The sequence below is a fragment of the Magnolia sinica genome, chromosome 3, assembly GCF_029962835.1.
Source record: "Magnolia sinica isolate HGM2019 chromosome 3, MsV1, whole genome shotgun sequence".
Lineage (NCBI taxonomy): Eukaryota > Viridiplantae > Streptophyta > Magnoliopsida > Magnoliales > Magnoliaceae > Magnolia > Magnolia sinica.
In genome coordinates this window covers 91,001,593-91,280,928 of record NC_080575.1, presented here as the reverse complement: position 1 = coordinate 91,280,928, position 279,336 = coordinate 91,001,593, and the positions used below count along the sequence as shown (strand labels likewise).

General features: G+C 39.4%; 3 protein-coding genes across 3 annotated transcripts; 1 reads left to right on the top strand and 2 right to left on the bottom strand.

Moving 5' to 3' along the window:
- The first annotated feature begins 31,640 nt into the window (after positions 1-31,640).
- Positions 31,641-47,611, top strand: LOC131240222 (acyl-coenzyme A thioesterase 2, chloroplastic). The gene is made up of 5 exons (XM_058238347.1): positions 31,641-32,540; positions 40,826-41,006; positions 41,941-42,428; positions 44,257-44,385; positions 47,273-47,611. The coding sequence occupies exons 1-5, from the start codon at positions 31,665-31,667 to the stop codon at positions 47,414-47,416; spliced, it is 1,818 nt and encodes a 605-aa protein (XP_058094330.1). The 5' UTR covers positions 31,641-31,664; the 3' UTR covers positions 47,417-47,611.
- A 2,112-nt stretch (positions 47,612-49,723) lies between these two features.
- LOC131240221 (formin-like protein 1) lies at positions 49,724-60,998 on the bottom strand. Its single transcript, XM_058238346.1, has 4 exons — positions 59,335-60,998; positions 59,030-59,229; positions 56,077-56,321; positions 49,724-50,997 (listed from the first exon to the last, which is right to left on the bottom strand). Exons 1-4 carry the CDS (start codon positions 60,900-60,902, stop codon positions 50,173-50,175), a joined length of 2,838 nt encoding a protein of 945 aa, XP_058094329.1. The 5' UTR covers positions 60,903-60,998; the 3' UTR covers positions 49,724-50,172.
- Positions 60,999-149,176: 88,178 nt separating this feature from the next.
- On the bottom strand, positions 149,177-245,775 carry LOC131240220 (beta-glucosidase 42). Its single transcript, XM_058238345.1, has 13 exons — positions 245,577-245,775; positions 221,970-222,036; positions 221,326-221,384; positions 205,318-205,393; positions 191,044-191,118; positions 190,883-190,970; positions 173,641-173,866; positions 171,451-171,566; positions 170,536-170,750; positions 170,335-170,369; positions 164,344-164,446; positions 163,058-163,166; positions 149,177-149,768 (listed from the first exon to the last, which is right to left on the bottom strand). Exons 1-13 carry the CDS (start codon positions 245,679-245,681, stop codon positions 149,573-149,575), a joined length of 1,470 nt encoding a protein of 489 aa, XP_058094328.1. The 5' UTR covers positions 245,682-245,775; the 3' UTR covers positions 149,177-149,572.
- Between the last annotated feature and the right edge of the window lie 33,561 nt (positions 245,776-279,336).

Below are 279,336 nucleotides of genomic sequence, written 5' to 3'. Positions count from 1 at the left end.
TGGGACAATGCTTTCCTAGACATGGATTTTATTTTCCTGGTTTTTAGGTTCCCCAGCCCAGGTAAACCCAGATATTTGCAGCCCAAACTTTAGCCAGGGAACACATTTTCTGGTAACAGCGTGGGAAAGGGCCCATGCTCTTCTCCTCTCTTCTAACACCAGTATGATGCTCCATCAACTCTCAACTATTGATTCAAAGGTTGGTGATGACTCGGAAGCTTCTCCACCCTTTTCCCTCAACGGTGTCGAGGATATGGTGCAGTGGTGGGACAAACCGTAAACCCCTCTTGCAGGCGCTTCTCCTCAACTATAGTACATAAACCCAACGACCCCTCTCCATTCTTCTGAAATGTTGGTTGTTTTTTTTTTTGTATATCTATATCCTTTGTTGTGTTGAATTTCTGATCCATTTTCATGTTCATTGTCATGCCCTTTCGTTTTTACTAAATTCAATTTCATTAGGGGTCATTTGGATGCTGTAAAGTCATTTTAAGTTGTAAATTACAAGTAATTTGATTACAGGTATAAAGTGTTTACATACGGTTCTGTATGGCTTTAAGCTGTAATCTGATTACTGAGAAATAGTTGTTATGTGTTTGGATAACTTGAAATCTGTTTACAGCCTGTATTTAGGTATTCACTTACAATAGAGCTTGGAGTGGTAAATCCTTTAAAAATAATTAAAGGACAGTTTTTATGTAAGATAGATGATTGGGATAAGCCCAACTCAATAAAACATATGGCTGATTTTTATGGTAAACAAATTATTTGGTGGGTCACAGAAGTAGGCCTACCAATTCAAACACAGTACTAGAGTTTGACAACATTTCAACTTATGAGAAGCTTCAATCCTAGCAACAGTAACAGAGCGAGGGAGAGGTTTGTCTTCTTTTTGCTCTTTCTTCATCTTATTCTTTCGTTTTGGGTCCTTGTAACTGTTGGAAGATGATCCACAACTCTTCCAACTTTGAAAGTTTTCAAAAATTATGGCTGTTGCCTGAACCGAAATCCCTTTACCTGTAATCCAAAACACGACTTTTTCTCATGTTTCAAATTACACAAAAGCTGTAATCAGATTACAGCCCGCAACCTGATTACATGCAGATGTGCTCATCCAAATGCCCCTGTAATCTGATTACCTGTAAACAGATTCCCACTTGTGGAATTTACAGGCATCCAAACGACAACTCTGATCTTATCTAGTCGACCTTGGACTAAGTGTATGGCTAGCTCCACTGGATGGAGCATTCTTGGAAGACACCCTAATTTTAAAACGAGTCTAGATGTCGGGTTTTTTCTGTCTTCTTACCTGTCTATTATCAGGCCATTCTCCAATTGAGGAGTTTTTTTTAAAGGTTTGTTCCGTCTGAGGTGTCCAACTGCTTAATGGCTTGGATCACTGGAACATGTGGCCCACTTGTCCAAACAGATGGTGCAGATGTTGGAACATGAGGGTCCATCCTCTAGACCCCATGTGTGGCACACGTTTTCAAGTAGTCCCACTGTTATGATAAATATGGTTTAAAAAATAATAATAATAATTAAAATTCAGAACTAACTAGAGACATTCACTGCATCCATATTGGGTAGCCATTTAGGGGCCCTTAGGCGGGTGATGGGGCTGCTTGCTCTCAATGCTATTCTTCTAGCACAAGCTCTTTGTTTTGAATGCCTAAGCGTTTCGATTGAAGGTAAATTTTACCTGGTGCTATCTATTTGATTTTGATTTTGATTTTTAGCGAAAAGGTTGTATTCCTTTGTTGAAGAAGGAAAGGCAAATAGTTACTGCAGCATCTTTGCTTTCAAATCAAGTGCAATTCTCTTGTTGGACTGAATGCTTCACCCTATCTGCTTTCAAATCAAGTGCAATTTTCTTGTTGGACTGAATGCTTCAGCTTCTCTGCTTTCCAATCAACTGCAGTTGTCCCGTTGAGTAACGAGAACTAACACCTTGTTTACCTTCAATTCAACAAGGCCTTAGCTGTTGGGGCATCATTCAATGAGGTGCCTTGATGTCACAGTTAATGCATCAGCGATCGTGGGTCATTCATCAAGTAGGGCACATGGTGAACGTGTACACTCATCACGGGAGCCACACATGCAAGTTGAATTTAGATTTCTGACCCTTTTGTTTTGCCCATTTTCTCATGCAAGCCTGACTTTTCTGATCAGCTGACAAAGATTATTTGTCCATAAGATGCTGACGGTGTGCTGTACCTGATGAGTGGCCTGTATCTTTGATACAAGGTGCCTGATGTGGATTGCATGGTTATCCTGCCACCGCAGGCGTACGTGGTGACCCGATGTTGTGGGATTTGATTGGGCATGTGCTGCCTTAAAAGATGGGGCCGTCACAACACGTTTGAAAGTCGTTAGGTCAAGTAAGTGGGGCTCATCTCTTGAGAGTGGCCACTCATTGAATCATGACCCTCGACTGTTTTTTGGAAAACAGTAGACCTTTATCCACGAATGGCATTCCTGAGATGGACTCTTTCTAAGTGATGGCAATGGCCGCTAGGGCTAAGGACCCCACAACTTGCTGAAGGACAGTTTCAAGACATAAGGGTTCCAAATCAACTAGCAGTCTAGCATGTGTTCTTTAAAGGTACTCTTAGATCCAAGGTCATGTTTCAGTGATCAAAACCATCTATAAAAGGACTCTTAGTGGATGGAAAGGATACCCCACCCACATTGGACTATATTTAAATCTTTGAAAAGTTTACATTCTTGGGCTAAGGCCTTTTTAGCCCAATTGGAGCCCGGACCAAGTCCTAACAGACTAGGACCACCCAAGCTCAGGCCACTGCCGCCCCTATTTCTAGATATCAATGGTTTCGGGTCTTTGATGCTAATACTAGGAAAGGATGGAGCCCTTAATGTTGACGTAGAATCAGTGAATTATAATATGGTAAGTCATTATGTGTTATCAACAGAATCCAAGTAATGTTGTTTTAGGAAAATAATGGCTTAAATTGATTAAACAGCAACATAAATATAACTAGGAAAAGTTAGGGCCAAAGTGTTACAACTTACAGAGTTTTGGAAATGAAAGGGCCATGTATGCCATAATAAATAAGAGGTAGCTTGGATGCCTATAAATGGTTTAAGTACTAAATGATTTACAGGCATAAGTCATTTATAGCATGTTCCGTTTTATTGATATATGGGTAAATGTTTGTCTGTGTTTGGATAGTCTGTAAATTATTTAAGTCTTATAAACGGTGAATGAAGAACTAATATTTGAAAATATAGCTGTTAGGCTATAAATTAAGATCCCGTAAATGAAATCTTACTCATCTCATTTACAGGGAAAAAAAGAAGTCATCCAAAACGCAGAGAGTAAATGATTTCCTTATAAATAATTTAAAATTTCCCCATTTATAGGCATCCAAAAGACCGAGGTGACCGAGGATTCAATGAGTCTTTGCCTACCAGGGCCCACGTGCTGAATGGTTTGATGATCAGGACCGTCCATGTTGTTGAATCCATGCTAGAAAGGCTACTTGGGAAAACCTGAGCGGAGTGGATGAGTGTGATCATTACTAATTAATAAATGTATTTAGAACAATACAAAGAGAATTTTCAATGCATCTAATTCAACTCTAAAAATCAAAGGCTAGGATCATCGTCAGAGTATGATTATAGGACCATAGCTTACTTAAAGTAATCTATACAATGTGGACAGTTCAAATCATAGGACCAGCTGAGCATGTGGGCCCTTGTGGGTGAAACACACACCAGGTGGTGAGTTGAGATAGAGGCAATACAACCTTGCTTGCAAAAGATGGTTGGCTGATGGAGGCCAGATTCTTCTTGTACATGGGTCCTGCGTGGGCCACACCATGGCGTCTGTATGGCATCCAACCTATCTACAAGTTTAGCTCCCCTCTAAAAATCAGCCTCCTCCAACCAAAATGTGGGCCCCACCGTGTGAATTTAAGGGCTTTTGGACGTTTGTATATTGTTTGCTATGGTGTGGCCAACATAATTATTGGGTATGTGGGGCCCACTATGATGAATTGCATGTACCCAAATGGGTTATTAGTTGTGTGTCCCATTTGTATGGCCAGAGGACAAAACTCGGCCCGATTCATGACCCAGGTCTGCTGCAAGACAGGAAAAAGTGGGCAGTGAACGGCCACAATTAGTTAATGTGAGAGGCCCACCATTATATGCATGCCGTCTAACCGGATCAGGTGCGGTCCAGCTTAACCCAAGACAGTGTGGCCCTTGCCATGGGGACCACCTTGACGTATGTATTCTATTTCCACACCGTCCATCCTTTTTGCCATATCATTTTAAGGCATTAGCCCAAAAAATGAATTAGATCCGATTGTTAAGTGGACCATACCATAGGAAATAGTGGTGATTGATCATTAATGGGCCACGAAAGTTTTGGGTCAAGTTGGTATTTGTTTTATCCCTTTATCTAGGTTTATGTGACCTTATCAACAGGTTGGATGGAAAATAAACATTAAGGAAACCTCAAGGTGGGCCCTAGGAATTTTTTAATGGTAGGGCATTCGTCACCACTTTTTCCTATAGTATGGTCCACCTAAGAATTGGATTTTCTTCATTTTTGACATCATTCCCTGCAATGATATGGAAAAACAAATGGACAGTGTGGATATAGAATACGAAATCGGATTGCGTACCGAGTTACTCAGTATGCTCTTATTGTACTAAGTAAAACTCTATTGCGCCACCGTGAATGCATGTGGTTCATCCACGCCATGCATTCGTTTTTCAAGATCATTTTAAGGGTTGAACCCAAAATTTATGCATATCCAAAGCTCAAGTGGACCATACCACAGGCAAAAGTATAAGTATTGATTTCCACCATTGAAAACTTTCTAAGGCCCCCAATGATGTTTATTTGTCATCCAACCTGTTCATAAGATCAGAAAGACGTGGATGAAGGGAAAAAACAAATATCAGCTTGATCTAAAACTTCTTTGGCCCCCAGTAATTTTTCAACGATAGATGTTCAATTCACACTGTTTCCGGTAGTGTGCTCCACTTGAGGATTGGATACACTCCAATTTGGGCATAAGGCCCTAAAATTATCCTTTGAAAGAGATCGACAGAGTGGATATAATGCATGAATGACAGTTGGGCCCATGGAGTTTACTCAGTACGCTTAGCATACTGAGTTACTCAATACGCAATCCGCTTCCTTAGAATACACACATCAAGGTGGGCCCATTGGCTGCACGATCTTGGGTGAGGCTGGGCAGCACCAAATCCGCTCATCTACCCTTTTTCTTTTGAGACTTGAGACACCCACATGGAGAAGGGATTTACCTAAAATAAGCTCAATCCAAAACTCCGATGGGCCCAAAACATGATTTTACATATGATTATGCATTAATTCCGATAGTATGGCCCACCTTAATTTTGGATTCAACTAATTTTTATTGTCTCCCATCAAGAATTCTTGATGGCTCTCATTGGATGCACAATTCATATAAGATACACTCCTTGTGGTAGGCTCACATTACTAGAATCTACGTGGGATGGACCCTCTGAGATTCCGCACGCACACGTATATTTGAATTTTTTTTATCTTGAGCTTTGCAAGTAAAAATTGTAGATTGTAGTTGTGAAATGATGGATCACCCTCTGTAATAAATATGGAGATATAGGAAACTAGTCACATACATTAAAAGTACCTTGATAACATGTAGATTCTTTGGATGAGGATAGATGGGGACGAAAATTAATCTTAATCATATATCAAAATGGGAGGTCATTCTTGTTGACTGTTGATAGGGATGGACTTGATCTTCTACACCTTCCACACTTTTAGGCATTGTAATGGAATTATATAATTTTATATATATATATATATATATATATATATATATATATAGGGAACTAAGACCTTGTATTTACAAGGTATGAGGATAGGGGAAGTTCAACTCAATTACAACGTCTTTAAAGGTCTCCATACTATAAGAGCCTATGCATACCTGAAACACCATACATACTTAGGAATAAGGAAAGTATATCGTCCCTTATGTATCTGAATCGATCACAGTTACTATGGAACTTAGCGGTATGCTCAAACCAAATAATCCAATGGTTAAAATAGGTTTGGTCACTCTAAGCCATTGATCATGTAAGGCCCACTTAATAAAAGACTTGTATTCTCTCACTTGAGTTATTAATTATTGTCAAAATAAAATTTTAAATATTTTATAAAATGTATTTACATGAAAATGTAGCCGGAGGCGGCCTTCTTACTATTGAGGCAGTTAAAAAATTTTTACCTATATATCTAACAAATTTCAGTTGTCGGATATCTGACATTTGAGTGCAAAGTATTTTGTGCGTTGTAAGTAACACAACACTTTTTATGTGGCTATCTAATGATGCATCCTTAGATTGCAAAAATATGTACCCAACATTCTAATTGTAAAAGCGATATCCGAACGTGTATAGACCTGAGTATACATGATGCCCTTTACTGCTTATGTATAAAAAATATCTTTCATTCTATTCTTTTCTATGCTATTTGTGGGATAATGAAATTGGCATAACTTATTATCCTTTATAATAGGTACCTTTCCAAGAGTACAATTCTGCATGACGAACATTTCAAAAATTTGATCAATATATGCTTTCTATGACAAGTCAAGTAGTCCACGTGATCTATCACAGTGTATCTCAATATCAATGATGAAGTAAATAACACCAAAATCTTTCATTTCAAAATTTTGAGATAAAAGTTTCTTAATTTACACAACATTTTAATATCGCTACTGGCTAGTAAGATACCGTCAAAGTACAAAACTAATATTATAAATATGCTCATATTGATTTTTATATAAATACACTCATCTACGATGTTTTCTGTAAAATTAAATGAGAAAATCATTTTATAAAATTTTAGGTACCATTAACATGATGCCTTTTTTAACCTATAAATGGACTTCTTAAATTTGTAGATCAAAAGTCCATACCACTAGTTGCAAAACTATTTGATTGCTTTATATATGTTTTCATTTAGATTTCAATTGAGAAACACAATTCTAACATCTGTTTGATATAACTTTGAATTCATATGAGCTATGTGAGTCATTATAATCGTAAATATATTTTATTTGACACTGGAAAAAAGTCTCTTTAAAATAAAAGCCTTTGTGCTAATGACACTGGAAAAAAAGTCTCTTTAAAAGTCTCTTTATTTGCATACACATTTATAACAAATCGACTCAATCCATTTGGGCGATTTAACAAGGTCCCGGACTTTGTTGTCTTTCATATATTTTAATTCATTTTGATAGCATTAAACCATTATGGAGAATTGATATATGTTTGGCTTGTGAAAAAGATGAGGGATCATTTCTATCCTTTTATCAAACTTGTGCTCCTGTAAATACACGACATAGTCATTGGAGATTATAGATCTCCTTTCTCTGTGATCTTGTTAATGATTCATTATTCTAAAATGGGTTTTATATTTTCTCTTAAGTGTATTCTATTTAAGATTCAACGTGTTGATATGTATCGATTTCAAGCTTAACTGCAGGATGAGTGGTCACATTATTGAAGTAACTGTGGTGAGAATCACAGGTTGCTATTTCTCAAATACAATATTCCTTAAATTTATACTCACGCCGTTTTTAGCATCCTTAATAAACCTAGCAGTCCATGTCTCTGCAACCCTAATGAAGTGGAAAGATGTTGATATTCAAATATTACACATTTATCATCTCAATTACATTAGTCTTCATAGCATTTAAGTGTTAATTCGATTAAATTATATAATTTTTCATTGCGCAAGGTGATTCGAAAGTCTAACATGAATGTGCTTAAAATGATGAATTTAGAGCTCAAAATAAAATAATGAAGAATTAGATCTGTGGAAGTCATTAATGAATAATTTACATCCTAAATATCTAAGAAAACTAAGTGCAAATGATAAAGAAAAGGCTGGAGAAATCACAAAGATCTACAACAAAATAAAGAGGCTGTTCGGTCCCACCTGAAGTTGGTTCGATTCGACCGAAGGTGGACAAAACAGTCTAGTAAGAAATTGTGATTTTCATAATTAATTCGACACGATACTTCAGTTCGACTAAAGCCAAGTTCAGTCCCACCTAAGAAAGGTTATGTGCGACTTAAGGGACTTCAGATATATTTCAGATGAAATTCAGCTGCAACAGAGAAATAATTCGGTGCGACCAAAGGCTATCGTCAACTACAGCCGAAACATAACAAAATTGCAAAAATTGAAGTCGGTCTTAAGTCGATGTATATGTTTCCTATTTAAAGGGATGTTTTGAGCTTTCTAAAGCATGAATTAGGGCTTGAGAGAAAGACCTAGGGGTGGTAGAACTTCCACAAAGTCGTCTTTCTTCTTCTCTTCCTCGATTATAATTTATCTTTATAGTTTTTCTTCTAAGATGTTAGTCTTGTTAGGCTAATCTCTTAGCTAAGGCTAAGGGATGAAATTTGTAGTTCAATTTCACTATTTAGTTTGTGTGATTCAATAACATTACTTTGAATGATAATATTAAATTGATTTTATTTGGATTAACTTTAAAAATCAATGAATTATTTATTTCTAAATTTATTGTGGGTTTCGGGTACAATTTTGGATACAATGAATACTTTGATTTAACAATTATTTAACTTTGATCTAAAGAAGAAAATCAATCTATATAATCGATTGATCTAGTGTCACCTCCGGGTGTATTGGATGCTTTTGGTTCCCTGCGGTTGAGATTCGAGTGCTTCATGAAAGAATCATTTGATTGAAATCATATTTTTCTTGGTATTTATGAATGGTTTAACTGAATTATCTTTAGATTGGATAGGATAAGACTTTGATTCCAATTGAGATATATATTGAATCAATAAATTGATATTATGATTGTTATGAGTGAATTCATGAATCCTTAGTTTTTTACTTTTATTATTTTAAATTAATTTTTATCTCGTTGAATTAAAAACTTAGACCAATCTATTAGATTTAGATTAATTATAAGTCGTGTTTTCCATTACCTGTAAATTCTACCTTTGTCTCATCAAGTTATTACTACTTCGTAACCCTACACTTGTGGTTTGTGAACAAGTTTTTGGCATCGTTGTTGGGGAGTGGAGCGAACACAATTAAGTTTAGGTTTTCTCAAGTTGATTTTTTGTTTTAGGCTAGATTTTTCTAAAATTTAGAAATTTTTTAAGAGTTTGTTTTGTTTTAGATCTTCTAACATTAATAACATTATTCACTTGTTTTTGTTTTTTAGGATTCTTAATTCTAGTTCTAGTTCTTCTCTATGAGTAACATTCTCCTCTCTCCTCTATTTTATTTTTATAATTGTAGTAAGATTTATGACTTAGGGTTAGAATTAGAGTTTTGTGTGGTGCATGCCCAAGTGGAAAATGGATCATACATTGAAACTTCTGAGTGAAGGAGGTTTAGTTGACGGGCTCTCAATCCATCGACGAGTTAGAAAACACTTAAATACTCCTAAAACATAATTTGAAGATATGACTGAAACTAAACAATATTTTGACGAGAATCCTTTGCGTAACACACAACCGGTTAGAACCGTGCGTGTGAGAACAGGGTACATAAAGTTCCAACGGTTCAAACTTTACGTGATTACTTACAACCGACGAGAACAAGTACACCTTCCAGCATGATCTTCCCAACTAACGTAAGAAACGTGGACTTTATAAATCAGAGATGATCCAATTACTCCATAAATTACATGACTTCATTTAGAAAGACCATACTTGCATTTACAAGAATTTGAAGAAAATTTTATGACCATACACTTAAACAATGTTCCTTCTGACATGATTAGACTAAAATTATTTCCATTCTCTCTAAAGGAAAATACAAAATCATGGCTTCACTCCTTAAGGTCGAGATCCATTAGCACATCGGCCAGAATGACCAAGGAGTTCCTTAAAAAGTTCTTTCCAGCTCATAAAATAAATACTCTCAAACGAGACATAATGAACTTCTCCCAAAAAATAGATGAAAGTTTTTTCAAGTGTTGGGAACGGTTTAAGGACTTAGCTTCGTAAATATTGTTTTATTGTGAAAAAGGATGTTGTGGTAGAAACCACATTTTCAATTGTTGGCCTTAACTTTGGGTGTCTAAGTTGGTGCATTTTGGTATGGTTTGGCTCCATTCATACGAAGGTGGTTGCCATGGTCGGGGCCTCCCCCGAGTTGAGAAGATCCTTGGTTTGGGCTGCACCTAGTACCAACCCTAGCATTGTTGCTAGAACATCTTTCACTAACACTAGCGATAAATGTAAGTCTAAGGCTCGACATTGAACCCTTGAGTCTCTGAGCTTCAGAATCTTGATATACCATTGGAGTCTTTCCTTTATCCTTCAAAGTCCTCTTCGAAGAAGTCGTCGTACTCCTGACTGACTCGATTATTCCGGTCAGTGGTGAAGTCGAGCTTGTGATGCTGTTAGTGATGGTGACTGGCGACTCTATTGATTAGGATGCCACCGGTTTGGTGTTGACTAGTGGGCTTTTTATTTGGGCGACCATTAGAGGATTTCAATCTATTTCTCCTTCGGGTGGTCAATCATCATGACGTCTGTTTGAACGATGTTGATGACAACCATTTCGAGGTTGGGCATGACGTCAACTCCCATAACTTGTCATTCATCTCAAGGAACTTGAGAAGTCCATTGTCAATGTTTTCTTACATTAGGTTTCTGAAGATAACACAATTTTTAGTAAAGTGCTTCCTAGTGCCATGCCACTTATAATAAGCCACGTTCTTTAAGTCCTTAGGTAAGGTGATTCAGTAGCCAATGGTTTTATTTGAATTAGAATTTTCTAAAATCACATAAATAAAATTATTTTTAATCTTACTAGTTCACATGGTGGGGCCTACCTTTGATTGATCCATTTAAGATATCTCATTTAAATGAATTTATAAATTAGAAAATAATCTTTCAAACGCTAAGGTGCTGTTAGAATTAGCCCTCTAGAATTTTTGCAGATTCAAGTTATTTTCAATAATAGTCTTGAAACCTGAATTTTCTAAAAGTTTAGGCGGCATTTTGTAATATTATGCCAGAACTCCTTGACTTTGCCAAAAATTCTATTTTAACCTTGAAAATTTAAATTTTTATGCACTTTGTGATTTTTTACACGAATTTTCAAGGATTTATTTGCTTTAATAATTTAATGTTCGAATTACTTTTGGTAAATGAATCAAGACCAACTATTGATTGTTACTTGATCAATTTCAAGGGGCAACTAATGATTATCTTAATCCGACCATCCATACCTTAATTAATTATAATTATTAATGCTCACATTGATTGGTCAACGTGGCCTAATAGATGGTTAGATCGATCATCAAATCTGGATGTCATCATCATCTGATATCCGGATTTTGATAGTCAATTCAGATTGAGTTAGATCTCAACCATATAACAGTTCCACATAATGAATTAACATATGATTCATTATCTACCATTTTTTCAGATCGATGTGGCCCATCCAATGGTCCGATCATTCTGAAATTTAAGATTTTAATTTATTATATTCTTAATAATCTAATAAATGGTAATGATTTAATCATACATTTTAGATTATGTCATATAATTCTCTATGTCAAGTTGTAGCTTGCACAGAGAATTACTCTTAAAGTATTTATTCAATTTTATTAGATTAAGGAAGAATATTAGTAAATATATGATCGGTACAGCCCATTGAGGCATTAAATTGATCTGTTTTTTAAAAATATTACATAATTAAGTCTCAGAGCACTCATGAACCATACAGATTATATCGATTGTTATCCATCATGGAAAAATCTCACATTTTGCACATTAGCCCCAAAGTCATGCTCATCAATGTACCTTTTCACATGGATAAATTAGACCTATACAATGGACGTTTGATTGGTCCAATCTGTCCAATGTATTTATCAATGCCATATTAAACTACTGCAAAAAAAGAAGAAGAAAACAAATGAAAAATCATTATATTAACTTAAATAAATGAATTCCCAAAAACTCCATTCTCACTTTCCCTTTCGGTTTTTTTTTTTTCCTATGAGTTTCTTTTTTTGATATTTGAGTTTTAGTAGGATTCTCGCTCTCACATGCTCCCTTTTTAAGAGAGAGGGTTCGTTGAGAGACTATGGGATACGATGAAAGTTTTGAATAAAGAGGGATAAAAGAAAGGATAATGAGATCAGTAGATCTCTTTCTCAAAATTAAATTTAAAATTTTCAAATTTCAAATTTTCTTTAACAAAATAATATTAAAAAAAAAATGGGCGTTACAGATAAGGCTAAATAAGTGTCTACTTTATTATTATTTAAAATGCGTGGTCCATTATAATCGACAAAATAATAATCAACCAAATAAGTAAACAAAAGCAAAACAAAAGATAGATACCTGATTCATCTATTGAAACATACGATTGAGGCAAGTGGTCAATGGGATTTGATCGAATTGATATGATTAACTGAATCAGAGCTTAATCGAACATGATCGTACAACTTAAGACTGATGATATTTACTCCTACTCCTAAGGTACTATAGTGAGCTACTATATAGTAGCTACTTATGCTAAGTTAAACTAAGAAAAGATAAATAAAAAAAGTAGATAGATGTGTTTAGCATGGAGCATCGAGCTCTTATTATTGTGTTCCTTTTATAGTTTGTCGAGGCAATGAAAGCCCTCAATGGGCTTCTTTGTTTCTTCTAGATCCTTCGTGCTCAAGTCATAGTTCTGTATATGGGAATCCCTTTGATTTTTCTAAAACTGGTGACTTGTATTGGGAAAATGGACTCCAGTCGGATTCAGACTTGTTGGCTTTTCAAGTCTTTTTCTTGTAGTTGATCCGTCGCAGAGATGTTCATGGCCCACTAAAGATTAGATTGGAACAACTAAAGTTTTTTTGATGAAGACAACCATACCAAGATCTATTAACCTCGAGGGTGTTTGGAGCATGGGATTAGATGAGTTTAAGTAGGATGGAATTATCAAAATGTAATGATTACGCTGTGTCAAGGATTGTCCTCTAATCCCATGGCTTGGAGGCCATCTCACTTCATGTTTGGGAAATGGATTGGCTACTCATCTTACTACTACCGGTCGGTGCTCTGTGGGCCCCACCATGATGTATGTGTTTCATCCACGCTGTCCACCCATTCTTCCATATCATTTTATGGTATGAGCCCAAAAATGAGTTTGATCCAAATCTCAAGTGGACCGCATAGTTGGCCCTAGGAGGTTTTTAATGGTGTAATTTAATCACTATTGTTTTCCCATGGTGTGATCCACCTGAGATTTATATCTACCTCATTTTTGGGATCAAGCCCTAAAATTATATTTCAAAATGGATGGACAACATAGATAAAACACATATATCATGGTGGGGTCCACATAGCATCAACCACTAGCCATACAAAACTCAAAATATGATTGTAGAAACCCTTGCCTCGGTGCTGATTCCAAGAAGGGGCTTCATAACCCATACCTTATATGAGTCCCAAACAAGACATTGCAACGATCCATGAGATCTTAAAACCCACTCACACCTAATCCCTTTTAAACCCATGTGCCAAGCGCCCCCTCAAGGGCTAGACCTGAACCGATCATAATTAGTCAACATCTCTACTAATGTCCTACTTTATCGACTCCAAGATGTTGGATGATCCAAATCAAACCCCCTCCAACATTTTCACCATTCACTGTACGATGGTATGAAGTACTGAAAAGTATAAATGGATAGGGTTCATCACATCCTAATCTCCCAAACTCTCAATCCTAATCAAAGTTCAACCTTAGAGGTGTTTGGGTGATCACTCTGTCCCTTCCCATCTTTGTATTATTGGACAGATTAGATTTGTCCAATACTTCATCATCAGATGAACTTGCCTTCTCATTCAACCCTCTCCATATATTTAAAGTGATAAATGACTTGGGATTAGCCAATGAGATTGTCTCTTCTTACTTAGGTTCAAACCCAAGTTTGGTTGGCTTGAACATACATTCAATATCACATTTAAAACCTTCTCAATCATTATTAGTTCTCTGAATGTAGGCAAGAAGATCTCCCACCCTAAAATGACTACGAAATATGATAACACAAATTATATTATTACCATATTCATGATTAAAACTGCTTCCTTAAACGGTAGTTTTAAACATGTGTAAGTATGTTATCTTGTAAATGAGTAAGTTGATCGTGGGCACGTGTCATACTAGGATTCATCACCTTGAATATGTTACATGGCATTAATAACGAAACGGTTGACGTTAAAGAAAAATATACCGGAGATCTCCTCAGATGCGATCACACCTTGCGTGTTTGGCGCATGCAGTGTCACCACGTGCCAGCTTCGTATTGAACCACGTCGGGTGCCCAAAACGTCTGTAAGCACGCGTGCAATTTGAATCTTTCTCGTGCTTTGAAATAATCTCAAAAATAAATGGGCGGCCCCAATAAAATACATACATCATGCTTCACAGCACGTTACGGTAGCTGCTTGCTTCTGACAGACACGTCAGCAGGCAATCCGCGTCCCCATCAATTCATATCTACCCCATCTATTCCGTCGAGCTTTGACAAGCTAACACGCGAGTACAGGCCATCTAATGCATCCACTACTTCATATGCAGTTTTGAAGTTTTTAACGGTCAGAGTTCAATCTACACGGTGTGGCCCAATTGAGATTTCAATCTACCTAGCTTTTGGTTTTATATGATAAAATTATCTAGAAAAATGTATGGACGGCATGGATGAGACACATATATCATACATCATGTTGGGTCCACAGAGCACCTGGAAGTAGCCAATTCCTTTGCTTGGTAGACAGGATCAATATCCTGACATTATCTGTAGATTCCTATCCCAATAAACTGGACGGTCTACCATCCACGTGAACCTCAAATGAACAGATGGACGGTTGTCCTTATTTTTCTAACCTACGAACTTCTTTCTGATCATATCATACCTAAGAAGTCCAATTTTACTTCGAACAGTAGATCTATCAAATGAATGGCTTGGATATTTCACTTGTATGCCACGATGGCTTACGTGGTGGCCTGTTCATTAGCTGACTTGTACATGCGTGTGCTACTAAAAAAAAAGTACCCTTTTAGCTTTGGTAAGTTTTTAGTAGAGACCGGACGGACATCTGCCATTTTTTACTTTATCTGAACAAAACTTACTAAATTAAAATAGACATCTGTTCGTACAAACGAACCTATAAAGCTAAAAATATTCTTACCGTTTCCAGTTGCTTTACCCGGAAGATCGAGGGTATTTTCATCCATAATCCTATTTTCATACCCTAAATATCTCCCCTAGTCACATGAAGAAAAAAAAATAAAAATAAAAAAAGCACAATACGGAAGAATCTACCGTGCTCATTTTTTCTATTAGGGTTTTAGGGATTTTGCTTTGTGCAGGCCCAATGTACTATTTACATTTTTTTTATATTGGACTCGGATGAAACCTTAAGCATTAGAGTAAAATTGTAGTGGCACAGATGAACTCAAAAAGATAAAAATATTCTTTTTTTTTTTCAGCTGCTTTATCTTAATATACGGAGTAATTTTATAAAAAAAACAACATTAATATCCTGAAAATTACCTTTGGTCAAATAAATTTTCGGCCGGCAATTTAAAAAGGGCATTGTACGGACTCATCTACCGTGCCAAACTTTTCGGGGTTTTACGAATTAGTGGAAAACGTTTGTTTAGGTGGTCCGCGCTTCCATGCCAACTGGTAGAATGTCATCCAGTGGATGGTCTGACAAAACGCACATGCCCTGAGAAACCGCATGTGATGAATAGATTGGATGGCATATAAAGACACGACGTTAAGCCCGAAACAAAACTAATGGTGGGCCTCTCATTCCAACTGCTTCCTATGATGTGTTCCACATGAGTGTTGGATCGTTATGATAGTTGGGTCTTATAGTTAACATGAGGCAAAGCACCTGATGAAGGGTGTGGATCTTATCAAAATTTCACATAGATGGCTCTTGATGAGTGAAGTTACCTAGCGAGTAACCTAGAACGGTTCCTTCTTAAACACTACGATAGATTCATATGGCCGTTCTGCAAAAAAATTGATATTTGGAGTCCACCGTGATGTATGCGTCTTATGGGCTCCACGTAGAACCGTTCCTTGTTAAACACTAACATAGAACGGTGCTGAAAAACACTTTGTGGGCTCCACCATGATGTATGTGTTTTATCCACTCCGTCCATCCATTTTGTGAGCTTATGTTAGCAATAAGAAGAAAAAAAACACCGACCTCCAAATCTCAGGTGGTCCACACTATAGGAAACAGTGGGGACTCGACGACCATTATTAAAAGCTTCTTGAGTGCCACGAGAGTTTTGTATCAAGATGATATTTGTGTTTTTTCTTCATGCAGGTCTTTATAACCTATTCAACAGTTTGGATGGCAAATAAAAATTGCAGTGGGAAGTTTTCAAGGTGGGTGTTCAATCACCACTTTTTTTTTCCATGGTATGGTCCACCTGAGATTTTGAATCTGCCTCATTTTTGGATAATGCCTTAAAATGATCCGGAAAAAAATGGAAAACGGCAAGGATTTAACAAATACATCATAGTGGGGCTCATAGAACTGAGATCTTGGTAATGGAAGGGGCACTACGCAATCCGAATCCCTACGTTTCTAGCAACAGACCCAAAGTCTAGGTATTCTTGCTTGTCTGGAAGCGGATTGGCTGGTGTACCACACAACACCAACATAGTTGGTGTGGGTACGTGTTCTGTGAAGGCGAGTACTAACTCTAGGATGTACATCTAGTTGAACCGAGCTGAGCCTCAGCTCGACTCGGCTCGGCCACTACCTGGCCTCAGCTCAAACTTGGCTCGGCTTGATCCTCGAGCCTGACTGGCCAGCTCAGCTCGGTTCGGTCAACAACTCAAGCCAGTTCAACCTGAGTTCAAGCCAAGATCGAGCTGAGTTCGCCTGTGCAACATTTTCACAAACACCTGGACTGCACCTTCAAAATCTCATTGTATTTAAGACAACAACAAGGGTTTTTATATGTATTTTATCAAACACCTTTTAAACAACATAAAAATCAAGAAAAAAGGGTATTAGTTTTATATACATACCTTCCTTGCCAACCGTCACACTTCGTTGGGTCATTTCATCAAACACTTGGTGAGTAACATCAATATCAAAGTAACTGAGTCACCAAACTGGTTCAATCCGAGTTCGATTCGGGCTGGGTTCAATCCGAGTCGAGTCGAGTTGGGGTCAGCTCGAAGCTTAAAAAAATTAGCTCAACTTGGCTCGAACTCATCTTCGAACCGAGTCGAATCGAGCTTTTTCGAGTCGAGTTGAGCGAGCTAACCGAGCTAGCTCGGTTCATGTACACCTCTAACTAACGCTCCTAGAGCTCCAAGTTGTACGAACTGTTCAAAGGAGATCAAAGTTACATGGGCCTAAAATGATGTATTTATTATATCCACAACGTTCATCCAATTTTCAAGATCATTTTAGAGAATTAACCAAAAAATTAATCATATGGAAAGCTCAATTGGACCACACCATAAATAGCAGTGGGAATAATAATCTTCACCGTTAAAACATTCGTAGGGCCCATCATAATGTTTATTTTCCATCCAACTTGTTCATAAGGTAAAAAATACCTGGATGAAGATGAAAATCAAATATCATATTGATCCAAAACTTGTGTGACCCCAAAAGTGTTTCAATAGTAGACGTTCAATCCCCACTGCCTTTCGCAGTGTAGTCCATTTGATCTTTAGATATGTATTATTTTTCGGTTCAAGCCTTATGACGAGATCGCCAAATGGATAGATGGTTTGGATATAACACATACTTAATGATGGGACCCATCGAACTTGCTACGTCAACACACCAGTTATATTTAGAGCTGGGCATCGGATCGAGTTGGATCGGATTGGGTCTAACTCGATCCGATCCGAAATCTCAACGGCCTAACCCGAACTTGATCCGATTCGGGACCGAGTCCGGGTCACCCGACTCGAACTGATTCGAACTGTACATGGCCTGATCCGATCCGAGTCCAACTCGGTCAGGAAAACAGAGTTGGATCGGATTGGGCAAGGTTTGGATATCCTTGCTGCTATTTTCGGTGTGGTCCATTTGAGCTTTAGATGTGATTTTTTTTTTCAAATGCTCTAAAATGATCACGAAAAATGGATAAACAGTATGGATATAATAAATACATCATTGTGGGGCCCATGTAATTTTGATCTCATTTGAGCCATTCATACAACTCATAGCTCGAGGCGTAGGCTTAACGCGCACAGCACGAAAGTGCAGACCTGAGGTGCACTTTATTGTATTGACGTTAGCAAGTTCTATAAGTCTAATCATGGGGTATGTGTGTTATTCAAACTATCCATTCATTTGGCAAGCTCATCTTAAGGCTTGAGGTAAAAAGTAAGAAAGATCTAACTATCAAATGGACCACATGAATTTTTTAACAGTGAAAATCATTATCTTTGTTGCTATCTGTGGTGTGGTCCAGATGATCTTTGGATATTATTCATTTTTTGGATAATGCTTTATAATGATCTCTAAAAATATATGAATAGTGTAGATATAATAAATACATCACTGTGGGGCCCATATAACTTTGATCTCCTTTAAACTGTTTGTACAACTCAGAGCTTGAGGTGTAGGCTTGACGTGCACAGCACGAAAGTGCATACTTGAGGTGCACTTTGTCGTATTGACGTTAGCAAGTTCTATGGGTCTGATCATGGGGTATGTGTTATATCCAAACTGTCCATTCATTTGGCAAGCTCGTCTTAAGGCTTGAGACAAAAAATAAGAAAGATCTAACTATCAAGTAGATCACACGAATTGTTTTATGGTGAAAATCATTATCTCTGCTGCTATTTGTGGTGTGGTCCAGATGATCTTTAGATATTATTCATTTTTTGGATAATGCTCTATAATGATCTCTAAAAATATATGAATGATGTAGATAAAATAAATACATCACTGTGAGGCCCATATAATTTTGCTGTCCCTTGAACCGTTCATACAGCTCGGAGCTCGAGGAGAGTCACTACCCGTCTTTCGCACAACACGTACCTATAGCTACAGCTACAAGCCTGCAACTATAGCTACACATACCTATAGCAACAGCTATAACAACTCGGTGCTCTGTGGGCCCCACCATGACGTATGTGTTTCATCCATTCCGTCCATCTATTTTTCCATATTATTTTATCTTAAGAAACTAAAAATTAGGTATATCCCAATATCAAGTGGACCACATTAAAGGAAACAGTGCTCAATGAGCGTCGACCATTAAAAACCTTTTGGGGGCCATAAAAGTTTTGAATCAAGCTGATCTTTGTTTATTCCCTTCATCTAGGCCTATATGACCTAATCAACAGATTGGATGTCAAATAAACAATATAGTGGGCCTTAGGAGGATTTTAATGATGGATATCCAATCATTATTGTTTTCCTGTGGGCGATCAACCTGAGATTTATATCCCTCTCATTTTTGGAATCAAGACTTAAAATGATCTTAAAAAATGGATGAACGGAATGGATGAAACACATATATCATGGTGTGTAACGCCCTGAAATTCGGGGGTCGAGTATAACTCAGCTCCCGAGTTTCAAAACATCACTTATGCAACATATTGAATGGTGGATGTATGTTGTCTGTATGAGTGCCTAAACATGGAATAGATTAAGTCAAACTGCAAACATAATTCAGGAATAAGTGAAAGACGCAAGCGAAAGACTTAAAGAAACATGTGTACATGTGCAAATCCCTGAAATACGTATACATGTCAGGTCATAATAACAAGTGTTGCTTTCAAAAATACACGTATCAAAATGACATTACTATAAAAGAAAACCCATAATCCCCGCACATCAGGACATGGCTCACATGAACCCGCCTGAGAACTGCATATAAGAAAACTCGTCCTCATCATCCTCGTAATCCTGCTCTGCCTCAGGGGTCGCGTCAACATCTGCAACTAAGACAGAGTCTGGTTCGTGTTGAAACACCGCCTCAGAACGTGAGAGTGAGTGATCAACTCAGTGGAACTATACAGTAAAAGTTAACATGTTATCAAATCAATCAAGCAGTAATGATAAGGCAATACAATCAAACACATCCTAACTACTCTTGTTAATACAAGGATGTATGTAGGAATGATGCATGCCCTCGCCTGCACTCCCTCAGCGTCTTCATCTTACGGTACGCATGACAACCTCCCGCAGTGCCAACAACTCCTACGCACATGCAATGCGGTGCATGAACATGATTACTAAGTTGTTATTAGTCCTTTTCATACAGCAGGATTGGGAAGCTAAGGTACCTTCCTCATATCAATTTTCAAACAGTGATCCATTCTAAGGTCGTCAGTCCTAGATAATCTCATACGATCATATGGTTTTAGGTCGCTGCAAAGGGCTTGTCACCAATCAATGTATGCCTATCATACCTTAGTTACTACCCTAAGGCTCGTCGCCTCAATGCAGTAGTAAGGTATGCTCGAGGTCAGTATAAAGGGTTCGTCACCAATTAATGTAGGCCGACAGCACGAATATAGTGTCCCATACCACCATAATCAGCTCACGAGTCTGGTGTACTCACTGGTCACTACGGGGAGGCTTGTCACCCTAGCGTAGGCCGACAGCTCGACCACGGTGTCCCATACCACCATACCCGGCTCATGAGTCTTAGTGGATCAAGGTACAATGGTTACGGAATTGCATCGGTAAGTTTGGTATCCTAGATTCAAACAATAGCGTCCATACATGGTGAACATAAATCGGACAATCGGGTTATTAGACGAACTCGACTAGTACGAGCGCACGTTGAGTTGAATGACATAGAGTGCGCAAACACTCCGTGTGGCCAAACCACTGCCGACAACCCTAATACGACTCGGTTTCGTCAAACACGTCCTGCGTGGTGAAAACAACTTCGGCCACGAACTCAAGGATTGTTACCGATTTTCTGGACTATTCCATAGTCCCAAACACATTCAATTTTAACAGATATTCATATCACAGTAATGGAACAACAATTCTAATCATACAATATGGAAACATGTGATGAATATCGACTTAACATGGATTTACACATAAGTAGTACTTGAGGTGAAACAACAAAGAATGTAAATGGCATGTAGGAAATCATACACATCCATAGGGTAGTTGAGAATCTCTTCTCAACACCCATAAATAGGATAATATACTACTCACTAGATCATTCAAACATTTCTACAAACACTTAGACTACATATCCCAACCTACATGACGTATGTTGGCGATAACGCACATTTGGACAATTCCTTTCGCCAAGGAGTTGACGCACATACAACTAGTACAAGTACACGACAATTAATCATGGCAAACACATGTTCATATTTTATACGTATACGATACTTCCTACATATACATAGAATACACAAATCACAATATATCTCATATATATCAGGAATGCAAAATAAACATTACAGTTGGCATGTGAAATTATATCCATAACAATAATAAACCATTACCCAACATTGAAAGCCTTGAAAACCATAACCTATACGAATATAGTCCGCACCTTAAACTAGAAAATGTGCACAGATCTGATTCAGACGATAAGTCTTCGTCAACGGCGACTAAAAAACCTAAGGCAAGAATAGAAATGAGCTACGACAACACTTAGACAAGTCTAAGCTCTAACACAGGCTAGGGTTTGATTAACTTACCCAAGAAGGAACTTAGAATCACCGGAATAACGATTCAAAAGTGATGGTTTAGGTACACAGAACAACAGGAAAGAATCTTAAGATGATTCACCAACTTCTCTCTCACTTTCTCTCTCTTTTCCTCTCTCTTTCTTAGCTAGGGTTAGGAAATTCGTATGGAAAAGAGAGTGAGGGTTTTAAGGTCTATATATAGGCCTAACATTGATGAAAATAGCCCCAGGGCCAAGGTATACTTAGGTTATAACCAAATCAGGCCTATTTCGATCCAACGGAACACTTTTGGTGGTCCTTTCTCCATGTGCGGTCGGACTTAAGCTCACCGACCATGGATTTAGGTCAGGCTGAGTTTTCGTACCGATCGAATTTACAGATCAGCCGTGGCGGACCACTCTCAATTCAACGGTCATCAAAATCCGATCAGGTCCACCGGCACTAGGACATGCCTGGGCCATCTTCCCTGATCCGAGGGTAGAATTGGGTCAAAATCCAATGGTTAGAGTACTTAAAATCGTCGCGCAAGCGACACGACTCAGATTTCATAAAATCATATTTAATTTCTTAGCTTTCTCACACTCTTTACTCCGGACACAAGCAAATCGACCCAAGACATCATCTGGGCTTGATTTTTGAGGTGATGGTCAAGCCCAACAAGGTGACCAAAATTGTCTAAGATCGATGCTATCGGACTTTCGACACGCGGTCCAGGTCTGATACAAAGTTTTCCAGTACTCCCGAGAGCAACTGGCTTTAGCGTTGAATCCTAGATTTCAGGGTAACATAGCGTTAACGATTCTACAGGTTTTGAGTCCTGCAGATCGAATTTAAAGTGATTGGTGCAAATTTCACAAGCAATCAAGTTAAACGCTAAGTAACCCACATATAACTTCTAAGGAAAAATAGAGGTAGTACTCGGGTCTTGGCACGAAATTTTTTGGGTTATTACATGGTGGGGCCCACAGAGCACTCACCACCAACCATGGGGCTGGTTGCAGGGGGAGTAGCCAATCCATTCCCTCTAAATATAGTTCTCTCTCTCTCATGAAAGCTCTCTCTCTCTCTCTATCTCTCTCTCTCTCACCAAAGCTCTGTCTCTCATGGAAGCTCTCTCTTGCTGAAAATGAAAGCTCCCTCTCTCATGAAAGCTCTCTCTCTTACCGAATATGATAGTATGACTGTATGATATCATCGTCCCCGTGAATGCATGTGGTTTATCCGCTCCAGATTGGGTCGGATCAAATTAGGTTTCGGATCGGATCGGTTTGGATTGACCACGATCCGAACCCGATTCGAAAAACATTCGGATCTGAATGGCCCGGCTCGATCTGCACCAATCCAAGCTGTCGGTTCAGTTCGAATTAGGTCAGATCGGGTCAGGTCGAGTCGAATCGGATCCACCAGATCGGGTCAGACATGCCCAGCTCTAGTTATATTGTTGGTGTGTGCTACACCGGCCAATCTATTTCTTCTAGTTTAAGGAAACAGATTGGTTGGTGTACCACACATCACCTATCTAGCTGGTGTATTGATGTCATCAAGTTCTGTGGATCTCATGGGGTATTTGTTATATATATCCAAACCATCCATCCATTTTTCGAGCTTGTAGCGAGGCTTGATCCTAAAAATAAGATAGATCTAAATATCAAGTGGACCACACTGAAAAAAGCAGTAGAGTATTGAACATATACCATTGAAATCTTTTTTGGAGTCACGGAAGTTTTGGATTAATATGATATTTGCTTTTCTTCTTCATCTACATCTTTGCGATCTTATGAACATATTGGATGGAAAATAAATGTTTTGGTGGGCCCTAAGAATGTTTTAAGGGTGAAAATCATTATTTTGGATGCTATTTGTGGTGTGGTACAATTGAACTTAGTATATGATTAATTTTTTAGCTTATGCTCTAAAATTGTATTGAAAAATGAATGGAAGGTGGTGTGGATATAATAAATATATCATTTTCAGCACCACCACACACACACACACACACTCACTGTTAGTTTGTTAGTACACTCACTGTTAGTCACTTCGCTTCACTGTTAGCCACCCTCTCCACGGAATCAGTACCAAGACATCAGTGTTGAAATGAGGTATCTTTCACTCAGTCTACCACTTGAGCTATGGATCTTCTTTGAAGGGAAGTGGATTGGCTGGTGTACGACATACCAGCTATATGGATGTTGTAGGTACGCGCTGAGCTAAGACGACCACTAACACTCCTCGAGCTCCGAGTTGTATGAACGGTTCAAAGGAGATCAAAGTTGCATGGCCCCACAGTGATGTATTTATTTTATCTACACCGTTCATCTATTTTTAGAGATCATTTTAGAGAATTATTCAAAAAATAAATCATATCGAAAGATCATCTGGACAACACCACAAATAGCAGTGGAGATAATGATTTTCACCTTTAAAAAATTCGTAGGGCCCACCATTACGTATACTTTCCATCCAATTTGTTCATAAGGTCACAAAGACCTGAATGAAGAGGAAATTTTTTTTCATATTGATCGAAAACTTCTGTGACCCCAAAAAGGGTTTCAATGGTAGACGTTCAATCCCCCACTGCTTTTTGCAGTGTGGTCTACTTAATAGTTAGATTTGTCTTTTTTTTTCGTCTCAATCCTTAAGATGAGCTCACCAAATGAATGGACGGATTGGATATAACACATACCTCGTGATCAGACCCACATAACTTGCTGACGTCAATATATGGAAAAGGATTGGCTACTCCCCTGGTCGGTGCTCTGTGGGCCCAACCATGACGTATGTGCTTCATCCATTCCATTCATTCATTTTTACAGATCATTTTAGGGCTTGATACAAAAAATAATAAGAATAAAAATCGCAGGTGGACCACACCATACGAAAACAATAGTGATTGGATATCCACCCTTAAAATCCTCCTAAGGCCCACTGCACTGTTTATGTGACATCCAATATGTCGATTAAGTCATACAGACCTAGATGAAGGGAAAAAACAAAGATCAACTTGATCCAAAACTTTTATGCCCCCCAAAAAGTTTTTAATGGTCGAAATTCATTCAACACTATGTCCTGTAATGTGGTCCACTTGAGATTGGGATATACCTCATTTTTTCTCTCATGCAATAAAATGATTTAGAAAAATAGATGGACGGCATTGATGAGGAGCACTGTCCACCAGTCATTGGCTGGTGGCAAGGGGAGTAGCCAATCCATTTCCCAATATATAGCTGGTGTGAGGTACACCAGCCAATCCGCTTCCTCTTTGAAGTGTTCGTATGACTTGGAGCTTGAGGAGCGCCAGCATGTGTACCTACGCCTGCTAGATAGCTGGTGTGTAATACACCAGCCAATCCGCTTCCGTAGTCTAACTTGATTTGAAAAAGAGAAATTTACAACTGTGTACCTCACCTTTTATCCATTGGATATTCTTGAAGCAAATCCTCCTAAGGCCCACTGCACTGTTTATGTGACATCCAATATGTCGATTAAGTCATACAGACCTAGATGAAGGGAAAAAACAAAGATCAGCTTGATCCAAAACTTTTATGCCCCCCAAAAAGTTTTTAATGGTCGAAATTCATTCAACACTATGTCCTGTAATGTGGTCCACTTGAGATTGGGATATACCTCATTTTTTCTCTCATGCAATAAAATGATCTAGAAAAATAGATGGACGGCATTGATGAGGAGCACTGTCCACCAGTCATTGGCTGGTGGCAAGGGGAGTAGCCAATCCATTTCCCAATATATAGCTGGTGTGAGGTACACCAGCCAATCCGCTTCCTCTTTGAAGTGTTCATATGACATGGAGCTTGAGGAGCGCCAGCATGTGTACCTACACCTGCTAGATAGCTGGTGTGCAATACACCAGCCAATCCGCTTCCGTAGTCTAACTTGATTTGAAAAAGAGAAATTTACGACTGTGTACCCCACCTTTTATCCATTGGATATTCTTGAAGCAAATCCTCCTAAGGCCCACTGCACTGTTTATGTGACATCCAATATATCGATTAAGTCATACAGACCTAGATGAAGGGAAAAAACAAAGATCAGCTTGATCCAAAACTTTTATGCCCCCAAAAAGTTTTTAATGGTCGAAATTCATTCAACACTGTTTCCTGTAATGTGGTCCACTTGAGATTGGGATATACCTCATTTTTTCTCTCATGCAATAAAATGATCTAGAAAAATAGATGGACGGCATTGATGAGGAGCACTGTCCACCAGTCATTGGCTGGTGGCAAGGGGAGTAGCCAATCCATTTCCCAATATATAGCTAGTGTGAGGTACACCAGCCAATCCGCTTCCTCTTTGAAGTGTTCGTATGACTTGGAGCTTGAGGAGCGCCAGCATGTGTACCTACACCTGCTAGATAGCTGGTGTGCAATACACCAGCCAATCCGCTTCCGTAGTCTAACTTGATTTGAAAAAGAGAAATTTACGACTGTGTACCCCACCTTTTATCCATTGGATATTCTTGAAGCAATACAAACTTAACTTTCAAACTTAGACCTCCTCGTACGAACACCGAATTCCAGGATGAAAATACCCCTGCCTTGCGGATTGGTTGGCATGCAGAGACGAGCGCTGACGGACGTCCCTACGCTGGGAACTCAAGTGGGGCCCACTGTGATGTTTGTGAGAAATCCTCCCCGTCTAAGTTCATTCATAGGGTCACAAAGACCCGGATGAAGAGGAAAAACAAATTTCATAATGATCCAAAACTACTGTAACCCTTAATAGGGTTTCAATGGTAGATGTTCAATTCCCCACTGCCTTTTACAGTGTGGTCCACTTGATAGCTAGATTTGTCTTATTTTTCATCTCAAGCCTTAATACGAGTTTGCCAAATAAATGAACGGTTTGGATATAACACATACCTCATAATGGGACCCACAAAAATTGATTGGGGATTACAACAGGGGAAAAAAGAAAAAAAAAGAAAAAAGAAACTAGCTAGTTGGGGTCGACCGGGTTGGGACCCAGTCGATCGGGTCAGAGCTAGGCTTATGGCTACGGATTATAGCCGTAGCCATAACTATAGTGCTATGCACTTTTTTCTCTTTTTTTATTTTTTTATTTTTTATTTTTTACAAAAATCAATTTAAAACAATACTTATATATATACATATATATATATATATATATATATATATATATATATATATATATATATATATATATATATATATATATATATATTTCTCTCTTTTTTTCATTTCTTTCTTTATTCATTTAACAAAAATATCTTCTAAACCAAAATTAGTTACTTGACGTACCAAATGTGATTTTGGGGTAGGAGAAGTTACTTTAGCCAACCAACCTAGTTATTATCCAAGATTCCATCAGGTCGATGGTCAAAAGTCCATTTCATTCACTTTACGGTCAATTTCAATCAGTTCGCGGTCAAACTGAAAATTCAGCAGGGCAAATATAAAATTGAGTGGGGTAAACATGAAATTGAGCGGGGCAAACTAGAAATTGAGCGGGGCAAACATGAAATTGAGCGGGGCAAATTAGAAATTGAGCGGGGTAAACATGAAATTGAGCGAGCCAAATTAGAAATTAAGCGAGGTAAACATGAAATTGAGCGGGGCAAACTAGAAATTCAGCTTGTTAAGTTGCACAATAAAGCTCATGTACACACCACACACACCACACATCAAGCTTGTCAAGTTTGAAGGTTATACATATAGTCCCGTGTAGGTTAGCTTTACATATAATCACTTACTAGTTTGCTTACCAGTACTATTGTGTACTTGGATTTCAAATTGAATGTAGGCATCTTTTCCCTCGCTCAATTCAATGTTTGCCCCGCTGAATTTCATGTTTGCCCCACTAAATTTCATGTTTGCGCCGTTGAATTTCATGTTTGCCCCACTGAATTTCATGTTTACCTCGCTCAATTTCTAGTTTGCCCCGCTGATAGATAGCATAAATCTCAAGGAGTTCCAGCTCAGATGGATAAGAGGGAAAATCGGGCTTGTTAGCCAGGAACCGGTGCTGTTTACTTCTAGCATAAGAGATGACATTGCCTACAGTAAGGATGACGCAACCATTGAAGAGATCAGAGCTGCAGCTGAGATTGCCAATGCTACAAAGTTCATAGACAAAATGCCTCAGGTTAATAGTATTTCAGCTCTTCTTGTTATTGAAACCATTTCTTAAAGTCCATGTTTGGATGTAGAATTGAATTGGATTTTGATAATCAAGTTGCGACAAAGTGAGATTCCCAAACTTGGGTTATTCGCACTTTAAATAAGAGGTGAAACCAGTCCCAACTTGTAGTTGGCTTCATTTGCAGTTGGACTGGTGAAAATAAAATTACGATAATATAGCGAAACAGCTAAAGTTTCTAACTAAAAAGAATATTGTGAATGTTCATCTCCATTTAACCGTAACTTACCCTGCATTTGGACACAAATGAACCGAATAATGAGAGTTAATTTAGGCCTCATTTGGTTGCACCAAATGTCATGAAATATCATGATATTTGGTGCAATGTAATGCACCCTTCATTAAGAGGAAATGGAAAATTTTAATGATATTTTCCATCATTCATCATTCATTCGTCATGCAATTCAATCCAATAGTACATCCAAACACCTCCAGAACTATTGGAGCTACACCAATGTACAACAAAAAAAAAAGTTTGGGGTACCTCGGTTCATTAAAGTAAGTTGCGAAATAGCCACAGCTTTGCATAGAAGCTAACGATAGAATCTGTACTTTGGTCATGGTTTCTTATATACAAGTTGTAGTTGATTTAAGGGGAGAGAATGACTACTTACCTCTTCCGCTATTGAAATTCTATATATTCAGGGTCTTGACACAATGGTTGGAGAGGAGTGCTGATATGCTTACTATGATTCATCAAGGCTCAATTGTTGAGAAAGGTAAGAACCTCGCTAAGATCAATTTGATATGGCTCAAAGCATGTCATTTTTAGCTGTCATGTTTCAAGGACTACAAAATGACAAAACATCCAACTCTTTTGTAGTTTGCCCAACTGAATTTCAAGTTTGCCCGGTTCAATTTCCAGTTTGCCTTGCTAAATTTCTAGTTTGCCCGCTCAATTTCCAGTTTGCCCCGCTCAATTTTCAGTTTGCCCCGCTGATTTTCTAGTTTCCCCCACTTAAATTTCAGTTTACCTCGCTGAATTTCATATTTGCCCCGCTCAATTTCATGTTTGCCCCGTTCAATTTTTAGTTTGCCCCGCTTAATTTCAAGTTTGCCCCGCTCAATTTCCAGTTTGCCCCACTCAATTTCATGTTTATCCTGCTCAATTTTCAGTTTGCTCCGCTGATTTTCTAGTTTCCCCCGCTCAATTTCCAGTTTACCCCGCTAAATTTTATATTTGCCCCGCTCAATTTCATGTTTGCCTAGTTGAATTTCTAGTTTTCGCGGCCCAATTTTTAGTTTGCCCCGCTGAATATCTAGTTTGCCCCGCTTAATATCCAGTTTGTCCTGCTCAATTTTTAGTTTGCCCTGCTTAATTTCTAGTTTGCCTCGCTTATTTTTATAGCTTGTCTCGCTCAATTTTCGGTATTTCCTCGTTCAATTTCTATCTCGATTTCATATGAAGGTAGTTCAAATTCATGAAATGCTACACTGTTTTCAATTATTTCTGATTTTGTACACTATGATTATCTTGTGAATTTTATGTTTGATATGTTTTTCAATTCATCTTTGCAGGGGACGAATATTCTGTTGTAATCCCAAACCCAAGCTCTAGGTATACACTGAAATGGTGGTTTGAGAAGGTGATGAATATTTTGTTATAATCCCAAACCTAAGCTCAATTTCTACGTTGCCTCGTGCAAGTTCTAAGTTGCCTCGCTGAATTTCAAGGTTCCCTCGCTCAATTCCTAGGTTGTCTCGCTCGATTCCTAGGTTCCCTCGCTCAATTCCTAGGTTCCCTCACTTAATTACTAGGAAGGTTTTGATGATAAAATAAATGAAGAAGCTCTAGTGCTAAAGTAGATGACACCACATTGTAGGGCTTGAACACAACTTGCCAAAAACCTCTTTTAGAGGCTATTCGACTCTAACTATGTTACTCAAATAGGGAGTTTTGAAACTCAATTGAGCCATATACAAACTAAATTATCTAAAAGTTATGTAACTTGCCTGTAACCTAGGGTTATATGAATTCCCTATAATCTAAAGGGATGCAGATTGCCCATAACAACTTAGGGTAGAAACTTCTTACTATTGAAAGCTATGTAGGTCTCACGTCAATTTATTTTGACTACTCTCGTTATAATATAAGACAAAAAATGAGACAAATTTAAAAAAATGAACTAACTACTCTCATTATCATATGAGACAAAAAATGAGATAAATATAAAAAATTAGTAGGCAAGACAATTGACCCGGTTGACCCCAACTAGCTTACCCAGGTCCCTGGACCATGGTACCTATAACTACGGATTAGCAGCACCTGTATCTACGGTTATAATACATAGCAATGGAATCCGTGGCGATGGGCCGACTTACGTAAAAAGGTGGTTCCGTCCTCACCCTCGCTGTCCGTACAAGCAGTCCAGGTTCGGAAGTTACGTTTGTATTGTCTCAAGAATATCCGATGGATAAAAGGAGGTGGTGAGCAGTCAGTAAATTTCTCTCTGAAAAACCACATAAAGATAGTCATTTGATACATCGCAAGAATATAATAACTTCTACTCATTCACAATAAATTGTATATGTTCCATCAAATATAAATAAAATCTAAACCGTCAAAATTTTGAGAATTACTGTAGATAGAATATATTCTATAAATCAAATTAATATGATAATCCTGACCATCAATTTATGGACATTTATTTCTCGACTTCAGATCTCAATTGTTGTCTTTTAATCATACATTCTGAGTATTTGTTCAATACAACAGTTCGTTAAGGAAATATTTCTTAGCCCACTATTTGGACGGATCAATCTGATTCTAGTGCAGAGAACATCTAAATTTTGTGACTGCATACGTACGAACCATTAGATCTCAGAGCAAACATCCAACATTCATGGAAGCCGGTGGTCAATGAGACGATCAGAAATCGTCAATCGCACCTGTTTTATGCAGTGCGTAGAGTACGCAAGCTTCTTGGGTCCTCCATATTGTTTACGTAAAATCCAATCCGTCCATCAGATGAAAAACCTTATTTTAACCGTAAATTAATTAAAATGATAACATTACCCTAGGAAACACTCCGATGAGAATAATATAAGATTGTGCTGACAACCTCTAAGTTCAAGCATTGTGGACTTCGTGACTATTGGTTAGACTTTTTTTAAAATACTACATTCATCCTGGTGAATCACACATGATGAACGGTTTTGATTAAATATATACACCATGATGGGCCACACACAAACCTACGATTGGTATCCATCTCCATTGTTCCCTGTCGTACGGCTCACCTCAGCCGTGGGATCTGGATGCTTTGGAGGCAGCGCCGGAACACACCTGATGTACGGAGTTGATTTCACATATACAACATGGTGGGCCCCACCATGTTATATATGTAACATCCACTTCGTCCATCAGGTTCTATTTTTTATGATGTGGGCCACTAGATATATATCTTCCATCAAATCCATTAATCATGGGTAATTCACCACGATGATGTGGATATACAAAAATTAGCCTAATCCAAACCTCAGGTAGGCCACACCACGTGAACGTGGAGATGCAACAACCGTACATCGTTCCCATTGGTAAGGCCCATCTTAGCTTTCCATCCATCTAACCTTTTGTATCTTTTATATGTACGGTTAAAATAAGGTTTCTCAACAAATGGACAGAGTGAATTGACATGTACAAGATGGTGGGGCCCACAGAGCTTGGGTGCTGCGGACGATTGCAGTCCATCAAACGAGCCCACGCCATGACTCCAAAACCCACGCCATGACTCCAAAACGCAGTTTCCCAAAAGTTGCAAAACCATGAAACCACCTGTAAAACCACTCACCTCTATCATCTCTACAGCCTTCTCCGCCCCAAAACCACCCATACCCCACCCCAAAACCACCAATATACCACCTGTAAAACCGGTTAAGAACTTCCTCAGTCCCACCCAAATACTACCAAAACTCCTCAATACTACCCAAATCAGTACTCCACCACTCCACAAACAAGCCCATCAACTCTACTTCTCCCAAGCCCTTCAAAAACCTCACCTTTTTTGCACTGATAAGACCACCCAAACGAGATCCTTGTGTTCTTCTGCATTCAAAAGCCCTTCAGAAATTCTAAATAGTACCCAAATCAGTACTCCTCCATCTCTACCCCCTCACAAACAAGCCCATCAAATCCACTACCTCTCCTCCTCCAAAACCCTTCCAAAACCCAGCTTTCCTTGCACCAAAACTACCCAAACCGTACCCTTCTGTTCTTCAATCAAAGACCCAACTGCGATACCACCTGAATCCATGGACCCCACCTCCTCCCCTTCAGGCACCATCCCTGTAGTCTCCACATTCAGTTCCCCATTTGAAAACTCTCCCCCTTCTTCCATTGATGCGAGCTCTTCGATCAGAAAACCTCTAAGTCTGTGGCCAGGCATGTATCATTCCCCTGTAACGAACGCTCTCTGGGAAGCACGTTCGAGCATCTTCGAGAAGCTCCTCGACCCGTCAAAAGACGGCCCACCACAGAGCGAATTGTTGACGAAGACCCCATCACAGAGCCGAATCAGCATTCTTTATAACTTCTCCAGTGATTATATTCTCAGGGAGCAGTATCGGGACCCGTGGAATGAGGTCAGGATCGGGAAATTGCTCGAAGACCTCGACGCCCTTGCTGGAACTATTTCCGTTAAGGTACCCATATGCATTTCCCATCTTTTTTCTCCAATTTCTGAAATTGGATTGCTGGTGTTTTGGTGTAATTTGTGGGAATGCAGTTGTGGGTTCCGCATTTTGGATGGTTTCAGTTGGTGGAATGTGATTGATTTTGGTTACTTTGGTTCGTTTTAATTGTTTTTAGCATAATAGCCAGATTCTGGTGGTGAATTTCTGCTTTTTGTGCTGTTTGGATTGGTGGGTCACGATTGTTTTCTGCGTTTTGGGGTAGCATTGCTTGCTGGCATTTGGGTGCCCACTTCTAGTATTTTGTTGTGGGGATCTTGCATTTGTTGCCACCCACAGTGGCCCACATGCAGTGTGGTTCGATGATTGGAACCATCCATGTTGTGGAATCTATGCCATACAGGCCACTCTAAGAAATGCTGAACTGATGATTGTGAGTGTTACTAACCGTTGACAAATTTAGAACAGTAAAAAGAATTTTTTATTTTTTCAATGGATCACATTCAACTCTAAAAATCAAAGGTTAGGATCATCGCTGCTGGTGTTTTAGTGTAATTTGTGGGAATGCGGTTGTGGGTTCCACATTTTGGATGGTTTAAGTTGGTGAGTTGTGATTGATTTTGGTTAGTTTGATTCGGTTTGATTTGTTTCAATTATTTTTAGCATAATAGCCAGATTCCGGTGGTGACTTTCTGCTGTTTGTGCGGTTTGGATTGGTGGGCCACGATTACTTTCTGGCTTTTGGGGTGGCATTGCTTGCTGGCATTCGGGTGCCCACTTCTAGCATTTTGTTGTTTTAGAGTTCATTTTGCCTCTGTTGTGACTCAGGATCTTGCATTTGTTGCCATCCACAGTGGCCCACATGCCGTGTGGTTCGATGATTGGAACCATACATGTTGTGGAATCTATGCCATACAGGCCACTGTTAGAAATGCTGAACTGATGATTGTGAGTGTTACTCTCTGTTGATGAATTTAGAACAGTGAAAAGAAAAAATTTCAATGGATCACATTCAACTCTAAAAAGCAAATGTTAGGATCATTGCTGAAGCATGATTATGGGATGATAACTTATTTATGTAGCAAAGAGAATATGAATGGTTCAAATCATTGGACCATCTAAGCATGTGGGCCCCAGTGGGTGGTGGCTCACACTGGATCCTGAGTGGTAGATGATCATTCAAATAGCAGTTTTGGGTAACTTGGTAGAAGCAAATAGCAGTTTTGACTAATTAGATTATTGAATATCAAATGATATCAGAATCGGATATGTATTTTTTTCATCAATATAACTAAATGCCTACTTGAACTAAATTTCAAATGAGGCGTGAGTGGGACTTGTGAGAGTGAGGTGGAGAAGGGATCCCCTTTCAGAACAGATGCCTTGGCTGAAGAGGTGGTTAGGAAAATCAAGGTTGAGATTGCAGGTGGGGCTCCTATGTGGAAGGGGTGGAAGTTTGTAATCTTTCCTCTTTTCTTGGGTTGTAATTTGGGTTGTTATTCTTTGCTCCCTAGCTTTTGCTTTGGTGGTTTCTTTAATAAACTTTCATTAAAAAAGAAAATGAAAAGAAGAAGAAGAAGAAGAGATGAAGGGTTCTCACTGCATGAATGTGCGAATGTGGCATACTTGTATGAGATCCAGACCATCTGTTAGGTGGTGATGGTTGCGAACCTGTGTTTCTAAACCTAAAATGAACCTCAACCAGATTTTGTTGGCGGTTCAGTCCAACTGGTGAGAACTGCTTGGTCTATTTTGGCTTGGAAATATGTTTCATTGCTGTGAGACTAGTGGTGAGCTCATTTGGTTTTCGATTAGAAGTCATGGGGTTGAGCTTCGATGGATGTAGTTGCATTTTTTTTTTTTTCCTTTTCAAAACAGTTGTCCCTCAGGTGATCCAGGTGGCCGGTCCCTGTCCAAGCGGGTCTGACAGCGCAACTAGTTTGTGTCTTAAAACAATGCCTCGACCAATGACAGATTTTATTTTATTTTTTTCTTTTCACAAAACAGTTATCCCCATAACTGACCAGGTTTTAAGGTGACCCTGCTTGCTTAGGTTGCTGGTCTCGGTCCAAGCCGATCTGACCGCTCAGTCTGGTCTGGGCCTTAACATATTGACTTGACCAAAATATTAGATGAATATATTGTTGGTCATATTTCCATTACCATTGATTTGTTCATATAAGTGGAGTGCACCTGACGAGTGGACCAGCCTGCTTTTTGGGTCAGGGCATATTCATCATGAGACCCACCCAATGGATGGCTCGGAATCGAACATGCATGTAAGGAAGGCCCCATTCCTTGTTCTCCATCTCACCCATGTTACTTCCTATGCAGAGCTCATCTCAATTGCATTAATGATTTTGGTCTGTAGCCAGTCATGACAGTGACTGCCATAACTAATTCACAAAATGGAATAGCAGAACAAGATTCATGGAGCTGATCCCATTTACTTGGGATATGGGGTAGATGATGATGATGCATTAATCAAGATCATTCTTTTTTAAACTGTGTTATTGGGTTGGGTATATCATTACATCTGCAAGAGAAGATTCATGTTCAATTCCTTCAATCAGTTGACAATACTGACAAGTTGGTCTAACTTTTTTTTAAAAGGGATGAATTTGCATTTGGATGTTTCCGGAGAGACTGGGTTGCTTTTATTGCAATATATATTGTGTTTCTGCATCTGCTGAATTATAATTTCTCCTCACAATGCCAACTTGAATGAATGAGGAAAATGTTTGTGGAATCTATCTCTTTGAGCATAAACATGTTGCTTTTGAAAGAAGTGACGTACAATGCTCAGTCTGAGATTTTCTAGAACTCCATTTTTTAGTTTGTACAAGTGGAGCACATGGTTCATAGAGCCAAACTGTTGATATGATTGACCCCACTCCGGATGCCTGATGTACCAAAAATATCCCAAATGGGAAATCCTAACCACTTCAATTGGTGGCCAACAAATAGAAAGTTGAAAGAAATAACAACAGTGGTCCACATTCGCTCGAAACAAGGTCAAGGATGGCATCTATGATCATTTAATCTTAGGGACTCTTGGCACATGGACCCTCCATGTTGGAGCTTGTCATATATAATGGTTTGGATCACCCACTACCCCAACTTCTATAAATTGAAACTAGAGCATGCGTTAGAAACTCTTGGCCTGAACATTGTATAATAGCTCCTTCTGAAACTCCATGAGACTCCATTCACTCTTTAGAGACAGGGAGGGAAGAAAAGAAAAGAATAAAAAAAGAGGAAGGGGAAGGTAAAGAAAAGAAAGAAAGAAAGAAAGAAAAAAAGACTCCTTTTACTCTCAGCTTAATATTCTATGTTTTGTTTTCTATTGTGGTTATGAGGGATACAAAAAGAGGAAAAATCCAACATTGCATCAGATGGTTGGTGGTGCTGTGGCATGGAATATCAAAATGAGAAGAAACCTGCAAGGCAAGCATCTTTCTTTGTGAATCTCTTTAGTTGTTTAAGGGATTTCTTCAGTGACGAGTTAGAAAATGATGGGAAAGTGTGGAAATGGTCTTGATGCAGGACCAATATATGAAGCCAAATAATGAGTGAGATCAATCAACAAAATTAAATTAATTAATATAATCACAAATCTTGCTAACATCAGCACAAATCTCAAGATTCTAAGAATAATTTTTACATAGTTCAAGGCTAAGTTGTCAAGCATCTTCCTACATGATTATTGAATACAGAAAACTAGGATCTAATGGATGCAGGGACATCCAAATAATATAGGGTTAGGTCTAATCCAAGGAGGAAAACCTAATACTACTTAGGGTTTGCTAAATCAAGGGTAAGTCTAGGGTTAGGGAAATTTGGGGAAGAATGAAATTATGGCTTAATTGTTCCAATCAGATGAGAAATTTTTGGGGATTTGGATTGTAATTAAAAGGAATTAGGGTTTGGACGATTGGGTGTTAGGGAATTGAATTGAATTAAGGGAATTAGGGTTTGGGGAATTTGGGGGATGTGGGAACTTGGGTTTAGGTCTAGGATTAAAAGGGTTTTGAAGGGGAATCAAAAGTAAAACAAAAGGGGAAGAGGGTGGCCGTACGGACTAGCCCACAGGGTCCACACATGTGAGGCTTAGGCGGCTAGGGTTTGGTCGGTAGTAGAAGGGGTTGATGGGGAAGGTCACGGGGAAAACAAAGAAGGGGTTTTAGAAGGCTATTGGAGGTTTGTAACAAGAAGAAGATGAAATCTCAATAAAATACCTCGAATGGAGAAGGAAAATCAATGGTTGATAGTTGGAAGCATCGCACTGATCTTCGTTCCAAATCGTATGGAACAAGTCTTTAAATCAAATGAAGAGGAAACAAAGAGCCTTTGTTGTTTTTTGAGAGAAATTCCACCATTAGAGAGAGGTCACAAAAGTCTCAGAAACTTTTCAAAATTACAAAATGGTCTCTATTTTATGTATTTTGACTAGAATAACCCTACTCTAAGAAAAACATATAAAACCCCTCATAAATAGTCCAAAAAAGACAACTCAAGCTGAAAATAACTCCTAGAACAATCCTAAATATACAAGATGTCCTCTGATTAAAGATGGCCCACGATCAACGGCCCGAATATGCACTCCATGCGATCCGATGGTCTGATCATTGCGTCCATCAAATCTGATGGTTCGAATTACTCCCTCAAGCAACCCATATGCATCTTCCTGGTGTGGGATCTTCCAGATGTTGGTACATGCAATATGGGGTCTTCAACACAGATACTCCCCTAGCCACAGAGAAACCGAGGTCCGCCTCCTCCTCTGATATGTGCGTTAAGGCATGTGTGATGTGATGTCCTCATTAACTAGGTCTCTAAGAGGAACTTCTTTGCTAAATCTTTATATTATTTTAGTTTATTTTATTTGTGAGGCGCAAGAGGTCGTGGTGGATAACTTTAAGGAAGATTGAGAGATGTTTCTAAGGCGGTTTTAGGTCTGAACATTAATCTGTTCAAAAGGGAAATTCTGGGGATTTGGATGCCTCTTGAGGAGGTGGAAAGATATACAATGATTTAGGTGCTGCGTTGGATTCTTCCTATTGTTGTATCTTGGCCTTCACTTTTGTGATCGTAAGCCAACTAAGCATCAATTGGACAAGGTCATTAAGAGGAGGGAGAGCTAGCAACTAGGTGGAAGAGTAAACATGTCTCCCTGGGTGGTAGGATAATGCTTATTAAAGTGGCTTTGTTGAACCTCCCCATCTACTTTATGTCGTTGTTTAGATGCTCAAATTTGGTTTTGGTCGGGTTGGAGAATTTGAGGGATTTCCTTTGGCAATGCGCAATGGAGAATCGCAAGTTTCATTTCTTGGAGTGGGGAGAAGTTTGTTGTCCTTTCGAGGAAGGTGGGGCCGATATTAGGAAGTTGGAGACTGTTAATCTTGCCTTGCTCAACTAGTGGTTATGGCAGTTTGGGATAGGAGAAGGAATCTTATGGAGATAGGTAGTGGCCAGTAAATACAATGCTTGATTTGGGGGCTGGTGTGTGAAGAGCTCATTGCTTTATAGGGTGTTTGTTATTTGGAAGACGGTAGTGAGCATGACGAGTAAGTTTGAGGGGATTTGTTTTTCGATAGGGGATGGTGAAAGAGTGCGTTTCTGGGAAGATGTGTGGCTAGGTGAGGCTCCACTTTGCATGGTGTTTCCAAGGTTAGCTAGACTATCCTCCGTGGCAGACATCCCTGTTGGCCGGTGCTTTTCCCTTTTAGGTGTGGATGGGGTTTGGCCGCCCCACCCCCCCTTGTAGAAGGAACCGGTTGAATGAGGAGTTAGATAATTTCTTAATTCTTTTGTCTTGGCTTCAAGGCGTTTGGCCTTCTGTTGGTTTGAAGGATGAGATGGTGTCAGTTATCTTTCCAAAAAGAAGAACAAGAAGAAGAAGAAGAAGGATGAGATGTTGTGGGGTAGGTACAAATTTGGAAAGTTCTCGGTCTAGTCCTTCTTCAACTTGTTCTCTCATCCATTGATGGAAACTAGGTGTCGTCACATTGGCTTCGTATGGTGCCTTGGTGCCCCGCCCAAGGAGGCAACTTTTGCCTGGCTGGTGGGAAGTAATATGGTGTTCACAATTGATAACCTTCGGAAGCGTTCGATTTGTTAATACTTGTAGGTTTTGCTTGCAAGCCACATAATTGGTTGACCATTTATTTATCCATTGCCCTTTCGCTAGATCGATGTGGGATTTAAAAAAAAAAAAAGCTTTTCAAGGTATCTTGGGTTTTGCTGGGGACCATTGAGATGATGTTTCTTGTGTGGCATGGGCTAGGCATGGGTAGCGGTGTTAAAAAGTGGAGGCTAGCATTGTTAGGCGGCCTTTGAACTCTCTAGGGTGAACGGAATAATCGTTGCTTTTGCTTTTTTAAAAAAGCTTTTCAAAGTATCTTGGGTTTTGCTGGGGACCATTGAGATGATGTTTCTCGTGTGGCATGGGTAGCGGTGTTAAAAAGTGGAGGCTAGCATTGTTAGGCGGCCTTTGAACTCTCTAGGGTGAACAGAATAATCGTTGCTTTTGCAATTCTTGTGGTTCAATTGTAGAGGTCCTTAGGAAGGCGAAGCTAACAATTTTAGATTGGGTTAGGTGATTGCTTGGGTGTTGGGTTTTGTTTCTCTTGTGTGGTTGTACGCCTTTATATAGCTGCTTTTCAATGTGTGTGCACATGCATGTGTGATTGTGAGTAATTGTCTTGATTATAGGGTCTTTCAATCTTGTCGAGAGTGAAGGATCTGCTAGTGTGGCAGTCCAGGAAATTTTTGAGGTTCTTGGCCCGTTCTCTTTACCTGAGATTATCTCAGGCTACTGATTGCTACTTCAATGCTTTTATCTGGTCTTATGGGGCTCGTTCGAAAATTGTTACTTTTGCTTGGCTCATTAGGAGAAAAAGGATTCCGACGATCGATAACCTCCGAAAAGAGGCATGGTGCTTCCTAACGTCTGCCTTCTGTGTCTTAGTGAGAAGTTCGTGGACTACCTCTTCATTCACTGTTCCTTCTCCAGGGTTGTGTGGTCTGGCATCTTTCAATCTTCAAGTAATTCTTCGGCTATTATTTCGACAGATGCTCTATTTCTTTCTTGGCATGGCAATTCGGGTGGTTGCTTTACTAGTAGATGGAGGTTTGCCTCTCTGGTCATGCTATGGTCAATTTTTGGCTGGAAAGAAAAGATCACGTCTTTTGGAACTAGAGTAGTTCTTCGGATAGGGTAATTGATTGGGTGTTTTGGTTGCTTTACTAGTAGATGGAGGCTTGCCCTTCTGGCCACGCTATGGTTGATTTGGTTGGAAAGAAATAATCGTGTCTTTCAGAACTAGAGTAGTTCTTCAGATAGAGTAATCACTTGGGTGTTTTGTTTGTTATCTTAGTGGTTGCCTCGAGCTTGTTCTGAGCCAAAGTTTTGGGCCTTGTATTCTTCTTTCCTATTCTTTCTTTATTGTGTACTTTTTCTTTTCTTTGGCCTCTGACCCTAATAAATCGCATCATCTTAGAAAAAAAAAGAAGCTCACCTTTCCTTGTTGCTGTGGTATGAAAGGCTCCTATCTCCCTAGAATCAAAGTTTTACTTGGGTTGCTGTACTAACAACATCATGATATTGGATAACTTAAAGAAGTGTCACATAGATTATCCCAACATATGCACTGTGTAGAAAACATGGTGCGTCATTCGATCATCTATTTATCCACTGCTCAATTGCAAGAGCAAGATGAGGTTTTTTTCATTGCATGATTTGGGGTTTTCTGGTCATTCCACGGTTTAATTGGTGACTTGTATCTGGATCAGAGTTGTGGGCTGTTTCCTAGGAAGAGAGGAGCTTCTTTAAAATATAGTATCTTTTGGGGCTTTGGGATTGTGAAAAAGAACAAAGGATTTCGAGGAAAAGGGTGCATCAGGTGATACCCTTAAAAGAGGTGTCTTGTATATGATTATTAGCTGGGCGCTGTCAAGGAGTTTCCTGGATGCCTGGAGGTAGAGCTCATAGGTTGAGTGGAGTGGGGATTTTGAAGGCCATGTTTTCAAAGGCTCTTGTTTTCTTTTTTACCTTTTCTGCACTGTTTGCGGCCTGTTGGCTGATGTTTTGGCATGCATTTTGTTGTAGTTGGTGTTGAATGACAAGAGTGTCACTCGTGGAGTGGTTTTCCTTGTTCTTGTTTCAAAATTGTCATATTTCAAAAAATGAAAAAACAAAACAAAACAAACTAAAAGAGACTCTTTTACTTATAAAAGCAGTTTCATTTTCTTTATTTCCCTTTTCCTTTTGATTTATTTGTGTCCATGTGTACCAGCATTGTTCAAATGACGATAGTACAACAAGGCCTTTGTTGTTAGTTACTGCTTCTGTTGACAAGATGGTTTTGAAGAAGCCAATCCGTGTAGACACTGACCTAAAAATAGCTGGTGCTGTTATTTGGGTTGGGCGTTCATCCATTGAGATCCGAATGGAAGTGACTCAGGCACCACCACAAGGTATTGGCAGATCGGTTAACCCAATTTTTATAGATGAACTATATGATCCTCAACCGAAGGATCTATGCAGAGTATCCTCAGGCCTTGAGTATTTACACACGGCCCTTGTTTCTATGATCTAGATTGTTGATTTGGACTCACTATGGTGAAACATGCTCCTGAATCTCCCAAATTAGAAAAAATTTCCATCCAATCTTTGGCCTTTTTTGTTGAAGGTGGACCATGTATTTTGGAAAGGTGAAGGTGGACCATTTATTTCTCAATCGAATGGTTGGGATCTTCAAACCTGGGAGAGTTTGGGGCATCCCATATAGGGCGGGGCATCCCAATGGCAGAGACCATCGAACCATGGTCCATTATTACAAGCTACACGTCCAAGGATACTTTGCAGCACTCTGAGGGTTGATGATCATATGTAAGGAAAATTATCCTAGGAACCGGTTCTCATGAGAACCCTTTAAGAACTTATCCCCCATGTTGTGTATATTCATTCAAAGACATACAAACCCTTCATCTGGCTTGGATGAAGGGCTATGCAAAAAATAGCCTGTTTTGCAACTCATCTGGGTCCTGTGAAAATCAAGGGTATGCATCTCCTCCCACTTTGTTTCCTTTGCTGTGGCCCACCTGAGTTGTGGATCAGGCCGACTATTGCGCCCTTGGGGCTTCATGAGGTGACGAAACTGATGGACAGGTTAGATGTTGTGCACACATATCAAGTGGGATGGGTTCTCATGGAAGTTATTTATGGACCGGTTCCTATATCTAATTTTGGTAATATTTGTAACTTTCCCATGTTTTGAGAAATTTGCTTGCGCATCTGTTATTTGTGCAAAAAAGAAATGTAATGTAAATAAATATTCCAAAACAATGTATATTACTTCTTCCTGATTAAGATGTCTGTGATTGTGACTATGGACCTTTTTCCTGTCAGAGAGCTCTGATCCTTCAGATCCCATAGCTTTGACTGCCAACTTCACATTCGTTGCACGTGATTCAAAAACCTTAAAGTCTGCTCCTGTAAACCGCCTCTCCCCAGAAAATGAGCGAGAAAAGTGGCTTCTGGAAGAAGGGGAAGCAAGAGATAGGCTGAGGAAGCGGAAAAGAGAAGAACAGAAGCGGGAGTTTGAGAAGGGGGGCCACGTCCTGCATGGGGAAGTAAGTAGGTTGAAGGCTTTGTTGGCTGAGGGACGTGTCTTCTGTGACATGCCCGCATTAGCTGACAGAGACAGCATTCTGATGAGAGACACTCGCCTTGAAAATTCTCTAATTTGCCAGCCACAGCAAAGGAACCTGCATGGACGGATCTTTGGGGGGTTTTTGATGCACCGTGCTTTCGAGCTTGCATTTTCGACAGCATATGCCTTTGTTGGCCATATGCCTTGCTTTCTAGAAGTTGATCATGTTGATTTCTTAAGACCTGTGAGTAGCTTACCAACTACATTGCTACTGGCCTTTCCGACCATACTACTATAGCACTATCTATTAACAAAAATAATAATTTTTTAAAAAAAAAAAAAAAAAAAAAAGAAAAACACAAGAAGAAGAAGAAGAAGAAAGAAAACAGCAGAACTAGTATCACTGTTATCACTTGCATGGTGATACATGCTACTACCATTATTATGAAAAGATCTGTGTTCCACACCTGCTTTTTTCTCCTGTTATTTCTCCTTCCCATCAGTTAATCCATTCTCAAGCAAATGGAAAGCATGTATAAGATTCAAACCTTTTAATCTGGTATGCCTTGTGGTGGTTGGGTCTTTGTGCAAAAATTACATCAGTTGGATAAATCCTGATTGCCCAATCAGTGGAATTTTTCTCGTTGAATGCTGATCATCAGCTTTTTTTGTTTCCCATCTGGTTGGTAGCCATCAGAAGGATTCTAGTTAGAAAGGGCTGTCCGAATGGTGCAATTTTTTGCTAAGGCACACAATATCTTTGATAACTGGATTTCATGTTAGCAATGTGTTATCGACTTGTCGGGCAAAACCATTCTCCTAAATCCTTCTGGTCGCAATTTCTTCACCAAATTCATGTTTTGATGTGAAATAACAGAAGTGGAGTTATTAAAACACAACTACGTAGAGAATCTATATAATTTTGGTAAAAGATTTTTTTTTTTTCTTTAGATTTTTGCTGATTTGTGTTGGTTTCAATAAAAATATTGCAAATGTCGCCCAAACATCGACAACATATTGGCAAAAGTGCAAATATCATACGATAAATTGGCATATTCTGGGATGGTTTTGTATCACTGACCTGTTGTGATAACGAAAATATCGACCAATAAATTCAGTACATTGAACACTGTTATTAGTACATATTGGCTACCACAAAAAAAAAAAAAAAAAAAAAAAACCTACTACAGCTACTATCATTTACTGCGAAACATGGTTTTAACTAGTATCACTAAATACTAACTACTGACACTATTTCTATAGCTAATATGTACTGCTGCTATAAATGCATACCTAGTGTACTGTCCTACAAAGAATGATACTACTAGAGCTTAATTCCAGTGCCGCAAGGCCCACAACACAAAATCAAGAGTCCTGCTAAGATGGCATTTGGTATTGAAGTTGGAAGTATTATACAATGCTTGGGCTGAGAGTCTGTACAACATTTTTGGATTTTCAGTTTGTAGAAGTGGGGCCTATGGTTCATTGGTCTAAACTGTTTATGTGATTAGACCCATTCTGGATGGCCTGTGCACCAAAAAATCTTCCAGATGGGAAAATCCTAATCCTGCAATTGGTGGCTAGAAAATAGACTGTTAAATAAGAAATACAGCAAGTGTCCAATCCAATTGGACTTAAAGAGGTCCAAATATTCAATGGCTAGGATCTTGCAATCTGGTGGACTTACAGTGATGGGCCTTCCACGGTGAGGTCCATCATATCAACAGTTGGATCATTGTATATCTCTTGTACAAACTGAAAGCCCCAGTGCAGTATTGCAAAGTTTTTGCCTGTTCATTGTCTGATACCAACAGATTTGGTTTTGCTGGATCTATACAACTTTGGTTGCAATTCTTTCATGGGGTGGAAAATGATCAGGTAATTACCAGACTGCCACTGGGGTGGTTTTTTTGGGTTGCTCTGCCAGCTTTATTGCACAATTGTTTCGAACTTGGAATGAAGATATGCACAGAGTCATCCGATATAAAGAAAAAATAAAAAAAGAAAGAAAGAAAAAGAGAGAATTTTTGCATTCACATTTTTGGGTATATTTATCAATTTTGTTGATGCAGGTTGATGTGGGGGATTTCCTTCGTTTCAAATCATGCGTTTTGTACACACAATTAGAGAACCCAATGCAGCCTCTCATCAATATTGAAGTCGTTGCTCATGTTACAAGGCCAGAACTCAGAATTAGTGAGGTGAGCTCCTGAAACCCAACTGACAGTAATTGGTGATCAGTTATCTTACTCTTAAATGTGCTAGACTGTGTTGTTTCTGCTGTTGCAACTCATTTACCAGTACATGTGGCACATATGTTCAGCCTATTGAAATTGTGGCCCTAGTGGACTGGAGGGAATTGAGGGTTTTGGGAGCATGGAATCGGAAGGATTTGGATTCGAGTGTAATCGAAATCCCTCTTTGTGGCACTTTTTGAAAACATGGGTGAAATGTGAGAATTGAAATTGCTTCTGCTGAAATCCTCTCCAGTGGATATAATTTCAAGGGATCCCCTTTTAAAAAATGCAGCACCTTTCTATATGATAACACTCTCTGATCTCTCATTGTCACCAACAACCACCTCTCTCTCTCTCTCTCTCTCTCTCTCTCTCTCTAAAACATGGGTGAGATGTGAGAATTGAAATTGGTTCTGCTGAAATCTTCTCCAGCGTATATAATTTCTACCATCGAGGGGTCCCCTTTTAAAAAATGCAACACCTGTCTATATGACGTCACCAATAACCAAACCACACCCCCAACTGCACCATTATTCCGGCAGTGTCTCCAACCAGTGGTGAACAAGTCCGTCCTCTCCAACTAGCTCCACATCACTGTTAAACATGCCATTGATTCTTCCCCCTCCTGTATTCGCGATACTCGCTGCAGCAGCAATCATGGTCCTGCCGCCAGCAGCAATGACCACGGCCGCCCACCACTGGTCATCAGCAATAGCGGCCATCACCATCGCTGCAGCTCCTAATAGCGATGCCACGTACGGGCCTTCGCAAACCCCCTTTTGGATGTTAAATAGATGACCATGGTCCATGATGAAAAGGAGAGGTGTGGGTGAGATTTCATGGAAACCCTGAGGAGGAAGAGAAAAAGAAAAGAGGAAATTGGGCTTGTTCGTGGCCCTGGATAATGCATGAAATGGCCCTGTTTTTTGTTTGGGCTTTATTGGGAAATTTCAGGCTCCCTGAACTAAGCAGAATTCGCAGTCCACTTTGAGAACCCTTAGGACAACAAAAATTTGTGGAATAAATACCATCTATGATCTCTTTAACCTAGTGGTTGGGGCCATTCACGATCATCAAAGCAATTAATGCTCTTTGTGATATGGTTAATTTGCAACTCTTATGCTATAATCTTGTGGGTTTTGGAGCGCCAATGAGAGCATGAGGGTTCTCACATGATGAATGGATTGGATTTGTTGCATACTTACACTGGGCCCCGCAAATTGATTAGTGTAACACCCCGACCCCTCCGGTAAGATATTGTCCGCTTTGGCTGGCATTCACTGTCCACCTTCACGGCTTTGTTCTCACAGGTGGAAGCGGTTAGCGAACCACCCGCAAAACGTGTCTTACCACTTGAGGGGTCGGGGTGTTACCAATGGTATCAGAGTGAGGGCGCTCTGTCTCGAGGGGGGGGGGGGGGGGTGGTGGGGTTAGTGCACGTCCCACATCGGAAAGGGAGAGCCTGAAGATCTGGGCTATATGTGGGGCTTCGACCTTAAGGGTAAGACGCGTTTTGCGGGTGGTTCGCTAACCGCTTCCGCCTGCGAGAACAAAGCCGTGAAGGTGGACAGTGAGTGCCAGCCAAAGCGGACAATATCTTACCGGAGGGGTCGGGGTGTTACAAATGGTATCAGAGTGAGGGCGCTCTGTCTCCTGGGGGAGTGGGTGTTAATGCCCGTCCCACATCGGAAAGGGAGAGCCCGAAGATCTGGGATATATGTGGGGCTTCGACCTTAAGGGTAAGATGCGTTTTGCGGGTGGTTCGCTAACCGCTTCTACCTGCGAGAACAAAGCCGAGAAGGTGGACAGTGAGTGCCAGCCAAAGCGGAAAATATCTTACCGGAGGGGTCGGAGTGTTACAATTAGCTTATGCTTAATGTACAAAGTTCCGTAGTAGACCCACTTTTGTGGCCCACCTGAGGCTCAAAACCACCTCATTTTAAGCCAAAGTATTACTTTCAATGGACATACTACAATGACTATATAACATGTCACACATGTATGCCATTGTAGGGTATTAAAAATGATTTACTTCATCAAATTCAGGTTGCTGTGAATATATTACAAAATTCCTCTTTATCCAAAATTCAGGTAATCAAACACAATCTTGGACTCCACAAGATTCCAATTACAGGTTCCCAAATACAATTGAAGATTCCAAATCACTTTGGTTCCAATGTTATTGTTATTTGGATTCCAATGCATTCCAAATACAAGCTACCAAAACGAGCCGTAAGTACTTAATCCAGTGCCAATCCCATAGACATTTGTCCAAATTCATTGGCTGATGTTTGATGATTAATATCATCTGGTCAGAGTGAGTTTCATCATATACTTCATTCGGAATGGGGCCTGCATTTCGATGGTCTGGATTTACCACATGTTTAGTGGACGATCTTCCAGCATTCAAGAAATTGTGGAGTAGGCCCTTCTAAATCAAAGATTATCCAGCACAGTTTAAAAACTCTCAAGAAAAAGAAAAGGACTTGAGTCAACTCGGGCCAATTCGACTTGACCTGATCGGATTTCATCATGAATATTATGAGAAGGAAACAGGGAAAGTTCTATGGCAGCTGCCTAACTGGGTTACTAGATTGCAACAGACTTTCAAGTTGAGTTGAAGTTTCGGGCTTTAAATCTATATCTAGTAGCAATAGTTGATGTCTATATCATTGCTGTCACCATCATTTCCACTACCTTGTTATCTTTCTCATAATCATTGGGTCTGCTGTTGAATAATAAGCTTTTCAAAGATTTTTACACAGTTTTTCTTCTTCTTCTTCTTCTTCTTCGTCTACATCCTTCTATTATTTATTTATTGGTGATGCGTGTGCATGTTGGCTATGAGCAGGTATCGAACACCTTCTATTTCACGTTCACTGTCCAGCCGGATGCCTTGAAGAATGGATTGAAAATTCGCAATGTAGTTCCTGCCACAGAAGAGGAAGCACGGCGGGTGCTTGAACGGATAGACGCCGAGGAATCATATTTATAAATTCTTGAGAAAGCTCTTCTAATGAAAAGGGGAAGCGCAGAGTCATGAATTTGGAGAGAGCAAAAACCTAGAATGCTCATTGCAAAATGTTTAGATTAATTTCTTTCTTTTTTCTTTTTCTTTGTTTAAAGAGTCTTCAGAAACAGAACATGAAATAATTGAAATTCTATTATAATAAAAATACAACCACATTGCTATCATACAAACTAACGTAGGGGCATTTTCACACCGGGCTTGAGTGGGGTGGCTTGTGGGATGCAAGGGCATACTCGGGGTTGGCGGCCGGTGTGAGGCGGATGGCTTGTGTGAGGTGGGCCCCACCCATGTGAAGTAGGTGGCTCATGTGAAGTGGAACCCATGTGAAGTGGGGCCCACGAGGGGGTTCGGCCGATGTCCTAACCCATGAGATGTGGAGCCTAGGCTATGAGGTGAAGGGATTGATTTGTCATGCTCTATTGGTTCGAGCTTTTAGAGCAAGTGGTTAATTGTCCTGCATCACAAACTCACATGGATTAAAAAAAAATAAAATCATGCAATAACACGTGGACTCTACCCTTGTATTAAGCTCATCAAGGCTTTGTGTGGATAGTACAGTTTCTGCTGCACATGGACATCAGATGGTGTGTTACACCAACTCACCATTGATTATGTCTAAATAGTTCTGTTTTAGTGATGGGAGTATGAATCTCTCTCTCTCTCTCTCTCTCATTCATTGAAAAACAAGCGGTGATGATGCTCACAAAATGGCTTGAACCAATTGGAGGAACTTCAAATGGCCCGAAAATACATATTTGAGATTGCATCTGAACTTGTGCGTAAACTACACGGACAGTATCTGATTAGTGAAGCAAATTGATTCTTGTTCAACATGGATTAGCCTACCAATTGGTTCCTTTGCTGGTCTAAACTGCCTTGGTGAATTTCTAAGTGTTGAGTTCACCATTGTTTGCTTTTCTTTATTTGGATCCTTACATTTGCCAAAATTGGTTGGTTAGTCCAGAGGGTGCATGGCTTGAATTCTTCAGAATTGTTGAAAGTTGGGCGCTGCTGAATCTAACGGTTCTTATATATTGGACTTGTTTCCCTTAATTTGTTGTAATTTCTTTTATTGTAAATGAAGTTTTGTTCATCCACATTTAGATGGAGACTAAAATTTTGATGCTCTGGCACTGTGATATATGCATTTACAAACTAAAAATTACACTTATTTGATGATATAACTATCAGGTTGGTGGACATTTATTGGATGGTTGAAATGAAAAATATCCAATGGTCCTATTTCAGCAGACAAGTTTCCATGAATTAGTGGTCAGATTTTGAGGTTGTGACTGAGTTACAGTGGATTCCATAATTTAGGTTGTTAAATTTGAGTTAATGTCTGCCAAAGTCCACAATTCCTGAGTGACTACCCATGAAACTTTAATAGAATTTCATAAAATTTTGGTAAAAAAGTGAGAAAATGTAAGCCTCATTAATGTGGGTAGTGTTTTTACTTAACGTGGGTGTGTTTTTTTGACTACCTTAAACACGTGCATTGAAAGGTTTCAGAGAAAATGAAGAAAAATCACTGCACATAATAGAACTCCAGATTGGTGAGGTTTGCATTTTATCATAAACCCTCAAAAAGAGAACAATAATATATAGATGTAGTCACCCAACATGATCCAAGGAGTAAAAAAGAAAAAATATATTACAAATAATAATACAAATATAATATAAACACCTGAGGCAATGAACCCCTCCGCCATGACCATCCGCCATATGGCTCAGCCACATATGACGTGGGCGATCATATATGTCTAACAGGTACACTAGTTTTGATTGTAAAGGTCTACGCACCATGATTTGCAGCACACTCAAATGCTGCATCTCTTACTATTTGGATAGAAAGAATAGACAATGTAGACATGGAAAACTGAGAAATGCAGAATAACATAATCTAACTATAATTCCACCTGGTTTGGACTGCTAAATTTTTTTCTTTTTTCTTTTTCAGAAATGTTAAAAAGATCAACAATCGAACAATGAAAGGTGTTTCTGGTTAAAAACAGAAAAATTAGAGAAGTTGATTTACCAGGCACCTTACAAATAGTAGTGAAATCTATGAACCTGAACTGAAGCAAACCACAAACCAGACAGCTATGGCTGTCAACATTACTGCTGAAAACCCCCAAAATTCTACCATCTCCAAACTTAAAATAATCAATTTGTTGCACCAAAATCTGAGAGTTAGGGTTTAGCCAGAAAACTGTTACAATTGATAAACTCTTTTCAGGTGTCTTCGGATCGAAATATATGGTCAAATCATTTACTACAGAAAAAAGAATCTGCTTCAGATTCATTCTACCATCATATAATACAAATCCCATTATGCCTAGGAGAGAAACAAAACCTGTCGATGAACCCGTTTCTATGACTGAACAGCATTTGTCGAGAATTCAATTTAGCACTAGATTTACAAATCTGGTGGTCCCACCTTATTTTTCTCTGAATTAAACTCCTCTTTCTGTATATATATATATATATAGAGAGACTGAAACAATTCCAAAATCTTTTACATGCATTTCTATGAATACAAAACGAGATTTAATTATCATCTGCTGGCCTGCCCAACTTCTTCCATCCGGCGGCTAAAGCTATTTCGGCTGGATTTGTCTAAATACAAGCAAGAGCTTCACCTGAAAAAAAAAACAAGCCTCGACGTGAGCATCAAGGTTACAACGAACTGTCATCGTTGTTGGAACTGGATGTGAGCATCAAGGTGACAATGAGCTGTCATCATCATCGGAACTGTCTGGCCTTTGGACATGAAATCTGGGGAAAACCGGCAGCAATGTTGGATTGATGGGCACTGGGAACTGCCGTGCTGAACTGACAATTGTCCTTTCATTGATTTTCCCTACTTCTTTGCAGACCTGATCGAGAATTGAAAGGAAATCTCTCACCACCATGAAAATCCTAAATGGGTGAGCTTCTTCCTTTGCTGAATTCCCATGGAAGTATTCGGTTATCTCCTTCACTAGAGAAAGAGCAACACTCTCTTGAGCTTGAGTCCTAATAATTTCCTCCTCAGCTTTCTTCAAGAACTCATTCATTGCCTGAGAAAATATTGCACCGTTTTCTTGCAAATTCGTTGCATCATTCAATCTCACAACCTCGCGGATCTTCCCGATTCCTCCAGCGAGTTTTGAGACATAACTGCAAAGCACATCTGAGTCCATGGCTGCAGCCTTCTTAACATTGCAGAGCTCTCCGCTGAGGCCTGAAACAACTTGCAGGCCGAGCTTCCTGAATTCAACATCATCCCGTAAAGCGGACTGCTGGTTTTTCCCGGGGGATCCAGTTTGGTTGGCACCAGAAAGACGGGAGCCTTCTAACCGTATGATCTCCTGGACGACGAAATGCAAGAGGGTGGTCTTCCCATCGGTGCCCTTGACATCAACGAGTTTAAGGAGCGTATCGAGCTTGAAGGCATGTGCATCACCACGGTTGGTTCCAACATTCATTCGGTTTCCAGTCTTGAGCACGGCTTCTAGAAGCTTCAGGAACATCCGGCTGCTCCTGAGTTCTTCGCAGGCTGCCTGAGAAAGGAAGAACAGTGAGAAATATGGCTTTTAAAACAACCTGAATCAGCAGAATCCAAGAGACGTTGGGGTATAGCTTCTTGCAAAAAATTGAAAATACATCCCCTACTTACATAACAACGTCACTCCATTTTCCCCAATTAGGGAATCGGACAGGTGCAGGGTATGCATGTGGAACACAACATTGCTATAGGGAAAAATCATCAAAATTTCTTTCCTTGCTTTATGATATTATTATTATTATTAATGAGAACTATTGAGAAGGTCTCAAGTCCAACCAGTTGGACCACAGGTTACGGTACACCCAGCAGATAACTTTCAACCTCTTAAGTGCATGTGACATGCAAACCCTTCCAATAGGTTGGTGTCACCATGAGTATCACGTAGTACAAAAATCATCCCTATCTATTTATTAGGTGGGTCACACCATAGAAAACAATGTCTAGTCATCGATAAATAGTAAAATACAAGTATGGCCCACTTTGTAAGTTAATATGGCTGATTTTTGCACAAGTTAATGCTCATGATGGGGCCAGCCTATTGGACAGGTTGGATGTTGCACCCATATGAAAGGTTGGAAGTCATCCACTAGGTGGACGGTAACTATAGTTAAATTAGTTGGGCTCGAGACATATTCTTAATATGGTTTTGAGCCTAGAAACAATTTTCAACATCATATGCTCTAAGTAATGTTTGTCAAATAATATCCAACGATATTCCTGTGTACATGTTGGTTGCCAATATCTCTGGCTTTGCCCGCTATCACGTGACGCTGACAACCTCATATCTTATTTTTCTGCAATGCTGCTAAACATGTCTGTAAGTTACATAGACACCTAACTTGCATGAAATGACAAATTGAAGAGCTAATGCCTTGCTCTATTTGGAAGAAGGGAATGGTTGTACAAGGTAAAAGATGGTTTCCTTGGTAATGGCCAGAAGTTCATTTCTAGTAGGGCAATGTCATATGGGCTTTGATTTTGGACTCTTGGAACATGCCTAATTTTCGTTGCTTGACTTTGAAGGTTACTGAACTTGTTTTCTTTTCTTCTTATTATTTTTTGGGTAATGGTAACATGCCTTTTTTAGAAAGATGGAGAGATTAAATAATAGAGATAAATTGAGGAACAAAATTCCAAATATTACAAGACACTTTATGAATACAAGTTCATGGAAATAGAAAACTGTAAATGAATGAAAACATATTGAAATAAATAGAAATGCATTAGAGCTATACAATTAGCTATGATACACAGATGCAACCTAATAAAGTGCCAAACATCAGGTCATGCCTTTCTCTAGCTAAAAGATTGGCTACGTCATTGGCCCCTCTACCCAGATGGATAGACAAAATGTTTATCCTAGATGCATTGTCCTAAATTTCATTAAAAACGAAGGATAGATCCAAAGGCTATTAGTGTTATGTCCCTACAAAGCCTATGAGTTAATCTCAACCACTGATTTGATGATCTTGGCCATAGATCATGATGATCATGGATGTTGTGTAGACATATTATTAATCCCATAACTAATGTGCGGTTATATCTTTAAAACATACATGTATATGGGTTAAAGGATAGGGATTCCACTAGTTGTCCTTGAAAACTCGAGATTGAGCGCAACGGCCACTGGTCAAGGAAGAATTCTGTTCTATGGATCTCAATACCCTATTGTTCTATGACAACTAGTATGCTACAGGACAAACATGTGGTTGTTATTCTTATGTGGTCATCCTGTGTGAGGGAACCAATGAAAAGGCGGTATGGAAGGTCTCCACTATTGGGTTTGATGATGAGTTAGGGTGCTTGTGCCCTACCCTACATAGGAGTGTTAGTGTTCATGGGAATGGGATCTCAATACTAGACTTGTTGGGTACTTGCATTTGAGGATCACTACAAGTCTTTGGATGGAGAGACTCATCATGTTTAGTCCAGACTAACTTTTCTATGTACTAACTTTAACTAATCCTTAGGGCTGAGAATGTATGTGGAGTTCAAGTTTTTGATGCAATGTGCTTTGCGCTGCCTCATTAAGTCAATTGTAGTGGCTTGTATGTGGGTGTTGTTGGGTTCATGTACTAGGACACAAATGATATCCACATGATCCAACAAGGGGATCCACTAGTCTCCTAGGGACACTCTTATAGCTAAGATTTGGTAGACCTGACCACCCATCAAGTGTCACTAGTATTGGTACCCCAAATGCTTTAAATGGTTGTACTAATGTTTTTGACCTTTGTTCTTTTGTTTCATTTCATAATACTTAATGGTAATTCCGATAATTGAGATCTTGTGGCCCGTCACTTGATTAGTTGACTTGCATGGGAATTGGATTGAGGATGAATGGCTATGTTCAATGGACGGATGGAGTCAATTTGTGTACATGATTAGGCATGACTCGAGACTTTAAATGTAGTGGGCCATACCAAAATTTATAAGATAATGAAGCACCATATCGGTGTCTCTCCTTAAAACCCTAACTCATTATAAATAAGATCCTATCCAAGAGGGAGAGTAAAGATAGAGAGATCCTTGGATGCGCTTAACTCCTTAGGCATCACCACTTAAAGAGAGAGAAAAATGAGATAGAGAAGAAGAGAGAATCTTCACTCACTCATTCCCTACATTCATATGTTCACATGTATGGGGTCTATTGCAGGGTATTCAAAATTGGTTACGTATCGGCCGTAACGACCTATACATAATGGTAATGGTTGATACCGTTATGCGATACGACCTCGAAACGGGGCACCTCCATTTTTTTGGGTTTGTAATGGCCGTTATGGGGCCGTAACGGCTGTTACGGGCCATAACCCTATAGAAAATAGGAAAAAAGAAAATAAAAAAAAAAAATACCTTTCTTTCTTTTTCTTCTTCTTCTTCTTCTTGGGCTGCTATGGTTGCGGCGCTGCTGTGGCTGCCCTTCTTCTTCTTTCTTCTCGTTCATCTCTCTCTCTCTCTCTCTCTCTCTCTCTCTCTCTCTCTCTCGTCTTTTCATTTTTGGTCTTGGAAAAACGAATGGACTGCGTGGCTGTTTCACAGCCACACACCTCAAATTTTTTTTAATGCTCTGCAGTGCACGCAACACAGTGCCTGCATCACTATGTTGTTACGTGGGGCCCACCTTGATTTATGTGTAGTATATCCATGCCATCCATCAATTTTTCAAGTTCATTTTAGGGCATGATCCTTGAAATGAAGGGATCCAAATCTCAATTGGACCACACAATTGGGATTGAATGCTCACTGTTAAAATCTTCCTAGGGCCCACTATAATGTTTATTTTCCATTGAACCTATTGATAATGTCACATAGACCCTGACCTTGATGAAGGGAGAACACAAATAACAGATTGATCCCAAAAAAATGTCTTAAGAAATTTTTAATGGTGGGAATTAAATCCTTATTTTGTGGTCCACCTAAGATTTGGATCAGCCTCATTTTTTGGACCATGCCTTAAAATAAGTTGGCAAAAAGGATGGACCACATGGATATACAACAAATGCATTGAGGTGGGCCCCACTTTTAAAGGGATACTCACTAGTGGTCCACCGAAGATTAAGATCTACCAGAAATTTTGGACCATGCCTTAAAATGAGTTGGCAAAACAGATTATTGTGCACCATGAAGCCTCTTCTACATGTGAAACACAAACTTAGGAGACTATGCACCCTATTCTAGAGATGATTGAGCTTGAGGGTCTTGTCTGCAATTGTTGTCCGAGCAAAGGCTACAACTCTTGGGAGGGGCCATCGAGTCCCACACGATGCGCATGCAAGTGATATCCTCCTCTCCCTCATCCTCTCTTCTAGATATAGCCTTGAAAAAAGATTTGTTGAGAATTTTCATTGGGGCTACCATTTCCATTTTACGGAATCTTCCCCACTCAAAAGGGATGAAGACCCATGGCACCTACATACACTTCCAGGTCATTCTCAAGGTTCCTTGTAAAGGCCATATTCTGCACTTGTTTAACCCCTCAAAACTTCACAACGGAGAGATTTAGAAGGTTGAGATCATACTATGATTCTCTTTGTTTCTTTTTCAGAATTGCAAACATTGAATTTATTAAAGCTCAAAAAAGAGAATGTAACAGCAAAAGAGAAAGCACTATGATCATACTATGATTTGTTCTCTACTTTTCTTTTTTCATTTTTTTTTTTTAAAGAATGACAAACATTGAATTTATTAAAACTCAAAAAAGAGAATAGACCAGCCAAAGAAAAAGCACCGAGAGATCATCTTGAAGGAACAAGGCCACGTCCACACCCTAGCATTCTTCAATAGACTCTTATTAACACCCGAAAAAAATAAGCGAACCTTATAATCCGACTTCTCGCCTTTTGAAACCCCACCTCATATGAATCAATTTTATGACAAAAAGTCCAGTTGTTATGCTCCTTCGTATTGACCAAAGACCTACCAGCAGAAACAAACACTAAAGAGACTCTCCTACCCTATGGAGCTCCTTGCGAAGCTAGGGAAACTTCTCGAATTCTTCATGGCATCACCCAATCCATGGCAAAAAATTTAATGATTCTCCACTGAACCTTCATCGTGAATCTACAATATGGAAAGAGACAGTTGACTGTTTCCTCAGCATGAAGGCAAAGGATACAAAAATTCAAGATGACCATGGTCCTGGTTAGATAATTAATGGCAGGCACCTTATCCCTGCCCACCTTATATGGGTGCATGAAAATAGTTAAAATTTAGGAATTGTGAACCTAATCCAACAAGATTCAGTTAAAATAAGTCAAGAAAATATACCAAAAATAATTAAAAATAAATAAATTGAGGTTATGCCATAATAGCTGAGTATGAAAATTGTCTCATAATCCAACATGACAATCATTCTAGAACATAATCTTGCAATAGAGGGGACCAAGTGGTTGGCACTTTGGGTCAGGATTCAGTACCATTGACATGCATTTGTGTTCATTTCTTTTTAATAAATCATCAGTATCATCCTTTTTAAAATGGAGAATCCTTGTTAAATGGGTTTTCCAACAGTGTAACAACAATGATATTGTAGATCAAAATAACCGATCAAAAAGTAACTGCAGTTTATATTTACCTCTAGAGTTTCAAATGACTTTTTGAGGTACTTAACCTCCGAATCGAAATTGGCTATGTAAAGCATTGCATCCACCCTCTTAAATGCAAATGGGATGTCAATAACTGCCTTGAGAAATTTCTCAGCAGGGCCCAGCTTGAAGGGGGAATCATCTTTGTATGCCTTTAGTTTAAGTTCTTCCTCTTTGGTTGGAGCCATTTTCAATAAAGTTTCCAGAAGCTCGGTACCCAAGCTGTCCGTATTACCTGTTTGCAACAGCGACCAGTGAATTAGTGAAACATAAAAGTGCCTAAGCATGGAGGAAATAAGGGCAGAAAAGGCAATAAACAAGGACAAAGAAAACATCTCCAGTCATACTAAAGGCATGAGTTATTTCTAGAAGGCCAAAACAGCAGATCACTCAAAGGGGAAATTAAAAGCATAAAAACTCGTCCAGTGCAACAACCTTTTCAGCAGTGTTATAAAGTAGAGTACAAACCCATTGAAAATATCACTCATCAAGTAAAGAATGCAATAAGAAAGCTTGTGCATTTCTCAAAATCTATAGGCATTATCCCTTGAAATCCTCACAATGCAACATCGGTGCTTAAACCCCAAAGCAAAAGAAAATATTTGAATAACATCAGCGTCCACATGAATAACCTACAAAGTGAATAATAACACAAATTGAATGAAGTTCAAAGGAAGAAAGACCCATCTATTGGGCTGAAGAAATCCTCAGCTCGAACAAAGAAAAGAAACAGTTAGGGGGGTTGGCATAGGTATATGGGCTCTTTGAAGCCTATACCAATCATAGAGATAATTTTTAGAAGCTACGTGGCCTATGGATCAATGAAAAGGATACACTAGAAGAGAACTTTAAAAGGAAAGGGAAAAAAATGAAAGAAAAAGGAAAAGAAACAAAGAGCTCAAAAGCCCAGGTTATGCTGTTCATCACCTCATGCATAAAGATTGATTCCCAGTAGCAGTAAGAGTGTATAACATCATACGATGAAGAGCAATCCTTCTACAGAACATCACTATATTAGGTTCAGATGCATACATCTTCGTCTATGTTCAGAGCATAAATAAGTCAAAGGCCGATAATTCTTCTCCAACTGAACATGTGGCTTTGATTGCTCAAAGTGAAATGGGCTATACCAACAAGTAAACCTGAGGCATTGCCCACAATATGTTGTCTAAGGGGCTGTTTGGGAATCTGGAAATGGTTGAAAATGATATTGGTTTTAACAGATACGGTGCTTTTCATTGTTTATTTTGTAAAAAAATGTCCGTAAAAATTGACTAGGCATTTCAACGATAATGAAAGACACCTACCACTATGACCATTCAACATTACCATAGAAATTAGCCTAAAAAACAAACAACATAAATTGACCATTGACCTTTGCATATTTCCACTGTTTTCCACATTGTCAGATTTCCAGGTAGGTTTTCCATATCTGCATTCTGGATTATTCATATCCAAACATCCCCTAAAGATCAAAACTTGGGACAGCTCACAAAACTAATTATGGAATATTCTGTGAACCACAACCCCCTCCTTAACCTGTCTTGTTTGGTACTAATTGTGAAGCATTGCCTTATTATACTGAGTAAAAGCTTCACATTTTCATTAAACAATGCTGATTTCATAAGAATGATATAAGACCAGAACTTGATTAGTTTTAATATCCAATAATCAAGTATGGAGTCTCAAACTTGCAGTAGCTTTCTGATAGCCACAATCCATTGCTTTCCTTCCTATGCATTGGTTCTTCAATGACGATTTGATGCACTCACTAAAGTAGCATTGAATCTTTCCACACCAATTCATCAAATTCATAGCCACATCTGAGAATGTAAGACACATCCAATAATCATTCTCTGAAAAATGGAGTGTCTTTGAGCTTAACTGTCCCAAAACCCAGCTCCTGATTGGTGTCATCTATCAAGATGAACATCTTCAAACTGATACAACATCAGAGAAGTCAGATAGCTCTACCGAGCAACTACTCAAATGTAATACGACCAGAGCACCTCTGATGATTCAGAACATAGTGGAATGATAATAACTTGAAATGAACCCAAAGGTTAAAATACTACAACTCATTTCATCATCATAACATCATCATCACCTTGTCACAACCAATTGAGGTCGGCTACATGAATCATTTTCCATCATTCCATTCGGATTCATGTTGGAAGCTATGGCATAAATTTAACACTGGCTGCCAACCTGACGCAACCCTCCTTTATCCGCACCGAAGACTGCCAATGAGAGCGTAGAACTCCTGCAGGCGCAATGTTATAGACTATTACATAGGTTGATTACAATCAAGCACTATCTAATAGTCTATTACATAGGTTAATTACAATCAATGAGTTAATTTACTATAACTCATTTACAGCTAAAATTCAATAAGCATAGTCATGCTAAACACCCGCCCTTTGCACATGATCGTAAATGCCAACTTGGAACATGTTTTGGATATCAGGCCTTGAATCAGGTGGTTGGTGGTCCCCACCATGTATGGGACACAGTCCCACAATCAGGCTGGTCAACTCATCAGGTGGGCTACTCATGTATGAAAGCAATGGGTGGTCATAAGAAATTTTACAACGGTACACATTCGACATGTTTGTTGCCCATGGACGTGTAGACCAGGGTGATCTTGGGGTCAGGCCATCCACTCAGTGGAGCCCACCTGATGCATAGCTCGGATGTTTCACACAAATGCACTGCCTGTGGAGGCATGTGTAACAAAATAATAATAAACAAAGATCACATTCACATCCAGAAACCAAAACAAGTCCAGACAATCTAGTAAAGTTGAATCAGTCACACGCAAATTAGCAACAAATACAGAAATGCGAGCAAATTCAACTCCTAGTGATGGAGAAAGAGAGATAATTGACACAAAGCAAGCTACAAAAGCATAAAACATGGCAAGTTTTTGGTGACGGTCCTCACCTTCTAAAAGGGCTTCACAAACTTCCTCTTTTGTTACATTCAGCGCCCTCAACAGAATCGCGATGTTCTGAGACTTCTTTGGATCGAGCACCCTATTCTCTTGGCCAGGCGAAGGAAGAATGGGCCGCCTGGTCATCTCCTTTGGTGTGGTGTTTGTGTTATTACAAACAAACAGTGTTTCGATCATCTCCTCATTCAATCTGCAATCAAACAGATTCTACAAACTGATACGAGAAACAGCGAACATCTACAGAGAAAACAAGAACCCAAATGATAAATTCACTTCAAAAAGGAATAAGTCATACTGGAATGAACTCGATCCGATCTGGTCCCACACCATTGCCCGATCAGAGCTCGCCCGGACCTTATCCCAGTGCAACGGCTTCAGCTTCAGTCGTGGAGTCTCCTCATTTCTCTCCAAAGCATTTGAATTATCTGGTGACTCTTCTGGTGAAACGGCTGCTGGATTCTTTGACCCAACAGGTCTTGGAGGAGTGATGAGAACTGGAGGTCTAGAAATTGGCCGGGGTGGTGGTGGTGGAGGAATCCGAGTATCCCAAAATCCAGCTGGAGGTGGCGGTGGCGGAGGAGGTGGATTCGAATTAAAAATTGGGCTTGTAGAAAAATCACCCGTTTTGATTGGCACCCCCTGAAATTGCCCTGAAATGTCAGAAATTCGTTCTGCTCTAGCTGGATTTCCATCTGATATTTTCTCTGACGGTGAAGAAGGCGGAGAAGGCGAAGGAAGTGTTCTCTCTGGAGGTGATGGAGTCGATGATCGTGGTGGTGGAGGCGGGGCAGGTGGTGGGGGCCGCAGAGGCCCAATATTGCCTACAATGCCGTTGGATCGTGAATCTGGAGATTTGATTTTGGGTATTTTGGGGCTTATACCAGCCTGCGGGGAGGGACTATTTGAAGGCGGTGAGGGACTATTTGAAGGCGGGGAGCTTATACGGACGGGCAGAGAGGGCCTGTTTGCAGGAGGCGGGCTTATACGAACGGTCGGAGAGGGGCTATTTGAAGGCGGCGACGACGGAGTTGGGGATGCCGAATTCGAAGATGGGTACGATGGAGTACTGGAATTCGAGCTCCTTTCTGCTGGAATTACTGGAAATACCCTCCTCGAGCTCGATCCTGTCAAGCTCTCTTTCCCACCCGAGGAGCCTCTTGGAGAGTAGAACTCCTCTTCTTCCTCTTCATCCTCTAAACTAGTTCTGCCATCAGTGGCAGTTCCGTAATTCTGCCGAAACTGATGGGAAAGAGGTGGAAGCGGCTGTAGCTCTGGCGACCCCAATTTCCGGTAAGGCGAATTACTGGCAGCATTGCCTGAATCTCCCTCGCCATCAACTCTACGCGAATTTACCAAAGTACCCAGATAGAGGAACTCGGAGCTCGTTGCAGAGACACCGACCTTTCGGCCATCTGATGGTGGAAAGAGACGATGACTGTCAGATCTGGAGCTCTTCTCAGAAGAGTTTCGACGCCGGCGGTAGAAAAAGATCCCCAATACGGCAAGGATGGCGATGGAGATTATGGGGAGGACAATGGCGATGGCAGTTTTTGAAGAATTGGGTTTTTTGGAGGGGTTGTTAGGGAAGATGAGCGAAGAGATGTTGGCAGGAAAGGAAGAGAGAGAAGGTTTGGGAGGAGGAGGAGGAGGGGAAGGGTAAAATGGGAAGAAAGGAGGTGTATTTGTGGAAGAAGGGAATTTGGGCTGTGGAGGGGAGAGTGAAGGGGGTTGGGAAGGTGGGAGGGAATCTAATGGGAAGAAAGGTTGGTGGAGGATCCGACGGTAATGGAAGGGAGTTGGGGTGTAGGTTAAGTGAAGGGGTGCGTAGGATAAGAAGCAGACGAGGAAGAAGAAGAAGAGCATTTTGGTTTGAGCAGTGAGAGAGGAAGGATAGAGAAATGCAGTGTGTTTTTTCAGGAGATGATGGGGAAGAAGAGAATTCTGACAAGAGAGAGAGAGAGAGAGAGAGAGAGAGAGAGTATTTTTTATTTTTTATGTTTATTTAGGAGAGGACTTGGAGAAGAACAGATTCAGACCAAGAAGGGTAAAAAAGTAAAAATGTCTGACAAGATCTATGTGAAATGAGTGAGAGAGAGAGATAGAGGGAGAGAGAGGGAGAAACTATTTTTAAGAATGGATAGTAAAGGGGTGATGTCGTTGGATCGGGATTAGTATTTTAATAAGAGAAAGGAGAGATGGAGTCTGAGTCGAATGATTATTTTAAATCTGTTTTGGAGAAACACAGAAATGAAGGAGAGTGAGGAGATACTGATACTGATATTTACTCTTGTTTATTTTAGTGGAGTATATTACTATTTCTCACAAGGGGTTGGAAGAGGGGCAGAAGAGGAGAAGAGTCCAAATCTGACAGTTGGCTATATTTGTATATAGGAAGAGAAGGTGTGTTAAAAGTTCAAACTATGTATTGAATTCCATGAATGGAGTTGGAATCCAAGGTTCAAACATGAAAACCCAAGTGTGAAAGAGAGAGAGAGAGAGAGAGAGAGAGAGAGAGAGAGATGGTGGTCTCCAGACAGAGGTGTGAACGAGTTAAAAATCCAAAATCTCTTTGAGATGAGAGAAAAGGGGGCGTGGGTTCTTTACTCTGTTTGTTTCTTTTTTTCACTTTACCTTTATGGTGTTTTTTTGGGTAAGGAAGTCGCCCAGAAAATTAGTAGGCCACTGTACTTCTAATAGTCCAGAGATGGAACGTTTAATCGCAGAGTTCTATGTATTAATCGCCGATTTCTTTAACAAATGAGGATGATACTATACATTGCTGTCCACTGAAGAGAAATGATCCTCCAACTTGGGAAGCGGATAGCCTGTGACGGCTAGCACTGAGATAATCTTATGCTCGGGGCTGTATGGGCTCACATGATGTCTGTGATAAATCCACTCCGTCCATTTGTTTCCAAAATACCACAATCGGATATGACTCTAAAAGTCGGGCAGATTCAAACTCATGCGGGCTATACACACGAAACAGTGAGGATTGAACTCATGGGTGACAGAAGTTTTGTATCAGGATGATGTTTGTTCCTACAGTTTATCTGAGTGGTAATAGCCATATAAACGGTTTGGATGGCATAAAAGCATCATGGTCAGGTTCAAGAATGTTTCAATGGTGGACGTTATGTTCCTACTATTTCATTGGTGTGGTCCTCCTGAGTTTTGGGTAAGTCTGATTTGTCGAATCCTCTACTGTTATGGTCTTTCAAAACATATGGATATAGTGGATTTGTCATGGACATCTCTGTGAACCCCACATAGCCCTTCGCACAAGTATATATGTGTCCAGGGTCACAGGCAATCTGCTTATTGCAACATGGGTTCCAACTGGTCCTAGGGTTAGGTTTGGCTGTAAAACACTTGAGGTTTAGCAAATTCAACTGGGGTTAAATCAAGTTGGGACTGGAGTTAAATCAAGTTGGGAAAACTCATGGAGATATAAAGATCCTCCACTAATGAGGGGACTGGCCTTGTTTTGCATGTAGTTTACCTTTGGAGTAGGGATCACCTTGTCCATTGCAAAAATCCACTATACTGGTACACGTGCTTTTGAGTAAAGTTAAGTGTAAAAGGGTTTGTGGGGGCAAGCAAGCCTAAAAGTAATTATGCCAGCTAAAAGCTATGATGGTGACTTGGTAGCAAAAGTTTTTACTGTTTGGATATAAGAAACTTGAAGGAAAACAATGTATTTTACATTTATTTAAAGTTTCGTATTAACCTAATTATAAAGAAAGCTACGAATTTTACGAAGTAATCATTATACTTATCGATAGTGATATTTATTTGAAGTTTCATATTAACTTGATTATAAAAAAAAGCTATGAATTTCACATAGTAATTATTGTACTTGTCTACATTGATTTTAATTTATACAATATTTGAAGTGATTGTTGTCTAATAAATAGAGAATTTTTACTTACCATTCAATGATACCTTTTAAAATTTATTTCGACTACAATGCTAGAAAATGTAATCATTGTAACTACTCATATTCAGATTATAGATTCCACATATCTCGACAAAGTAAGCTAAAAGTATGCAAACCATTCCACGCGCCCAATTGTAATTTCGCTCAATTTTTTAATTGAGATTTTGACCTTAGTAGTCCTTTGGTATTATCAAAAGCTTAAAAAATCTAACTTCTCAAATATATTCCGTAGTTGGCCTTCTGATCACTTTTTGGAGAATTAGTGAATGAAAATGCCCTTGCTTTGGAACCTTGTACTCGTACGAAGCTTCCTTTTCTTCTTGCTTTGTTGTTTTTCTGGGGATTCTTCTTCCTTTTCAAACGTGTCTTTCAGGGATCCGTCACCACTCCTTCCGACTGTATTTTCTAGCATATATTCACCACTATTAACTTCTCTCACATATGGGCACCGACAACAACTTCTAAAGCCCTAAAAAAGTGTTGTTTTTGTTTTAATGAGCACTTTTATTAGAAATAAAAGTCATTGATATGTGGAAGACATTTTAAATAAATTTTTTATTTTATTTTTTATAGAATAATATTTTCTTAGATATGGAAACCACATTTGGTTGTGGATAAAAAGTGATGGCCCTGGTTGTCATTGTCGTAGGGAGAAGTGATTGTCGGAAAAAATTTGAGGTAGATAAGGATGGTTGTTGTAACATCCTGAATTTTTCACTGTTTTGGATTTCCAAAAATCCTTGAAATTTTCTTCTGTAATTAGCTTATAATATCACTTATTGACCATTAGCACTCAATGTTAGTTGTACACGGCTGGTACCAGTAAGAACCGCGTAAGTCCGATTAATCAACCGTAGGAAGCCAACGAATCCACCTGGATCTTGACTAATAGACCAAATCAACCTCGTTACTCCTTTAGCCTAAAACTGACGGTTCAGAGTAATCATGACCAAATCTCCACTTTCACTAGTTATAAATGGGCCACACTATAAACATAGTTAATCCAAACCCTAATCATTGCCCACGAGAAATCTCACTACCAAATTCATTCTAGAAATGTCCCGATTCTCTGAACAAGCTCTAGACCGCTCGTTAGTAAGCCACTAGTTCCAAAACTATAGAATAATACCCGTCTTACTGGGCTTAACGTCCATCGCGGGAGTCGGACCTGGGTACTGCCCAGAACAGCTCAACTTAAGCCAAAGGACGAGTTCATGAGAAGCGTAAATACCCCAAAGAAAGGAGCTGGAACTTAAGTGAATTGGGTCATCCACTCTTATGCAAAGTTGAGGATTTCGGACCGTCGGTTTACGACCAAACTTCACATGTGGAGTGAGGATATTTCCCTACTCATATCCGTATAGCCGCAGCCCCGATCAACCATCGGTGACCGTTGAATAGACTTCTCATCATATCTGTCGATCGGCGCATCCAAATGACGGGCCGATCATATTTATACGTAGATCATCATTAGGGCTAATTATCCTATGGTGTATATTGACTTGTACACCCCATAGTGGGCCTTAAAGGTTAGAAAAATCCTCCCATGGGGTTAGTATAGTAAAAACCCAACACTTGGGGCTATTGGCACCAAATCTGGCATTATAAAAGGGCCTCATTTAGGGCACCCCTCTTCCTATACGATTTTCTATCTTCAAAAGGGAGAAAGAGAGAATGTAACACCCCAAGTTTCCAAGGGCCGAATAAGAACTCGGCTCTCGAATTTCCAGGTGTCATGGATGCCCTAATGGGCTTTATATTTTGATTACATTTAAATGATTCATCAACAATGGATGATTTAGCAGGGCATGAAACATAAGTACGTCATAAAGCAGTATCAATTGCTATTAAATATAAAAATATCTAGACAACGAATCCAAAATCATCTAAATAGGGAACTTGTCCGACTCATACATGACCCAAAGCGACTAGGGCCCTGGTCCATACCCCGCGGTAGCCCGAACTCAACTAAAAGGATCTGATGAAAGTCTGGAAGCAGGAAAGCTCCTCTTCCCTATCCTTGCTTACCTCGCTCGGCTCGTCGAGCTCCGCCTCAACTGCATCTAAGAAAATGTCTGGTTGGTGTTTTAAAACACTGTCCCAGAGTGGGAGTGAGTGATCCACTCAGTGGGTGTAACGCCCCGAACTTTTCAATACTTGAGCATCGAAAGTCCTCGAACGTTACCATAAGATTCAACATAACATGTACCTTCTTTTGACTAAATCAGTAAATAACTCTTTATCAATAGTAAATTAGACGAAAATTATTTTTAAGAATTACTTGGGAACGTGCCTACTACCATGTAGACCCATAAGAGTTCATAATGCACTCAGATCAGCAATAATTACATAATTGCCATTAACATAGGCCACTGAATCCTAGACATGAAATTCTTATCATCCGATCAGCATGAAATTTTATAGCGTGCCTAGGAATCATAAATTATCCGTTCATACGAAATTTCATCTCTTGGATCAGTGTATAAGTGACCGAGGGGCAGGATAAGGAGATAACCCTTGAATTTGGGCCCACCGGATCTATGGATATACTTCAAATTTGGGCTCAACCCCTTATATCAGATGGGAAAATGAATGGACGGTGTGGATTTCATAAAAGACCTCCCAGTGGACCCCACCTGTGATGCATGCGCACATCCTGCGCATGCACTGGACTTAGGCTTTCGGTCAAAGCCGGTTGAACCGAAAGAGTTTAAATCAAAGAGGGACTCTCTCTCCTCCCCTATTCTCGCCAAGAAAACCAAACGCATGGTGATGATTGTTGGGCCACCAGCATCATCCATTCAGATGATCCAAGCCGTCCATTAGAATCGGACGGGATTTCCTACCCTAACCTGATCGAACCACGACATCCAATCATCCGCATCGACTCCCTGCGATCGCACCTTCATGATGAGATGATCCGATGGGCCACACCAAAAACACCTCTGTTTAGGACAAAATCATACGCTGAGAATAGTGGATGGTGTAGATTTCTTGAAGACTAGGGATCGTGGACCCCAACGATCCCAGCAAGAAAATCGGAGCTTGGAGGTTTTACGCTGTGTAAACAGACATCGTTCGTTGGAGACGATGTGCCCCACCATCAACATCCAGAGGGACGATCTGAGCCATCCATCTCAAAGACCAGATAAAACCAACCGAACATAAGCCTCCTCACGTGATTTCGAACAAACACGTGTATGGGACGTCAGACGTAAGAAGCCGGACTGCGTGCACAAGAAGAGTCCCGCCTTATCCTTGCTGCGTAAACTCACTTACAGAGAAGTTTTGGGATTTCAGGTAGGCAATAAAAGGGGACGCCCTGCCATCCGCAAGTCAGAAAGAAAAGAAAGAAAGAGAGAGGAAGATTCTGGCCAAAGGCTGCTGCACGGGCTGAGTCGCCTTGCAGGACGTTTCAGCAAGAAAAGAAAGGAAAGAAAAGAAAAGGAGAATGACAAAGTAAAGGAAAGAAAGGAAAGAAAGAAGGGAGAAGAAGAAGGTAAGTGATAACCAACCCAAGTCCTCCTAACAATGATCTTAAGCCTACACTTATGGTTCAACCCCAGTATTATGATGATCTAACCGTGAGGATCACATTAACTATACTAGAATTGGGAACTACAACGCATCCATTTGAGTTTAGCAACGTAGAGAGTGATTGAATTCAACAGGTGAGGGTTTCATCCTTTAGGCTTACTCTAATTTAAGTTGATAATTGAATTCTGCCTTTTTCCTGCCTTCATGAATTTAAATTTGTCTTTACATGTATCTTATTTGGTCTTTACATACCACTTTAAATGTTTCATACTATTATATGTTTCACATCAATTATGGGGCTCTTTCGTGCCTCCTACGATATGAATTATCATGTATTTCATGTTTACATGTCCTCTGGGAATTTTTCCATCAACTGATTTATTAGCCCTTTTGAGATTATGACATGATGTCAACCACAAAGAGAATTTCTCTGAATTTATGTGAGGCCATGGATGCAAGCCTTGCCTTGCCTCATCAATTATTGAGTTGGCTCTGCCACTCGTCTCTATATTGAGATGACTCTGCCACTCCTCTTTATATTTGAGTTGACCATTGTCACTCTTCTCTTATTTTATTGGCCTTGTGTCGTCTACCTTTAAGGCACGGGCATGCGTCCTGTTATTCTAGAACCTTCATGATACAGTTTTATTCTTGATGATTCAACTATATTCTCTGTAATGAGCAAGTGACGTAAGGTATCATGACTAGTGATTCGATTATTTTATCATAGACGTAATGCATGACGGGTAGCGGCCCTCTTGGTCGGCACGTAATTCCGTGGGTTGGCTGGCGTGGTGCACAAATCGATGTATGTAAATCGGTATATGTGTTACATCAACTTTTTGGGATTGGATGTCGCAAATAGTCGCTCCATGAACATATCGTGTTACATAAATCCCCCAACTGCGTGTTGTGTTGCCTTGAGATGTTCGCATAAATCCATGTTAGTGTTGGTCATGTCGGCGAATATCTGTAGTTATGGGATGCGGGTCGAGCCGGGTGTCCTATGAATTATACTTCACATCATGATGATCACTATGTATGATGAGCCACACACACTATACTAGGCATTGCACCTCTTGTAGGCAGATTGCGTATGCTGATATCTCATGTATTAGTGGAGTACGAGACGTATCATTACGTTATTTTCTTTTCATGAATCTTTTGAATTATTGTTAATCTTGAAGGATGACCATCACTATGAGTAGGACATTGACCCTCTCCCAACCGTATAGATGATGCAGGTGACGAACAGATGGAAGAACCTAAGGATCACCAACTTGAGGAAGAACACGACGAACAAAGTAGAGGATAAGAATTTAGTTTTACTTACGTTTCTGCTATTCATGGAATTTATGTTGTGCTCCTATTATGTGAGCCTTTGATAATTTGATTATTTTCTTTTGGGACAAGGAAGACAGTTAATATCATTCTTATGGCTGGTTTCCATCTAAAGTGTATTTGAATGTGATGTCGATAGGAGAAAATCTCAGGGCAAGTCCTTGGGACATTCTCACTTTACAATATTAACACCTGGTTTCCTCGAGCACGAGTACATACTCTGGTCGTGAAAATTTGGGATGTTACAGTGGGTGCTATAAATCTTAAGTTATAACAAACATCAATTATATTATAAATTTAATGAAAAACAATCATTCACAAACACTTAACTAATCTTATTAATGCATATGCATGGTGGATGATATGATGTATGTCATCGCCACAACACTCCCTCAAGTGACTCCGTCTAACGATCGCGTATATCAACACTCCCTCAAAGCGACCTCGACTGCTGAGTCGCCAACCTAGCTAGTGCAATGCAATGATAATGTTAACCGGGTTCTTAGTTAAGTCCATTTATCCAGCAGGTTGGGGAATCTGATACACGCCATATATCAATGCCCTCAACTGGTTGAGGTGCCAAGGCCCCCTAATGCGCAAGGGCACCGCGATCCGTGATCCCGTCGAATTTTCCATCCCCGACTTCAAGCACATGGGGAGTGTTGAGAACTAGGATCGCTCGCGGTCACTATGGGGAGGTTCGTCACCCCAGCATAGGCCGACAGCTCGGACACAGTGTCCCGTTTCACCATGTCCGGCTCACGAGGCAGTGGATCGACTTCGAGTGGTTATCGATGGGTTACAACGGTTGTAGGGTGTTCTACGTTCCATATATATATATATATATATATATATATATATATATATATATGTGAGCAACCAGGGTTAACAATCAAGATTGGTCAGTAAAAAAACTAGACCGCATGAGTCAGGCGGGCACGTGACGAACGGCATCGGGTGCAAGAGACCCATGTAGTCGAACTACTGCCACCCATACGCACTCGACCAGACCCACGGGTTTAGCCTCAGGTTAAACCTACCAATGGGACTACCGTCTCTTCTCATGTTCCCGACCAACCCAAGGGTTTGATGATGATTCATAGCATGCCAACCATCAAGATTATCAATTAACATGACAGTATCATGTTTGCATACATCTCAACATACGATCCAAACACTCCTAACAAACAAGCTACATCATCATGAATAAGTTGCATGTGAATTTGTGTGGGTTTGTGAGGAAGCTATGCACTTCCTACATCTCAAGGAATTAAATGCACAAGAGTAATAAATCATGCATTCTATGAAACAACATATTTGAGGAAAAAGAATCAAACAAACATGAGCATGTAATCATCCATATACTAAATTATATGAGAGGCAAGATCAACATCAAATGAGAACTAAACATACAAATCCATACAATTCCAACAAACATACAATTTGTAGGTTCTCTCTAGATTTTTCAATACAACATTCTAAACAAATAAAATCATTAGACTCATACTATAAGTGGTACTAGGCCACCTAAGGATAATAGTCCGCACCTTCAGGTAGTTGAGGGCTTGGAAGACGACCTAGGAATGTCGAACTCGGTGTCGATCGGCTGGAAACCTAAGACAATGTACTTGCATATTAGGATCTCATGCAAATCCACTCTCAACAAGAGGGGTTTCAAGAAAAGGGGGTGAGAGGTTTACGTATATGATCAACGGAGTGATTCTTGCTATTGTGGTGGAGGGTTTCCTTTGGAGAAGGGATAGGAAGTTGCAAGATTGGGTTTCCTTGGGCCCCACCTCGAGCTATGGTCCACCCTTGCTCCCCTTCACTCTCTCTTTCTCTCTTCTTCCTTTCTTCTTTCTCCCTTTTCTCTCTTCTCTCTTTCCTTCTCTAAGGAAAATTCGTATAGGGAGAGGGGTGCCCCAAATGAGACCCTTTTATAATACCAGATTTGGTGCAAATGGCCCCAAGTGTTTGATTTTTACTATACTAACCCTATGGGAGAGTTTTCCTAGTCTCTAAGGCCTACTATGGGGTGTACAAGTCGATATACACCGTAAGATAGTTGACCCTAATGATGATCTACGTATGTATATGATCAGCCCGCCATTTGGATGCGTCGATCGACAGATATGATTAGAAGTCTGTTCAACGGTCACCGATAGTCGATCGGGGCCGCGGCTATACGGATATGAGCAGGAAAATATCCTTACTCCATGGGTAAAGTTTGGTTACAAACCGACGGTCCGAAATCCTCAACTTTGTATCAGAGTGGACGACCCAATTCATTTAAGTTTCAGCTTCTTCCTTTAGGGTATTCGCACTTCTCATGCACTCGCCCTTTTGCTCAAGTTGAGCGGTTCTAGATAGCACCCAGGTCTGACTTCCGTGATGGACGTCGAGCCCAGTAAGACGGACACTTCTCTATAGTTTTGAAACTAGTGGCCTGCTAACGAGTGGTCTAGAGCTTGTTCAAAAAATCGAGGTATTTCTGGAATGAATTTGATAGTGAGATTTCTCGTGGGCAATGATTAGGTTTTGGATTAGCTATGTTCATAATGTGGCCTATTTATAACTAGTGAAAGCGGAGATTTGGTCATGATTGCTCTAAACCGTTGGTTTTAGGCTGAAAGAGCAATAAGGTTGATTTGGTCTATTAGTTAAGATCCGAGCCTTATCTGACTCTGCTTTTAATTTAGTTATACTTGTCTTGATTAATTAGCGATGGGTCGGATAGATTTGGGTCCTATTGTGAGTAAATCATGGGGCTACACCTGATGTTCATGTGATCGGGTGGATTCGTTGGCTTCTTACGGCTAATTAATCAGACTTGTGCAGTTCTTTACTGGTACCACCCCCGTATAAACTAACATTGAGTGCTAATGGTCATTAAGTGATACTATAAATTAATTAATAAACAAAATTTCTAGGATTTTTGGAAATTGAAAACAATGAAAATTCAGGATGTTATAGAGAAAGATGGAGAGAGTAAAGAGAGAAGAGAGAGAGCAAGGAGAGAAAGAGAGAGTGAAGGAGAGCAAGGTGGACCCTAGATCGAGGTGGGGCCCAAGAAAATCAAACCCCACAACTCCCTACCTCTTCTCCAAGAAAAAACCCTCATCCATGACGGCCATTTCATTCCGTTGATCATCTAGGTAAGATCCATCACCCCTTTTTCTTAAAACCTTTGTGATGAGAGGAGATTTACATTGAAATCTAACATACAAATGTTTGCTTTAGGGATTCCAGCCGATCGACCCCGAAATCCGCATTCCTAGGTCGTTTTCCAACTCTCCAATGATCCATAGGTGCGGACTATTATCCTTAGGTGGTCTAGCACCAATTTTAATATGAATCTAATGATTTTGTGTGCTTGGATGATGTATTTGGAGAATCTAGAAAAAACCTAGGAAATGTTGGTTTGTTGGGAATTGTTTGTCTTGTTGATTTTCTCATATGATGTTGTTCTTGCTTCTCACATGATTTGGTACAAATTAATGATCTCATGTTTATGTCTTATTTGATTTCTTATATGATGTTGCCCTATAGCATGTATGTCGTATTAATTATTATGCAATTTGGTTCCATGTGTGTAGGAAGTGCTTAGCTTCCTCACTAACCCACACAACACACTTGCACCCTTAGTTCACATCATGATTAGCTTTGCTTGGTAGAGAAATTTTATATTCTATGTTGGAAGATATGCACGCATGCTTCTACTTGTATTATGCGATAACCTTGATTGTGGCATGTTATGGAATTACCCTCAACCCTTGGGTTGGTCAGGAAAATGAGGAGAGTGAAGGCGGTCCCGTTGGTAGGACTATCCTGAGACTAAACCCATGGATTTGGGCGAGTGCGTGTGGGCGACGGTAGTTAGACTACACGGGTTGCTTGTATCCGATGTCGTCTGTCACATGTTTGCTTGGACTCATGCGGTCTAGCCTATTTACTGTCCAACCTTGATTGTTACCCCTGTTTGCTCACATATGTATGAAACCTGGAACACCCTAGAACCGTTGTAGCCCATCGATAACCAAATTGAAACCGATCCACCGCCTCGTGAGCCGGGCATGGTGGAATGAGACACTATTTTCGAGCTATCGGCCTACGTTGGGGTGACGCGCCTCCCCGTAGTGACCGTGAGCGATCCCAGTTCTCAGCACTCCCCATGTGCTTGAAGTCGGGGATGGGGAACCCGATGGGATCAAGGATCGCGGTGCCCTGATCTCGCGCATTGAGGGGCTTTGGCCTCGCAACCAGCTCAGGGCATTGATACGTGGGGTGTATCAGTTTTCACAACCTGCTGGATAAATAGAATTAAGTAAGAACTTGGCTAACATTATCATCGCATCACACTAGCTAGGTTTGCGACTCAACAATTGTAGTCGCTCTGAGGGAGTGTTGGTCATATGCGATCCTCAGACGGAGTCGCTTGAGGGAGTATTGTGGCGAGGGCATGCATCATATCATCTATCATGCATACGTAGTAACAAGATTAGTTATGTGTTATGAATAATTACCTTTCATTAAGTTCATAATATAATTGATGCTTGTTACAACTTAAGATTAATAGCATCCACTGAGTTGATCACTCACTCATACTCTGGGAAGGTGTTTTAAAACACCAACCAGACTCTTCAATAGCTGGAGGTAGCGATAAGTTCGAGGAGCCTAACGGCGCAAGCCTTAATGAGGAGGATGAGCTATCTTACTTCCAGCTGATGGGCGGCTCTCCATTGGCTTGATAGGCAAGATCTGGATCGCTGAGCAGTGGGCTAAGCTTTATTCTTTTTGGACATATTATTCTTTTTGTAGTTTTGTTAGGCAACGCCTTGTGCGATCCGTTTATATTTTTGAACTTGTATATATACTAGATCTCTTTCATTTCAGTAGACTTGTGTGGTTGTGCTTCATGTTCCAGGAAATTCCAGGCTGCGCATTTAAATCTGATTAAACACATATTAATGAAAATCGGTTATAAGTGGTACTCGGGAACTCGGGAGTCGAGTGTATGCATGACCCCCGATTTTCAGGGTGTTACAGTTGTAGTTGTCATGTGGAAGATAATGAAGGAGATAGAATTTAAATTTTGTAATATATTGCTTTGGTTAAAGTAGTTGTTATGTATAAAGGGTCTAGATTGTCATGTGTTAAGGATTTAGATTTGAATTATTATGTGTTAAGAATCTTGATTGTCATATGTTAAGGGTCTAGGTTATCATGTGTTAAGGGTTTGAGTTGTGGTTGTATGTGTTAAGGGCCATGGTTGTCATGTCTTAAGGGCTTGGTTCATGGTTGTGATGTGTCAAGGGTCTAGGTTGTCATGTGTTATAGGTCGAGGTTGACACACAGTAACCTAGACCCTTAACACATGACAACTTCAACTGTTAACGCATGACAACCTCAACCCTTAATATATGATAACCTCAACTCTTAACACATGATAACTTTGACCCTTAATTTATGACAATCTCGGCCCTTAACACATGATAACTTTGAACTTATTAACCTCAACCCTTAACACATGATACATAAACCCTTAATGCATGACAAACTCGACCCTTCATCTATGACAACCTCGACCCTTAACGCATAATAACCTCGACCCTTAATGCATGACAACCTCGACCCTAACCCTTAACAGTATAAGGACGTCATCTGTGGGGCCCACTATCGAGTAATTGTTAAAGGTTGAGATTGTCATGTGTTAATGGTCCATGTTATTATGTGTTAAGGGTTATGAGGCTCACCACGGGATATGTGTCGAAGATATAGTCCGTCTATTGGATTCAGAATTTAATTTAATGCCAGGAGTTAAAGAAAAGTTATATTCAAAGTTTTGTAGCCCCTAAGAAGTTTTCAATGCCAAGTTTTCAATCTCATTGCTTTTTATGGCCAAAGAATGAGTTATATTCATAGATATTCAGAGATAATGTGGATTCTACTACAAGGAAATAATTAGGAGTGAACGGCCACCAGCCATTGTTATTAGTTATTGTGGGCCATCGTGATGTATATAATTTATTCATGCCGTTTACATTTCTTAACAAAATAATTCAGAGCATCAGCCCCAAAAGGAGACAGACCAAAGCCTTAAATGAGTACACTACAAGAAACATTGGTGATTGAACTCTTATTGTCGAAAACTTCTTAAATGAACTACACCACAAGAAAACTTCTAAGGGCATTCGTACACCATTTGTGAGGTCCATCATCGCATATATATAGAATCCACTCCATCTATTAACCTCAAAATTTTAAGAAAAGCCAAGGTTGTAAGCATGACCAACATCCGCCAGTCACAAGGACCACATCATAAGAAAATAGTTCATATCGAATAGACATTATTATAGGTTATCAGGTTTTCTGGGCCATATAGAGATCGTATCAGTAAGAATTAACATTTTTCTATATAAATATAAGACTACAAAGAAAATGAATATATTAGATATAGGTTCCAGTAGGTCTAATAAAAAATTTCATTAACATTACTTCTTCAGAATTTAATACTACATAACTTCTTTTTCACTTAAAATTCGTACAACGGTTGATCCAAGGATATAGAAAATTTGGTCTAAATTTTTTTTATAAACCTGTCAGCGGGTTATCCTCATAATATTTTAAACTTCCATTCCTTTTCGAAATTTTAACTATACCACAAAGCTAGTACGGTCAAAATCCCTTTTGAGGATTATTATGTGTCAATCTACTCATCAAGTAGGGCATCCTACATAAGTATAATAGAGAGTTATGAAAGAGATGATGCTCTGATGGCCATATATACATTCTCTTAAGAAGGGCTCAAAAACCTTGGTAATTATTACCTCTCTTAAGGGGCATAAACCTTCTTTTACTCGACTAATATGGGACAAGGATTTTAACGTCCATAGAAATGGATAGTGCCACGGTTTGAGAAAAAGCCCCTATAAAGGCGCTATATGTTAAACAACATAATTAGGTTTTCAAACTATGTTTAATTATAAATAAATCGGGAAATTGAAAACCTTTATATCCCTTCCGTCAACTTAATCCAAGTCCTACAATTATGGCGCCATGATAAGAATGAAAAAAAAAAAAAAAAAAAAAACAAAAAAACAGCTCAAACATTTAACCATAAAAGACCAAAATTTAAAGGTCGGGTAAATATCTCAATATTTCCACATGTCGGGTTAATCTACAAAGCCTTGAAAAATAAGTTGTTATTTATTTATTTATTTATTTAATACAAATTATTCACCAGCCTGTTATTTGGTATTTATCTGCATATAAAATCTACTCATCTCCCTGTTCACCTACTTATTCACTCATACTCTATTGCCTATGCGGGTCCAATATGTTGTGCCTATGCCATCTAACCCACACACTAAGTGGGCCCAACAAAGATGAATGAATGCCCCAAAGTCAGGCCTATCAAATAATTAAATAGGTCACATTTTAGAAAATAAAAAACCACTTCCCAAAAACTTCCAAATTCACATGGTAGGCACATGAGCTAGATACCATACACACACCACAGGGCCCATGCCCAACCATTATGGAATATCTTATCCTAGGTGGACTTGAGGAACCTGCCTCTATTTCCACAATATCATCCATTGACAAGGAATACCAAGACAATCATATTACCAGTTTGGACGACTGACTCAGCAACCCCACATGCATGGAATCGTACACGTCATCAAATTATGTATTTGCCAACGTGCAAAAGCTTATAATTCCTCATTTGGAAAATGAAAGAACTATAAATCTCTTATCAGCATAATTATAATTTCATTATATCTGTAATCTTCTACTTACCATTGCTGTAATCTGTTTAAGCTGGAAGAGATGATGGGTGACAAGCATCATAAGATTTTCAAAATATCAATAGTTTCATGATTTTGTCGTGGAAATGTCTCATTATTTATGTGAAAATTATTCAATATTTAAACTAATCATTAATAACTATGTTTACTACAAATTTGGTGAGAAATTTATATTTCAGCAGATTCGAAATCATGTGGGAGGCGCTTTTTGAAGAATGGAATTACAAAAATACCCTCAATTAATTTTTCTATGAAAAGTAGTGAAAGTTGAGACCTGTGGGGGCCATGTGGTATGGGTATAACATCCACGGGGTCTAAGGTATGGATCCCACCATGATGATAACAAGGACGAAACATAGGACAATCATATCATCAAATGGATTACATTTGAATGGTATATATTTTTTTCTTTTTATAGATTGGCCCACCTTATGATTAGTGTTGTACATGAGTTGAATCGAGTCAAGCTTGGCCCAGCTCAACTTGGCCTGGCTAGCAAGCTACCCCAGCTTGAACTCAACTCGACTCGGTCCTCGAGCCTGATTGGATAGCTCGGCTCGACTCGGTCAACTACTCGGGCCAGCTCGAGCCAAGTTTGAGCCTACAAACTGAGTTTGAGTTTATGTTTTATAGTTTTTAATATATATATAATATATAATATATACTATAATATAAATAATATATAATATATAATTTATTTAAATATATAAATATATACAAAATATATTTATACTAAGTAAACTCGATCCGAGTCAAATCGATTCGAAATGAGTCAATTTCGAGTCAAGTTCAAAGTCAAGTCGGGTCGAGTTTGGTCGAGTTTGATCTAACTTGGACTTGTTTGAAATTTTCGAGCTCAAAAAATTAGCTCGAATCAACTCCAACCTAGTTTCGAGCCGAATTGAGTTGAGCTTTTCAAGTCGAGTCGATCACATTAACTGAGCTAACTCGGTTCGTGTCTAGCTCTATTTATGATTGAATCTGTTATGTAATTTATTTATCTCATAATAATGTTGGTGTGCATCCGTTTGATGGGTTGGATGTGAGACCTATACCATGTAGGCGCCAAAATTCTTGGTTCTACACTTTATCACAAAAGAAAAAGGATAAACGGCCAGCCTTAATGTAACTTCCCTTCCGAAAAAACACTGCCTAAGAGTACAAGGAGCACTATTTGGTATATATAAAAAAAAAAACCCTAAAAGAATTTTGGGGTAAAAATCCCAAAATTTAAGATCTATTTATTAATTTATAATAATAATTTTTAAATTTGATATTCGCAAGATTTTCATGATAATATTCCTAGAAATTTGATAAGATAATGAAAATTTCTTATGAGAATGAGAAACGTGATTGGATCATCATATCTAGCGGCTGCAATTAAAATCATTCACAAATTTAGTTCCTAAATGCTATAAATCAATGTTTTTTAAATCTTTGGAAATTAATGAAATAATTAATTAGGGTGCATTTGATTGCACCCATTATCATGATATTGACCGTGCAACCAAACGCACCCTTAAAAAACATAAAAATATATAAATGCAACCAATCATTATATTCTACATGAATTATAGCAATGCATGGCATTTCAACTTATAATGATGAACTATAAACAGTCGTCCAGGACCACCAAGGGGTAAGGTTGATGTTTAGTGGGCCCCACCACACATCGAATCTGGTGACCACTTGCCAACCTGGTACGTACGTGAGATATCTGATCCGTACATTACGTAGGACCCACTTTAAAGATTGCGTGGCACAAAAAGGGCCGTCCACTCATCAGACAGTTAAAAATCACTCGTCGTTGGATCACATTCCTTCTACATTTGTAGATAGGATGATGAATTAGTGGCATGAGTTTAGTTCGAAGGAATATTGCATTGGGCCCACCTTATGAATGGATAGGATTCTCACACGAGTAGCCTTTGGCACGTGGGACTATATATAAAGGTGCTTTTGGAAAGGGTGCGTGTAATCTAGCTAAAGAAGGAACGATTTTTTGATAGAATCGCCGATTACTTGCCTTGTTCCGATTCAACTCGCCAGGTACATGCAAATGAAGGGAAACAGCAAATGAGAGCGACGTCAGTAAAAAAGTTCGCATACGTAAAAGTTGTCTAAATCCACGCGCGTGTGGAAACCTGCCATCCACACGCAACCACACGTGTTAGTAAGCAATGTGCGAGATCCAAAATTTCGATCAGGTGGGCTACTCTGTTTGTATATCTTATAGTAGAAAATGGATGGCTAGAAAAAATTGTTCCAGCCATCCGTTTAGTTTGTACACTCGACTTATCCGAGGGGTGAAATGAATTGAGTTTTAGATAAGATCTAGGCATTGTAGCCATGAAAAAGCTCTGATCTTCTTCAAAGCACCCCATATTTTTATTTGTGCTTGCCCGTGGATGGACAGGGCAGCACACGTGTGGGCTTAGAAAACTGCATGTGCAACAAGAAAAAAAATCAAAATAGATACCCGCGCGATTACTTTTCTGATATTAGCCTTTAAGGAGTGGTAACTCATCGCACAAGTACAATATCCGAAACGTTCATCATGTGAAGCCCACGTTTTTTATTCCCTGGCCCAAAAATTGGACGGTTCTTCTGATCGGATCGACAGCATTTGTGGAGACTAAGAGATTTGACCAACACTCCACCTTTAAACTACGTGAATATCTCACCAGACGATTCGAGCGGTTATTTTCGATATAGAGTATATTTAAAGGGAGTTTCCTCTTGATGATCGGATTGGATCTTACACATGTGCTTCATGGTAGCACGTGTTAAGGAGAGAACATGAAAACTGCAGTCGCTCGAAGGCACTTGGACTTCTAAAACGTCAGGGAAATTCTCGATCTGACATCGCCATGGAATGCACGCCACGGTGACTTTTCTTGTTACAAAATGACTAAACTACCCTTCCCTAAAATGCAAAACAACTAAACAAGACAAGTTTCCTGGGGCGCGGATGAAAACGGAACTGCGTGCTGAGTAACTCAGTACGCATTTATCGTACCGAGTAAAATTTGTTGGGCCCACCTTGAATGTATTCGGTTTATCCACGCCGTCCATCCGTTTTTTAAGCTCATTTTAGGAGTTGAAACCAGAATTTAAGCATATCTAAAGATCAGTTAGACCACACCACAGGAAACAGTGGGAATGATGATTTCTACCGTTGAAATCTTCCTAGGGACTTCATCCAACCTGTTCATGAGATCACACAGACATGGTTTAATGGAAAAAACAAATAACAGCTTGATCCAAAACTTCTGTGGACCCCAAGAATTTTTCAACGGTAGACATTCAATTAACATTGTTTCCCGTGGTGTGGTCCACTGGAGCTTTGGATATGCTTCGTTTTTTTTACGTCAGGTCTTAAAATTATCTTTCAAAATAGATGGACTGAGTGGATAAAATAAATAAATCAGGTGGGCCCACAGAGTTTACTCTCTACGCAATCCACTTCCATTTAGGACTTGGAAACACCAAGTTCGGTCAGGCAGTGACCGTGGGGCCACATTGACGTATATCCACGCCGTTCGTCCGTTTTTATAGATAATTTTATGGTATGGTCATAAGAACGAAGCAGATCTAAATTTAAGGTACACCACACCACGGGAAACAGTAGTGATTGACCATTAAAAACACCTGGTGGGCCACAAAAGTAAGTTTTGAATCAATGCTGAAGTTTGATTTTCCCTTCATCCAGGTCTTTTTTCTTAAAAAAAAAAAACTTATCGGTGGGTTAGATGGCAAATAATAGTTATGATGGGCCCTAGGAAGTTTTAATGGTGGTGGTTTAATCATCATTGTTTCCTATGGTATGGCCCAACTGAGATCTGGATACGCTTCGTTCATGAGCAATTCGGCCTGTTTGGGAGCGTGGATTTGGAAACCCCATGATTCGGAACCCAGGATTGGAAACCCCTGGATTTGCAATCCTCACGGTGGGTTTGGCACCCGGAGTGTGAATCAATTTTAATCAAAAAATACCTTTGCATGGTATATTCACGAGCCGTTTCAATTTAATTACTAAATCAATTTTAATATCTCTAATCAGTGAGATATATAATTCTTGACATTATGGTTCTAAAAAGCCTGCTGAAATATATGCTTTGTCTGAAAATGATAAAATTCCAAGTCTCGGATGGACCGTAAGCACAAGATCATGTGAGTGACTAGCCAATGATTTTTAATTGTTGATTAATGATGACAATGTTTGGACAGTGCTGATTTACATGGAGAGTGTTTGGACAGTGTTGATCATCATTAGTGAGCCATGTGCCTAATAAAATGGTAGTGTACCGTGGCACACATTACACAACCTAGGTCTCACAACTATTAAAATGATTTTAGGTGTAATCCAAGGTCTCACCGTGGATTGCAAACCCCCTCTTTAAGGGATTGAAAACCTCCTGGATTTGTGACCCGTGGATATGCGCCAAACAACCGTATTGGAAGCCCCTCCAATCCACGGTGCCAAACGACCCTAAATGATATGTAAAAACAGATGGACAGCGTGGATATACAAAGGATGCATGAAGGTGGGCCCCACCTTATATACATTTTCCTGAACCATTCAAAACCAATAATTCCCACATGAATTCGCTGTGATTTAATGGCAGAAGGACCGTTGAATTTTCTCTACTGTCTGATTTTTGATTCAGAGGAACTGCGGAAACTACGGACGCGGCTTCGGTGGTGGGTGGGATTCTGACCGTGGGACCCACCTTGATAAATGTGCCTTATATTTACAACGTCTATCCATTTTGAAAACTCATTTCAGAGCATGATCCAAAAATGAAACAGATCCAAATATCAGGTGGACCATAATACAGGAAACAGTAGCAATGATGACTAAAAACTTCTGGTGGGCCATAAAAGTTTTGGATCAAGCTGATATTTGTGTAGTCTCTTCATCCAGGTCTCTGTAACCTCATCAACGGTTTGGATGGAAAATTAATAATCCAGTGGCTCCCATGAAGTTTTTAATGGTGCAGATTCAATCACTACTGTTTCCTATGGTATGGTCCACCTAAGATTTGGATCTGGTTAATTTTTCGTATCATGCCCTAAAATGAGCTGTCAAAATGGATGGACGGTGTGGATGTAAGGAATATACATCACAGTGGGCCCTACAGTTAGGATCCACCAAACTTCACCCAAAAAATACACCCGTACGGATCTGCTTGTGTTTGGAATTAATTCTCCAATTGTGGTCCACCTAAAAATGGGATTGGCCGATTTTATAGTATCTTCGTTTTAATCTGTTGGGCATCACGATGGATGGTTTGGATCATCCAAACAGGTGCCTATCTTTGCACCTAAATTTTTATATTTTTTATTTTTAAATGAAGTGGCATCCAAACGGGCCTGTAGCCTTCAAGAAGGAATGATTTCGGGCAAGTTTCACACGTGTGGCTTGATCTTGGTTTTGTTTCTCTCTCTCTGAGCTTAGGTGAATTTTTTGAACATTCCATATAGTTTAAGAGAAAATGACAAAAGCTAATGATATTTTTGGCATTTCCATGTGGACTTGAAAGCAACACAAATTGCAATTTCGAGATCAAACCTTCAACATAAATGATCTTTTATTACTGCTCGACCTTCAATACAAACATTAATTTAATTTACAATTTTATTAATTCTATGTTATTTAACTAAGAATCTCAATCCGATCTAATAATGTATACAATCATGACTTATTGCCTATTTGGTTGCCACTTTTTTCTTTTTATCTTTTTCACTTATTTTCTGAGTTTATCTTATATTAATTAATATCAGTTATTACATATTATGGATTATTGGTTAATTTTTTATCCTTCTCGAATAAAAAAAACCTCTTATATGTAATTATAATTAAAATAAAACCAGAGGAATTCGTTTTTAAGTGACAGCCAAACAGGCTTTCAGCATTCACTGAATTGAGTGCACCATGGAATCAAATCACAATCATTTTCTTATGAAAAGGAGATGACCAATTTTATAATTACCTCTGACAGCACTCATATTGAATGATCATGAACCAAATTGCAATTATGTTAATGTCATATTAGACTATCATGGTAGCTTAAGTTTGTGGAGAAATTCGTTTTCAACTAAAGCGTTTTAGATGTATCATGAACCAAAAGTAAACCTATTTGATTAATAGATGATCAGATTTGTTAAAATTTTTAAAGAAAATCCAATGGTCCATATTTTTATAAATAATGGTCTTATTTTAAGGATCAAATATCTAAGAATAAGAGGGTAGGATTGTTAAGCCAATCTAATTTTAGGAATGTAAAATAGCAATTGTGATTTCCAATTAACTAATTTATGTTAAATTGAGTAACGTCTACAATTTATAAGTGCATGTGTATTATGTTGGAGTCAACGCCTGAAAACCATCAGTGCCCTAATTCACTAGTTACATGGATGTGTTTGGGTGGATCTCAGTCGTTGGTCATGGTGACTGGGTTTTGGATAGGACTTGCGATATGCCTTAAACAAATTTAGTGTTACTCTTATCTTATGTTCATTGGGTTTGTTAAGAGTGATTTCTCTAGTGGTTCATGAGATATACGATCATCTTGTGTGAGGGAACCGACTTAGATTAAGACGAATAATCCCCATCATCAGGAGTTGACTTGGTGTAAGTTTATGCCTTACCCTTACTCTGCAAAAGAATGTGAGTGTGCTATAAATAAAGAATCCAAGTTTAGACTTTCGATCACTCGTATTGGTAGATTGAAATTAGCTCAACAATTTAGGAGCCTATTAGCTTGGATTGCCGGAGGGAGGGGCTCATTCGACTAATCAGTGATCCCTGGGCCTACCTAATACAAATGTCCCTGAAATAGGGGATTGGTTGATCGGTGAGCTTATCGCCCTGTCCTTTATAGGCGCGACAGATAGTACCGTATGTTTGTAAACGTAAGAGCAGGGCTTGATGATACATGAAAGATGATTTGATCCTTAAATCCAAAGACATGTAAGGGTCACAATCTTAACGAGTTAACTTCGACTCTTCCTGCAAGGTCTATGCAGGGGTCATTAAAGCAGACATAGCTGGGTACTTCCACCAAGAGCCATTGATTTTTGCATGGCCAATAAGGGATCCGTTTATTTGCATAAGAACATATTTATAGCTTTGACTTGAATAGATCACGGATTCATCAAATGATTTTTCCACTGGACCCAACATTTTGAATGTTTTAATCGGACTTTTAAATATTTTTAATTGTTGAAGTTTTGTTTTAACTGTTAGAACTGCTTTGATCACATTTAATGATAACTTAATTGTCATATATGATAGTCAACTTCTAATTGGCATGGAATATAATTATTAGTGGATATGTCGTGACAGTAGAGATATTGAATCATTAGTATATGAATGAATGTGGCAGATTGACAAACTTCCTTCACAGTAGGTTACATTGAAGTCCATAGGGCTGACGAAGCATCATAACATGCACCCTTGAAACACGATCCCCTCATTATTTATATGATCCTATCCAGAGGAGAAGGTAGAGCATGCCCTGAATGTCCCCACCCCAATGGATGTGTGATGAAAAAGATGTTATATGAATATTGTGGAATTAATGAATCGTCTATACATAAATAATGGAGATTTAACGCTTTAATCTTAAAGGCGTGCCTGATTGGAAAGACATCCCAGTTGTCGTGATTTCACCGAGAAGAGATCTTGGTTTTCTGTACCTTACACCCTTAGAAGAACTTTCAATAAGACTAGGGTTTTCTCTCTTGTATGGGTGGGGGACCAAGACACACACACACACACACACACACATATATATATATATATATAAGATAGAGGGCCAAAGAAGTTTACCCATCACACTTCTTCCCTTTAGGGTCTTCACACCGTAGGTTTCTATATCCGGTTTAATATCTGTATATAAAGACTACGATTCAAGTGTCCCGCTCCAAACCCATTTATAATGATCACAATTGTAGTGAGGCCCACTGAATCACTCAATCTAAATAATCTAACGGTCAGATCTAAACAATTTATCATGTGTGGCCCTCCTAATGGAGTCTTACATTCTCCCACTTAGGCTACACTGATCTCTGAAAGAAAATAAAATATTTTATTTTACTTATGAAAAATAATTTTGTAAAATGCATTTGCTTTTAAAAGTTCTTAATGGACACCTTACTGAATTTCAAAATAATATTGTTGGATAATTATGAGCAATGCTTATTAAATTCGGTCCATCAAGACCATTGATACTGGATCATGGTAGTCAACACAACATTTATGCTTTTCGAAGTGTGACAAATCACAATCATGAATACTAATAGCCTTACGACATGGACCAAGGATATGAGATGTGGTATGAAGATTATATGTTTAATATGATCATATGTGCCTATCTTTAAGTGGTCCTACTGAATGTGTCTCTAAGATACAAGTCAAAGTTTTACTTACTTAAAACTGAATGTGCACACTGAAGGAAAAGCAAGATATGAACTGAATAATAGCCTCATCAATGCATATAAAAGAGATTTCTAAAATGTTTGTACATAATCTGATCAAAACTAAAAACTCACACTATTCAAATACATCGTTGGGATCTACGACTCCTATAGACGTCGCATATTCCTTAAAGAGCACGATAGGAAGGCCTTTAGTGAGAGGATTTGCTATTATTTGCCTCATGTCGATGAGTTCTACAAACACTTGGCGATTCTAAACTCTGTTATTCATAACAAGATACTTAATGTCAGTATGCTTTGACATCGAGAAGTGCTTAATATTGTTGGAGAAGTTAACTGCAACTGAACTGTCATAATAAATTTTTAATGGTTTCGAGGACCATCTGTACAACTTGTAAACCAAAGAAAAAACTCTGAAACCAGATGGCCTGACTTGTGGCTTTATGACAAGTTACATACTCCGATGCTATGGTAGAAGATGGTATAATAAAATATCTCAAGCTCTTCCATGGTGCGACTCTACCAGCCATTATAAATATATAGCCTGAGGTGGACTTCTTGTTGTGAGACAACTCACAAAATCCGCATCTATATATCTAACCAACTCCAAATGGTCAGATCTTATATACGTGAGTGTGAAGTCATTTGTCATTTACAGGTATTTCAACACATTCTTAATAGCTATCCAATAGTTCATCCCTGTATTACTAAGGTACCTGCCCTACATTCCAACCACAAAGGTAATATCCGGACGCATGCAAACCTGAGCATACATGATGCTCCCCATTGCTAACGCATATGAAATATCTTTCATCTTGTCCTTTTCTAGGTCATTCTTAGGATAGTGAAATTGGCCAAACCTGTCACCTTTTACAATAGTTGCTTGGCCAAGAGCACAACCTTACATGTTAAACCTTTCGATAATCCTATCAATATAAGCTATTTGTGACTGGCCAAGAAGTCCACGTGATTTGTCATAGCTAACTTGAATATTGATGACAAATGATGCATGACCAAGATCTTACATCTCAAAGTTTTTAGATAGAAATTTCTTGGTCTCGCGCAACAGTCCAATATCACTACTGGCCAACAAAATTCATCAACATATAAAACTAAAATAATAAACTTAATCTCATTAACTTTCAGATATATACACTTATTTATAATATTTTCAATGAAACCATGTGAAGAAACAATTTCATGAAACTTTAGGTACTACTGTCGTGATACCTATTTCAACCCATAAATGGACTTCTTGAGCTTGCAGACTAGATGTTCAAGCCTTTGGCTTTGAAACCTTATGGCTGCAACATATATACGTTCTCGCTTAAATTTCCATTAAGAAATGCAGTTTTTATATCCACTTGATGTAACTCTAAATCCATATGAGCTACAAGATGCATAATGATACTAAAGGAGTCTTTCTTGGACACATGTGAGAAATTCTCTTTAAAGTCAATATTCCTACATTAACTGAAACCCTTTGTAACTAGTCTGGCTTTATACATTTCGATATTGCTATTAGAGTCTCATTTGATTTCGAATACCTGCTTACAACCAATCGACTTAATCTCTTTAGGCAATTCGACAAGGTCCCAGATTCTATTATCCCTCATGGATTTCAATGCATCATTCATGGCATCGAACTAATATGAAGAATTCATATTTTGTTCGACTTGTGAAAAAGATACAGGATATTTTTCAACCTAATATCAAATTCATGCTCTTGTAGATAGATAATATAATCGTCTAAAATTCCAGATATTCTCTCTCTATGTGATCATCTTAAAGGCTCATTAATCTAAATTAGGTTTTTTATTTCCTCATCAATGGGTTATATTTGAGGTTCTCTATAGGGATCTTAGAGTCCGCTGCTGGACAGATAACTATTTCTTTGAATGATTGTGGTGGGAATCACAATCTGCTCTTCTTCAAACATAATGTTAATGTTTCTTAAGTTTGCACTCTTACTATCTTCGGTATTCTCAATAAACCTATCATTCACAGTCTCAATGACTCTCATGAAATAGGATGGACAATAAAATCTAAATCCTTTGGATCTTTCTGGGTATCCTATAAAGAAACAATTAACCATTCCAGGGTTAAGCTTTTTTTTTTCCATGAAGGTTATACGATTTAGCTTTTGCAGGACAACCCCATACATGAAAGTATCATAAACTAGGCATTCACATTGTCCACAATTTATATGGAGTTTTTATTACAACCTTACTTGGGACTATTTAAAATATGCACAATTGTTTTTAACACATCACCCTACAAAGATTCTGACAATGTTGAATTGTTAATCATATATCACACAATGTCTTTTAGGGTACAATTATGCTTTTCTGTTACACCATTTTGTTATAAGGTATCAGGCATGGTATATTGGGCGATGAAGCTATAATCTTGTTGGTATTTAGAGAATGGCCTTGGATTATGCTCAGATTCGTCATACCTTCTGTAATACTCACCACCACGATCAGATCCGACGACTTTGATCTTTCTGTCGAGTTGATTCTGAACTTCAACCTTATATATCTTAAATGTATCAAGAATATCTGATTTGTCGTTAGTAAGGTATAGGTACTTGTAATGAGAGTAGTCATTTATGAAAGTGATAAAATACTTATATCCATTCCAAGATGTTGTAAGGAACGGTCTGCAAATGTCTATAAAAATCACTTGCAAGAGTCATACGCTCCTAGTGTCACATTTTTTTTGGTTCTAGTCTGTTTACCTTTAATGCAATTTATACAGAATGCAACGTCTGAGAAGTCTATAGAGTGGAGAATTCCTTCACATACAAGCATTTTTAATTTCTCACGAAAGATGTGGCCTAATCGCTTGTGCTATAAAATGGAGGAATTTTCACAGTCGAAACTTTGCTTGATGCCTTTAATGTTTCAGTGTGAGGAGTTACTACTGTAAACATGCGAAATATCCAAATTTAGCTGATAAATGTTATTAATTAAAGTGATAGAACCAATCATAACTGAATCATAGTAAATATTCAATTTTTCATTTTTAAATTTAAACTCATAACCATACTTGTCTAAACGAGAAACAGAAACGACACAAACATTATCTATTAGATCAAGAAAGTGTCCCGACGATAACCTAAGCCTACTGACTCTAATAGCTTCCACGTCTACTCTAATGTTATTTCTTATATAGACCGATCTTTCTGCATTAGTTGGCATCCAACTTTGGATTATATCTTGCATAGAATTACATATGTGAACAGTGCATCAGAGTCTATCCACCAGGAGTTTGTGAACATATCATCTAAATTAATTCAAAATAGACTAAAACTTGGTTCTTATCCTTAGAAACCAGCCATTCTTTAAATTATGTGCAATCATTCTTCTGATGATCAGGCTTTTTGCAGAAGAACCAACTATCTTTAGAACCTTGTTTTTTCTTTTTTGTTTTTCCTCCAGAGTTAGGATAATTGCCACCCGTAGAACGCTTTCCTGAATTGTGTTTCATTTTCTTATTCCCCTTTCATCGTTGGCTAGATGTAACTAGGTGTGCACTTTGTGTTTTGCTCAACCTTCTAAGTCTCTCTTCTTCATGAACTCATTGAGATATCAGTTTGTTCAATGTTCATTTTTCTTTTTAGGTGTTATAGCTGATTTAGAATTGATTGAACTATGAAGGTAGGAAGTTCAGAACTAAGAAAATCAGGAGTTCATCCTCAATCTTAAGGCTCAATGCGTAGATTTTGGTCACCACATCGGACAATCCACCAATGTACTCCATGATGTTTCTTTGATCGCTATAGGTGACTTGAGTCAGCTTATGCAGAAGCGAACTCAATTCAGCTTTATCCGACTTCATGAATCAGTTCCCTATTTCAATTAAGAACTCTTTAGCTTTCTCAATGTTGGGCATGACACCTTGCATTGTCTCCGAAATCGAGTTCTTTATGATCTTGAGACACATGTTATTCGACTTGGTTCAGGTCTTGTAGTAAGTCTTTTCTGATTCTGTACTAGAGTCAAATGAATGGGAGGCTCAGCTTCCTAGGGCCAGATCCAAGTCCATGCAGCCTACAATTACTTCAACAGACGACTTCTATTTTTTATAGTTAGACCCATTAAGCAAAGAATAGAATTGAATTGGTTTGAAACATTTAAAATAGTCATAACTGAACATACAAAACATAACACTCATATTAATAAATAAACAAGTCTCACATAATACTACATGAATATAAAACATAAACACTATGTATATATTAACATTTGATTGACTAAGGCTTTCAATTAAATGACCCAGAATGATGATGGGCCATAATCATCAAATTCCGGTAAGAGCCTGACGTATCATTGCGACTCTTTCTTTGAGTGAAATTACGACATACAAGGGGGCTACTGAACATGAAGCTGACTAATGCTGGTGAAATAAATTAAGAGGTCTATCATCTTTTTGTGAAATGAACTTCTTAAATTTATATCACCATCACTAATCACTCCACCCTGCTCACATCCTGCCAAGCGATGATACCTCTTTGTTCTAACCACCACCCGCTATGGATATGAATGCAACTGAATGCAAGCATATGATGGGTGTCATTGAATTCCATATATTGAAATCTGAAAGTAAATTTTTTTCATCAATTGAGGTCACTTTGGTGACTAACACAACCAACTCCAATCCCCACTCTCAGACTGAAAGATTCTTATATGGTTTTGCCTACAACAGACCATTCTATAAAAGTTCTGATTCGGCCCAAAATATGGTTGATGTTGACCTTGCGCCGGCTCAAACATATTCTAAAGTGATGGTTGGATTAAATTCTCAATGGACAACTACTTAATATCAGCTTCAAACAAACGGGTAATGGCCATATTTCGGGTCAGATAAGAACTAAATAATATATGTAACCATCTTTACTGAATTACCAGGGCCATCTTAGAAGTGTAACCTACTAACCATCAAATAATATTTAGGTTTTATTTGTACCAAAATGGCCCAAGTATATTGATTTAATGGTTTAGATCATCATCTTAGATAATTGGCCTAAGTACCCAAAGTGGGCCCCTAAAGGTCCAAAAGAAACAATGAGAGATCATGTCGTATAGGTTGGGCCTAGAATGGTCATGAAAGATACCCAGACCAGAGCCTAAAATTAGGTCGTAGATTAACTTGAAATGGGCTCAAAATCAAGCCCAATCACTAACATTCAAGAAAGCCCAATAGCTTTTTTTGGATTAAACAGCAACCAGGCTCAATTTTGTGTACTAAAAATAATTCAAAAATAGGCCCAATAGGTAGTTCGAGCGCTAGATCCAATAAACATGCCCAAACAAGAGTCCACATGCGGCTTATTCCACCTAAAATGGGTGCAACGCCCAATCTCCGCTTACAGTTGAAAACCTAGCCGCAACATCTGTACATCGCAACCGCCATATCCCAAATCTTAGCCTTCACTAAAGAAGACTATACAACATCATTGTCACTATAACCCTATCTCTGACTCGGCCACAATCTTGAAAACCATCGGCTAATCATTATCTCCATCCCGGTGGTCTTCACTGTCAGAATCGATCACAAGTGTGATCGATTACATCGCTGTAGTCGACAACACCACCATGTTGCAACAAGATAAATCGCCAAAAATGACCATTATCACTGCCGAGGTGATGGAAGCCTCATACGGCGATGGCAAAAATGTATCAGTCCGCCATTGCTATCGAAGAGCAACGCCTTGATTGAGGAAGAAGGGACTGCTGGTGGATTCAATAGCCATATCCAAAGGGAGAAAGGCATCAAGGGGTTCGAAAACCCTATGCTTAAGTGGGCGTCCATGGCTACAATCGCCCTCAATAGCTGATTGAAGACATTTTTTTTAAATTCAAATTGAAAAATATTGTAAACATATTTTCTAAATCCACCGATCAATGGTGGTTAACCATGACTGTGAGGATGGTTTGCCGTTAACAATCGGTTGTCACGACTATTTAGACTGCCGCCCCCAAATGTAAAATCCATGGCTATCAGCCATGGTGTTGTGCTCATCAAGCCCCTGTGCACAGATGGTGGTGTACACGAACCGAGCTAGCTCGGTTAGCTCGCTCGACTCGACTCGAAAAAGCTCGATTCGACTCGGTTCAAAGTTGAGTTCGAGCCGAGTCGAGATGATTTTTTGAGCTCAAAAATGAGTTCGAGCCGAGTTCGAGCTGGCCCCATCTCGACTCGACTTGGATCGAACCCAACTCGAATCGAACTCAGATCGAACCAGTTCAGTGACTCGATTACTTTGATGTCGATGTTGCTCAACAAGTGTTTGATGAAATGACTTAAAGAAGTGTGGCTGGTGGCAAGGAAGGTATGTATATGAAACTAACACCCTTTTTTTTCTTGATTTTTTATGTTGCTTAAAAGGTGTTTGATGAAATACCTATAAAACCATTGCTGTTGTCTCAAATACAGTGAGATTTTGAAGGTGCAGTTCAAGTGTTTGTGAAAATGTTACAATGGCGAACTCGGCTCGATCTTGGCTCGAACTTTGCCTGAACTGGCCCGAGCTGCTAACTGAACCGAGCCGAGCTGGCCAGTCAGGCTCGAGGACTGAGCCGAGCCGAGTCGAGCTGAGTGTAACGCCTTGAAATTTGGGGGTCGAGCATACCTCAGGTCCCGAGTTTCAAAACATTACTTATGCAACATATGCAATGATGGATGTATGTTGTCTGTATGGGTGCATAAAACATGGAGTAGATTAAGCTAAACTGTAAACATAATATAGGGATAGGTGAAATATGCAAGTGGAAGACTGAAGAAACGCATATGTATAGCTATATAAGTCCTTGAGATATGTATGCTCTACCAGGTCATAATTACAAGTGTTTGTTTCAAAATATAAGTAACAAAATGAAAATACTCATTACAAAATAAACCCTGAATCCCCGTAGCTCAGGACACGGCTCATATGAACCCGCCTGAGAACTGCATAAAGAAAAATGCCTCCTCGTCATCCTCATACTCCTGCTCTGCCTCATGGGTCGCATCATCATTTGTATCTAAGACAGAGTCTGGTTGGTGTTGAAACACCGCCCTAGAACGTGGGAGTGAGTGATCAACTCAGTGGAACTATACAATACAAGTTAACATATTATCAATTCAATCAAGTAGTAATGATAAGGCAATAAAATCAAACATGTCCTAATTACTCTTATTAATGCAAGGATGTATGTAGAAATGATGCATGCCCTCGCCTGCACTCCCTTAGCGTCTTCATCTTACGGTACGCATGACAACCTTCCGCTGTGCTCCATAACGCTAAGGCACATGCAATGCGGTTCATGAACATGATTACCAAGTTGTTATTAGTCCTTTTCATATAGCAGGATTGGGAAGCTAAGGTACCTTCATCATATCAATTCCCAAACGGTGATCCATTCTAGGGTCGTCAGTCCCAGACAATCTCATACGATATTGTGGTTCTAGGTTGCAAAGGGCTCGTCACCAATCAATGCATGCCTATCAAACCTTAGTTATTACCCTAAGGCCCGCCGCCTCAATGCAGTATCAAGGTATGCTCGAGGTCACTAAAAAGGGCTTGTCACCAATCACTGTAGGTCGACAGCACGAATATAGTGTCCTATACCACCATAATCGGCTCACGAGTCTGAATTGCCCACTGGTCACTACGAGGAGGTTCGTCACCCTAGCGCAGGCCGACAGCTCAACCACGGTGTCCCATATCACCATGCCCGGCTCATGAGTCTTAGCGGATCGAGGTACCATGGTTAACGGAATTGCAGTGGTAAGTTTGGTACCCTAAATTCAAACAATAGCGTCCATACATGGTGCACATCCACCGGGACAATTGGGTTACTTGACGAGCTCGACTAGCAGAGCACACGTTGAGTTGAATGACATGAAGTGCGCAAACACACCGTGTGGCCAAACCACTGCCGACAACCCTAGTACGACTCAGGTTCATCAAACACATCCTACGTGGTAAAAACAACCTCGACTACGAACTCAAGGTTTGTTACCAATTCCCTGGACTATTTCATAGTCCCAAACACATTCAAGTATAACAGATATTCATACCAGCAATTCAGAACAGTAATGGATTAACAATTCTAATCATATAACATGTGAGCATTTGATGAATATCAACTTAACATGTTAAGCAGACAAAGAATGTAAATTGCAGGGAGGAATCATACACATCATTAAGATAGTTGAGAATCTCTTCTCAACGCCCATAAAAAGTACAATATATGACACATTTATTCATTAAGACATTTCTACAAACACTTAGGCTACATACTCCAACATACATGACGTATGTTGGTGATAGCACGCATTAGGACAATTCCTCTTGCCAAGGAGTTGATACACATACAATTAGCACAAACACACGATGATTAATCATGGCAAACACATGCTCGTATTTCATACGTATACGATACTTTTTACATATACATGGAATACACAAATCTCAATATAGTTCATATATATCAGAAACGCAATATAAACATCGCAATTGGCATGTGAAACTTCACTCACAACAATAATAAACCAATAACCGACATTGAAAGCCTTGAAAACCATAACCTATACGAATATAGTCCGCACCTTAAATCAGAAAGTGCGCAACAGATCTGATTCAGATGATAAGTCTTTGTCAACGGCGACTAGATAACCTAAGGCATAAATTAAATTAGCTACATCAATACTTAGACTATTCTAAGCTCCAAAACAGGTTAGGGTTTGATTGACTTACCCAAGAATGAACTTAGAATCTCCGGAATAACGATTCAGATGCGATGGATTAGGTACACAGAGTAACAAGGAAGAATCTCAAGATGATTCACCAACTTCTCTCTCACTTTCTTTCTCTTTTCCTCTCTCTCTCTCTTAGCTAGGGTTTGGAAAATTCGTATGGAATTTGAGAGTGAGGGTTTAAGGTCTTTATATAGGCCTAATGTTGATGGAAATAGCCCCAGGGCCAAGGTATACTTAGGTTATAACCAAATCAGGTCCATTTCGGTCCAACGGAGTACTTCCGGTAGTCCCTTTTCCACGTGCGGTCGGACTTAAGCTCCCTGACCATGGATCTAGGTCAGGCTGAGTTTTTGTATCGATCGAATTTATAGATCAGCCGTGGAAGACCAGTTTCAATTCAACGGTCACCGAAACTCGATCAGGTCCATCGGCACTTTGACATGTATGGGCCATCTTCCCTAATCCAATGGTAAATTTGGGTCAGATTCTGACGATCAGAATGCTTAAAATCGACGCGCAAGCGACACGACTCAGATTTCTTAAATTCATATTTAATTTCTAAATAATTTCACCTTTCTCATACTCTTTACTCCGGACTCAAGCAAATCGTCGCAGGACATCATCTGGACTTGATTTTTGAGGTGATTGTCAAGCCCAACAAGGTGATTGTCTAAGATCATCGCTATCGGACTTTCGACGCGCGGTCCAGGTCCGATACAAAGTTTTCAAGTACTCCCGAGAGCAACTGAATTTAGCGTTGAATCCTAGATTTCAGGGTAACATAGCGCTAACGATTCTACAGGTTTTGGGTCATGTAGATCAAATTTAAAGTGATTGGTGCTAATTTCATAGGCAATCGAATTTAGCGCTAGTTAATTCACAATTAACTTCTAAAGGATTGAGTCTTAAGAGAAACCTGATTGAGGTGGTGCTCGAGTCTTTACATAAAATTTTTCAGGATTTTACACTGAGGCTAACTCGACTCGGTTCGACTCGATGTACACCCCTATGCATAGATTTTGACGGCAATATAAGTCTTGAGTCCGATTTCTATAGTGGGGTTTTGCTGGTTATCGTAGCCACAAGCTTATGACTGATGGGAGGGAAAGAAGATTAATAATAAAGAGGGTTGGAATCGCGTGGGAATTTGACGTCACTTAGGTTTTGATTGAATGCGGGAGAGGTAGATCTAATCCCTGATTCTCAAAGTAATCCTCAAGATCAATGCATAATGGCTCGATACCAACTGTTATATGAATATTGCGAAATTGACGGATCACCTATACATCGATAATGGAGATTTAATGCTTTAATCTTAAAGGTATACCTAATTAGGAAAACATCTTAGTTACCGTGATTTCACCGAGAAGGGATCTTGGTCTTCCACACCTTATACCCTTAGGAGAACCTTCAATAGGATTAGAGTTTTCTCTCTTGTATGAGTGAGGGGACTAAGCCATGTATATATAAGAAATAGAGTCATAGAAGTTTACCCATCACACTTCTCCTCTCTAGGGTCTCCATACCATAGGTTTTCATATCTGGCTTAATAGTTGTGTATAGGGACCACGGTTCAAGCGTCTCGTCCAAACCTATTTACAATGATCACATTTATAGTGGAGCCCACTAAATCATTCAATCTGAATAATCCAACGGTCAAATCTAAACTACTAATCATGTGTGGCTTACCTAATGGAGTCTTACAAAAGAAAGTTTGAGAGAAAGAGATGAGATTCACTCCATTCTTTTCTATCATCCTCACATGTAGTTCACTTTTGTGGATGATATATGTTTTGCTTGACACCTACTCAAGGATTAAATAATGTGGCTTTCTTGATCTCCGATACTGAGATAGATCAAGGAGAGACTCCTTAATTTAGGAGATTAGCATCAACATATTGATATTGCGACATCTTTTTGGTGCACATCATATGCAAGTATAATTTTCACTATTTATATAATATTATAGAAAATTGATATTATTATAAAGGAAATTTTTTAGAATGGGTCTCAAAATCAAATTACATTATACTATATTCCATTACGTTTGTACACTAGAGACCTACCATATTAAGTATCACACTTTGCCAAAATATACCAAATAAATTAAGAGATTTTGTAGGAAAAGAAAACATTATTTCTTTTTGGGAAAAGAAAAATGTGGTATCCATTGCTTTCCCCATAAATGGCATGGGGCTACATATTTAAATGAAAAAAAAAATGATACGGCATCCAAACGAGCCTGTAGCCTTGAAGGTGAAATGATTTTGGGTGAGTTTCACGTGTGTGGCTTGATCGTATTTTTTGTTTTTATCTACTCATGTTTAAGGCTATGACTGCACATCATGAATTTTCAAACATTCCACGTAGTTAAGAGAAAATGACAGATGTTAATGGGACGCGGATTGCCTATTCACCGCATCAATAGCCCCCTGGCTACTACTGACAGTGCTCTGTGGGCCACATCATAATGTATGTGTGTTATCCATGCCATCCATTCATTTTTATAGACTATTTTATTGCATGAGCCCAAAAATGAGGTAGATCTAAATCTCATATCGACCACACCATAGGAAAGAGTGGTGATTGAACACTGACCGTTAAAAACTTTGTAAGGGCCACAAAAGTTTTGAATTAAGATGATATTTTTGTTTTCTATTCATCCAGGTGTGCTTGATATAATCAATAGGTTGGATGACAAATAAACATTACAGTGTACCCTGGAAGTTTTTAATGGTGGCCATTCAATATCCACTGTTTTCTTGTGGTGTGGTCCACTTCAGATTTGGATCTATTTCATTTTTGGGCTCACGCTCTATAATTATCTGGAAAAGTAGATGTACGGTTTACATAAAACACACATATTATATGGGGCCCACAGCAGTCTGTAGCCACCCTGCTGACGCTGTCCGTACGCAATCCGCGTCCATGTTAATGATATTTTTTGCATTGTAAAGTCGACTTGAAAGCAACAAGACTTGGATTTTGGTAATCAAACCTTCAATATAAATGTTATTTCCTATCACTGGATTTCAACATAAATGCTAATGTGAGAATTTATGACTTTATTAATTTTAAATTGTTTGACTAAGAATCTCAATTCAATCAATGTAATAATGAATACAATCATGACTTATTGTCTGTTTGGTTGTTACTTTTTTCAACTTATTTTTATTTGCTACTGAAAAATGAATTCATCTTATTTTAATTAATATCAATTACTTGAAAATATATTTTTTAGTGACAAACAAACAAGCCTTTAGTGTTCGGGGAATTGAATGCACCATGGAATCAAACGTAAATATTTTCTTAAGAAAAAGGAGATGATCAATTTATATTACCTCCCGAGGCATTGATATTGAATGACCATGAACTAAATTGCAATTATGTTAATGTTATATTAGACTTTCACGTTAGATTTCTTCTTTGTTATGTATCCAAACATGGCTAACGTCCGTTGATTAATTTATTTCTAGCTAAAACATTTTAAATATATCATGAACTAGTTCAAGGGTCCTTACTCTTGACCTAGTGGTAGACTCACAAGAGTTTTAACACTAAGGCAAGGATTCAAGTACTCCTAAGAGTGAAATCCCACTGCATTGTGAGTGTGTGCACCATATAGCTGATTTTTGGAATATCCTATATCCTAAAGACCCAATGTTGATGTTCAACACACATCATGGTGGGGCCCACACAGCTATACATATAGTGTGTGTGTGGTCGACCTCATGGGAACTTTCCATGAGGTCGAGCTATGTGGGCTTCATCATGATGTGTATTTAACATCAACATCATGAATTTGATGGGTTCCCTTTAAATTATAGAATATCCCAAAAATCATTCATAAATGAAACTCAAGTAGGCCATACTATCTAAAAGCATGCAAAGACATGCCTATAACATATAAAAGCCATATGAAATTTAGATGCGTCTAAGACTTGGTTAGACTCCCATCCAAGTGGGACACACACACACACACACACACACACACACACACACACACACATATATATATATATATATATATATATATATCATGAACCAAAAGTAAACTTACTTATTTAGTAGATATATTATCAAATTTGTGGACATTTGTAAAGAAACTCCAATGAACCGTTTCTTTTTAAACAATGGTCTTACCTGAACAAATAAATATATAAGAATCAATGTTAGGATTGTTAAGCCAGTCTAATTTTAGAGTTGTAAAATAGCCCTTACAAGTTCCAATTTGCCAATATATTTTTAATTTGATGTGTCAAACGTATATATATAATTTATAAGTTCATCACACTCTATCAAAGCATATTAAATAAATTTATAAGAGATTATTTTTTTTAACACTATAACTCACCACCCGCTCACTTAAACCAAAGTGGGTGTGGTGAAAATCATGGCATTAGTGTTGAAACTCTTGTGAATCTACCACTGATTCATAAGACCTAATTAAGAAAAATTTTCTTGACAGGATGTATTTCTTTCGTTTGATATGTAATGAAGGTAGTAGATTTTGCATATTAACAGTTGAATTTAAGATTATTTGTATTTTTAAATGATACAATATAAGGTGGTTATTATTATTGTACAACATATATATAATTTTGTCTTTTAAATTAAATTAATTTTTATTTTATGTTAGGATTTTTAAAATTTTTTTATTGCATTAATAATTACAGGAATCTAGAACAGTATATTATCTTGAACTTTATACACTTGGATTTACATAATATCGAATATACAACCTTTAAACTAATGATTCACGTGTCTTGTCGACCTTAGTATTGTGGGCCACATTATATGGGATGCAGCCAAAATCTTCCCCTATGAACCAACGTGGATGGTTGGTGGTTGTCCGTTTTTATGGGACGGATAGGATCATCTGACAGCAGTATCCCATCCCATGATAGGGCCCATCAAATCATTCTGGCTCTCTTCACCCCATTTCTCACCAAATGAGGATTTTTTCCTTTATCATCTAATTACAGGCCATCTACACAACAGGAACCAAATTCGAGTTTGGGTTATTAGCGGGCATTCACTGTCGGCAAGAGCAACGGTTTGGATCACTTCACCATGTGCCTTACAAGTACGGAGCTCATCTGCTCCGTCCGTTAGGCACTGATTTTCAGAAAATGTCATTTTTGTAGAAATAGAAGGGTAATTTGGTCAGTTCCAGTTATTCTCACTAACCAACGGTCGCAGACAGCTGTCGACAGCCCTTAAGTAAAATCCGTTGAAAAGATATGAAAACGCGAAAAACACGACGAAAGAAAGAAAGGGTGTCGGTGAGAGAACGTGGCAAGAAAAAGTTAAAAAAGAAAAAAAAGATTTCCCAATCTGCCTTTATAATCTGACCCCAAATCCCTTTCTACTGTATATTCGAACCGTAGATTTTGTTCAAACAGAAGGTTAAAAAGGTAAATAAAAAGATCAGGTTTCAATTCCAACCGGCTGGACCTTAAGTTAAGGTCCATCCGGGTAAAAACTTCCATTCTATCATATTAATGAGAAATCCAACCCTTCAAATAGGTTGACCGTCTATGAGGATAATATTCTACAAACAAAAGATCCATCCATTCATATGCTGAGCCACATTATGTAAAAAAAAATATCCATTGATAAATGACAAAATACAAATATGGTCCACTAGATGAGTGGATGTGGATGATTTTTTCACAGCGTGATTCTCATAGTACGGAAAAATTATTGGACGATTATACAAATGAAAGGTTGGATGTTAGAAACGGATGGACAGTTTTTTTGGTTCAACTCGTTGGACTTGGGACCACCATGTTTTAAGTTGCGGTGTCATCCACCTTACATGTGTCGCATGCATGTAAGTGAATCTGAACCGTCAAAATTGCGAGCCCCATCGTGGATGAACCACGTCACGGATTTACTCTGATCAAATGATCTTAACCGATTGATTCTTCTTTCAGCACTTGGACCGCTCTATTCGTAGGGAAGACTCGATGACCAGCAATTTTCAAGGTCATGATTCAGCCGTTCATTTGCATGGTGGGATATGTGTCGGAACTGGGAGCGTACGGGCACATGAGTGAGAGATCCGGACCGTTCATCAGGTTGGGTACCATATGGAACGTGGCACGGTCCATGCTGATCAAATAGGCCGAACTTGTACAGGCAAAATGGCCTTATCCCTGACACGTGTGTACAAACCAGTGATTTTTCTGCCTCAAAGAAAGAAGTCGGACGGTCCGCATGATGAATGTACGATACGTGATTTTTGGTATTGCAAGTCCCTGTGCGAACGGAAGCGGATCCGCTGGTGTACCGCACCGCAGCTGTATATCTAGTGTATTGACGTCAGCAAGTTCTGTGGGTCCCATCATGATGTATGTGTTATATCCAAACCGTCCATCCATTTTATGATCTCGTATTAAGGCTTGAACCGAAAAATAATATAGATATAAATATTAAGTCGACCACACTGCAAAAAGAAGTGGGGGATTGAACTTCTACCATTGAAACCCTTTTGGGGGTCACAAAAGTTTCAGATCAATATGAAATTTTTTTTCCTCTTCATCCATGTATTTTTGATCTTATTAACAGATTGGATGGAAAATAAACGTTATGGTGGGCCCTACGAATTTTTTAACGGTGAAAATCATTATCCTCACTGCTATTTTTGGTGTGGTTCATTTGATCTTTGGATATGATTTATTTTTTTCCTAATGCTCTAAAATGATCTCGAATAATGGATGAACGGTGTGGATATAATAAATAAATCATTATGGGGCCCATGTAACTTTGATCTCCTTTGAACCGTTCGTAACGTCGGTGCTCGTCTTCGCACGACACGTATGTGTGTGATACACCAGCAAATCCGCTTCCCGTGCGAACGGCCCAAATCTCCGACACGTGGATCTCTGATACATTTCTGTCCCTGCAAATTGGCAACGGGCACTAAGGTTTGAACGGTGCAGATTAAGGCCCGTGTCTTTCAACAGTACAGATTAAACGACGCGTAGCAACGTGTCCTTTTCAAGCGGCTTTTGAGCGAAACGAGAAGAAAAGATCATTTTTACAGAGTTATTTTGGCTTTTCTTCGAGGGGGGAATTATCGTGATCCCAGGTCCGAGGATATGCACAGTAATTATCTGATTTCCATTTTATATAAGTGGGGCCCACATAAAGCAATCTAGGCCGTTGGTCCATTGGTCCCACTGTGTATAGGCCCTTCCCAATAGGGCAATCCTAACCTTTCATCTTGTGTCCTTCAAGTAACATGGCCAAGAAGGAAAATATATCAGTGGTCCACATCCAAGTAAGAAAGGCCCAAGATTGGTGGGTCCCATCAAATCAATGGTTTGGATCACTGAAAGATGGGCCTTGCTTGTACAAAAGGAAAGCCCGAGTATGTGCATGTACGTCCTCGAGTAATGTAATTCCTCTCCCGAGGAGGAACTCACAAGAGCCGATTAGGTGTTACCCTTACCGTAGGTCCCACATTGATTATGTTGCATATCAACGCCGTCCATCTGTTTTAAAAAACTATTTTATGATGTGGTTCCAAAAATTAAGCAGATCCAAATCTCATGTCGACCACGCAATAGGAAACAGTGGTGATTGAACTCTCAACATTAAGAAGTTTTTAGAGTCCGAAATCATGTTTATCTTCCATCCAATCTGTTTATAAGGTAAAACAAATCTGGATTAAGGTTAAATATAAATATCATCTTGATATAAAACTATTTCGACCCACAAAAAGTTTTTAATGGTCATTTACCACTGTTTTCAAAGGTATGATCCATCTGAGAGTTTAATCTAATTAATTTTTTGAGAATAACATTAAATGATCTGAAAAAACATATGGACGGTATGGATATACAAAATATTCATCATTTATGAGCTCCACACGGTCAGGGTAACACACACTAAAGTGTTACCCGTGTAACACCTAATCCACACCCGTCTGACACACGACGACCGGCCAGTGTCGTAAGAAATTTCCCGGCGAGAGTCCGACACGTATACGGGAATCACGGGCAGAGGGTGACGTCATACTAACATGGAGATGCGTACGGTCCCATGCGGCCATGACACCGACGTTGAGGCATTTTCCTCCCCCTTTTTATGTTTGAAAAAGGCAGGTACTCCTCGGACTACAGTTTTTAAATAGTCCCCCAGGTGGGCCATGTCAAGCAATGTCAGGCGATGGACGATGCTCTTCTTTTGAAAAGATGACCGTTACTTTGATGGTAATGGGCCAGACCTGGATCTTTATCTTGGCTCACGGGATGGGTTTGGGCCATGCATTCATGGCCCACTCAAATCAAGCTAATTTGGATTAAGATTTAAACCAGCAGTTCTGTGGGCAGGCCCACCGTGATGTATCTGTTTATCCATGCCGTCTATCCATTCTCTCGTATCATTTTAAGGTATGCGTACAAAAATGAGGAAGATCCAACGCTAAAGTAGACCACACCAAAGATGATTCTTGTATTTAATGTGTTGTGAATTTAATACAACCCAAGGTTATTATTTGATGTGGTCCACTTGAGCAATGTATCGGCCTCGTTTTTGTGCACATATCTTAACATGACCGGGGAGGAATAGACGGCGTGGATACACATATACATCACGGTGGGCTGCCCATAGAACTGCTCATCCGTGGCTAGAGACGGGTGGGGTAGGATGTAATTCGCATCACATCATATCCTACAGATATACCATTCCAATGCTTCTTTATAAATGAGTGGGACAACTCATCTATCAAGAATGTAGGTGGTTGGTTTCCTTATTTTAAATTGTATCTTTCTTTTATGCATGTGTGGTCCACTTAACTGGTGCATAAATTAGAAACATTTGAAGAAGAAACTAAGATTTTGTCAATTTTGAGCCCTGTCACTTCGGTAAGAGACAACCAACTTTCGGCGTGGGCATGGACTTATTGCTCTAGACCTATGCCAAGCTTGAGCCTTGGGTTTGAAGTTTCAAGCTCGACCCAAACCCCGGCAGTGGGCGGCCCCTGGTAACCATTAAAATAGTGTACTTGAATGCAATTTGTCCATGATCCATAGCTCAAGTGGTAGACCGGTGAAAAATACCTCATTTCAACTATGAGGTCTTGGCATCAATTCCCTAGTAGGGGTAGCTAACAGTGAAGTGTGATGTGATAGTGGGTGTACTAACAAGTTAACCAAACAAAAAGAAAAAAGAAAGAAAAAAGAATGCAATTTGTCCATCAATTGAATGGATGGGATTGTTTGTAGCAATCTATTAGTTGAGCCACCAGTGTTGATGATGGTATAAGTAGATCTTTTAACATATAAATTGGATATTTGACATTCAAGGGGTGTCATACATGATTGCGTTGGCATTTCGTTATGTTGCATCATTTTTATTGGTGATAAGTGGCATTTAGGGTTGTACACGAGTCAAGTTAGCTTGAAAAGCTCATTCGGCTTGGCTCGATCTAGCTCAACTTAAATGATGATTCGAAGTGAGCCAAGCTTTATATGACGCAATTCGTTATGAAAACAAGTTAAGTTTGAATATAGTAGAGCTTGACTCGACTCGACTCAACTTGAATATATATTACATTATATTATATATTATTATATTTAAAAATTTTTAAAAAATAAAACTTAAATCATATTCTACCTGTCCGTCCCTTTCTTACCCTTTTCCTTCCATATCTTGTCCGAGCTTGACTCAACATCTGCCTGACTTATCTCAGCCATATGGCCTGCATTCACCCGAGCTTTCCTCTCTTTCTCTCTCAGCACCAATAACAAGGTACCATTTATGACTCTATTAAATATTATATAATTAATTAATTAATTAATTAATTAATTAATTGAATAGTTGATTGGGGGTTGGGTCAGTTGGGTTAAGTTGTTGGATTAAGGCAGGTGCAAGTTAGGTTAAAGCTGAACTCTAATAGTAAGCTCGAGCTCAAGCTCAAACTCAAGGAGAGCATGGACAAGCTAACCTTGACGCACCTCAACTCGGCTTGGCGCGGCTCCATGCACAGTCCCAGTGGCATTGCATCATATTACAGTATATACAAAAACATTACACGCATGATGTTCCATAAACTTTATAATATGACATAACACACACGAGATGTACTAATTAGGTTTTTCGAAGCCTGTGCCTTATTTTATAATATTTTTCAAGTCAAGGTGGACGGCACGGTCTAAATTTTTTTTAAAAATTGCGCGGTATATCTTTGCAGTTGGAAACTTGTATGTTCATATTACCTGTAACTATTTCATGGTGGAATAAAATTTTAAATTGTTGTCTCATCTTGCTTATAATATTGGATATCATGGTGGAGGGAAACACCACCAACCATAATAATAATAAAATAATCGCCCAATTTTCTTTAATTAAATCACAGGAGCAGAGTCGAGGGCCTGAGCTTCATTTTAGAGCTCTATTTTGGAGACTTATGTCGTACAAGAGGTCCATTTTTTTCAAAGAGGAAAAGAATATTGAATCTAAACCATTCGCCATGCTACGATTAAGTTATGCATGATCTAAAAGGGTTGCTTGTAATTTGTAGCCTATGGACTATTATGGTAGGACCTACCTTTTGTACGGTTCCATTCATCCATAAGGGCCTATTTAGTCCCATGTATTTAAGGAAAATTGCAGTGTATTTTATACTTTTTAAACATTAATTATATGTTAAATGAATTTATGATGGAAGGGATGATGTACGGCATTAACAACAATATATTTTAGGTTTAGAAAATGAGATGAACCTTGTGGGTCCTACGATGATGTATTACATATGCCATCCATTCATTTAGCCAGATTATTCTAGGTGTGCCTTCAAAAATGAGATGCACCACAATGTGTTAAGAACATTTAAATGATTAGCGTTCAATATCTAGTATTTCATGTAGTGTGGTCTACTTTATCTTTGAATCTGCCTTATTTTTGGGTCATGCCCTAAAATGATATGTACTAATGAATGGACGGAGTGGATATAACATATATTATGGTGGGGCCCACTAAGCTTTGGCTTTGAATTATCATGAAATATGATAAGGGGCTACTCCCCTTCACCATTTAACGCTGCTTTCAAAGAAATTATACAAAAATGCAAGTAATGACGTCAAACCAAACAAGTCCTGAGCCTGGTTTGACTAGGGGCTAAGATTTCACTTTGAAGTCAGGTGGACTATTGTTTTTTCACTGCACCCTGGTCCCCATTTCTTTCACTGGTGAATGTGGATTCAGGCACTCATCCAACCGTACACTGTTACATGTACTTTGATTCAGACCTTCCATATCCTGAGGCCTATATTGGACGGACAATAGCCAGACTATTTATTGGCTTGGTCGATAATATGACAAAATCTAATTAATGGCTGATTATGATCTAAAGTCAGTCCAAATCAATGGGAAAAAAATCAGATGGTCCAGATCGTCTGATTTGTATACTTTTTGGGCTATGCTCCATCCACAATGAGCCACATGGTTTGGATGGCTGAGATGACCATACGTGTGGGGAAAGAGGAACTACCAAACCGGACCGGGTAAGACCCGAACTCAGATGGCAAAATAGGCCCGACCTGAACCCCGACCGTTTGACAACCTTACCTCAAACCTTCTGATAATCGGGTCTTCAAATTGAGGCTGGGCTCAAGTGGGCCCTATTGGTAGGCCTACCAAAGGAACGGTTAGAATTACTCATTCGAGATAAAAGGAATTTTAGGTGGGCCCACAAACCATTTGTATTGAGGTGTATGTATCATGTGTTCAGCCCTTCACGTATGCATGCCAGCAACACATGTAATTTGCCGAAGTATTTTATAATTACTCTTTTGTTTTTTCCTTAATTATATAATCAATTCCGGCGCACCAGATTCAGTGCATCAGCAGTCAAAAAATATAATTATTACCTATAGCAGGGATTGTCCACCGTGGCCATAGGATAAGATTAATGCCATGCTTTGTTGATTATATGGTGGTACATTGAATGGATATACCCATCATCATTTAGAATTACAAAGAATAACACGCGTGTTATATCTAGACCGTTCATCTGTTCTGTAACCTTATTTTATGGCATGGGCCTAAAAATGAGGTAGATCCAAAACCTATGTGGCCCCAAAGAAGTTTTCAACGGTAAGTATTTAATCCCTGTTGCTTTCTATGGCAGGGTCCACTTGAGCTTTAGATTTACCTAATTTTTTGGCCCATGTCTAAAATAATCTCGATAAATGGGTAGACGGTGTGGATATAGCCCACACATCATAGTGGGACCTACACAACTTGCTAACATTGAGTGAAATTGGAACGGGACCCAATGCAATTCCGTTTAATGTAATTCCAAGCTTTTCCATTCTTCCCAAACATGGAGTGGAATTGGCACAGACCAGATGAATCCCATCCCACCTAATATAATCCCACCGCCCAAGCAGGCCCTAAGGGTCTGTTTGGCCAGTAGGATTAGGTGGGATGAGATTCAAAAAACAGAATTATTACCCATGGCCGGGATTGTCCCCTAATACCATGGGATAAAATTAATACCATGTTTTGTTGATAAAACGGTGGTACATTGAATGAATATACCCACCATCATTTGAAATTATTAAGAGTAACACACATGTGTTATATCTAAATCGTTCATTTGTTTTGTAACCTCATTTTATGGCATGGGCCTAAAAATGAGGTGGATCTAAAACTTATGTGGCCCCAAAGAAGTTTTCAACGGTAAGTATTCAATCCCTGTTGCTTTCTATGGTGGGGTCCACTTGAGCTTTAGATTTACCCGATTTTTTGGCCCTTGCTTTAAAATAACCTCGATAAAGGGGTGGACGGTGTGGATATAGCTCAAACATCATGGTGGGACCTACACAACTTGTTAAAATTGAGTGAAATTGGCACGGGACACAATACAATTTCATTTAATGTAATTCCAAGCTTTCCCATTCTTACCAAACATGGAGTGGAATTGGCGGATCAGATGAATCCCATCCCACCTAATCCCTTCTAATCCCACTGCCCAAACAGACCCTAAATGGTTGCTTGTAATTTGTAGCCTATGGACTATTATGGTAGGACCTACCTTTTGTACGGTTCCATTCATCCATAACGGCCTATTTATTCCCATGTATTTAAGGAAAATTACAGTGTATTTTATACTTTTTAAACATTAATTATATGTTAAATGAATTTACGATGGAAGGGATGATGCATGGCATTAACAACAATATATTTTAGGTGTAGAAAATGAGATGAACTTTGTGGGTCCGACGATGATGTATTACATATGCCATCCATTCATTTGGCCAGATTATTCTAAGGGTATGCCTTTAAAAAAGAGATGCACCACAATGTGGGAAGAACATTTAAATGATTAGCGTTCAATATCTAAGTATTTCATGTAGTGTGGTCTACTTTATCTTTGAATCTGCCTTATTTTTGGGTCATGCCCTAAAATGATATGTATTAATGAATGGACGGAGTGGATATAACACACATTATGGTGGGTCCCACTAAGCTTTGGCTTTGAATTATCATGAAATATGATAAGGGGCTACTCCCCTTCACCATTTAATGCTGATTTCAAAGAAATTATATAAAAATGCACGTAATTACGTCAAACCAAACAAGTCCTGAGCCTGGTTTGACTAGGGGCTAAGATTTCACTTTGGTAGTCAGGTGGACTATTGCTTTTTCACTGCACCCTGGTCCCCATTTCTTTCACTGGTGAATGTGGATTCAGGCACTCATCCAACCGTACACTGTTACATGTACTTTGATTCAGACCTTCCATATCCTGAGGTCTATATTGGGCGGACAATAGCCAGACTATTTATTGGCTTGGTCGATAATATGACAAAATCTAATTAATGGCTGATCATGATCTAAAGTCCAAATCAATGGGAAAAAAAATCAGATGGTCCAGATCGTCTGATTTGTATACCTTTTGGGCTATGCTCCATCCACAATGAGCCACATGGTTTGGATGGCTGAGATGACCATACGTGTGGGGAAAGAGGAACTACCAAACCGGACCGGGTAAGACCCGAACTCAGCTGGCCCAGGTATGGCACTATAGGCCCGACCTGAACCCGACCGTTTGACAACCTTACCTCAAACCTTCTGATAATCGGGTCTTCAAATTGAGGCTGGGCTCAAGTGGGCCCTATTGGTAGGCCTACCAAAGGAACGGTTAGAATTACTCATTCGAGATGGAAGGAATTTTAGGTGGGCCCACAAACCATTTGGATTTAGGTGTATGTATCATGTGTTCAGCCCTTCACGTATGCATGCCAGCAACACATGTAATTTGCCGAAGTATTTTATAATTACTCTTTTGTTTTTTCCTCAATTATATAATCAATTCCGGTGCACCAGATTCAGTGCATCAGCAGGAGAAGAGCACCGATCTCCACCGTTTAATGCTATTGAAACGGCTGGTTTCTTGATTATTAAATCACTTAATCGTCCAACGAGTCCCCATCAATCTCGGTTGCAAGGCAAATGTTTTCTAAATTCAATGGCGGAATCGGATGGCTAGGATAATGTGATTAACATAATTCATAGAGTGGTCCATCTGTAGTGAGGCCAAAGATTTGGACGGTCACAGGAAATTCAAAACATAAATTGATTATTATTGTTGTTGTTCAATCCGGGCAAATGAATATAGATATAACGTATGGCTTGAAAATGGTCAAACGTGTGCATGATTAGGAGTAATTTCAGGCAGAGTTATATACGACTTGAATCGATAAAATGCCCGTGACTCTAGACGCCAAACTAACCAGATTAGGATCAGACCTATAAAGGCTGGGCTAACTGTATAGCCACCAATTCTTATAATGTTTAGACAATAAAAAAAAAGAGAACGTTAGTTATTCATAATGTTTTTTTTTTTTTTTTTCCAACAATGATAATATAGGAAGTTTCTCGATAAAGAAATAATAATTGGACAAAGTTAAAATTATAAGACTAGTTGCCAATTTTATTAATTGAAGTGAAGAGCGGTACAATCAACAAAATAAAAATAAAAAAAACAACGGAGAAAAAGATAAAATACCTATGATGACTTGTGCTGCCAAAACAGTAGTGGAAAACATCAAATGGTTGTGAAACTGCTGTGATATGAAGTTAATAATATATGACTGTGTTGGGGGCCTTACACAAAACATTAGGATCTAGCCTCCTAAAACAAACTAGAATTATGGGATAATAAAGCAATGAAATAAATCAAAGCATAAACCACACCACACAAGAGATTTTTACGTGAAAAACGCTAAAAGAGGTAAAAACCACAGGACCTCGTTCAGATTAACAATCCACTATGAAGTAGAACGTTACAACCTTCTTCACTCACGGAGGAGTGGATAAAAAAATAAGAGAATAAAAGAAAAATGGAGAGATCTCACTGATCACGAGAACGTAGAAGCGTTGAGATGTTGATTGTATAATAGATCACCTCCACGAGCATAACCTCACTTCTACAAGCTTCCCCTCTCTCTCTTACACACACATTTGATAGCCCTAAACCCTTTAGCAAACCCTTCCAAAGCTTTAGGAAACCCTCTTGCATTACCTAGAAAAGCCCTAGGCACCCCTATTTATAGTTTAGGAAATTCCCTTTCGCACCCCTTGCGAAAGGGTCTCAAATTTTCGCAGTCCACACAAGATTCGGACTTAAATCTGCGTAAGCTTGACTGGTCGAGCCGAGTCCTCGACTAGTCGAGCGGCCCACTCGAACGGTCGAGCACCTCCCTCGACTGGTTGAGCACCTCGCAGAAAATACATCAATTGGTCGTTGGACTTTGAGTCGAGCCCTACTCGACTGGTCGAGCGTAACCCACAACCGGTCGAGTGGCCCACTCGACCAGTTGAGTAGCGCAGTGAACTACTCTGAATTTTTAACCTGCTGCACACTCTCTCCCCTGAACTGAGGAGGAAAACCCTATCAAATCTCTCCCTTTTTGACTCAGGAAGAATTCACTTTCTTCAAGCCAGTCTGGTTTTTACAAACCTCAAATTTGCCTTTGAGCAAAGCCTTGGTCATCATGTCTGACTCATTATTGTCCATGTGGACCTTCTCAAGCTGTAGCACATTTTGTTCCAAAGTATCCCTGATCCAGTGATACCGAATCTCTATGTGCTTTGAATTGGAATGCTGACTTGGATTCTTGCTCAAGTGTATAGTACTTTGACTATCGCAATAGACCACGCGCTTCTCCTGCTTCAGGTTAAGTTCCTGTAGGAACTTCTTTATTCAAAGCATCTCTTTACATGCCTCTGTGACTGCAATGTACTCGGCTTCTATCGTCGACAATGCTACGACCTTCTATAGCTTGCTCTGTCAAAAAACCGCTCCCTCCTGCAAACGTGAACATGAACGTCGATATAGGGTAACTTAGGGACCTAATCATTCTAGGTTCTTAATAATCATAGAGTATAGGGTAATTATTAGCAGATATGTGATATTATCTTTAGGTATTCCCAAGTTATGCTCTCATACCAACTTCTATCATGCCCCAAACTCAGAAATCGGGCTCACGAAATTTTGGATCGCCGAATCTGGTACCGACAGCCTCCGTAGTACCCCATTCTCGGTTCCCAGCGTCCATACGCCAGATTCCAATCCTGGAATCCTATAAGGAAGATTTTTCAACGTACATTTAACTCGTAATAAGCATAACCACAAGTTTACCCAAATCACAAAGGCAACATCATCATCACATATTCACTAATATAAACATTTGAATACAGTGCCGAAAGGGAAATACATATGACAAAATCAAAGCTCAAGAGGTTCGCTACATGGTCCAAACTCAATGCTGCTGCAACCTAACGCCATCTGCACACATCTATCGTGCATAAGTTTATAGAAAGCTCAGTGGGTGGTAAAATTGTCTGCACAAGGTAAGTGCCAAGTAAACAATATCAGAGTAACCAGAGTAAGCGAAAATACTGATAAGCCCATAAATCATACAATATCAAAAATACTAGCAAGATCATAAATCATATGATATTAGAGCAATGCGAAAACATGCCGATAGGCCCATAAATACCATCAGCCTTATCTAGGCTATGCGATGCAAAAATATAATAAAAATAATATCATATACTGAGGAAGCAAGGTAGATCGGCTATGCAATGCGAAGATAGTAAGCCAAATACTATATGCTGAGGATGCAATGCAATATGCGATGCGAATGAAATGACAAAACTGGAGTGTGAGGTCGGGATGATACTACGTAATATCGCAGGCTACGGGGTCCACCACAAGGGACTTCTATCTAAACTAGTCCCATACCTAAATTTGGATAGTCAGACTCAATTTGATAAACTCCTGATCTAAAGTTAGTCGCGCGCCCCAACCGAAATCCTGACCATTGCGAAGGTACACGTAACAAATAATTGTGCACTACCAGCCCGAGTGGATAGTGAATGAATGAATGAGTATGCAACTCCTACTCAATAAGTCCACATATCAGTACGGTTCCTCTCTAGGATCATCACCAGGGTCTAGTACACTCTACATGCAACCGCCACTCACTGACTCGCGACCATGCAAGTGGAAGAGACCTTACCATCCGCCTGACTAGTAGTTAGCTAATATCTACCCGGCACGTCGATAACGGACCCATTTACGAGTTGGTCAAACTTAGCCTAACTATGCCCCCTACCCTCGGGTGGGTAAGGCCATACCCCCTCCCAACTGACCACGACACAGTGGGAGACGACCTACTGGTATCCTCATGCGCTCATATATCCACTCGATCTCGACGTTGGGGCGTCTCCTGGCCACGGAGGTTTAGGAATTTTCACCCAAGGATATCTATGACACCTGTAAGCTAGAATCAAATATTTTCGGTATCCCATCTTGCTATCAACGATATGCCTGTGGAGGTTATGGCCCTGATATCGCTAGGGCGTACAGTAGTCACAACAGACAATGTAAGATTGATGAGTCATACAATCCAGTCATGCATCAATCCTGCGCATACCGTGCTCTCATGTGAGATAACCTCCGCCTATCAAGGAGTCTTATAACAACCTGCCCAATGACATATGCAATGGTTAACCATATCTCATAACAAACATGTAGATGATGCATATGGGCAACATACTCATAATCGATATTATTAACCAGCATCAACAATCGGCCTCGACAATGTGGACATTTAACCAATATTGCCCCCAAGGAATGACCCACATAGAGCTTAACATAAAGTGGGCCCATGACCTCACACAAAGGCCTAATATACATCACAATGGGCTTCATCACCTGACCTTCAAATGCATCACAATGGGCCTCATCACATAGACCTCATATTCATTACATTAGGCCTTAAACATGGGCTGAATACACATCCCAACGGGCCTCAAACACGGGCCGCATATACATCACATTGGGCCTCAAACACGAGCCGCATATACATCACATTGGGCCTCAAACACAAGACGAATACACATCACAATGGGTCTCAACTACGGGCCGCATATACATCATATGGGTCTTGACAATCGCCCTCAGCAATCGAAATCGGCCTCGACAATTGGCTTCGACAATCGGAATCAACCTCGACAATCGGAATCGGCCTCGACAATCGAAATCGGAATCAGCCTCAACAATCGGCCTCGATAATCGGAATCGGACTCAAATCGGAATCAGCCTCAAATCGGAATTGGCCTCGATAATCGGAATCGGACTTAAATCAAAATCAGCCCCAAATCAGAATTGGCCTTGATAATCGGAATCGGCCTCGATAATTGGAATCGGGCTCAAATCGGAATCGGCCTCAAATCGAAATCGGCCTCGACAATCAGAATCGGCCTAACAATGGGTCTAAGGAAAGGTCACAATGTGGACATTTAACTATCATCGCCCATCAATGTGGACATCTAACCAACATTGCTCCCAAGAAGTAACCCACATAAGGGATTCATATACAATGTACCAGCCACATAACTATCACATTGGGCCTCATCATATGGGCCGAAAATACATCACAATGGGCCACATCATAAGGGCTGGGCCAATGAGCCTAATATACATCGCAATGGGCCTCTGACACGGGCCTAATATACATCACAATAGGCCTCAACCTAAGGGCCCTAAACACATCACTTTGGGCCTCGGCACTTGGGCCATAAATACATCACATCGAGTCTCACTCATGGGCCTTGAATACATCATATTGGGCCGCGTCCCATGGTCCTCCAACCTATCGCAATGGGCCTTATCAAATGGGTTGTAAATGTATCACCGTTGGCCTCATACATGGGCCTCATATACAACAAGTGGGGCACATCAATGGGCCGCACCAATGGGCCTCATACACATCAAGTGGGCCTCTCAAGGTAATGAGGCCTACGGCCCAAAAATAAATGGACAATGTGTGTATAACACATGTATATCATGGTGGATCTCACAAGATAATGGGGCCCACGACCCTACTGGTAAGATGGATGGGCTCTTCGGATACAACATATCGAGGTGGGCCTTATATATATCAAATGGACCTCAACTGATGGATAGTGCGTCTGCTATACACACATCAAGGTAGGCCGCATAAGTGGACGACATAGATGAAATACGTACATCATGGTGGGTCCTGCGATTGCATGGTAAGTGGGCCCGTTGATCAAGGTCGGCGGTGTGGATGAATCACATCCATTAATGGTGGGATTGGCAGATGGATGGCGTGGACATAAAATACATACATCATGGTGGAGTCCACATCACTGTCCGAATTGTCCAGCATCGTCTAGCACTGTCTGGACGGTGTGTATAATAATACACATATCAAGGTGGTCCACCGTCTAGACGGTGAATGCGTGGACAAGGCACATACATCATATAATGGGTGCATCCAGCACCAACAGATGGTGTAGGTATAACACCTACCTCATGTGGAACCCACAGAACTGCTACATCAAACAACAACTAAGTATGTGGTGGGGCCCACAGATAGACGGTTTGGATATACATTACGTGCGCCCATATCCACGTGGATGGCAGGGATGAGGCATGTACATCATGGTGGCTCCACGTGCTGGGCTGCAGCATGTCAACAAGAGGGTCCCATAGACCTTGCTGACGTCAAACGCAGCAACAACAATGGCTGCTGGGAGGTACGCCAGCCAATCCACTTTCCATGGTAAGTGGGTCCCACGTGGGGCCCACCATAACGTTTATTTTCCATCTCACCTGTTCATAAGGTCACAATGACCTGAATAACGAGGAAAAACAAATTTCATAACGATCCAAAGCTTCTGTGACAATCAAAGGGTTTTAATGGCAAACGCTCAATCCCCACTGTTCCCTGCCGTGTGGGCCACCCGAGCTCCCATATACGGCTGATTTTTGGGTGACCGGCTAGTTAGAGGGGACCCATCAAATGCACGGTGCTGATGATTAACACACATCATGGTGGGGCCTACGGCTGGGACCCACGGTCCCTGCCTCTCTCACCCGTGACGTAGTAGCAGGACGTTGCTGCGCGTACTCTGGCGTCAGCGGCAGCGCCTGCTGCCTTGCATATATTATTTTATTTTATTTTTATTTTTTGGAGGTTTTTCCTATGTGGGGCCCACATCAGGAGAATCTGACCCAGCCATTGTATTCCATGGCTCAAGACAGACCAAACAAGCTCAATATTTAGCACATTTTGGTGTGTAGAAAAATCAATGTGGGCCATAGCAAATTTTAACAGTCAAAATAATATTTTCTAAGATATGGCCCGCCAAATATCCAGATTTGCCTCATAGTTCGGCTCAACGCCTAAAATGAGCTGGGGAATGGGATGGACGGCATGAATTAGACCCATGCATCAAGGTGGGGCTTGTATGAGTGGTCCACCTAAAAGCCTTAAAAATCAAACTGCTATATCCCTTTTTTTTTGCTATGAGTACACCTCACTGTCATTCACACTTCACAGCGCACGTCCAACATCCAGGGACGGACGGACGGCGTGAATTAAGGTGGGTCCTCATGGACGTGGCCCACTTGATTGGATCAACCTGAAACTTGTGTTTTCCCATCACTATAAGGTAGGGCCCACATGGCCTGGACGGTGTAGTTCCAACACGTCCATTAAGTGGGTCCCATGAAGGTGAATGACATGGATAAATTGCATACATCATGGGGCCAACAACAAGGAAAAAGAGAGAGAGAGAGAGAGAGAGATCGAGTGATGGAGGGACCCCGGCACTATGGGCCCTCCTTTCTGTGACTTACAACATACATTAAGTAGGTCCCAACACATGTGATCAAAATCAATGGTGGAGATCCTTTCTCCACCAAAATGTAAGGTCTAGATGACCCTATTTATGTAAGGAAAATAAACATCATGATGGGGTCCATGGAGAATGGTCTCATCATGGAATGATCATGAGAATCAAGGTGGGCCAATGGCCACATCTAGAGTCTAAAGTGAGATCCATACCATCAATCGGTAAGCCTCACTTGGCCCATTATCAAAACATGAAAATTTAGGCCTATGAAGCACTCACCGTTCGATCTTCTTGGTCCGATGGAACGTCGATCTCCTTGTGTCTCACTTTGATGGAAGGTGATGAGAAATGAAGGGTTAGGATGATGGATCTTGGGATGAAAAGTGGGCCACACATAGCCTCCTCCCTCTCTTGGGAGGCCATAGACGTTGGCTCTCCCTTGGGTTGCTTGGGAGTAATGAGAGAGAGATGAGAGAGAGGGATGTAAGAGAAGTGAGGGATGAGTGTGATGGGTGAAAGGGTGAGTGATGGGTGAAAAGGTGAGTGATGTATACTTGACATGTAAGGGTGAGAGTTGACTTTAGGTAAGGTTATGTAAGAGAGGGATGGGTTGGGTTGCTTGTACTTGATTGATAAATTGATGTGTTGTTTCGTAGAGATTCTCTCAGAATTGCAATGCGCAGTATTTTTCTCGAATTGAACGCGAGCCCACATCTCCTGGCCCGGGTATCGTATCGGTGTGTGAGACGCGGCGACAGCGTGGTCGCAAGCGTATAAGTTTCAATTCGAGCTGACTCTGATATACGGGACTCGACTTAGGATCGCGTATAAACGTCGGATACAAGTCGAGGATTGCCAGAATCCGATCGGAAGGGTTGCGGAAGCCTAGGGAACAGTACAAGCTAGGACACGGGTCTTACAGATCTCCCCTCCTAATAAAAATTTCATCCTCAAAATTTAAATACGACACAACCAATATAGAGTTCACAAGGGTGGAAAATCCTATCGCTAGAGTTATAATCAGAACACAACACACTGACATCATCAAACACCTAAGAGATGGGGATAACGCCCACGAAGCTCAGCCTCACGCTCCCAAAACGCCTCAACAGTACCACGATGACTCTACTAAACCTCGGATCCTGTATCAGAAACGATCGAAACTAGAATACTATGCATCCTCACAATCTCAACGGTAGGGAGCTATATCAGAGAATTTTTAAGTTATTCGAACTCGGGGACCTAATCATTCTAGGTTCTTAACAATCATAAAGTATAGGATAACTATCAGCAGATATGTGATGTTATCTTTAGGTATTTTCAAGTTATGCTCTGATACCAACTTTTATCACGCCCCAAACTCAGAAATCGGGCTCACAAAATTTTCGATCGCTAAATCCGGTGCCGACAGCCTTTGTAGTACCCCATTCTCGGTTTCCAGTGTTCATACGCCAGATTCCGATCCTGGGATCCTACAAGAAGGATTTTTCAATGTACATTTAACTCGTAATAAGCATAACCACAAGTTTACCTAAATCACAAAGGCAACATCATCATCGCATATCCACTAATATAAACATTTGAATACAGTGCTGAAAGGGAAATACATATGACAAAATCAAAGCTTTAAAGGTCTGCTGCATGCTCCAATCTCAACGCTGCTGCAACCTAACGCCACCTGCACGCATCTATCGTGCATAAACTTATAGAAAGCTTAGTGGGTGGTGAAAGTATGTGCACAAGGTAAGTGCCAAGTAAACAATATCAGAGTAATCAGAGTAAGCGAAAATACTAATAAGCCCATAAATCATACAATACGGTTCATCTCTGGGATTATCACCGGGGTTTAGTACACTCTACATGCAACCGCCGCTCACTGACTCGCAACCATGCAAGTGGAAGAGACCTCACCATCCGTCTGGCCAGTAATCAACCAATATCTACCCGGCACGTTGATGGCGGACCCATTTACGAGCTGGTCAAACTCAGTCTAGCTATGCCTCCTACCCTCGGGTGGGCAAGGCCACACCCCCTCCCAACTGACCACGACACAGTGGAAGATGTAGCTTACTGGTATACGGCCCTCATGAGCTCATATATCCACTCGGTCTCGACGTTGGGGCATCACTTGGCCACGGAGGTTTAGAGATTTTCACTCAAGGACATCTATGGCTCCCGTATGCTAGAACTAAATATTTCTGGTGTTCCATCTTGCCATCCACGATATGCCTGTGGAGGCTATGACCCTAATATCGCTAGGGCGTACAGTAGTCACAACACACAATGCAAGATGCATGAGTCATACAATCCAGTTATGCATCAATCCTGCGCATACTGTGCGCTCATGTGACATAACCTCCGCTTATCAGGGAGTCTCATAACAACCTACCCAATGACATATGCAATGTTCAACCACATCTCATAACAAACATGCAGATGATGCATATGGGCATGTATCATGATGCTATGTTATCACATACTCATAATCGGTATTAATAACCGGCATCAACAATTGACCTCGGCAATGTAGACATTTAACCAACATTGCCCCCAAGGAATGACCCACATAGAGCCTAGCATAAAGTGGGCCCATGGCCTCACACAAAGGCCTAATATACATCACAATGGGCTTCATCGCCTGACCCTCAAATGCATCATAATGGGCCTCATCACATAGACCTCATATTCATCACATTAGGCCTTAAACAGGGGCGAATATACATCCTAACGGGCCTTAAACACAGGCCGCATATACATCACATTGAGCCTCAAACGGGCCACATATACATCACATTGGGCCTCAAACACAAGACGAATACACATCACAATGGGTCTCAACTACGGGCAGTATATACATCATATGGGTCCTGACAATTGCCCTAAGCAATCGAAACTGACCTCGACAATTGACCTTGACAATCGGAGTTGGCCTCGACAATCGGAATTGGCCTCGAGAAATGGAATTGGAATCAGCCTCAACAATCGGCCTCGACAAACGGAATCAGCCTTGATAATCGGAATCAGACTCAAATCAAAATTAGCCTCAAATTGGAATCGGCCTCGATAATCGAAATTGGCCTCGATAATCAGAATTAGACTCAAATCAGAATCGACCTCAAATCAGAATCGGCCTCGATAATCGGAATCGACCTAACAATGGGTCTAAGGAAAGGTCACAATGTGGACATTTAACCATCATCGCCCATCAATGTAGACATTTAACCAACATTGCTTCTAAGGAGTGGCCCACATAAGGAATTCATACACAACGTAACAGCCACACATACATCACATGGAAAACATCAAATGGTTGTGAAACTGTTGTGGTATGAAATTAACAATATATGACTGTGTTGGAGGCCTTGCAGAAAACCTTAGGATCTAGCCTTCTAAAACAAACCAGAATTATGAAATAATAAAGCAATGAAATAAATCAAAGCATAAACCACACCACATAAGAAATTTTTACGTGGAAAACCCTCAAAGAGGTAAAAATCACGGGACCTCGTCCAGATCAACAATCCATTATAAAGTAGAATGTTATAACCTTCTTCACTCACGCAGGAGTGGATAAAAAATAAGAAAATAAAAGAAAAATGGAGAGATCTCACAGATCACGAGAACGTAGAAGCGCTGAGATGTTGATTGCATAGTATATTACCTCCACGAGCATAATATCCCTTATACAAGCTTCCTCTCTCTCTCTCTCACATCTTTGATAGCCCTAAACCCTTTAGCAAACCCTTGCAAAGCTTTAAGAAACCCTCTTGCATTACCTAGAAAAGCCTTAGGCACCCCTATTTATAGTTTAGGAAACTCCCTTTTGCATCCATTGCGAAAGGGCCTCAGATTTTCGCAGTCCGCACAAGATCCAGACTCAAATCTGCGTAAGCTCGACTGGTCAAGCTGAGTCCTCGACCGGTCGAGCACCTCCTCGACTGGTCGAGCACCTCGCAAAAAATACATCAATTGGTCACTGGACTTTGAGTCGAGCCCCACTCGACTAGTCGAGAGCCACCTACGACCGATTGAGCAGCCCACTTGACCGGTCAAGCAGCATAGTGAATTACTCCAAATTTTCAACCCCTTGCATTGTCTCTCCCCTAAACTGAGGAGGAAAACCCCATCAAATCTCCCCCTTTCCGACTCAGGAGGAATTCATCTTCTTCAAGCCAGTCTGATTTTTACAAATCTCAAATTTGCCATTGAGCAAAGCCTTGGTCATCATGTCTGACCCGTTATCGTCCGTGTGGACCTTCTCAAGCTGTAACACTTTCTGTTCCAAAGTATCTCTGATCCAGTGATACCGAATCTTTATGTGCTTCGACTTGGAATGCTGACTTGGATTCTTGCTCAAGTTTATAATACTTTGACTATCGCAATAGACCGCGTGCTCCTCCTGCTTCAGGCTAAGTTCCTGTAGGAACCTCTTTATCCAAAGCATCTCTTTACATGCTTTTGTGATTGCAATATACCGGGCCTCTGTCGTCGATAATGCTACGGCCTTCTGTAGCTTGCTCTGCCAAGAAACTGCTCCCCCTGCAAACGTGAACATGAACTCCGATGTAGACTTCCTGGAGTCTATGTCGCATGCCATATTTGCATCTGTGTAGCCCTCTAACACAGGTTTTCCATCACCATAGCATAGACTCACCCTGGATGAGCCTCTTAGATACCGCAGTATCCATTTCACCGCTGTCCAATGCTCTTTACCAGGATTGGTAAGATACCAGCTGACAACACCAACCGCATATGCTATGTCAGGGCGTGTACACACCATAACATATATCAAACTTCCTACAGCTAACGCGTTGGGTATCTTCTGCATCTCTTCCACCCCTACCTTCGTCTTGGGACACTGCCTGTCGCTCAATTTGAAGTGACCATCCAGTGGAGTACCGACCGACTTTGCTGCATTCATATCGAACCGCTCTAGGATTTTCTCAATATACCGCTCTTGTGACTTCCAAAGATACCTGCTGCTTTTGTCACGGGTTATCTTCATTCCTAGGATCTGTTTAGCCGGGTCTAAGTCCTTCATCGCAAACGACTTGCCCAACTTCTGTTTCAGTCTGTCGATCTTCTTGATGTCTTTTCCCATGATGAGCATGTCATCAACGTTGTAAAAGAAGAACTAAGAAATCACCATCTAAGAACTTGCGCGTGAACACACAGTGGTCTGACTCCGTTTTGTCATACTCATGCTTCAACATAAACGAGTTGAACTTCTTGTACCATTGTCGTGGAGCTTGTTTCAGCCTATACAAGCTCTTCCTTAGCCTACACACCATATGCTCTTTGCCTTTGACTTTGAACCTCTCTGGTTGGTGCATGTAGATCTCTTCTTCCAGGTCACCATGGATGAAGGCATTTTTAAAATCTAACTGCTCTATCTCCAGATCCATGCTAGCCTCCAACCCAAGCAACACCCGTATGGATGTCATCTTCACCACTGGTGAGAATATCTCCTCGAAGTCTATGCCTTTCCTCTGACCAGACCTTTTCACGTCAAGTCTGGCCTAGAACCTCGTCTGTGACTTCTTCTGCCCAACTTTCTTTCTGAACACTCACTTATTGCTCAAAGCTTTCTTGCCCTTAGAAAATTTCACCATATCATAGGTGTGGTTCTTATACAAGGATTCTATCTCCTCTTACATAGCTTTTAACTACTTCCTTTTATACTCGTCGGCTAGGGCCTCAGAATAATCTTCTAGCTCTCCCCCATCAGTGAGCATAATGTATTCATGCGGCGAGTACATCTTGGACGGATGTCCGTCCCAAGATGACCTCCTCACCTGTGGCTCAACAGGTGGATCAAGTGGGGCTACTCCCTCGGTCCATCTTCTGTAGGAACTCCCTCATCCTTTGCACCTTGCTATACTCCCCCATCATCAAGCACCATGGGAGGAATAACTTGATCCATGTCCTCTAGCTCACCTGAACTAGGCTGCTTCTTCTCTGACTTACCAATGTCTTCTATACACTGATCTTCAAAGAAAATCACATCTCTGCTCCTGATGAGCTTCTTCTCGGTCGGATCCCATAATATGTAACCGAACTTTTCATCACCGTACCCCAAGAACACACATTCCCTGATCTTCATATCGAGCTTAGACCTCTCATCCTTTGGTACGTGAACAGATGCTCTGCATCCAAACACCCTAAGATGACTGTACGATGGATCCTGTCCAATCCACGCCTTCTCAGGTATTTCTCCATTCAACAGGGCTGATGGAGACTTGTTGATCAAATACACCGCAGTGTGCATTGCTTCTCCCCAGAACGTCTTGGGCAACTTCGTATGGGATAACATGCATATGATTCTGTCAACAATGGTGCGATTCATTCGCTCAGCCACTCCATTATGCTAGGGAGTTTTGGGAACCGTCTGTTCATGCCGTATACCCAGGGACTTACAATACTCATGAAAGTCGCTAATGTATTCACCACCATTGTCAGTGCGGATGCATTTTAATGATATACTTGTCTCTCTCTCGACCATAACATGAAACAATTTAAACACACTAAAGACCTCGTCCTTAGATTTCAAAGTATAAACTCAAACCCTCCTAGATGCATCATCTATAAAAGTGACAAAATATAATGCCTTACCTAAGGTTTTTGTCCTCATAGGACCAAAAATATCAGAATAAACCAAATCTAATACATGTACTTTATTAACATGAGAAGTGGATTTAACAAATGAAACTCTATACTATTTTTCTGATAAACAATCAATACAGGTTTTGAGAGGTATACCTGTCACGTCTGGAAGAAGCCGCTTCCTCGCTAGTAGTTGAAGCCCCTTTTCACTTATGTGGCCTAGATGCCTGTGCCACATGTTAATAGCTTAATCTTTCGCTGTGTTCAACCCTTGTACATAGTAACACTTGCCTTGTAAAGGGTGCAACACTTCTTTCCTCTAGATATGATCAACGAACCCTTGATGATCTTCCAGCGCCCACCAGCAAACCGACTTTCATAGCCATCATCATTCAGCCTTCCCGTCGACATCAAGTTGAGGCGAAGGTCTGGGATATGCCTTACATCCCTTAGAACCAATGTGCAGCCCACATCGGTCTTCACACAAATATCATTGACTCATACGATCTTCGATACGCCATAATTTTCCATCTTCACGGTCCTAAAGTCATCTAACTTGTAGGTTGAGAAGAAGTCCCTGTGTGGAATCGCATGAAAAGAGGCTCTTGAGTCATCATCCAGTCGGTATCTTGACTCGTAGCCGTGAGACAAACATCATGATCTACTGAAAGAATAACTAAAACGTCGCCATCTGAGGCGACCGTAGTGGAATCTGATTCATCTTCTTTCTCCTTTTCTTTTTCTTTTTTGTCATTCTTCTTACAACATTCATGCTTGTAGTGGCCTTTCTTGCCACAATTTCAGTATTCAACATCCTTCTTGGTACTTGACTTGCCTCTTGATTTATCTTAGGCCTTCCCGCCCTTTCTGTTCTTTCCTCTCTCCTGTTCTTGTGTCACAAGGGCCTCTTGCTAAGTAGACCCTTGAGACTTCCTTCTTCTCTCCTCATTGAAGAGACAACTAGTTATCTGCTCCATGGATATCTTTTCGTCTGGCGCAGAGTTACTTAGAGACACCACCAATGTCTCCCAACTGTCAGGTAATGAACTAAGCAAAAGTAAAGCCTGTAATTCATTATCCAGGACCATCTTTATAGCGGAGAGCTGGTTCACTATATTGCTGACCTCATTAATGTGCTCGGCCACAGAACCACCATCTTTGAACTTGAGATTCACAAGGCGTCTTATTAGGAAGATTTTATTACCGGTTGTCTTTCTCTCATACAGCCCTTCCAATTTCAGCCATAGGCTAGTGGCTGAAGTCTCCGTAGACACATGGTGGAATACATAATCATCCAGCCATTGTCTAATAAATCCCACCGCCTTCCGGTCCAACTTCTTTCAATCATCATCAGACATATCTATCGATTTTGCTGATATGCCTAAAATTGAAGAATATAAGTCATTGCAATAAAGCAAGTCCTCTATCTTAGCCTTCCATATGGTCCAGTTAAAACCATTGAGGCTGATTATCCTTGATGAGCCACCTTCCATAATTAAAAAAATGATCCCACTCCGTTTGATGAACTTAGCTCTGATACCACTTTGTTGAGGGCCTTGCATAAAACCTCAGGATCTAGCCTCCCAAAATAAACCAGAATTATGAGATAATAAAGCAATGAAATAAATCAAAGCATAAACCACACCACACGAGATTTTTACGTGGAAAACCCTCAAAGAGGTAAAAACTACGGGACCTCGTCCAGATCAACAATCCACTATGAAGTAGAACATTACAACCTTCTTCACTCATGGAGGAGTGGATAAAAATAAGAGAATAAAAGAAAAACGGAGAGATCTCACCGATCACGAAAACGTAGAAGCGCTGAGATGTTGATTGCATAGTAGATCACCTCCTCGAGCATAACCTCCCTTCTACAAGCTTTCTCTCTCTCTCTCTCTCTCACACACACACACACACACCTTTGATAGCCCTAAACCCTTTAGCAAACCCTTGCAAAGCTTTAGGAAACCTTCTTCCATTACTTAGAAAAGCCCTAGGCACCTCTATTTATAGTTTAGGAAACTCCCTTTCACACCCCTTGCGAAAGGACCTCAGATTTCTGCAGTCCGCACAAGATTCAGACTCAAATCTGCGTAAGCTTGATTGGTCGAGCCGAGTCCTCGACTGGTCGAGCGGCCAACTCAACCAGTCGAGTACCTTCCTCGACTAGTCGAGTACCTCACAGAAAATACATCAATTGGTCGCTGGACTTTGAGTCGAGCCCCACTCGACTGGTCGAGCGGCACCCACGACTGGTCGAGCAGCCCACTCGACTGGTCGAGCAACGTGGTAAACTACTTCGAATTTTCAACCCGCTACACTGTCTCTCCCCTGAATTGAGGAGGGAAACCCCATCAGACTGATAATATATCAAGTAAGAACTCGATAATTGAAAAATTCGATGATGATAATCATGAACATTTAATGTATGCCTATAGTGTATTATAGCAATGATGCTGGTGAGTAGCAAATCTAAGTTACTTTAGAGAAATTGATTGATTGATGCGAGGGCATGGAGCTCTTTGTCGACTGCTATTTTTATAGACTTAGAGATGGTGGCGACATCGTTGGTTCTGAGTGAATCTTCAACTATGTAGCAACCATATCCCAATAGGATTTGGAATTCTTGCTGTGTGGTGTCATTGTATATGATTTGCTTTTAATTCCATATGGACTTTCCATTACTTGTTTCTAATTCCTTGCTGCCTTCGAGAAAGTATCTAGCGTTATAGGAAGATTTTCCTTTTTAGGTGTGATTTGTTTTGGTACAACTATGCCAGGGATACTAGAGTGAAGAATTCGGCATTGAGAGGACTTTTGAAACTTCTTGTGTACATTAGGGTCACATGTGTTACTTGTTTTAACGCCCTGAAATTCGGGGGTCGAGCATAACTCAGCTCCCGAGTTTCAAAACATCACTTATGCAACATATGTAATGATGAATGTATGTTGTCTGTATTAGTGCATAAGACATGAAGTAGATTTAGCCAAACTGCAAACATAATCTAGGGATAGGTGAAATATGCAAGCGGAAGACTGAAGAAATATATGTGTATATATATATATATATATAAGTCTCTGAGATATGTATGCTCTGCCAGGTCATAATTACAAGTGTTCATTTCAAAATACAAGTATCAAAATGAAATAAACCATTACAAAATAAACCTTGAGTCCCCGTAGCTCAGGACACGGCTCACATGAACCTGCCTGAGAACTGCATAGAGGAGAACGCCTCCTTATCATCCTCATACTCCTGCTCTGCTTCGTGGGTCGCATCATCATCTACATCTAAGACAGAGTCTGGTTGGTGTGTAAAGAAGTCCCTGCGTGGAGTCGCATGAAAAGAGGCTCTTGAGTCTATCACCCAGTCGGTATCCTGACTCGTAGCCATGAGATAAACATCATGATCTGCTGAAAGAATAACTACAACGTCGCTATTTGAGGTGACCGCAGTAGAATCTGATTCATCTTCCTTCTCCTTTCCTTTTCTTTCTTGTCATTCTTCTTACGACATTCATGCTTGTAGTGGCTCTTCTTGCCACAATTCCAGCATTCAACATCCTTCTTGGTACTTGACTTGCTTCTTGATTTATCTTCGGCCTTCCCACCCTTTCTATTCTTTCCTCGCCCCCGTTCTTGTGTCACAAGGGCCTCTTGCTGAGTAGACCCCTTAGACTTCCTCCTTATCTTCTCATTGAAGAGACAGCTAGTTACGTGTTCCATAGATGTCTTTCCGTCTGGCGCGGATTACTTAGAGACATCACCGATGTCTCCCAACTGTCAGGCAATGAACTAAGTAATAGCAAAGCCTGTAATTTATCATCCAGGACCATCTTCATAGCGGAGAGCTGGTTCATTATATTGCTGACCTCATTAATGTGCTCGGCCACAGAACCATCATCTTTGAACTTGAGATTCACAAGTCGTCTTATTAGGAAGATTTTATTACCAGCCGTCTTTCTCTCATACAACCCTGATTTTATTACCAGCCATCTTCCTCTCATACAACCCTTCCAATTTCAGCCATAGGCTAGTTGCTGAGGTCTCCGTAGACACATGGTGGAGTACAAAATCATCCAGCCATTGTCTAATAAACCCCACCGCCTTCCGGTCCAACTTTTTCCAATCATCATCAGACATATCCTTGAATTTTGTTGATATGCTTAAAATTGGAGAATATAAGTCCTTGCAATAAAACAATTCCTCCATCTTAGCCTTCCATATGGTTCAGTTAGAACCATTGAGGCTGATCATCCTTGATGAGCCACCTTCCATAATTCAAAAAACTAATCCCACTCCGTTTAATGAACTTAGCTCTGATACTACTTTGTTGGGGGCCTTGCACAAAACCTTAGGATCTAGCCTCCCAAAACAAACTAGAATTATGGGACAATAAAGCAATGAAATAAATCAAAGCATAAACTACACCACACAAGAGATTTTTACGTGGAAAACCCTCAAAGAGGTAAAAACCATGGGACCTCGTCCAGATCAACAATCCACTATGAAGTATAACGTTACAACCTTCTTCACTCACGCAGAAGTGGATAAAAATAAGAGAATAAAAGAAAAATGGAGAGATCTCACCGATCACAAGGACGTAGAAGCGCTGAGATATTGATTGCATAGTAGATCACCTCCACGAACATAACCTCCATTCTACAAGCTTCCTCTTTCTCTTTCTCTTTCTCTCTCTCTCACACCTTTGATAGCCCTAAACCTTTAGCAAACCCTTGCAAAGCTTTAGGAAACCCTCTTACATTACCTTGAAAAGCTCTAGGCACCCCTATTTATAGTTTATGAAACTCCCTTTCGCACCCCTTGCGAAAGGGCCTCAAATTTCTACAGTTCGCACAAGATCCAGACTCAAATTTGTGTAAGCTCAACTGGTCAAGCCCAGTCCTTGACCGGTCGAGCACCTCCCTCGAATGGTCGAGCACCTCACAGAAAATACATCAATTGGTCGCTGGACTTTGAGTTGAGCCCCACTCGACTAGTCGAGCGCCACCCACGACCGGTTGAGTAGCCCCTCGACCGGTCGAGCAGCGTGGTAAACTACTTCGAATTTTCAAGCCGCTGCACTGTCTCTCCCTTGACCTGAGGAGGAAAACCCCATCAGAATAGTGATATATCAAGTAAGAACTCGATAATTGAAAATTTTGATGATGATAATCATGAGTATTTAATGTATGCCTATAGTGTATTATATCAATGATGCTGGAGAGTAACAAATCTAAGTTACTTTAATGATTTTAGACTTACTATATAGCATGGCTGAACAAAAGGGAAGTAACTAAAGCTAAGAAACTAAATTAAAAGATAAGCCACGTTACGTTGTAGAGAAATTAATTGATTGTTGCAAGGGCATGGAGCTCTTTGTTGACTGCTATTTTTATAGACTTAGAGATGGTGACGACATCGTTGGTTCTGAGTGAATCTTCAACTATGCAGCAACCGTATCCCAATAGGATTTGAAATTCTTGCTGTGTGGTGTCATTGTATATGATTTGCTTTTAATTCCATAGGGACTTTCCATTACTTGTTTTTAATTCCTTGCTGCCTTCGAGAAAATATCTAGCGTTATAGGAAAATTTTCCTTTTTGGGTGTGATTTGTTTTGGGACAACTATGCCATGGATACTAGAGTGAAGAATTTGGCATTTAGAGGACCTTTGAAACCTCTTGTGTACATTAGGGTCACATGTGTTACTCGTGCTTCTATCACGTGCTATGCGAGTGATGTTCTCTCTCTCTCTCTCTCTCTCTCTAAAGATGTTTGTACGATTCTGAGACATTACTTTTGTCAGGCTATGTGTAGACGAGAGATTAGAATTGTTGATATCTCTCGATACAAGTATAATTTACTCTTGTCAAATGTGACACGAGGCAACTTTTCACTAGGCAACTTAGATTGTGTTAGGCCATGTATAAACAATTATACTCAACTTGAATTTATGAGTCAACACGTGTCGAATGGCACATTGAAGATGATCATTAAGGAACACTCTCTAAGCTATAAGATATTAAGCGAACATTGCATCTACTCTATTAACCAAATTCCTTTCCTAGGTCCTATTTGGTATGTGGGCTTAGATGGAATTAGGTGGGATGGAATTGCATTTGGTCCCTTGCAAATTCCATCAGGGGAGGATGGAAAGGGTTGGAATTATGTGGGATGGAATTGCATTTAGTCACATGCGGGATAGTTATACTCGTGTACAAGTGACCCACATCCGTTGTGAATTTGGTTCGTTGATTACAATTCCATGGTCCACCAAATGTGATTTTGTTTAATCCAATGTTTTTCCCATAGTAAAAATTTTATCCTAGACACGGAGATTAGATGGTCAAAATATTATAATATTTCCAGACATGCAACCCTAAGGATTTACATGAATCAAGCATTGCAAATCGGTTTCAGAGTACAATATTGGCTACAACCAAGATGGGTCGTAACACTCTTCTAATGGGCTGTTTTGAGCTGATGTAGTTGTGTTATTCATGGGCGATACTGGCATGTATCCGGCGATTATCAGTTTCAGAAAATACATCAAACCACAGCATGAATCAAATGGTATTCTCTAGTCTGGTTCCATGGCTAAGTGGTAGACAGGCCCTATTTTTATAGACTTAGAGATGGTGACGACATCGTTGGTTCTGAGTGAATCTTCAACTATGCAGCAACCGTATCCCAATAGGATTTGAAATTCTTGCTGTGTGGTGTCATTGTATATGATTTGCTTTTAATTCCATAGGGACTTTCCATTACTTGTTTTTAATATATATATATATATAAGTCTCTGAGATATGTATGCTCTGCCAGGTCATAATTACAAGTGTTCATTTCAAAATACAAGTATCAAAATGAAATAAACCATTACAAAATAAACCTTGAATCCCCGTAGCTCAGGACACGGCTCACATGAACCCGCCTGAAAACTGCATAGAGGAGAACGCCTCCTCATCATCCTCATACTCCTGCTCTGCCTCGTGGGTCGCATCATCATCTGCATCTAAGACAGAGTTTGGTTGGTGTTTAAACACCATCCCAGAACGTGGGAGTGAGTGATTAACTCAGTGAAACTATACAATAAAAGTTAACATGTTATCACTTCAATCAAGCAGTAATGATAATGCAATACAATCAAACATGTCCTAATTACTCTTGTTAATGCAAGGATGTATGTAGAAATGATGTATGCCCTTGCTTGCACTCCCTCAACGTCTTCATCTTACGGTATGTATGACAACCTCCCGCAGTGCTCCACAACGCCAAGGCACATGCAATGCGGTGCATGAACATGATTACCAAGTTGTTATTAGTCCTTTTTATAAGCAGGATTGGGAAGCTAAGGTACCTTCCTTATATCAATTCTCAAATATTGATCCATTCTAGGGTCGTCAGTCCTAGACAATCTCATACGATATTATGGTTCTAGGTCGCTGCAAAGGGCTCGTCACCAATCAATGCATGCCTAATCATACCTTAGTTGCCATAATAAGGCTCGTCGCCTCAATGCAGTATCAAGGTATGCTTGAGGTCACTACAAAGGGCTCGTCACCAATCAATGTAGGCCGACAGCACGAATATAGTGTCCCATACCACCATAATCGGCTCACAAGTCTGGATTGCTCACTGGTCACTACACTCATTCAGACATTTTCACAAACACTTAGACTACACTTGGCAACATATATCACACATGTCAGCAATAGTATATATTAGGAAAAATTCTTTTGACAAGGAGTTATCGCATAAATAACAATCATATTCCTACGACAATTAATCATGGCAATCACAACGCCAAATTCCAAATGCATACAAACATTTCAACAAATACATGAATCACACTACTTACAACATAGATTATCTATATACGTAAAACGAAACAGATATCGCATTTGGCATGTGAAATGGCACGCACGTCAGTAATAAATCATTAACTGACATTGAAAGCTTCGAAAACCATAACCTATACGAATATAGTCCGCACCTTAAACCAGAAAGTGCCCAACAGATCTGATTTAGACGATAAGTCTTTGTCAACGGTGATTAGATAACCTAAGGCATGAATTAGATTAACTACATCAACACTTAAACTATTCTAAGTTCTAAAACAGGTTAGGGTTTAATTGACTTATCCAAGAATGAGATTAGAATCGCCGGAATAACGATTCAGATGTGATGGATTAGGTACGCAGAGTAACTGGAAAGAATTTCAAGATGATTCACCAACTTCTCTCTCACTTTGTCTCTCTTTTCCTCTCTCTTTTAGTTAGGGTTTGGAAAATTCGTATGGAATTTGAGAGTGAGGGTTTAAGGTCTTTATATAGGCCTAAAATTGATGGAATTAGCCCCAGGGCCAAGGTATACTTAGGTTATAACCAAATCGGGTCTATTTCGATCCAATGGAGCGTTTCTGGAGGTCCTTTTTCTGAGTGTGGTCGGACTTAAGCTCACAAATATTGGATCTTAAACAAGTTAAGTTTTCAGTCCAATTGGGTTTCCAGATCGCTCATGGCGGACCAATTTCAATTCAACAGTCACCGAAACTCGATCACGGCCATAAGCACTTTGATATGTGTGGGCCATCTTCCCTGATCCGAGGGTGAATTTGGGTCAGAATCCAACAGTCACAATGCTTAAAATCGGCGCGCAAGCGACACGACTCAGATTACTTAAATTTATATTTAATTTCTAAATAATTTCACCTTTCTCACACTCTTTACTCCGGACTCATGCAAATCATGTCAGGACATCATCTGGACTTGATTTTCAAGGTGATTGTCAAGCCCAACAAGGTGGTCATAATTGTCTAAGTTTATCACTATCGGACTTTCGACGCGCGGTCCAGGTCCGATACAAAGTTTCCAAGTACTCCCGAGAGCAACTGGATTTAGCGTTGAATCCTAGATTTCAGGGTAACGTAGCGCTAACAATTCTACAGGTTTTGGGTCTTACGGATCGTATTTAAAGTGATTGGTGCAAATTTCACAGGTAATCGAGTTTAACGCTAGTTAATTCACGTTTAATTTCTATAGGATTGAGTTCTAAGAGAATTCTAGTTGAGGTGGTGCTCGGGTCTTTGAACGAAATTTTTCGGAATGTTACACTCGTGCATCTGTCACGTGCCATGCAAGTGGTGTTCTCTCTCTCTCTCTCTCTCTCTCTCTCTCTCTCTCTCTGTCTCTAAAGATGTTCGTACGATTTTGAGCGACATTACTTTTGTCAAGCTATGTGTAAACGAGAGATTAGAATTGTTGATATCTCTTGATACAAGTATAATTTACTCTTGTCAAATGTGACACAAGGCAACTTTTCACTAGGCAACTTAGATTGTGTTAGGCCATGTATAAGCAATTATACTCAACATGAATTTATGAGTCAGCGCATGTGTCAAATGGCACATCGAAGATGATCATTAAGGAACACTCTCTAAGCTATAAGATATTAAGCGAACATTGCATCTACTCTATTAACCAAATTCCTTTCCTAGGTCCTATTTGGTATGTGGGCTTAGATGGATTGCATTTGGTTCCATGCAAATTCCATCAAGGGAGGACGAAAAGGGTTGGAATTATGTGGGATGGAATTGCATTTGGTCCCATGCAAATTCCATCAAGGGAGGACAGAAAGGGTTGGAATTGCAATTAGTCATATGCGGGGTAGTTATACCCGTGTACAAGTGACCCACATCCGTTGTGAATTTGGTTCGTTGATTACAATTCCATGGTCCACCAAATGTGATTTTGTTTAATCTAATATTTTTCCCATAGTAAAAATTTTATCCCAGACATGGAGATTAGATGGCCAAAATATTATAATATTTCCCGACATGCAACCCTAAGGATTTTCATGAATCAAGCATTGCAAATCGGTTTCAGAGTACAATATTGGCTACAACCAAGATGGGTCGTAACGCTCTTCTAATGGGCTGTTTTGAGCTGAAGCAGTTGTGTTATTCATGGGCGATACTGGCATGTATCCGGCGATTATCAGTTTCAGAAAATACATCAAGCCACAACATGAATCAAATGGTATTCTCTAGTCTGGTTCCATGGCTAAGTGGTAGACAGGCTGTCTTTCAACACTGAGATCATGGAATCGAGTACCCACATGGTGTGAGCGCCAGTAAAGAAAAAAATAAAAATAAAATAATAATAATAATAGAAGAAGTAGAAGAAAAGAATCAAACGGTAATCTCCCAAATGATTTTGCTTCATGCGGAGTGAGATCCGAAACATGGGTCAGTACTAAGATACTTTGGATCATCAAAAGCCGAACTGGTTTTTCACATATTCCAATAAGGAATCCACTAGATTAGTCAATCAAAGCTGCTACACCAAGTTCAAAACATCATTTTGCATGGCCTAAATTCACGTGTGCATGTCTTCTTTCGTGTAAAAAGCAGTGCTTTGTAAAAAGAATTCAAAGGAATTTTAAAGTATCCAAAGAAAGGATCTTTTATGAGGTTAGGCACTTAGGCAGAGTTTCAATCCACACCAAGCAAAGCTAATATCTTACAATTTTGGTCCACTTGATGAACGGTGTGGATGAGAGAAGGAATGGGCTGTGGGTCCACTTGTTTTACCATGCAATCACACGTGTATGCTTCATAAGGCATCTCTTTATGGAACTTTGGTAATTAGCCAAGATAGAAATATATAAATACCCAAAGGGATCACATGCTCAAGCCAACTTTTTTTTATTCTTCCCATCTTTCTTTGTGAGAAAAAGGACGAGAAAGGAAAGAAAGGAAGCTGGCCTATCACTTTTAGAGAGAGAAGAAAGGTGGGCCTCTTGGTGTAAAACTCCTTGGGAGGGTAGAGCTCCTGTTATCCTATTTCAGTTATCCATATCGGCTAAGGTATTAATTTGTATATATCATGCATGAGATTGATCTTTTTTTTTATCTCCATCCATCTTGGACCGTCTGTTTTCACGATGGCCTATATTTCCAATTCTTGTACTTGCATACATGTATGATTGCATGGTAAAACAAATATTATATATACATTTATACAAATATACTTATTATATACGTATCTCACAAAATCTTACGATTTAACTTATGTCGAGCATTTTTTTTAGATGAAAAGTTGCACGTTCTTGCCACGTGTACCAAATAGAAATATTACAATGTCATATTCTGGAAATTAATTGATTTGTCTATTCTATTTTGGGAGTTATTATATAAAATTAATTCTTATCAACTCTTATTATATTTTTTCGAGAAAAAATATACATTTACGTTATCAATTCATTGGTGGTAATGGAATCAGTGAAATCGGTTCGGGATCATTTCACATCTAGATCTGCATCTGCACCTAGCTCTACCGTTGAGGCGGGTGGGAACAAGAGATGGGGTTTGTTTAATGGAGAAATCAATGCCTCACCATGACCGAGATTAGTTTTAGGCGGCAGTGTTGAACTCCGGGACTGAAATCGTAAAAGAGCTTACATCCAAAATGTGTACTTTTTTACGGTAAAATTTCTCTTTAAAATAAGGGAAATGAGAATATGAATTTAGTAAATCTATGAACTTGTCAAATTCAAAGATCCGTATTGGAAATTTCAATATCTTGTCTTAAAACTAAGTTAGAAATGTAAGACTTCTACTAGGTGGACCACATGCGATCAATAGTTTGGATGATTTGATTGTTGGATATTGAGATTGAGCATACTGGTGAGCCCCGCTATAGTTGTGATGAATTCAAGTACATAATAGGGTGGTGCTCTTGAATTGTATTATGTATCCACGGTACTTCATTTGGAAGCACAGGCGGAAGCCTTATTTTTATTATCTGTTTTTTAGAGGATTCAATTTTCAAATCTATGAACTAGTTTTAGAGAACTGAGATTTGCAAATTTCAAAGTTTTAATAAATTTTCAGCTAAAATCAAACAACAAAATCATGGCTTTCATCAATCCTTGCATCAAATCCTTCACCCCTCATGAAGCGTTTGGCCAACATGCCTTCACTAGAGGTGTACATGATAGCTCGCTCAACTCAACTCGAAAAAGCACGATTTGACTCAGTTCAAAGCTAAGTTCGAGCTGATTTGTTTAGCTCAAAAATGAGTTCAAGCCAAGTTTGAGCTGACCCCAACTCAACTCGACTTAGATCAAACCTAGCTCGAATAGAACTTGGATTGAACCAGTACGGTGACTCGGTTACTTTGATATTGATGTTGCTCACCAAGTGTTTGATGAAATGACCCAACGAAGTGTGGCTGGTGGTAAAGAAGGTATGTATATGAAACCAATACTATTTTTTTCTTGATTTTTATGTTGCTTAGAAGGTGTTTGATAAAATACCTGTAAAAACGATTGCTGCTGTCTTAAATACAGTGAGATTTTGAAGGAGCAGTCCTGGTGTTTGTGAAAATGCTACACAGGCGAACTCAACTCGATCTTGGCTCGAACTCGGCTCGAACTGGCCCGAGTTGCTGACTGAACCGAGCCAAGCTGGCCAGTCAAGCTCGAGGACTAAGCCGAGCCGAGTTTGAGCTAAGGTCAGCTAGTGGCCGAGCTGAATCAAGCTGAGGCCAGCTTGACTCGGTTTGACTCAATGTACACCCCTAGCCTTCACCTATCCAAAAGGTGGAGTGATGATTAGAGGGCCCATAGTGTGTGGATGGTTTGCCACCCATCTAAAAGGTGGGGGTGATGATTAAAGGGCCTAGTGACTCATGCACATCCAACCATCATGTGGGCCACACTTGAAGTTGGAGGCTTTTGGTGGTGTACATTGTTTATTAGTGTTTTTTTCTTTCCACATTCACGTACCAGCAAGGTATTTTATTATGTAAATATATTTTTTAATGTTCTTTTTCACGCTAAACAGTGGGATCTATAAATACATTTAAAATGCATTCATTCATCATTATAAAATACAAATCTAGCTTTCCATCATTTAGTGGTGACTCTTCAGTGACAAATGTCAAATAGTTGTACGGAGATCTAGATTGTCTAAATATGTGAACGACTGGATGCTGTCAATTTCATCAATTAAGGCTGCACTTGTGTGAATAGTGGCTTATATTTGGTTTTCGTATGTGAGTATAATGCGCAGATGTGCCAAAGTCTACTCGACTCAAGGTATGATTGATGGTGTTTCTCGAGATATTGGACACATGATTTAGTTATCCTCTTAAATACTAGTGGCACTCAAAGTTCAAACAATTTCTACCAGGTTAAGGGTTAGCCATTCAGGTTAAGGGTTAGCCATTCTGAATGAATTTTTTATTTTATTTTTTTAATTTTACTTTGTAATAATAGACGTAAGTTTACGTACTTAAGGATTTTTTTTCTTTCGCCAGTACTTTCATTTCTTAAAGAAATGAGAATGCATAGATAAACAGCAAAAAAGCTAAATAATGCTAATTTTATTAATATCTGAATGTATGTCCCATTTTAATTGACGGATTATTAAACAACTCAAGAAATAAATGAAAAGAAGGATAAATACCTGATTTGTTTATCATAACTGATGATTGAGGCGAACAGTCAACAGAATTAGACTAGATGCAGGGTATGATCAACTAATTTGGAACTTAGTTGATCATGGATCTACAATTTGAAGTTGCAGATATTTAATATGCTCTTATGCTACTGTACCGAAAGCCACTAGACAATAGTAATCTAAGCTAGAGCTATAACTAGGCTAGGCTATGCTAAGATAAATGGAAAAAAGAAAATGTAAAGTAGATAAATGTGTTTGGTGTAAGGCCCCGAGCTGTTCTTATATTGCTCCTTTTATAGCTCGTCGAGGCGACAAAACTTTTGTCGGGTTTTCTTGCTGATTTTGGATCTTTCATGCTTTTCTGGATATTAGTATCTCCCGGATGGATTTGGAATTGCTTGCTCTTGAATATTCTCGTAGTCGATCTCTTCAATGAGAGATGTTCGTGGCCCACTAAATGGATTCAATCATTAAGCCTCGGGACATCAATATTCCTTTGATGAAAACAATCAGGCCAAGATCAAGGAACTTCAAGGATGGAACCCGGACCTCAAATCGATTATGACCACTCATCTAGTTGCCCACCTCCACTTTCGATCGAGGTGTTGGATGGTCTAGATCGAACCACCTCTTGCATTTAACCATTCTCCATGATGAAGGAACTTGAAACCTGATACTGATTTGCTATTAGGTCATATCAGGTCCAATTCTCCCATTCTTTTGATCCCAATCGGATCGCGGACTGAGATTGGATCATCCGACTGACGTGTCTGTCTCTCCTAATGTAGGACCAATCCATAATTGGATTCGCTTAGATATCGGTCTGATCTTCCGATATTCGAAACCTTCTTCAACATTATAGAGTCTTCGAATGCCTTTAGAAAGATATTCCATTTTGAAAAGACTATAGGAGATGACTTCGCTAAGGGTGTCATCACCAGATACGAGATAAGATTCATTCTCTTAGCGGATCTCTTATAGGTGTGCTGGGCATGTTGTCTCATTAATTAACAAAATAGACGTGGCATCATGGCATATTTTTATTCCTTCTCCTAAAGGCAAGCTAAAGGACATGTGCCTCTGCATTCATAGAAAAATCAAACAAAAATACTCTCCGATGAGAGAGTAAAAGTATTGTCAATACGGAACCCCTAGTGTCAACACGTTGCAGCCTTTTATTGGTCCTTTTATTGGTCCATGTTAGAGTTGAATATGGTGTAAACAAGAACATATCTAAAAGATTAAATGATGATTCTATCCATATGTTTTTTGCTTCAAATTTGGACCACTTAAGTTTTTTAGTTGGTTTCTTACTCTTGCTCGGGTGGTAGACTCTTATGCGTTTCAACACGCAGTCAAGCGTTCCAGTATCCATAGGTGGTGAAATTCCACTAGTGTGAGTGTGTGGGGGTGTGTGTGCGCGTGTAAAAAAAAAAAAACTTTTTTAGTTTTACCCATATGTTGGTCAGGTTGATATTAGAAATATGATCTAGTCATATTGGACTGGACAATTTGGATGGTCTGAATGGTCGCACTTGAGTGCCACATGCACGGAGGATGAATTGCCACCATCATAAGATTCTATTTCCTAACCATAGTCGACTAAAACAGTAAAATACCTCGTTTGGTGCATACTACTACCATTGAACATGCATGCTCCACACCATGTCAGACAGATCCGATCGGGATCTCGGCCCACTTCTCGATGGATGGTGTTCTTCACATGCGCGACGAGAAATAAGCATCTGTACACACATACCTACTCGCGCGCAAGTACACATCGGCACATTAGCACGAGCACAAAGAAACTATCTGGTCTTTACCGTTAGAAATGCCAAGGAGATTGAATCTCAGCCATTCATCGGGGGAGGTTCCTCTGCTTAGACGGTCATCCCAAAAATCTAGCCAGTTCAGTCATCAAGTTGGCCACACGCTTTTGTCGAAAATTGACAGTTTGAAAAATGGTGAATTTCAACCGATCAAGCTTGGACTCTGGTTTTGATGATGACACAAGCAACTGATCTGGTTGGATCCATCGTGGGATTACCCAAGCCCTACTAAATCCCCAATCCCTTATCTGATGATCCTAATCATCCAGTTGAAATGTACAATTAAACCCAACGGTCCAGATTTAGTAGAGACCAAATCTGACGGATATGATCAATTGATGGAGAAGATTTTAGGGGTCTCTCTCATTTACAAATTACAGCTGAACAGATCCCTCTCACGTATACGCAAGGGCACCACAATTACTGGTACCGTACCATATTTCCCTCCAACATACAATCTTTCCAGGACATCAGTACCATGAAAACGATAACCCCGACCATGAAGATCAACCAAAACAAAAATCATGGCCGTGATCTTATCATATGGCCCACATATAAAAAAACCAACGGTCTAATTCAACATAAATATATGGCCCATATATAACCTGATCAGTCTAAATTTTTTATGAGGATGAAATTAATAGTGGATCGTACATTTTTAATGGTTCAGATGTTCTTCAAAAATGGTTCATTAATGGTAAAGATGGCTCAGCACCACAAATCCCGATGCAGCGGACGGATACTGAGAGCACCGACGAAGTTGGACTCACGTGACGATTTATTTATTTAATATTTGTTTAAGTGCTCAGATAATCTGCACTGAGCAAAGATGTACAAGATAGTGTCTGCACGTGTGTAAGATCTGGGCCATTCACTAGTGGGCCCAACCATGAAACTTACCTAACCCCTTAATTTAGGAAGATCTACATATTATCAGGGAACATTTATAAATTTAATGTGGACCGTATCATTAATTTTTCCTAACCGTCTATGTTTCTAATACACGTGGGCCATGTTATGAGACCCAGTCTGATTTTTGGGCCAGTGGGGATTAAAGGTGGGCTCCACCAGATGAATGGTCAAGATCACGCAGAGGATCTCCTATTTTCACTCATTCCTCGCGAGTATCACCACCGCGTTTCTATCTCTGTTTAGTTATTTGATTTTCTTGTGGGCCATATGGAATCTCAACCACAAGTATTGTACGGTGACTGATGGGGACATCGGATTCCAACCGTTGATTTCGATGATTGTGTATTCGTAATCTGATTTTGATGTGTGAACCAATACCCATTAATCTATCATTTTCTTGCTGTTTTCTTCAAAAAGCATTCCCCAAAGGAAAGTGCAATGATCACACAGGACACAGAGCCATCTTTCCTGCCAACGTGGCACATGGGCAGGACATCAAAGCCGTTCAAATGGTGGGACCCACCGTGTATATCATCTGGTACGAAAACCCACATCATAATCAATTGACAGACGTCGGTATGACTGATCATACGGATGTGGCCTACCTAATAAGAGACTCGGGCTGATTTTTTCCACAGCTGTTCTTTATGGTGTGGCCCATATTTTCAACGGCTCGGATGTCCTATAACATGATGTGTTCAGGAAATCCAGGTCGTATTTGATCATATATATAGGAGGGAGAAGAAAATTATTTAATCAGATTAATTATATAATGATGAAGGGTGCCAAACCTACTTAAGTGCTTTCATGCATATATGATAAAGAAAGAAATACATGAAGGTGGGTCACATGATCAAATCCAAATGGGCCCCACAATTCAAATGTTTGTTGTATTCATGTAGCAATAAAGAGACGGTTGGTGGTGTCCTTTCGATCACTACAGGCCATTTTCACCATCTCTTAGATGATGGTGATTCCTCTGCCATACGCATAGCAGCCATGTCTATCAATCCAGACCGTCCCATTCGTTTCCCCTCTTTCTGTAGAGGTACTGTTCATATGATCTTAACCATCTGATGTCCTTTAGGCATTTAATTAGACTGCTAACTGTTTCCTTTTTAACGGTCCATTTGAAGTCCAGTAATTGGGTGGTTAGAATCATCCGATCAATGCGATTTCTGATATTCGCTACATCCTCATGGAGGCCCATAATATGTACGGTCTGGATTAGCATATTTTTATGCCACAGGTGTATGGTCCATGAGTCACCACCACTTAAGAAAGGGATAAAATGCATATATCAGTCTAGGAATGTTAGAAAACATCACTACTGGTTTATTATTCATGTCATGGACACCTGAAGCTATTGCTACTTTTTGGCACGGCGGATTGTCCATAAAGCCTTTCGAGGAACTTCTTTAAACGGGAATCTAGGTGGGCCCCACCATGATGTTTGTGAGATATCCACTCGTCTATCCGTTTTGGTCCGTGGAATTGAATGGTATTGAATTGTATTAGATGTGATTAACATGATTATTACACAATGATTGTAAGTTTGGAAATACCTTATAGCCATCTAATCTCATGTTTGGAATAAAATTTTGGTCACGGTAAAACACCAGCTTAAGCTAAATCATGTTTGGTGGACTATAGAGTTGTAATCAACGGACTAAATTCACAATAGATGTTGTTCACTTGTAAACGGTGTATATGGATGGATGAAGTACATAAATGTATGCATCAATGTGGGGCCCACGTGTAGATTTTAAAATCCACAAAAATCCTGCATAAGGCCAAATGCAATTCCATGGGAACTAAATGCAATTTCATCCCACCTAATCCCAAACTTTCCCATCAAATATTGAATGGGACCAAATACAATTCCTTCCCACCTAATACCCTGCCACAAACGCCTTAGGTGATGGGCCCAAAAAAGAGGCAGATCCAAAAAGCAAGTGGCCCCACAAAAGGAAAAAAATGAGTAGGGAAATATCCACCGTTGAAACCTCTCTAGGTCAACTGTGGTGTTTATTACTATCTATACCGTTTGTAAGGTCATTTTTAATGAGATTAACTGAATATACAAAAATATTAGCCAGACTCAAAACTTTTGTAGCCCACAAATGCTTCAACGGTGGACATTCAAGCTCACTGTTTTCTCTCATGCGGCTCACTTGAGTTTTGGATCTGCCTATTTTTTGAGCCCATGTCCTAACATGATTTAAAAAAATGAATGGACGGTGGATATCTCACAAACATCACAATGGGCCCACCTAGCTTCTCGTACATTAAAAAAATATTAACTCAAATTGAACTGACTAAATTGTGGAGCGCAAGGACACTAAACGACAATCCCTAAATAGAATTGATTGAACAATCCTGACCTTTGATTCCCACACAATTATTTGTTGAAAGAAGACCGTTGGATTTTTATTTTTTTAAACCATTGAATAAATGTCCACCAATCCTACAGTCAGACGATCAAATAAACATAATTTTTAGTTCATTAGATATCTAAACCATGATCCACAATTTGGACAGTTTAGTTTGAGTTCTTATATACTACCCCTAAACTTCCTAGGTGCCTGCGTATCATCACACTCTGCCCGCGTACCAAACTTTTCTCTGTGTATCTTTTTGACGGATTTCATTTTCTAACACAACTTTCTTCTATTTTTTTTTTTTATATATAAAATATGGGATCACCACATTTTAACTTTTCCGAAAAGTTGGAAAATTTTCAAGACATTTGAAAATGAGAAAAAGTATGCGTCTCTTTGAAAAATGAGGACTCAGTCATAAGAAGCAGACATGAAAATTTTGTCTATTCTACCGTAAACATGAGTGAGTAGCTTTTGAATTGAAAGATCTTTTTTCTTTTTCTAATTTGCCCCTTGAGATCTTTTTAGTATTTGGAGTCTCTAGGGACCTTTTGGTCCTCTCACTCGGTTGTAAATTCATGTGTTAGATCAGGATCATTCATCAGGTAGGCCCCACCTCAAATGTGTCCTAGTACAAAAATTGGGCTGGTCTACTCATTAGGTGGGTGGCATGTCAACACAAAAAATGATGCCATCATTATTTTCTGGATGAGTGGGCATTACTTTTGACATAGAGGACATAGGCAATGGGGCCCACCTAATGGAAGGACAGGATGAAACCACGTTCACGTTCTAGAAAGATAATTTTCAATTTAGATTGGTGTTAAACCACATGAAATTACATTGTGACAAATGAAGCTGGTTTATTTACATAAGAGGAACTGTAGTATACCAAGGAGGAGAGAGAGATGTAGGCACTTTAACATATAAGCATAAACTTGAGTTTTCAAGATTCAGTAAACATTTATTCAAAAGAAAAAGAGATACCCTGCTTGTCATAAACAAAGATTTTCTGTTTTCCAAAGTCATCACTGACATTGTCAACACTGCTATATTAAATACGGTTTGTGATAATGTGGCGTAATCACAATGCAACAAATAATTATTTGTGACAAGCAGAGGATCCGGACCCAAATGAATAATAGAATAATATGTAAGGGGCTACGATACAACGAGTAACATATGCAAACAGACACTTTGATGACTTTTGACCATTGACACTTCCAACAATTAACTGACCAATGATTTAATGGTACTTCTTATGGCCAAATTTCGCTCATTATTCTTCTAGTAAATATACACTTCTGGTGGCCTGAAGTTTAATTGTTACTCTTTCGATAGTAGTGAGGAAAAAGCATTTAGATTGTTAGCAAAAATTTATTTGTACACTAACACATACAGATGTACATGATCTGCATTAGCTTGGTTAACTTGCTTGACTCAACTTGACTTGAAAAAGCTTGATTTGACTTGGTTTGGAACTGAAGTTGAGCCGAGTCGAGCTGATTTTTGGAGATCGAAAAAATTACGAGCTGAGTTCGAGCTTGTCCAAGTTCGAATCGACTCGGATCGAACCTCAACTCAAGTAGAACTCGGATCGAATCAGTTTGGTGACTCGGTTATTTTGATATTGTAGTTGCTCACCAATTGTTTGATGAAATGACTCAATGAAGTGTTGTTTCAGTGCATACATTCTCCGCGGGATCATCTGGTGGCGAGGAATGTATGGTTACGAAACAAATCATTATATATATTAAAAGAAAAGAACTTTACATGATAAAACTATTCCCGTATCTTAATTTTGATGCTGTCTACTGAGTGTTTGATGAAATATTTGTAAACTGTTGATGTTGTTTTGCATACTATGAGAAATTGAAGGTGCATTTCATGTATTTGAGAAATTTTCACACAGGCTCAAACTCGAACTGGCCCGAGCTGCTGACCGAACTGAGCCGAGCTGGCTAGTCAGGCTCGAGGAACTCGTGTACAGCTAGTGACACATTAGCGACAGCCCCACCATTCAAATCGATTCTCAACGCCAACTTCAACATGGCAACTGGCTACAAGTCTTGGAAAAATGGCTAGAAATAAGGGCTAACAACGGTGGTGATGGGATTGATGTTAGAGAAGATGGGAGATGGATGCGAGTAGCAGGAGCTGTCTGTCCATGTTGCACTTCCTAGAGATAATGGAGAGGGAGATGGCGAAGAGCTGTGGTGGCAGTGCATACAACAGTGTGGATTTGAATGACATAGATGGCAGTGGTAATGGCTTTTGAGCGCCGAATCTAAGCTGATGTCGAGCGTTGGAATTAGCTGGCAATGGGGGACAGTCCAACAATGTCAGAGAAGACAATGGCTTACTATAGTGATAATGGTGGTGACAAGGATGGTTGCTGCTAAATCTGAGTTGGGATGGGTTTTACATAGACGAGAAGAGATGCAATGGAGGCCGTTAAAAAACACAGTTTCTACACAAATTCGATAGAGAAGCTGAAAATAATGGCAGTGCCAGTAATATGAGTTCGACTATAGTAGTTGTGATGAAGGTGGGACGATGAATTCAGTGACAACAGATCCAAAAATGTAGATTGGGCAGGTTCGGTGGCAGTTATGCAGTTACTGGAAAGAGAGAGAGAGAGAGAGAGAGAGAGAGAGAGAGAGGGAGAGGAAAAGTTGGGCGGGGCGACCGTGTTATACCATGTTAAACCAACAGAGACTGAATTGTGAAAATTGTAACTCGTTTATTTCACTGAGAACAAAGAGTCATAGAATTCGACGAGAATTGATAATAATTGTACCTTTTAGTGCGTTCCTTTCTTTTTCTCTGGATCCATTTGGTTTGATGTGAAATACATTTGCTAGCTCCTTTTTTTTAAAAAAATAAAAAATAGGAGGGGATGAAATGAAGGTGTCACTATATATGCTACTAATCATCGTATACATGGCACACTAATGATATCTTGCAACGATTCAATTATTAATTAGCGTATCACTAAAATCCTACCAATAGAATGATCCAAATTGTCCAAACATTGGCCATCTAATGGACGATTAAATAATGTTAGTGAGTTATGTCGTTTGGGATCCTTATGTTTGTGGCCCACCTGAGGTTAAAAATTTCCTTAATTTTTTGCCAAAGTATATATTTCAATAGGCTTAGTACAATTATTCCATCAAATGTCACATATCTATATTAATTTGAGGTATTAAAGCTGGTTTACTAAATCTAATATAGATTTCTATAAATATATTACAAAACTTCAATGTATTCCAATTATAATTTGCTAAACATAATTTTTGGATTTCTATGAATTCCAATTACAAGCTTCCGAATACAATTAACGATTCCAATTCACATTGATTTCATGTTAATTACCAAATACAAACTACCAAACAATCCTTACTAGGAATATAAATATTTAGAAAAGAAGTGAGATTTGTAGAGATTTAGAAAGTTCTTAGTATATACACATCTTAACAAAATAAGAAATATCCCAATTTACTAAGATTAATTTACTCTAATAAATGAAATCCAATTAATCAATCATGGTGTCTAAAGCATTTATCATATATAGAGTTGTACACGAGTCAAGTTAGCTTGATCAGCTTGCTCGATTCGACTCAGAAAAGTTCGCCTCACCTTGGCTCGAAATTGGATTCAGACCAAGTTGAGCTGATTTTTGGAGCTCGAAAAAATTTTGAGCTCAGTTCGAGCTTGCCCGAACTTGACTCGACTCAACTCAACTCAGAAACTTGGTTATTTTGATATTGACACTGCTTGTTGAGTGTTTGATCAAATGACTTAACGAAGTTTTGTTTAGTGTGCATACATTCTTAGCGGGACCGACTGGTGGTGAGGAGGGAATGGATAAAAAAAAAAAAAAACTTTGCATCATAAAACTACCCTCGTATCTTGATTTTGATATTGCCCACTAAGTGTTTGATGAAATACATGTAAACTATTGTTACTGTTTTGCATTCTGTGAGAAATTGAAAATGCACTCTGTGTTTGAGAAAACGTCACATAGGCTCCAATTCGGCTCGAACAAGCCCGAGCAGCTGACCGAACCGAGCCGAGTTCGGGCTGGGGTTAGCTGCTGGTTGAGCCAAGCCGAGCTGTCCTAAGTTCAACTCAGTTGTACTTGTGTACAGCTCTGATTAGATACGACTAAAGAGTCAACAAATCGGCTTCAGGTTGGGTCCTATAATACCCATGCTCTTGCTCGATCCTTTGGGGTAGGCCTAATTCTTGTAAAACGAGACCCGAATCCAATTGGGTTCAAGTACCCATTTGATCTTTGCACTGAAGTTTTGAGTTGAGTTTCGAAAACATAAGAGCATCTACATGGTTGGGCCCACCTAATGGATGGATTAGATTGCACTCACATGTGTCACTTTAACATATGTTGGGAATGTAAATAGGCTCCCTTGCATGCATGTGGCTTATGAAAACTCACTTTGCTGCTAAAATTGATAACGTATGCTATATTAGATACATGTAATGGTACTATTATTATTATTTTTATTTTTATTGCTGAAAGGCAACACTATCAGGGATTGAACATATAATGGTATTATAAATAATAATAAAAAACTCCGGACCTACGAGACCTAACCAAACCTAACTTCAAATGGACCCTACTTAAACCATCTAGACCTAATATTAAACAGGGTCCAAAAGGTGAGAAGACTCAAACCCTGCCTAATTTCTTAACAGGTAGAAAAGATGGGATTGGACCCATTAAAGTCCAGTCGGGTCTATCGGGCACCCATTGACAGCCCTGGATACAATAACCTACATTTATCAGATATTAGAATACCTGATAGGAATTTTGGACCATAGATCATCCATTTTTTATCTATGAGATTTTTCTTAAACATTTCTAAATATCTTTTTAACTATATAATTCCAATAAAGCTCCATTCACCTTCAGATTGGAACCACCCAATTCAACGGGTTGGCCTTACGACGCGGATGTTAGCCTGTGCCATGGTCATTCCAAGAGCCCGTTAAAAGAGGAAAGTTGATACCTGTAGGTTGCTATTTAAAAACCAACTCAAACTTAATGAGAGAAGGAATAAAATGATGATGTTTACAATGATAATGATATTTGGTCCCTTGATGGGAGAAAACCTGACCGTTAATCCACATGGGGAATAGCTAGATTCCTTAATATGGTATCCAACACCATCCCATATCTGTTTGTCCCTATGTATATTCATGAAATCATCATATATTGTTTGTTTCTATGAAGATGTGACACACACCAAACATACACCCCATAATTCAAAATTCATGGGACCCACCCATGTGTGTTAGCCCCAATAGATTAAAAATCTATATATGGTCAGGTTGGCATGCACGAGACCCTTTTTCACTTGGGAATGACTTCATGAAAGTTCAAACCCATGTACAAGGTCCAGCAATGAAAGACAAGTTCACCTTAATACTTCAAAATTTAAAACTATCTATTAATTTATAATGAATATTTTAAAATCTTTTTATGTTTGGCGAGACCTTTCTTGATAATATCCTGAGAAAAACCTCAAAATTTGAAAATCTCCGGAGAAATTCTGGTCAATAATTGCCCGGAACAAGATTTGACAGTATGGTACTAGCTGTTTTTGTGTTTTTTGTTTTATTGGGACCTCAGTATTAGATTTGGCTTGGACAAGGTGTGGTGATGGTTTTGTTGGAATCATCGATGCGACTCGACCAAACCGGGTTAGACCGAGTTAGGTCCGATCTGGTTTGGCATCATGGGTTTGTAGTGAAAATAGGTCCATCTTAGCTCAACTTAGAGAGTCACTCCCGACTCGGCCAAGTCGACTTCGAGGCTTAAAACCATGGTTTGATTCAAGCTTTTGACCAGAAGGTTGTGACTAGGGGTGTAAGTAGGCTGGCCCAGGTGTAAGTGGGCCATCCCTCTAGCTGAGGATCAAGTCCTTAACCTGGCCCGGCCCAGCCCAATCAGTTTACAGTGATGAACTTAAGGTCGCGTCCTGCCTGGGGGCCTCTATGCTTAGCCTAAATCCAGCCCACTACGGGCTGTGGCCAGCACGGCCGACGTTACTGTTAGTTGTGGACCCGTGCCAACTCGGCTCAAGTTGGGCTTGAGACAGATAAACCCAACTAAAAAGAGCCATTCAAAGTTGAGTGCACCAGCATTATTCAATGTAGTTGGTTTGCTATGATGCTTGTTTGGATATTACCTCAAATTGCCATTGGATCTGATGTCCATTTCAATTCTAGCTAATGTCAAATGAAGATCTCAGCGTGGTGAATCTCATCTCACTCAAAAAACAAAAAACAGGAACACCCAAACGGGCACTTAGAAAAGTATTTATGTGTCTCTTTGCATACTAGCAGTGTCAATGTTTCACCAAGAGTCCTTTTGCAACATGATGCTGCAAGCAGTCATTTCCTTTTGTTCTCTCTTTTTTCCATTATTATTATTATTTTTGTTCTTTAATTCAATAACTACCTACTTTTCTCCCTTTTAGAGTTAAAAATACTTATGATGCATCTCAACTAATCTTTTCAAAGACAGAATATTACAGATATTGGGACCTAATGGACCATCTTAATTTATGACAGGTCAAACAGTGGGGACTGTCTGCTGAAAGACTTGGATCTTGCATAGTTCGTGGCCTTCGCGGTAGCTTCATCAATGTTACTTACAAAATAAAAAGCCAACTTGGGAAGACCATCTAAGTCTCTGGAAATGATTAGTTGAAACCCTTAATGGTTTTTGTGAGGCCAACATATTTTCGTGGAGAACTGGTAATACGTCTGCTATGAAGAAGGGTTTTCCATGGGAAGGGAGATTAGAACTATTAGCCCCACATAATATTTGTGAATTTGTTTAATAATGAGTAAGGAATATTCATCTTTTTGTTATATAGGATTTATTGAACTCATAATACATTAGATTATTATTATTTTTTTAATGAATGTCAACTAAGTATCCTAAGTAAATTGATCCCAGATGTTAATGACTTTGGGAACTCCATATATTGATAAGATGGGTTACTATTTCAAAATCTCAAAAAAGAGAAAAAATCATTGGAGATATTATTTGATTACTTGGTATACTAAATATAGGATTAAAATATGAACTTCCTTATGCATGTGCACTTAAACGCACATCGCATGCTCCCCTACTATTTTACTGTGAGCGTTTTGAAACAAACCAAACAAGCTACTTTTTTGGATTCAAATCATTTTAGAATTCCACCGCCCTAAAAAAAATAATAATAAATAAATAAATCAAAGAATCCTTTTGGAATGGGTAGTGATGCTTCGGAATTCACTCCTAGATCTGTTCTAGGGAAAGATCAGTATAGTAGAGAGGGGTAATATCCAGGGTGGCCTTTGGTTAAACATTTCCTTTATCCAGGCAGCCTTACTTAGTTATGCCTTTTTTTGCTTTGTATCTCAGATTTGCAGTTATTTTGGTTTAAGGAAATCTCTTGTTATTTTGCTAAAAGAAATGATTGAAACACAGGTTTGTAACTTGGCTGGTCTGGCTTGAATCAAGCCCTTTTTGGATTGAATCTGGAAGCCCGTGGGTTAGACCGGTGCCTGCTTGGGTTTGCAGTTCCAGTTTAAGTTAGATAACACTGGCAGGAAGAGCGTTCGGCTTGCAGTTCTAGCTTGGCCTGAGTTCTACTCCTAAATTCATGGGGCAAGCTGGGCTTGGACTCAAGACCTTAGCTTAGATGCTGGACCAGAAGATGTTAATTTAAAAAAAACGTAGAACAATTTCTCATTTTCTTTAGGGTCCAAGGAGTTCCCTGACTGGAATATGGCCTCCAAGAGCTTGTATACCAATGCCCAAGTGATCCTGAATGTTCATCTGCTGGACCGTGTTGGAAGGGTCGGTCCATGGTCCAAGAACAAATGGCTAGCCGTTGGAATGGATTTTCACTGTTAAGAATGTTGCTTGTTGCCAGATTCCTTTTTACCATCCATTTATGGGTCACCTTAAGATAATAATATCATCCACTCAGGAAGATTTATCTTACTATTCATGGTGGGGTCCATTACATAAATGGTCCAGATCCAAAATGTTAGCACAGACGATTTTTGGAGAGGGCAACGGTGAAGATTATCTCCACACTGAGCATATATTAGATGGCACTTTTAGTTTCCATGGTTCTTAATAGGACTGAAAGTTGGGTGGGTTCGACCTGACCAACCCGTGACGACCCGACATTGGGTTGGGCTCGGGCAGGATGTATTGGATTTGATCTCGGGCTTGGGATATACAAACACCAACCCGATAAAAAATTTGGTCGGGTTGGAGTTGCCCGACCCAAACCGAATTATAATTGAGTGAGGTTCGTCTGTGTTGAAGATAGTAAATTCCAGTGCCATCACATCTCATTGGTCTACATCATTTCCAATGACTTGAACTAACAAGATATGCAGGATTTCTCTCTTCCAAATAGATTGCACACTACACAGTACAACACAACACAACTTTTAACGTGTGAAACTTCTTTGGCCCTACAATGATTTGTGTTTTAGATCCACACAATCCATCAATTTTTACAGAACATTTTAGAGCATGAAGCCAAAAATGAGGCACATTCAAAGCTCAAGTGATCCACACCACAAAAAAGCAGTAGGGGTAGGGATTGAACAGACAGTCGTTGAAACTTTCGGAGGGCCAAGCCTAAGGCTTATTTTCCATATAACCTGTTCATGAGATCAAAGTTACATAATCACACATACCTGGAGGAAGTTAAAATTCAAATATCAGCTTGATCAAAGCCTTCCGTGGCCCCTAAAAGTTTTCAACGGTAGCATCAATTCCTACTGTTTTCAGTGGTGCGGTCCATTTTAGCTTTGGATATGCATTTTTTAGGCTCATTTCCTAGAATGATCTAAAAATTTAGATGAATGCCGTAGATTTAAGAAATACATTATCGCAGGGCCCACATAAATTTCACACATCAAGAAATTCCATTGCTTGATGTGTGGTGTAGGGGAGCCGATTAGGTGAGACCCTGGCTACACCCAAGACTTTGCAGCCCTTACCATGGGCCCACCTTAATGTGTGTTTTCTGTATCCACTCCGCCCATCCATTTTTTCAGATTATTTTAGAGCATGATCCCAAAAATTAAGAAGATCCAATTATCAGGTGGACTATAGTCCAGGAAACAGTGGTGATTGAAGACCATACCATTAAAAACTTCTTAGGGCACAAATTAATGTTTCCGTGGATTTTATTTGCCATCCAATCTGTTGGTAAGTTCACATACGCCTGGATGAAGGGAAAAAAAAAAAACGAATATCAGCCTTATCCAAAACTTTTGTGGCCCATTAATGGTCAATCACCATTGTTTTCTATGGTATGGTCCACCAGATAATTCGATCTGCTTCATCTTTTGCATATTACCCTAAAATGATTTGGACATGTATTGAAATAATTACACATATAATTAGTAAAATCATAGGTACAAAAAATAAGACATGTATTGAAATATAATAGACTAATGTAATAACGAAAATATTAGTCTGTATCCACCTGACCAACCTGACCAAGCCCACTTGGGTTGGGTTGGGTTGGGTTGGGTTGGGTTAGGGTTGGGGTATAGGAAGCTTGGGTTGGGTAGGGTTGAGAGCACCAACCCGCCCGACTTTCAGCCCTAGTTCTGAAGGGCCCTGCTTGCAAAATCCCTGAAAGTTTTGGGAGCAAAAATACAGCTTGGTTTTGGATCCAATAAATCCTTGATATGTGCACTTTGACAATGGGATCTGGACCTTCTGGTTAGCGGACCACTCTTCAATGAGTGGTAACCTAAAAATCAGGCTAATTGGAAGTTCAGAACTGTCCAATCATTCACCCATTTTTTTATCGCTCAAGAGAAGTCTATAGCAACAAGTTGGAAGAAAAACGGTCTACAAATTGAATGGTATGAAACAGCCAACAGCGGCAATTCATCCATTACTCATCCTTGAGGCCGCCTGTCAGTTGGACGGTTCATATTGATCAACACATCCACCAATCTAATCAGTGATCACCAACCATTTAATTAATTGTCCTGAACAGACCAGATCCAGCCTCTAGACAAAATGATATGATCAAGAGTAAATACAAATGCCTAACAGCTGTGCATGCTTTAACGTAGGGACGGACTTAATGGTTCAAGACCAAGCAGAATCTGGTCCCAATGTTCCATAGCAGTAGTGCTTGCTCACAACAACAGAGAAGATGAAAGGAACAGCAAGCTTGACTAGCTTGCCCGTACAAATGTTCTTCTGAAAAAAAATAAGTATAAATAAGAGTGTTTTTTCTTGTAAATGGGATGTCAGTCTTCCTTCCCATTCTTTCCCTCATTGCCCTTCAAGAAACGGGAAAACCAGATGGCCGACGATTTTGGGTGCCTTGAGAGCCCATTCTTGTAGTCCACGTACACTATCCCAAAACGCTTTGTATAACCTTGTGCCCATTCAAAGTTGTCCAGCAAGGACCATGCAAAGTACCCCCGAATGTCGGTTCCATCCCTATTCAAGCAATGTCCGTGATTTTATTTTATTTTTTCAATTAATTCTAGAGATGAAATGCAATTCATATGTATGTTCTTGTATGCAAAGGAAAATATGGGTATTTGTGCATATATAGAAATGAGAGGCCAAGTTCTCTATTCGTCCTTGTTCAAAACTAGTTTGTAGATATGGAGCCCATGGTTGCTCAATTGAAGCTATTGATCTGACAACCCCCCCATCATGGATAGGCCATCCACCCCCCCCCCCCCCTCAAAAATAAAAAATAAAAAATAAAAAATAAAAAAAAATAAAATCCCAAATTGCAAGACCCTAGCAATCGAATCTTTGGCCTTTATGGTTTGTTCGTGCAGTTCTTTTTAACTATTTATTTGCATGCCAACAACAGGAAGGCTAGAGTCCACTAATTGAGAGGATAATGGTCCATCCATGATGGGAGCTGTCAGTTCAATGGCTTGGATAGAGCAACCATGGGCCCAGTGAATAGGGAACTCAGTGTCATAAAAATTGTCAACACAAACATAAAAGACGATTTATACTTCATACTTTTCTACTAGTGACCTACATGCTCATCTACATACATGAGTAAATGGGGATATGCATACATGACGTCATATGTATATGAGAATATAAGTAAACATATACACAGACGTAATGCGTCATGATGAAATTCATATTTTTTATTGTAATGGATTATCTAAATGTTAGTGCATGCCTTGCATATGTTCACTTAGGAACTGATGGGGATCAAAACCAAAAACAATCATAGCTTTGATTCCAATCCAGCAAAAACACAGGGAACAAACCCTCTCCATATTCTAATGGCTTGGACAGATTATATCTTCACATCGACAACTTCCATTGCATTCAATCCACCAAAAAATAAAAAGCAATATAGAACAAAAGAATTAAGATTGAAGATGGTAGTTTTGTGGAGTCTCGCCTACAGAGGTAACTGCCCCAAATAGGGGTGTAACTCAGGTGAGTTGGGTTGGTTGAGGGTAAACCTGAACTCAAAAGGAACAAACCTGCAACCTGCAACCTGCAACCTGACCTGACCCAAATTCCAACCCAAGGTGCCGAACCTGAATTCCTCTATACTCGACCTAACCCTATCTGACTCGATCCTACCCTATCCAAATATATGTGATTATTCCCAGCCTGAGTTAACCTGACCCAAATTTTCTCAACCTGAACCCAACCCGATTTCAAATTGGATTAGCATTTTCCAACTTGAACCCAACTTGAGGACCTTGACAACCTGACCTGAACTTTGGTTTGGTCAATCAGGTTCAGGTTGACCTGAACCCAAGTTGCAGCCCTATTAAGGAGTCTCACACTTTTAAGGTTCTAGAAGAGTCTTCACTTCTAGATCTTTGATTTCTTTAGTGAGATTATATAAGCAAATGCCTGAATTAGAATATGTAATTGATATGGAGCTTGTACTATTATAGGGGATGTTCAGTACCCATTCTTATTGCACCTTTCGTGGAGTCAATACGCTACTTGCTATTGATGTCTGCTTCAATACCTAACCGAAGAGCTACTGCAATACCAATCAAAATTACTGTTGTAGCTACTCGACAACAGAATGGATTTTGGTGAGGATTTCACTCCCAAGGAACTATAATTGTAGGAATTCATTAGAAAAAGTTTTTTTTTTCTTTGAAAGTTATTAGAAAATCTTTTTTTTTTTTTTTAATCACATGTTCTCAAAATCATCATAAATATGTCCATAAGAGTTCCATGCGTATTGCCTTATCGCCATGAACCATGTCCCACTTATGATAGAATAACCAAATCTTAAAGACTATTGTTTCATTAAAAAACTAGTACATTTGGCCAGTGCTTGCAATATTGATAATACTGGCCGATATTATCGATATTGCATGTTAGAGATATGAAATCGATGGGTAATAACGAAAAAAAAGAAAGAAAAAGAAGCCCAGATTCCTGAATATTGGCGTTGATATCGCAAAGTATCGACAATGTTGACGTTTTTTTCTAAAGCTTTTTACAATGTATTCACACATATTGACGATGCCTCAGAAGAAATGCACACTGCCCTTCCCAAAAACCATCCAAAACCGAACTTTTTTTTTTTTCCATTCTTCTTCAAAACTCTCTCTTCTAACTTGTTAGTCGGTGGATTTCGGTCCATCCTTTGCTTGGATTTGAGAGAAAAACCCACATTCAAAATCAGAATCAAGATTTTCTTGCATTTGGAGCCATTTCTCATTCGGTGAGTAATTTTTTGTTTTGATCATTTTTTAAAATCATATCAAATAAGTGTGAAATCATAAGAAATCCTTGATTGCATGGAAAATCAAGGATTTAAACATTCGATTTTGAGATTTGAGTGTAGGTGGCCTAATTTAGGGAAAATTCGAAAATTTCCCAAAATTTCCCAAATTGCTTGTAATGTTGCACTCCAAACATGAAATCAAGCATGTATGAGGCTTGAGCTACTAATTTGTTAACTTTTTTTTTTCTTTTTCAAATTTCGGAAAATAAAAATTATTTTTAATTAAAAATAATTAAAAAATCATCATCATCATTATTATTATTATTATTTCAAAATTTCCCTTCAACCAACGACCAATTGAAAGCAATTTGAAACTATTTAGGAGTGTTTGATGAAATGATCATCACATATACTCTAATTTTTATATTTGAGTGTAGGTGGCCTGATTAGGGGGAAATTGGGGAAAATTCAAAATTACCCAATTTCTCTCAAATTGCTTGCAATTTTGCACTCTAAATATAAAATCAAGCATGTATGAGGCTTGATCTACTGATTTTTTAAGTCCTCATCAAATTTCGGAAAATAAAAATTATTTTAAACCGAAGTATCTTAACTGGTACCATTCTATTATGACATGGGCACAATACTGTCAATTTGTGGAGCAAACAATACTATTCCCAACCCCGTTGAGATGGAGACGATGATTACGAGCCACCATACAACTCTACGTGGGTGTAGACCATAGCCAATCACATCACTCATTTTCTCAATTTCTACTTCTTTTAATTTTGAATGAATTGGTTGTATTTCCATACATGCTTTCCTACATTTAGAAATGTTATGAGTTCAATTGAAATATAGCTGCATTAGTTCAGTCAGACAACACATAGTTTATGACCTTATACAAAGGAAACCTATTATGTGAACATTTTTTTTTTTTTTTTTTTTTTGATTTTATGATTTGAAAGTGTGTATTAAGGTCTTTTTTAAACAATCTTGAAGTTTCATTGAAAATTTCAACCAATTTCCCAATGTTTCACCATGTTTCCCAAAAAGTGCGATAAATTACCTAATACCAATGATATATCCAATGCGATAACTGTTGAGGGTCAAAAATTGCATATTTCCCCCATTTATATCTTGGTTTTATGAACATGATGATGCTTAATGTTCTATTTTATTTTTACTCATGTTTGTGTTGCAAGGTGAATTTAAGAGCTTGGATTGAAAAGGGTGCTAAAAGCATGGATTTGATGCTCAAGAATCACCAAGGCAGGGGATGGATCTTAGGAGACCAAAATTGAAGAATTCACATGCCAAAGATCCAAGAAAACCAAGTGAGAAATGAAGAGAATCAAAGATTTGAAGTGAAGAAAAGGAATCCTGAAATCGTCTTGAAAAAGCATATTCTGAAACTCTGGGTCATTTTGTGAAATTGCGCAGAGTGAAGTCTATTTTGGAAAACTGCGTAGAGTGAAGTCTATTTTAGCAAACTGCGTAAATTTGAGGCGGTTTTTAGAGTTTTCCAATTAGGTGCGAAAGTTGAAGTTCCACAACTATAAATAGGACTCCCTAAGATGTTTGTAGGCATCTTCTAGGGTTTAAGGAGTGGAGCAAAAGGGTGGAGAAGCCGTCGTAAAGAGTTTTTCTTCTTCCTTAGTTGTTTTCATGTTTTTCTTAAAAGACTTTAGTCCAATTATGTCTATGGTTGGCTAAACCACTTAACTAGGGCTAAGAGGTGAAGCTTGTAGCGTGATGGGATGTTTCTCTTGCTTTAATTTATGTTTATGTTGAACCTTCTTTGATTCTAATTTAATTTTAAAGGAATACTTTCAGTTTTTAATGATTTATTGTGACTTAAATTACAGTAGATCTGCAATAGCTTTGAGTATCTTCTTTTCCTTACTTTGAGATTGTGGGATTGGTAAATCTTGTTGTCGGCCATCGTCCCATGGGCATGGTTTGGTGATGGAATCCCTTCCAAGTATCACAATTCTCCTCCTTTGAGGATTAGATCAATGAAAGTTTAGATTTGGTTTTATTGATATATCTTCCAATTGGATAAGATAAGACTCCAATTCCAATTGTCCTACTTGAATCAAGTAAGAGGGGCTCCCTAATCACTATAAGTGGATCCTTGACGCCCTAGTTCCCACCTTTAAATTCTTAGTTTTAATTACTCTATTTACAATTACTCTCTCAAATACTTCAGAATTAGTTTCACATCTTCTTCTAGTTCTACTTCTAGTAAATTTCAAAAACGTACAAGTTTCAGTCCTTGTGGATTCGACCTCGGTCTTACCGAGATTATTACTACATCGCGACCCTACACTTGGGGTTGTGAACAAAAACCAATAAGTATCTATATCCTAAGAGTGCGATACGTAATGCGATATTGATATTGCGAATAATGGATATGGCATGTGCAATGTACATAAAGAGAGAGGAAGTGGTCCGCAAGGCGTGGGAGAGAGGAAAGAGCAACAATTGTAAAAAGCAGGAAGCATGTGGTTCCACCCTATAAGTTACCTAAATGCCAACCTTTCCCATGTCCTTTAATAATCATAGTTTTAGCAATTCAAAAAACTAATTGCAAGCAAGTTTGCCCCTAGCAACTCTGATGATATATACATAAGATATTCCTAAGTTATCTCAACTTGTTTTGCATTAAAAAGAAAAAGGAAAACTAGATTAGCTAACTAAGGAGTCCAAATAAAAACCACTACTAAATAGGGAATATTCTACACAACCACATTGAATGCATAGGCTATATGGATACATGAGAAATGATCTAGTGTTCTCAGAGCACAGAGAGTTCTGCTGCTTCAAGTTGCACCAGGACCATTAAATGGTCCATGTGATTGATCTAGACTGTATCTCATGGATCAAATGGATAGAACAATAGGCTTTATGAGCACTTTGATCAAATGGATGGAGGGCTTGGGAGCACATACATCAAATGGATCGAGGGATGTATCTCATCAGAAATTTCTCTTTATTAAATTAATGGCATCCCAAGATGTTCTTTCAAGATCTCCAGGGATCTTTGGCAAGGTGATCCCCTTTCCCCCCTTCCTTGATCTTTGCTGAAGAGGCTTAAGAAAGCTTATTGAATCTATGGTAGGTAAAGGTATCATAAAGAACTTCAAGGAGGTGCCATCTACAGTTTGCCAATGATACAATAATTTTTCAATACCAAAATGAGTTAGATTCAAGTTATAAAGCTCATGTATGATGTCTCAAAGCAACATTGAGCATCTGGGTTAACTTCAGAAAAATGTGCCACAGTTGGTGTAGCATCCTCACCATCCTTAGTTTGCAAGGTTGCTTTGACTATGTATTGCAAAGTGGACATTATTCCTATGAAACATTGTGTTTTACAGCTTGGGGCTAACTCGAGGGTTTAGTCTGGTTGGGACCAGTGTTTGAACTATCTCCGATATTATCTTTATCTCCAACTTAACAATACCGATAACACTGGTAGCAATACCGATAATACTGGTAGTATCAAAAATTTCAGGTATTAGCAATGTATCGCTAAGTATCGCCAACGTATCAATATCGCTAATGTAATCGTCAATATTTTCAACTATGTAAATTCTAGGTGTCGCTTGTATTGCCAATGCATCAATATCGCCAATGTATTACCAATATTTTCAACTATGTAAATTCTAGTTAATGCTTGTATCATAAGTGTTTTGACGATATTTCAATAATATCGCCAACGTATTGATATCATCAAAATTTTCTTTATTAGGAAAAAAATATTTCAATTTTTTTCTTGGGCACATGGCTGTATGTAGTGTTCAATTTGTCATTGATAATATCTTAATATTATCGATATCACAACATGCGAGATATTGAGACCACAATCTTTCATTTCCTTTCCAATTGTTGATGATTTCTTGGTGAAATATAATGTGTTGTTGATATTTTGCAATATCGATGGATGTTTGGATGGTTAAATAGGCCGGAGGGGTTGGTTGGACTGAATTTCTTACAATAGCATATGCTTTTAAGGCCCCGTTAAATTGAAACTTGTTATGTATGCATTCTTTTTGCAAAATTTTTTATTTCTAAATATGCAAATATGTACATTTTAACATGTCCTAAAGTTTCGCTGAAAATTCCACCGTTTTTCCTATTTTCCCCACATTTCCGATTATCGGCGATATTGATATTGTTTCTATATCCCTAGCCAGCGAAACTTTTAGCGATACTGATACTTCGAACACCGGTTGGGACCCAATGGTGGAAAGGTTCAAGAAGATATTGGCCACTTGAAGAAATCTTATTTACCTTTAGGAGGCCAAATCATCCACATAAAGTCAACTCTCGCCGAATCTTCCTAGTATCCCTCATTATTTTGTGAAAAGGATTGAGGGATGCAATATTTAGAGGGAAATGGAGAAAGAATTAGATTGTGGGAAAACAAGTTCAGCAAGATCGTAAGAACAAAGAAATTTCCATACGAATGGAGGAAAAGTACCATGTTTCCTATTTGCAAGAGAAGACGTGCAAAGCTGCACTAACTATCGCGGATTAGTCGTACTATGAAATTTTGGTAGAGTGATTGAGCAAAGATTAAGAAATGAGACAAATGTATCAGAAAATCAGTTAAGCTTCATGCCAAGGAGTGTGAACATAAGGATCACTCATGGAGAGATAAGTGAGTTTCCAATTATAGCAGGAATGTCAGGGGCTGGCGTTGAGTCCGTATCTTTTTTGCATTGGTTATGAACAACTTCACTGGGCATTTATAGGATGAGGTCCCATGGTGTATTTTGTTTTGACACGACAGTTTTGATTGATGAGACAAGGGATAAACACAATGCTAGAGCCTAGAACTGTGAGGGAGCTCAAACCATGTGGAATTGCTAGCAATAAAGAGAGTCTGAATCTTATCAAAGATTAAGGACTTCCGGGGATCATCATCAAGGTGTTCTCAGAGCACCATAGAATCAATATCTAGGTCTAGGCCAACTCCTTGAAAGCATAAATTAAAGGTCTGATGTCTCTGTGTTTGACTTCTTTCAATCTTATCCCTAGATTCCTTGTATGTTTGTCATACTTAACCATTGCCTTAATTGATAATGGCCCCCTTCTTTTTCTCTAGAAAATTGTACTGTTACACACGCACATGCGCACACATAGGCCTTAAAAACATGCAATTCAACCTGGGGAGCTGCACGAGTCAATTGGTCCATTGGATGGATGGACCACCCGGTAGGATTTGGGGGTTCCACAGTCCAATCAGACCACTCGATTGATCCAGATCCGTCATCAAACCCTTCATTTGATCCAGATCCTTAATCAGCCATGTCTGGACCCTTGATGATGTCCATATCTTCAATTTGGACAATTGTATGACCCAGATATCCAATATGGACAACTGGATGGGTCAGATATTTAATCAGAACCCCTGGATGGTACTGATTTTCAACCAAATGGGCCTCATCTTCAATCAATCAGCAACGGGACCATGGTATGCCAAAATGGCAATGGCCATTACGTAATGGTAACGGTCATAACTGTTATGCGTTACGGGGCTGAAATGGCTGTAAAAAAATGACCCATGAAAAAAAATATATATACCGTAATGCCCATTACAGCCCATACCGTAACAGTAACAGTAATGGCGGTGGCCACTAAAGCCACTGTTACCGTTATGGAAAACCTTGAATGGGACTGCTCATGGTCTCCCATTGGATAATTGGATGGTCCTGCATCACACAAATAATAAACCTAGCTCATATTTTACCAGGTTTATTTTCATATATGTAAATCCATGTGAATTAATACTTTCATATGTATATGAGAAGACATAGAATTACACACTCAAAGACATGGCATGCATTCATTTTCTACAGCACAACTTGGCCATGGACACACATCAGTGATAGACATAGAATGTGTCAAAGCAGATCTTGAAAAACCATGAAGCGAGACATGCTACGACTGTATAGAAGTTCATTATGTTGATACTGGATAGGTATATTGTTAGAATACGGCATAGTATGCCATGTACATACAAAGAACAAAAATAAAAAGGGGGACATGCAGAATATTCTTGCTTTCAGAGTTGATGCAGATGTTAGCATCAAAAGTGCCAAGACAAAATCATAATCAAGCAGCAAGGACACTTTCTTTTGTTGTAACTCACTAACTCCTAGCATCTTATAATTCTTCTTTTTATAGTATTAGAACACCATGCATAGTTCAGACTTTAAACATAGCTCGTTCATTAGGCATAATCTGGTTATTTTAATGGATATAATGAGTGAGCAGCCCCCAAATTGCAGTTAAAGACGATTCAAGTCCAACTTGAAAGTAACTAATTGCAACTTGGAGCCCAATCCCTCAATATGAGTGCTAATCGAACATTTCGTACCCTTGCTTCACAAGACTAATTACTTGCATTTCAATCAGATATTGCATTGAAATGCACTCTTAGGGGATGTGTGGATCCTGTGGAACACAGATCTCAGTTTATGAGATTCCTTTTCTGTGTACATGACATTCCAGGTTTTAGTTGGGAAATGCAGGAATCACAAAAGCAGCATTGAAATCACTCATAGGGAACTCCCAAGGATGTGGGAACCAGCCAACCAGGTGCAGGTGGACATGTTGGAAACAAACATAATTTACACCTTCCTGGGAAAAGCGGAGCTGTGAAAGACATTCCACAGCAAGCAAACAGGTCCTAAATCTCCTGGATATTTTTGTAATGACCCAGGGTTTTGTATGCCTTCATGTACAAGCATATGTGTACACTTGCATTCATCCAAGCATACGTGTATAGATCCATCAATTCATCAATGTATTCATGCGTACAAGCATCCATAAATCTGTGCAAGTTGTGACCATTGAAATGCATGATCGATCTATTTAGTGTTAGCCATTGATCTGTGTAATTAATAGTTAGAGAATTTTATGTATAAATGTGTATATGTATACGTTGACTCTTACCACTCGTACTCACAAGACCACCCGCTAAATCATAAACTAGCCCAAAATTTAACCGTCGAGACAACACTAAACCTATCTGATCATGACACATGACCCGTGTGCAGAAACCACTCACTTGTAACCTTTTGTTACACTAAAAATCTGCCCAAACAAGATCACCCACTTGTACACCAATCAGCCCATTCTAAACCATTCAATCTTGAGTTATAATGAACCGTAACAAACTCGTAAAGTTAAAGATCAATCCGCCATCATTTGACCCACGATTTCCACTTTAGACTAGCATCATTAAGGACCATTAAACCCATATTTCAAAATGATAACATGCTTAAATCGTTCAAAATGATATAACCATGAAGATGAATCAATCCCTCAATTCATATCCTAAACCAATGTGTGCAAATCCTCCAAATCCATCATTAATTTTAGGTCACTCGTACATCTATCTCCATATCCGCTCGTATACTTGCCCATTCATCAAACCAACCTTAGAGATGCCTAATTAGACATAAATCTAGTAATCTAACTGTCCATGCCATCATTGGACCACTCCAACATAGCAAACTTTCCCTAGGACCATCCAAACCATACTCATACTCGTCTATCCATGATTTTAAACCATCAATTTTATTTCTTACCCTTGTGTGATCATTTTCAACCGCTTAAGTTTAATTCTAATGGCTACAGATACATCTACCAATCATCCAAGGATTTTCATGATGTACACACTCCTACCAGACCTTTCTCAAAAACTCATTTTCAGGTACCTGACGGCAATGAAAATTTAACCATAGATTACTCGACCCAATTGAACATCACATCCTCAATTTCCACCTAGATCACAATATTTGACCATACATCAGAACTTTTCATCATATTCGCTAGATGGCCCACCCAAATATCGGACAAAAACCACCAATACGATCCTCACAATTTCCCCAATGAATCTAAGTACTTATAGCATCAGGCCATGTCTGGGCCTGTTTCTAGAGCTCGAAGACTTTCGAGGAAGAATCCTCCGGTTCCATGGTTTTCTAAAACTAAAAATACATTCATACACCCATCCGTACCCTACACTGTACATCCTCGGCTCTATAGATCACAATCCAGCAATCAATTCGTAAAATTGACAATACGCCTACTTCCTGACACTTCAGAGAACCTTGTGGACTACTTGTTTCTAAGATCATCTGACCGTTCGTTTTGAAATCAATTCCATTTCAACCATTTGATTAAAGATAGACAATCGAACCGTTTCTTTGACAATCCGAACCATTCATTAGGTGGACCACCCAAGTATTCAAGCTTTGAACAGTGCACATTTCTCGATCCAATCAAAAATCACGTGTAGATCATATGTGGCACCAACGCACTTTTAAGTTAAAAGAACCAACAACAAACGACACTAGAACGTGAACGGTTCCTTCTTTGGCGCCTTGTGACTGGCAAGAAGCAACGACTCCAAAAGAACCCACCAAATAAGCATCATCTGAACTATCCGTCTACAAACCCTGTCGATCTCATGTTGTGATGAGAACCCAACCCGAAATAACAACCATTACTGCGAACGCACAAGATGTTCTCTTTCTTCTCCAACAATCCCGAAACTAGATGCAATGGGAGTGTAGGTTCATGACCCACTAAATCTCAATCGTTCATCTAGTTGTCCATCTGTTTAACACCATCCTAGCAAAAGCATGCTGCTGAGAACCACACAATCGAGAAACCAGCAACACAAATGCATCTCTGTCTTTTCCACTAGCAAGCGGTGGTAAGAAAAGTCTTCTCTGGAACCCACCAGCTAGACCCCATCGAACGTCCAAGAATCCTTCATCCTAAGCACCATCAAAACTATCCAAACTATCCAAAAGAATTGGCTTGTTGAGATCTGTCCAATGCAATGATTTTCCATTAAAATTGGTCGTCTTCCAAATCAAAATAGAACTTGTGTGAGATGAATGATTATATCAAACCTAATGTAGTTGGATTAAACAACCCAATCAAATAGCATGTGAAAGAGAAACTGTTGTTGAAATTTTCTAGTGAAAACCTCCTCTTGTATCTAGGAGACCTGAACCAAAGAGAGTGACCGGAGAGAGGGAGAGAGGCGATGAGAGTGTTTTAAAACCCCATCATTCATGAGAATAAGATCATTCCAGCAATCCATCATGAGAGAGAGAGAGAGAGAGAGAGAGAGAGAGAGAGAGAGAGAGAGAGAGAGAGCGCTGTAGTTGGGGCTGAGATTGGGTGCCTTTCGAGTCAATGATCGGGTTGAGTTATCGTCGCAACTCAGTGAGTAGTCGCGAACAATTTTTCATATATTAAATTATTTTTCTACATGTTATCTTCATGTTTTGTTTAATTTGTTGATTTGTAAAAGTTTAAGCTTACATGATATTAGTTCCTCTAAATCGTTGGTGAATGAAGTAATTCCATTACTAATATGAAAATATGGAAGTTATGGTTTGGTTATGGGATTAAAAAGAAAGAAAATATGAAGATATAGGATATATATGTGTATTTTTTTGAAATTCTAAGGGTTTTTATGTAAATTCCTGAAAGATAAGGATCTGAATATAATTTATATTGTTCTAGCTAGGTCAGGAATCATTTTGCATTTAAAATCCCACATTGTTCTTATTTGATCACCCAAAAACCTACCCTATTTAGCCCAATACCCGAAATCACATACTAGAATTTGAAATTTGGACAATCCAAGGGTTTTGTGTAATTTTAGATAAAACTTCAGATTTGATGCTTTATTTATTTATTTTTACCTATGAATTATTGCTCGAAATTCTAATTTATTGCTTTAGATTCTCGAATTGGTTCTCCAAAAAACATATGTTTGATGATTTCGGAAAAATATGTTATTTTAATACGCACGTTGCATAATTAAAAGCACGTTGTAATTCATGAGGTGTAATTGGTTATTGGAAAACTAATCGAGATAATGGATCTCTACCATATACCCTTTGGGCGGGTGAGCATGTCAGGATTGCAAAAGGTTTCCACTGCCATGCTCGGTAAGAGAAGTTTGTTATTACCTGACCATACGAAATGGTCCTTCACCAGTGAGTCCTTTGGATGGGTGAGTATGAGAGTAAAAGGTTTCCATTGCCAGGCGAAGAGTGACATTTGGAAGGGTGAGCATCATATGAAAGGTTTCCTTTGCCAGGCTAGGTGTTGTATTGGGAAAGGTTGGCCAACCGGATTAAAGGAATTATGAGGACTCTAATAATTGATTGGATTGAGATTGATGTGATAATATTGTGTTATTTGCATAGCATACATTCTTTTAAGCATAAGAAGTTACGTTTTTGTATTCGATTTCGATTACTTTAATTTTCGTCTTACGTGATTTTGAAATTATATTAGCGATAAATTGTGCGAGGCTATCTCACTAGGCTTTGTAGCTTACTCTTTGAGAATATTCAACTTCAGGTGCAGAGCTTCCCAGAGGAGGAAGAATATTAGAGATTTAACTCCGTAGTTTATTTCCTTTTATAGCTGAAGAACCAATGTAAAAAGGTCTTAGTAGTTGACCATTTAGTTAATTGTCAAACAGTGGATTAGTAGTTTAGTGAGTGGTGATTGATTATTAAATGTGAATATTATGATCGTGATGATGATTTAATATAGATTAGATTCATAGTATTAAGCGATGGGCGAATGCGAATGTGATTGTCATGATTAAATTACGTACTCTATTCATCTCACACCCTATAACTCGGGACCAAAGTTACTATACTCAGGTTCTGGATTTTTGGGCGTGACAATTTTTATGTGCATATATAGATAGTATAATAGAATTCAATACTGTAATTTCTGTAGGAAGAAATGTTAGTGCATTGGTTCTGTTGCATTTTCTTTATACTAAATCTTGTTTCCAAGTCTGAATCCAAGAAGTGCCCATGTCAAAGCCACATACACTGATGTGTATGCATGCATTACTTTGAATACATGAATACACATCCACAAGCACATTAGTGACTAGATTATTAGTGAAAGGGGCAAAAGTATGTACATGCATATACATACACACTGAGAGGAAACCAAAATGACCACAACACACCTGATTGATTGAGCAACTGCAGCTAGATATCCCTTATAATAATCAACTCTCTTCTTATCATCCAACGCCTCAGGGACTGATGATGTTTCAGAGTCTTCTTCATCCATGCCTGTAGATAAAGCAGAGAAGAATTTCAGAACTTACAAAAATGACACTGCATATGATAAAACTAGTTACTTTGCTGAGAAACTTGTTGATTGTAATAAACTCGTTTATTGTAATCAACCTATGTAAGAGACTATTTGATAATACTTGGTTGTAATCAACCAACTTAATAATCTATCACATTGCGCCTGTGGGAGTTTTATGCTCTTATTTCCGGTCCCCAGCCTGGATAAAGGAGAGGTTACGTCAGGTTGGCAGGCGCATAAAACTTATGCCATAACTTCCAACATGAATGTGAACAGAAAAGGATTCAAGTAGCCAACCCCAATTAGTTGGTATAAGGCTTAGAAGATGATACGTTACTTTGCTCAGAAATTGTTCAAGCTAATTCGGTTTAAATGACTGGACCATGGACTGACTGAGTGGATTATTCTACAAAGTGGTTGAGTTCTTTGATGACTCAGCTGCATTAAAAACATGGAAAACAGAACACAAATTTCCAAGTGTAGCCTGGGTTCTAAAACCTTCATTAACTACCTTTCGTCTTTATCATCCAATGGCATAAACATCACATCTAGAATTTTGGCAATGGATAAAAGTAAGCTATGAAGGTGCAAAAGATAATTTGTATATGAAGTAAATCTATCCAATATGACTAGGATCATCCGAGATTTCTAACGGGTCCAACCTTTCTGGTGCAAGTGACTTTGGCATAAGGAAGATGATTCGGCAACTTGTCATCTAGTCTCCAAATGCCTCTTATTATAAGAATACTTCCCTTGATTTTGGAGGGAACTTTCACCAACTCACCTCACACAAACATGAGGCGTCAGACATGGTGACTCTGAGAGACCCAACATGCCAACATCCCCAACAGAGTTACGTAGTAACATCAAAACATTTTGTATTATTTAATAAGCAGTAGCTCACAAAAACATACCATATAGGAAAAAAAAAAGTAATCTAGATTAATATAAATGAATAGACTATATATAAAAATAACTGAAAAAATATAAATTAAGATATTTTCCAAGTGGTGGTGTCAATGTGTCTGACACATATCTGACCCAGAATTCTTTTGAAAAATGGATCTAAAAGGTTGAAACATTGTGGCTTCTTCAGGATTGGTTGAAGATGCATTAATCTAATATTTATTTCAGTTTAGGTCTGTATATACTTACCGTTCTCAGTAACATATATTGGTGGATTGCCATATCTTTCAGCTATGTAATTGAGAATCTTCCGAATACCCCAAGGAACTATATAAAGCCATTCCGACGCAGCCTGCCATAAAAGGAAGTTGCTCAATATATTGTAGACGATTGACATTGAAAGCATTTGGTCATTCTACTTTTTTGAGATAAAGGTCGTTTTAGCCACTAACCAAAACTAGTCCATACACCCTTTTTTTTTTCTTTCCTTCCTTTTGAGAGCTAATGAGAACTTGTTAAGAAAGAAAAAAGAATGCATAGAGGGATGAGGGACAAGTCACCAATAAAACAAGGGAAACAACTGAAACCTCCCTATGTGTAAGAAATATTGATGGAAACCTCCATGATTCCTTTTGCATGGACAAAAATTGCAACAGAGATCACCCCAACTTCCTCTATATTAAACACAGCTGAATTTTATTACCTACTACTTCATCCAAAGAGAGGAGCAAAGAAAGGGTAGAAAACACATTAGCGAAAAGGGAGATGGTCATACTAAGCAGTGATACTGTAATTGGTTTTAACTAAATCCAATTATTCAAAGTGAATCCCATGGAAAAGAACAAGATTACAATTAAATCCACATTGATAAGAGTCCTATAAAGTAGTTCGCTAACACATAGAATGTTGTTCCAAGACTGGTTGATAGATTACTTATATCTTACCTATTAAAGGCAAATGAAATAAAATTGCAGATAACATTGTGACATGATGACATCTTCCCAATGTAACATTCTTGTATGCTGTATGCAGATTGTCACTATATCAAAATGCTTTGGGAATTCATAAATAACTAAATTCTTATGTCAATTTCTTGTATTTGGTTGATTTGCCCAAATCCTGTTTTTCATATTTCCAAGCACATTATGTCCTTGTCACTTTCTAAAAGGAAGAAGAAGAAAGAAAGAAAGAAAAACACCCTTGCAATGTGCGGTGGATTCAGGGTATCCCAAATCGGTTACGTATCGGCCGTAACGGCCGATACGTAACGGTAACGGTGGGACCCGTTACGCGATACGGGGTCGAAACGGCCGTTACGGACCCCGTAACGGCTGTGACGGGCCCTAAAAAAAAACAAAAAACAAAAAACAAAAAAAAAAAACTCACCTTTTTTTCCTTTCTTTTCTTCTTCTTCTTCTCTTTCTTCTTCTTCTTCTTTTTCTTCTTCTTCTCGAGCAGCTGCGGCTGCGGCTGCGGCTGCAGCTGCTTCTTCCTCTTCTTCTTCTTCTTCTTCCTCTCTCTCTCTCACTCTCTCTCTCTCTCAATCTCTTCTCTTCCCCTTTCCCTCTTTTTTTCTTTTCTCTTCCTTCCCTCTTTTTTTCTTTTCGTTTCCCTCTCTGCCCTTTTTTTTTTTTTAATACTGATGTAGGAACGTGTCACGCAAAGACGAGCGCTGACACTCCTCGAGCTCCGAGTTGTACGAACGGTTAAAAGGAGATCAAAGTCATATGGGCTCCACAGTGATGTATTTATTACATCTACACCGTTCGTCTATTTTCAGAGATCATTTTAGAGCACCGCCCAAAAAATGACTTATATCCAGAGATCATTTGGACCACACCAAAAATAGCAACAAAGATAATGATTTTCACGTTAAATAATTCGTACGCGCACGGTAACGTTTATTTTCCATCCAATGTGATCAGACCCGAGTGGGCCCACTATGATGTATATTTTCTATCCATATCGTCCATCCATTTTGCCACATCATTTTATGTTAGGATTCAAAAAATTAGTAATATTCAAATCTTAGGTGGACCACACCATAGGAAAAAATGGTTATAGAATGCTCACTATTAAAATTTTCTTAAAGTCCACTGTAACGTTTATTTTCAATCTAACTTATTAAGTGGGTCACATTGACGTGGATAAAGGGAAAACACACATGTCAGCTTGATCTAAAACTTTTCTAGCCCTCAATAAATTTTTAACAGTGAACATTTAATTATTGTTGTTTTTTATGGTGCAATCCACCTGAGCTTTGGATGTGCCTCATTTTTGGGCTCATGCCTTAAAATTATTTGGCAAAATGAATGGACGTTATGGATATAACACATTCATCACGGGTGGGGCCCAAAAAACTTTGACACGTGTTGCACTTTACATCTGAGTCCCTCCTAATTCAAGCCTTAAAAAATTGTACACGAGACATATATTAACTTAAAATTTGACAATTAAATTATGGATTGCAATTGCTAACTCACAATGCCAAAATCAAATTACTTAAATAGTTTTAATTATTAATTTGTGAGTTTTTATTTTTTAAAATAGGGCCTTTTGATTTTATTTTATTTTTTTATGATTCACTATCCAATAAATGTCCACCAATTTATAAGTGGGATAATGACAATAAATGACATGAATTTGAGGCTGATTTGGAGAATAGATTGGTCCTCCAAGTCAGCCCCAAATTGGTAACGCCATCTACCTGAATTTAATTTCATTTTTTTTTAAAGAACTATAGGGAGAAATAATATCAAGTTGTTAAGTATATAAATTACATATTTAAAAAAAAATTAAATATATGAATTTTGTAGTCAAATTCAAGTTACCTGGTTAAAAAATTAATCAGACAGTCCGATACAACTTCTCACCAAATAGTGGACCGTTACACCACCATAAACATGTTCCAATTTATAAATGAATGCATATTTGGAATGCTTAGAATATTCCGGATTTAATCAATATTTTTTCATATTTTTTTGGCAAAAAAAAAAATTTGCGCCGTTACGGGCCGTTACGCCTCCGTATCGCCGTTACGCCCCCGTATCCGTATCGGTTTCGGAGGGTACCGTTACGCCAACCGATACCGATACGGGACACCTTGGGTGGATTCTATCTATAGACCCCATAAGATCTACCATTAGATTCAACCTTCTGAACATTGATAGCAAGTGATTGAGAAGTTGACTAGGACTCAACAATTGGTAAAACCAAACAGATTTCTAAAGCCATGCCATTGATCCCAAAAGTAATGAAATAGAACAATTTATACCAAGTAAAACCCATAAATGTTGGCTGAATCTCACCCAAATTGAGCAAGTCTAGGGTAAATCCAGAAGACTCAACTTGGGTCTGCCTTTGGCCAAACTGACTTTATTAAGTCACCAGAAAGCACAAGTCCTGAGCTTTGAAAACATGGAAAATGTAAATGGGATGGCCATGTGGTCACTTAACCTACAAATAACCATATCATGCCCAAGGAATGCAGGGAATGGAGAATGTCTAGTTATGTATATGACAGTAAGAAGACTGGACGACTACAACATTGAAACAAAGAACGACCGATTCAAATAAAGTTGAAACAATATTTAGAAAAGAATAAAGATAAGGAAAAATTTGAAATTCAACTTGGAAACTGTCTTATACTCTGTACATGACTCAGGTGACTTCCAAATCAATCAATGAGTTTCCAAACATTAAAATCTGACAGCAGGTTTTGGAACATTTAATCAAACACAACACAACCACATGCATAATGATGCAGATATTAGATCTAAGAGCTAGATTGGACTTTCACACATTAAATAGACACAAAGGAAGAAGCAAAATAATGCAAGGGCATTTTCACACCGGGATCGAGTGGGGTTGCCAGTGGGATGCAGGGGCACCCTTGGGGTGGGAGGCCCGAGTGAGGCTGGTGGCTCATGTGAGGCGGGTGGCTCATGTGAGGTGGTACCCATGTGATGTGGGGCCCACGAGGGGGTCGAAACCGAGGTCATAACCCATACGATGTGGGGCCTGCGCTATGAGATAAAGGGATTAATTCGCCATGCTCTATCAGTTCGAGCTTTTAGAGCAAGTAGTTAATTGTCCTGCATCACAAAACTAGTCATTTTCAATGATAAAATCATTCTTACGGCAATGCAAATCAAACATGCTAGCTGTTGTTGGTGATGGGTGCCTGAAAAGCCAATGACAACTATGATCATGGGTTTATATGACCACCTACGTTTGGTATGTGAGCGGATTAGGTGTTACCCGGGTAACACCCACCCTTACTGTGGGGCCCACCTTGATGGTGCGTTGTATATCCACTCCATCCATTTGTTTCTCCAGCCCATTTAGGACAGAGTTTGAAAAATTATGCAAATCCAAATCTCAGGTGGACCACACAATGGGAAACAATGGTGATTTAGTGCCTCGCCATTAAAAATTCCAAAGGGTCCATCATAAGGTTTTCGTAAGGTTTATTTGCAATCCAACCTGTTGATAATGTCAGGAAGATCTCGATGAAGGGAAAATACAAATATTAGCTTGATCCAAAACTTTTGTGGCTCACAAAAAGTTTTCGACAGTCATTCAGCATTGTTTCTAATGGTATGGTCCACCTGAGATTTGGATCTTCTTAAGGTTTGGGATCGCATCCTAAAATGAGATGAAACAACTAATGGACAACGTGGATATACAACAAATACATCAAGGTGGGCCCCACATGGTTAGGGTAACCCACTAAGGTATTACCCGGGTAATAGCTAATCCACTCCCGTTTGGTATATACCATGGATGATATAATTAATGTGTTAGAAACTTTAAATGTTTTATTATATGGGTTACAACTTACATGGAGGATTCCTCTAGTTGTCCAAGGGGATATGAGTTGGGTCACGATGGCTACTGGCCAAGGGAGAGTTGTTGCCATGAATCTCAGTACCCTAAATGTCTATGGCCGCTATAGCAAGTTTGGGCAACCTATAATCATGTTATGTGATCGTCCTATGTGTTGGAAACCAATGACAAGTTGGAATAGACATTCTCCATCATCAGGCTCTTGGTGCCTTGCCCTACCCCTCATGGGAACGTGAGCGTTCATTATGCATGTAGGTTCTTGTGTTTAGGCTTGACTAGACACTTGCATTAGAAGATCACATCAAGCCTCAAGAGACCTTTCATGTCTGGAATGGACTGGTTTGATGATGCACTTGCTTTGACTAACCATGGAGGCGTGGACTTAAGGTCATGTTGGGACTTCATGGTCCTAGTGTTTTGTGCTTTGGGTCACCCTACAAGGTTACATTAGAGGTTGACATATGCATGTGGTTGGGCTCATGAATTAGGATGTGGTTGAAGCCCACTTACTCCAACATGGGATCCACTAGTGCACCCAAGAACTCTTTGTGGCTTAGATCTTGGTGAGGAGCACCATAACAAGTGCATCCCTCTAAAACCTTGCTTCTCCTTATAAATAGATCATATTCTAAGGAACGGGACATTTGGTGAGAGAGAAGAGAGAAGGAAAACGTTACATTAGCACCATAATAAGTGCATCCCTCTAAAACCCTGCTTCTCCTTAGAAATAGATCCTATTCTAAGGAACGGGATGTTTGATGAGAGAGAAGATAGAAGGAAAAGGTTACATTAGATCTCTCTCTCTCTCTCTCTCTCTCTCTCTCTCTCTCTCTCTCCCCTTACCATCCATCACGCGTGTACGTGTAAATTCCTCCTTATGGATGGAACCTAGCCCTATAAAGGGCATGGGTGCGTTCTATATTTTCCATCTCTTTGTTGGGATAGATCAAAGAGAATCTCCTATGTTGGAGAAGTGGCATCGGCTATCATCAAGGGATCAAAGGACACAATTCAAGGTATGATCTCCACCCTTAGTTTGTGAGTTCAAGGAATTTGATTGTATTTATATGGGGATCCTAAAAATCTAAAATCTGGAATTTTGAAAAGTTTACACTTTTGTGTCTTTCAAAAAACGACAAAAATTGTATCATTGTGTGTTTGCAAATCTTGGATAATTGGTGCAGCCCAACTATTTTTCTAACAATATGAAGGAAAGATGAGAAGTACGATCAATAAATGTTTCAATGCCTTGGCATGCTCACAAACGTCTCTATTGTTTCTGTGTGTAGGTGGTGGAGAGAGAGAGAGAGAGGAGAGAGAGAGAGAGAGAGAGAGAGAGAGAGAGAGAGAGAGAGAGAGAGAGAGAGAGAGAGAGAGAGAGAGAATCCATACCTTCTCACCAATTAAGCCACCCCCTGGCAATTCAACTGTGGATGACACAAGAAAATCAAACTAGATTAATATATATATATATATATATATATATATATATATATATATATATATATATATATATATATAGATAGATAGATATATAAACTATTACTAACCTAATGATGTTAAAATAAGTCGGGAAGCCATTGAAGTCAATACCTATTCTCTCCATCTCTTGTACTTGGTAGTAACCATTCTCTTCAGACTTCCTAGGTGCATGAGCAATAAGCCTGGAGGTATAGTGATTAAGGCCCACAAAGTCAGTAGAATTCTGCAAGGATTTCTTATCTTCCTCTGAGAACTTTGGTAGCTGATCAGCAACTCTTTCACGCATGCTTGCTGGGTAGTCTCCGAAGTATATTGGATCCAAGAACCTTCAAGATGAAAGAAAAGAGGATCAGGAGAAAGCTTTTAAAGATCTCCTTAGCTTGTGGAGGGGAAAATTGTCATAACCATCTGACTTGACAAGAGATTTCTATATGATGAAAACGCCCTTGAAAATTTTTAATCTGATGCATAGAACAGGGGAATTACTGGTGCATCCTACGTCTGATCAAGTTGATTGAACGTAGGAGGGAAGGTTTAAAGTGACCAAGATCCTGAAAATGCCCTAATATGGTCACTTTAAAAAGTCTATCATTGATGAGCTTAAAGGTTTAAGTTTATGGACATTGGTACATTCTAGAAAAAATGATGCTTTCGGCCAAGTCAATAGCATAACAAAAAGACATGTTTTGGTGATATGATCCATTAAAAATGAAGGCCGCTGTTTCTCATTTCACTTTCAAATGAAATAATGTGGCGGATGGTTTGATCAAACTTGGGAGGCAATGGCCTCTTTATGTAGTGGCCTCCGTTGTAGCAGTGATGTCTTTGGCAGATTTTGGCAGATTTTACAACCATTTGTGGCTTTAGTACTAAGTAGTTGCATCTTGATTTTCTATTTTAGTTTTTCATTGATCAAAAGAATCTCCATAAATTCTTACAAAGTGTCGTATTTACTTTTCTAAAATTTACGTTTCAAAGATTTAACAGAGAGCTATTTGTATGTGTGTGTTGAGGAAGAACAAGTACCAGCCAAGTTGAAATTCAATGCGTCTTGCGGCAGCAACTTTATCATGCATTGCATCTGAAAAAGCTTCTGCCCATTCACAATCAACTGATATGCCTATTTGACCACCTTGCTTGGCCTAGCGTGAAGAAAATAAGGAGATCATAATTGTGCCACCTTGCTTGCTAGGCATAGAGTAAAGAAAGTAAGAAGATAATCATTTTGCCAACTTGCTTGCTTGGCCTACAGTAGAGGAAGTAAGAAGATAATCATTTTAACACATTGCTTGCTTGGCCTAGGGCAAATAAACCGCCATTCATTAGCTCTATAATATGGTGGCAGAGGAGAAATGGAGTCTGTAATTTCATTATTCACTATATTCTTACTTTGGTTAATAGTTTTTCCATCATTTTATATTTAATCCAATTTTCTAGCGCCTTGCCATTTCCCCAGTGAGCATAGATTTTACTGGATTTTAAGTTAGACTAGATTCAGCTAGAAATGGAACATATTTTTGAACAAGTTGAACAAGGGTGGCAATGGACTGGTCAAACCACCCTACCAGCTTTGGACCAGGCTTGGACTTATTAGGTTTGACCCTTGGCCAGGCTTGGGCCTGGCATGCATGGCCAATCAATTCTTGGGCTGGGCTTGGGCTCAAATCAGTTTATCCCGGCCCAACCCCAAACTTCATACGTAAATGTCTTAAATCCTACAAATATGTCATTCTAATCCTTGATGAGGCAACCCATGCATCTTGAATGTAAACCATTGATTTCATTCCTCTAGGTGTCTATTTCTTTGTGAATGTGTGGTCCACTTGATCAATGGATAGATTGGGAACATTCAAGTGGGAGATAATGATTTTATCAATTTCCATGTTAGGTGGGTAGGGCCTGGGCCCAACCATTTTTTTGGGCTCAGGATTGGATCTGTTGTGCTAGGCCCATTCCGCACTTAGGCCTTGAACCTTAAGAGTCAGGCTGAGCCATGGCCTAGACTGGCCCGGCCCAAACCTGGTCCATTGCCACCTTGCTTACTTGGCCTATGGTAGAGAAAGTAAGAAATAATCATTTTAACACCTAGCTTGCTTGGCCTAGGGCAAATAAACTGGCATTCATTAGCTCTATAATATGTTGACAAAGGAGAAAGAGAGTGTGTAATTTCATTGTTCACTACATTCTTACTTTGGCTTGCAGATTTTTCCATCATTTTATATTTAGTCCAATTCTATAGTGACTTGGCATTTCCCCAATGAACATAAATTTCACTGGATTTAAGTTAGACCAGCTTTGGCTAGACATGGAACCTATTTTGAACAAGGGTCAAGGGTGGCAATGGACAGGGCGAACTGCCCGGCCCAGCTATGGACCAGGCTTGCACCTATTAGCTTTGGCCCTTGGCCAGGCTTGGGCCTGGCATGCATGGCCCAGTCAATTTTTGGACCAGGCTTCTGCTCAAATCATTTTATCCCAGCCCGATCCAAAACTTCATATGTCCATCCTATATCCTACAAATTTGCCATTCTAATACTTGATTAGGCAACCCATGCATCTTGAATGTAAACTGTTGATATCATTCCTCAAGGTGTCTATTTCTTTTGCATGTTTGGTCCACTTGATCAACGAATCAATTGGGAACATTCAACTGGGAGATAGTGATTTTATCATTCCTGAATCAATTGGGAACATTCAACTGGGAGATAGTGATTAGGCAACCCATGCATCTTGAATGTAAACTGTTGATATCATTCCTCAAGGTGTCTATTTCTTTTGCATGTTTGGTCCACTTGATCAACGAATCAATTGGGAACATTCAACTGGGAGATAGTGATTTTATCAATTTCCAGGCCAAGTGGGTAGGGCCTGGACCCAGCCAAAATTTTTGGGCTCGGGCTTGGGCTTGTTGTGCTAGGCCCATGCCTAGCTCGGGCCTTGGACCTGAAGTGTCCGCCCCATTGCCACTTCTAATTTTGAACATGATTTCTTTCAACTCTCTTAGGCATGAAATGCCAACCTTTGACATGAGCAGCCAAACAATGGATACTGCTGATTATAGTAACATGATGCTAGAATTGATTTCGAAACAGGTTCCATGTATGATGGTAGAGAAGTAAAACTGTTTCTTTAGGCTATAAGATTTCAAATGAATACAACGCATCCACCCAAACTGGTGAGAAAAAGAGCAACAATAGGATGTATCAGACTGCATACCTTAAATTTCTCTCTGTACACAGCAACAGCAGCTGCATGAGCCAAGAGCTGGTAATGTGCAGCCAGATATGGTTCAATCAAAGAATTTTCATTTCTTCCAGGAGCGAATATCCCAACACAGTAACCATTCACTGCAGTTTGAAGAGGTTCATTGAGTGTGATCCAGTGTTTCACCCTATCCCCAAAATTTGCAAAGCAAGCTTCTGCATAGGTTGCAAAGTATTTTCTGGACATTTGTCACATGGGAAATGAAATCTTTTTCATTAAACCAGCAAAGCAATCAAAAAGGAATTTTCAATATGGCAAGTGCAATAGAATATAAACCTTGTTAAATTAATAAAGAGTGTTAGTATAAGAAAATAAATTTAATAAGAAATCATGTAATTCTGATATATATATTTACCACATGTAATCAATATTTTAACTAAACGCTAAAACAGTAGGGAATAAATTTTGTGCTATAATCTTAAGAAACTTGAAGGCTTAATTAGACTGGAAATCCATGTTACATTATTCAGTGGTATCATGCATCCAACTTTAAAATAAATAACCCTTAGCTTTCATTAAACGATTTGTATGTTTTTAAAGAATCACTCTGGTGGTAATTGCTGTCACTCACTGACTCATGATAGGTAGAAGAAGAAGAGGAGGAAGAAGAAGAGGAGGAAGAAGAAGAAGTAGAAGAGATGTTAAGAAATAGTGTAGCTCCTACAAGGGCACTTTTGTAATTTCTGTCCTATGAAGGTATTCCTGTAATCTATGTAAATTTCTTAAATCTTGGAGCTCTCTAGATAAGCTTGAGATGATATCTAGAATCTTCCTAGGTAGACTTGAGAAGCTATAAACAAGGTTCAAAAAATTGGTTCCTGCTCGGTTGTTACAGCCATATTGGATCTGTAATTGTTGACAACATTACACAATATAGGAGTGAAACATGCCTCCTCAAGTCTGTAGCTGTATCAAGTCGTATTAGTCGATACAGGCCGACATGCCTATAAGAGGCTTGAAAATTAAAAGAAGAAGAAAGAGAGAAAAACATAAGCAACAAAGGAGAGTTTTTGTTATCTTCCTTCTCCCTTTTTGTGTCTATTTAAAGAGAAAATATTTATAAAGGATAAGCTCATTAGTTGTCTCCTAATCATTGTTGTCGAATCACATAAGCGATCATGTGTGATTGCATATGCCTATGCGCATATGCGATTGCATATTTTTTATTTTTTTATTTATTTATTTTTTTTGAAAAATTAATATATATATATATATATATTAGGGAAAAAAATGTAAAAAAAAAAAAAAGTATAAGAAACTAAGGAGAACTTTTCTAAGTTAATAGATAACTAATTTTACATATTTAAAATACATTTGAGAGAGATAAAATCAATTAAACAATGAATTAAACATCAAGTCATCCACATTTAACAATATAGTTAACAAGAAGTAACAACAAAATCAACACGCTATTTATTTATTATGGTAGAAAATCAACAATCTATCTTCCTTGAAACTTAAAAGTGCTTGAATCTTGATCTTCCAACTTCCAAGAGAGAGGGAATGTAAGAGAGAGAGAGAGAGAGAGAGAGAGAGAGAGATCACTTGGAAGTAGGAAATACAAGAAAGAGGGAGATTAAGACCACTTGTAATTAAGAAATGCAAGAGAAAAATAGAGTAAGAGAGTTTTGGAGTGAGAATATTGCAAATGGATGAGATTTGGAAGCCTTTTTATAGACAAAATGTTATTTTTTTGCAAAAAAATAAAAATAAAAATAAAAATTCAATGTGCCATGGCCAATATGCAATCGCATATTTTTGCATATGCAACATATGCGATCGCATATGTGCCAGATCACATATGCCATGATCGCATATGCGATCTGCATATGCATATGTGCATATGCGATCGCACATGACAACAATGCTCCTAATCACGATTATACAAACCAAATTAAAAACAAGAATGGTGCACTGCAGACTGTTCTAAATATCACCGATATTATCTTTATCTCTAGCTCAGCGATACCGATAACACTGGTAGCGATATCGATAACGCTGGTAGTATCAGAAAATTCAGGTATTAGCAATATATCGCTAAGTATCGCCAACGTCTCAATATCGCTAATATAATTGCCAATATTTTTAACTATGTAAATTCTAGGTGTCGCTTGTATTGCCAATGCATCAATATCGCTAATGTATCGCCAATATTTTCAACTATGAATATTTTAGGTAATGCTTGTATCATAAGTGTATAGATGATATTTCAATAATATCACGTATTGATATCATCAAAATTTTGTTTATTAGAAAAAAAAATTATTTCAACTTTTTTTTCATGGGCACATGGTTGTATATAGTGTTCAATTTGTTATTGATAATATTAATAATATCATATTGCAACATGCGTGATATCGAGACCACAATCTTTCGTTTCCTTTCCAATTGTTGATGATTGCATGGTGAACAAGGTATGCCAAATCGGTTACGTATCGGCCGTATTGGCCGACACGTAACGATAACGGTGGAAACCGTTACCTGTTTCGAGGCCGTATCGGCCGTTATGATTTTTTGTGCCCGTATCGGCCGATACGGGCCCGTTACGGGCGTAACGGCCGTTACTGGCCCGTAACGGTCAAAAAACGGTTAACTTTTTTTTTTTTTTTTTGCATTTTAAGCTCCGTTTTTGCTGTTTTTTTGAAACTTCTTGCTTCCAAACTGTTTCTCACTCCTTCTACTACTAATTTTGACCAACCTTAGCTGGATATTTGAGGAAAAAACACATTATATTGCGGATTTTGTTGAATCAAAGCTTGGTGGGCCATTTTTCATAAATTTGTCAAAAATAGGTATTTATACTTTTTTTAATATGTTTTGCTGTTTTAATCATCTCATATGATGTGTTAATCATAGTAGAACATGTTAACATGCATTTTACAGATTTGGGGTGCCATTTAATATTTTTTTAATATTTTTTTCTATTTACGCATGAATTTTGACCCTTTTTTTTTAAATTCGAAAAATCAATTTTTAATGGTTGTTTTGTTGATTTAATCATGCCATATGATGTGTTAATCATATTAGAACATGTTAATGTGCATTTTACAGATTTGGGGTGCCATTTTATATTTTTTAAATATTTTTTTCTATTTACGCATGAATTTTGCCCCTTTTTTTAAAAATTTAAAAAATCAATTTTTAATGATTTTTTTGCTGTTTTAATCATGCTATATGATGTGTTAATCATAGTAGAACATGTTAATGTGCATTTTACAGATTTGGGGTACCATTTTATATTTTTTAAATATTTTTTTCTATTTACGCATTAATTTTGCCCCTTTTTTTTTAAATTCAAAAAATCAATTTTTAATGATTGTTTTGCTGTTTTAATCCTACCATATGATGTGTTAATCATAGTAGAACATGTTAATGTGCATTTTACAGATTTGGGGTGCCATTTTATATTTTTTAAATATTTTTTTCTATTTACGCATGAATTTTGGCCATTTTTTTAAAAATTCCAAAAATCAATTTTTAATGGTTGTATTGCTGTTTTAATCATGCCAAATGATGTGTTAATCATAGAAGAATATGTTAATGTGCATTTTACAGATTTTGGGTGCCATTTTATATATTTTTTATATTTTTTTCTATTTACGCATGAATTTTGGCCTTTTTTTAAATTCGAAAAATCAATTTTTAATGGTTTTTTTGCTATTTTAATCATGTCATATGATGTGTTAATCATAGTAGAACATGTTAATGTGCATTTTACAGATTTGGGGTGCCATTTTATAATTTTTTAATATTTTTTTCTATTTACGCATTAATTGTGGCCCTTTTTTTTAAAATTCGAAAAATAATTTTTTAACGATTGTTTTACTGTTTTAATCATGTCATGTGATATGTTAATCATAGTAGAACATGTTAATGTATATTTTACAGATTTGGGGTGTCATTTTATAATTTTTTTCTATTTTCGAATTAGTGACTTTATGTTTTTATTTGCTTATATTGGACAGGTTTTGCCTTGGAGCTTCTTAGGGTTTAGTTAGAATATAAAATCATCTTTATTAACATAGGTCATACACTCATACCAAGGTGTCCCGTATCGGTATCGGTTGGCATAACGGTGTCCTCCAAAATCGATACGGATACGAGGGCGTAACGGTGATACGGGGGCGTAACGGCGCAAATTATTTTTTTTTTGCCAAAAAATATGAAAAACTATGGATTAAATTCAGAATATTCTAAGCATTCCAAATATGCATTCATTTATAAATTGGAACATGTTTATGGTGGTGTAACGGTCCACTCTTTGGTGAGAAGTTGTATCGGACTGTCTGATGAATTTATGAACCAGATAACCTGAATTTGACTACAAAATTCATATATTTAATTTTCTAACTATCTACTATCAATGATAGATATATTAGAATGAATGTAAAATGAAAATATCTTACATTATGTGTTTGCAATTATTTTTGAGGAATTTCTCGAACATACCTGTGGTCCTGTGCAGTGTGGTGCACGTGACTGTGATAGTGTAATTCCTGTCTATGACCTGTCATCCTCAAGTCAAGAATATTAAAAAAAAAAAATTAGTAGTGTCTGATATACTCCCCTGCAACTTGATTAAGGATTACTTGATTGGTTATCAGGGGAGCTATTTTAAATACAAGTTCGGCAGCGTCAAGTGTGTGCAATTGTGCATGGCTTCTTGCAATAATACTGTTGTGAGCTGTCTGCTGCAAATACTTACCTTAACACAAATATATACTCACAATCACAAGTCACCACCAAAATGAAAATCTTCTTTTTTGTGGTTGCTCGACCACCACATCATCGTCATCGTCACCATCAGGCTGAGGCTGTCCAATAGGTGTAGGTGCTGCATATCCATAATATCTAGTGCCAGAAGGAAATACTAGATCAACGAAACTAGAGGATGACTGATCCTGACTAGGCAACGACTCTGACCCGGAGTAAGGATATCCACCAGTGCTCGTCGAATAGCCATACTGGTGCTCATACTCAGGCTGTTGAGAATCTTGAGATTGAGAGTGCGTCTGCTGTGATGAGTAACTTGGATTTGGATCTGGATATCTATAATCATATAGATATTGATCGGGAGCGCTACTCCAACATGAATGTGATGGAACAGGCTCAGTATAACCATCATAATTCAATTCACCATAAGAATATCCATCATAATAACCAAGACCATGAGCCTGCTGATGTTCCGAACCTCTCGGACCCGGTGCACCACTAGATGTACCCACCTCCTGCTGGCTGTATCGTGACTCGGTACACTCATAAGTCCGACCTCGTGTACCACCTCGTCGCTGTTCATCGACATCGTGATCTGTAGACGGCTGTATAGGGCGTTGAGCAACACCAGAAGTACCAGCACCAGGGGCAGGGGGGTCATCGTCTTCATCCGACACGGTCACGCTACCACTGCTCGTACTCTTTTGTTGATCTTGAGCCGTATCTATACGTGGCATAAACGCTGCCCCTCTTACTGGGTCCAACACATCTGCACGACTCTCTTGTTGCACTCTGCGTATTTCTGGGTCATCAATTTCCAATTCTTCACTATCCTCTTCAATTTGCTTTTCCCTTGTTTCTAACCAAGGTAGAAGTGGGTCATCCTCATCATAAATATTATCCAAGTTTATTGGACAGTAGTCTCCGTCATCAGCAGCTGTAATGCTCCTATGATGTCGTCGCATTCTTAGTTTTATATTGTAGTGCATGAAGACAAGTCTATCTAATGTTCTAGTCTGCAATCTATTCCTATTCTTTGAATGAATGAGCGCAAAACAACTCCAATTCCTTTCGTAGCTAGAGGAAGATGTTGTCTGGTTCAAAACTTTTACTACAATTTTTTGGAGAGCCTTCGTACTCTCTCCGAAATTAATCCACCATTCGGCTGGTTGCAATCTAGATATTGCATGCTGTGCAAGAGCATCTCCAAAGCTACCAAGGCGATTTCCAAATGTATCTAATTCATTTAATGCCTTTATTTGCATATCTAAATCAGGCTCTAATCTCTTTATCACATTTTTTAGCCCGACACAAACCTCATCATCCGCAACAAATGATTGGGCATATCTATACCTAGGATTTAAGTAGTAACCTGCTGTATGAAGATCGTGATGGAGTTGTTTTGTCCATCTCTTGTCGATCATCTTCCAATAAGTCTACCAACTTCTACAACCACGTTGAATTGCAAACTTTGCCTTATCCATGGCATCATATAGGAAGCCGATGGTAGGTGCTTCATCGGATTCAACAAGACGGAGTACCCTCATTAGTGGCTCCATCACCTTTAGGATCGCCTTGACCTTCTTCCTATATTTGTTGTCCCGTATGGTGTTCGCAACTTCGACCGGTGTTCCTGATGTCTTCTTCCCATGTTTTGTGTTGAGCCATTCTCGGGAAGCGAACATCTCACTCAACTCTTCCCTATGCTGGAATAAACTCTCTAATGCTATAAAGTTTGTTGCGAATCTAGTCGCCGCAGGCCTCAACAACTCTCGTCCTTTCGTGAACTTTCTCATTATTGCAACTACTTGATTATGGTTGTAAATAAACGTCGTCACTTCCCTTGCCCTTTCGACCATTTCCTTAACATTCTTCTTCTTCCCAATATCTTCCAATATAAGATCAATACAATGGGCAGCACATGGTGACCAAAAAAGATGTTTTCTCTTATCCATCAACATATGTCCTGCAAGCTTATATGTTGCTTCATTATCTGTCATAATCCGCAATGGGCAGCACATGGTGACCAAAAAAGAAGTTTTCTCTTATCCATCAACATATGTAGAATTTTTTGTTGCCTCTGAGGCATCAATTGACTTGTGGTATATAGTTCCTAAGTGGCAGTATACCATGAAGTTGATCATGCTGCGTCTGGTTGGGCCAGTCCAACCATCACACATGATTGTGCATCCTCTGGCTTGCCATACAGGTTTAAAGGTAGCCACGTACACTTTCACATCCGCATACTCTGCATCTGTCCATTTCCCCCTAATCTCCTTAGCCGTGGGAGCTTTTATTCCTTCACCTACTTCTGCTGCTGCATCAATTACCACCCGCCAATATGGAGAATTGGCTGCGTTAGGAGGTATGTTGGCATGTATAAATAACTTTGCTGCTGCTCTACCTAATTTCTCAACGGAAGTCCTACTCCACATTTGTTTTATCTTCTTTTGTTTAGTTGATTCTTTCCTAAAGAGTATTGGATCAATACAGGGTCTCCTAGGCTCATTTACTTCTTCATCCAAACGTATAGGGGCATCATGTAAAGATGTCTGTCGTCGGCTCCCAAACATACGTCGTAACCCACCAAACCTACCCCCCACACCCCCACTTGCAGAAGCAGTTGCACTCCCACTCCCACTGCCCCCCCTGTATCACGCACTGACCCATGCGTGCCAAACATGCGGCGACGTTCTTCCTCTTCACGAGCTAGACGCAAGCTCTCTCTCCTAGCTATAGTAAATTCTCGATCTGAATCTTCGTCAGAATCAATAATATCTTCATCACGAATGCCCATATATTTAGGACCAAACACTTCCTGTCGAGCTGCATCCAAAATATCATCTTTCTTCTTTTGTACAGCAGCACGTTTACCCTTCGACTCATCCAGACTAGCTTGCATTAAAAACATTATCTCTTTCGGTACTCTACTACATGGCGCAACTTGACCCTTTCGATGTGCCAAATGTTGTTGATGCCTCAGAGGCAACAAAAAATTCTACTCATATTAATGGACTAATGGATAAAGTTGTGAACGAGATTGGAGAGGAGAATATAGTGCAGATTGTGACAGATAATGAAGCAACATATAAGCTTGCAGGACATGTTGATGGATAAGAGAAAACATCTTTTTTGGTCACCATGTGCTGCCTATTGTATTGATCTTATATTGGAAGATATTGGGAAGAAGAAGAATGTTAAGGAAATGGTCGAAAGGGCAAGGGAAGTGATGACGTTTATTTACAACCATAATCAAGTAGTTGCAATAATGAGAAAGTTCACGAAAGGACGAGAGTTGTTGAGGCCTGCGGCGACTAGATTCGCAACAAACTTTATAGCATTAGAGAGTTTATTCCAGCATAGGGAAGAGTTGAGTGAGATGTTCGCTTCCCAAGAATGGCTCAACACAAAACATGGAAAGAAGACATCAGGGACACCAATCGAAGTTGAGAACACCATACGGGACAACAAATATTGGAAGAAGGTCAAGGCGATTCTAAAGGTGATAGAGTCACTAATGAGGGTACTCCGTCTTGTTGAATCCGATGAAGCACCTACCATGGGCTTCCTATATGATGCCATAGATAAGGCAAAGTTTGCAATTCAACGTGATTGTAGAAGTTGGGAGACTTATTGGAAGATGATCGACAAGAGATGGACAAAACAACTCCATCACGATCTTCATGCAGCAGGTTACTACCTAAATCCTAGGTATAGATATGCCCAATCATATGTTGCGGATGATGAAGTTCGTGTCGGGCTAAAAAATGAGATAAAGAGATTAGAGCCTGACTTAGATCTGCAAATAAAGGCATTAAATGAATTAGATACATTTGGAAATCGCCTTGGTAGCTTTGGAGATGCTCTTGCACAACATGCAGTATCTAGATTGCAACCGGCCGAATGGTGGATTAATTTCGGAGAGAGTACGAAGGCTCTCCAAAAAATTGCAGTAAAAGTTTTGAGCCAGACAACATCTTCCTCTAGCTGCGAAAGGAATTGGAGTTGTTTTGCGCTCATTCATTCAAAGAATAGGAATAGATTGCAGACTAGAACATTAGATATACTTGTCTTCATGCACTACGATATAAAACTAAAAATGCGACGACATCATAAGAGCATTACATCTGCTGATGACGGAGACTACTGTCCAATAAACTTGGACAATATTTATGATGAGGATGACCCACTTCTACCTTGGTTGGAAATAAGGGAAAAGCAAATTGAAGAAGATAGTGAAGAATTGGAAATTGATGACCCAGAAATACGCAGAGCGCAACAAGAGAATCGTGCAGATGTGTTGGACCCAGTAAGAGGGGCAGCGTTTATGCCACGTACGAATACGGCTCAAGATCAACAAAAGAGTACGAGCAGTGGTAACGTGACCATGTCGAATGATGACGATGACCCCCCTGCCCCTGGTGCTGGCACTTCTGGTGTTGCTCAGCGCCCTACACAGCCGTCTAAAGATCACGATGTCGATAAACATCGACGAGGTGGTACACGAGGTCGGACTTATGAGTGTATCGAGTCACGATACAGCCAGCAGGAGGTGGGTACATCTAGTGGTGCACTGGGTCCGGGAGGTCCGGAACATCAGCAGGCTCGTGGTCTTGGTTATTATGATGGATATTCTTATGGTCAATTGAATTATGATGGTTATACTGAGCCTGTTCCATCACATTCATGTTGGAGTAGCCCTCCCGATCAATATTCATATGATTATAGATATCCAGATCCAAATCCAAGTTACTTATCACAGCAAACGCACTCTCAATCTCAAGATTCTCAACAGCCTGAGTATGGGCACCAGTATGGCTATTCGACGGGCACTGGTGGATATCCTTACTCCGGGTCAGAGTCGTTGCCTAGTCAGGATCAGTCATCCTCTAGTTTCGTTGATCTAGTATTTCCTTCTGGCACTAGATATTATGGATATGCAGCACTTACACCTATTAGACAGTCTCAGCCTGATGGTGACGATGACGATGATGTGGAGGTCGAGCAACCACAAAAAAGCAGATTTTCATTTTGGTGGTGACTTGTGATTGTGAGCATATATTTGTGTTAAGGTAAGTATTTGCAGCAGACAGCTCACAACAGTATTATTGCAAGAAGCCATGTACATACTTGACACTACCGAACTTGTATTTAAAATAGCTCCCCTGACAACCAATCAAGTAATCCTTAATCAAGTTGCAGGGGAGTATATCAGACACTACTAATTATTTTTTTTTAATATTCTTGACTTGAGGATGACAGGTCATAGACAGGAATCACACTATCACAGTCACGTGTACACTGCACAAGTATGTTCAAGAAATTCCTCAAAAATAATTGCAAACACCTAATGTAAGATATTTTCATTTTACATTCATTCTAATATATCTATCATTGATAGTAGATAGTTAGAAAATTAAATACATGAATTTTGTAGTCAAATTCAGGTTATTTGGTTCATAAATTCATCAGACAGTCCGATACAACTTCTCACCAAAGAGTGGACCGTTACACCACCATAAACATGTTCCAATTTATAAATGAATGCATATTTGGAATGCTTAGAATATTCTGGATTTAATCCATATTTTTTTGGCAAAAAAAATTTTTTACGCGGTTACGCCCCCATATCACCGTTACACCAACCGATACCGATACGGGACACCTTGATGGTGAAATATCATATGTTGTTGATATTTTGCAACATCAATAGATGCTTGAATGGAAGGTTGGATGGTAAAATAGGCCGGATGGGATGGTTGGATTGATTTCTTACAACAGCACATGCTTTTAAGGCCCCATTAAATAGAAACTTGTTATGTATGCATTCTTTTTGAATTTATTTATTTATAAATATACAAATATGTACATTTAACATCTCCTGAAGTTTCGCTAAAAATTCAATCGTTTTTCCCATGTTTCCCTGCATTTCCGGTTATCAGCGATATTATTGGCGATATCGATATTGTTTCGGTATCCCTAGCCAACAAAACTTATAGCGATACCAATACTTCAAACACTGATTGCAGTTGCACCTAAGCCTATGTACACTATTGGATATTGTGTACCACAGGTGTGTCCAAATCTATGTACACTAACACTCCCCCTCAAGCTGGTGCATAGATAGCATTCATGTCAAGATTGATACAAACGGTCTTAAGGCATACTGTGGATGTGGCTTTGGTGAAGACATCTGCCAACTGATCTTCTGAATGAACAAAGGGTGTGTGAAGAAGCTTGGTGGCTAACTTCTTCCGAAGAAAGTGGCGGTCGACTTCAATGTGCTTTGTGCATTAATGGAAGACTAGGTTAGATGCAATGTGTGGCTGCTTGATTATCACAATATAGAGGAATTGAGAAAGATGTAGTAAATCCCATATCCTGAATGATGGCCTTCACCCATAGTAACTCACAAGTTGTAGGAGCCATTGCGCGATATTCAACTTTAGCAAAGGAGAGCACAACAATAGATTGCTTCTTGCTTTTCCATGTAACTAGATTTTCCCGTGCAATATCCTGTAGTAGAGCATCAATCGGAGGAAGAACCAACCCAATCAACATCATAAAACTCACTGATTTGCAAGTGTCCATGATTTGAATAAAGAAGACCATGACTAGGTGTGCCTTTCAAATAGTGTAGAATTGGATAAAATGCTTCGAGGTGATGACGACAAGGTTGTTGCATGAATTGACTTACAATGCCATCAACATAAGAAATGTCTTGAATGAGTAAAATTGAGATAAATTAAGCTACCCACTAGATGACAATACATGACTGAATTATTGATTTCATGTGATCGTCTCTCATGCAACTAATGGTTTAGTTCAATAAGTGTATCAACAGGTTGAGCACCAAGTAAGCCAGTTTCGAAAAGAAGAATTAGAACATACTTGCATTAGGATAAGAAAATTCCACGTTTTGAGTGAGTTACTTCAATTCCTAGAAAGTACTTCAATAACCATAGATCCTTCATTTCAAATGATGATGCCAAGAATTTCTTAGTATTGTCCTTCTCAGTTGTACTCGTGCCAATGAGAAAAATATCATCAACATATATGACAAGAATCATTGTGTCGTCATGCATATGCTTGACAAATACACAAGGATCAAAGGTACTTTTAAATTGGTTGTTTGAAATTGCGTAGCCAAGCTTTTCAAACCAGGCACAAGGCGACTATTTGAGGCTATATAGAGCTTTCCGAAGACGACTGACTTTGCCAATCTCCCCTTTAAGCTGAAAACCAGGAGAAGTCTCATATATTTCTTCATAAAGATTGTCATGTGGAAATGGATTTTTAGCATCTAGTTAATGCAGATATCATTACACTTTAATAGACAAGAGGATGCGAACTAAGCTTAATTTGGCTACCAGAGTAAAGGTTTTGTCAGAATCCACGTCATACTTGTGTTAAAGCCCCTAGCAACTAGCCGTGCTTTGTATTTGTTAATGGTGCCATCAGCTTCGTGTTTACTCGTAAACACCCATTTGCACATGACCACATGTGTGCGTGGTGGAAGAGTGACCAAATCCCAAGTAATTCAAGGGCAGACGTCTCCTTTACCATGGTTTCTTTCCATTTTGGGTCACTTAGGCCATCTACAATCTTGGTAGGGATAGACACAGAAGATACAGATGTAAGGTATGACTGACATGAAGAGGATGGACATTAGTATGAGACATAGTTACCAATGGGGTGATGTGTGCATGACCGGATTCCTTTGCGAAGAGCAATTGGGATATTTGTCAGTTTTGGTGCTAACATTGAGCAGTGGTGATGTTTAGGAAGAATGGGAGTTTTCTTCCTTTAAGAATAGACTTAGATATCTTTGGTTCAAGTGAGAGTGAGACCCAGTACTTCTTGAACATGAGACTCACCCATAACAAGGAGGGGAAGAGTTGCAATATGTGTATGGCTAAATTACTAAAAGAAAACAAATCTGGGAAAATCTAGCGTCACCACGACGAGATTCTCGTTAAATCTGAAAGAAAGATGCCCAAAAAACTGCTAAATGATAATGACCAGCAAACCCTTATTGCTGAAATCCAATTTCAGTAAATTTGGAAGAAAAAGAATCCAAAAAAACTGAAGAATATGAAAGTCCAGCAAATCGAAATCAGTCAAACGTGTTTTTTTTATCCAACCAGAGGGAACAAATCAATCTAGAATTTCCAACGAAACCTTACTGATGTTTCTAGTAAAACACAAAAGCTTTGAATCTTCAAAGACTTGATCAATCAAATTTTCTAGTAAGAACTTCAACAAGATCTTCAAGATACGACAGCTGCAACAAATCACATACAATCAGTGATTAACAGGTTAAGACTCTCAAGAGATCAAGAGATAAGAAACCCTAGGGTTGTTCTTGCTCTGATACCATGTCAGAAGAAAGAAAAGAAACTTAGAGAGGCTTGGATGTCTAACCCTCTCTCTTTATATATTAAGTGAATAACAAAATTACATAAACTACCCTTAAAGAAATGGGTAAAAAGGAAGAGAGAGAGAGAGAGAGAGAGAGAGAGAGAGAGAGAGAGAGAGAGAGAGAACTTATAAAAGGGAAATATGGCCCAAGTAAGGGGAATGGCCCATGCCCCAGAGGGATATGGCCTAATTATATCAACACTAAACAAAAGAGAATAAAAAGATATGGTGCATTACAGAAGTAATGAAGTCCATGATGATATGTAACATTGTTAACACTCCCCCAATCAAGCATATATATCAAACACACACACCCAGCTTCCCTAAGATTTCTCTAATTCAATATTGATGAGAAGCCTTTGTGAAGATATTTGCCAATTGATTGTATAAACAAATCGGAAGGCATAGTCAACACAATTTTGCCATCACCATTTTAAGGGACAGAGACAATCAACTTCAATATGCTTAGTTCTCTCATGGAACACAAATTTATTAACAATGTGAACGAAAACTTGATTGTCATGATGAAGAGGAATAGGACCATCAATACCAAAACCTATGAAGAGACTTCAACCATATAAGCTCACAAGCAGAATTTTCCATCGCTTGGTACCAAGCTTCTACAAATGACCTAGCAACAACACTCTGCTTTACCAAGTTACAAGATATCCCCCAACCAAGGAGAAGTAACCATTGTTATACGTTCTATCCTCAGATGATCTTGCCCAATGAGCATCACAATGTCCACAAACATTTCATTGAGAATGTATGTGCTCCTATAGAGCACCATATGGCTGTATAGTGCATTTATTTGTGTGCTCCTACGATACACTATACATGAGTCACTTATACTTTGTTGCTTCTTCTTTCTTAGGTGCTTGCATTGCTATCTCTTGTTTCTTCCTTACAAATAAAGCAACAGAGAGAGGGAGGACTCACAATCCTAAACCCTCGTCTCCTCCTCTTCTCTCTTTCTTCATCATATCAGAGAATCATTCTATGGGATACAACTTATATTTCCTCTTTCTCCTTCAATTTTTCTTCCTTTTTCCTATCTTTTAGGGCCTTCGGCACTATCAAATCGCTTTGTACGGTGCACCTTTGATGAAAGGAAAAAATATGCATCATAGGCGAGGACTCCAAGCTTTCTAGAGTGTTGCCCCAATGGGCCAACTGATGATGTTGTTAGCCCCCATCTAGACCCAATGGACTAGTCAAACTCACCACAAGACCCAATGGCCAACAAACAAACAACAAGCTCCACAAAGCCCACCAATTTCATCAACAGACTCCATTAGGCCCACCATCGGTGTCAATTGGTCCCATAAGGCTCTTTGTTGGCTACCGTCGTCACCAGCTCACATCCGGCAACAAGGCCCGTCACTAACACCTATAGGATCCACCACCGACGTTAGTAGCCTTTGTAAGGCCCACCATTAACATTTCTAAGCCCTTATAAGGCTTCCCCCCCCCCCCACTCGAAAAAAAAAAAACAATGGCCTTATTTAGGCCCTTAATCACCATCCCATATGGCCCACCATTAGTAACAACAACCCCTATAGGATCAGTTTCATCAATTGCAAGTCCCAAAGGGCCTACCACCAATAGCAACAACTTTTATTGCGTTCAATATTCACACAAATAGAAGATATGTCCATTCATATGCAGTGATTAGACGAAAAGGTGATTATGACCACTTTTTTATTGTTTTTTTAAAGATTTTTCTTATCATGGCTGAAAATGAGATACTATTTCCAATAGTTGTTGTTGATGCAAGAATCTGTACCACCCTCCGCCGAGCCTTCAATGCTCGGAGCAAACCCTGGTCCTACACAAAGGAACAGACAAAGGAGACCCTGGCTCAAGCAGGGAACCCTCCGATGCCTAAGTCAGGCTAAGGGACTAGGTCTAAGTAGAGTAGTGGTGAGGGTGCGAGATATCGTGTACCTCTTTTTGTAGAAGGGATCCCCTATTTATACCTGAAGGTTGTGATAGTCATGCCCAATAATCTTGGTGCGGTCATCGCCATCACACGGGGATTACGCATGAGTGGTCGTCGGCAGTTACCCGGAGATCATGCCCTGGGTATTACTCTAGTCTGGTTGTGCGTTACTGGGACTGCGCATTAATGTTGTTGTTGACTAGACTTCTATCCGAGCTTATCTCATGGCTCGAATCGTGCTTACTAGGTCGAGCCCATGCATAAGAAGATTTGGCACAGCCCTGGATCCATGGGCTTCAGTTCGGCTCGGCACCCAATGGGTCTGGACCATGTCAATGGAGTCGGTCCATTCAATATTCGACTTATCGACTAGTCAGATTCTTCCAACAGTCGACACGCTAAGTGGAGAGGGTCGGGTCGGTCAAAGATAGGATATTTCGGCTCAGGCGTATTGCCACTGCTCTGAGATCCTACTCGCAGGATCGTGAGTGGATCGAGTCAGCGCTCTACAAGGACCTTTGGATCGGGTGTTCACCTCGGCTCGGGTGTATTGCCCATCCGAGGCTTCATCCCTTAACGTTGAAATTATCCTTCTGGCTTGGTTCGGATTTACCCATAATAGTTGTCATGATCATCATCTAAGGGTTTATACAGTGTCAATAAGCTAGGTGGAAAATTTTATTTGGCATAGTCACAATCAGTGTCTAACAAAGGAATTGGGTCTCATAATGATAACAAAAAATATATAAAGAACCATCGTAAATGATCCATACTATGATGATTGGGAAAGTGAAAATTTGACTATCATGTCATGGCTTCTTCAGTCAATGCAACCAAATATTAGTCAAGACCATTATTCCTAAAAACTGAATATTAGTGAATATAACAGCATGAAGGAAGGTAGTCCCAAATGAGGAGCTCCTCCTTCTACAAGCACAAGAAATCCCTAGAAGCATACATCAGCTGGGGTGGTGCCATGTGGCATTCATCCAACAGTCATGAATCCTCTACAAGACTTCTAGATTATTCTACACAAGTCTAGCTACAAGACTCTCTTAAGGGAGTGAACAGAAAAGCTTGTATTGCTCCAAGTAGAGAAGGTCACAACTCTGAGGAGTGAATCCCAAATGAGGAGCCTCCTCAAATAGGCAAAAGAAATCTCCAAAAGCATGCATCAATAGCTAGGATGGTGCGATGCAGCATCCATCCAACGTCAGAAATCCTCAACAAGCCTTCTAAATGATTCTACCAAATCCAGCTACAAAACTCTCCTAGAGAATTCTAGAACATTCCAGGATTCTCTACACAACTCTACAAGACTGTAGATTATTCTAGATGTCTCTACACACTATGTATAAGTCTCATATGTACAATGTAAGCCAAGAATGGCTAAGTCCATAGAAAAGCCTCAAACCCTTGTCTCTCAATGCTTCCTTTCATTGTGCATCTAGAGAAGGGAATGAATTAGCAGATTCCCTTGACAAAGAGCGGTTTCCACACCAGCCTCAGTTGCATTTCTTAGTATCCAATGGCTTGATGGATCTTGCATCTTCTTTTTTCTTACAATTTTCCTTTGACTACAAAAAATACATCACTTAGTTGTAAATAATGAATAAAAAGCAAAACCTTTAAAGATTTTTTTTTTTTTTAAAGAAGTTATCCCTCAAGCTTCCTCCAAGATGGCTACAAAATATGGTTCCATATAAACACTTGAGAGAGAAGATTTCATGATTTGGATCCCTGACTGAGTTGTCTACCAAGTTTTATAAGCTTGACAAACAGACGTGTCTCACTTCTCGAGCTTGACAAAAAAATTGGAAAATGCAAATATCAGAATATTATGATTTATGGCCGACTAATATGTCTGCGAGTTCTATAAGTTAAACAGATGTGTTTCGCTTCTCAAAGTTTGAGAAATATAAAAACAGAAAATTGCAGCAATCAGAATGTTATGAAGAACAATGTGAGTATTGAAGTAAAAGGGCCATATAATTAATGATTTGGAGTTAGAGATCCTTCCAACAGAAATGCATGCATCTGCAAGCAGAAAAAGAATTCCACTACAATATGAGTTTACCTATGAAAGTGCTGCAGTTTCGATGTATTTGGTAAACTTACACAATTTTCTCAGTCAACCATCCTCCTTCAGACTCGTGAAGATGAGAAGGAAGATCCCAATGGTATAATGTCACATATGGTTGTATTCCTGCAAGCACGACAAATACAAGTAGGTAGTCAACGCAAGTACAGATAAAAATCTAGAATAAACAACAATGCACCTTTTTCCAGTAGAGTGTCAATGAGGTTGTTGTAGTATGCAATCCCTTCCTCGTTAATTTTTGTTCCCATCCCATCTACAAGCACAAAGACAACCAAAAAGCAAATGCATGGCTGACCATATAAGCAGCTAATGAATAAGATAACACAATACACATGAAAATTATGCAATAATGTGTAATGTACAAAACATAGGGATCGTGAAATAGCATATTATGACCAAGATCACTTAACATCCATGATCTCAGCATGTGATCCATTGTAGGTAACATGGCCATCGTCAACAGTGAAAGGCTCTCAACAACGACGATGATTGTTACCTTTGTATTGTTTTAGGTATTTGATTGGCCATTGACATTCCACAAAGGGAATAAAGTGGAAAAAAGAAATAAACACAGAATAGGAGAATCATAAAGAAGAAGAGGAAAGCTGTAAAGAATTTTTTTTTCTTTGGGGAATTTTACAAAGTAGTACCTCATTAATACCATATTTACATCCTAATACCTTTTCAAATTGTGTTTTCATTAGACTACCTCATTAATCCAAATAATTATCAAATGGGTACCTTCTATTAGTTTTCTCTCATTTCAGTCCAGTTCTTTTATAAAATGACAAAAATACCCACTAATGAAGCTTAATTACCTAAGAGTCATCTTTTGCCTACTGAAGCTGCTATTGATTGGTGCCTGTGGGCCCCACCATGATATATGTGTTTTATCCACGCTGTCCATCTGGTTTGCCAGATTATTTTATAGCATGAGCCCAAAAATGAGTCAGATCCATCTCTTAGGCAGACCACACCACAAGAAACAGTGGGTCATTGAGTGACCACTGACCACCCTTGAAAACTTCTTGGGGCCTACAAAAGTTCTGGATCAAGCTGATAATTGTTTGTTTCCCTTCATCTAGGTCTGTGTGACAGGTTGAATGGCAAACACATACATCATGGTGGGCCCCAGAATGCCCAATGCATCACCACACCACCGCTGGGTGGTTTTGGAAAAGGGGAGCAGATTAGGTGCAACCCCAGCCTCACCCAACACGGTGCGGCCCTAACCGTGGGGCCCACCTTGATGTGTGTATTGTATACCCACACTGTTCATCTGTTTTTCCAGCCCATTTTAGGGAATGATCCCAAAAATAAATCAGATCCAATTCTTAATTGACCCACACCATAGGAAACAACAGTGATTGAATGCTCACCATTAAAATCTTCCTAGGGCCCACCGTAATGCCCACTCTAATGTTTATTTTCCATCCAACCTGTTGACACACAGACCTAGAAAACTTTTGTGGACCACGAGAAGTTTTTAATCATCATTGTTTCCTTTGGTGTGGTCCACCTGAGAATTGGATCTGCTTCATTTTTGGGATAATGCCCTAAAATGAGCTGGAAAAATGAATGGACAGCATGGATATACAATAGATACATCAAGGTGGTCCCCACAGTCAAGGGCACACTCGTTTTAGGTGAGGCCGAGGTGCACCTAATCCACTCACTGGCTGGCAACACCAGCTAATCATCCGAGGAGGGAAAGATGGGAGTGGATTGGGTACTACCCCCGCCGGTCTATAGTTAGGAACATGGCTATGAGGGGCCACCGTGATGTATGGGATTTATCCACACCATCCATCCATTTTGGCATATCATTTTTGCATACGAGCCCAAAAATGAGACAGATCCAAGGCTCAAGTGGACTATATAGTGGGGATTAAACACCTATCATTGAAAACTTCTTGGGAACCACAAAAGTTTTGGGTCAAATTGGTATTTGTGTTTTCCCTTCATCCAGGTCTATCAGGTCTATACGATCTCATGAACAGGTGGTGGGATGGCAATTAACCATCATGGTGGGCGCTAGGAAGGTTTCAATGGTCACCTTGCTCCTTCCCATGGTGTGAGCAACTTGAGCCTTGGATCTACCTAAGTTTTGGGCTCATACCCTAAAATGATGTGGAAAAATGGATGGACGGTGCAGATAAAACCGATGCATCACGGTGGCCCCTCAGCGCCCCATCCGTTCCTAGCTAGATGCAAGCGGGGCAGTACCCAATCTGCGTTCGGGAAAGATGGAATGTAGATTGCCTACTCATGACGTGGCTACCAATCGGTGCTTTGAAGGCCCATCATGATTTATGTGTTTTATCCATATCATCCATCCGTTTTTCCATGTTATTTTAGGTTATGGTCCCAAAAATGAGTCTGATCCAAATCTCACTTGAACCACGCCATATGAAAACAGTGGTGATTGAACGTGCATCATTAAAAACATCCTAGGGCCCACTATAATGTTTATTTGTCATCCAACTTGTTGATTAGGTCAAACAGAGCTAGACGAAGGGAAAACACAAATATCATCTTGATCCAAAACTTTTGTGGCCCCCAAGAAGTTTTTAATGGCGGGCGCTTACTGACCACCTTTTGTTGTGGTCCACCGGAGATATGAATATGATTCTTTTTTGGGCTCATGCCTTAAAACGATCTAGCAAAATGGATGGACGGCATGGATCAAAGGCATTCATATGGTGGGGCCCACATAGCACTGACCAGTAGCAGTGTCATTAGGCAATCCGCGTCATTATTGTATTTTCTCTTTTTAGTAATTTTAAATAATAAATACCATGTAAATATCATATTTACATTAAGTAATTGAGCTACATCATTAAGATGGGTATTTTTGTCATTTTATGAAAAAATATGATGGAAATTAGAGAAAACTAATGCAAGGTACCCCTTTGCCGATTATCTTGATTAATGAGGTAGCTTAATGAACAGTTGATTTAAAAAGGTATCAGGATGTAAATATGGTATTAATAAGGTACTATTTTGTAAAATTCCCTATTTTTTTAATAAATCGAATAATTTTATTAAAGGAGAGGAGAAACAAAATAACAAAAGCAACACAACAACAAGGTTGCCCTCCAGTTGCAATGAATACGAGACTACCCACAATTGCACCTTGAAACTTATCTCCACATCATTCACCAGACTTCTATAATGAAACAGAACAGTTTTGAGAACTGAAATTTATATGGCTACCATTGCAATTCTATGAAGCATATAAGTAGTACAAGTGTAAAGACCAAATACATGGCTGTTGACCATACATTTGGTGGACCACATTCACCTTAAATGTGGCAGTGCCCTTTCTCTTGTTGCATCCTAAGTCACTCAGATCATATAGCATGGTATATCCTGAGTCACTATAGGTGTAGGTCCTCTTTCTGATGGTGTAGACCCAAAATGGCATTTAGTCATTTTTTACTTACAAAAATAACATCTTCCTTTCTACTCTCGCATTGAATCTAGAATGTACATATGATGTAGGACCGATGCATGAACCAAATATCATGTGAGATCAAGTAGCAAAATTAAGATAATTAACAAAAAAACACAAACCTTGCCATAATCATCTCAAATACCACGAAAACCAAAAGAATATCATGCATAATCCTAGCCAAGGTTACCAACATCATCACACAAGATCATTAAATAAAAGGAAACTAGGATCTAATGTATGTAGGGACATCCAATTAGCATAGGGTAAAGTCTATTTCGAAGTAGAAGGCCTAATACAACCTAGGGTAAAATTAGGGTTAAGGGAATTAGGGAAATATGGAAATTAGGGTTTATGGAATCAAATTGGGTGAAGAGATTAAATGGTTCATAGGTTAAAATGTGCCAATTAAGGTTTTGGATAGAAGGGGTGTAAGGATTTAGGATGAATTGAAAAATGGAAAAAGCTAGGGTTTAGGTAATTTGGGAAAGTAGGAAAGTAATGGATTTTAAGTTTAGGGTTAGGGTTTTGGGAAAAAAGGGGTTTTGAATTTAAGGGTAATGGGAAGCTAATAAGGACAAGGTGTGGTCGTACTTCCAACCCGAGGGGTTCACATGTGTGGTCATATAGTCACATGTGTGGCTTGGGTGGATGGGTTTAGGTCTCTTAGGGTTTGGATTGTAAATGGGTATGGGAAAGTTAGGTTTAGGAGAAGATGAAGATTTAAGATGGGAGAATCGAAGAACTTTGAAGAAAATATCTTGGTGGAGGGAAAATGGATGATGATGTGGGGATAGATGGAGACATCACACCTCTGTTGATGAAGAATTTCCTCACACCAATCTCCCTTCTAAATCACATGAAAGTATCTTCAAATCTCATGAAGATGTAAAAAGAAGAAGAAAAGGAGCAAAGCTTCTTTGTTTTTTTTTTTCACAAAATCCAATTGGAGAGAGGTCACACACCCCTCCTCTTTTTATAGCTCCAAGAAGTTTCAAAAATTACAAATATCATCATATCTTGTGAATTTTAATGAAAATAGCCCTAGTCTAAATAAAATCAACTAAAATTAGGGGTGTACACAAACCGAGCTAGATCGGTTAGCTCGTTCGACTTGGCCCGACTCGAAACTGAGTTCGTCCGAGTCGGGCCCTTTTTTACGGCTAGAAAGATCTTGAGTTGACCCTAGCTCGACTCGACTCGGGTCAAAACTCGGCCCGACTTAATCGTTTTTGTGTGTGTGTGTGTGTGTGTGTGTATGTATATATTTTTTACAACCCTAATCCCATTCCCCATTTGAAAATATGCTGCCCGACCTCAAATTTTCAAAACCCTCTCCCCTTCTCCCTCTCTCCCTGCCTGACCCTAGCATTCAAAACGCTAATCACCTCTCTCTCTCTCTCTCTCTCTCTCTCTCTCTCTGCTCGTCCCAGTCCAGCATGTGAGCCTCCATTTGTCAGATTTGAAAACGTAACACATGCAAAGACCGTTGCCGCTCCGTGTGTTAGAAATTTCAACAAAGCAACCTGTTTAGTGTCCACACACCCATCTACTCCCAAAATCGAAAAAAGGTGGAAGTGTCACTGTCAAATATTTATAGAAATGGGTACATCCAATCAAAAAACGGGAGGTTTAAAATGTACCAGACCTATAAATACAACTATACAGCGTTTGCACCGTTCAGACATAGAAAATAGAAAGCGAGTGTATTCACTAAATAGGGTGGGTGCAAATATCAATCAGGAAAAAGAAAATGAAGGTTTATTTTCTACCTGCAACTAATAGCAACAACAACAACTAACTCGGCTCGTTCGGTAAGTGTTCTCTCTCTCTCTCTCTCTCTCTCTCTCTCATGCTTGAACTTGGCTCGAAAGCTCGAAGCTTGAAATTGACTCGAACTCGGCTCGAACTGGTCCGATTGCTGACTAAGCCGAGCTCGAGCTGAGCCGAGTTCAAGCTGGGTATGCCTGGTGACCGAGCCGAGCTGAGGCCAGCTCAACTCGGTTCAGCTCGATGTACACTCCTAACTAAAATCACTCATAATGGTGTCTAAACATAACATAAACAAAATTACATTATATAAGCTGATAAAGTCTAAGAAAAACTAGTGTGGACGATCCACAATCAATGGCCCGATCATCACGTCCCTCCAATCCAATGGTCTGTATTACTCCATAAAGCAGCCCGTGTGCATCTTCCCAATGTGGGGTCTTCCAGATGCTCACACATGCACATGGGGTCTTCAGCACGATCACGGGTACTCGCCTAGCCACAGGGAAATCGATGCGGCCTGCCTCCTCCTCTGATACGTATGCAAAGGTGTACGTGAAGTGATGTCCTCATCAACATGGCACAAAAGCGAATCAGATCCAGGACCTCTCCTCTTCTCAATCTTTTCTTTCATCTTTCCCTTTTTTTTCTGTTGTTGCAACCCTAGATCTGCCTAGGACTAGTTTCTTTTCAGGAACTCTAGGGTTTCCCTTCCTCGGGCATGCAAAAACCCAACTTGGTTCTCTGAGTTGGATGAATTACTATGTGGCAAGTATTATCAAGCTGATTTGAAGTTCTTGGTGTTAGATGCATTATTGGTGTGGGCATAAGTTGTACCTTATGCCTACATGAGATGACCAGGTGTTTGGAGCTATAAACCTCATTGATAGCTCCCAATCACAAATGGGTGGATGATCTAGGAGAAATACTCGAAGACCTTGATAGGTATCGCAGATTGGTGAGTAGACTTGTATTTAACGATTACACAAGTGGACAAGCATTGCAATGAGTGTTGTTAGCAAGTTACGAGTGTTTCTTGGATGCCACTTTTGGATGTAGTGATACATATTCTAGGGTGTCTCAAGGGGGTGTCAAGCAAGGTATTTAACAACAGTAGCCGTAACGATCGTCCTTATTAAAAAAATGTAAGAAAAAAATGTGAAAATATTGAAAATTAGAAAAGGGAGGGAAGGATGTTAGTGTTTTGTTCCCTACAAGGCCAATGTGTTAATCTTAACCATTGATTGATGATCTTCACCGTAGATCATGATGACCATAGATCCCTATGTGGACATGTCATTAATGGGTATATCTTAAATTGTACATGTATATGGGTTAAAGCAGAAGGATTCCTTTGGTTGTCCTTGGGAACTAGAGATTGGACATGACAGCCACTAGTCATGGAAGAGTTGTATTCCATGGATCTCAATATCCTATTGTTCTATGACCACATAGCAGGTTGTAGGAAAAACCTGTGGTTGCTGTAAATTCTTATGTGGTATTCATGTGAGTTGGGATGGAGGGTTTCTAAAATCAGGTTCAACGACGAATTGGTATGCCTATGCCCTACCCTACATAAGAGTGTAAGTGTGGCATGAGAATAGACTCCTGATATTGATTGGACACTTACATTGGAGGACAGAAAATGAGAAAAATATAAGAAATTTTCAAAAAAAAAAAAAAAGGGAGGATTACAACTATCTATTATTTTTTTGGTTTTAAACATGTTTTATGATAGTGTAATGGTCATTCTTTGGTAAGAATGTTGTCTTGGGCTGCCTGATGATATTATTAACCTGAAAGGCTTAGACTGACTTAAAAAACTCCTATATTTAATTTTCTAATATCTAATATCAATGATTCGATATAAATCAGATTATATGCATATGAATTTAATGATGAGACAATTATATATTTATATTTATATAATCACTTGAATGCTCTCAAAATGGGCTGAAATTTTTCTATCTTTGGGATTCATCCTACTAATGGATATCCCTAACCATTTGACACCATTTTCCACAGAAGAAATTATAATTAAAATTAAATTAAATTAAATTAAATATTGGTTAATAGTGTCAAGTCGATTTGGGACCCACTCGAATCCCCCCAAAACAGACCAAAATTCATGCAATATGTGGAATGCATCCCAATAATGCATATCCCTAACCATTTGACACCATTTCCTTCAAGAATTTTAAGAAAAACATTAAAATTAAAATCGGATAAATAATGTCCATCCAATTTTGAACCACTCAAATACCTCAAAACAAGCCGAAATTCATGCACTCTGTGGGATTCATCCCACTAACGCATATCCCCAAGTATTTTACATCAATTTACTTTAAGAAATTTGAGGAAAAAGTTATTAAATAGTCACTATTCGGTGCAAAAGCAACCCAAAAATACCATAAATACCAAAAAACAGAAAAAGAGATGGAAAAACCACAGATTTAGTGCATGCATGTGTCGATCTAAACTCCATGGATGTATTTAAACAATCTATATTTCAAATATTTTACAAAAATAAAATTAAAAATTAAAAATGAACTCCATAAATGTATTTGAACAATCTATACTTCAAATATTTTACAAAAAATTTAAAAATAAATAAATAAATCAAATCAAATCAAAAAAATGCTGAAAATTATATAAAAACCAACAAAAAATTGAAAATTATACAAACATGGCCAAATCGAACACAAATCTAATATGATTTGGTCAATTTAGTAAGATAATGTTGAATCAATAAATTTGCAGCAATAGAATATATATATATATATATATATATCTTCAATTCTTCCAAAATGGCTTAAAGAATTGCACAAATCTAGTCAAAAATAGGTGGTTAAAAATAGTCCCAAAAAGCAAAAATGTCAACAAGTGGAGGAGAAATATGGAAATTTAGAAAACAACCCCTAAAAGGGGATTGACTTACACGTAAAGCATCATTACGCGATGTCATAATGGATCGGTATGGGCCCGTAATGAACTTTACGGAACCATTACGGTCTAATTTTTTTTAGCATGAGCCGCTACAACCTGTGTTGTATAACAGCCTGTGCCATTTCTGTTACGTAACCGCTATTACAGTCGTTCAGTAACCATTTTTCAATACCTTCATTACAGTGGCTCATATGTGGGTGTTGTTGGGTTCATCCGTTAGGATACGGTTGAGGTCCATATGATCCAACAAGGGATCTACTAGTCTCCTTAGGACACTCTTATGGCCAAGATCTACTAAATTGGACCATCCATGAAGCATTGTTCATACTAGTACCAAAGGTTTCAAATGGTTTTTTATGAGTGTTTTCAACCGTCGATCTTTTTTTTTTTTTTAACCATTAAAATATTTTCATCACATTTGATAGTAATCCGATGGTTGAGATCTTGTGATCCATCACTTGATTTACATGGTAATTAGATTGAGGATGGATGGCCATGTTCAATGGAGGGATGGAGTCAATTTGAGTACAGACTTTCGATGTTGTGGGATTTACTAAAGTGGTAAGGTACCATACTGGCGTCTCTCCACAAAACCCTAATTCCTCCTCGGAATAATATCGTAAAAAATGACCGACTTCGCCATTGCAGTCTGCTTGTAAAAACATTCCCTCTGAGAGTTTTGTCTCTTTCGTGTATACCACTAGCAGAGGTGCAGTTTTTTGCATTAAATAAAAAATAATAATAAAAGAGTGGAGCTAAGCGATTTTTTATTCTTGGGGAGATGATGGTTGTTTTTCCACCCCGATTCACCCTTAACTTAGGGGTTGGGAGTGTTATTATTGGCATTTGTTCAATGTATGCCCCTTCCACTTTAGCGGACAAGGTTTTCTTGTTGGACTGTAGGAAGGTAGATTCCTTACCTGAGGCTAATTGGTTCATTTTTAAGGACTTCCACATGGTGGCACATAGCTTTGACAAGGTGGGGGGCCATCCTCCCAAGCTCTTGGACTCTTAGAAATGCTAATAGATAGCTTTCCAGGAGAGGTTTGACTTAATTATCCTGAAACTGAGATTGCAGCCAATCACCGGCACAATTGGTTTACCTATTACAACTTAGAGAGAGAAGTGAAAAAGAGGAGAAGAAAGAATTCTTGTCTCCCTTCCATGTGTCCACATGTCCAAACATGTGTGTCCTGGTCGGTATAAATTTACCTATCATGCTCGAGACGGGTGGATCGAGGGTTTCTAAATATTAGGCATTCAAATTTCATATGACCCATATCACCACATGCATGGCAAATAAGAAATGCTTTGGATGTGCTTCCTGAAGCAATTGAGTCCTTGATCACAGGGGGAACCGAGGATGAACTAGAGTTATGACTATCGTATCCTATACCTCTTTTCTCCCCCGACCTTTTACCCATACCTAATAATCTCTCTAGCTTTTCTTCTCCTTGGGTACATTTGTAGTTCATGTTAGAATGATGAAACTTCAACTGGTCGATTTCTAATTTCAGACCATGATTAATAGATTTCATATTGTTCAATTCCTTTTCAAGATCTTCATTTTTCTTTGTTAATTCAGTTATCTCATCTCCAAATCTTATATTTTCTCCATTGAGGCTAGAGTTAGCCCTTATTAACTCTTCAACCACATTGGCCAATTTCTTGTTCTCGACCTTAAACTGACCAAGCTTCTTGGTAAGTTCTAAGCTTTCGGTATAAAACTGTTCATAGGCCTCTTGTAAGTCACCATTTTCATCTTCCTCTTCTTCTGAGGAGGAGGATGCATTTTCTTCTTTTACCGAGATGTTATGGTCATTGTTGTCTCCCGTGTCCATGAATTTTGGGAGAGTAGTGGTGGTGGAGGCAATAAGAATTCTCAATGAGCCTTGGTCTCCATCACTATAGGATTCATCATAATCTAATTCTGAATCCTCTGAGTCATCCCAAGTGGTAGCCATTACCTTCCCAATAGATTTACTTTTAGTAGGATACTCGGAGGCAAGGTGGCCATAACCTCTACAGTTATAACACTGGAAATCCTTTGATTTCTTAGTAGATTTACCTATTGGGCACTTGGAATCAAAGGTCTTTCCCTTTCTAAAGTTCTTTCCTTTGCTCTTGTTAAAGAAATTTCTAAACTTCTTAGCAAACAGAGCCATTTCTTCATCTTCTTGATCACTGTCTTCATCCGAATCATGTTTCTTTTGATAAGTTTTTAAGATGGTGTTTTTGGATTTTAAGGGAGTTTTGAAATGTAGTTCATAAGTTTGTAGGGAACCTAACAGTTCTTCTACTTTCATATCATCAACATTTCTAAATTCATCAATGGTTGTGACTTTAGATGTGAATCGTTCTGGTAGGGATCTCATAATTTTCCTACATACACGCAAATCCGAAACCTTTTCACATAGACCCCACATGGAGTTATATATGTCATTCAGTTTTGTATAAAAACTCCATGAAGGTCTCATGCTCTTCCATCTTAACTGGCTCAAATTGGGTTGTTTGGAGCTAGAGTTTTGAGCGCTTAACCATGTAGTCCCTTTGTGAGTGGTTTCCAATAAATCCCACGATTGTTTTGTTGTTTCACACATACATATGCATTTGAATTCTTCTTGAGAGACTACACAATATATGACATTGAGTGCCTTTGCATCACAACTTGACCTTGTCTTATCATAATCAGTCCATAGTGATTATGGTTTGGGTCTTGTGGTAGTAACACCACCATCTGATATTATTTGTTCCACTGGTGTTTGCCAACCATTCTCAACAATTTGCCAAACTGTATGATCTAAGGATCTAAGAAATTTTTGCATCCTTGCTTTCCAATATGCATAATTAGATCCATCAAAGAAAAAAGGTATGGAAACTGAAGTCCCTTCATTCTTAGACATATTTTCAAGCTCCAATAGGATCTCAATCTAGGCAGTTAAGCCTTTCAGGAGGAACCCGCTCTAATACTAATTGAAATTGCGATCTAAGTTCGATAGCCGCTATTTTAAGAGCTAGAAAGTAAACCTAAGTTAAAATTTTAGAATTTAAATTGCAATAGGTTTATTACAAATTACAGAAACATACTAACAAACTTAAATATTAAATGATGTATCATATTCAGCTCAAGCCTAAAAACAGAAAGATAGTGAATCATCATGTGAGAAATTTATCAAACATGTTGGCTGCAATAAAGTTATACATTCACAATCATTCAGTAAAATGAAATCAATCATAGACAAAATTCATTCAACCCATTGCACAAGATGTATAGTGGTTCAGCTATGTGCCTACTCCACTCCCGACTGACTCACTCTCTCCTAGAGTATACCAAATTTCACTATTGCAATGGTTTTAAATCAAGTTTACCATAAACCTTTACAACCTATACAAGGTTCTACACATTTTACACTCGTTGATGGCCTACACAAGGTCTTAGAGAGTTTGGATCACAAACTCAACAACAGTCCTACACAAGGACGACCCTACACTTGTCCTAAACAAGAATAAGCCACGTACTCTCCTGCCAGAGGCCTACACAAGTTCTTAGAGTGCGAGTTTGGGTTTCAAACTCTTGAGCCCAAATCTCCACAAGAAAAGGGTCAACAAATGGACTCTTATACTAAGACATACCTAGTTGGATGAGCCCCATGATAGTGCCTAGTCGAGGATGCTTCGTCTTGATCAAATCAGCTCCTCTCCAGCTCCCACGAACAATACCTTGCATAGATGCGCCAATGCAGTGCCAAGGTTGGGAGAAGGGTTGGTGAACCTAACTTAAAGATGAAGGATCTTTAGGGTACAGGTTAGGGTTCTCCAAAGCAAGCATTTAATGGCTTTTAAGACAAGGGATTTGCCTTTAAAGATCAAGGTCAGGACCATTAATGAAAGCTAGAGTTCATGATTCAATCCGAGCTTTGAACGCTCATTAATCATCTCTTAAAGACAAGATTGAATGATGAACTCATGACAATGGAGCTTGGGAAGAAGGATTTAGCAAGGGGAAAACACTCTCTTAAGGCTCTTTGTGTTTCTCATCTCATTGCAAAGAAAGCCCTCTTTAGGTTAAATAGATAGGCTTGCAACGATTAAAAAAATGAGCAGATATCAAGCAGTTCGATAGGATCAAGGCTAACTCTGATGGGATCGAGCAAAGTAGAATTTCCAGCTGAAATGTTGTTGGACAGATTTTGTGCTTCTACTCGATGCCATCAAGTGGTCTTCGATGCCATCGAGTGGCTCTTTGATCCCCATCAAGCAGCTCAGAAATATAGGTCAAAGCTTGCCGAACAATTTTAAGTTGTCTACTCGATAGGATCAATTGGGTGTTTGATCCCATCGAAACCCCTCGAGGAGCACTCGATAGGATCTAGCTCCAATCGAACAAACTATAAGATCAACTTTTCATATGTTCTGTTTTACCCAGATTTCTCTCAAGTCTTTCTTCTAACTAACAAGAGAAAGGTTATTCCAATTGAGTTTGGGCTAGCTAGAGAGGCATGATTTTGGATTTATCATGGTCATAGGATTTGAGGAGGCCAAGGCACTTCATCGTTTTCCTGTTTCTTCAAAGCCTTGAACGTCGATTATCTTCGAGTCTTCAACCTTCAACAATCCATGGGACTGTCTGAACTCGATGACACACAACTCATGTTAATTGACAAAACACTGCATTTACATAAAACTCCTATGTACAATATTCTAAATAGGTAGAATTCATCTAATGTAGGGGCATTTTCACACCGAGCTCGAGTAGGGTTGCCTGTGGGATGCAGGGGCACCCTTTGGGTGGGCGGCTCGTGTGCGGCGGGCCCCATCCGTGTGAGGCAGGTTGCTCGTGTGAGGCGATACCCATGTGATATGGGGCCCACAAGGGGGGTTCAACCGAAGTCCTAACCCATGCGATGTGGGGCCTGGGCTACGAGATAAAGGGATTAATTTGCCATGTTCTATTAGTTCGAGCTTTTAGAGCAAGTGGTTAATTGTCCTGCATCATCATCTCACCTATGCATATTCCTAATCATTATACACCATTTCTCTCAAGAAATTTGAAAAAAAATAAAAATTAATAAGTTTGTTGAATAGTGTCAACCCAATTTGGGTATACTTGAATGGCATAAAAATGGCCTAAAATCCATGCAAACCGTGGAATTCATTCCACTTATGCATATCCCTAATCATTATATACACAAATTCCCTCAAGAAACTTGAGGAGGGGAAAAAAAAAAGGATGAACAATCTCGTCTCAAAATTCGGATACCATTGAACGACTTCAAATTCGTGGAATCCATGGGATTCATCCCACTAATGCATATCCCTAATCACTTATACCATTTTCCTAAAGAAATCTAAGAAAAGAAATTTAGAAAAAAAAAAACTCATCCTAAAAGAGGGCCTTTTTTTTTTAACAGTGACAACTGTTACGGTTGTCACCAAACAATCATTTTCAAATTGAGAGTTATTTTGATGCAAATTGGACCGGATCTTTATTCATACATAATGCATTATTTATTCAAATAAGCATATAAACAAAATAAACGTGCATGATGATCCAACCATCAATCCATCCATCCTAACCATCCATCCATTCATCCCATCCATCCATCCCATACATCCAAACATCCATCCATCCATCTCATATCCATCCAATCATCCAACCATTCCATCCATCCAGCCATCCATCCAAACATTTTTTAATAAACACATTTTTGGCGATATCAATACATTGGCGACATATCACCGATACACTGGTGATGTCGCCTAGAATTTACACAATCGAAAATATTAGCAATACATTGGCAATATTGATACATTGGGGATTCAAGCGACACCTGGAATTTATGCAGTAAAAAATATTCACGACATATTCGCGATATCGATACATCAGTGATACTTGGCAATAAATCACTGATACCTAGAATTTTTTATACTACTAGTGTTTTTGGGTATCGCCACTAGTGTTATCAGTATCGCCAACCTGGAGATACGGATGATATCAGGGATATTATCGTAATATTGAGGATACACTTAACAATGCCTATATTCATATTTTAGAATTTTCTTTAGAACCCATGACAGCTCAGTGAGTGGCCAGATTTGAAGCAACCACTGGCAAAAGAACTACCTCAAACTAAGACCCATCCAACATCAAGTCCAGGAAGGAAAAAAAAAAAATAATAAAAGTACTGGAGCTACTTCATCACAATAAGGAACAAAAGCATTAACCATACAACATACATTTGACATGGAAAACCATATAAATGTCAAAGGTCTGTGCAGTACCAGGGAAAATACGAGACCAAGATATGGAAAAACGATAAGCTCCAAATCCCAGCTTGGCAATAAGGTCCACATCCTCCTGTATGAAAAATATTAAAGTCCTTAAGAAATCCATGAATGAAAGATAAGGGAACCAAAATGCAAGGGAAAAAAAAAAAAAAAAAACCCATAACTACGATATAGTTGCATACATAATTCACCACGTCATATAAATTAGAAAAAACCACTTGCAGAATTTACAGTTTTCTCAGGGCAAATGATCCTAGTTCCCACTCCTTTTTATGTCTTTGGATCGATAGTCTTACAGGCTGTTCAGGAACAATGAAAACATTGACAAGAAATAAACTTCCATGGATATCTACCTTTACCTGTTTGAAAAAAAAAAAAAAAAAGTATGAATGGAAATTGGTTTTCATTTCTAAGGTTTTATTCAAAATGTTGATATCGATTACTTTCAAAAAGGAACCGGTCAAATGTAGACTTCCAAGGTTACCAGAGAGTTCTCATCATTTGACCATTGTCATTAGAACATTTCCTTGGGAAACTACACTCTTAACCAAACAACAGAATAGTGTTGGATTTCACAGTTCTCCATTTTTTAAATATTCCATATGGGTTTTCCATGTCTACATTTTGGATTCTCTCTATCCAAATATGCCTACTAGTGTCCGCTCCTCAAAGTGCCATCTCTCAAAAGAATCAGAAAAACTGAACAGACGTGAAAAGAATGGATAGGACAATGTTCAATCCACTTTGGGCCCAACAACATATGGGTTGGGGATAGAAATAACAGTCGCTTAAGTGCACTATATTTTATGACAAAACTAATTGATGCAGGACCATAGTTAGCAAAACTCCGTGTTTAAAAAATAAAATAAAAATGTATAAATGATTAAACATTAAAACTCCTATTTTGAAAGATAGGTCAAAAACTCATTCTTTTGGGAAAATTGAATTAAACACGCTTTTTTCAATAAAATATGTTTTAGTATTAAAAATAAAAAGACCTTTTGGGGGCAAGTCAAAAAATAGAGATCGGTGGTCGCCACCTATTAAAATTGAGTAGAACGTGAAAAATTTTAGTAGAGAGGAGAATTTATTCAAGGATTACTTGAAAAGGAAGGATTTGTGAGAAGCAACACCCCCCTTTTTCCGCCGCACACATGGAAATTCGTATTATTCATTACTATAAAAATTCTGTTATATCAACCAGTTGGACTACAATTTATAGTCCACCTAGCAAATAACTTATATTCTATCATGTGCATGCAGCATCCAACCCGTCCAATAGGTTGTGCTGCCCATGAGGATCAACTTGTACAAAAATCAGCCACATCCACTCATGTCATGGACCAAACTAGTATTTTGTTATTTATCAATGGTTAGAATTGTTTTCTATGGTATGATCCACCTGATTAATGGATAGGGCTGATTTTTGTACAAAATGATCCTCATGGTTGGCCCAACCTATTAGAAGGGTTGGTTGTTGCACACAGTGTTCGAAATATCGATACCATCGGCCGATATTATCGTTATCGCACCCCTGCGAGACAATACAGTCACGATAACCCCCGGAAGATACCAAAAAACTCAAAATCCAGATATCGGCCGATATATTGTCGCTATCGCACGATATTTTGACGATATCACGCAATTTCCTCTCCATTATTGTCAGACATCGATGTCATCATCCGAAAAAATCGGGGAAAAAAAATAGAGGGTGGATTTCGGTACCTGTAGAAGAGATCGCCATGATCGGAAGCTTCCATTTGGTGGGCCATTCGAATTGAAGCGTCATTCCTAGGTTATCGCAAATAACATCTCCGATTTTGGAGAGAAATCTGGAGACATCCAATGAGATTTGGGAGATATTTTAGGGTTCTGGTTTCCGGAACCCTCTCTTTTTGAAAACCAAAGGCCGTTCAAGCCTTTTTTCTCGGACGCGGATTAGCTACTGACAGGTTGAGTAGCGAGATCGCTACTGAAGTGACGTCACCAAGTTACGTGGGTCCCACCATGATGAATGTGTTATATCCACACGGTCCATCCATTTGGAGATATCATTTTAGGACATGAGTCAAATAACGAGAGAGATAAAATTCTGTAATGGACCCCACTACAGAAAATAGTGGAGAAAGTGACATACACCGTTGAAACCTTCCTAAGGTCCACCGTGATGTTTATTTGAGATCTGACCCATTAATAAGTTAAAAAAGGCATTATAAAAGGGGAAAAATATATCAGCTTAATCGAAAACTTTTGTGGCCCTCAGAAGTTTTTAATGGTGGGCGTCACTCTCTCTACTGCTTTCTGTGGTGGGGTCCATTGGAGCTTTGAATCTTAGTCATTCTTAGGCTAATGGCATAAAATGTTCTCTCCAAATTAATGGACGGTGTGGATACAAAACATACATCATGGTGGGGCCCACGGAACTTGGTGACGTCAATTCAGTAGCGAGTCTCGCTACTCAGCTAATCCGCGCCCTTTTTTTTATTGTAATCGAGTACGCGCGCACGGCGCACCACCAAACTGTGTTAACGTCACCAAGTTCTGTGGGTCCCAGCATGAGGTATGTGTCATATCCAGGCCGTTCGTCCATTTGGCGAGCTCTTTGTAAGGCTTGAGCCGAAAAATAAGACAGATCCAAAGATCAACTAGACCACACTGCAAACAGCAGTGGTAGATTGAACGTTTACCATTGAAACCCTTTTAAGGGTCACGGAAGTTTTGAATCAATATGATATTTATTTTTCCTCTTCATTCAGGTCAGGTCTATGTGACCTAATTAACAGATTGGATAGAAAATAAACATTATCGTGGGCCCTACGACCCAGGGAGGTTTCAGCAGTAGGAATTTTCCTACCCACCTTTGCCTTTAGTGCGGCCCACTTTAGTCTTGGATTCTGCTCATTTTTGCTCTCAAGTGCTAAAATGATCTCAAAAAATGAATGGACGATGTGGATTTCTTACAAACATCACAGTGGGCCCCACATAGGTTTTGAGCGAAGGAACTTGGTAGCAGCGCCCCACCCCCAGTGTGGTGGGAAGTGGATCCCCTAGTGAGCAGTGTACTTTGTAAACTTTGTGGGCCCACTATAATTCATGTATTTTATCCACTCCGTCCATCCATTTTACCAGATAAATTTATGGTTTGAATGAAGAGAAAAAACTATTATTAGCCTGAACCAAAACTTTTGTGGCCCACTAATGGTCTACCTAATTATTGGATCTGTTTTATTTTTTAGATAATGTCCTGAAATGATATAGAAAAACGGATGAACGGGGTTGATACTGAATATAGTTGTCTTAGTTCAATCGGACAGCGCACAGCTTGGGACCTTATACAAAGGAAATTTATTATGTACACTTCTTTTTTGAAACTTAATGATTTAAAAGTGTGTATTAAGGGCTTTTTTAACAATCCCCAAAGTTTCATTAAAAAATTCAACCATTTTCCCAATGTTTCCCCACGTTTCCCAAAAAGTGCGATAAACTATGCGATATAAACGATATATCCCGTGCGATAACCGATACGTATCTGTATCCCAAGGGTGCGATACATTATGCGATACCGATATTTCGAACACTGGTTGCACATACCTAATTGAAGGGAAGTTATTCGCTGGGTGGACCATAACTTGTGGTCTAACAAGTTCGACTTGAGACATTCTTATCTATATATGATATAGAGAGACATATATGCATAACCATTTTTTTCATTTCATTTTTCTACTCTAAACACTATTAAATCCAAACTTTTCATTCGCCGAATTTTTGGCGTTTCTTTTTTTTTTTTTTTTAACAGTATTTTTAACAATCAAGACCAAATTAAATACGAACATTTCCCGTATCATCTTTTTTATGTTTTTTGTTTTGCCAATAACTTAACCCAGATCACTTGCTTCAACGCGTTTCAAAGGAGCCTTGCTTTGTAGCTAGGAAAGGAGGAAGAAGGGAAGATTTGGAAATCTATGGAATTGGAACACAAACTTTTGGCATCTAAACACATTCAATCGCACAAAAGCAAGCCTTCTCTTCTTAATTCTTTCTTAATTTTTTATTACAAAAGCCAAAGCTACCTGAAATTCTAGAGAATTCCATATTGTAGACCTCATACAAATAACCCTAATAACCTCTTGTGATCCCCTAACTAATCCTAGGTAATTAGTTTCTAGTCACAACTAACCCCAACAAACCCAAAACTAACTCTAAACTGCCGTTGTAACTTCCTAACTATCAACCAACAACCAAACCAACGCAAGAAGAAATTTACAAGAGTACCCCCAAACTCCAAAATTTAACAAAAATACCCAACTTGACCTCATTTGCCTCATATGTGCCTCACGAGGCCCGCCCATGGCTAGTGTGATCCAAGTCATCAAAGTGAGCCATGGCCACGTGCTCACATCAGATAACTATGTGCGGGACCACTCGATCATCACAAGGTTCCAAGATTGGACCCCATATGCTGTCCAATCGAAAGCAAAGCCATCCAATTGACTTATGGATCACACAAGATCAATAAGATAGGATTTTTAGCCATCTGATCAATTGGATTGTGGAGCCACAAGTCCAATCGGATGGATTGAATGCATGAAACAATTGGACCGTGCAGCCCACAAGTCCAATCTTTTCCTTTTGAAGGCTTTAAATGCAAACCATATAAGAAATATAGGCATTTTGTACAACTGTACAGCCCCATAGTGCCATATGATTGCATATAGAGAGTTTGAGCAACATTTGGAGTCTTTTCTTGTTTCTTTATTTAGTTCTTTCCTTGTCTTATTACAAAGTGATATGGGAATAGTTTGGTGTAATTAAGGAGAGATGATGTGAACCAACAAGAAATAAGCAAGAGATTTTGTTATTGAGTGGGATTTTTAGGGTAAATATGCCTATAAATACACCATGCATGAGAAACAAAAGGAAACAATATATATTTGATTGATTGAAAACCCTATCATTTCCTGTGAAAGGAGAAAGTGACTTTCTAGAAAACTAGAGGTAAGCCTCCTCTAGTTCATTCTTTGTCATGAGACTTCACAAACTTTTCCTTCACTTCATTATTCTTTGTTACTCCTATGTTTCTTTGTTTGTGTTGATTCATTGGATATGGAGAGCTCAAGGTGAAGATACTATCCGTCCATGCAATTAGAATCTTCAAATTTATGAAAAGGTATGTTCCCTATACTACTCATAACTTGGACTTGAAACTATTACGATGTTTAGTTTTGATCCCCCATCAATAATCCACTACTCGAGGTTAAGTATGCTTCTCAAGTACCATATGATTGCACATATGGAGGGATTTGAGTGGCATTTGGAGTCTTTTCTTGTTTCTTTCTTTAGTTATTTCTCTCATTACAAATTGGTATGGGATAAGTTTGATTTAAGGAGAGATGATGTGGACCAAAGACATGATAAACAAAAGATTATCTAGAGCAATGGCTTGACAGAGAAAACCCGACATTCGTGAGAAGATCTTCTTCCCAGCTGTGGAAGAGAGGGTTCGAGGTTTGAGATAGGGGAGTCAAGCAAAGAGGAGGCAATTGTGGGTCAGATAAGGGTTATAAGGAGGAAGGTAGGAGAGTAAGTCTCTTGGGCTAGAACTAGGTTCAAGGTTGTGGGTAGGTTGGAGTATAGGATAGAAGGGGTGAGAGGGGGTAGAGGATCTATGATGAGGAGGGCCTCGGTGCTGAGCGAGAAGGTTAGGAATGTAAGCGAGGGGACTCTCCAACGGGATGCATTGAATGCAATGAAGTAGGTGAAGGGGAGGAAGAGGACTGTGAAGGGCGATGGTTACTGTCGAAGGGAGGAGAAGGAAAGGGGATGAAGGGGGCGTTCTTATGCTCCCCTTTCAGAGTTTCCTACCCTATTCGTGGAGTCATTTCTGGAGGATTGGATGCGGTACAAGTTTACGGTCTTTGGAAGAGTAGGGGTGGTGAAGGAGGTGGTTATTCTCATTGACCGAAAATCATTAGCCCCCCGAGGATTCGCCTTTGTCTGCATAGTGTCAATGGAAGAGATGGCTAAAGCAGTGGTGGATCTCCATGAGAGAAGCAACGAAGGGAAGAGAATCTCGGTCTAGCATGCGATATATGATTCTGGGGAAGTCAATAGCAAGCTATATAGGAAGGAAGGGGGTAGAGAGGCAAAAAGGTGGGTGGCAAAGGTGGAAGGGGTCGATGAAGAAGGGTTGAGGGGGGAGGGAGTGGTGGAGAAGCAAGGGTTCAGGTGTCTACGATCCTTGAGGGAGGTTGTGGTTCGCATGGGCTTGGTTGCAAGAGCATCTGTGGATGTCATAGCGAAGAAGGGAGGTGATGGCTCTTAGGAAGGCTACAAGTGGATTTGGGAGGACGAGTCAGCAAAGACTTTAGTTCAAGTGGACCCAAGGGTGGTGGAAGATGCAGGGGAGTTGTTGCATTGGTGTGTGGCAGTGCAGACGAAGAAGGAGACAATGTTGCGGAGCGTACCGCTTTGTTGGTTGCTACTTGTGACTTGAAGGACTTCTCGATGAAACCCATCAAGGCCAATGAGGTGTGGCTACCAGTGAAGTCGGGGTTAGAAATTAGTCAGCTCGTCTGCTCAAGTGTTGGGTTAGTAACCTTCTTATGCAAGTAGTCTGAGAGGTCTGTTTAAGAGAGGGAGGAGGTTTGTTTCTTGCTGTGGGGCTTTCTGTTGAAGCTCCACTGCTTGGAAATCTTTCGAATGGTGGGCTTGTGTCTAGGAGAGGTGGTTACCAACGACCTTGAGACAGGCAAGGCCGAAGGTCAACATTGCTAGGATCTTACTAGGAAGAAGAGGGCAGTGGGGATCTGGAGGTGATCACCATAGTGGTTGGGTCAACGAAAGTTCGTTTCAAGGCGAAGAGGGAGGAGAGTAAGGGGTATCCATGAAGGTGGGGAGAAGTTCGAAAGAGCAAGGAGGAAGGAGAGAGCCGGACGCAGAGGTGCAATGCAAAGGAGAGTGAAGAGCACCCAGTCCTGCTCTCGCGATGTTTTGGAAGGGTGGGAGAGGGCATGCGCAACATTAATTGGTCAACAAGTGGTTGTCTCGCAGGTGGCATGCAAAGGAGCAACACATGTGGGTTGTGATGGTAGGTCGGCAGAGGTGATTGAAGGCTCTTTCGCAGCCTTACACGTGTGCACTATGCATATACCAACAATAGTTGAAGAGTGGACCCATGGTGGACATAATAGTGTGGGCGGCATCATTTTCTCTTGCTACGTGGAATCAGAGAGAGAAGAGTGGTCATCAGTCGCTTAAAGAGAAAAGGCATTGGCAACTTGGTGGTGCCTCAGGCCAAGTGTAGCATTGGGTTGTATTAGAATTGATAGATGGAGAAAAGGAGGATGAGCGATCAACACCATGCGAGGTTAGCAGATGGCGTGGTGCCAAACCCGAATCTGAACCAAAGAGAGGAGATGCTGCAAGGGTAGAGAGCTTGATGTGTAGGCAGGAAGGTGATTTGATGGCGATAGGAGTTAATGATTGTAAGAGGCTTGGAACTAAAGTTAAACATGATCCTAGTAAAGGCAATGATGCTTTCCACGTTACACTGACACATGGACTCGAGGCGTTGGGGAAGCTGACACATACTCTGGGTTTCTTGACTCTTGCACTTGTGTCATTTGTCTCACGTGTCAAACCTCTTCTCCCCCTAGTCAGGCCACATGTTTGGGTAACACGAGTGACTGCCCACCTTTTATTTTGTCAATGGGTTCTCTAACTCAAAGGGAGTTCCTTGAGGAGGAGCAAAAGTGCCAGCAAAGTACCCAAGCTTTTATAGTTACATGGGATGGCGAGGGTCATGACCTTATTCTCTGCTTGGAGGAGACTTATGGGGAATATGAGATCTCATCAGAGGGAGGATCAGATGCTGATCAGGACATGGGGAATCATCTTACGAAGCTGCTTCCTCTCTCAAGTATCTCTGCTGGAACAGCTGAAGGGTCGTTGGTCAAGGATGACCAAAGAAGCGAGGAACCGTTGGATGTGACCCCACTCCAAACTTCAAAGGATCAAACTAGGGAGTTGAGCAAGCTGCAACATCAAGAAAGGGAGGAGCAATCTGCAAGGGCATCTCGTTTTGTGGGAGCAAGAAAGGGTATATAAGCCATCAGCTAGAGACATGAGGTGGACGAAGGATGCTCTAGGTCAAGTGGAAAGACTGGTGAGAGTTACTTATGGGGACAAGGACAAGGACGTGAGCGCTTTTCTTCAGTTTGTTGATGTGAGGGGTAGTCAAAAGCTTCAAGTAAATATTGTGGCAAGATCCAGGAAGTCACCTAAGGATTGGAGAGAGCTATGCAATATGGAATCTTCCATTAAGTATGACTCAGATTGTAAAGTTTATGCTGCGAAGAGGGCAAGAGGGGCAAAGCTGAGTTGGTCGTCCAATGAAGATCCTATCATGGAACGTGAAGGGCATGGGGTGCAAGGATAAACAGGTGCAAGTCAGGGATGTTTGTCGAAAGGCTAGGGTTTAGTTGGTTTCGTTTCAAGAGCCGAAGTTGCAGCCATTCGACTATAAGCTGCTAGACCCGATTTGGGAGGTTAAATATAAGGATTGGGTTGTGTTGGATTGGTTTCACTATAGGAATTGTTATAGTCTAGAATAAGGAAATGTATAGCAAGGAAGATTGTTGGGTTGGTTCCTTCACTATTGCAGTCGTTCTTACGGAGATTGCATTGGGAATCCAAAGGATGTTTATGTTGGTTTATGGGTCATGTCAGGCTGTTCAAAGATCGTTGTTGTGGGAAGAATTAAACTCTATCCAAGCGAGGTGGTCGATGCCATGGTGCATGGGTAAGGACTTAAATGTCATCAAGTTCTCTTTCGAGAAGTTAAGTGGGAGCCACATTCCTAGCAATATGAGAGACTTTTCGAAGTGAGTTCAGCAAAATAATATGCTAGATCTACCGATGGAGGGTGCTTCCTTCACTTGGACAAATGATCAAGACAAACCTATGTCCCATCTTGAGTTTCTTGACAGAGAAGTGTCCTCTCTCTAAGCAAACCAGATTGCCTAAATCAGTCTCAGGTCATAGACGGATCCTTCTGGAATCCAAGGATGAAAATTAGAGCTTGAGCAATCGTAATTGGAGGTGGAGGGCTTCTATAAGTTAATTCAAGAGTGATGGGTTTCCTTCTAGGTGGAAGGATATGTTGGTTTTAGATTGAGCCAAAAGCTAAGACTCTTAAAGGAAAGCTAAATGTGCAGAAGGAGGAGATCCTCGAGAGTCGGGAGGCAAGGGGGAGAACTTCAAGAGTTAGACGTCGGGGAGGAAGGGGGTATGATTTCAAAAGACATGAAATCTAGGAGACTGGAGTTGGTTCTAGATTAACCAAGGATGAAATGGAGGCAAAGATCTAGAGCAGTCTGGCTCAAGGAAGGTAATAAGAACACCAGGTTTTTTCATAGCATCGCTAATGCAAGCTCGAGAAGTAACAGAATTGGATCATTGTTGTGAATGGCAAGCGGGTGGAAAAGAATCGCAAATCTGTAGCTCTAATGCTTAATTCTATAAAAATTTGCTTACTAGCAAAGGTTGGAAACAGCCTCATCTAGACAACTTGATAGTTCAAAAGTACATTCGCTCTTCAAGCTAACACTCTTGAGAGGCCGGTTACGAAAGAAGAGTTGAAAACATTATGAATTCCCTTGGAAGGGATAAGGCTCCTGGGCTAGATGGCTTTCTTTCAGTTATTCCTGAATGAAGTCAAGAGCGACATCATCAACTTTATCTCGGATTTTTTGAAAGGGATCATACGTCGAGGGAATTGGGGGCATCTTTTATTACAATCATCCTGAAGGTCGAAGGAGCAGAGCATTTGAAAGATTTTAGACCAATAAGCCTTTTACAGGGCCCCTATAAGATCTTCGCAAGGTCCATGCTTCCATATTTCGAATAGTTTTTGCAAGCATAATATCAAAAAATCAAGGTGTTTTTATGGCTAATAGACATTGGATAGTGCATTGCTAGCCTATGAATGTATAAGCTATAGACACAGAGATGGTAATGTGGGTGTGGTTTGTAAGTTAGACACTGAGAAAGCTTATGTCCATGTCGACTAGAGATTCCTATATTGCACGTTGGAAAGAATCAGTTGCAATCGGATATGGAGAAGCTAAATTCAAGATGCATTCGACTTCCTTCTCAATATTACTCAACGATTCTCCAAAAGAGCTTTTTAGAGCTTCTAGGGGGTTATGCCAAGGAGATCCGATCTCCCCTTTTTTGTGGTTGTGGCTGAGGTGCTTAGCAAGATGCTCGAGAGAGGTTGAGAGATTGGTATGTTTCAGGGGTTTAAGGTGGCTGAGGCAGGAATCTCGGTTTCCAACCTTAGTTCATGAATGATGCCATTCACATTTGCAAGGCGGATGTCTTGAAGGTGGACAACTTGTGGAAGATTGTGAAATGTTTTGAAGTTGTTTCAAGCCTAAAGTTGAATTCCACGATATGGAAAATGCTTGGTATTTGGATTCCCTATGAAGAGGTGCATCAATTAGCAAAGACTTTTGGTTGTAGCTAGAGCTGGGCATCGAGTCAAGTCGGACCGAGTTAGGGTTGACCCGGCTCAATCCGGTTTTGAAATAGGCCTGAGCCAAACTCGACCAAACTCGGTACCAAGTCCAGCATGCTAGACCCGATCCAAGTCCGGGTCTGGCCTAGACTAATCTGGACCAAGTCTGACCTGGTCAAAAGTACCAAGTTGGGCCGAGTTGGCACCGAATTGGATTGAGAGATGAGGGAGTGGAGAGGGGGGAGAGAGAGAGAGAGAGAGAGAGAGAGAGAGATTGGTGGGTGGCTGTTGGGCTTGGAAGAGGAGGGAGGGAAGGAGTGGAGAGGGGGGAGAGAGAGAGAGAGAGAGAGAGAGAGAGGAGGGTGGTGATGGTGGTGGGTGGCTGCCGAGCTTGGAAGAGGATGGTGAGGGAGAGAGAGAGAGAGAGTTTGGGATCAAATCGGGTGCGGTGGGTAGGGTTAGGGTTAGAGATACTTAGAAATTAGGATTTTTTACTATATATATACTCAAATACGAGTCGAGTCTGACCGGATCGAGTTTCGGGTCGAGTCGGGTCAAGTTATTGGGTAACTCGGACTCAACTCGATTTGGGTTCGGATTGGGCGAAGCCTACTCGGTTCGAACCAACTCACCCATTTAATTCGGACCGAGTCGGGTTTGAACGAGTCAGACGAGTCGAGTCATCTCGTGCCCAGCTCTAGTTGTGGCATTAGGTCATTTCCATCGACTTATCTTGGTTTGCTCCTTTGCAATGGTAAGCCCACAAGTCATCTGTGAGACAAGGTGGTTGAAAGAATAGAAAGGAAGCTCTCCATATGGAAGAGTCACCAATTGTCTTTGGGACGTCACTTAACATTGATCAAGGCGGCTTCCACAATTATGCCTCTTTATTTCATGTTTCCATTTAGATGGCCTTGATCTGTGTTGCATAAGCTAGAAAAGCTTAGGCGAGACTTCTTATGGAGTGGTGCGAAGGAGGAGAAGATATTCCACCTTCTGCAATGGGAGGAGGCATGCAAGCCTTGGTTGAAAGAATAGAAAGGAAGCTCTCCATGTGGAAGAGTCGTCAATTGTCTTTGGGAGGTCAATCAATCCCTTTATCTCATAGCCCAGGCCCCACATCTCATGGGTTAAGACCTCGACCGAACCCCCCTCGTGGGCCCCAAATCGCATGGGGCCCTCCTCACACGGGCCGCCCACCCCAAGTGTGCCACTACATCCCACAGGCAACCCCACTCGAGCCGGGTGTGAAAATGCCCCAGCGTTAATAACCCCCAGTAAGGAATCTCGAACGAGACCTCCCCCTCTAATACCAATTTGATGCAAGACAATTAACCACTTGCTCTGAAAGCTCGAACTGTTAGAGCATGGTGAATCAATCCCTTCATAACCCAGGCCCCACATCTCATGGGTTGGGACCTCGGCCGAACCCCCTCGTAGGCCCCAAATCACATGGGTACCACCTCACACGAGCCACTCGCCGCACATGGGCCGCCCACCCTAAGTGTACCACTGCATCCCACAGGCAACCCCACTGGAGCCCGGTATGAAAATGCCCCTACATTACGATGGCTAGTGAATACGAGACTCGACATGGGGGATGGTGGATCAAGGATATGTTGCAGTATAGAGTTTTTAGATTGTGGAAGGCTATTTTCTCCATGACCCCCGTGGCCCCCAAGTTCAAGGAGTGCCCTTTTCCATGGGAGATGGTAGTCGCATCCGTTTTTGGGAAGATTTGTGGTTAGGTGGTCATGCGATAAATGACGTTTTCCCAAGGTTACCATTATTGAACTAGAAAGGAATATTCCGGTAGCTCATTGTTATTCTTGGATCACTGATGAGGTGGAGTGGGTGCCCCGACATTGGAGGGACCTTCGTGATGAGAAAGTAGTTGATTCCATTAGCCATTTAGAAAGCCTTAAGCTCGTTGTGCCTAAGGTGATGGAGGAAAATTCCATTATGCAGTGTGCTCATAGTTTGGGGAGGTTTTCAGTTCGGTCCTTTTACAATATGCTTAGTCAATCCACATCGGTCGATCGTCACAACTATTGGTTTTGGAAATATGGGGCCCCCTCAAAGGTTGCAACTTTTGTTTGGCTGGCAGGAAAAGATGGCGAAAACCATGGAAAATCTCATTAAGAGATCTATGGTGCTCCCTGATATTTGTGTTGTGTGTATGAGGAATGTTGAATTCTAGCTCAGGCCAGTTCGAGCTCGATCTTTCGAGCCGAGTTCAAGTTCGAGCCTACAAGTTGAGTTCTAGTTTAGGTTTTATATATATATACACAAAATATTTATACTAAGTGAACCTGATCTGAGTTGAATCGATTCGAACCAAGTCAAGTTCCGAGCCGAGTCGAGACGAGTTCAGTATAGCTTGAACTCGGTTCAAAAATTCTTCAAGCTCAAAAAATCAGCTTGACTCAACTCAAACCCAGTTTCGAGCTGAGAGTCGAGTCAAGCGAGTTAACCGAGCTAACTCGGCTCGTGTACAACTCTAGTTGCAACCACTCTCTCTCTCTCTCTCTCTCTCTCTCTCTCTCTCTCTCATTTGAAAAATGAGCTAAAAAGGCTCTCCTCTCAATAAACGAGCCTAGAAATTTTGTTTTATGACACTTTAATAAATGAGACTGGAAAAGGCAGTTTTCTGACATTTTAATAAATAAGCTTGGAAAAGGTAGTTTTCTAACATTTTAATAAATGAACATGAAAAGGCAGTTTTCTGACATTTTAATAAATGAGCATGAAAAGGGGTGTTGTCTTTAAAAAGGCTTATTTGTTACTCGAGCAATGTCTGATGCTTGATACACGGGGTAGTCAGAAATTGTACACGTGGCACCTCTTGATTGGTGGACACTTGCTAAAAAAATCTATTTAAATATTTTTTTAAATAAAATAAAAATATGTTGAATGGTTGTATGGATGGTTGGATGAATCAGTGGGATGAATGGTTGGATGGAAAAGATGGTTGTATGATCGGATGGATGTAGATGGATGGATGGTTAGTTGGATGGGATGGTTGGATGGAGGGATGGACGGTTGGATGGATAAATGGCATGGATGGATGAACGTATCTTTGAATGTTTTGATGGATGGATAGATGGGATGGATGTTTGGATGATTGGATGGGATGGATGGTTGAATGGGATGGTTGGATAGATCGATGGGTGGATAGATGGGATGGATGGACGGATGGTTGGGATGGATTGATGGGATGGATGGATGAATATTTGGATGGGATGGTTGGATGGTTGGATGGTCGAATGGATAGATTGATCGATGGGATGGTTGGATGGGATGGATGGATGTTTGGATGATTGGATGGGATGTTTGGATGGTTAGATGGGCGGATGGATAGATTGATCAATGGGATGGATGGTTGGATGGGATGGATGGATGTGTGGATGGGATGGATGGATGGTTGGATGCTTGGGATGGGAATGGATGGATGGTTGTCTGGATGGATAGATGATATGGATGGATGAATGTTTTGAAGATTGGATGGAATGAATGGATGGATGGGATGGTTCGATGGATGGTTAGATTGGATGGGATGGTTGGATGGATGTAAGTATGGATAGATGGGGTGGTTGTATGGATAGATGGCATGGATGGATGGATGTTTGGATGATTGATGGGATGGTCAGATGTATGAATGAGAAGATTGGATGTTGGATGGACGGATGGAATGGTTGGATGGATGGATGGATGGATGTTTGGATGACTGGACAGATGGATGGGATGGTTGGATAGATGGATTGATGGATGTTTGAATGATTGGATGGGATGAATGGATGGTTGGATGGATGGATGGGATGTGATGGTTTGATCATCATGCATTTGTATTGTGCTTATATGTTTATTTATGAATTGATGTGTAATGTATGCATGCATTATGCATGTTTGTTTGCTTATTCATTGATTTAATGAGATTTAAGCGATTGGTGTGTTCCTATTGGACGGATTTCTTATGACAACACATGCTTTTAAGCCCTATTAAATAAAAACTTATTGAGTATACACTCCATTTGCAATTTTTTTAATTCCTAAATATGCAAATATTTGTATTTAGATATTTCCTTAAGTTTTGCTAAAAAATTCCATCCTTTTCCCCATGTTTCTCACGCATTTCCGATTCTCGACGATATTATCGGCGATAATGATATTCTATCTTTATCTCTGGTTGCAAAACTTGTACCGATACCGACAACTTGAACACTGGCTATATGAGGTAAGAGGAACAACCGTTGTTTTAAGAATTGGTCTACATCTGTGGGGATGGTTGTTGGAAAAATTGTTTCTTGGGTAGCTGAATGGGCATTCGGATTTAGAGATTTGGACACTTGTGTTCTCATTGCCCTTTTGGGCTTGTAATTGTCTTGTATTCTTTTTAGTTTCCCAAGGTGGCCTTTCAATAAAGTTTGTTGCCTTTCAACCAAAAAAAAAAAAAGATGATAAGAAATGAGCAAGAGATTTCGATCTTGAGTGGGATTTTTGTGGTAAATATGCCTATAAAATATAAATACACCATGCGTAAGAAACATGAGGAAACAATACGTGTTTGATTGATTTAAAACCCTATCACTTCCTGTGATGGGAGAAAGCCCTAGAAGTGAGACTCTTCTAGAAAACTAGAGTTAAGACTCCTCTAGCTCATTCTTTGTTATGAGAATTCACAAATCTATCCTTCTCTTCATTTTTCTTTGCTATTTCTATAATTCTTTGTTCCTGTCGATTCATTGGATATGGAGAGCTCAAGGTGAAGATATTATTTGTCCATGCAATTAGAATCTGCAAATTTATGAGAAGGAATGTTCCCTATGCTACTCATAAGTTGGACTTGAAACTAGACTAGTTTTTAGCTTTGATCCCCCATCAGTAATCCAGTACTCAAGTATAAATGAATTCTTTTCTTTTTCTTCTTTTTTTTTCTTTTTTCTTCCCCTTAAAAAGGGAAAACGGAAACACATACACATGCATGCAGTACATATGGAGACATACAAGTGATTTTGACAAAGAAAATGAGATGGGAATTGAAGGCAAGTTCATCAAGAAAAGAATGGTGCATGTGGGGTAAGTACAGAAAGTCCAAAATAGCCTAAAAATATATGCATGCAGAAAGGAAACCCTTAACAAGTAGCAAATAGTACCCTCTAGAACAAAATACTGACACTCCCTTAAAGGTGTTGGGGAAAAAACATCACAGCTTATAATAAGCACAAGAAAATGGTCCTCACAAGAATCGGGTGAAAATAACAACAAAGTGATGGTTGCTTTCAATATGGGTGCTGAGGGGCAACAATTACTTCCTTACAAAGAGAGATTGAATAGTGCCTGTTCAACCCCCAACACCACCATCCCTCCCTCCCCAATAAAGAGAACTTTCTATCAAAGCAAAAAAACCAACAATGGACCACCATCATGAAGAAAAAAAGTTTACATTCAGTTATATTTTTAGGCTGAGCACAGTATTCACAAACCTTGTAACGATGATACTGATCAACTGCAATATCTCCATTGCTTCCATCCTTGATCTTACCTAGTAGAATAAACAAGAATAGAGATAATTACTATTAAATCTTTGCAATTAAAACAACCTTGAATTAGAGAGCAAAACACCACCACCACAATCATCTTAGCCTTTCTCCCAGCAATTTGGGGTTGGTTTTAAACAGTAGGTAGAGAAAAGTTATCTCAGGCTCTTGAAACTGGCTGTGCATAGGCTCGCACTAACACCACTCACATGCCAACACAGTCCCACCAAGTATTGATCCCCAGCCCAAATATTACATGCACACCCCAAAGGGCAAGCAAGCAAGGTACGGTCCTGAAGGGCCAGTTTCCAGCAAACCTCTGAAGCATGAATGCACACAAATGTATGTTTACAAAACACTGCTCAAATATTTGGCTGCATGGAATTTCAAGGAACTTACCAATGGATGTTTACAAAACACTGCTCGCATGCCCAACTCTGCAGTTCAGCACTATTGTGCATTATCCAGAAAGGGAAATTTGCACACAGTTAAGGTATCTAGCATGCAATGCCAGACAAGCTTGCTAGGCAAAATTATCAAGCAAAAAAGTATACAGACAGTAAACATTTGAAAAAGTATAGAAGGCATGCCTGGTGTTTGTGTAAAAACATCCCAAATGCTATCACCTCTCCCTCCCTCGTTTCTAGCTCCTTCAACCTAAGAGGAGACAGCATGAATTGATTCAAAACAAAACCTTGTGTGGTCACTACATTAGCAACGATCTGACAAACATATCACCACATTTTTCTATATACTCCAATTAAAGGAACTAGAGTTAGGTTACCCAATAATAAGCAACATTTGATCCACTTATCATTTTAGCACCTAGAAAATACAGAACCAGTGAACAAGTGATACATTCATGATCCATCAAAAAGAAAGACGCATGAAATCTTCTTAGAGCACGATGCTTCATAAGTGTAATACATCCATTTCCGCGGCCCAAAATTCATTTCCAATAAGTGAAATGATTCAGTACAGTCAACAGCCTTGAAGGGGAGACATTGATGGCGACTTCAATGATATCTTCTTCTTCTTTTTTCTTTTTTTAAAGATCAACATCAATGATATCTGGATCTGTCAAATCCATTACAACTGCAGGGGAGATGGATTGAAGTGACAAGAAGGGCAAATAGCATCTGGATGAGAATAAAGATGCTTGTGGAGGAAATGGGTGGCGCTCTTCACCATTTAATCTTCCAATCAAGACAATGAAGAATGAAATCAAGAACCTCTTCAAAAAATCAGGAAAATAGGTGACCCCATGGTCCCTAGAGAAAGGAACTCAGGCAAGACAAATCTCAACAGTATGAATTCCAGTCTACGGTTCAACTGTGGCATCTCAATACCATCTGATGCAGGTTCTCTTCCCAATAGATGACGCATCCAAACCAAACAGTAGATCTGAGAAGCCCTGCTCAGAAGACTTAGGCGCTAGTACACCATCAGGCGACCCATGTATTCAACAGAATGGCATCAGGCACACGGACCTCACACTACAGGACTAAGGGTCATCATCGAATGGGACAGAACTTCAGGCAACAGAAAGTGACCCGAAGCCTGCTGCTACTGATAATTTTTCTACAATGTCCAACCAGAGGTGGAAGTGCATATCAGAACTGATGTTGGCTCCCAACTCAGCAAATGACTCCACTACCAACCATCCAACAGTGGACACTGAAAGCACTAGCCACAGGGAGACAGACCAGTGTTTTAAATAGCTACGCTATGTAGCATGTAGCTAATGCTACGTAGCGCAAGCCTTAACGCTACATAGCTCATGAAAATAGCTTAAGTCGCGTGTAACCTACGTTACATGATAATTTGCATATGCCACACGTTACATAGACTACGCTACACACTACGTTGCTCACATTACAAGTTATTTTTTACTACGACATGAAAATCAATTAATGTTTTCAATGATTTGTTACATTTTTCTATTTTCAACAAGATTTAGTTAATCTTTTTAATGCTTCTAGTAAGAATAATATAAGTAACAGTATTAAATCAGTTTTATTGCTCTTTCTTTACCTTTATACTAAATGATTACCCTTTCCTATTACTTTAGGTTGGGTATGGTTGCACCAAACATCATTAAATTTTGTTAAATTTCATTATTAATCAGTCTAATTTAGTGAATATCATGAAATTGGTGCAAGCAAGTGCAACCTTCATGAAGTATTGATTGTTTATTTTGTGTTTTATCTCAAAATTCTAATTCCGCACATCTAGGGTAGATCATGTTGTCCTACGTCACTTACGCTACAAGCTATGTAGCTTACGCCTCACACTTCAGAGGCATGAACACTATGCAACACACTATTCGTTATTTAAAACATTAAGGTAGACATAGGTCCCCTAAGTCAAGTGGAAGATTAACGCCAGAAAGACCAAATGGCCCTTGAAGAGCTGATTAAAGCCAATAAATCAATCGGTGCTTCTTTCGGTAGGACATAGAACACTATTATGCGATTTGTAAATTTGTGGAGGAAAGAAAGGCTTAGAAGCAAGCCAATAAGGGACTCACAATGCCCAACAGAGAAGGCAAAGGTACATGCAAGGTCATAAATCTGGATTTTCCATTAGGGCCTGTTTGGATTCATGGAAAGGAAAGGAAACACTATTTCCGATGAAAATATCTATCCGTTGTTTTTCAAGCCTTTCTTCGTGGGAATGTGTGAAATACTATTTTCCACTTTCTATCTTTGCTAGAAATAAACGAGTTCATTTTCCCACATCCACCCCTAAGAAAGGCATTTTCCCTCGATGGAAGGAAATGGATTTCTCAAGGGTTAAACCCAAATGTGCAACTATCCATCTTCATTGGCCTCACATGTGTCACATGTTCCAATGTGCCGAATGAGCCATCTTCGGTTATGCCCCACACATGCCACTATGCCACATGCGCCACGTGCCAATGCGCTACATGTGCCACCATCCATCTTCTCGTGTCCCACATGTGCAAAGCATCCCACATATGCTTGTGCACATGTTGTCATCCATCTTCTCTTGCACCCCACGTGCAAATGTGCCGCATGTACCACCATCCATCTTCTCTTGCACCCGACATGCATGTTCCGCATGTGCCATAGCGCCCCACATGTGCCATCATCCATCTTTCCTCACTCCAAATGTGCCAAAGTGCCAATGAGCTAATGTGCACAAGTGTTGCTATCTATCTTCAAGTGCCTAAATGTGTTAGATGTACCAATGTGTCCTGTGCATATGTGTCACCGTACAACTTCAAGCACCTCACATGTGCCATGTGTGCCACAATTCAGCTTCAAGTGCCCCACATATGCCGTGTATGCTACATGCGCCATTGCCCATCTTCAGGCATCCCACATGCGCCACATGTGCATGTGCTATCCGACACATGTCAGTGACTAATATTTTTTTTTTCTTTTTTGTTTTGTCAAACAAAAAAATTAGAAATAGAGAGAAATATTGTTGAAAAACAAACAAGGAAAACAATGTTTCATTTCCATGGTTTCCTGGAAATAAGCATTCCTGAGAAACACTTTTTTCTCTTGGTATGGTTTCCACGAATCCAAACAAGCCCTTGATTACAAAAAGAAAAGGAGAGAGAGAGAGAGAGAGAGAGAGAGAGAGAGAGAGAGAGAGATGTTATGTTAGCAAGTGTTAGGGGTAGACAATAGGGAAGACAGAATGCAAGATTGTCACCATGAAGTTGCTTTTTTGGAATATGAGGGAAACAAGGTATTCCGTATCGGTAACGGTGGCCATAACGGTCACCACCGTTACTGATACAGGTATCGGCTTTAACGACCCGTAACAGTTAAAAATTTTCCTTTATCCGAAAAATTCTGAAAAAATATCCAGAAAATCCAAAATAATGTAAATATTCCAAATATGTGTTCATTTTTTGTTTTGAACATGTTTATGGTAGTGCAACAGTCCACTATTTGGTGAGAGTGAGGTATCGGGCCGTCTAGTGAATTTGTGAACATGATTATGTCTCTACTGTTTACACATCACAATCAAGCATTAGAACTAGAAATCATTTAAAAAATAAAAAATAAAAAGGCATAAATACTACTTTTTCAATTTTTTTGGAAAAAAAACCCTCGGAGCTTCTATTTGCTTAAACCACTTCAATTTACGATTTTAATATTAAAAATTCTAGTAAGAGTGGTCGAAATCTGTTGTAAAATGATCTAGGAAAGTTTTTGAAATGAGAAAAGTGAAAAAAAAAAAAATGAGATAAAAATGGATTTAAATAAAATTTTAAAAAAAAAAAAGTGATTGCTTTTCAACTGTTACGGAGCCGTTACGGGGGTAATGGTTGTTATGCCCCGTAACGGCTGATACAGTCCCAAAAAGCCAACTCCCACGTTTCACCCCCATATTGCATAACAGTCATGGCCGTTACCTATATGTATCGCCCTTTACGGGCATATCGTAATGGATACAGAACACCTTGCAGGGAAATGGGACGCCTGGATAAGAGGGCATTGATTAAAAATACATGCAGGTGGCAAAGAGCTTAGATTGTGTCACTCTAGGAGAGTGAAATGCACATGACGAATGAATTGTTTTTGCAATCAATGTGGGGAGGCAACAAATAGAGTGAGCTAATGTTAGATACAAAGGGGGCAAAGGAAGGTTTTGCAGTGGGATGGAAGATGGATTTTTGCAGATATTCAAATGGCTCTCTGTGTCACTCAAATAAATTGTAGGAACTTTACCTGGTTTCTATCTGCAGTTTATGGGCCTTGTGATACCAGTCGTCAACCAGAATCCTGAGACGAACTGAACAGGGTCAGATCAAGCTAGAATATGCCATGGTGCATATGTGGAGACTTTGATACTATTCAGTTCACATGAGAAAGTAGCGGGGGAAATCATATTACATTGGATATGAGGAAGTTTTCAGATTCATTGGACTGACATGAACTCATTGATCTCTCCATTGGAGAATGCCGATACACTTGGTCCAATAACCAGGATATTCCAATCATGTCCAGACTGGACAGTCTTGATTTCAAGGAATTGGGAAGAACGTTACCCAAGGGCCTCGTTACAAAATTCCTCGACCCACTTCAAATAATTGCCCCATAGTGCTTGACATTAATGAAGCATCGTGAGGATCTATTCCTTTTAAATTCGAATTAACACAGCTGGAAGAGGAAGGATTTGCTGATATGATCACTGGATGGTGGGACTCCATTGTGGTGACTGTGGTGGAAGGAAGAGCTTACTTCAAGATGAAAACGAAGTTGAAATTTTCCCAATAAAAGTTTGGATCAGTGGAATTTGCAAAAATATCAATTCTACGGGAAATTCATGATGTTGATCCCAAGAAGGTATCCGAACAGTCATCGCTGGAAGAAAAACTGGAGCCTCTGAAGGCAGACTACAAGAGGAAAGTCTAAGAAGAAGAAAGCTCATTGAAACAAAAATACGCACTACATGGCTACTAGGGGACAAACACAATTCTTCCATGGTAACGCAAATGCCCACATAAGACAGAACAGAATTCAAAGTCTCAATGTAAATGAAGGAAGAGTTGAAATAGGCAGGACATACACTGCGAGATCACGGAATATTATTCTAACATGTTTACTGCAGACAGTTGAAACTGTCCTAGATTGGAAAGTCTTGAGTTTGATATCACTGGCAAGGAAAATGCAGTGTGGTTAGAAAGGCCATTTCATGAAGAGGAAGTGAAAAATGCGATTGATGAGCTTAGCAGAGACAAGGCACCCGGACCGGATGGTTTTCCTACCGCATTCCAACAAATGTTTTAGGAAACAATTAGGAGGGACCTCATGGACTTCATTGCAAAATTCCATGAAAGAGGTAGGATCTCTAAAGAGTTGGGGGAAAACATTCTTCGTACTAATTCCAAAGAAGGAAGGTGCGACCATAAGGGACTTTAGCCCGATAAATTTTTAATCAAGAGTCCATATAAATTCCTTACCAAAATACTTACCACTTGTAAGAGAATAGTTTTGGGTAATGTAATATCCAGTGCAAAGGGGCTTTCCTATATGGACAATGGATATTAGATGAGGCTCTAGTAAGCAGTAACACATGAATGCATTGAATCAAGACATCAAGAAGGGAAACCTAGTATTTTATGCAGACATGACTTGGAAAAAGTGAACAATTGTGTGGATTGGGACTTCCAATTATATATGTTTCGAAGATTCGGTTTTGAGGTGAAATGGAGAGGCAATGGATATCGCCATAAATATCCTTGGCGCACTATTCAATTATACGATCCATGGGTCTCCAAAAGGTTTCTTCCATGGTTGTAGGGGAATCCAACAAGGAGATCCCTATCCCCCCACCTCATTGTTGTGGTGGAAGCATTAAGCAAGATGATCCTAAAGGCTAGTGAGGCATAGCTTATCCGTGGCTTTAAAGTTGGCAGGCAAGGCTATGAAATCCCTCATTTGCAATTCACAAATGACACACTATTATTCTATGATGTTGAACCATCCCAAGTTGCAAACGTGAAAAGGATCCTTAGATGCTTTGAAGCTGTCTCAAGGCTCAAAATCAATACAGATAAGAGTGAGATTATTGGTATCCACATGAACAAAGAAGGGACAAAAAAATCTAGCTAATGTATTTGGATGTAAAACGAGAAGGTTGCCTCTTATTTATCTAGGATCATCGCCTTATCTTGGGAAACCGGCAAAGCGCCTCTGGGATTTGATTATTGAGAGGATTGAATGTGTCAATTTAGAAAAGCAAACGTCTCTTTTCGGGGGTATACATTACTCTCACTAAAGCCACCCTTTCTAATCACCCTATATACTTTACGTCCCTTTTCAAGTGTCCACCGGATGTCATTCAACGTATAAAAATGTTGCAAAGAGACTTTCCATGGAATCGAATAAGTGAGAAAAAGTTTCATCTCTTAAGATGGAAAGAAGTATGCACCCAACAAGTAAATGGAGGATAGGGGTTGAAAGATTTATATCTAAATGAATTGTGCACTACTGGGCAAATGGCTTTGGACGTTTGGAACAAAGGATAACCGACTTTAGAAGCAAGTTGTCATTAGCAAATATGGTGCTCAGGTAGGGGGGTGGTTCACCCTACACCGAAGAGCACAAAACTTCAGGCATTTGGAAAGTCATGGTAGGATTCCTCAAGGGGCTTGGCATATGTCATGGGACATGGCTAGTGCTTTCAGTTTTGGGAAGGTCCGTGATGCTCTTGAAGACCATTGGTTTCATTATTCAGCCACTTATACACAATTGCAACTAATAAGGGTTTCACCATTTCCCAATCCGTTGTCATGACAAGAAAGCCACATCTTGGTCTCCACATTTTCATAAAAACATACATGATGACGAGATTGAAGAGTTCACCCACCTATAAGAACACATTCAGACTTTTGGATTTCAGCATCAATCCTTTGATAGATGGAATTAGAAACTCGAAAAAATCCAGGAAGTTCTATACAAATTCATTTTATGGGCTGTTGAAGAACGGTGGTAACCCACCTAGGTTGCTCCTCGCACATGTATGGATGCCACTGGGTCCCCTTCAGGTGGTAGTCTTTGGTTGCTTGGTAGCTAACTGTGGAATTACAGATTAACGAGAAAAGAAAAGAAAAACACACACACACACACACACACACACACAGAGAGAAGAAAGCTGGAAGAAGAGAGGAAATATAAGTTAGGGTTGGATGCCCACCCTCTCTCCTTTATATTAATAATAAAATGTCAATATAAAAAAATACCCCACAATAAGGGGAAAAAAGGTAAAAGTACTCTACACATCCCAGACCAAAATAAGCAACTAATAATAAAGGGAAATAACTAAAAACAAAGTCTAGGTGGGTTGTACACTGGTACCGCCCACGTCTCCACATCCGTTAACACTTCCTCTCAAGTTGGAGCATTGATGTTGTCAATGTTAAGCTTAAAATATATGCGTACAGACTGGCTGTGACTAAGGGCCTTAGTAAACACATCAGCAACTTAATCCTAAGAGATTTCATCACTGAAGACCTTCTCACATATGAAGCGACAATCGACTTCAATATGTATAGCTCTCTTATGATAGACTGGATTGTTTGCAATGTGGGATGCTACTTGATTATCACAAAACAATTGCATAGATAGATTCACTGCAAACCTCATTTCCTGTAACAGTTTCTTAATTCACACGAACTCACAAGTAATATGAGCCATTGCTCTATATTCTACTTAAGCGCTTGATCAGTCCACAGTACTCTGCTTCTTACTCTTCCATGTGACTAGATTTCATCCCACAGCTCATGCTCAATATTCTACTTCAGCACTTGATCAGTCCACAATACTCTACTTCTTACTCTTCCATGTGACTAGATTTCATCCCACAAAACGTACAACACCCAGTAGTAAATCACCTATCTGTTAAAAAACTTGCACAATATGCATCAGAGAACCCCACTAATATGAAGATGACTATTTTATCTGTACAGAATTCCCCATCCTGTCAAGGTGTGAACTAGGTGCAACCCTAACCTCACCCAACATGGTGCGGCCCTGACCGTGGCACCCACCTTGATGTGTATGTTGTACATCCACATCGTTGAACCGTTTTACCATATCATTTTAGGGCACAATCCAAAAAATGAAGCGGATTCAAATCTCAAGTGAACCATACCACAAGAAGCTGTGGTGATTAACCATTAGAAACTTATTGTGGGCCACAAAAGTTTTGGATCAAGCTTATATTTGTTTTTGCCCTTCATCCAGGTCTTTGTGACCTTATAAACAGGTTGGATGGCAAAGAAACCTTACATTGGGCATTTCGGTGGAACCTAGGAGGTTTTTAATGGCGAGGGTTCAATCACCATTGTTTTCTATGGTATGGTCCACCTGAGATTTAGATCTGCTTCATTTTTTGGCTCATGCCCAAAAATGAGCTGGCAAAACGGATGGATGACGTGGATAAACAAAATATACATCAAGGCGGACCCCATGGTTAAGGTTGCCCAACAGGTGAGGCCGGGGCTACACCTAATCCACTTCCGTCCTACCACATATTTAAGATACCGTGGAATCCGAACAGTTACATCCATGTGTGATATCCTCAGAGAGCTCATAAACTAGCTCACCACACTCATAGCATAATGTGTAGACGAGTTTCCCAACCAATTTTCTATATCTCCCCGAATCTTCAAATACATCTCCTTGATCACCAACTAGTTTATAATTAAGATCCATTGCTCTATCAACTAGCTTAGTAGCAAGGTGACTTATCTTCCCAAGGAAATCCATAATATATGTCCATTGAGACAGATTAATTCCTTCTTTATATTCGGCAACTTCTATACCAAGAAAGTATCAAAGATACCAAGATCTTTTGTGAGAAAATACCTCAGAAGATACTTCTTGAGCTCGTTAATCCCTCTCTTGTCACTTCCTGTAACAACAATACCATCAACATATACCACTGACATAATAAGACCAAAGGTGCTTTTCGTACAAAGATAGAATGATCAAAATGACTTCGAACAAAGCCATAATTCAACATAACATTACTGAATTTGTCAAACCATGCACGTGGTAACTGCTTCAGCCCATAAATCGCCTTGTCCAATTTACAGATCTTATCAAACTCCACCTACGCAACAAAGGTGGTTACTCCATATAGACCTCCCTCTCTGTAAGATCATCATAAAGAAATGGAAGAGGTGTCAACCATTATTAATGGACACAAAGGATAATACAAATAGAGTTCAACTTGACAACAGGAGAGAAGGCTTCAACATAATCAACACCAAGGGTCTGAGTACATCCCTTCATAAACAAGAAAGCCTTCAAATACCACCAAAATCACCACCTCGGCCTCGACTTGTAAATGATGCTAAAGAAAAGTTGTCATTGGCTCTACTTGCGAAGCCAAGAAATACACGTTGAAGGCAAGCATACACTTCATTCAGAGATGGCACATCCTTGCCACCCAAAATCTGTACACGAACTAGTTCATATTCACATTTTAAGCCATATAAAAACTTGACCACATAGAACTCCTCTCGTTGCTATCGTTGCTTCTCCAAATCAGTAGTAAGTGGTTGATACTTGATACACATTGAGCTCCACTCACATTCCTTTTGAGCTTTGAATAATATTCACCTAGCGATTTATCTCCTTGTTGAAGCTCACATATTTCAAATAACTGATATGTTGAATTTTTTTTGAAGGAATACATCTCTCGTAATGCATCCCACACTTCTTTTATAGTATCCAAAAACATTACATTAGCAACAATAGAAGGTTCCACACTATACTGCAACCACATCATAATTTGATCATTCTCCTAAATCCATTGATCATGTGTACTAGCACTCTCATCAAGTTTTTCAGTGGTCAAGTATTTTAATTTGTCGTTGGTAGTTAAAAACGCCTGGATGGATTTGGACCATTGAAGATAGTTCATTCCATTTAATTTCATAGATATTGGACCCCTAAAAAATCAGATAGATTTATGAATCTAGTTCTTGAATCACCTTTATCTTCCATCTAGGACAAGGGACTAGAATATATATCACAAGTTTATATGAACACGAGTTGACCTTTCACGACCAACGAACCCCCAACTTGTACACTTCACATGGTATGCACACTACACTTGAAGAGAATAATCAGCCCACATGTTCCAACCAATCACGGGGATCGATGATCATGAACACGGCATCCGACGAAAGCAATTAGCCCCCATATCCCACACACATGAGGTGACGATCACTAACACTTCATCCCACTCACGCACAGACCATTGTAAAGGCCAAGCACAATAAAAAGAAAAGAAACCCTAGGTTTCTTAAAAGATTTTGGCACAAGAAGGATGAGAGAGATAAATAAAAAAATAAAAACAATAAAAAGAAGTATAGGATAGAAGGAAGAATGATGAGATCAAAAACAAGGATGCTCTAATACCATGCAAAATTATAAATTAAAGAAAGAAAAAGAGAGGAAAATGAGAGAGGAGAGGAAAAATAAGTTAGGGTTGGATGCCCACCCTCTCCTTTAAGAATAAAAAGTCATATTGACAAAAATACCCACCCTTGATAACAAAAGCAAAAAATACCGTACACATCCCAAACTAAATAAACAACAAATAACAAGAAGACATAACTAAAAACAAAGTCTAGGTGGGTCTTATAGTAGTACGGCCCACATCTCCACATCCATCAGCACTAACAATAAAATTCTTGATGATTACATCTACAAAGGATGTCAAATCAGTAAATCATCTTTTCTTAAATCTTTTAAATTCTCATTAGGGACTTGGTGGAGGATTTTGAAAATATTCGAGATGCAATGGGTCATGCTTGGTTCAATTGAAGAGTTCATCCAAACAGGAAAATGGGGTTGTCAATGCAAAAAAGATTAGAATTTTATGAAGATTGGCAGTGGTAGCAATCTTATGGTCTATTTGGAAGGAAAGCAATAATTGAATATTCAACAATAAGAAGGCTTCGGTGGATCGGTCTTTTAGAAATCAAAAGGGAAAATCATCTATTGGGCTTAGAGAACCCACCTTTCAAAGGGTGCATGGTGGAGGACATTTTGGAACTGCTTCGAAGTTAGTCCTCTTCATAACAAACAAAGAATTATTATGAATGGTTGCCACATGTTTTAAGAGTAGAAGAGTGAGCCATCTTATTAATCATCGTCCATTTTCCCAGACAATTTGGTGGGATTTCCTAAATTTCTTTAAGATAGAGAAGATGATACTTCTTATGTTACTTGAAGTGTGGAAGTTTGGACACAACATGATTAAAGGCAAAACCCTTTCGAGACAATCCATTTGAAAGGAACAAAACAACATAGCATTCATGGGGTAAAAAAAAAAGCAAGTGCAAATCAAGTGCCAGGAGTATGAGGTAGAATTATATATTGAATTTGTAAGAGTTTCCATGATATTTTGAGAAGAGGATGGATAGAGGTTATTGATGTTAGCAATAGGGGTAACCTTTGCACAACTAGGGTTGGAGGTATCATTAGTGATGAGTCAATGACAAGGGGAAAACATGTCAGGTCATTTGAGAGCCAGCTAGCAATGTTGGTTCCATTGAGACTGAGGATAGGTCCTTCTGCATTAGTATGAAGGAATTTATCCATCTTAATTGGCTACCTACAATTATAGAGGACGATTCCTCGAATGTGATTAAATGGGTCTCATAAGAAAGCAGGTGTCCATGGAGATTGGTAAGATGGGTGTAGGAAATAAGGGAAGTCAAAGAAGCCTTCCTGTTTCTTTTTTTCTTTTTTCTTTTTTAAAGGATAATGGAATTTTATTAAAGGCCGACCAACAAAGCTATCAGGAAAAGAATACAAAAAGGAGGGCCCCGAGGGACGCAAAAAATAAAAAAAATAAAATAAAAAAAGCAACTAACAAATCAGAAAACTATAAAAGAGAGGCCCACTCGGATATAAAGGCTGAAGCATTAGCTATCACCAACTCAACAAAGAAAGAAGAGTTACAGAAGTAGCGTCTATCCCTCTCGACCCAAATTGCCCACCAAATAGCCGAGAGGACCAAAAACCAAAGATCCCCATCCTTTGAGCCAAAACACCCCCATGCCATGCCCATAGGAGATCCCTAATGCTATCCGGAATGACCCATGACATCTTGAAAGAGGAAATAAGACCACACCTTGTACGTGAAGGGATAGAAAATGAATAGATGATCGATTGACTCCACCACTAGTTTACATAAAGAGTACATGTTCAGAATGATCATAGATCGCTTTTGTAAGTTGTGGATCGTCAAGACTTTCTTCCTACCCACTAGTCAGGTGAACATGGCCATCAAGGGGGGGGGGGGGGTGGGGGGAATGCCAAAAAGTGATATGCATAACCACCTACTGAACCCACTTCCTTAGGACGAATCATCTTGTAAAAGGATCTCACTATAAATCTCCTGGAACTGTGACCTTTCCAAACCATGCCATCGTCACCACTGGTGGAAAAGACACAATAAAGCCAATCCAAAAGAGCAACAAGCTCGTCAATCTCCACATCCGTCAAGTCCCTTTATAAGGAGGGGTCCAACAAGCTACAAAGCCACTAGTAGGAAAAAAAAAATGAGTCTACCACCTTCATATCTTTGGAAGGCGCTAACCAGGCCAACTTAGGAAAAACTTAAGATAGGGGCAATTCATCATACCACGCTTCTTCCCAAAAACAAAACTCTAGAACCATCAGCTATAGAAAAGGAGCTCTTTTCTTGAACTCCGACTTGAGAGACATGATAGACTTCTAATTATTTAAAACCTTGTAAAGAGAACTCCCCTTCCTAAAGCCCGTATTTGCCGGCAATGATATCCCTCCATAAGTGCCCTTCCTCCATCCCAAAACGCCATAACCATTTCCCAATTAGAGCAAGATTCATGCTTGCTCATGATTGTAGGCAAAGAAATTGGAATGTTGATGGATTGGCGAGACTCGGGATCTAGCTCCAATTATTATGGATTGGAGATTCTCTCTGTAAGACACGAGGCCCCGACATCTGGTCCGTACATTGGATAGTCGTTGACTGTAGGTCCATTGGCCCCGAGAATATTTTTACTTGATCAAAATATTGTTCTGTTATCGAGCTGCAAGCCGCATTTCAACCCGATGTCCGAATTTTAATATACGGACTTAAAATTAAACAATCTGAGAAATGACAACTATGTCCTTATTTTATCTGGCGGTGCGCCATCATCGAGTTTTCAAAATCCGTTAGGTCTGAGAGCCTAACCGTTGTGACCGTAGTCGAGTTACGGAATTACTGGCAAAAACGGCATGTCAATATAACACCCGGATTATAAGTTATAAATAGATATGCAAATATATATATTTTGATAAAATAACTGAAATGACCTCGATTTTTTTTAAAATCTTTGGAATGTTTTATGTCAAATCACTTAAATAACATTTCTTTTTATTGTTACCATCAACTTAAACTTCTCAAAATTATCACAAAACACCTCCCAATCCTTCTTTTAGACAAAAGCCAATTTTAAGACCATTTTCAAGTCCATAAACATAAAAACCCTCTTTGAACAACCCATTTCCAACACTCTCTTCTAGCTTAAGTTTGAAGTTGAGAAGAAGAAGAAGAAGAAAAGGAAGCAGAAGCCAAGTTTGAAATCCAATCCTCTGATTGTTACAGGTGAGTGCATAGATTAAGAGCACGCATATATGTGTGTTGGATTATTTGAAAGCCCTATAAAAGAATAGATTTTTTGATCTAGGGTTAGGTTATTGCTAGATTTTCTGATGTACTTGGTTAGGTTATTGCTGGATTTTCCTTGAAAGCTCTATAGAAGACTAGATTTTCATTTAGTTGGTCGGGTTATTGCTGGATTTTCCTTGAAAGCCCTATCGAAGAATAGATTTTCTAATTTAGTTGGTTAGGTTATTGCTGGATTTTCTGAAGGTTATTGCTGGATTTTCTGATTTAGTTGCTTAGGTTATTAATGGAAGATTGGATGATAGAGATGATTTAGGTTTGTTTAAATTTATACGTATTTCCATCGGTTTCTCTCTTTGTACCTTACAAAGTCCACCCGCTACCTGTTTGACAAAACGTTTGAAAGAATATTCCTTCCTCCTTTTGGTATAGTTAACTCTTGAGAAAAAGCATGCTTATGGCATGAAGTCTTATAGCAGAATGAATCCCAGATTGGATTTCAATTGGCTAAGTCATATGCATATCATATGCATGGTTCATAGTTGTTGTATCATTGTATGATTGGGAGTGAATGATTCATATCATGGTATGGTGATCACAGTGGGTTGTGTTGCGACACACAATGTGTCTATTGTTAGTATGTGAACTGTCTAGAAATAGGATGCATTACATGAGACCCCTATGAGGAACTTAAATTCATGAGAAGACCATATGAGGAAGGTCATCCTATGCTTGCCTTGAAAAACATGATACATTGTGCTTGTGTGTGGACATATGCATACAGTAATTGTAAATGCGATGAAACATACTTTGTTATAACTTGAGTTGGACACCACACCAGAAATGTATAATTCAACAGGACATGATTAGAGGGTCCCCGGGTGAAAGTCCCTAAACCCCGATTGGTGCCATTGAGAGCAACCAATCCTTAGACTGGGTGGAAGAACAGAGCACTGGAATGCCGAAATACCAAAGTAAGCGGCAACTCCCACAACGCATGTCAATTGGTTGAGAGGTTTGACCCGACCTGCTTATGGGCAAGTAAAGATAAGTTGTGTATGACGAGCTCATAAATTGTCCGCTATCGTTTTGCCGGGCGACTTATGACTTCTCGTTGTTAGGCAGATAGTAAGGTTCAACACAAGTGGGTTAGACTAGTTCGGCCCAAGAATTATGTAGTCCCACCTCTATAGTTGACCATGGTGGAAAAGCCTGTGCAAGTGGGTAGCAATCATATGCGAGTCCCACCTCTATTTCAGACCTTGGTGATCCAATTAGGAAATGTGGAAAATTTAGAACATGGAAAGTGGCACCATGCATTGTATCTTTCTTTTATTGTTATCGGCCCAGTAGGCCTGTGCATGATATGAGCATGACACGAAATATGCATTTTCATTGCACACACGCACTTACTGGGCTTAGTAGCTTAAGGTTTCCTTTCTGTTTTTTTTACAGGTAAGAGCAGGGAGCTGAAGGAGTAGAGATTACAAACTCCAGTTGTCCTTTTTGTCTTGTACATATCAGTGTATATATTTTTTTGTAGTTCCCTGTATATGTACAGCAGGTATAGTAAATATGACATGGTTTATGTTTTGATTTTGCCTTGATGTGCTCGGTTGTACACAGTAACACATGTTGAATATGATGAAATTTTGAGAAATGATAAGTATGTGTCTTTACTTTTAGAAATCCTCCTTGTGAAGCCCCGCTTATGGGACTTAGTATGCGATAGTTGGAAGCGCCAAAATCGAAGTTCTACGGAGGCTGTCAACCAAAATTTGGTGTATACTAATCACAAATTACTGACACTAGATTTAGGGACATGACACTCTCCCTCTATTGTAATTTAACCTTTATGTTTAATAAAATTCTCTATTTAGCCTTAACAAAAACTTATATGGATCCCTTTACTAAGATGATAATGATACATTGAAAACATTTCTTGTGCTTCTTTTTTTTTTTTTTTTATACTATAAAAATCCATAAAAATATGGCAATCGATTTCTAAACTTTCCAAAAAAAAAAAAAACAAAGATGATTAAAGTCTAATTTAAAATGCATAGCACGATTGCATTCCTCAATGAATAAAAGGAATTAGGATTAGAAACAGTAGTAAAATGGCCTTGAATATAACGCATAAAGGAATATTCAAATAAGTACATAAAAATTCTGAATGTATCCAACGTGTCAACAATGTGTTTCAATAATCTGATATGTAAACTTGCATCACATCACCCAATGAACTTATTTAAGTACATCCCTGATTCAATATGTTCCAACATTTTGACCTTTGTCAATTTTCAATAAAAGAAACCTTAGAAAAGAAATGAAGAACTCAAAGATCATGATAGAAAAACTCAAAGTAGCAACCAACAGATGGCAATCAAAATCTTGATGCCAAAAAGAAAAGGATTCTTGTAGTCTTGAAGATCAATATTGATTGAGCATCTTATGCAAGAGATATGTTTCAAGAGAAAAAAAGGTAGACTAATCCCCTAAAAGGATTGAAATGAAATGAAACCAAAGAAAAAAATCTTTATGTTCTTATAGATAGAAACAAATGAAAACAAAGTTGGTGCTTTCAAATATTGAACCCCATAACGTAGCGGGTGTGTGGTGAAAAGGGAAAGAAAATATCACCATTTTCTTCCTCTAAGAAATCCTTGAATCCACGAGGTATAAAATCTCTGAAAACAAGAATATTATTGAGAATAATGAATGCTTACAATGCACTTGATAGTTGATATGGCTTATATGAGCTAGGCCGATAACTTTCCCAAATAGTAAACTTTCTAAAAATTGAAAAGGACATCTAAATTTACTTTAACTGTCTCAAATGATTTTTAAAAAAGGACTTTAAGCTGTTACGGGGCTCTCTAGATTTTTCAAAATCTAAGAGTACCTATTTTAGATCCCAAAACTCTAAATGTTCCAACATTTTATGGTCATTGTGGTTTGTATAATCCTCATTCCCAAGGTCCTGGTTCTCCTCGAGCTTCTGTTTCAAGTAAGCCTGGTTCTCTTCAATCTTGGCCATGCGGGCTTCTAAGGCGGCCCGGTCATGGCGGTCCTCATGTGCAGTAGGAGGTCCCCCATCTGAGCCTTGGGCCTCCTCTGCTTCTTCTTCTTGCTCCACTTCTCTGTTGTCCACCTCTTCATCACTACCTCCCTCTTCGTCACTGCCTTCTTCTTCTTCAATTTCTTCTTCTATCTCATCCCTGTATTCATCAATCCTTGCTTGGCGTTGCCTAGGACCTATTCCCATATTGTTGAGTGTAGTCTCATTGATGACATGGATTGGGGCGAGATTATCCATATGGAGTCTGAATCCGAAATTGCGGGCAATTTTGCAAATAAGTCGGCCGAAAGGGAGTGAGGCATCTCCCCGAGCAGATCGTGCAATATTGATTATCTGAGTTAAGGCGAGAATAGGCAGGCACACTTTTTCTCCATATGCAACCCTGTACAGCAAGTCCACCATGAACCTAGTACATTCTGTGCAGTTGCTCGATCTAGGATACACGTTACACGTGCATATATGGTGGAGCAGGCGGAAATCCTCTGTCATACTGGTCGATGTGAGGCTATTCCCTCGCCTCCACTCATCAAGTCGGCCGCAAAGGAAACGTGTGCGGCGATTTCTCTCCCGCTCACTAGCGAGATTCTTCTCACTGGCATGTACAACTCCACATTCAATTCCCATGATTTGTGCCATGACATCTACATCGACTTTGGCGTGAGTTCTTCCCAACAGTATGATAAACTAGAGGAGCACCAGAGTTGGGTCCCGTATGTGAGCATAGAAGGCTCGTACAGTGCCTTCACTTGTGTCAGTTTTCCCTTCGAATATGGGACCCCACCCATTCTCCAGAAGGAGATCAATCACGAGATATAACCCAAATAATTTCTCGTCAACATGAGCTTCAAACACAATTTTGCGACTACGGAACTTCCGAGTTCGGCGCCCACCGGTAGAGACCTTTTTATCGGGACTCGAGGGTCGAGATCCCGTTTCAACCTTCGCTCGGCGCTCGCACTAGTCTCGGCGCTCGCCTTCTTCCTAGAACGGCTTGGACGACTAGGCCCGGCCTCATCCGGGGCCGCTCTCTTCTTTCCCATAAGGGAAAGGAGTGTTGAGATGGAAAAAATAGCGGTGACAAGCTCAAAGAGAGCCATGGAGGTAGAAAATCTTGAGATTGAAATGGATGAGGATATGGAAGTTACGAGACACAAAAAAAAAAAAAAAAAAGGGTTGTGTGCTCAAATGAGTGGAAACAAGGAAGATGGAAAATAATAAGAAGATGAAATGGATAGTCTTAAGAGGATGGTGGTGGATGGGTGTAGAATGTAGAAAACTTAAGAGTTTTGAATGTATGGAAGAAGAGATTTGAGAGGGAAATGGGGTGTCGAAGGGTTAGAAAAGGGGAAATAGAGGTGAAATGGGGCTAAGGGATTAAAAGGAGGGGCCCCACACGTGAAATGGGCCCCACATGCGTGACCAGTGGGCAGTGCGCCACCGCCTGCAGCGGTGCCACCGCGCCCCGCTGCGGAGGCGGGCAGTGCGCCGCCGTTCTGGCGATGCCACCGAGCCCCTCTGGGGTGCCGTGTACATGTGGGGGACCCCCTGGGCCCCACCGGAAATTGCGATTTGGGTCTTTAGACCCGTAAGAGGTACTTCCTCAGTCTAATACACATGTATTTGCGCCCTTTGGCTTGTTTCAAATTTAGGATTCACCGACTTATAGTCCAAACCCGTCGATTGACGACCTAAAAGGGACCGAAATCATTTCACATGATTTAGGACGTGTACGGGCTACACTACAATAATCAATCCCGCCCGTCGGCAAAACTTTGGGATTATATGTGGTTTTGAAATTTCATCGCCCCCTTCCTAAGTCAGAGTGCGTCAGAATGCGTCGTGTTACCTATAACACATCCGGAGAAAGATATTTTCTGTAATACTGTAACGCCTTGAATTTCGGGGGTCGAGCAAAGTTCTACTCCCGAGATCCAACACATCACTTATGCAATATGGATGATAATGTTCAGATTTCGCCCATATTAATGGGTTAAGCATGAGTGAGATTATACTAAAATAGCATATCATACTCTGAATATAATTAAATTAAGCAAACGAAAGACTGAAATATATATGTTTAAATATGTGGGTGTTTTACTAACTCTAGAGTATGAGTATGTAACCAAGCTGAATATATACAAGTATTGTTTCACAATATACAAAAAGGGGAAATGTAAAGTGTTCAACTAAACCAAAATCTTAGTGTTCCTTGTGTATCAGCACGAGGTCTACATCGACCCGCCTGATAATTGAAAGTAGGAGAACTCCTCCTCCTTAACCATATAGTCCTGCTCCATAGCATAGACTACCTCAGTACCTGCATCTAAACCATAATCTAGTTGGTATTTTAAAACACCATCCCAAGTGGGAATGAGTAGTTAATTCAGTGGAACTATAAAGCAAAGGTTAACATGTTATCAATTCAATCAAGCAGTAATGATAAAGCAATACAACAAGCATTTCCTAACTACTCTTATTAATGCAGGGGTGATATGCAGTAATGATGCATGCCCTCGCACGAAGCTCCCTCAAAAGCGACTCCTTCAACCATTCGCGCAAGACAAATTCCCTAAATGTGCAACTTCCTCGCCAAAGCACATGCAATGCGGTGCATGGTCGTGTTAGCCAAGTACTTAATTAGGCTTATTCATACAGCAGATTTTGAAAGCTAAGGTACCTCCCTTTATATCATTTACCCAAATCAAAAGATCCATCTAGGGTCATCAATCTTAGTTAACCACATGCAATAGGTAAGTTGTAGAGCATCACCCCTAATGAAAAGCAGTGGATAGGCAAATTCAAGAATTTATACTCGCGGTCACTACAGGGAGGCTCGTCACCTCAGCACAGGCCAACAACTCGAATACAGTGTCCCATACTACCGTATTCGGCTCACAAGTTTGGGTTGCTCACTGGTCACTACGAGGAGGCTCGTCACCCCAACGTAGGACGACAGCTCGACCACAATGTCCCATACCACCATGCCTGCTCATGAGTCTTAGCGGATCGTGATACCATGGTTGAAGCGGGTCTGTACATTGGTAAGTGGTACCTTAGATTCAAGCAGTGATGTCCATAATGGTAAACACACAATAGGCCCATCGGTTTATTAGACAAGTCCGATTGGTACGGGCACACGCCGAATTAATCGACATGGAGCGCGTAAGCAGTCCCCGTAGCCTAACCACTGTCGACAATCGTCGTACGACCCAGATTCACCGAACATATCAAATGTGGTGAGACTAACTCGGCCACTCAACGGGAATCATTACCGATTGCCTAGACTACGTTGCAGTCCCAATCTTACTCAGATGTAGCATGTAAATAAATGTGAAAATTATATTAGCATTTGACAAACAATTCAAATCAATATCTCATTTGAGCATTTCATCAAGCATATTGAACATGTTACTAAACATTGCATTTCATTCATAATTTGCGTAGTCGAAATTAAGATTTCATGAAGGAAACTATACATATAGATAAGGTAATTAAGAATCCTATCTCAATACGCTTATTAAATACAATTCATCAACAATTTCCCATTCGGACATTTTATTAAATACTTAGAATACACATAACTAAGTACATAGACTAGATTAGTTACGACATGAACTATAACAATTCATTACACAAAGAGATCGTGATACACACGACAAACATGAATCCTAGATTTATAATCATGACAAGCACAAATCACAATTTCATATTCATTCAAACATTTCAACAAACATATGGAATGCATCATATATTCAACATAGTTCGCACATATATAATCTGTCGAAAACGTCGTAACTAAGATTCATATGGCAGCAATCAAGTCAGACATAAATCATTGTTAACATTAAAAGCATTGAAAACCATAACCTAAACGTTTATAGTCCGCACCTTTTGTCGGAATACTCGTTTCGGACGCGGTTAGAATCCTACGTTCCCGAAAACAGAACGTCGGGCACCTAAACAATGAAATAGGTTAACTATTTCGTCGATTACTCTATTTGGATCTCTAAATCAAGATTAGGGTTAGGATTTCTGACCCAAATCGTAGCTGAGATGAATCGTGTAGCGAAACAGGAGAGGTGATTCAGCACGTGGAGTAGCGAGAAAGAATCACAGCAACGATCTCCCTATTTCTCTCCTCTCCTTACTCTTTTCTCTTCTTTTCTCTCTTCTCTCTCCTAGAGTTAGAGAAATTCGTCTGGAATAAAAATGGGGTGGTTTAAGGGCTTTATATAGGCCCAGAACTAATGCAAATGGCCCCAGGGCCATGGTATACTTGGTTTCTATCCAAAGGGAGACTGTTTTTGACAAACAGGGCCCATAAGAAGGTCCACAACTCACATACGTCGCAAGGTAAGTTCCCTGACAATGGATCTATGCCATGATGTGAATTTTGGTGCGGTCGGATTAGCTGATCGACCGTGGAGGACTCGTGTCAAATCAACGGTCGTACTTACTCGATCAGGGCCACAGGTATACAGATATGTGCAAGGAAATTTCCTTTTCCCATAGGTGAAGTTTGGTCAGAAACAGACGGTCCAAAATCCTCAATTTCGTGCGTGAGTGAATGGCCCAATTCACTTAAGTTCCAATACATTTTCTAAAGATATTCGCGTTTCTCACACACTTTACTCAGGGCTCAAGTTGTACGTTTCTGGATACTATCTGGGCTCGATTCCCGCGATGGTTGTCAAGCCCAATAGGACGGACATAATCCTATAGTTTCGCGATCATCAGACCTTCGACGTGCGGTCTAGATCCGATACGGAGTTTCAATGTACTCCCGAGAGCGATAGGCTCTTGGGATTTCTCCTAAGTTTTTAAGGGACGTTGAGTCAATGGTATTAATGATTTTGGGTCTTACCATTTGTGAAAATGGTGGTTCGAGTTAAATCCATCAATTATTTAATTTAGTACTTAACTAAATTCCGCCCTAATTATGACAAAATAAGGTCCTAGGGTAGTTCTATGTCCCTTTTTTGCACTTTTAGTTAGTATATTATTTTAATTATTTTTTTAGTAGTTCATCATCAAGTCTACTTTATCTCCACCAAATTTCATTAAATTTCATGTTCTAGAAAAATTCTAAAAATTCTGGAAGTAGCAACTGTCCGAACTAATAATTTTTGGATAGTTGTCACATCAACCTAGATTTAACTATATTAATATTTTTATTTTATTTTTCACTTATTTTTATATGAAACTATACTTATCAAGCTTCAATCTGGCTTTTGAATCACCTAAATCGGAGTTATATTGAGGGAGATATGACTTTTTGAAGTCGGTCGAAAAATGCAGAAAATTGCAACGAGGATCCACCAAAATTTGGTGCACCGGCGGCGCGCCGCCAACCGGGCGGTGGCACCGCGCCCCTCTGGTAGTCCTGGTGGTGATTCCGCTACCCGATTCTTGAAATAAGTGTATCTTGCAAACCAGAATAAGTTATTCGACATGCAATATATGATTTTGGGGTAGGAGAAGCTAAGCTATCCAAATAACCTGGTTATTTTGTGAGATTCCATCAGGTTATTGGTCTAAAGTCTATTTTATTTATATTTTTACTATTTGTAGCAAATTTTAGTTTAATTATTGTTCTTCATCATTTAAACTTTAAGATTTGTGTCTAATATGAAAGTACTAAGAAAAATTTGAAGAATAAGGTGGTGAAAGGTGAGATTTTTGAAGGAGATGGGTTGAAAAGGGGATTTGAGACTTTGGGATTGAGTTTTGAGAAGTCGATAAGGTGTTATGATCGACCCATTGCCCAAGGACTTCCATCTCCAACTTGACAAAAATCCAGGACGTTACACCAGACCATGATGAATAGCCCAACTCAAAGAGATGCACCAGGCTGCACACAAGTGAGAGATCAAATCCACCCATCTTGAGCATTCTGCCACATAGATGCCTTGGCCCAAAGACCAAGACTCAAGCCTGCCAACTCAAAAGGTAGGCCACGGTATTAGAAACAAATGTGCAGCTAAGAAAAACAAAGTCATTGTTTACTTGACTGTCCACTTGTTTTGTAAATTCTCCACCTAGCTTGTGAATCAGCATGATTTTTTTTCAGCAGGGCACCTGTACTATGAGACCCACATGTGAGACTGCCGTGATCGTGGACCCATGTGGGGCCCACATTTTTATACTCTTCTCCTTGTAGGGCCAACCCCTGCTCAGACTAGCCTGTAGAGGCATGACCAGGAGTAGTAGGGCAGGAGTAGTAGGGCCAACCCCGGCGCAACCATATCAGGCCCGTTACAACCTTAGTACATGACCCAGGTTTCGTGCACATGGGCCGCATCGGCACATATGCCACAGCTCACCTCTCCTCCTGTAGACTGTAGTACACTTTTGAATTCTCGATAATAAACATGACTTCTAGGAACTTTCACAAACACTCAACACCCATTGAACCCCTCATCCAGGACTCATTGATCCATGGACACGGACTTCCTCATGCAAACCCGCTTCCACAAACAAAAGCAATCAAAGGATCGGAGAAAAAACGAAGAGTTGCATCCTAAAAGCATCGGAATCAAACTCTGGATAAAAGCATAGAGAAGGATCTCAAAATGCTCTCACAGATCAATACGAAAAAAGGAAATTCGAAGCTCCTGAAGATCACGAACAACTTTCAAATGCAACAGAACGTTAATTTTTCTATCTATCACAACTACTTTCCGGTCAGCTACACAAATCCTCTTCTGCAATTCCAATCTATCCAGAACAACTCTCGTCCATATCAATTCAAAAATAACCAGAACAAAACTGCTGCATTCCGATATCGAATAGAAGCTTCAAATGCATAAAAGAAAATAAAGCAATGCAATCGTAGGAAGAAATAGAAGATTCGAAACGGCAAACAGAAGAATCTCAGCGCGATCTTGAAATGTAGAATAGAAAATCGAAAGCCGTGGCAGGAATCGCAATCAAAAGTTCTTTTCTTTAGAACCTGATAAGCGGCTGTAGCGACGCCGAAGACGAAGTTGGGAGGGAAATCTTCCCTCGAGATTCGTGCTTCTTCTACGGACGGGAGGTTTCCGATCGTCGTCGCCATGTTCGGACGTGATGAGAGGAGAGGAGACGTCAGTTGATCTAGCTTTGTTGCAAACTAGAGAGTGTTTGTATTTATACAAGAGAGACAGGAGAAAGGAGGATGTGAGGGAGTTGTTGGCCTTTTCTGCAAGCTACTGCCTGATATCCTGGAACCGCTGTGCCGACGGTACCCTGACCGTGGGGCCCACCTTGGTGTATGCGTTGTATATCTACGCTGTCCATCCGTTTTTAAAACTGATTTTATGACTTGGGCTAAAAATGAAGCAGATACAAATCAATTTTGGTCATTGAACACACTATTAAAAACTTTCTAGGGCCTACTATAATGTTTATTTTTCATCCGACGTGTTGATAAGGTCAAAAACCCATGGATGAAGGTAAAACACAAACATCATCTTGATCTAAAACTTTTGTGACCACGAAAAGTTTTAAATAGTCATTTTCCACTGTTTCCTGTGGTGTGGTCCACCTGAGAATTTTATCTGCTTTATTTTTGGGCTTATGCTGTAAAGTGCGTTGAAAAACGGATGGCGGTGTATATATAAAATTCATATATCTATGTGGGCCCCACAGTTAGGGGACCACCCACATCGCTGGTTCCCATACCAGCAAAGTCGCGCCCGGAAATTTGGGGGACGAAATGAGAAAAACTTTGATACTCTGGTAGTGTGATGGATGATACGCAGGCACTTGAAAATTGCATATGATAAAAGAGAATTAAACTAAACTACTCAAATTATAGGTCCCATTTCAGATGTAGCTTCAGCTTATTTGATCATCGGTCTATCGGATTAGTGGTCATTTCTTGGACGGTTAAAATGAAATTATATGAACGGTATTTTTTTCAAGAAAAAATTGTCCACGAATCAGAGTTTATGATTTTTCAACGAATCTGATTTTAGATATTTGTTGTTTAGAGGTATTATCTTCCAGACTTTAGTCGGTTTAATTTCAGTGAATGTATGCCACGTGTACTGTTTCTAAGTGCCCGTGCATCAAGCGTCACACAATTCGAGGGTATGAAATAACTCATTAGCCTAGGACCAAAAAGTAGCGCTGACATCAAAAGAGTGAAAATATGACGTTGCGTATGTAGGTATTAAATGGTTTGGCTACTCCCCCTGCCACCAGCCCAGTCGCTAATGGTCGGTGATCTGTGGGACCCACCATGATGTACGTGTTTCATCCATTCCATTCATCCATATTTGCATATCATTTTAGGCTTAATCCCAAAAATGAGAGGGATGCAAATCTCAGGTGGACCACACCACAGGAAAAAATAGTGATTTGATATCCACCATTAAAATCCTCCTAAGGCCCAGTGTACCGTTTATTGGACATCCAATCTGTTGATTAGGTCATACAGACCCAGATGAAGGGGGAAAAATAAATATCAGCTTGATCCAAAACTTTTATGCCCCCAGAAAGTTTTTAATGGTCAAAGTTCATTCAATACTTTTCCTGTTGCGGTATACCTTATTTGGGATCTCATCCCATAAAATGATCTAGAAAAATAGATGGACAGCATCGATGAAACACGTACATCATGGTGGGCCCCACAGATCACGGGGGCTGGTGGCAGGGGAGTAGCCAATCCGTTTCCATGTAGGTAAGGTATGAGCCGTCCATCCGGCGAGGCAAATCGTAAACATTCCTTTTAGTAAAAATTAAGGTGATCTACTTGTCAGGTGCAACGGAGGACATTTGCAGGAAGTTTATGTGCTGGGATGGCAGTGGGGCTCACCGTAATGCTTGTGAGAAGACGACATGGGACATCCACAGGAAAGATTGAAAAGATGATGTGACATGTATGGGTGAGATCTGATTGAAAAGATGATGTGGCACTGGCATGTATGGGTGAGATCTGATCCATCCATCTGGTGAGACTAATCCAGAACATTCCTTTTGAGTGAAAATCAGGGTGGTCCCCTTGTCAGCTGCAATGGATGCAGACATGCAGCCTTTTGCATAAAGTTCCTGTACTGGGATGCTGGGTGGGGCACTGTAATGTCTGTGAGAAATTAACCTTTGAGCTCGTTTCAGTATATTTCACAGACACCGTGGTGGGCCCCACCTAACATCCCAGCAGAGGAACTTACTGCGAAAGTATAATGCAGGAAACTCAGAGTCATCGCAGGGTAGGGGAGAGTGGTCTGTACGGAGCGGAAACGGATTGGCTACTCCCCTGCCACAGCCCCCTGGCTGATGGTCGGTGCTCTGTGGGACCCACATGATGTAGGTGTTTCATCTATTCTTTTCATCCATTTTTACAGATCATTTTAGTGCTTTATCCCAAAAACGAGAGGGATATAAATCTCAAGTGGGCCACACAACAGGAAAACAATAGTGATTGGATATCCACCATTAAACTCTTCCTAAGGCCCGCTGTACTGTTTACTTGACATCTAATCTGTTTATTAGGTCATACAGACCCAGATGAAGGGAAAAAACAAATATCTATTTGATCTAAAACTTTTATGGCCTCCTAAAAAGTTTTTAATAGTCTTTGTTCATTCAACCCTGTTTCCTGTAATGTGGTCCAATTGAGATTGGGATATACCTCATTTTTTTCATCATAGCATAAAATAATCTATAAAAATATATGAACGGCATGGATGAAACACATACATCATGGTAGGTCCCATAGAGCACCAATCACTAGCCATTGGCGGGTGGCAGCGGGAGTAGCCAATCCGTTTCCGTACGAAGCTCCATGTGTGGCCGACCATGTGCTTCCACTCGCGTGATTTTCAGGCTACCGAGGTTCGCTGTGACTCATAGATGCGGATGTGGCATTTTTTTACCCTCTTTGTAGGTTCCTTTGCCCAGGGGCTGTGACCCGAATCAAGCCAATACTGTCATTAGGTGGGCCACACATACACATCAGATATGGACCGTCCACCAGTTGCAAGGTTCACTTGGCATTTTATTCTGGGGTTGTTTTCCACGTGAGAAGCACATACACTCGAAGGAGTGGCCGGTGCATGGGGCCACTAACCAGCAATCAAAAACCGTGATCCTATCACACCACCAGGTAATGATGGTGCGTCCGAAAGCATGTTAATGGACGCGGATTGCTTACTACCCTCTCCCCTCCTTAGCTCTGAACGGGTAGTTCTGTGGGCGGGCCCACCGTGATGTATATGTACATCCAAGCTGTCAATCCTTTTTTCTCAGATTATTTTAAGGCATGAACACAAAATTGAGACAGACCGAACGGTGAAATGGACCACACCACAGATGACTTTTGCATTTAAAGCAACTGACATTTAATGCTTTGTGAATTTTAATGCAACCAAGCTTATTATTTGGTGTGGTCCACTTGACCGTTGGATCTGCCTCATCTTTGTGCATACGTTAAAATAATCTAAGTAAAGGGATTGACAGCTTAGATGTACAGATACATCACGGTGGGACCGCCCACAGAACTGCCCGGAGCTAGGGACGGGCGGGGGTAGTAAGCAATCCGCGTCCCATGTTAATTACCTCGTTCGAGTTGTGTGGGCCCATCTTGATGTCTGAGTGTCATCAAAGACCATTAGATACGAGTTGTGTGGGCCCATCTTTATGCCTAAGTGTCATCAAAGACTATTAGATACAAGCCGTTATTTAAAAATTGAATGCATCAACTAATGTCACATATGGCCAATACATGTATATAGAGATTTATTAAATTCCTCCAAGTCACACACACAATATCATCATGTATCGCTGATACATGGTATAATATATCAATAAATTGAGATATTTTGCCAAAAAAAAATGTAAATAAATAAATAAACAAACAAACTTCATGAAAGTCCCCTTGATATGTATCCCAGCACATTTCAACACCTTTCCAATCGAAATTTCAAAGAAATTTTGCAAAAATCTCACAAATTTCATTTTCTCTTGATTATTTGTAGAGAATATATTTTTATACTTGTATTGTGTGATTTATGAATTATATGAACTCATTTTGAACTAAGTGTGTAATCATATCTCTTTCAACGTATCAAACAGTTTTGTTGAAAAATAGTAACATTTTTAGCAGTGATACATACCCACATACCCAACACATGCAATATTATGTTTTTGTATACCAACACTGCTATAAGTGCATCTATAGAAACATTTAAATCATAGAAGGACCATCATACATTAGGCCTAGATTGCAAAATCCCGAGTGATCTGTAACTCAGTCGCACTTTTGCGAACAATGGGAATGGGTAGGGCTGGGCATCGGTCCGAGTCGGATCGGATTGGGCCCAACCCGGACCTATCCAAAGTGTCATTGACCTAACCCGAACTCGATCCGATCCGGTACCGAGTCCGGGTCGCCTGACTTAGACCGAACCGAAAACTCACTGGACTAATCCGATCCGAGTCCGACTCGGTCAGGAAAACCGAGTCAGATCGGATTGGGAACAATTCGGATCATTAAAAATTTTTAAATAGTTTAAATTTTTTTTAAATAGTAAAAAATACTTTTACAAAATTAAATATTACTTAATATTTCTGGACCGGATCGGATCGGATTCCGGATCAGGTCGGATCGGGTCAGGCCCAACCCAAACCCAACTCGAAAAAAAATCGAATTTGGATGGGCCTACCCGATTCGCACCCATCCAACCCGTCGGATCGGTTTGAACGGATTGGGTCGGATCCACCAGATCGGACCCAATTTGCCTAGCTCTAGGAATGGGCAAAATTTTAAAGATTGAACATGGTTCCAACGTGTTGCATATATGCCATAAACTTGGATGGGCTTGCATATAGTTCGAGTCAACCCAATAGGTCATTGGACTTGATCCAACAATTAGTAAGTTTAGGTCTAAAATTTACAATCATGGGCAGATATGGCGTCTAAAATTTCAATTACTAAATTGATTTGGGTTTGATTTCTATCAAAATCAACCTAACTTGGACCCAATTTTTAATAGTCTAATTTGGGTCATGTTAAAATGGACCTAACCAAACTTTATCATAGCACAACCAAATTCAAACCCAAGAAGAAATAGTTATTTAAGTACATGGGTTTTGTTTTCTTTTGAGCTAGAATAAAGCAATATTTCACCACCTTTTTCTAAGACTTGATCACCACCCACTATTATGATAATTTAGATGAAAATTTATAGGCCCCATGGTTCAATGGAGAATATGCCAAAAATCACGCTAATTGAACTACTTTAACTATTTAATTTTACCTATTGAACATGGATCATTGGCAATTTTATTTATTAGCATCAATATAGATAACAACAATTAACAAAAACTCAATTGTAATCGTATACCCAATCCAATAAGCTAAGGGGGTGTTTAGCGCATGGGTTTAAAGATGATTAAGTGGGAGTGGGTTTTGAGATCCCATAGATCATTGCAAGGTCCTATTTGGGACTCACATCAGGCATAGGTTGTGAAGCCCCTTCTTGGAATCTGCGCCGAAACAAGGGATTTCTGCAATCCAGCTTTGGATTTCGTGTGCCTAGTGGTCGGTGCTATGTGAGGCCCACCATGATGTATGTGTTTTATCCATACCGTCCATCCATTTTGAAATATAATTTTAGGGCTTGATCACAAGATTGAGGTAGATATAAATCTCAAGTGGACCACACCATGGGAAAATAGTAGTGATTGAATTACACCATTAAAAATCTCCTGAGGCCAACTGGAATGGTTATTTGACATCTAACCTGTTGATTAGGTCATAAAGACTTGGATGAAAGGAAAAAATAGTTATTAGCTTGATCCAAAACTTTTGTGGCTCCCAAAAAGTTTTTAATGGTGGGTGTTCAATCAACACTGTGCGGTCCACTTGAGATTTGGATCAAACTCATTTTTGGGCTCGTACCATAAAATGATCTGGAAGAATGGGTAGATGGCATGGATGAAACACATACATCATGGTGGGGCCCACAGAGCACCAACCGATAGTGGTAAGGTGAGTGGCCAATCCGTTTCGATTCCAGATGTCTTGTCTTCCAAACACGAAGTGGGCTGGCCTCCAAGCTATGGGATTACACGACAATCCCTGGCACAATGTAATTATTAGGTTTTGCTAATCCCATCCCACTTAAACCCATCTAATCTCATGCTCCAAACACTCCCTAATGGGTCAACAAATTTGGACTTTGAACCTCACCCAAGCCAAATCACCCATCTGATCTTACGATTAGGATGACCACCAAACACAATCAATAGTTTAGATCGCCTATGGTAGCCTAATAGGAAATAAGTATTCTCTTGTTATTCTTCGTTTGATTTTCTCTCATTGAAATCTCTTGAATGAGATGCATTTGTTAAATGAATGTGCCTCTCTTTATAAAGGGAGAAGATGGAGGAACAAGAGTTCAAATGTAATAGGGCTTATTCCCATCACATTCAAAATCCCTATTGTATAACATTCTTTCTCTTGATTGAATTTGAATTTTAAGATAATATGATTTTAAAAAATATATATTTAACCAGAACATTCCAATGAATAACTCAATGGGACTCACCTACTAATGTTTATCACATAAATAAGCTTAACGGGCACATATCCAATATCTCTGACTTAATCACTTTATGAAAGGGGTATAATATATATTACCCATTTAGCTCATTTCATAACAACCAAAATAAGACCATGAATCAAAGGCGGGCAACCAACCAGAACAACATTGATTTTCCATAGGTTTTTTAATACCAAGTGACTAGTTGAGTCTCACTCAATAACCCAAGCTTTGGTATGTTTGCCTTGGTCCGCACGATCACATTAAATGGAGTTTTCTTAGTATGGAGTACTCGACTAATATAAGCACTTATCTAATTTATCAAGTTTATTTAGAAAACTTAGTCTTGCATAAATATTAATTTTAAATCATATTTAAAGTAATAATATATTACATATACTTTTTAAAAGAGCACTATTTGTAAAGCCTAATCAAAACTCGATACTTCCGCACAAATAAGTCTTCAGGTCCGTACTAATAGCTTTATAAGCTTGCTATATAACTCTCACGGAACCTTTCTCATGAAGATGTGAAATTCGAAATCACCCAAATCATTTTCCTAATGTGGCCATGTCTGACTAATTTAAAAACATTTATCATTATAAACTAAAGTCACAACACTTTATCTTATCCTCTTATATACAAGAGGATGGTAACTAAGGACACAAAGAATCACTTATGAGATTAACTCTCTGCCTTCCTAGTTTTTTTTTTTTTGGTATTTGAGCATCAATTATTATGGTTATTAAGTTGGTGGTCTTTCATCGATTAACAGTTGTATCCCAAAGACGATTGCAGTACATCATCCACATTGTTCGATTGGTTTAAGGTAGTGGCGCGATTTATCTTCAGGTGAGCGATCTAGTCACGCGCCTTCGTTGGGTTTCTTACTCTCTTTTTATTTTCTTTGTTCGATCTAAAAAATAGTGCACACGTACTCAATCTTTTCTATATGATTACTTATTATATCTGAAATTGTGCATTATGTAAATACATATTATTACCGATGATTTATCGAGTGTTAGAATAACAATATGAAAATTATTTGAATCTTTAGTGTCCAAAAATACTAAATTGTATTTGCACAGTCATGATAATCATTACTTTTGTCTAATTTAGTCAATCAGTTCTTACTATACATACAACCTTTCGGTGGTAATCACATATTACTCAATTAATATCAATTTTGGATTTGTTTGATAAATTGTTAATCAACAATGGCTAAGCAATAATTTACTAATTTATTATTTTTAAAATATAATAAATTACAGTTCCTTATATGTGTTGCTCAATTATATCAGAATAGTTTTAGTATAACTTTCTTTAGTTAAATTGTATAATAGCATCATCAAAATACCACTCCCACTCTTATGTAAATTTAGATATATTAGATGAGTCTAATTTCAAAATGTGGAAAAAGAAAATTGAGTTTCTCCTCAGGAAAGAAAAGTGTTTTATATACTAAAAAAGGAACTAAATACCTGGATTATAAAACCATGATCAGAAATTAAATAAATGGAAAGAAGATACTGATTTATGCAAGGACCACGTCTTGAATTACATGACAAGTCCCACAGTTGATCTCTATTGCGAATTCAAATTATCTATGGAACTCTTGAACGCTCTAACTAAAAAAAATCATACTAAAGAGGTTAAGTTTAAGAAATATGCAGTTAATCATTTTAATTGTTATATGATGATAGACAATAAATATGTAGTATCTCAAACCAAATAAATATAACTCATCTTCAATGAAGTATATTGCAAGAAGGAATCAAGATTGATGAGCAATATTTAGTAGCATCTACCATTAAAAAGCTACCTCCCATTTAGAAGAATCTTAAATGAAAAATAGATGAACTTACAATGGAAAAATTGATAGTAAATATTTGTATAGAAGAGGAAGCTTGTCTTTAAGACCTCAAGGAAGATAATCATCATAAAGTCCATTATATAAAAAACAAAAATCAAAACCCTAAGAAAACATATCAATCCAAACCAAAGACTATGTTGAAATCGAAAAATTCACTCAAGAAATTAAAAATAACCAAGGCTAAATTAGGTTTTTTTTGCGTGTGGTATTATGAGCCACTATGCACGAAATTGCAGACAATGCAAAGGGAATAATCAAGCTAATGTTTGTCGAAGTTGATGAAGCTATCGAAGAGGAATGCATGGTGGACACGATCACATAGACATTTGTTGTCCAAATAAATGATGGCCGGTGACTGTGACTTGACTTGGTACTGACGAGGCACATCAGGTATAGTCGAACCTAGTTCAAAGTATACTAAGCATCCCAACATGATCAAGTTATTCATTTAGCTAGTTCAGTAACTGCAAAAGTTGCACTAAATTAAGGGAACTGTAGTTTTAAAGTTCACCTTTGTCGAGAACCGACACTGAAAAATGCTTTGCATGTCCCTGAACTAAAATAATAATAATAAATAAATAAATAAAAATCTAATGTCTCACCACTTGCTTGATGAAGCTGGAATAAAAACTGTGACAGAATATAAACAAGTAGTTTCTTTTTTATATGAATGAGAAGTTTGTGGGTAAGGCATATAAAGTAAATGAAATGTATATACTCTTTGTTAATATCAATAAATCTTCTTCCTCTGCTTGCTTTGTTAGTATTTGCAATGAGAATATTTTTCATGATAAGTTGTATTATATTAATCACAAATATGTGAAAGATATGATTGCTTTGAAATTAATCCATATGTTAAGTGGTAAAGACTCATTTAGGAAATATGTGCACTGTAGTAAGGTTTAAATAATTATAAAATCTTTAAGATTAGTTGAAAAATAATCTGAACTCTTAGTTTTAGTTCACTCAAACATTTGTGATCTAAAAGAAATCCAAAATAAATGAGGTAAAAGGTATTTTATTTCCTTTACAAATAACTACTATGGGTTTTGTCATGTATATTTTTTAGATTTAAGGATGAAGACCTGGATATATTTAATTAGAATATTTAAGACTGAAGTAGAGAATCAAATTAGTTGTAAGATTAAAAATCTTAAAAGTGATAGAGGAGGTGTGTATACCTCACTAGCTTTCAATGACTTTTCTAAATTCCAAGGGACTATACATCAGTACACCGCACCCTATACCCCTCAACAAAATGGAATTACTGAGAGAGAAAAAAAGACCTCGATAAATATAGTAAATGCTATGCTTATTTCTTCAGGTCTACCTTTCAGTATATGAGGCAAAGCCATTTTTACAGCCACATATATCTTAAACAAATTTCCTTCTAGTAAGTTAAATAAAACTCCATTCGAGCTATGAAAAAATGAGGCTCTAACCTAATCTACTTTAGAACTTTGAAATTTTGATATAATGTTATATTACTTAAATTAGGAAATAGAATTATTTATTTTGTATTTATTAGATACACACCTAACAATAAAGTTTATAAGTTTTTAACCTTGAATGATTCTTCTATCATAGAATCTAGAGATGCTGACTTTTTTTAGGATACGTTTCCTTTAAATTAAAAATTAGTGGGGGTGATCTTCTAGACTCATGGCTAAAACTGTCACTTCATCATAATCTTTTAGTCTTGATAAACCTGATATCTTACCTAGAGCTAGTAAGAAGGTCGGATTCACGAAGGACTTTGGACTCGACTTCTACACCTATAACACATGTGGTGATCTAGTTTCATATAAAAGGCCATGTCATCTCGTGATGCCTCCTTTCAGAAGGAGAGGTTATAGATAACGAGATAAATTTCATCATGGCTAATCATATTTGGAACCTAGTTGACTTACCCGTTGGTTTAAAACCATTCGAATGTAAGTGTATTTTTAGAAAGAAGCTAAAATCCGGTGCGTCTATAGAAAAATACGAAGCTAGGTTTGTAGTTAAAGAATATGGACAAAATGAATAAATAGACTTCTTTGATACATATTCTTTAGTTTATAGGATTGCATCGATTAGAGTCCTTATGGCTATCACATCTTTGCATAATCTAATTTATACATCGAATGGATGTCAAGTCGCTTTCTTGCATAGAGATTTCAATGAGGAGATATACATGGAGTAACCTGAATGGTTTGTAAACCCTGCTCAACCTCAAATGGAATGCAAATTGGTTAAATCATTGTATGGTCCTAAACAAACTCCAAAGCAATGGCATGCTAAGTTTGATTCGATACTTAGAGATAATGACTTTAAATCAAAGAAGTAGATAAGTGTATATATTATAAGGGTAATAACTCCATGAGTGTCATCATTTACTTGTATGTTGATGATCTGCTCATATTTGGGTTAAACATAATAATCATTAATCAAACTAAGGTCTTTTTATCATCCAAGTTTGAAATAAAAGCCTTAGGAGTGGCAAATGTGATTCTCAGGATCAAAATTATAAGGAAAGTGCATGAGATCGTTCTTTCATAATCTCATTATATAGAATCTATTCTAAAATATATATAATATGCAAATAGCATGCAATTTGCATTCCTTTTGATCATAACATTCATATATATATATATATATATATATATATATATATATATATATATATATATATATATAAAAGAACAAAAGGAAAATACATTGTAACAGAAAAAAATAGTATAATAAACAGTCTTATTTATGCAATGAACTGCACTAAACCTAACATAGTTTATGCTGTAGAAAAACTAAATAGTTTCACTAGTAATCCTAGTGAGGAATACTGAGAAGCTATTCATAGAGTACTTAAATACTTGAAAATGACTCAATACTATGGTTTGCACTATGTAAATATCCAATAGTGTTAGAAGGATATATACTGATGTTGATTGAAATTCTTTTCTGATGGTTGGAAGGCAAGCGGTTGTTATATATTTCTCATAAGTGGGGGAGTTGTAATTTCAAAATTCAAAATAAAAATAAAAATCCATCATCTCTAATTCCATTATAAAATTTGAGCTTATAACTCTTACCTCCACTGTAGAAGAAGCCAAGTAGTTAAGAATTTTTTTGTATGATATTCTCTTTTAGAGTAAATTAATTCATACTATTAAACTAAATTGTGATAGAAGTGAAGCTATCAAACGTGCAAATAATGCATAATACAATGGCAAAAGGATGCCAATAAGCTATAAACATCATAGAATTATAAAATTACTCAAAGAATGAGTAGTTTCTATTAGTAAGATTATGTCGCTAGAAAACCTGATAGATCCTTCAAGTAAGGGTCTTGTATGGGAAAAAAACTATAATGTTATTAAGGTAATGGGACTTAAGCCAATTAAGTAAACTACCTATGATAATAACTCAACTCGAATGGTTGGAGATATCAAAAATCAGGTTCAGTGGGACAAATGAGTTAAAGAATAATTATATGAGGCACATGGTTTCCAGTCATGTTCTGATGTTAGATCAATGATACTTGTGATATATTTGAGGATGGGGTCAGACTTTTTAATGAGTTTTATAATCCTTATGGATGGGATGCATAGTCACGAGTGTGTTCTTGATAAACTCAATTCTATTAGTGTGAAGTTCTGACCACTTTCTATGAGAATCTAGCTAATTATCTAAAGCACTCATGAAATTGGAATAAGCATATGGCCTTACAATGCATATTGTTCATATACACCAATAAAAGTAGTAATACTATGTGTGAGTAAAGTCTTGATCTTACCATTTGATAATTTAGTTTTATAAGGTGTGAACGCCTCCCCCTCGCGTAAGCGTGGCTGTTCCCTCACTTTCTTGGCTTGGAATTGATTTGTTATTATAACTAAAGCATATTACTGACTCTGGTATAAAAATGCATTTGATTCGGAGTCACCACTATCCAAATGAAGCTTAAAATTTACGACTGACTAGAAACCGTAGAATCACTTAGGGGTCAAGAAATCTCATGATTTCTTAACTCAAGTGACTTGTATGGTTGGATTGTAATCGTAAATTCTGAGTAAGGGCCTCGATGACTGAAAATGAAAGGATTAAGTTCACTTTTCTGCCCGCACAATATGCGGTCTCTACTTCACAAAATTTTATAAATTTTGAAAATTTAACGGAGTTTTGACATTTTTATATTTGGTCATGCTTCACATAACCCATAAGGGTCAGGTAAGCAAAAATAAGAAAAAAAATTTATCTAACCTTTCATTAGAGAGCCAAGTGGCCCCAGATAGGCAAATAAAGTAAAAACATAGTGAGTAAAATGAAATGTTAACTAGCCCTGCTTTGCAGGATTTAAGATCCTGGGCAGGCAAATAAAGTAAGAGAAAATGGAAGAGGGAGAATAGTGGAGAATGAGATATAAGGAAATGTGGATATAGTTGATGTACTTAGAATGTGTGGAGTGGAATGCGAATTAAATAGAGATAAACAAACTCTTAGCTTCAATGACTTTTTTAATTGTCATTTTTATCTCTTATGTTGGGCAGCATGTTAGTATACTAGAAATTTTTGAGACATCTTGGGCAGCACCTCCGGTTGATCTCCGACCCTTGGACCCTCTTTGTATTTTTCTCTCTTTATGCTCTCTATTTTTCTCTCTCTCGCTCTCTATTTTTTTTCTTTCGTTTTCTCCTTCTTTGACTCACTTCCCTCGTTCCTTTCCGTCTCTTCTTATATAAGCGTTAGCAGCCGTATTCCGCTAGCAACGTCTGTATCTCATTGGTTGCATTGTAGGAAAAATAATCACATAAGCTTCTTAACCAAACTAGAATCACTTCAATCAGACCCTGTTTGACCTGTTGAAAGTAAGATCGTTCAGTATATGAAATCAATTATCTACAAATTGACTAATGACTTGTTTTCGATGATCTAAGGCTCATTGAAAATGTTACATGATAATCTTTTAAACGTAATTGAAATCACTTCAATCGGATCCTATTTGACTAGTCTAAAGTGCGGCCAGAGTTTTTACAGCTTTGGCCGCTTGGCAATGCATGGTTTTGGTAAATGGGCCGGATATTCCTCATCATAATCTAGATTGGAGGAAACTTAAGTTCATTAGGAAAATCATTTAACCACATTTCTAATGAACCATAAACCATCTTAATCAATCAAAATTTACTCTTAATAATACCATGGCCATTTTGTGGATAAGAACGACCGCACTTTCCTTAATCTTGAAGATATGACCTCTCACACCTCAACACAATATTATTCGAGAAGACTAATTAGTGTAGAGAATGATTCTTGGGTGGAGAGAGTTTATTTTATCCTTTTTTGCACATCAGTTACTACGTACAACGGATTTTTGAGTTCTGAAGTTCGGATGCATTGTTGTGACTGAATTATTACTAGATTTAGCGCTAGCCGATTACGTCAATTAACTGTTTTTGGGACGTGCTGAGTATGCTTTCAGTTTGGCCCATTTGAATTTTCAATGATTTTTAAGTCAGTAGAAGATAATTTATTAAAGTCAAGCTAAAGCTCAAAGAGTAGTTTGTCCTCGTTTTATACGAGATGTTTACATAAGGCTTTATCCACTAAGGCTATAATAAGATATTGTTTCTCACTGTACAAAGGTTCAAATCTACATGACACCTTTGCTTACGCACATAAGATCTAATGCTTAAATATCTTTTTCTTTTTTAAAATAGTGTAGGCTTTTGGTTTTTTGAAGGGAAAAATAAAAGGAAGTAAAAGAAAAATAAAAGACACCTTTGGAAAGTTGCCTTTATAAGACTTTTTTAATAGTCCCACATTGAAACTTGACGGGAAATTTTACTCATTTACCTAGAATTTCATAAGATATAATTTTGTATTTGGGATTTGGGGTATATCAAACACCACACAGACGCAGTCGTCGCTCAACGTGTGGCGAGTCGGGCTTGGGCTTGAGCTTGTCTACATGATTTATTTTGTTTTTTTTTTATCTTGACTGAGTCTTACATGAGAAGCTCATATCGTTATCATACGTTACAGTAATGTTGCCGTTGTTACACCATAATAGCTACCTTAGTGCCACATAGTTGTCATGTGTCCTAAGGTTTTTCTGTAAAAATGTATTTTCCAAAAACCTAATTACACAAGAAGAATAAAAAACCCATCTTTAGTCAACGACTCTCTCTAGTTTGTAATGTTTTTTTTTTTGTATTTGAATATCAACTGTTGTGATGATTAAGTCAACAATATTTTGTCGATCCACGGTTGTATTCTAAAGATGATAGCAGCAGATCATTTGCACCATTTGAATAGTTTGAGATAGTGGCACGAATCATCTTTAGAAGAGTGACCCCGTCACGCACCTCCACTAGATTTTTTACTTTCCTTTTCTTTTCTTTATTCAATTCAAATATCAGTTGCACTTGTTCTCTCTTTTTTTTTTAATTATTAATTGTTATATTTTGAATTGTGAATTGTACAAATACATAATATTACTAATGATTTATCAAATGCTAGAACAACATACGAAAGTATCTCAAAATATTCTCACATATCGTAACAAAGAAAAGAAAATTCAAAGCTCGTGAAGACCAAGAACAACTTTCAAATGCAATAGAAAAATGATTTTTCTATAAAACTAATTTCCAATTAGCTACACAACTCCTTGCTAGAACATATGACCATTGATGGCCGTAACGTGTAATGCCCTAAAAATCGGGTGTCGAACAAAAGTTCAACTCCCAAGTTTCAACACATCACATATGCAACATAGATAATGATGATTAAATGTTGTCCGTATTAGTGCATTAAACATGAGTAGGATTATACCAAATCAGCATATCATACTCTGGAGACAGTTAAATTATGCAAGTGGAAGACTGTGATACGTATACAAAATATATAAGTGATTGTAAGTCCCCAGAGTATGAACATGATACCAGGTTAAATAGTTATATATATAATCCTAAAATATACAAAATGATGAAGTGTAATGTCATCTATCCATATCCTTGTAGCCCCGATGCGCAACTCCAGGTCTACATAGACCTGTCAGAGAGTTGCATGTAGGAGAACTCCTCCTTGTCATCATAGAAGTCAGGCTCCATCTCGTAAGCCTCGTCGTCACCTGAAACTACAACAGAGTCCGGTTGGTGTTTTAAAACACCGTCCCAGAGTGGGAGTGAGTGATCAACTCAGTAGAGCTATAAGGCAAAGCTTAACATGTTATCAATTCAGTCAAGCAGTAATGATAAAGCAATACAACAAGCATTCCCAGGTACTCTGGTTAATGCAAGGATGATATGTGTTAATGATGCATGCCCTCGCCTACACTCCCTCTGCGACATCATCTCACAATTGCGGCATGCATCCCTTCCACTGTGCTCAACTCCTATGCCAAAGGCACATGCAATGCGGTGCATGATTGTGATTAGCCAAGTTCTTAATTAGTCTTATTCATACAGCAGGTTGGGAAGCTAAGGCACCTCCCTTTATATCATTTACCCAAACAATGATCCATCTAGGGTCGTCAATCCTAGTTAATCTCATACAATAGCAGTTCTAAGTCACTACGGAGAGGCTCGTCACCTCAGTGCATGCCTAGTTTATACTCGAAGGCACTATGGAAATGCTTATCACCTTAGCATAGTCTTAGTGTATACTCGAGGTCACTACGAGAGGCTCGTCACCTGATCGTAGGCCGATAACTCGAATACAGTGTCCCATACCGCCATATTCGGCTCACAAGTTTGGTTCGCTCACCGGACACTACGGGGAGGCTCGTCGCCCCAGCGTAGGCTGACAACTCGACCACAGTGTCTCATACCACCATGCCCAGCTCATGAGTCTTGGCGGATCGTAGTACCAAGGTTAAACGGGCTTTTCACTAGTAACTTGGTACCTTAAATTCAAGCAATAACATCCATACATAGTGAACATACATTAGGCCAATCGGGTTACTTGACAAGCTCGACTGGTACGAGCGTATGTTGAATTGATCGACATGGAGTGCGTAAGCATTCCGCGTGGCCTAACCACTGTCGATAAGCAGCGTACAACTTGGATTCCTAGAACATGTCTTATGTGGCGAAATGACCTCGACCACTAACTCGAAAATCATTACCGATTGCTTGGACTATACAGTAGTCCCAATCATATTCAAACACAATAGGCATTCATATTTGATAGTCAAAATAACATGTAGCAACCAATTCAAATATACATCTCATAAAAGCATTTTAACGAACTCATAAAGTGTGTGTTAACATACATAGGCATTCATCCATAAAGCACGTAGTAGTAAAATAGGTTACATGAAGGAAATTGTAACTATAGATAAGAAAATTGAGAATCCTATCTCAACACCCTCATTAAATACATTTCAACAAGCATTTTCTCATTCAGGCATTTTATCAAACACTTAGACTACACATATCAATATACATGTAATATAGTAGTTATAACAGGTAGTATAGAAAATCCTTTCACAAGGGAGTTGCCACATGTACAACAATCATGTATCCTCAAACATCAATCATAACAAGCACAAATCGTAATTCTATATTCAATCAAACATTTCAACAAACACATAAAATGCATTAAAATCAACATAGTACACACACACACACACATATATATATAATATACGAAAAAACATTGTTTCTATGCACATGTGATAGCAATTAAGTCAGTTATAAACCATTAACTGACATTGAAAGCCTTGAAAACCATAACCTAAACGTTTATAATCCGCACTTTTCTCCGGTAAACTCATATCGAACTCAGTTCAAACACTAAGTCTTCGCCTACGGCACAACGACAACCTATAGCATGAAATAGGTTAGCTATTTCACCATTTACTCTATTTGGATCCGTAAAACAGATTAGGGTTAGGATTTCTTACCCAAGAACGAATTCGAAATCGTCGGAATAGCGATACGGGTAGGATGATTCGGCACGTAGAGTGGCGGGATTGAATCCCAGGAACTATCTCTCACTCACTCTCACTTCTCCTCACCTTTTTCTCCTCTTTTCTCTCTTCTCTCTCCTAGGGTTTAAAAATTTCGTATGGAATGAGAAAGGAGTGGGTAAAGGCCCTTATATAGGCCCAGAACTGGTGTAAATGGCCCCAGGGCCATGGTATACTTAGGTTATAGCCAAAGAGTGGTTGTTTCGGTCTAACGGAGTTCATCTGGAGGCCCATTTCCTGCATGTAGTCTAGGAAAAATTCCCTGACATTGGATCTAAGTCAGGTTAAGACTTCGGTCTGATCGGACTTACGAATCGACCGCGGAGAACTAGTTTCAGTTCAATGGTCGTCGTCACTCGATCAGGGCCATAAGTACATTGATATATGTTGAAAATTTTCCCTGATCCAAGGGTGTAGTTAGGTCAGAATCTAACAATTTGAACCCTTAGATTTGGCTTGCAAGCGAACAACTCAATTCACTTAAGTTTGAGTTCAGTTTCTAAAAATATTCGCGTTTCTCACACACTTCGCTCCGGGCTCAAGTTGTGAGTTTCTGGATACTATTGGTACTTGATTTCTGAGATGGTTGTCAAGCCCAGTAAGGTAGTCATAGCCGTATAGTTTCGCGGTAATCGGACTTTCGACGCACTGTCCAGATCCGATACGAAGTTTCATGATGCTCCCAAGAGTAACTGGGTTTTGAGATTGATCATAAGTTTTTAGGTAATGTAGTATTGGTAATTTTACTGGTTTTAGGTCTTGTAGTTCGTATAGAAAGTGGTTCATACTAATCTACTGATTAATTCAGTTTAGCACTTAATTAATTCTCGCCTAATTTCTAAAGGACTTAGTCCTTAGTGATTTCTGCCTGAGGTAATACTCGGGTCTTTGTACGGATTTTTCCAAGACATTACATAACGTCTCTCTCTTTCCCCCACAATGGACGAAAATGTCTCTTTCTCTCTCTCTCTCTCTCTCTCTCTCTCTCTCTCTCTCTCTCTTCCGTAACAATCCCTGGCAATGATGAAAAATCTTGTTGTCTGGCTACAAATTGCCAACAGAGGATTTCTCACTAAATGGCACTTCAATCTCTCTTCCATGAACTTCACTCTTCTTCTGCAATTCCAATCTATCGAGGATAACTCTTATCCATATCAATTTAAAAATAAACAAAACAAAACTTCTATGTTCCGATATTAGAAGAAATCATCAAATGCATAAAAGAAAATGATGGAATGCAATCGCAGAAACAAATGGGAAATTCGAAAGGACAAAGAGAATAATTACAACATGATCTTGAAATATATAATAGAAAATCCAAAGTCGTGGTAGCAATTGCAATCGAATTTTCATTAATTTTTTTTAACCTAAGAAGCGGCTGTAGCGACCCTGAAGATGAAATTGGGAGGGAAATCTTTTCTCTAGATTCGTGCTTCTCCTACGGACGGGAGGTTTCCAATCATTGCTGCCATGACATGATGAGATGAGATGAGATGTCAGTTGATCTAGCTTTGTTGCAGACTAGAGAGTGCTTATATTTATACAAGAGAGGAGAAAGGAGAAAGTGAGGGAGCAGTTGGCCTTTTATTCAAAAAGCGGAAATTTTGGAGATGTCATGTGAAAAACTTTGATACTCTGGAGTGTGATGGATGATACGCAGACACTTAGAAATTGTACACTTCGAATTTAATTACTCAAAATAAACCATCCACATATGCCTTCCTGTTTAGATGTAACATGAATAAAAAATTTAGCTTATTTGATTTCTGGCTATCGGATTTATAGACATTTATTAGAAGATTAAAAATGAAACTATCTAACGGCCCTGTTTTAACAAAAAAAAAAAAAGTGTCTGAGAATCTAAGGTTAGGATTGTTCAAACATTATAATTTTGAGATTGTGAATTATCAGCGTATGGTTCATCAGTTTAGTCGGTTTAATTTGAGTCGATTATGCCACATATACATTTTGTGAGTGCCTGTGTATCAAGCTCAGATGTCATATGAGTATCATATAACTTCCTTGCAAGTATTCGTTGGTCAAGAGAAAAACTTAAGATACTCTGCTTAGTGTGTGACAAATGATGCACAGGCATTTGAAATTTGTATATTTATGGGTCTCATTTAAGATGTACCTTCCGCTTATTTGATTATCCGAACATCTGATTTGTGGTTTCTTGGACGGTTAAAACTAAATTAAAGGTTGGTATTTTTCAAGAAAGAATTGTCTACCAATCAGAGTTTATGATTGTTTGACCAATCTGATTTTAGGTTTTATGTTTAGAGATATTATCTTCCAAAATTTAGTTGGTTTACTTTTAGTGAACGTATGCCACGTGTACAGTTCTGAGTGCCTGTGTATCAAGCGTCACACTCTTCCAGAGTATGAAATAACTTCTTAGTCTATAACGAAAAGTAATATTTGACTTCTGCAGGGCAAATATTGTAAAGATAAAAGGGATTTTGACCCCGTTGGCATGGTTGTATGGTCAAATTCTCGAAAGAGATTCCACCTTCCAAATATTCCGAGGTTGCCTTTTTACAAGTCTTGAAAAGTTTTTTAGACCAACTTGCCAATGTTCTTGGTTCAATAGTTGTACAGTTTTTTTGTGAATAAGAAATTACGTCGTATTTAATACTAAAAAAGTAACGTTGACGGAAGCCTTTTTTAGTGCGGGCAAGCCCAACCCGTGGGGCTTACATTGATGTATGTGTATAATCCATGCCACCCATCTTTTAACCATATCATTTTAGGGCGCGGGCCCAAATATCAACCTGATCTAGAGCTCGTGTGGGCCACATAATAGAAAATAATGGTGACAATGACACCCATTGTTGAAACTTTTTATGCTCACCATGATATTCGTTAGAAGTGGATACTGCCCGAGTCAGGATTTTCTGGGCCCACGGCGAGCTGGCCGACAAGGTCGATGGAACGGATCACCCCATTGTGGGTCTCGACTCCTATTATTTAAAAATAATCAAGTTATTATTTACATTAACCTAATAACCATGACCTTTACCAAATTACAACGACGACCCTTACCACATAATTACAACCATGACCCTTGTCATGTTAGATGGGTATGGGTCGTGGTCGTCATGTTATATGGGTCGTGGTTGTAATGTGGTAAGGGTCGAGGTTGTAATGTGGTATGGGTCATGTTCGTCATATTATGTGGGTCGTGGTTGTCATGTTATATGGATTGTGGTTGTAATGTGGTACAAGTCGAGGTTGTCATGTTATAGGGGTCATGGTTGTCATGTTATATGAATCGTGGTTGTTATGGGTCGAGGTTGTCATGTTATATAGGTCATGGTTGTCATGTTATATGAGTCATGGTTGATATGGGTCGTGGTTGTTATGTTATATGAGTAGTGGTTATCATGTTATATAGGTCGAAGTTGTCATGTGATGTGCAGAGTTCGTGGTTGTAACGTAATAAGGGTCAAGGTTATCATGTATAAGAGTCATGGGTCCTGTCGTGATTTATATGTCGAATCCAACATCCATTGGATTTAAATTTTAATTAAACATCATGGGCCAGAAAATGAGTTACATCTAAAAAAGATTATGGCCCCCAAGAACTTTTCAACTATAGGTTTTCAATTTCATTGCTTTTTATGGTGTGACCCATATGAGCCTTTGATATGCCTCATTTTTGAGCTTATTCCTCAAAATAATCTTTCAAAATAAATGGACGGTGTGGATAAAATATTTACATCACAGTGGGCCCAATAAGACGATCCATTTTTACATATGTCCAGTTACCCTACCCGCTTAAGTTAATGTAGTAAGGGTCGTGGTAATAACTTGATTATTTTTAAATAATAGGACTCAAGGCCCACAATAGGGGGATTCGTTCCGTCCACCTTATCGGGCAGCTTACCATAGGCCCAAAAAGTCCTAAATTAGGTAGTGTCCACCTCTAACAAACATCACAATAAGCTTAGAAAGTTTCAACTGTGGGTGCTATTCTAACCATTATTTTCTATTACATGGCCCACACGAGCTCTGTATCAAGCTGATATTTGGGACCTAGCCCTAAAATTATAATAGGATAAAAAGAATGGGCGGCATGGATTATAGGCCTAGATCAATGTGGGCTCCACGAGTTGAGCCTTGCTCACTTCCAAAAAAGAATCCCGTACACGTTACTTTTTCGGCATTAAATAAGAAGTAACTTCACAACCAAGAATAGTGGCTGTTAAAAAACTTTTCAATACCTGTCAAAATGCTGCCCTTTAAATATCCGGAATATCGAATATGTTTTCGAGAATGGGATGCCAGTACGGTCAAAATCCCTAAAGATAACGTGGCATACGTGGATGAGATATGATCCATCCATCTGATGAGACTAATCCAGAACATTCCTTTTTGAGTAAAAATCAGGCCGGTCCACTTGTCAGCTGTGGTAGGTTGAATATGAGGGTTAGACATATGACAGGTGCTATGTATGGAGCGCACAGCCAACCATGTGCTTTTGACGGATGGGCTACTAACCCGGCCACTGGCCAATGGCTAGTGGTCAGTGCTCCGTGGGCCCCACCGTGATGTATGTGTTTCATCCATGCCGTCCACCCATTCTTCCGGATCATTTTATGGTATGAAACCGCACGGTGTTAATTGAATGCCCACCATTAAATATTTCTTAGTGCCACCAAAGTTTTGGATCAAGCTTTTACATATTATATATATATATATATATATATATATATATATATATATATATATATATATATATATATATATATATATATATATATTCCCTTCATCCAAGTCTGCATGACCTAATCAACAGGTTAGATGTCAAATAACTATTACAGTGGGCCTAGGAGGTTTTTAATGGTGGACATTGAATCACTACTGTTTTCCCATGTTGTGGTCTACCTAAAATTATATATTCCTCATTTTTGGGATGAAGCACTAAAATTAACTTTCAAAATGAATGGACGGCGTGGATAAAACTAATACATCATGGTGGGGTCCACATGGGACCGACCACTAGCCACCTGTCTGCTTGCGGTGTCACTAGCCAAACCGCGTCCTGTTGTGGCCCAAAATCAAGGCAATTTTGTCATCAGGTGGGCCACACATGCACATCTGACGTGGAACCGTCACCGGTTGCAAGATGCACTTGTCATTTTGTTCTGAGGTTGTTTTACACGTGTGAGGCACGTATGGAGTGGGGCCGGTGCAAGGGCCCACTAACCAACGACCAAAACCAGTGATCCTATCACACCACCCGGTGTGTTCGAGTCGTGTGAGCCCATCTCGATGTCTCGAGTGTCATCATTTTTATTTTTATTTTCTATTTGGGTAAACCCTGTTATTTAAATATGAGAATTTTATATATCACTCCCTCATTTATTTAGTAATAGCGTTTCAATACTTTTTTTAAAGGTTTTTCTTATACTGCTGCATTAATTTGATCTTCGGTTAGATTACTTTGAGAGAAGTTGGGTTCCAGAGAAGTGTCGGTAGCTTGGGCACCACTATTGTGTTTATCTGAATTTTACTCCGACCGGGACCTATGACTAAAAAAAATTAGTTTCATTCATGATTTAGATGGACCACATGATTGGAAATAGTGTACAGGGGAAAACTCACCCTAGCTCCGCACTGTTTACTTGGTGTAGCCACCTAAATAATGGATAGGTTTGATTTTTAGGACCCGAGCCTAAATTTTCGTTCGAAATCTAGTGTTTGGAGTGGATTTTATATAATCATCATAGTGGGTACCGTAAAAATTAAAGGTGAACTTCTCTTTTCAAACTACTTCCTTTGGAGTGGCCCACTTGGAATCACAGGCCATTCTCTTTTTTTTTTTAGTAAATCTTGAGCCAAAAGTGGGATTACACATCCAATGGTCGGAATGGATTTTACATATACATTACGGTGGGCCTCTTAAAAAATCAATGGCAATAGAACATCTCTCTAAATGTTAGTAAATTTCAGTAGTATAGTGGATAAGAGAAGGTTGCAAGTCCAACTAGTTGGACTACAAATTCTTGTCCATCCAAAAGATACATTCCAACCTTTTATGTGTATGCAACATTCAACCTATCTAATAAGTTGGAACCACCTAATGATTTCTTCATGCAAAAATCAGTCACATATTCTACTCATTTATTAGACCTCACTTATATTTATCGATGGTTTAAACCATTTTCTTTGGTCTGGCCAACCAGATGATTACATGGGGCTGATTTTTCGTTTGGTGATCATTATTATGGGGCTAACCTATGGAAAGGGAGTGAAGTTGACTCGATCAATAGGTTAGAAGTTATACTTCGGGGACCATAGCTCCATTTCCAACCGGTTGGATGGACTCAATACATTGTCTTTAAAAAAGAGAAGGAAAAGATATACTTCGGGGACACCTACCCCTGAATTTTTATGGGGCCCACCTTGATGTGTATGAAGATCCACCCTGACAAGTAGACATGTAATCTCAAGTTTGTTCTAGGGATTAAAAAAATTAGGCTGACATGTGATTTTGGTGGGCCACACCAAAGGAAACAATAGAGAGAGATGCGCACCCTTATTTTTATAGGGCCCACCTTGATGATTATATGAAATCCACTCCAACCGTTAGATTCCAAATGAAAATTTAGGCTCACGTATGCTACACCAAGGGAAATAGTGTGGAGGGTGAGTGTTGTCCCGTGCACTTTTTTCAATTATGTAGTCCACCTAAATCTGGAATGGTACTGATTTTAAGGCCCTGTGCCTAATAAGGGGTGACACATGTGGTGATCGTAGTGGATTTTATATAAACATCACAATGGGACCCACCCGATTATATAGGAAGACATCGAATGATGAGGTTATCAGGTGAAGGATAGACACACTTGCTATAGTAAAATTTTCATTTCAAAAATATTATATGTTTAAAAGATAACTAAAAATCCATTTATGAAGGTGATAAGATTACAAGAACTCTATACAAATTATATACTCTAATATATATATAGACCATTAAATGTGGAAGCTCAAAATGGTTGATAATATTTTGTAATTTTATTGATGATTATTCATGCTATAATACAACATATTTGATTTTTCTAAAAATTTGAAGCACTTCAATGTTTATAGAAATACATATCAAAAGTGAAAAATTAGTTGAACAAAATGATTAAATGATTAAGATGGAAAGAGGCGAAGACCACACTGTTATGGACACATGTCTTAAATCTGTCTGTTAGTCTGTCGATGTTTCGATGACATCGAAGCCAGTTGTCGATGACATCGAAGGTTGCTCGATGCCATCGATAATTGTCAAAATTTTCACCCCTGGTCGCTGGACAGTTTTGGTCCGTTTTCAATGACATCGATGGACCTTCGATGACATCGAAGATTTTACACAGATTTTCAGTGGAAACACAGATTTTGCGATTTTTATTTCTTGTTCCGATTTTACTTCTTTCTAAACTTATATAAAGGGGTGTATGCGGGATTGGAAGGTATTCTAAGGCTTTCTAAAGGAGTTCCAAGGGTTCCTAAAAGGATTTTAGGGTTTCTAAAGGGTGGAGCAAGGGTGAGATTTGAGGTTGTACGAATCGGGTAAGTCCCATCTCTTTATAATTTCTATTTCATAGTAGAGATCTGTCGCTTTGTGCCATGGTTTTTTCCTGCAAGGGTTTTCCACATTAAATCTGTAAGCCCTGTATCCTAGATCGTGCCGTTCCATAGGCTTCTTTCTAAACTTATATAAAGGGGTGTATGCGGTATTTTTATTTCTTATTCCGATTTTACTTCTTTCTAAACTTATATAAAGGGGTGTATGCGGGATTGGAAGGTATTCTAAGGCTTTCTAAAGGAGTTCCAAGGGTTCCTAAAAGGATTTTAGAGTTTCTAAAGGGTGGAGCAAGGGTGAGATTTGAGGTTGTACGAATCGGGTAAGTCCCATCTCTTTGTAATTTCTATTTCATAGTAGAGATCTGTCGCTTTGTGCCATGGTTTTTTCCTGCAAGGGTTTTCCACATTAAATCTGTAAGCCCTGTATCCTAGACCGTACCGTTCCATAGGCTTCTGCGGTCTTCCCAGTCGAATTCCGGCAACCTTCGACCCTTAACCGGTATTTGCGCGTGACCTTGATTCTCATGTCGTCAACCCGAGTCGACTCAACCCAGGACTTGTACCTTAGCGACCGCGTCGTCGCCGCGGTTTCGATGCCGCGACTCGCGTGCCAAGGCGATACCGTGGTTGGGAGATGTGGGCCAGCGTTTGATGTGAGGAAAACGTCGTGCGTGCGAATTCCGAGAGAATCTCTACAAGATGTCACACCAATCAATCTCATCAATCCCATCATGTCAAGTACACATCATCTTTCACCCTTTCCCAAGCAAGCCCTAAAAGTCAAAAAGATCTTACAAGCCCATACCTTTCTTACACAAAAAATCCCAAAAGTCAAAAAGCCTCTTACACCCATCACCACCACATCCATCACTCCATCACCCATCACTCCCTCTCTCCCTTTACAAGTCTCTCTCTCATTTTCAAACTCTCCCAAAAGCAAGAAAAAAATTCATACGTATGAGCCTCTCCAACTCTTCCAAGCTACAAGTGTGGCCCACCTTTCCATCCCTAGATCTCCCATCCTAGCCATCCATTTCTCATCTTCTTCCATCAAAGAGAAGCATAAGGAGCTAAGGAAGCCAATGGAGCAAAAAGATCAAGCGGTGGGTGCTTTGATAGGGTAGTTTTAATGTTTTTAAGATGGGCCAAGTGAGGCCAACCGATCAATGGTTTGGATCTCACTTTGAACCCTGAGATGTGGCCGATGGCCCACTTGGATCATCATGATCATTCCATGATGGGGCCATTCTCCATGGACCCCATCATGATGTTTATTTTTCTTGCATATTTAGGGTCATCTAGACCGTCTAATTTAGTGGAGAAGGGATTTTCACCGTTGGATTTTGATTTAATGGGCCTATGTGTAATGGGACCCACTTAATGTATGATTTAGTGCAAGGGAGGTCCTATAGTGCCGGGGTCCCTCCATCACGCGGGTCCCACTCTCTATCCCTCTCTCTCCCTCTCTATTTCTTTTTTTTATGTGTGATGATAATGAGGTTGTGTGGCCCACTTGAATGGACCCCACCACGAGGTATGTATTCTATCCAAACTATCTACAAGTGGGGCCCACTTTGTGTGTATTGTACCCACACCATACCCCATTTGGTGGCCCACCTAAGCAGGGCCCACCTCACTGCTTGTGCTAGACCAAACCGTCTAGCGTCTCTGGATGCTGGACAAAAGGAAAAATGCAAATATCAGCTTGTTCCCAAGCTTTGGGGTGACCCACTCATGTGGGCCCCACCTTGATGTATGTCTTCAATCCACGCCGTCCATTCCGTTCCCAACCTCATGTTAGGCGTTGAACCGAAAAATGGTGTCAACCCGAGGTCCTGGCGGGCCATACCGTAGCAAATGGTGGTTTTCACCATTGAAACCTTCCCTAATACTTTTATATGACGAAATATGCCCAATATTGGGCTTGTTTTGCTTGTCTGGAGCCATGGAGGGCCATTGGACGGAGTGGATTGTCTAAATGTGGACCCCACCTGTGAAAACCAAGAAAACACTGAAATAAAAAAATAAAAAAATAAAAATTCATACACAGCAGCCAACGCTGCTGTGTCAGGAAGGCAGCAGGCGCTGCCTGCGCACCAGTGCCCGAGCGGGCGGGCGGACGGGCAGCCACCCACGGCTCTAGCCGTGGGCCCCACCTTGATGTTTATTTGTCATCCAATCCATTCATGAGGTGGGTCACTTCCTTAAGTGGGCCCCCTCCAGATTTCATCCACGTCCAGAGCTCAGGTGGCCCACACCGTAGGAAACAGTGAGATTGAACCTCTACCTTTGAAACCCTTTTTGGGTCCACAGAAGTTTTGGATCAGGGTGAAATTTGTTTTCACCCTTCATCTAGGTCTACTTGACCTTATCAACGGGTTGGATGGAGTATAAACATTATGGTGGGGCCCACTTGGAGCCCACAGTGACATATGTGTTTTATTTCCACCGTCCGCCTGGACGGTGGAGCCCACTGTCATGTTTGTATTTTAACCCCACCGTCCTGGACGGTGGGTGTGATCTTGTGCGTGCGTGTGTGGGTGTGTACGCGTGTGTGTATATATATTTATATATATATAATATTATATTATATATAATATTGTATGTACTATATATATATTGTATATTATATTATATATAATTTACTGCTGGTGGGAGGCCCATCTTAGTTTACTTGTGGCCCATGGTTGAGACCCACTTTGATATATATGTAAGGCCCATCTCAGCTCACTTGTGGCCCATGGTTGAGGCCCACTTTGATTTATATGTAAGGCCTATGGGTCGAGGCCAATTTGATGTATTAGGGGCCCATGGGTTAAGGCCCATTAAGATGTATTGAGACCTATGGGTTGAGGCCCATTTAATGTACATATGGGGCCCAATTGGCGAGGCCCATTTAATACACATAAGGCCCATTTGATGCATTCTAAAGCCCATGGGTTATGGCCCATTGCAATGCACATAAGGCCTATTGGTGCGGCCCATTGATGTGGCTCACTTGATGAATATGAGGCCCATATGATACGACCCATTTGATGTATTGAAGGCCCAATGGGATATACCTAAGGTCCATTGCAATGTGCAATCCCAACATGATTTATGTAATGATGTTTACGATGGGCTATACCTTGGAAGCAATGGCGGTTTGACGTCCCCATTGCAAGTAGTGTTGGTTAAATGTCCGCATTATGACTTCCCCTAGGGCCCATACGTGTAATGTGTAGGCCGTCTAGGCCCATTTTCGTTATGAATATCATCCATCCCATATAACATGTTTAGTTCCATGATTCATGATCATATGCATCATACGTATGCTTGATATGAGAAATGACTGATCATAGCATATACCTTCGGGCAGATTGTTTAGGGGCTCCCGTATAGGGGGTGTTGCCTTACATGAGCGCACGATACGCGCAGGATTGTTGTATGACTAGATAGTGTGATTCATGCATTCGCATTGTGTGATATGGTTACTGTACGCCCTAGGGACATTAGGGACGTAGCCTCCACAGACATATCGTGGTTGGCAGGATTGGATACCGAAAATACTATTTTACATGGGGTGCTATAGATATCCCTAAGTGAAAGTCCCTAAACCCTTATGGTACCAAGAGGTTACTCCAACGTCTAGACCGAGTGGGTGCATGAGCGCCGAGTGCCGATTACCAGACGGTTGCGCTTTCCACTATGTCGTGGTCGGTTGGAAGGGGGTGCGGCCTTACCCGCCCGAGAGGAGAGGGCAAAGCTAGGCTGAGTCTGACCAGCTCGAGGAATGGGTCCTCTATTGACGAGCCGAGCCCGATATTGGCAGGCAGATAGTGAGGTCTTTTCCACTCACTTTATTGCGCGCGATGGGGCGATAATCTGACTTGGAGTGTACTAGACCCCGGTGATATTCCAGATTTTGAGCTGTATTGATATGTGAACTTAGATGAGAATTTGTATGCTTGAGTTGCATTTCGCATTGCATGGCCTTGGTATGGCCGACATCATTCATGCTTTACACCGCATGGCTTTGGTACGGCTAATGATATTCTTAGCTTTCATCAGCATGTTCCGCATTACTCTGATATTGCATTACTGCATTACCACCTTGAGCACACATTTCACCACCCTCTAAGCTTTCTATAAGCTTATGCACGACCATTACGTGCAAGTGACGTTGGATCGCAGTAGCGCTGAGGCAGGAGCACTTATCTGATCATTTTGGACTTTTTGTTCATCATCATTATATTTCCCTTTATGCTCATTGTACTTGTAAAGTTTTTGATCATAGTGGAAATGTGATGGAATTTTTGGTTGTTGTTTGTGAGTTATGCCTTTAGTTATGCTTATTACGAATCAGACTGATGTTGAAAAATCTTCATCGTAGCATCCCAGGATCGGAACCTGGCGAATGGGTGCTGGGAGCCGAGAATGGGGTTCTACGGAGGCTGTCGATGCCGGATTCGGCGATCGGAAATTTTGTGAGCCCGGTTTCCGAGTTTGGGGCGTGACAAAATCTATGTTCTCTTGTGTGTACTTGGTGTTATTGGATTGCTATCCTAGATCTAGATCTGTGTGATTCCACAGTACAAATCCCCAACAAGTGGTATCAGAGAAATCATTGGGGCACAGATCTGAATCTGAGGGATTAGTAATAATGGCAAGCACGAGATATGATATTGAGAAGTACTCAGGGAAAAATAATTTTGAGTTATAGAAGATTAAGATGATGAGTTACTTAATCAAGCAAGGCGAAGATGGTGCTCTTGAGGAGCGAAAGTCTACTATGACTGATGATGATTGGAATACTCTTGATAAGAAGGCTTTATTATCGATCCGTTTATGTCTCACGAATGAGGTTCTCTACAATGTCATGAGGGAGAAAACTGTGGCTAAGTTATGGGCGAAGTTAGAGGATGTCTATGCGAAAAAATCTTCTGAAAATCGCCTACACTTGAAGCGGCAGTGGTATAACTTCAAGATGACAGAAAGTGGAGATTTGGAGGCTCACATCAACAATTTTAATAAATTAGTTTGCAAATTGCTGGATATAGAGGAAGTGATGAAAGATGAAGAACAAGCGTGTATGTTGCTGAATTCTCTTTCGGCGTCGTATGAGTTATTCAAGGACACTATGTGCAGCACGAATAAAACCCTTAGTGTCGACACCGTTATCTCAGCCCTTCAAGGGAAGACTATGAGAAAGCTAAATGACAATATGGAGACATCTTTTGAGGCACTGTTTATGAGCGACAGAAATTCTTAGCAAGGTACAGGTTTTTCATGTTATAGATCCAAATCCAAGGGCAAGGGCAAAGGAAAGATAAAGTGCTAGAATTGTAGGAAGGAAGGACATGTGAAGAAGGATTGTGAAAATCCTAAATTAAAAAGAGAAGATTCTGATGCTTCGTACAGGGAGGTCAATGCTGCCATGTCAAATGGATCGAGTGGATGTGATGGTAATATTTTGTCTTTGTCAACTATCAGGTGGCCATACAATAATCGTAAGGATGAGTGGATGCTAGACACAAGATCATTTTTTCACATGACTCCTCATCGGAGTTGGTTCGCCAGCTACAGGGAGTGCGATGGTAGACAGGTGTTTATGGGTATAACATCCTGGATTTCCACTGTTTTGGATTTCTAAAAATTCATCATTTTTTTAAAAATTTAATTAACCTAAATATTACTTAATAACCATTAACACTCAATGTTAGTGTATACAGGGGTGGTACCAGTAAAGAACTGCACCAGTCCGATTAATCAGTCGTAAGAAGCCAATGAATCCGCCCGATCACTTGAACATCAGGTGTAGTGTAACGTCCCGCTCAACCAAAACAGTGTCCTGGGGCGTCCATGTAAGATTTACCACAGGACTGTTCGTTTAAGCCACTCGTAGTGAGGCATTACAAATAAATTAGACCAAGATTAGCCCAATTGAATAGATCAGAAGGGTCCTGATAGAACCTGGTACGGGCCTCCAAGCCAGATGACTGTTTACACCTAGCGACAGCCCGTGCGGGCTATACCGCGACACGGGAAGGTCAAAAAATTATAAAAATTTAGGGGAGCATAAATCTCACTGGGCTTGGGGACCATCGTGGACCACAGACCCAGTGGACACCCAGAAGTGGGATCTGACACTTGCCAGATGCGCCCCACCAATGCCAGAATTGAGATCTGACACATGTAAATAAAACTGAGATGTAAGACATTTCAGCCGTCGTATTTCTTTATAATTTATGATGAGGGTCTAATGTATTTTTCTACGCCCGTCCACAAACTTTGGAACCCGATCGTGGAACGGTGACCGTTGATCGCAAATCAGACCCGTGTGACCAAACCCTATATCCGATCGTTCCCAAATTTTGCATGGCCCTTCATTGGGCCATGGAGCACCTATCTTATAAGTTTTGTGGCCAGAGGGCCACCAGAACTGCTCCAATCACCAGAATGGACCCCACAGGGCCATTTGAAGATCGGAACCGTTTACGCAAACCCTAAATCCGTTCATCCATTTGTTCCAAATTTTATATGGCCCCTCACCGGGTCATAAAGCACCTACACACCAAATTTGGTGGCCAAGGATGTGTTGGGTCCGCCCCAAAGCCAATGAGGAGTCCTAGAGGGCCATTGTGGGAATTCATTGAAACTTAAGGCCAGAGGGCCCAAATCTAACCGACCATTCGCTAACTAATCAAGGCAAGCATGACTAAATTAAAGATCTAACCGGGGTAGAGTCAGATAAGGCCCGGATCTTGAATAATAGACCAAATCAACCTCGTTACTCTTTTAGCCTAAAACCGACGGCTTAGAGTAATCATGACTAAATCTCCACTTTCACTAGTTATGAATAGGCCACAATATGAACATAGTTAATCCAAACCCTAATCATCGCCCACGAGAAATCTCAATACCTAATTCATTCCAAAAATGCCCTGATTTCCCAAACAATATCTAAACCGCTCGTTGGTGGGCCACTAGTTACAAAATTATAGAGTAATGTCCGTCTTGCTGGGTTTCACGTCCATCGCGAGAGTCGGACCTAGGTACTGCCCAGAACCGCTCAACTTGACCTAAAGGATGAGTGCATGAGAAGTGCAAATACCTTAAAGAAAGGAACTGCAACTTAAGTGAAATGGGTCATCCCCTCTTATGCAAAGTTGAGGATTTCGGACCGTTGGTTTGCAACCAAATTTCACACGTGGAGTAAGAATCTCTTCCTGCTCATATCCGTATAGCCGCGGCCCCGATCGACTATCGGTGACCGTTGAACAGACTTCTAATCATATCTGTTGATCGACGCATCCAAATGGCGGGCCGGTCATATCCATACGTAGATCATCATTAGGGCTAACTATCTTACAGTATAAATCAATGTGTACACCCCATAGTGGGTCCTAGAGCTTAGAAAGACCCTCCCATAGGTCTAGTATAGTAAAAACGTAGCCCTTGGGGCCATTTACGCCAAATCTGGCATTATAAAAGGGCCTCATTTGGGCACCCCCTCTCCCCATACGATTTTGTCCTAGAGGAAAGGAAGAGAGAAGAAAGAAAAGGGAGAAAGAAGAAAGGAGGAAGAGAGGAAAAGAGTGAAGGTGACAAGGTGGACCGTAGATCGAGGTGAGGCCCAAGGAAATACAAACCCTACAACTCCCTACCTCGTCTCCAAGAGGAAACCCTCCTCCCCGACTGCCATTTCATTCCGTTGATCGCCTAGGTAAGATCCATCACCCATTTTTCTTGAAAACCTTATGATGAGGAGGGGTTTACATGGGATTCTAACATGTAATGCTTTACTTTAGGGATTCCAGCCAATCGACCCAAAATCCACACTCCTAGGTCGTTTCCAAGTCTTCAACGATCCATAGGTGCGGACTATTATCCTTAGGTGGCCTAGCACCGATTATAGTAGGAGTTTAATAATTTTGTTTGTTTTGGGATGTTGTATTGAAGATTCTAGAGGAAACCTAGAAATGGTATGTTGTTGGAAGTGTATGGAATTGCATGTTTAGCTCTCATTAGATGTTGATATCGCCTCTCATATGATTTGGTATATAGATGATGTAAGACCCGTGTCCTAAGCCGTACTGTTCCGTTAGCTTCCGCGGTCCTTCCGGTCAAATTTCGGCAACCTTCGCACCGTATTCGGGGTTTGCGCACGATCCTAAGCCAGGTCCCGTGCACCGACGTCGGCTTGGTCCGAAAGTTATATCATAGCGACCGCGTCGTCGCCGCGGTTCCAATGCCGTGACTTGCGCACCGAACCGATACCCAGGCAAGAAGATGCCGATCAGCGTTTATTCCGAAGAAACACCGCGCGTTGCGGATTTCGAGGGAATCTCTACAATTAGTCCCATCAATCAACCATTAAAGCATCCCATACCTTAAGTACAACAACCCATCTCCACCTTTTACAAAAGTCTACCCTCTTTCCACCTCACCACTCCTCTTTTTCCCATTTTCAACATTAACCATACCTCCTTTTACAATTTTCAACCCAAACCATCCCCCATCACTCCATCACCCATCTCACTCCCTCTCTCTCTCTCTCCCTTTACAACTATCTCTCTTATTCATTTTTTTCAAAAAATCCAAATCCAAGAGAGAGCACCATACGTATGAGTCCCCCATGGTGAGAAAACTTCATTTGTGAGGTCCACCTCCCCATCCTTAGATCTCTCATCTCAACCATCCATTTTTCATCTTCCTCCATCAAAGAGAAGTACAAGGAGCTAAGGAAGCCAATGGAGCAAGAAGATCAAGTGGTGGGTGCCTTGATAGGGTAGATTTT

Coding starts and splice junctions, on each gene's coding strand:
- LOC131240222 (XM_058238347.1), top strand. CDS start 31,665: ATGAAACCACCTGTAAAACCACTCACCTCTATCATCTCTACAGCCTTC. Junction 41,007..41,940: donor GACTCAGGCACCACCACAAG/GTATTGGCAGAT, acceptor TTTTCCTGTCAG/AGAGCTCTGATCCTTCAGAT. Junction 44,386..47,272: donor CAGAACTCAGAATTAGTGAG/GTGAGCTCCTGA, acceptor GGCTATGAGCAG/GTATCGAACACCTTCTATTT.
- LOC131240221 (XM_058238346.1), bottom strand. CDS start 60,902: ATGCTCTTCTTCTTCTTCCTCGTCTGCTTCTTATCCTACGCACCCCTT. Junction 59,230..59,334: donor ATCGGATCGAGTTCATTCCA/GTATGACTTATT, acceptor GTTTGATTGCAG/ATTGAATGAGGAGATGATCG. Junction 50,998..56,076: donor AGTCATTTGAAACTCTAGAG/GTAAATATAAAC, acceptor TTCCTTTCTCAG/GCAGCCTGCGAAGAACTCAG.
- LOC131240220 (XM_058238345.1), bottom strand. CDS start 245,681: ATGGCGACGACGATCGGAAACCTCCCGTCCGTAGAAGAAGCACGAATC. Junction 222,037..245,576: donor TCGCTACAGCCGCTTATCAG/GTTCTAAAGAAA, acceptor GTCTCCTCTTAG/GTTGAAGGAGCTAGAAACGA. Junction 164,447..170,334: donor GTGGCTTAATTGGTGAGAAG/GTATGGATTCTC, acceptor CTTTTATGGCAG/GCTGCGTCGGAATGGCTTTA.